Consider the following 281,550-nt stretch of genomic DNA (forward strand, 5'->3'; position numbering starts at 1 on the left):
GTTGATAAAAATGCGCAGATGGGGTGGGCGCCTGGCTGGCTCGGTCAGTGGAGCATGCGACTCTTGATCTCACGGTTGTGAGTTCGAGCCCCACGCGGGGTGTAGAGATTACTTAAAAATAAAACCGTAAAAAAAAAAAAAAAAAGGGAATAAGAATGTGCAGACATGCCCTTTACTGAGCCCAAGCCCCGACACCGTGTCACCAACCCTGTGTATCTCTGTCCCCACAACAGCCCTGGGGTCCAGTGCAGGTGCCCTGGCTGTGCCATCCACAGGTGGGGAGAAATCCGGGAGGTGAAGGTTTGCTCAGGCACAGGGCTCCTTGGAGGCAGCGCTGAGCAGGAACCCAGGACCGGGCGCCCCCAGAACGCTTGCATTGTGCCATCTCACGCTGCGGGGGGACGCCCGCCAAGAAGGCGGAGGAGTGGCTGCGTGTCACGAGGTGGACAGCCTGAACTCTGGCCCTTCTGGGTCCAGTCTCTCACCTGTGGACGGGGCCGGGGGTAACTCCCACCTCACCAGGTTGCCCCGTGGATTCGAGGACAACGTGAGGCGCCTGTCTCCTGCCATGGGCACTCAATAAGGTGCCCAGGTTCCACCGTTCTTTCCCTCAGTAGCAAGGCCAAGTGTCCCCGCTCTCAGACAAAATATTTACATTTTAATAGAAGTGCCTGTCTCAACAAGGGGCACGAGCGTTGGAGGAATCCGGGCAGCGTGGCTGGCCAGGAAAAGCCCTTCACGCTCCCCCAATCACAAGCACGGCAGCCCCGGAGTGGCGTGCCAGGGTCCCGCGCCCTCCTCCCCCATCAAGGGTGGCGATCGTCATCTCTAAAGCACCACTTCCCCCGCATCGCCCAAATTCTCCCGGGCTGAGCTCACTTCATAATCTTGAGCTAATGGAGAAGGATTTCCCCTCGCTCAGACCTTCAGGAATTGTGGTTCTCAGAGCCGGCCTTAAAGGGAAACAGGCACTCAGGGGCTCCATCACCACTCTATTCGCCTTAAGTCAGACACACACACATCATTAAGATGATAAAAGCCAGCACTAGCGCGTCTGGAGGAAACAGCACACCCCGAAGCCTCTCCTCCTTGGATCTTCTTTGCCAACTCTGCCGCCTGGAGAACTGGGGAGCCCCTTTTCGGGCTCAGCCCCGCTTCTCCCCTACAGGGAAGCCTTCCCAGCCCCCCCTTCCCTCCCCCTCCCCGCCGTCAGAATCACTGCTGCCTCCTGGAGCTTCCTATAGGACATTGGTCTTGCTCAGGGCTCAGGGCTCCTCTCTCTGTTTCCTCCTCCACTCGCGGCCACTCCCAGCTATTCATTCAGCCCGTGAACACCCAGCTTGTGTGCTCAGCACTTCACACCTGCGGTCTGTGGTCTTTACCACAACGCTTGATGTGGTGAGGATCCTCCTTTGACAAATGGGGAAACTGAGGCTCAGAGAGTTTCCGCCAGTGGCCCGAGCCTGGCTGGTCCCAAGCCCGGGCTCCTTTAAGAGCACAGGGCTGTCTCTGCAGGGGCCCCACCCCAGCTGGACTCTGGAGATCCTGGGATCTCAGGGCGCAGGGAGGGGCTGGGGGCCAGAACAACACAGCAGCACCATGATCGGAGGAGCGGGGGGCCCGTGGGAGCCTGGCAGGTTCTGGGGGGACACGGAGAAGAAGTTTGCAAACCTTTGTCTTGGTGTGGGAGTCGGCCAGGTGAGGAGGACGACAGGATGTCCGGGACAAGGCAGACTCTGTGGGCGGAGGCATGGAGGTGTGATAGATAAGAGTGTGTCTGGGGAACAGGAAAATGTGGGCCCGAGAGCGGGGCACTTAGGAGGGGGTCACAGCTCCCTGGACGGAGCAACCAGAGGCGATACTTGGCTGCTGTTGTTTTTAAAGGATGTTCTTTTTTTAGATTCTTCTTCTTCTTCTTTTTTTCATGTTTATTCGTTTTGGCGAGAGACAGTGCAAGCAGGGCAGGGGCAGAGAGAGACGGGGACAGAGGATCCGAAGCGGGTTCTGTGCTGACGGCAGAGAGCCTGAAGTCGGGCTCTTGAACCATGAGATCATGACCTGAGTGAAGTTGGATGCTTAACCGACTCACTGCGCCACCCAGGCGCCCCAGGAGATGATACTTTGTGAATCAGTGCAACCGGAAGTAAGAGCCTCTAAGGGTGGGCCACGGGTCTCCGCCTTCGGCCCTGCACGTTTCAATCAAGCATCTAGATGGGGCCCTGGGAGGCTTGCTTAGCGCATGTGCCGATGGCGACACTTCATGGAAACATGGCCTTTCCAGGAACGTCAGCGGACGGAACAGGGGACTGAAACTGACAGAACGCAGTTGACTAGGGTAAGCCAGAATGTCCTGCCTTTGGGTGCAAAAGGTCAATTGCACGGACTGACAAGTTACCGGCAAGGCTTCTTTTTATCCCTAGTTATCTCTAAAAAGTGCATCTCTGGAGGCTGAGATGCTTCCTGGCCCTGTGCACAGAAGGTCCTCCATAAACATTCTGTGGGCAGGGGCACCTGGGGGATGCTCTGCACCATTGGCGTCCTGGCCTCGGGAGTGTCCTTCAGAGGAGGGGGCCAGTGCCCACCCCAGCAATGCCCGTGAGGCTCCCCTGCTACTCGAAACAGCTGGGGTTGGCCTAGGCCACCTGAAAACCCCCAGTCCCATCCAGCAAGTCCTTCTAGCTGTGCTGAGACCAGACAGGGCCACGGCCAGGTGAACAGCAGCTTTGGGGTGGGGCAGCGGGGATAATTCCCATCCTGCGGGAGGGGACAGAAGGCAGCCACCTCTGCCTATAATTAACTATGAACAATGGCTGGGCAGACTGGTCAAGGAGGGACTCAGGAAGCAAGGAGGCCTGGCACACAGCAGGCGCACAATAAATAGTTGATGATTCATGGAGAGTCAGCTATCTTTAGATCTCCAGGCCTTTTTAGCCCCTGTGCCTCAGTTTGCTAAGCTGTAAAGTGGGCATAAGTATTGGTCAGATGGGGGCATAGGGTGTGCACCAGCCCACAGAACCCTCTGCCCTGCCAGCAAGCACCCCCTCTGTACCTCTGAGACATGTCCATGCTGCCTTCGCTGTTTTAGCGCCAGGAGCAGGGAACTCACCACCTTGAGTCTGAAACACAGCAGACACTGGTCCTGCCTTCAAAGAATTCACAATCTTGTGGGGGAAGCCCACAGGTCCCAGGCTCTGTGGGACCTCCGGACACCAAGAGGCTGACTCCCCTGCTCTTGCTAGAGGATGCTCCCGGCAGAAGGGCCAGTGTTCCACAGATAGGCCCTGGAGGAGCGGCCCCCACCTCAGCCTCTGTCCGGAGGCCTGGCTCACTGGTCTTCTGCGGGGACGAGCGACCCCCTGTGCTCAGGCTACTGCCCAGAGCTAGCAAATGCCGGGAGCCAGAGGCCAGGGCCCCCAGTGGTGACCACCTAAAGATGTGTTTCAGGGACAGCCGTCAGGGGCTGACTCCTGCCCTCCCCCGGACTGGCGGGGGGGGGGGGGGGGCGGAGCCTGGGCACCCTGCTCCCAAAGAGAGGCTGTGCTAACCTGGAAGGGGAAGTGGTAGGAGGGCAGGCGACAGGCCAGACTGGCCAGAGGCCCCAGTCAGTGCAGGGGCTTCCTTAACCCTCAGCCCTGGGGAGGGGGAGCCTCCTCCTCTGGGAACAGCTAGCCATTCCTGTCAGGCAGGTCAGAGGGGCCAGGGGCCAGAAGCCCACCTCTGGAGGTTTCCAGGCCTCCTCTCTGGCCTTTCCCAAAGCTGCTGACAGACTTGCTTCCCCCCCTGGAGCTCACTCGCTCGGAGGAATCCTTTCCTGCTTCCTGTGACCTCTACGGGGAAAATCCACCACCGGATGGTCGAGCAGCCTGGGCGGACCCCAGAAAGATGGCCTTGAGTCACCTGGGCCCTCATTGCTCTGACAGGCGTGAATGCGCGTAGCGGTGATTGGCTCTTACAGGAAAGGGTCGGATCTGTCATTTTCCTCTACAAGTGCCAGGTGGGACTCTCGCTGACCGCCTCTCCTGGAAGCCAGAGAAAGGCCGGATCCTAATCCCGGGGCCAGACTAGGTTAGGTTTGCGGATTAGGAACGGGAAAACGGCCATGCATCCACTCAAGAATCCCACTTCTGGGAACTTATCCCAAGGAAACAATCCAACAGGAAAACCAAGCTGTGCACGAACATGTCCTACACAGGAGTTATTTATAATGGTACAACCCCGGAAATAACCCTTGTGTCCAGCAGGGGGGAGCGGCCAAGCACCCCAGCTGCTTAAATATCACTCGGTTATGAAATAGGGCGAATGGGGCTGGGGGGCTTGGACGTCCTGGATTCCTGAAGCCCCCTCCCCGCCCCCCCACGGCCCTCCTTAAACAGACCTATGCCGGGATTCACCCACAGGCGGTGGGTCAGAATCTCCAGAAAAGGAATCTAGCTGACAAACGTCCCGTCCCATATGATTCTTATCACCAGGCAGGTGCTCATGCCAGGCAGGTGCTCATGGGTAAAGTTGCAACTTCAGCGATGCCTTTGTTTAAAACTTGTTAAGTCCTGGTTCTTGCATGCATGAAGGGAGCTCAGCTCCAGGGTCTGCCCCTGGGGTGGTGACAGAGTTAGTGAGATCACGATGGCCCTGGCCCTGAGTGGGGCTGGGATCCCTGAGCAGCTGTCACCACTTACACAGCCTGTGTCTCCCTCTCCCCCTCCCCCTCCTCCTTGCCTCTCCTGGGGCCATGGCTCCCTTTCTCCCTGTCCTGTGACTGCCAAGGAATTTAAATCTGAGCACTCCACCCAGGGCCGCACAGGCTGGTTTGAGGACATGTAATGCCCCAGAGCTGTGGCAATGTTTCTGCAGGTGTCTCCACCGCCCTCCCCCTGGACCAGGAGGGGTGACTCCCGGTTCTGAAATTCCCATGTGCCGCCCCTCCCCAGCTCTCAGGCAAGGTCTCCACCTGCCTTCCTAGGAGGGTGCACCTGCCACGGGAGGGACGCACTACGGACCCCCCTAAATACACACTTGAACCTCAGCTTCTGTTGGTTGAAGGGGCATGAGGATTCCTGCCTGCCTAGTAGGCTTGCTGGGAGGGCAGGAGGAGAAAACCACCCAGACAGGGCTTTGTGAACTGGACAGACTGGGAACGTGGGGGCGGGGCAGGGCCTCCAGCAGGAGAGGTGGGTGAGGCCCAGAGGAGGAGGGTGAGGTGGGGAGTTTCCATCAGGGAGCACTCCTGCCGCTCCCCACCTCCCAGTGTGTTTCACGCGCCACTGCCCAGAGGTAGGTATACATATATTGTAAACAAAACAATGCATGCACTTAGGTAAAAAAAATAAATCATATAACATTAAAACGTTCAGAAGGAACGGCACTCAGGTGGCTCAGTCGGTTAAGCGTCCAACATTTTGTTATGGCTCAGGTCACGATCTCGTGGTTCGTGAGTTCCAGCCCCGAGTCCCTCTCTGCGCTGAGAGCTCAGAGCCTGTCTGGGATTCTGTCTCTCTCTGCCCCTCCCCCGCTCACTCTCTCTGTTTCTCTCTCAAAAGTAAATAAATAGGGGCGCCTGGGTGACTCAGTCGGTTAAGTGTCCAACTTCAGATCAGGTCATGATCTCACGGGTGGTGGGTTCAAGCCCCACAACAGGCTCTGTGCTGACAGCTCGGAGCCTGGAGCCTGCTTCAGATTCTGTGTCTCCCTTTCTCTCTCTGCCCCTCCCCAGCTCGTGCTGTGTCTCTCAAAAATAAATAAATGTTAAAAAAATTAAAAAAAAGAGTAAATAAATAAACTTTTAAAAATTCAAACGTTCAGAAGGAAATGAAACAGCTCCCTAGCCCTTCCTCTCCTTTCTTTCTCCCCGGAACAACCAGTTTTTACGTGTACTTGTTCCTTCTGGGTTTGGCCTCCGTGTTTCTCAGTAAGATGCTTCTGTGGCTGCCTCTCAATTTTTCAATTCTAGACATTTCTGTTGCCTTCCGGTCAGGACAAATGAGGCATAGCTCTCTACAGCGATCCCACGCCCCCTCCCCTCCCTTGCATCCCGGGGAGGGCTCTATCCACCTCTTCCTTAACCGTTGCCCGGCAAGGGTTTTATTAGGATTGTGCAAATGTTAGTCCGTGAAAGTCACCAAGTGGTCAGTGAGAGCCCCTTTTCTTACAGTTTTGTTTGTGCCCTGGAATTAGTGTATTAAAAGAAAGAAAGAAAAGGAAGGAAGGAAGGAAGGAAGGAAGGAAGGAAGGAAGGAAGGAAGAAAAAAGAAACTTGCAAGGTAGTTAAATGTATCTTCTTAATTTTTCCAGCTGCTTCACTCTGTTCCTAGAGACCCTGGAGGCAAATGCTCGTGGATGTCTTATCTAGTCTTTGCCCCCAGCTCTTCCAGGGGGAGCACTCCTTTCTCTGCTCTGGGGCCTCTGATAGCTGGGGGCTGGAGCCCAGCCAGCCTTGGGAAGGACCCTCCCTCCTGGGGTAGCTGTCCTGTCCCAGGGTCTGTTCTCAGGCATGTGCTCCAAAAACTTCCTGGAAGGTGCACAGCAGCTTTTTTTTTTTTTTTTTTGCAACCTTGCATTTCTGAAAAAGTTTATATTCCAGTCTCATACTTGGCTGATTCTCTCTGTGGGCATTGAATCCAGGCAGGAAATCCTTTTCCCTCGGAGTTTTAAGGCAACTGATTTCTCCATGGCCTTCTAGCTTTCAGCATTTCCAATGAGAAATCCAATGCCAGGCTTTTAAAATATATTATTACTTTAAGAACACATGCCCAGAGTTTCAAAAATCAAGTAAAATTATAAGGTTCTAAAGAAAAAAAACAAAAAACAAAATAACCTAGTCCCCTGCCTGGTGTCTCCACTCCTGATTTGTGCTTTCCAGATGCAACTAGATTCTTCTGTGACTCATCTCCAAATTTGCAAACACCACACACCGCTCTTCAGTGGCTCTCCAGGATCAGTGTTATTGCTGCCTTCCTTTTAGGGACCAGGAGGGTTGAGCCCACATATGCAGTTGACATTCCCTCCCCTGTCCTTCTAGTATGGCTATATCACAGGTTTCGGTTAATCAATATTGCTTATGTAGTTTACTACGTACATAAACGTTATGGCCAATGGAGCCACCTATGTCCTATGACTGCGTTTCCTTCCTTGTAGGACTTCTGGGTTTTCCTAGGGATTAATAATTGCCTCCTTGTTCAACTTGCTTGGTTTTCTTTGTGCTTATCACTAATACACCACCAAACTCTGACAAGAGCTCTAATACTCCTTGTAAGACGGCCAAGCCCCCGGGGAATCTGTGAGCTGGGTCCCCTTGCTTGGCCAGCTCCTGCTGGGGTCCTCAATCTCTGTTCCAATCTGCACTGACTGCTCCTGGCTCCCAAGCCCCCACCTCTTCCCCCGCACCATCACTTTGGGATTCCCGTTCCCTAATTTCATGTCTATGTGTCTTTTTACTTCTTGGTTTCATCCCTAGTTTTAGAGAAAGGTTGTCTGGGAAGCTTTTCTTTCTTTCTTTCTTTCTTTCTTTCTTTCTTTCTTTCTTTCTTTCTTTCTTTCTTTCTTTCTTTCTTTCCTCATCTTTTTTTTTAATCTGAAAATGTCATACCCTACCCTCACACTTGATGGTTTAGGTACTGAAGTATTTTCCTTCGGAACATTGAAGCTTTGCTCTGTGGTCTTCTAGCTTCTGGAGTTGCCTTGAGAATGTCAATGCTATTATGATTCCTGATCTTTTGTACGTGGCCTCCTCTGTCTGTCTCTTTCTGGATGCTTTTAGGATCTCCTCAATCTTGGTGTCCTGAAACTTTACAATCATGTGCCCAGTACGGTCTTTTTTTTTTTTTTCTTTTTTTTTTTTTAATTCTATGCTGGCCTTTTGTGTCCAGCAGTCCCACATAATTGTTTGGTATTATGTCTCTAATGCTTTCCTTCCCTCCATTCTATCCCATTAGCTATGGGGCACAAAGTATGGATGTGAAGTGAGCACGACAAAGACTTCAGAATCTCTAGCCCCCTTCCCTGTTGGAGACGGCACATTTGAGGGTTATGTGGGGGAATTTGGATAATCTCAGAGAAATATCTCTAGATTCAGACACTTGGTGGAGGGGCGTGCCCCCCGGAAACGGGGGGGTATCTCCATCTGGCACGGCCTAACGGCAACGAGCAAGACCTTGATCTAACCCAGAGCTCCACAGCCCTGCCTGTTAGGTTCCCCGTATTCCGATCCAGTTGGTGGGAGGTGGGGTCTGAGCACCTGCATTTTGCCAGCTTCTAAGTGATTTAACAAGTGCCCAGGACTGAGAACCACTGGGCTACCCACTGGTCTTGTTTTATAGAGGCTGACCAGCTGTCTCATTAGGACTCTGACTTCTTGCAGGGGCTCTGAAATCTCAGGATTTTGCGACGATGATTCTTCGTGGTAAAGACGTGTCCTGGTGTTGGGTCTTAGCCAGGCTGAGCCTCTCCTTCTTGTTTTTTAAACATGTTTTATTTATTGAAAGAGAGAGAGAGGGAACAGCAGCGGAGGAGAGGGGCAGAGAGAGAGGGAGAAAGAGAGAATCCCAAGGAGGCTCTGTGCTGTCAGAGCAGAGCCCAACGTGGGGCTCGATCTCACGAACTGTGAGATCATGACCTGAGCTGAAACCAAGAGTCGGACGCTTAACTGGCTGAGCCCCCCAGACGCCCCCAGGCTGAGCCTTTTCTGGAGAGAGAGGGCATCGCTTCCGCTAGCTTTTCAGAGTCTCAAGATGCCCTTCCCGTCTGGACTCTGGGGTATTCCCAGACCTTTCCGCTCTTTCCCCAGCAAAGCAGCATCCCGCCTACCTCACTGGGGGCTTAGGGTTCTTAGCCAAACTTGTCTTGTGCATTTGAAAGGATTCCATCCCCAGGTGAGATCCAGAGACTCAGAGAGGGCTGTGACTTGCTCAGAGCTATCTGCTCTGAGATACAGACTCTAAGTCTGGGCTTTCCTACTTAACCCAACTTTCTCCATCATCATCCATTCATTCAATAAACACTTACTGAGCTCCTAGGCTCTAGGCCAAGAGGGCCCTGAGAATATCCGTGATCAAAATGGTGGACCCGATGGTACGGTTGTTAGACTTACTCACGTCACGTCTTCTTGACAGTGGGCTCAACTGGGGGTGGGGGCGGGGGGAGTTACTGTTATTGCTGGTATTGTATCAGACAGGAAAGGCACGCTGGAGGGGGCTGGGAGGTCCAACCTGCAGCAGCAGAAGCCACATTAACAATTAAGGTCCTGACTTTTATTCCACATTCAGCACATGAAATCTTCAGGCACCAAGGAGATTGATCCCTGATCTCTACAGTGAGGAGCATTGCTGTTTGTAGACCCTGGGCAAGGGCAGCACCCAAGACCTGGCCTGCGGGCACTGGGGGGTTGTGGGGGCTGGGCAGGTGTACCCAGAGGTCTCTGACACGGATGGGTCAGCTGCAGACACCCAAAGAACACCATGCCCTGAGGGTCCCAGAGAAGAAAGAGGTTTGTTCTCAACGCGTGTCCACTTGAGGGAAGCAGACAGAAACGATCCATCACAGGTGGGGCCACCAGCCTTCCCAGAGAACAGGGCTGATGGTCACAGGGATACACAGCCGGCCTCAACGACCAAGCGTCTGGGGCCTGAAACGTATCACCTGCAGTAAACCCTGTAATTATCCTACAATGTTGCATTGTACCTGTGCACGTGTGTGAAAGCATCAGTTTGATAAACAGAAACATTTCAAATAAGTCACCAGCGTGTCAACCTGCTATACTGTTTCCTCTTCTATTTTTTTTCTCCTAATATACTGGGCACCTAGAGTATGAAATTTGGCCTGGGTTTCTCTTGGGCTCCGAGAACCCAAGAAGGTAGGTGTGGAAAGTGCACGAAGTTTCACCCACCAGAGTGATAACATTCTATATACGCTGCTGGCTGGGTTGTGAGTTAGCACCACCTCTTTGCATTTTTTTTAACTTTTTTTTTTTTTTTTTTTTTTTTTGAGAGACGGAGACAGAACATGAGCAGGGGAGGGGCAGAGAGAGAGGGAGACACAGAATCCAAAGCAGGCTCCAGGCTCCGAGCGGTCCGCACAAAGCCCGATGCGGGGCTTTAACCCACAAACCGTGAGATTGTGACCTGAGCCGAAGTCGGACGGTCAACCGACTGAGCCACCCAGGTGCCCCTAGCACCATTTCTTTGGAAAGCAGTGTGGTATCACCTAGCCAAGCCGAAGCTGGGTATGCCGTATGACCCAGCCATGCAGGGTCTTGGTATAGACCCAAATGGAGTTCATGTTCACATGCATCGGGACACATGTGCAAGAATGTCTATGGCAGCATTGTGGGTTCTAGCAGAAAACTAGAAGCAAATGTCCTTCAAGAGAAAAGTAAAAGTGATATATACACTCATGCACTGAATATTGGACGGAAGAGACTCTCAGCTCGGGGTGATTTTGCCCCCAGGAGCCATTTGGCAACGTCTGGGGGTACTTTGGGCTTTCACAGCTAGGGCTGGGGGTGCAATGGGTAGAGACCAGGGAAGCTGGTAAAGGTCCTACGATGTACAAGACAGCCCTTCTCTGCCCCCACAACAAAGACATCCAGTCCAAGGAGTCACCTCCGCTGTGGCTGAGAAAGCCTGCTCCACGGCCATGCGAGTGAGTGAGCGAGGGCCACACGGGTCAAGGAAACCATGAGGGAGAAGCACACGCTGCTAGAAAACCCACGAAGTGCAACACGGTTTCGATAAGGTCCACACGCATGAAAATCAGGCAGGCTATTGTAAGGGGGAGGCATAGCGCGCTGAAGGCACAGGAATAATCAATGCGACATTCAGAATTGTGGGCTCAGGCAGGCAGCAGCCTGTGACCAAGAGGGGCCCTGGGGGGCCTTCAAAAGTGGCCGGGGGCGGGGGGAGGTGGCGCCGGGGTGGCTCTGTCGGTGAAGCGTCCGACTCTCGGTTTTGGCTCAGGTCATGATCTCACGGTTCGTGAGTTTGAGTCCCGTGTCAGGTTCTGCACTGACAGCAAGGAGCCTACTTGGGATTCTCTCTCTCCTTCTCTCTCTGCCCCTCCCCCCCCCACATAAATAAATATTTAAAAATTGGCAGTAACTTCCAAAGCTGGGCAGTGGGCTGCCAGGTGTCTTCTGTGTCCCTGTTGTAATATAAAATAGTTCCCTTTTTTGTAACCTTTTAAAAAAAGACTTTGTTAAATTTGTTCTCAATGTTTATTTATTTATTTTTATTTTTTTTTAACGTTTATTTATTTTTGAGACAGAGAGAGACAGAGCATGAACAGGGGAGGGTCAGAGAGAGAGGGAGACACAGAATCTGAAACAGGCTCCAGGCTCTGAGCGGTCAGCACAGAGCCCGACGCGGGGCTCGAACTCACGGACTGCGAGATTGTGACCTGAGCTGAAGTCGGCCGCTTAACCGACTGCGCCACCCAGGCGCCCCAATGTTTATTTATTTTTGAGAAAGAGAGAGAGAGAGACAGAGCATGAGCAGGGGAGGGGCAGAGAGAGAGAGGGAGACACAGGATCCGAAACAGGCTCCAGGCTCTGAGCTGTCAGCACAGAGCCCGACATGGGGTTCGAACTCATGAACCGTGAAAGTCAGATGCTTAACCGACTGAGCCACCCAGGCGCCCCAAGAATAATATTTTTAAGCGTGTTGAGGTGAGAGGTAGTCCAGCTCCCCTGACTCAGTTTCCCTGATGGCTGAGCCTCCCTTCCTGCATCACTCCTCAGGTCACTGGTGTGAGGGGATGCCAGGTGCTGGGGGTGGGGAGGGAATTTCAGTGGCTCTGGCTGGGAAGGGAGGGGTGCGGATGCAGACACCTCCCAATTGGTCTCTAAAGGGACCTTCACCCTGGGGACCAATGGGGATCCATCTGCCCCGGTCTCTGGCTGGCCTGGTTTTGCAGCTTCCCAGCGTCCGCTGACCGTCTCTGATCCATGCCTCCCTCGACGCCTTCTGTCACGGGCTCTCTATCAAACAAAAGTCTGGCCGTGTCTCTCCTCTGTTCCACGCCTTCTGGGCCTCCCACGGCCCTCAGGTTAACCTTGAGGCTTCTGGACATGAGGCCCCCTGGGCTTCAGCTCCACCCGTCCCACGGAGACATCAGAGGTTCTAGGCAGCTGTCCCTGAACCGCTGGCTTCCTGCTCCGGAGGAAGGTGCGCGTGAATGAGGCCATGTTCCCCTCACCCAGACCTCCCATGGCCGCCCTCCAGAGGCCAGTATCCAAGCACTCTGACTGGTGGTCCCAGCTTCTGTGCCTTTGCCTCACCTGTAAATGTGGGAGTTGAGACACTGCATCACTAAACTCTCATGTTCCTGAGGTTCCGCATTTTCTGTGCGGCTCCCATCCTCAAAGGAAGCTGGTGGCCACCCAGGGCCACACCCGGCATCCTTTGTGACCCAGTTTGCCAGGGGCAAGCGCTAGGTTCCTGGACAGCCCTTGTTTTATTGTACCTCAGTGTTGGCTTCTGAAAAATGGGTGCAAATGTCCTTATCAGAAGACTGCGCTCGTCCAGAGGATGGGAAGAACGTACAGGGAGAGGAGGCATAGCTCACCTTTCCAGAGCTTTTGCAAGAGTTCTGCTAAGTGCCTGACACTCATCCTGTGGGGAAGGGCCTGGGGGAGAAAACTGTGGCTCAAAGAAGGTAAAAGAGTGGCCTGAGGTCACCCAGCAAGTCAGCAACGGAGGCGCTGGGATGTGGAGCTAACAATCTGCAGTGACCTGTCGGCAGGAACAGCTGGACGGCTCTGACCCTGGCTGCCGTCCAGAGGCTTGGGGAGTCTCTGTGACTTGTGGAAGGCCTGCAGCGGGAGGAAGCGCCATGGTGGACGTGGTCCTGGCACAGGGCAGGCCCTCCGCATGCTAGGACCAGCGCCACAGTGAAAAGGATGCCCGAAGCATCTGGTCTGGTCTGCTCTCCTCTCCGAGAAGGGGCAACTGAGGGCAGTAGTCTGCTGGATACGGGGCCCTCTTGGACTCAGATGGTCTTGGGTTCAAATCCCAGCTCATTTGCTTGCCAGCTGTGTGACCTGGGACAAGTGACTTCACCTACACGAGCCTCAGTTTCCCCTCTTGTAAAATGGGGATGCGGGCTCCCACATAACAGGGCTGCAGTTAGGACTACAATCCACGTACAGCCCTAGCAGTGCTGGTACATGGAAAGTGCTCACTAGGGGCGCCCGGGTGGCTCAGTCGGTTAAGTGTCTGACTCCAGCTCAGGTCATGATCTCACAGTCCATGAGTTCGAGTCCCGCGTTGAGCTTTGTGCTGACAGCTCAGAGCCTGGAGTCTGCTTTGGATTCTGTGTCTCCCCCTCTCTCTGCCCCTCCCCTGCTCATGCTCTCTCTCTCTCTCTCGAAAATAAATAAAACATTAAAAAAAAAGTGCTCACTTTATTAATAATTACGGTCATTTTTCCATGGGCCCTGATTTCTTAGGCATGGTGGCCTTTCAGCCCTACGTGGTGCCTTCCCCTGTTTTGGGGCCCCCCAGGGTGGGCAGAGAAGAAACCCCAGAGTCCGGCCCCAGACCCATCAGCCACCATCACTTGTGCTGGCCTGCAGAAACACTCAGCTGCCACACAACCTTCCCCTGGCTGTCCCAGAGTCCTTGGGTGTCTACACGCCCCTGTACTCCGCCCATGAATTCACACGGGGATCCGAGCTTCGTGGAGACAAGCAAGCCGACAGGAACTGACATTAAATCCTCGAAGAGCTAATGACCCCCTCTTATAGAGTGGTTATGATCATCACAGGAGGGCTGGCCTAGAGTCCTGGCTCATACTGAGTACAGGGTAAGTGGCCAGTGGTGGTGAGTATTATTCCTGTTGTTGCCGTTGCTAACTACCAGCCCCAGGGAGAGGCCACACACGCTTCTCCCCGCAGCTCACAGAGCCCTCCGAACCCTGGCTCCTAGCCTCACCTCCCTCTGACACCCCCCCTTTTGCAGCTCACCGTCACCTACTTCTGGGGTCCTGACTTATGTTGTTCCCTCCCCTGGGACTATCCCAACCCCTCTCCTCCCTCCTCCAAAATCTGGCAAACTCCTACTCACTCTTCAAGATTTGACTCAGGGGGCCTGGTTGGCTCATTCCGTAGAGCCTAACCCAGGGTTGTGTAGATGATTGCATATACACATGCTTTTGTGTATAAATTCTTACCTAATTATTCTATGTGTGTTCAGTGAATCAATGAACAAAAAGTGGCCTTGGGGAAGTCATTTCCCTTCTGGGGCTCAGTTTCTTTATCTTCAAAATGAGGGGCTCAGATTCAATTGGTCATGTGCTGACGGGTCGTGCATTCACTCAGCAAAAGCATAGCTCAAAGCTATGCTCCTTGGAGTCATCCTCTCCCCACCATTCCCTCCTGAATATCTACCTGGAGAGAGGGGTGGATAAAGGGGGAATAAAGGACTGAATCTGGACCTCTCCAAGCACCTCCCCCCTTCCCTTCTCCACATATGGGCTAGAGTGAGCCTCTTAAAAGGTAAATCAGGTCATGTTGCCTGGTGCTAACCCCCCACTGCTTTCCCAGCTGCCCTAGAATCATGCATGATCTGGCCTCTCTGACCTCATCCCTCACCCCTTCCCTGGCCCATTCCCAGGCCCACTGGCCTTGCTTGGACAGGCCAGTAACAGGCCAACCCTAGGGCCTCTGCATTACTACTCCCTCTGCCTGGAGTGCCCTTCCCCCTTATCTTTGTCCTTTCTGCTCAGGTCCTGGCTTAGATGCACCTCCGGAGAGGTCCTCCTTGACCACGGGATCTAAAGTAACTGATTACCACTTTCTGTGACAGCAGCTGGTCCTAATCCCTACACAGCGCTTATTACAATCTCATGGTTATCTAGTGTTTATTATCTTCTCTCTAGTCCTCCCCACAGAGTGCAACATCCCCCCAGAGGGCAGTGACCTCTGCTGTCGTGCCCCGAAGAACCACCTCCCCGCGCCGGGGGGGGGGGGGGGTGGGGGCGGGCAGGGAGGGCGTCTGAAACAGGACTGGTGTAGAGAAGGTGCTGGGTGCGCAGTTGTCCAACGAAGGGTTGAGCAACTGGAAATGGGGACATCAGCTGCTGCGCGGGCGCGCGCCGCAGGCCTTGGCGGCTCACGGTCGAGTGCGCGGGTTTTATCTCGTCGCGGGTCCCGGGGGAGGGACGCCCCCCTCCGACCAGCTAGCAGCAGGCGCGCCGTAAACACACTACGGGGACGCGAGGATAAAGAGACAGACTCACGGGCTGGCGGAACACCCGGGTGTCGGGCGAGGCTACCGGTGGGGAGGGGGTTCTGTGGCAGGCTCGGCGACCCCCCCGCCCTGGCGTTAAGGCCCCATTGGGAGATCTTCCTCTATCCTCTCACTGGTCTCCACCTCGGGAATTACGGACTCTGCCCTGAAGCCCGGGGTCTAGCGATCGGGTGGGCGGGGGAGTGGTGCTCTGAGCGCGTCTCCGGGCGGGGGGCAAGTTCCCGGTGCCCTCGCCCCCTCGGGGGAGCGAAGGGGGTACAGACCGTGCTCCGAGGCACGGCCGGCGAGGCCCCGGCCCTCTTGGGTCTCAGACGCAGGAGCCACAGCCCTGGGCTGGAGTGGAAACGCAGCCTCTGCAGGCTCCAGCAGGGGACAGGGGTGGAGATGGGGGCGGAGGAGTCGGGGGCTCGGAAGGGGACAAAGAGCCGCCCGGCCTCGGGGGAGAGCGACCTCCGAGTCAGAGTCCCATTGTTCGTCGTGTCTCCGACTACGCTGGACTCTGGTGCCCCCGGGAGGGAGAAGCGGAGCTGCCCTCCGCCTCTCGGGCATTTGTTTATTTGGGGCGGGGGAGGCCGGGCGGAGGACGCGGGCTTGGGAGGGGGCTCGGCGTCCATTTCCGCGCGTCTCCTTTAAGGAAAGCCCTGCCCTACCTTTCCCACCGTTCCCCTCCCCGCAGCCGTACCTGCATTTTAAAAGCGCCCTGTAGCCCGGGGATTGGCCGAGGCCGCGTCCTCCGGGCGCAGAAACTTGAACCTCCGGGAGGGGAGGGGGGGGTGGAAGCCGGGTGGCTGGACTGTACCATCTCCTCGGCGTCCCCCGCGTGCGCCCCGCCCCTCCCACACACCCCCGGGGAGGCCCAATCGGATGGGCGGGAGGGCGGGACCGCGGCTCGAACGCGCCTCTGGCAGGGCGCCGGGCGGGCGGGCGCACGGCGCGGGGGGACGTCGGGGGCCGGGCGCGCCTCGGCCCGCCCCCTCGCTCCCCGCGGAGGCGGGGCCGGCAGGGGGCCCCGCCCCCTCCCCGCCCGGAGTGGGCGGGGCGGCCGGGGCTCCGGGAGCTGGGCCGGGGGCGGGCCTCCGCCTGCTTCGCCCGAACCCGGAGAGCGCCCGGCACGGCGGCCGCCGACGCAGCAGCGGTCCCAGCTCGCCGAGCCCCGAGCCCCCGCGGTTCACGGGCGGCCCGGGCGGACGCTGCGTGAGGGCGCGCGAGGTGGCGCGGGGCGGCCCGCACGCGCCCCCGGCCGCCCCCTGCCCGTGAGCGGACCGGCCCAGCGCAGCCCCGGCGCGGGGAGCGCCGGCCGGGCGAGGGCGCGGGCGATGCCGCGGTGACGGCTCCGCCATGGCGAAGCCCCCGGCGGCGGCGGCGGCGGCGGCGGCGGCGTCGGAGGAGCTGAGCCAGGTGCCGGACGAGGAGCTGCTGCGCTGGAGCAAGGAGGAGCTGGCGCGGCGGCTGCGGCGCGCGGAGGGCGAGAAGGTGGGCCTCATGCTGGAGCACGGCGGCCTGATGCGCGACGTGAACCGGCGGCTGCAGCAGCACCTGCTGGAGATCCGCGGCCTCAAGGACGTGAACCAGCGGCTGCAGGACGACAACCAGGAGCTCCGCGAGCTCTGCTGTTTCCTCGACGACGACCGGCAGAAGGGGCGCAAGCTGGCGCGCGAGTGGCAGCGCTTCGGGCGCCACGCGGCCGGCGCCGTGTGGCACGAGGTGGCCCGCTCGCAGCAGAAACTGCGCGAGCTCGAGGCGCGCCAGGAGGCCCTGCTGCGTGAGAACCTGGAGCTCAAGGAGCTGGTGCTGATGCTGGACGAGGAGCGCGCGGCGCTGGCGGGGGGTGCGGGCGGCGCGGGCGGCGGCGGCGGCGGCGGCGGCGGCGCGGGCTCCCGAAGCTCCATCGACAGCCAGGCCAGCCTGAGCGGGCCGCTGGCGGGCGGCGCGGCGGGCGCGGGGGCCCGCGACGTGGGCGACGGCAGCAGCACGTCCAGCGCGGGCAGCGGAGGCAGCCCGGACCACCACCACCACGTCCCGCCCCCGCTGCTGCCCCCCGGGCCGCACAAGGCTCCCGACTGCAAGGCAGTAGCCACGCGCAGGTCCCTGGACGACCTGTCCGCGCCACCGCACCACCGAAGCATCCCCAACGGCCTGCACGGTAAGGACCGCGCGGGTCCGGTAGCGCGGGTCTCAGGCCCACGGCCCCTACCCCCAGGGTGGGTCGCCACTTCAGACTCCTCCTCCGGCTGGTATCCATACTCTGGGCTGGGGGGATGCCGCACCCACGCGCAGTGGGGCTTTGGGTGGTGTTTTTCTGGACACGGGATGGAGGCGTGGCCCTGCCCAGCTTCCGAATGCGGGGCCGGGCCGGGCCGGGGTCCCAGCGGACCCCAGAAAAGTTTCCCTTCTGTGGAACTGTCAGTGTTGGTGCATGGCGCCGCAAGGCTGGCTAGGGACGCCTCATCCCAGCCTGGAAATCCTTGTCCAGGAGCGGGAAGTTTAGGGGGGGCGGGGAGAAAGAAAAAGCCTCTTCCAGTACAGCTGAATTTCCCGTCTTATTTGGGGCAGCAGGCAACCCCAGACCTGGGCAGCGTCCACGTGCGTGCCCACCGGAATTGCAGCTGGGCTCCTCTCGCTGCCTTGGTGGCTGGGAAAGAGCCGGGCAGTGCGATGCGACTCCCAGGCAGCTGGGCCAGGGGCCCCCGCGGCTGAGAGCCTTTCTGGTGTGCCATCAGTCCTGGACTCAAGGGGGAGGGACCTTTCTGAACCGAGACTCTAAGGCTTTCCAGAGGGATATGTGCTTGGAATGGATCCTGGCTTTTCTCCTCTGCCTACCTCTGTGCCTTTATCTGTGGAATGGAGTTTTCCTCCCTCTTGTGGATCTGTGGTGGAGATAAAGCTCCCCCAAGGGATTTGTAAACTGTGGGTCGCCGTGCAGGAAGTGTAGTAGTGGTAGGTGGCCCGGGTGTGGGTGGAGGACCTTTGGCCTCAGGAAAGCTCAGCTACTGTCTTCCACGGTGGCCCGGTGGCTGCTGGGCCCCCAGCTTGAGCAGCGGCTTCTGTTCCCAGCGCTCTGATCCGTGGCTCTCCCTGTCTCCTCGTTCTTCCACATTTTTGGTGGCTTGGCTCCCAGTTGTGGTGGCATTGTGCTGCCTGAACTATTTGCCTGAAGGTGGAGATTAAACAGCCCTTTCTGGTTTTCTTTGAAGGCTTTCCTAGTTCAGAGAAAATGTGTCTGGGCTTTAAATGACTGTCCTTCCCCAGAGTAACGCCTGAGCGGAGGAGGGACGCTCCCTCTCTGGTTTGATGGGGGCCAAGTGGCCTCTGTGGGGTGTTGGGGTGGGCACTGGCCACATGGAGGTGGGGAGAGCTAGCACAGCACAGTTTTTCCTTTATTTACCTTCGGAGCCTGCCAGTTCAGAGCAGGACTGGGTTGAGAGGGATATTTTGTTACTGATTAGCAACTCAGGTTTCCCTTTGTAACTCTGTACCCACCCCCATTTCCCACCCCAGCCTGCTGCTTAAGGCCAGTGGGTGGTTTAATTTGTCGCGCTTTCTTGGGTCTAGGGACTCAGGAGTCCCAGCCTCTCTGGCCTTGCCGCCTTGGGCGCCTTGGGAGGGGCAGATTTCTGGGCCTCAGTTTCCCCCAAGTGCAGGGAGGGATCGCTGCAGCCGTGTGGCTGGGAAATGAAACGTTTCTGGTTTTCAGCTGCGTCATCAATGACACTTGGGAGAGAGTGGCCCTGAGCACACTGCACCGAAGTGCTGGGTGCTGCTGTGTGCTCGCAGGGAAGTTCTGTCCTGCTTTGGACACAGAGACGCGGCCCCTGCCTGGCTCAGTGTTCAACCATAGCGGTGGATGATGCCCGAGCCGGGGACCAGGGGGTGCGTGGGAGCTGAGGTGTAGAGTTTCCTGCAGAGTCCCCCCCCCAGCCCCCAAGTCCCAAGCTCTCTGGGAACAGGCGAGCCACAGACCTTGTGGCAGAGCTCTGTGTTGGGTGAAACACAAATTCAGCAATACTTTCACTGACTTCAGTTGCAGACAGGTTGGTGTTTACTTTTGTCTCTTGAAGTTCTGCGTGGCCTTGAGATAAATTCTCCCAACAATGTGAATAGGATGCCTGGAAACAAGGGAAGTCCCTTCTCTTAAAAACTACTTTTCTGGGGGCGCCTGGGTGGCTCAGGTCATGATCTCAGCATTGTGAGATTGAGCCCGTGTCAGGCTCTTTGCTGGCAGAGTGGAGCCTGCTTGGGATTCTCTTTCTCTCTCTCTCTCTCTCTCTCTCTGCTCCTCCCCTGCTTGCTCTCTATCTCTCTCTAAAAATAAATAAAGATAAACTGCCTTTCTGTGCTCGGATCTGTAGTTTTACGTGGGGGGGGGTGCTGGAGGAGATGGGAAAGATAAAAAGCCTCAGTCTGGGTGGTGGAGACAGTGCGGTGGAGACTGGGCTTCTGCCTTACGTACTTGGCCTCTGTTCATCCTCACGAGAACCCTGGGAAGCAGTATTAGCCCCATTTTCAGACGAGCAAGTGGAGGCTGAGAGAGGTTCTGAGCATTGTCTGGGAAAGCAGTGGAGATTGGAAGTGTCTTAGCACCAGTTACCTGGTGGGGGGAAGCTGCAGGGGGAGGTGTGGGTTGCCGGGCGGGGGTCGTCCGGGGGCCGCTGGGGCTCGTCCATGGCTCAGGCCGAGTGAGGGCCGTCCTGCCAGGACTCTTAACAGACATTGTTGACTCGCGACCCTGGTTTGCTCTCGTTTGACATTCTGGGAAGTGTCACTTCCTTATCGGTGACCACAGAGCAGATGGTTGATAACCCTATTACCCGGAGGGGTCAGACTGTCTTCATTCGAATCTGCCTCCTCCTGGTCTCTGGGACAAGTTACTTAACTTCTCTGAGCCTCTCTCTGCTTTTCTGCAAAGCGGGGCAAAACCCAGAGCATCCCCTTTATCCACCGAGGTCGAGGGAGGTCAGGATCTGCACACAGTGAGTCTCTGCAGTTGTCCGAATCCTTGTGCTGCGTATTTCTTCCCAGGCTCCTCATGAAAAAACAAAAGGGACCCCTTTGCAAAGGGGCCTGCCAGGCAGACTTTGGTGTTCTCTTCAAAACTCTGCTGTTTAGACAGCTCGCCTGGACCTTTGAGACCATAGCACCTGCTCAGATGGGGACTGTGGCCCTGTAGTTACCTTGGAAGTAGCCGGGTGCCTGCAGCCGGGGTCGGGGGAGGGGGTGTCGGGGGGGGGGGGGATGCCCAGGAAGGCTGCTGTGGCCCATCTGATTCCCGGCTGCCCTTGGCTGGGTGGGGCCTGGCAGCCCAGAATGCATATGCAAACAGGCCTTTTTCCCAGGTTGTTTTTGACCAAGGTCTGGGCTGTGCTGATTGAAGTCCGGACTGGAATGCTCTTTGCTGTACTCATGTGGGACAAATGAGGCAGGAGAATCCCAAACTCAAGAAAGTCACATTTGCCCCCTTGAACTGATAACTTTCAAGCAAAAGCATTTTCTTTTTTCTTTAAAAGAATTTTTTTAATGTTTATTTTTGAGAGGGAGACAGAGAGAGAGACAGAGAGTGAGTGGGGGGAGGGGCAGAGAGACAGAATCTGAAACAGGCTCCAGGCTCTGAGCTGTCGGCACAGAGCCCCATGAGGGGCTTGAACTCCGGAACAGCTAGATCATGACCTAGGCTGAAGTCAGACTGAGCCACCCAGGCGCCCTCAGACAAAAGCATTTTCAACAGTTTCCCTCCCACCCCTCCCCCACCCTTGCTTCCCCCCCTCCCCCCCAAGTCCCTGTATCCACATCCTGCCCTCCCCAGGCACACCCTTGCCCATTCCCCTTTAACTAACCTAGGGAAGTCAGGACCTCCGGCAGCCTTTGTATGGGCCCTGTTTACTTTTAAAAGTTTGGGTGAAAAATTTCAGCTTCTCAAAATAAGATGGATTTCTTCTCCTGCTTGTGTTTTTTGTTGATTTCGAGGGAGGATGGAGTGAGGGTGGTCTGGACCTTGAAAAAAGGCCCGGAATAGGTCTTTTATTAGGGGCCTCCCAGCTCAGTACCTCCTGGGCAGGATCACTAAGAAGACGGCTTTTCCTCAACCCAGCTAGGTCTGGAAGCCAAGGTCAGCGAAGACAATGGGGTGGGTTAGATTAGCCTTTCCCCCTCCCTCCCCAACCTGACCCTGACCTTCCATCCGGGGCCTTGGGGTGTCGGGCCCCCAGGGCCAGGCACAAAAGGAAGGCTGACCCCAAGAGGCTTATTGGGAGGTGACCCTGGGGAAGGCCAGGGCGTCCCCAGCACTTTACAGTTTACCAGAAAGACCTTCCCAGCCCTGACTCCATTATGCTCAGAGCCCCCAAATGGTCCCATATTGTAGATGGGGAAACTGAGGCTTGGAGAGGAGCGGTGACTTGCTCCAGGTCCCACGCGACCGCTTGGGGGACCTAGGGTCCATGTTGGGTCTCCTGTGTCAGAGTCTGGGCCTGCCACTCTGTGTGTGCTGTCCCTTGGCCCGGGATGTTCTGTCTCTGTCGGGCTAGGAGAGACTCCCATGGGAGGCCCCACCAGCAATGGAAGGCCTCCAAGAGCTTGGTCCCTGGCAGATGGACGCAGGGCCGGGGGCAGCTCCAGAGCCTAGACCTGTGTAGCAAAGGTGTGGCACCTCTTCTGGGGAAGCCAGACCCGGTGCCTCATCCCTGCTCTCCTGTGTGCCTGTGTGAGCCAGCACGGCTCATGGAGATCCGTAAAACGGGGGGTGTGGGCACAGTGCAGGCTTCTCTTCGCGGGGAGTCCTTCCTCGCTTCTTGTGTTTTCATTCCCTCGCGTCTCTCCCAGGCTGGCTTCCCCTCTGCCGTGGTGGCCCCACCAGACCCCCTCACCGTGGCCCGGCCTCTGAGCCCCTGGCACACAACTTGGGTTATAATATTGTCCCCCGAGCAGCATGATTAGCGAGGAAATCCTCTGCTGCTCGTAATCTGCCTTTTCCACCCATGGGCATTTTCCACCCCATGCTTGTTGGTGTCATCAGCACAGAGAACTGGACGCCTGGGACCTTAGGCGAGTTCCGGAACCTTTGTGGGCCTCTGTTTTCTCATCTGCAAAGTAGGAGGCTGTTACCAGCCTTTGGGTTTATGGGAGCGGGGGGCACAGTGAGGCGTGTGAACTGTGTAACGTGACCGTCTTCCACCGGTTAGTTCTCCCCCGCCCCCGGCTGGAGCACCCAGTGCCGGGTGAAGCCTCGCCTTGCCACCTGCTCACTGAGCCCCTAAGCCTCAGTTTCCTCACCCGTCCTGAGGATGGTAACACCCTGGTCCCAGAGCTGGGCCTCCAAGGGTAGGTTCGGCGGCCTTCCACTGTCACCCGGACCCCTGCAGATTTGCCGCCTCGGGGTGGGGACGGGGGACCCCTGCCACGTGCTTGTGAGGACAGCCTCGTACCCGCCTCTTGTCAGAGCCAAGTGATCCCTTGCCTAGTTGGGCAGAAGGGAGACAGCATTTCAGCAGGAATACGGCAGCATGAGGTCCGCAGGTGGGTCTGACCACCGGTGCCGAGAGCCCGGGAGGAGCTGGGGTAGCCCTGGGCCTGGACGCCTCCTCCGGTGAACTGAAACGTGGAGCCCAGAGAAGAAAAGCCTTGGGGCCGGGTTGCTGCTGCTGTAAGGCAGGGAAGGCTGTCAGCCCAGGGGGTGCTGTGTCCAGCCTCTGGGGGAGGGAGCCCCACGGTTGCAGCCATCCAGCCTTTGGTGCCCACAGAGAAAAGGACCGAGAGGCCCAGGAGGACCCCGGTGGCTCTGGAGGTGGGCAGCTCCCCAGCGGGGGAGGTGTGCGGGCCACAGCCTGGAAACCGGGTAAAGGGCGTTTCTGACCCCACTGCAGCGGGATACCCCCGACAGCTCTGGGGATGCGGTTGTGTGAGTGGAGAACAGCGGGTAGAGAAGAGTGGAGAATATTTGGATGGCAGAAGGGCAGGGCCGGGTTGTTGACAGAGTTTGCCCTTCAAGCAGGAAGGACGACATGGGCACACGTTTATTGAGTGGTTACTCTGAGTTATGGGTGCCACGCACACGGTGATTCATGTGGGCTGGCTCGGGGCGTGGCGATTCCGTCGCATTCATCCGGTGGCTGTCATGGCCGGGCTGGGGACAGCAAGGGAGGAAGCCTGGAGCCTCCGAGGTGGCCGTGGTGATAGTGGCCACAGGAGAGAACCTTCCCTGCAGGTTCTCAGACCGGGCGGGTCTGCTCCAAAGCAAGGCTTTGGCCCAGCCCCTGTCTTCCTCCTTGTGACTTCTAGGGTCAGGCAGTCCTGAGCTGGTGGGGGCTTGCCCTCTCTTGGCTGTGGCCTTGTTCCGAATCCTCTCACGGAATAGGCACAGCCCACTGCCACTCTCTGCCCACGCCTACAACCTGGGTGCCCAGGAGCCGTGCAGGGATGATTCTGGCATTTCAGAGCTGGGAAGCAGGCAGTTCCGTTTTCCTGGAGCCGGGTGACCAGGGCGCCCAGGTGCCATCCCCAAAGGCTTGGTGACAGAACAAGCTTGTCTGCTAAAGGGATGGGATGCTCCTTTGATGGTGAAAAGTCAGGAATGGTCCCCCTCCTGGTAAGCGCCTAGAACTTGCTGCTGTCACACATTCCCCTGCTACTGTCCCGTGCCCGCGTGGGTTGGCAGGGGCGGGTGGGTGGAGGGCTCTGGGGCAGGTTTGGAGCTGGGTCACCCAGTAGTGATGGTTGCCTGCTCTTGAATGAGTCCCTGTAATGGTCCCCAGCTCTCCAGGGAGCAGGGCAGAAAGCTCAGGAGTTTTATTGATTTGCCTGTAAATGTTCTTGGGCTCACCCTGTGCGTGGTGTTTGAACAGGGGGTGTGGAGCACTGTGGATTCTCTATTTTTTATCTATTAAACTATTCAAAAATTTTTAAAAGTGTTTTTATTAAAAGCTTTTTTTTTTAATGTTTATTTTTGAGAGAGAGAGAGAGAGAGAGACAGAGTGTGAGCAGGGGAGGGGCAGAGAGAGAGGGAGACACAGAATCTGAAGCGGGCTCCAGGCTCCCAGTCGTCAGCACAGAGCCCGATGCAGGGCTCAAACCCATGAACCGTGAGATCATGACCTGAGCCGAAGTCGGACGCTTAACTGACTGAGCCACCCAGGTGCCCTCCCAATTTTTTTTTTAATGTTTACTTACTTTGGGGAGAGAGAGAGAGACTGAGAGTGGGGGAGGAGCAGAGAGGGAGACACAGATGCCCAAGCAGGCTCCAGGCTCCGAGCTGTCAGCACAGAGCCCCGCGTGGGGCTCGAACCCACCAACCGCGAGATCATGACCTGAGCTGAAGTCAGACGCTTAACCGACTGAGCCACCCAGGCGCCCCTGTGTATTCTTTAAGTGGGGAGCAGGAGAAAGGGAGGGAATGTTGCTGTGTAAAGGTTTGTTAGGTGGACCACTAACAGATAACTCTGGGTCCCCTAGGGAAAGCCCATCAGAAAAGGTCACAGCTGGAATTGCCTACAGCCTGAAGAAAAACCCAACCCAGGGACTTGGGGAGGGGACTGCAGGTGCAGTGGGAGGGGCTTCACAGATCCCACCTGCCCCAGCTTGTCCACTACCCAACCCCCAGCCCTGCCCTCCCCAGTCACCCTCCACCCCCCTGAACCAGATGTGCCTGGGCTCCAGGTGTTCCTTCTGCCAAGCCTAGACTCTTCCCTGGTCTCTTCTGCTTGTACTAACCTGCTGCACCTTTGGGGCTCAGCTTAGCTCCTGATCTTAGCCACCCCCTCTGCTGAGCTGCTAGCACCCCGAAGGGGTTGAAAGCCCAGGCGCTTCTGGGACTGAAAGGGGCATGATGAAGAACTCACATCAGGCAGAGAGGGCCCCCTGGGCACGTGTGGCCGGGCAGGTTCCAAGGCCTTGTGGACTGGAGCTCCTGCCCCCCCCCCCCAAAGGCCCACACCTGACCCCGTATGACTTGCCACACCCCCTCTGAGCCTTTTCCTCAGCAAAGCTGGGTTCCCAGTGGGGCCCAGCAGGCCTTCTCCTTGCTGTGGGAGCCGGGAGGCTCTTAGCACCATGCCAGGCGTGTTTAAGTTGCACTCAAAAGACAGTTTTGGAACCTGCCCCTCTGTGCCAAGGCTGTGAGTCAAGAGGACCAGGGTCCTGGCCACACAGGCTCTGAGATAGATGATGGACTGGGGGCCCCAGCTCTGTGTGGCCGAGCCCTGGGGCGGATCCCCTTTCCCTTCCAGCTCTCTGCCAGTGCCTTAGGACTCCCGGCAGTTTGTCGGAGGTTTCCGGCTTTCCCAGGCACGGCATTTCCTCCGCCCTGAGATACCATCAGTCGCAGATGCCCTGTGCACTTAACAACGGCTTTTGTAGGGAGGGGAAGACCCTACAATGAACGCACACATTCGTTCTAGGAAGCACCCCACATTGTAACAGAAACGGGAAGGTGCTCGTCTTTGAGTTCAGGAAACAGCAAATGGCAAAGGCCTCCGGCTGTTGGGGAAGCTGGAAGGAAAGGGCCACAGACCCCTGTCATCAGTGGCCCCGTCAGCTGACGCGCTCCCCACATCTGGGGATTTGGGGGCACAATGTGCCACCCAGCACCGTTCTGTGCCTCGGACCACACAGACACAATCAGCGGCTTCCGCCCACTTCTGACCCCACTGTGTGCAAGTGACAGCCTTCTCTCCAGGCCCTCATTTTCTCATTTGAAAGATGGGGGGCTTGGGTGGACTGTGCTCAGGGTCCCAGAGACCCTAGCCTTCTCCAGCCCCCTGACTCAGTTTCTACAATGGACAGAGGCACAAGGGAAGGGCCTCCTGCCTGTCTTCGGTCGTCTTGGTGGTTTTGTGCCAGGTCCAGTGGTTGGTGCTCAGCTTGGGGCAAGTCTCACAGTTGAGCACCTGGGGTGACAGAGGTGCCCTGTCCAGTGCTGGTTGAGGCCGAGACTCCTGCCCGGCCAGCCTGTTTTCGTGCAGGGCCGATGGGATTACCTCCCTTTGCCATCCGATCTCCTCTTCTGAGGCTAGGTAACGGGTTTGGCGCTGGGACCATGCTGGGTCCCAGTGCCCCGGTGTGGGGTTGGCTCGGGACAAGGTGAGGTTTCCTTGTGGGGCAGTCCTGTCTCTGCCTGGTCCACAGCCTCCTCCCCACACTGGCATGCCGTGGGTGCTCCGTGTACATCGGGAGAGGACTGGGGGTGGGGGGAGGCACCTCACGATGTGACCCTCTTGTTGCTTTAAATGTACTTTGGCCACCTGCCCCTCCCCCCAACCTCCCCATTTGCTCCATTTGGCACCAAATGGCCTTCAGTTACTTTAAAAAAAGAAAAAAAATCAACCCTCCCCCCTGAGGGGGGGGGCTCGCATACTCTCCCTTCCCTGTCTCCCTTAACAATTACCAAAAAATACACGCTTTTACCGGTGGTTCCTAACCGTGGCTGCGTATTAGGTATCGCTCGGGGAACTTTAAACAATGCCAGTGCCTGGACCTGCCCCCAGGGATGGGCCCAGTTGGTTCTGGAGGCTTCGGTGGTTGGGCAGGCTTCCCTGGGCATTCTGCTGGGCAGCCGGAGCCCTGTGGGAAGCTCAGGAGAAAAGCCACTGGGCCTGCTGGGGCCGCCCAAGCTTAAGATGGCCTGTCAGCAGGTGGGCTGGGGGCAGCCGCTGCCCCATGCTGGGGCGGCTGGGCGTCGCAGAGCCTGGCCGATTGGGGCGGGGAGGCTGGTGTCAGCTCCTGTTAGCAGGAAGGGAGAGAGAGGCCTGCTTGTGTCTCCCCTTGCTGACCTTTGCTGTGTGGATGCCCTGGGTGGCGGCGGGGGGTGGGGGGGGGAGCGGGAGCGGGAAACTGGGTTTGAAGCTGGATGTGCATTTCCAGCCCTGGATGCATTAGACTTGCTCCCCTCCTCCTGTATCGGGCTGCCAGGCGTGGCCTTCAGCACCCCCACTGTGGGGTGCTGGCCCACCCCCGATGGGCTTGGGGGCCTTTTTAGGCTGCATTCAAGGGGACAGATGCAGGCAAGGCCTTGTGGCACTGACACCACCTCTATGGAGAAGCGTCGACCCATTTCCAAAAATAGCCCATCCCCTGTCAGGGGAAGCGTCTCTTTGTCTCCCCAAATCAGTCTTTCCGTCTCCCGGGCTGTAAGGCAATAAGGAGGCACGCTCTTGTCTTGGAATCAGAGGCTCCCGGAGCACCCGCCCCCCGCCCCCCACAAGGGCCTGATTGTGTACGGGCCCTGAATGTGCCCGCCTGTCACCGAGCGAGCGCGGCACCGGCTCCTCTGCCTAATGAGCCCGCTCTGGGAGTGGCCCTTTGTGGTGGGTTCCGGCTGCCTGTGCCAGAGCTCTCAGAAGGCTCCATTTCCCGGCTGCCCAGCGTCCCTCGTAGCTGCGGGGACAATGGGACGCTCCCCGCCTGCCCTTTCTCCTTTTTTCTGTCTTTTCCGTATTTTCTGGAGTGTGCGCACCCCACTTTTATACCTGGACAGCAGATTGAACGGTGACTTTGTCCCTGTCTCAGCGCCGTCTGTCCTGGCTGGCCGGGACGCCCTCCTCTCTCCCTCCTTTCCCAGCCCCTCCTGTGGGACCTCCCTGCACCATTGTCTCCTTCCTCTTGTGCTCCTTCCCCTGCAAACAGGCTCATGTTTCCTAGTCCAAAGCAGTGAACAAAATCCTCTCCCTTCTGTCATCCTGCCTGCCCCCCCTCCACCCCAGCCCCAGGCCGGCCTGCCTCCTCCCCACCCCCCACTGGCTGCTTCTTGGTCCCCGGCAGGCCTGCCCTGGAAAGGTGACTCTGGCTTTGCCCAGTGGCCTCTTGTCCTGACGTGTGGGTGGTGTTTGATGCCCACTCTGGGCTTGTTTTCTAGAACAGGGTGGGCTGGTTACCTCCATCTTCTCTGATAGGAGCTTCTGGCTCTCCGACCCCACCTGTGCTGCGCTAAGCCCCCTAGTCTCTCTGTCACTCACCTCTTACTGCTGTCTTGAGCCTGGGCTTCCAGTGGCCTACCAGTCACCATCCCATCGACTCTGTCCTTTGGGTTTGGGTCCCTTCCTCCCTCACCTGTGTGCCCGTAGCCTCTGCCTCACCGGTGGCCACCCTGCTCCAAGGTTTCCTGGCTCGAGCCCCGAGCTGCACTGGCCACAAGTGACCGCTTCAGTTCCATTTAATTAAGATTAAGTACCATGGAAAGTTTCAGTTCCTGAGTCACATTAGCCCCCTTGCAAGTGCCTTGCACCTGTTGACAATGCAGAAAAGGAATCTTTCTGTCATTCTAGAGAGTTCTCTTGGGCGGTGCTGATTCAGACAGCTCCTCGCTGGGCCGTACGACTTTTCACTTGGCCCCAGAAGGAAGCGCTGATGCTTGAGCATGGTGTTGGGGCTCCCTCCTGTCCCCCCTCTGCATCCTTCAGGGATACAGTGGGCCCTCAGGGCTGCCGCTGGCAGGATCGCTCTTTCCTACCTCCTGTACCCGCCCAAATCCTGCCCTTCCTCAGGCTTGGGGCAGCCCCCGGAGGTGGCCAGTCATGGGACGTGTGACCAGCTGCTCTTGTCTACTTGGAATCCTTGAGCCAGGATCCTGGTGGTGGCCCTACGGCCCTGGAAGCCACTGCAGCTGGTGGCCTTATGCATGGGTTCACATGCGTGTGCAGGAAACCCAAGCTCCGAGAGGCCACACGGCTCCAGGAGGCTCTAGAGGTCTCCCTGCAGAGCCCAGCCACCAGCTTCTTATCCTCAAAATGAGGCCAAGAGGCCTGCAGGATCAGAAAACAAAGAAAATGGCTTTTAAAACAGTGGAGTGGGGCGGGGCCGGGCAGGGTGGCAGTGTGGAATGGACTTAGGCCAGCCGCTGTTCCCTCCTGTCCCCTCCCCTCCATCTAGGGAGCTTTCTGGAGAGGCTGCTCACCTGCCCGGGCTTGGTTAACCAAATCTGAGCCGTTGATTCCCACGGCTGTGGCCATGGCCGTGGCCGTGGCAGGTAGCAGGCCGCCTCATCACCTCAACTCTTGAGCTTAAATGAGCTGCCTGTGTCCAGCTGTGGGTCATTCCTGAGGCCAGTCCCTGGCAGGTGAGACCACGGGTGCCACACCTCGGGCTCTGGGGTTGGCCCCGTGGCTCGCTGTGCCTCCTCGTGCCCTTGCCACGCTTGTCCTGGTCCACACCCCCGCTGGTGTGTGTGTAAGTGTTGGTGGCGGTGGTCGGGGTGATACTGGTGCGATCACAGCCGGGTGGAGCTCTCTCTCTTGTCCCCTGCGAGGGCCTCACCCTGGAACGAGGGGCTGATGTTCTCCCTTCTCTGACCTTGGGGGCCGGGAGGCTCAGAGGAGAGCTCCTAGTAAGCCGTCCTACTCCGGTAATGCAGACAGTGTGGACGTGGGAGTTATGGCAGGTGGAGGATCCCTGACGTCAGTAACCTGGAGGTTCCCCTAAGACCTGCTGCTGCCTTCCCTACCCGCTGAGGGCATGTCCTGTGAGCCTGGGTCCTGCTGAGGGCAGAGGGTGGCTCCCGGAGAGTGATCAGGAGATGCCCTGGCGGTGCTCCCTGCCCTCCCCACCCTGAGGGTGGTCTGAGCCTGGCGCCTTTCATCTTGCCCTTCCCTCCACAGAGACCTTAATCCCTTTCTGCCGAGTTAAGACCTTGCTCCTGTGAGTGCCAGCCAGGTTGTGGACGGCGTGATCCGCTCCCCAGTGTGTGGTGCCGACGTGCTGTGGGAAACGCCGACGGAAAGACCCCTTGTTTCTGGTGCAACCCAAAGTCTGAGCATGAGGGAGGGCAGAGGGGGAGCAGCTGGCCCCCCTGGCTCTGCCGCCTTCTCCCCTGAAACTTTGGCCCAGGCAGGCACCCTGGAACCTCCTGGCCTGGGACTTTATTTTAGGAGGAAGATGTCTCTTCTGGCCCCTCAGCAGCCCCCGCTGCCTTCAGGATCAGCTTTGCCCTCTCCCCTGTGCTGACCCGTCCGCAGGTGCATTCACCAGGGTCCACGGCAGGGTTCAGGAACCCCCGGGGCCCCTGAAATGACTGTGTACTCGTGCATTTTTCCTGGGACGTGACCCATAGCTTTGAGAGTGGTCCACAGCCCCAGGAAAGACCAATAACCGCAGTAGGAGAGTTCGTGAAGTTCCTCCATGAAGCCTTCAACGATAACAACAACCACAAGGTGAACATAATGCTTGCTCATGATCAGGTAGCTGCACACAGGACACAGCAGTGTCGGGGGAGATGGAAAGGTCTTCCTCAGCTGACCGGGCGTCCCGCACACCCGACAGTCTCGGCTTGTGTCCGTCATCTGGCAGGTTTGGATGGCAAGCTCTGTGCCCGCCCCTGGCCGCCCTCCGTCTTTAGAGGTCACCACTTACACCTTCTTCCTGAAGCCGTTTGTGTTTATGTGTTAGGATCGTGCAGGTGTTTTCATGTAATCTTTTTGGCTTCCTGGACTTCTCCCTCCTCGTGGTTTCCTTTCTGCCTGAGCCTCAGTTTACCCACCTGTATGATGAGGCAGTTGGACCAGGTCTTCAGAGACTCAGAGATCCTGGAAGGACTTGATGAAGTTCTAGGTGCCTGGGTCCTCTCCGGGCGCAACCTGGCCCCTTCGCGTGCGGCCAAACCAGTGCCACTTGGTTGGTTTATTTGTTTGCCTGGTTTTTGCTGCTCTGGGGCCTTGAGGACCCATAGTGGCCCAGTTTCTAGCCTCTGGCCCTCACTGTGCGAGTGCTTGCCCAGGTGGGGGAATGATCTGACCCAGAATCAGGAGGCGGCAGCCAGGAGGGATCGTTTGCCACTCTCCCCCTATAGGGAGATCATTTGCCAGCCCGTCCCCCTATAGGTCTCACCTGCCGCGTCCCCGAGGCCTCCAGGCACAGCAGCCGTTGCCAGCAGGAGCAGAGTAAAAACAGGAAAGTCTTCTAATTTTCTTCTTTTCAGTTGCAACCTTGATCCCTCCTCCCTCCTCCTACAGACCAGGCCTCTGGTGACTTCTGAACAGGTCTGCAGGCTCCCTTTTTCCCTGGCTAAATATACTTGCATTGGTGTCTTACTTGCCTTGATGAACATGGCAGCTGGGAAGCATCCAGGGAGGCCCAGGAGTGAGGAGGGGGTGATTGCGGCACTGGACTGACCCAGCCAAGGACGTCTGACTTTGAAAGGTGTTCATTTACTCGCATGCTGGCTGGTGCTTTCCGCATCCTGGGTACCAGTGGTGTGGAGTGGCTTCGTGGGGAGGAAGGAGTCCCGTATCCATCTGAGACACCTGTCTCCCCTACATCATCCCTACCTGCCCCTCCCTGGTTTGCTGACTGTCAGCTGGAAGAAGCAGGAAGGAGGGTCCCCATGGCTGGACGCATCTGGGAAGCCTGGGAAGCCACCCCTCAGGGGAGGGGTGACCAGGTGGGCGGGGAGGCCCGAGGGGAGGTCGAAGGGGTACTGGGCTGGGCTCGCGGGGTTCTCCCTGCAGATGAGGAAGCTGAGGCTCGCCAGGAGCCACGAGTGTGACAGGGCTTTGCTTGTTTGTGTAGCAGACGTTTCTGAGGCAGCCCGTGGCCTGGGCCTCCTGGCAGGACTGACTGCCTGTTGCCGTGTCCTTCTGCACCTGGCAATGAGCCTTCAGGGAGGTGGGGTCGGCCCACTGCAACGGCAGGGAAAGGGGGGTGGCACCTCATAGGGTCGGAATAAGTCCGGGCACATCCATGCTGGTTTCCCATTTTTCCTTTCTAATAGATAAGGAAAGTAGCAAACACAGCCTCTGTCAGAGGCCTCGAATGGGACTTAGTTCTGACCGTTAACATCACACACTGCAGCTAGTTTTGGTCATGATTTATAGAGGATGGGGTGAAAGATGGGCTTGGAAGGGAGCGACTGGCCGCAGCAGGGGTGTCGGGGCTGACGGAGTCCCGAGACACAGGTCTGTCCCGAAGCTGGTGATTGTGTCCGATCACATGCCCCAGCGCCCTTTATTCCTGTCCGCAGGTTGTATCCTTTTTTTCCCTAAAGTTTATTTATTTATTTTGGGAGAGAGAGAGAGAAAGACAAAGAGAGAGGGAAAGAGAGAGAATCCCAAGCAAGCTCCGCACCATCAGCGCAGAGCCTGATGTGGGGCTCGAACCCACGAACCGTGAGACCATGACCTGAACCGAAATCACGAGTCGGACGCTTAACCGACCGATTCATCCGGGCGCCCCCTGATTGTATCCTTCTGATGCCGCGGGTGATATGAGGCCTCCAGCAAGCCTGAGCTGTGTTCGGCAAAGGCTGATTCGCCAGCGCGTCCCTCACCCAGGTGAGGTGGTGGTTCAGTTACCTGGCCCCTGAGGGTCTGTGCCACCTGAGAGGGTCCCGAGGAACGGTCCTCACGCCCGAGCTCTGGCCGTGGGTCCACCTCTGTGATCCTAGACGAGTTGAGCAAACCCCGATGCCTCAGCTCTCGGCCTCTGCTAGACAGGGTGACCCGTCTGTTCCATCCACGGGCCGTTGGGGACGGCACACTGGTGCGCGTGCGTGGTGGCTGCAGCCGCTCACCCGGAACCCCGTGCCTTCTGCACATTCACTCCCATGATTCCCGAGAAGCCAGGGCACTTCGTTCCTCCATTTGACCAGAAGAGGAAACCGAGGCACAGCAGGTATAAGTAGCCTGAGGTCCAGTGTAGAAAGGGGCCAGGCTGGGATTGGACTCACAGCCCTCAGGCTCTGGGGCTGCGTTCCCAACCACGACCCCGTCAATAACTTTCCCCCATTTGCTATAGAGAACTTAGAAGAATGGTCCCCTTGGGCCCCAGCACCCAGGCGGCCTCTGGGAACCCCGGGGATGTGGCCAGTGGGGATGTTATCAGTAATTGGCGTGTTTCGTCACCTCCCATGGGAGAACCGGCTGGTTCAATGGGCTTGTTAAGGAGACAGTCGGGACATTCTAGTCTCTGGTGTGGTTTTTCCCCTCTCCGTGGGCACTGGGGCAGTTGTGTGCCCTTGAAGGTGGAGTACTGGCTCCAGAGCCACGCGGGATTTACTTTTCCCACGTTACAGATTTCTCCTGGTGCGTCAGGCGCCCCAGATGTCGTCTCTGCCTTCGGTTTGCCCTGAGATGCACAGCCTCCTAGTTTATCCTGGGATCCCCTGACGGGGAGGCCGGGATGTCTGCTGATGTGTGAGCCCCACCGGGGCTGGGAGGGAGTGTGTGCAGGCAGGGGGGACCAGGATGCTCGCGTGCTCCAGGCGTCTCTCCCGCCTTCCCCGACAAACCTCTGCAGCTGCGGGCTCACCTGGTCCTTCCAGGCTGCGGGCTCCCACGGGCTCCCACCCTCCCGCCCTCCCCCCGATTTATCACTGGTGGAGATAAGGAGCATCATTCTCCCCTGAATAATCCATAGCTCACTGTGGAAAGCTTGGAAGACACCAGGAATCTCAAAATTGAAATTTAAAAATCATCTATAATCCTGTCCTCTGGAGAGAACTGACATTAGCATTTTGCTCTGTTTCCTAGATCAGGAAACGCTGGGTGTAAGGAGAGCTCCGTATACCTCTTTCTTTAGCTTTGTATTTTGAAATGGTTACAGCCTCACAAGAAGTTGCCAAAGCGGTAGAGAGGGCTCCCCTCTCCCCTTCCCCGCGCCCCCCCCCCCCAGCTTCCCCCGGTGGTGACATTTTAGTACAGTATGCTATCGAAGCAAGATCGTGACCTCGGCACAACGTGGTGGCGAGACACAGATCTTGACTCAGATGGCACCTGTTTTTACCTGCACTCCTTTTTCTCTGCGTGTGTAGAGTTTTGTGAGATTTTATCACATGTGTAGAGTTGTCATGCTCTTTTAAAAATACACTTTGGGGGCGCCTGGGTGGCGCAGTCGGTTAAGCGTCCGACTTCAACCAGGTCACGATCTCGCGGTCCGTGAGTTCGAGTCCTGCGTCAGGCTCTGGGCTGATGGCTCAGAGCCTGGAGCCTGTTTCCGATTCTGTGTCTCCCTCTCTCTCTGCCCCTCGCCCGTTCATGCTCTGTCTCTCTCTGTCCCAAAAATAAATAAAAAAAACGTTAAAAATACACTTTGCTATGTGGAACCATTTTTAGTTTTTCAGAATCATCGAGGAGACAGATGAAGTTCCGTGACCTGTGTGTGTGTGTGACCAGTTTCCCCTCCCTTGTGAGCTTCCCGCAGTACTGTTGCCCCTTTGTTGCAAGCAACGAATCGATACTGATCCATTAGTATTAACTAGGTTTCCTGAGCTTTTATGTCACGTCCTTCTTCTATGCAGGATCCTTATCCAAGACATAATTTTTAAAAAACAATTTGCCGCAGAGGCACCTGGGTGGCTCGGTCGGTTGGGCGTCCGACTTCGGCTCAGGTCGCGAGCTCGCCGTCTGTGAGTTCGAGCCCCGCCGTCGGGCTCTGTGCTGACGGCTCGGAGCCTGGAGCCTGCTTGGGATTCTGTGTCTCCCCCTCTCTCCGCCCCTCCCCCGCTCACGCTCTGTCTCTCTTGGTCTCTCAAAAGTGAATAAACGTTAAAAAAAATTTACAAAAAACACAATTTGCCACGTAATGTCCCTGCAGTTGGGAATCTCACCTTTTTCTGCAGGAGATGTTGATTCTGTCTTATTGCATCATGGACTGTTCTTTGAACATGTCTTTGCTTGCTCCTTCTGTTACATGGACGAACCCCCCCCCCCCAACTCCTGCCTGCCCGGGGCGGGGAACGTCGGAAGGGATGCTGTGGTCTATCATGGCTTTTTTGGGCACGTCCGTCTGTCCTGACAGGGTGGTCCTAGGGCCCGGCCTGGCACAGTCCTCCGTGTGAGGAGGGGACAGCTTTGGCAGAGGCATACAAGCCTCTCCCAGCGGCCCTGCAGCTGGTCCTGTGCTTGCCTCCTGGGACGGATCACCTGGGACAGCTGAACCTTCGTGAACACGAGGGCGTGTGTCTGTGACAGACCGGACGAGGTCACACGGGGGGCAGAGTGTGGCAGTGGGGTGGGATAGGGCAGAGGAAGAAGTTATAGCACACAGCTCTGGGCACTGGGGAGGCCGGGGGAGGCACGGGGGAGGCCCCGTGATCTTGGCTGAGTCCCACCACCTCTGTGAGCCTCAGTTTCCCCTGGGGAAACCGGGTACACTCAGATGTCCATCACGGCCTGGCGAGAGAAGCAAATGAGTGAGGGTTTGTTTGCAAAGTGCAGTGACGTGTCCGGTGCGGCCAGAGTAAGTGCGTTCCTCTTCACTACTGGTGACCAGTAATGGTTGAGAACACAGATTTGATTTGATTTTTTATTATTTTTTAAGTGTTTATTTATCTTTGAGAGAGAGAGAGAGAGCGCGCGTGAGTGAGGTGGGGCGGAGAAAGGGAGAGAGAGAATCCCAAGCAGGCTCTGCACTGTCAGCTTGAACCCACGAACCGTGAGAGCATGACCTGAGCCAAGATCAAAGGTCGGATGCTCAACCGACAGGAGCCGCTCAGGTGCCCTGAGACCACAGATTTTAGATTTCGAGACTAAACAGCCTTTTCTCTGACCTGCTCCTGTGACCCACCATACAGCCCACACATTGCTTGGTTAAGAATAACTCAAATCTGGGGCCATTTCCGAGGGGTCGTTGATCCCGCCCCTCGGTGGCCTTTCAGGGCCAGGCCGCCAACAGCAGGTCCTGCCGACAGGACGTTTCTCTGCAAGCCCATTGAGAAATCCCTCTGGAAATCCTCCTTTGGCTCTGGGGCAGGGAGGCGAGAGAATTGAAGACAATGGGGACCACAAAACAAAAGGCACGATTGTTGGGGCCGTCTGGGCAGGGTCACTGGATGCCCTGGGCCAGGGCGGGCAGACCACTGGGCAGGTCATTGATTTGCTGCCCACCCACTGGGCGGCCACAAACAGGTAACTTCTGGTGCAGCCTGCCCATGGGGCTCTGTCCACCCACCTTGCCCCGGTCTTCACTCCGCAGAGCTCGGTGGTTGGGGGGTGAGCCTGTGCCCGTGTGTCTCTCAGTACTGCGCTTAGTACTGGCTCCACTCTGTCTGTCCGTCTCGGGGCCAGACTTTCGCCCTCCCACGCCCACCCTCTGCTCCACTTCCTGGAGCCAGCCTCCCAGCTGGCCTCCCCACCTCCAGGATTGTCCCCTCCACCGCTCACTCTGCCCTTCTGGAATATTCTTGAAACATAGCCTCTGCCCTGCCCCCACCCCTGCAGGGACCCTTGCCTCAGCGTGGAGTTCGGGCTCCTGAGGAACTAAGTTGGAGGTGCTCTGGGCTCCGACCTGGACTCCTTTACCACACCCTCTCCCATCTCTTCCGGAAGCTTCTGTGACCCCAGGCCAGTAGCAGTCCCTGAATACCGTCCAGGCAGTTCCACACCCTGTGCTTGGATGTGGTTGTCTTCTTCCTGACCTCCAGTTCCCTTCCCCTTCCTTGCGCTCTCCTCGCCTGAAAAACTCCTGCTTGTTTTCAAGCTCCGGCTGAAATGCCACCCCCTCTTCACACTTCCCCTCCCCCAGAGTCCAAACAGTCCCTCTTGCCTTCGCCCTCCGTGCTGAGTATGGATCTGAGATGTATTTCGTTCTGTCCAGGCTGGGACTGTTTCAACACCAGCCTCTGCTGCGCATTCCAGGGTCGGTGCTGTTCCCTCGCTGTCGAGGGTCAGGCACTCGGTGGCTGTTTGCCCAAGGGCCACACCCGAGCTGCCTGCGCCTCCTTCCTCTGGGACCCAGGGGGCCCAGCCTGTTGCTTCCCCACCCCGTGGCTCTGGCCACCTGGATGGCTGAGTTCCTGGAAGTGTGACCCTTTGGTGGAGGCCCCGGACCGTGAGGCCAGGATGAGAGGCAGGCCCACCCCAGGGACTCGCTCTGAGTGCATGTGGTTTTTACCCAGGGGGTGCTGCTGGGGTCACACCCCAAGCCCCACTCCGCCTCATACCCCTGGCCCCAGGCTGAGATCCCCCAGGCTGTGGGACCAAGCTGGATGGGGATGCCTGGGGGGGGCGGGGGGGGGGGCGGGTGTCTGGCCTCAGGCCATTTCGAGGCAGACAGTCTGAAACCCTCTGTGCCTTAGTGTCCTCATTAGGAGCATAAAGATGGTGAGGTCAGGGGAGGTGACAGCAGGTGCAGGCTGGTGTGTGAGCCCCTCCTTAGCCGCCCCGTGCTCACGGGCCCTCCGTGGGGTGGGGCGTGGGCAAGGCCCGAGAGTCGCCAGGCAGTGAGTGACCCTCCGTCCACCCTGGCCTGCCTTCAGCGATCCCAAACAGGCACCCTTGCCCTTCGGGCCGGCACTGGCCTGTGTTTCTTGCCTGGGCTGTTTGGGGCTGGGTTCCGGGAAGATTCAGAGGATGAAGGGGATGTCGCTGCCCCTGGACCTCTGGAGCACCCTGGGCTCTTTGTGGGTGACCCTGTGGGTCCTGGGGGGTGAGTCGGCAGGAGCCTGGGGTGGGGGGGGCTCTCCTGCCTGCCCCAAGCCCCAGTTCTCAACCGTGGAGCCGGCCACCAGCTTCTCAGATGAACCGAGCTGCCGACGTGATACGGGAGGCTGAGGCGAGAGGTGCGTGGCCTTTGACCAGGCTCCCCGAGAACAGGGCCCCAGGCGCTCTCCGGCCTGCCCTGTGCCCAGTGCCCGGAGTGGGGCAGGAGTGAGGAACGTGTGTGTGTGTGTGTGTGAGAGAGAGAGAGACACACACACACACACAGACTATATGAGTTTGCGTGAGAGTGGGTGTACGTGTCTGTGTGTGTGTGCATGAGCGTCTGCGAGAGTATGTGTGTGTGTGTGCGTGTGCGTGTGTGTCTGTCTTCACAGCCTGCACAGCCTGTACCCGCTCCCTTTGGCCACGTTCGATGGCTTAGAAGCCTCCCTCCCCATGGCTTCTATTTTTGTTTTTCCCTTCAGTGGAACAGTCACAACCGCGGGGCCTCTGGAGTGACGTGGCGTTTAGCACGTGTAATTGGGAGAGGGGACACTTTTCGTTTCTTTTAATATCCACGCTCCTTCCCTCAGCTCCTCCTGAGAGCAGAGCCAGCTTCCCTAAGCTCTTTCCCAGGGTATTTAACACTCTGCTGGGCGGTTTGACTGTACCCGTGGAAGGTTCTAGGTGACATGTGCTCAAGGCACCCTCTGTCCCGTCCATCAGTCCCCACTGAGTGTGTGGAGGGTGACCCCCCCCCCCCCAGTGCCCGGGCAGGTGTTGGGAGCGGCTCCCAGAGCACACAGCCCCTCCCTCTCTAGTGCTTATGAAGCCCTCATTGTAGGTGAGGAAACTGAGGCCCGGAGCATGGAGGGAGCTGTCCAGGTCGTGCCCGGGGAGCCCTGAGCCCCGAGGTGTCCCTGGGTTCCAGTGTGTGTGTTTCCCCCCTGGGATGGTGTCCGGGGGACGCTGGACCAACGAGATGGAGGCCCGGGGGGTGTGGGCGCCCACCGTGGTGGCCAGCGTCCCCGCCATGGCTTCCCTGGGGCACGAGCCTGGACCCGCTTGGCCGGTGGAGGAGGAGGCGCCCTGGGGGCGTGGAGGGGAGGCCAGGGTGACCTCCGGTCCTGCCACCCGCGGTCTGGGTGGATTGTCTCAGCTGCTGGCCTCAGTCTGCTCCGCTCTCAGGTGGGCTCAGGGACACTCAGGTGGTGCCGTGCGCCGGGGATGCACCACCCACGCGCAGCCGGTTCTCAGACGGTGGCGATGCTGTTCATTCATCAGTGTTTATTAAGTGCCCTGCGCGGGAGTGATGAGCAAGACGCAGACTCGGAACCACAGAGGAGACAGGCCAGGGGTGTTGTCTCTGGGGAGGTGGGACCCAGCCCAGCTGGTGCAGGTGCAACCACTCCCCCCGCTGAGGTCTTCCTCTGACACTGAGGCCTCCGGCTGCAGAGCTGATGGGGGAGCAGAGTCCCTGGGGTGTATGGTCATTGGTGCTCCCCTTTGTACCCGGGCAGCCTGGGTGGGTGGGGGGGGCTCACCCGTGGGTGCGGGTAGGTGCTCTGATGGAGGCATCTGGGGTGGTGGGGTGGGGAGGGTGGCATGGAAAGAGTTGCTGCCTTGCTGTGTTACCTCGGGTGTGTGTCCTACCCTCTCTGAGCCCTGATTCCCTGCAGAGTGACTGACAGGATCCCACCCCTGGGTCCCCAAGGTGTTGTGGGGTGAGAAGATTGTAAACCTGGCAGAGGCCATGCAAATGTTTGGCGCCTTCCGGGCAGCCCACGTCGGGAGCTCTGCTCTCATCAGGTTGGGTGGGAGTGGGTGGGGGGGTGACTGTGACTGCAGGCAGCTGCACGCAAGCCCTGTGACCATTGCACCTCACATGCCCCGGCATCCCCAGGTCGACGTGGGCTTGGCTTCCTTTGATATATTTTGTACGATTATGTTTTACGGTTTATTTATCTATTTTGAGAGAGTAAGAGCATACTGTGGGGGAGGGGCGGAGAGAGAGAGAGAGGGAGAGAGAATCCCAAGCAGGCTCCATGACCCTGGGATGGTGACCCGAGCCGAACTCAAGAGTCGGACTCTTCACCGACTGAGCCACCCAGGCGCCCGTTGGCTTCCTTTTAATACTCCCGGATCTCGCAGATTCTTGGAGGTGAGGCTGTCGGGCCAGAGAGGCAGGTCCCACCGGGGAGGTTTGTGGCTCCATCCTGTCCCAGGGCCAGCGCGTTACCAGGCAGAGGTGGGGGGTGAACCTCCTGGGGGCTCCTTCTCCTGGGCCACCTTGGTCCTGTTCCGAGCAGGAAGGGCTGCTGTGTGCCCTCTGGCTGTGTTTGCCGTCTCTGGGCTGCTGGTCCCGGGTTTTAAGATGTGTTCAGCGGGGAAGACTTAGTAGCCACGCTCTGGTTTGTACCGAGGCAGCTAGGAATCCCCACCGAATGTCGCAGTGTCACTTTGTGATCCTTCAGCCCCTTCGACGTGCCCTCGGCCCCCTTTGTGGGGTTGTGGTTTCTGTCGGGGGATGGAGGGAGACGTGGCCGTCAGTCTAGCCGTCCCCGTGAGGGGCGCACGGACAGGGGAGGCTTGTGCGGTGAGTGGTAGATGGAGCTGGTTTTCTGTTGCTGCTTCGCTTCTGGACGGGAATGGGGGGGATCATCTCCGCTCACAGGTATCTGACGGGGCCCAGAGGGTGGGCTCACGTTCCTGATGTCCACCCCGGGCCCCCGGCCAGCAGCCACGAAACACAGACTGTGAGGGTCAGCCTGTGTGCTAACATGCCGGCCATCGGTCCGGGGTGTCCCAGGGTGGGCTCTTTGTTCCAGAAGCTGCCTTCCCATCGGTTCTGCTTCCTCTCTGAAAGTCTGCGAATGTCCCGGCCACCCGAGGCAGGGCCAGGGGAAGCCTGGAGTGGGGCAGAGTCTTCGGCACGTCCCTGGCAGCCTGCTGCAGGGCCTGTAGCAGGGGTGTTTGCGTGGGGCATGGCTCAGAGGGCCTGAAGCAGGTGCAGCATGCGTTTCTGCCGCTTTGTTGTCCGTGTAAGGGGAAGAAGGCTTGCTGGACAAGCGTTTGTGGATGGTTTCCTCTCATGTTGCCAGCAGGCATTTTTGTGGTGCTGTGAGCGCTGCTGAGTGATTTCTAGGTGCCGGTGCCTGCTGAGCCCTGCAGGCGTGGTGACCAGAAAGGGGTGGCTGGGGCCCTGCGTGGTCAGCGGCGCACCAGTGGGCCCCTGATGGCAGAGAGGGGCCCAGGATCCGTGCTCCTGAGTCACGAGGCCTCTCCGCGTCTCCCGAGGTCTTTGCCACTCCCCTCGCACAGCCGACTAATGCCTGCTGACTGCTGAGCACCCTAATCCCCGGTGCTGGCCCAGTGCTGGGTCAGGAAGCAGGCCCCACCCCACAGCTCCTGAGTCAGGGAACTGGGGCAGAACAGGCCGGATCCTGGGGTGGTGCCAGTTAAACAGGAAGGAGGAGGCACCGACCGTCCCTGCAGAGGCTGGGACCTGGCCCCATTCCGGGTGAGATCCAAAGAGCCACTCTCTGGCTCCAGTCCCCTCCCTCCAGGAAGCTTTCCTCCCTGTTGCTAGTCGAAGCCATTTGCTAAATGACCTTGGCAGGCACCCGCTTCTCGGGGGAGGGTGGTGGGTGGTGGGATGGAAGGGGATCTGTGTGTAAAAATGGGATGAGCCACGGGATGGCCAGTGCCCACTGAGCAGCTTGCACGGCCCTTCCCTGGGGGAGCACCTGACCCGTGATCCCCTTAACCTCCAGATTCCCCTGCGGCAGGCCCTCTGTGGGTCCTGCTTTGCAGAAGTAGAAGTGGAAACAGGTTTCAGAACATGCCCGGGTCACCGAGCTGTGAGTGGTGGGGCCAGCGGGCCGACCGACCCCCAGCCTGTCAGCGGGGGCAGGTGTGAGGACCAAGCAAATCACTTCAAGCAGACAAGGTCCCCACCCTGTGCTTGGTACCCAGCCTGGCACACCGGATGATGCCTCCTTTCCCAAATTCCTGCCCGCCTCCCTCACGCTCCCTGTACCTGCCAGGTGAGCTCCCCCCCCCCCTCGCCCCGGGTCTCCTTCGTCTTTTTCCCCCCACTGCCTGCGTCTGGATTGAACTTTGCACTGTTCTCTGGGCTCAGCCCTGGAGGGGCGGGGACAGTGTGCCCGGCGCATGTCAGAGCCAGCACCTCTGCCTGCACGGCTGAGCACCCAGAGAAATTCCCAGAGCAATTTCACTTCATTGAGCCGCCCTGGGGGGCAGGGTTCCCCTCGTCCTCTGCCGTGGCTGCCAGGTGGTGGGGGGTCAGAGAGCACAGTCAGGCCAAGGAAGAGTGAGCACTAGTTAGCTTAGAACTTGCCTGAGAATTGGACTCCTGCACAAAGCTGGCAGCCGAGCGTGTCCTCTCTCAGGGAGGGCGTCCGGTCAAGATCTGGGGTTCCAGTGACGGCGCCTAAATGTGGCGATCCCCATCTGTCCTTCCTAAACCAGGGTGAGGAGCGGAGCCCCAGCAAGACAGGATCTGGGACAGCCCCTCATTTGCGTGTCAGCTCTACAGAACTTGTGGCGGCCGAGGATGCTCTGCAGGTCGGCAGGCGTGAGCATTTCCAAAACTCTGAGGCTCAGAGACACAGAGAGCCCTGTTCAGTCACCCTGCAGGTGCAGTGGGCCCCGTCCAGGCTCGCCTGCGTCCACCCTCCACCTTTCCTTCCATGGAGGGGGCGCAGAGGGTCTTGGGTGGGGGTTGTGGCGAGGGGTGCTTTAGGGGACAGCGGCGGTAAAAACCAAGTTCCCTGGAAGGCCGCCCACCCCTCCCCAGCCGCAGCAGTGCACCTGTCAGGCCGTCGTGGAGGGCAGAGAGTAGAAGTAACAGGGTAGTAGGAGCACGGTGTCCCCAAGTCTGTTCAGGACAGCGAGGTTGGCATCGCCAGGAGGCAGATGCTGCCGTGCCCCATCCTTGGAACCAGAGCAGCCAGGCCACGGGGTCTCGTCACCGGCCACCTGCTGCCAGCAGGGCCCTGTTCAGCCCACTCCTCCGTGGGGAAATGGGCCCAGACCTGGGGAGGGGCGACTGACCTTGAGGCTGTGGCCTCAGCTGCTGCTGGCACGTTGGTGACAGCTGACACTCCCTGGTGGTCCGGTGGTTAGGATTCGGGGCTGTCATCCCTGACAGCTGAGGGTCCCGGGCTGCTTTGTGTGAGACCGAATGCCCTGCAGCGGGGCTCAAAGCAAACCTCCTTGAGGTGGGGCCTTGGAGGCAGCACCCCCTCCTTAGTCCGTTCGGGCCGCTGTGATGGAACGGCACAGACTGGTGGGCTTATAAGGAATGGAAATGTTTTCTTTTTTTTAACATTTATTTATTTTTGGGAGATGGAGAGATATAGAGCACAAGCAGGGGAGGAGCAGAGAGAGAGGGAGACACGGAATCCCAAGCAGGCTCCAGGCTCTGAGCTGCCAGCACAGAGCCCGACGCGGGGCTCGAACCCACGAACCGCGAGATCGTGACCTGAGCTGAAGTCGGCCGCTCAACCGACTGAGCCACCCGGGCGCCCCGCGAGGATCGGAAATTTATAGATCACAGTTCCGTAGGCTGGAAGTCCAAGATCAAGGCGCCAGCATGGTTGACTTCTAGTGAGGTCGCGCTTCCTGGCTCATGGCCGGTGCCTTCTCGCTGGGTCCACACGGTGGGAGGGGCCGGAGAGCTCTCCGGAGCCTCTGTTGTAAGAGCACTGGTGCCACTCACGGGTTCCACCCTCACAGCTTGAGCACCCCCATCTCCTGCTCCCGTCACCTCAACGGGCGTTTCAACATATGGATTTTGTGGGAACACAGACATTCAGACCAGAGCAACCCCAAACCCACAAACCAGCTCCCGGGGGCTCCCTCTCTTTATGGAGTCTTGGCCTCCTTACCCAGAAGGGAGCCCCCAGGGTGTCCCATCATCTGCCCTGGTCTCTGCACCTCTGGTGTTTGCTCTGGGTGACGGACTCAGCCGGGGGCATGCCAGATGGTGGCAGTAGCAGGGCCGAGATGAGGACACTGGGGGCTCCTGGACACCTTAGGTGGTGTGTGGGCAGCGGCCATCTCTGCCCTGTCTCTGGGCGCCCCCAGAAACGGTGGCGGCTTTACTTGTCCCCTTCGGCACCAGGCTCCGCCCTTGGCCTTTACGTGTCCTGTCTCCCGTGGTTGCCATGACACCCTAGCTCTGAGGTCACCATCATAGCATCTTGTACAGTGGGGGCTCAGAGGTCCTGTAGCCTGGTCAGGGTGGTCCCAATACCACGAGAGAAAAGGGATTGAACCCCCGGCCTCCTGGGCCTCACTCTGCACGGTTTTGGGGGTGTGCACTCTTTGCCGTTTATCGAGCACGTGTCTCACGTTGGGCGCATTTCCGTGCTCCGGGGACACTGCCAGGAGCAAGACGGACAGGGGTCTTGTTGGGGAGACAGATGAACTGTCCAGGTCAGTGGAGGGACGGCGTCATATACTGGTGAGCACTGACATGCACCCCTGGAGGTGTCTGGTGGGGGAGGAGGGATAAGGACAGGGGGATGGGGGCCATTGTGGCTGGAGTCTGGTGACCGAGAGGACAGAGTGGGCGGGGCTGTGGGGGTTGGATCCCTTTCTGAGCCGGGCAAGGTGACACCGCCCTGTTCGCCCTTCTCGGGGCTCTCTGGTTTCCCAGTGGAGCATGGCCCTGGGGTGGGGTGGGGTGGGGTGGGGTGTGCAGTGCCTGATTGGAGGCCCCGTGGCATCCCGGTGACAAAGGCGCGGCACTCAGCCCCTCTGTGACAATCTGCGAGGAGGAGACGTCCATTTGTCCCCTGGGAATGGACGAATCCCCAGGGAGGGCCGCAGCGTGGCCATTCACAGATGTGGCTGGGGCCCCTCCAGGCACGGCGCGTGGAAGCCCACCCTGCAGTTCCTGCGTGGCCCCCAGCCCTGTGAATGTGAGCCAGCGGGCTTAGCAGGGGATGTGGGGGATCTGACCCATGCTGCCGACTTCCGGACACTTCCAGGGGCTGGGTGAGGGTTAGGGTTAGCTGTAGGACGCTGTGGGGGGTGGCTCTGGACCTCTCGCCTCTGGAGACGCCCTTCTGAGGGTAAGATGCCCCTGCCCAGCAGTTTCCGGCCCCTCTTCCCTGCAGCCCCTCTTCCCTGCAGCCCCTCTTCCCTGCAGCCCCTCTTCCCTGCAGCCCCTCTCCAAGTGACTCCGGGCCAAGATAAAGGAGGAGGCAGCTGGGCAGGTGTGACGCTGCTATTCACCTGTGTGTCTAAAGGCAGGACAGGACGGGGGGCGGGATTTGTCGTTCTCATCAGCCTGGTGGAGCCGGGCTCACGAAAACAGTTGCAGGGGCTTGGAATGTGGCCCCTGCCAGCCCGAAATATTTACATTTGTCAGGCCCCGGACAGGCCACAAATTACCCTGTGCTGTGATTCGATTTCCCGTTCACCTTTCTCTCCCAGGAGTTCCTGGCATCGTAAATCCCGCTGCAAGTGCTGGGGAAGGAAAGAATCCAGGGGCTGGAGAGCATTCCAGCACCCACGACCGGGTCGGATCCTCCCGGAAGGTGGAGGCCGCAGCCCCCTCCCCTCCACGCTTCTCTGCCCAGGGACGCCCTGTTACCACTGCCTCACTGCCTCCGTCGCCCCTCCTCTGAGCTGCTGCTGATCAGATGGGCTGAGGGTGCAGCTCTGTTGTGCAAATTTGGCACCGCGTGTGTGCAAAAGGCACTCGCTCATCGCAGCAGTTGGAGCTGGGGTGTTTTTGTTCTAAATTCGTGGCCATGATTGTTATCGGGTGGTGTTGTCACCACTGTGACCGGTTGCCATAGTAGCCCCTGGCCACAGTAGGATGTCCCGGGGCAGGGAGAGGTTGGGCGTTCGGGCATAGAAAGGCTGGTCGACCAGACCAGACCAGACCAGACCAGAATCTGGTCCGATTTGACCAGACAGGCTGGTCTTTGATTCCCCCAGCCTCCTCCCTGTGTCCACACCTCTGGTGGCCTCTGTGGCTGGGCTTCCTCTGTCCTCGTTCCTACCTTCCTGTGCCGTTGGGGTCTCGGCGGGGTGCTTTGCTGGAGGGGGCATGCCCCTGGCAGGTGGGGCTGCCTGGGCACAGGTTGGGGCACCAGGGCTGGGTGGACAGTGGGCGGGGTGCTGGTGGGAACCTTCCAGTCTGGCGTTGCTCATTGGAGTCTGGGAGGCGGGAGGGGAGGAGACCCCCGTGTGTTCTCTTGAACCACATGCCTACCCAGCTGGGCCTCTGTGCCCAGCCCTTAACTAACCCTTTTTGCTTCTGCTCTCCGTTTGTATTCGGGGCTGGGTCTTTCTACTTCTCCAAAGCTGCCAATGGCCATAAGGTCTGTGTTTCCTGTGGTCCGTGCCTGGGAAGATTAACATCTAGATAAGGCGCATCTGGGTCTGGGAGGACTCTTCATTCCCAGGGGCCTCATTCCCCGGGGAGGGTGGCCCTGCAGGCTGTATCTTGAGGCCCTGGAATGCGTTTTGTTTTTCCTGACCGGCTTGGTGGGTTATAGCCCAGTGCACTCCTCTGACTTCCCCTCCTGGCCTGTCATCACCTTCGAAGCCTCAGTCTGGTATGACCATTCCCAACCCCCAATCCCTGCCAAAAAAGGGAACATAAAGAACCCAGGCCCCCTCCCCTGCCGCCCTGGCCTCTGCCTGGGCCACTCTGGTCCCTTTTCCGGTTCCTCATCTGTAAAGTGGGGTTGCTAAGAGCACAGCATCCCAGGGTCTGTGTATGGTAAGGGGCCAGGGACGCAGAAGCCCCCACTTTTCTGCCCATCCCGAGCCTGGTGGGAGGAAGCTCAGTCCAGGGGCCCAGCCTAGGTCCTCAGCAGGCTCCACTGTTGGTTGCTGTGTGGCCTTGGGCTTGCTGGTTGACCTCTCTGGGCCTCTTTCCTCAGGGGTCAAGTAGGGGAACGCTAGAAGCTTCCTGACTGCAGGGTTGTGTTCAGGCTGGATGGGATGAAGTGTGTAAGGAGCGAGGCCGTGACAGTTGTACGTGGATGTCGCTCTTCAGGGATGACTGGGTCTCCGGAAGGCACATTTCCAGCCCCACATCAAAAATTCCCTCTTTGGAGCGGGCCCCACCTCCTGTGCACCTGTGAGCCTCCAGGTTAAGGCCAGCCATTAGCTCAGGATTGCTCTAACGGGCTGCAGTGTTAGCAGAAGTCTAAATGAGTCTGCTTATGGGTTTGGAGCCCTGGCCTGGGACGGTAACCTTAATGGTGACTGTTGTCACCTCTTCTGTGTGCAGGTGACTGTTGTCACCTCTTCTGTGTGCAGATGCCGGGCTCGGCACTCTCCGTGTGACACCTCGGATATGTGGAGAGCTGATGGATTGTCTCAGGCTGTAACGAGGCTGCCTGGGGTGGTGCGGGATCCCGATTTGAGGCCGGATGTGCCCGAATTCAGGTGTTGGCTCTGGAGTGTCCTGGCTTTCTGGACTTGGACAGCTGGGTCACTGTCCCTCGTTTTGGGGGAACTCCTCTAGCTAGGCAGCTTCCGTCTCCATGGCTGCAGGTTGGCCCCGGCACCAGGGGCCGGCCTGCAATTGCTTACAGGCACCGGGCAGTAGAGGTATGCTGTCCCCATGCGCCATTTCGGAAGCTCTCCTGGGATAGCTCAGCAAACACCCCACTGGCCAAGCAGCCTGTGTGCTCGAGGACAGGAACACTTCAGAATCCCCTGTGTCGTGGGATTCCCAGGTTCCTGGTTTTAGCCTCCTTGCAGTAAGGCCATCCCTGGGAGTTAGAATTGGATCTTCCTTCATGGATGGGCACGAATAGGTCTTTGTTAAAGATGGACGTTTTGTGGTTGGATTTGGGGGCAGGGGCTGGACGGTCACGCCAAGCGTTGGGATCCGACTTTCCGTGTGTGTGCCCCCGGCCTCCCAGTACCAGCCCCCCTGCAGCCGCCCCCTCCTGGAATCCCTGGGACGCTCAGTCTCCTCGGTCAGCCCGCCCCTGTTTCTGAGGCCCGTGTTTCTGCTTCTACGCCAGGCACCTGCCTTTGCAGAGACAGGAGCCTGTGTGCCTTCCAGGACCGTGTTTGGGGTGGAATGGGGTAGGAGCCCTGAAGAAGCCCCACGGGAGCCCTCCCCACCCCCATGTGGTTTCCAGTTCTGTCGACGACGGGGTAATCCTCCCTTTGTTGACAGCCTGACTGAAGTCATGTTTTATCTGTCCTTTCCTCGGAGCCTGTGTTTGGCTTTTGGCCAAACCACTAATAACGCACCTCACGGTAATCCTTCCATTTGTGGGATGTGTGGCCTGGCCGGCCCTGTCTCCGGCCCCAGGAAGACCTGGTTTCATCCTCCCCGAGGGCCCCGCCCTGCGCCCTGGTCAGTTGCTCTGTGTCCCCTCGGTGTTGGGACAGGGTCCAGAGGCCACTTCTCTCCTGAGCAGTGTCCTCATGTCCTTGACTGGCGCACCTGCCAGCCCATCGGCAGGGTGCCGCCTTCTGAGCGTTTGCAGGTGACCAGGGGTTCATGGAGCGCGCCCCTGCGGCTTGCCCCCCGCCGCACCGGGAAGCTGGGGAGGCGGGATGTGCCTTGAGATGCCTCCGGTGGAGGTTCTAGTGTGAGGAGGGGCAGAGGAGGTTGGAGAAGCTCCGAGGAGGTGCAGGAGGCCGGGGCCCAGCCCCTTGGCCATGCACACACCTGGCCGGAGACCCAGATCACTGCGTGTGCTGTGTCACAGCGACCAAGCCGCAGGCCTTTCCTGCAGCCACTCAGTTGATTAGCCGGGGACATTCCCAGATACAGAAGACAGAAAATGGCTAACGGCACCCAAGTGCAGAAGCAGGACCAGGTGATGGGACTTTGGCTCCCTGGTCCCCAGCCGGCCCTCCTCAGGCAGAGGCAGGAGGGGACCGAGGCAGCTCGGTGCCCTGATTTGGGCAAATCTGGTCCGGTGGCCCTGCGCAGGCTTCGTCCCAGGCTTGTGGGCAGCAGAGAAAGGTCACAGACACAAGCCCTTGAGGCTGCCCGCCCCTGTCCTAAATAAGCTTGTACCTTCGTGATCCCAGCCAGGGGTCCCTTCCACTGTAGAAAGGAGGGTCCTCACGGAGCTCCCCTGGAAAGCCCAGGTGCCTTCCAGGGCCTTAGCGCAGGGGGGTTCTCTCCTGGTCGCCAGCCCCTCCTTCTCCGCCTGGAGACCTTTTGTTGTTGCTGGGACTCCCCAGGATGAACTGATGTCCCCTTAGCCACGTTCCCCCATGCGGGACCCTTAGCGGTCTCTGCACCGTGCTCTGGTGCGCCCAGAGTGGCCCCTGGCAGGACTGTGGGTGTGTGGGGAGCAGGTGTACTTTCCCTAATACCCCCCTGCCGCTCCCATCATTTCCTCCTTATGTCAGCCTGGACCAGGCACTGGGGCACAGCTCCCATCCCCATTTCTCAGAGGACGGGGCTAAGTAGAGGCCCAGAGATTTGCCCAAATCTGGGCACTGAGCTGCCTCGGTCCCCTCCTGCCTCTGCCTGAGGAGGGACCAGGGAGCCAAAGTCCCAGGGGCCAAGCTAGACAGGTAGCCAGACGTGGACAGCTGTCAGTGTGGCCTCCCCCTGCCTTGTAGCCTTCTGGCTGTCGCACGGTCCAGCAACACCCTGACCTTGGGAGGCTGAGGGCGTGGTGGATGGAGTGGGAGCTTGTCTTCTGCCTCTGCTGCCTCGGGGACTGGGGCCATCTGGGCCCTTCCCTTCAGTGGTGAAGTGACCAAGGCCTTGGCCCCCAAGAGCCCACTGCCACCTGCGGGAGGCAGGCACCTCACTGGAAGGGACTCGTGTCCAGGGGCCAAGGGAGCCCTTGGGCGTGGGGCAGCGTTTGCTCCGAGGCCTTTTCGGGCAGTGGACGCGTGGCTGGAGGCGGGCCCCTGCCTGGACGCCGATCCCTTGCGGCTCCCCTGCTGTAAATGGGTACGGAGTTCCTTGGGCCAGGCAGGGGAAAGGGCGTTTGTGTCTTGGGGAGCTGAGGGACCTTGGCACCTTGCTCCCTCTTCAGAAGAGTGTAAGCAGGAGGTGCCACCGCCCTGGACTGGCGGAGAGAGAGGTGAGGCAGGAGGCGTGGGTCTGTGCTCGGGAGCCTGGCTCTGAGTGGGTCAGTCCTAGATTTGGAATCTTAGCTCTACCGGCTACCGTGCCGGGCGGTGTGGGCAGAGCCTCCATTCCCGCATCCGTACCACGGAGCACCGCCAGTGCGCGCCTCGGGGGCCTGAGATGGTTGGCAGAGTGCCTGGCACCTGGCGGTGTCGAGGGGACCTTGGCAGTGGTGGTGACGGGTGCGAGCAAGCTTGGTGCTCAGGAAAGACCAGCTTCCTTTTAAGGCAGCACTCCGCTCGGACGCACAGCCAGGGGAGTGAGGAGTCCCTTGCGCTTTCTGTCTCGCTCTCTTGGGACCCTCTCCAAAGCTGCCTGTCTGCTGTCGCACTATTGTCTCCTGGGGTCTTCCTCGGCCAAGTGCAGCTGCCTTTCCTTGTCCTGGGGCGGACTGCCCCGCGTGCCCCTCGTGTATCATTTGCCTTGACTTTGGGGGCCGCCCTGCCCTGCCCCGTCCTGGCGGATGCCTGCTTATGTTTGTGGCCGTCCTGGTGTCTTTTTCTATTTGAGCTGGGATACCCAGAGTAGACTCCTGTGTTAACGGAAGAGCCAGACAATGGGTCATTAAGCAGCAGGGGCTGGTGGGCGGGTGCTGGCGTCCCACTGGGCTCCCACGTCCACCCCATGGTTGGAGGAGGAGGTGGAGGAGGAGGGAAGAGGAGAAGGGGGAGGAGGAGGAGGAGAAGGAGGAGGCAGCTTTCTCCAGCTGCCCGGTACAGTCTGGCCAGCTCCCAGCCGGGGCCTGCGCACGCACAGCCCGGTCCTGCGGCCGCATGAGTCACGGGACGCACAGTGCCCCTGGGTCAGTGAGCACGGACTGTGCTCAGCAGTCTGAGCTTGAGGCTTCGGTTTTGCTAGAACTTGTATTTGTCCCGGGTTGGTATTACTCAGGTTTTGGATCGTCCCTTGTGGAGGGTCCTAGGTTGTCCGACTTCTGTGGAGGGATTGAAGTCCCTTCTCTGCGTTCCCCCGTCTCAGCACGGTGTGGGACACTGTATGTCCGGGAGGTGCCAGGCACAGTGCCCCCTGCTCCCCCAGGGGTCGGGGATTCCCAGCCCGAGAGTGCTGCTCCATGACCTGGGAGATCATCTTAGAGCCTGTGTCCCGGGCTGCGGTGGCCGTGGAGGAGAGGCAGCACGAGGAAGGGGACAGCGCCTCAAAGCACACGACCGGGCGGAGGGGCCGGAGTGCTGGCTGGCTGGCGTGGGGACTGATTGTTGTTACGCTTCTTCCCGAGGCCCCTGAGGCCCCTGGTGCCTGGTGCGGCCCTTCTTGGCTGATACTTCAAAACGATCGGTGCCCACTCACCAGAAGGTCTGGGAATACAGAGGGAGCCCCGGCTCCGCCCTACGGCAGGACTCAGCTGCCTTTTCTCCCTCAATTTCCTCCTGCCCGCTGGGCTGTTCTGTCCCCGTGTGCCAGGGACGCTGGCCTCGTAGCCGGCCTCGGGGCTGGGGTTTTCTTGGGACCACCCCTGTTGTTTGACTCCAGGGCCATGCCCTGCCACGCCGTGTGGGCTCGACGTGTTCGTGTGGCCCCTGCCCCCTGTTTTACAGTGCTGTCTGCCCCAGGTGGCAAGCGGGTGTCTGTATGGGGCGGTGTAATGCTCTCGATGGAGGCGTGGAGCTCATTTGGGCCACCTTCGTGCAGTGTGGTCCCGAGGGGCTAGGCGGGCAGCTTCTCAGCCTGAGTGACCCCAGGGCTGTGGCCGGCTGGGCTGGAGGCGGGGGGGGGGGGGGGCAGGGCAGCGGTAGTTAACGTAGCGCACGGGGACCAGGGACCTGGGAATAGGGTCCCTCGAGTGGCTGTGCTTTAGCGTGAGCTGGAGCTGGCTGTCGTTGGCAAAGCCAGCCAGCTGGGGGGGACAGTGTGATCAGTGGCCTGTGACTAAGCCCAAGTGCAGCCGCTTGGCTGCGTGCTCAGAGGCCGGAGGCCACCGGGGAGGGTCTGGTTCCCCTTTGGAAAGGGACTGGTTGGCCCCGGTGGTCACCGCTGTTGCCCAGGTTCCTGGCAGTTCCAGAGCCTTCGTGGACGAGCACACGTTCCCGCCTGTTTTCTCCTGCATCTGCTCCCCTCCCCCACTCCGCACCGGCTCCCCTCCCCCCACCCCGAGCCAGCCCAGTGTGTCCAGAAGGTCTCGGGCTGGCTGGGTGCCCATCTTTCTGTAAGGATGATTTAATTTGGACGGTCACCGAGGGGACTTAACAGACTGGACATTGTTCCTGGTGTCGTGAGATGGGCCTGGATGAACCAGCAACCAGCCCCCGCTTCGGCTCCCTAACGGTCTCAAGCAGACACTTCCCGCCGTCAGGACCCATGCCACGCACCGAGCCAGACCCAGGGAATGCCCACACCCATGAGAAGAGTCCCTGCTCCCAGGGAGCTCACGGTCAGCTGGAGGAGGCTGACTAGGGAAAAAGGTTACAGGAAGAGACGAGAATCCGAGAAAAAAAAAAAAAAAAAAAAAAGCTTAGGGCACTGCAGAGGGCAGGTAGGCAGAGAGGCACACAGCCCCTTGGGGCAATCCTGGAAGGCTCCGTGGAGGAGGGGTCTCAGAGGAACACTAGTAACTCTGTCCTGCTGAGCCTGACGCACCTGCCCAGCCACAGGTGGGTATGTCCTGGGGTCAGCTGAGTCCTGCTCCCCCTGTCCTGCCCCACTCCGGCCATACTGTGGGTGGTGGGGGACAAGGGACAGAGGAGGTACTTCCTGGGTAAGAGGACCAGACAGCATTGAGAGGCAACCTGCAGAGCTAAAAGACCTCCGACTGGCTGACTCCTCCTCCGCAAAGAAGAAGGAACAAAACGGGAAACTTTTCTCATTACGTGCTAATGGGAGCCGGATGCGGTCTTGAGCGCTAGCGGGAGCGTGAATTTGGTAATTTCTGGAAAAGCGCAAAGGCTTGTCCCCTTTGGCCCAGCCATCCCGCTGCTGGGGATTTCTCCTCCAGGTGAACTGGCACATGTGTGAATGGCAAGCCGGGGGGCCACTCACCGCAGCGAGTCTGGGGCCGGCCGAGGGGTCCCTGTCCAGACCCAGTGCCCGCCACCCGCCATCCACTCTGGGGGCCAGCCTCAAAGGGAAGGCGGGACTCTGCCGGCCCGGTCTGGCTCACGCCCAGGAGCAGTGCCGCCCACCTGCACCCTCGTGTAAGCACCCCTTACCCACAGGGAAGTTCGAGGGGGATGCTGGCACCCGGAGGCTGGGCGGCCCTTGGCAGGGGGTGATTTACATCTGCCGCTGCCATTACAGGGGGAGAATGGCGGCTGGCACGGCCCCGCCTGCCCTCGTGCCCTCCTCGTTTCACCCCGGTTGTCTCGCAGCTGCAGAGCGACCCCCGGATCGCCTCGCGCTTCCGCCTGCTCCCCTCACCCGAGGTGCCCCCGACGGCCCAGCTGTGCCCGAAGCCAGCGACGCCTGCGGGCCGGGGACCGGGAGGCACGGCAGGGTGAGTGGGGTGTGGGATGCGGCTTGGGCCGGTGCCCGGGTGTCCTGCCCACAGCCCCGCCAGGTCCCGACAGGATGAGCGATCGGCTTGAAGAGGCCGCTCGCCACGCCGCGCCGCGCCATCTGGCGGGGCTATTGTGGACCACACAAAGGACAGAGCGCGCACCGGGGCAGGGGCCGGACGGGAGTGGACGGGACGCGGGGGAGGGGGATGCCAGCCTCCCGGCACCCACCGGCTGCAGGGGCCGGCCCCGTTGGCAGCCACCGCTTCAGAGCAGGGATCTGGTTTATCGCTTCCTGGGGGGGGGGGGTGACGAATGACGCCGCACCCCCCCTGCGTCTTCAGCAAGAATGCTTTAAGCAACTCTGGTTCTGAGCTGATTTATTGCCCTGCTAAGATGCAAAGGCGGTTTTATGTACTAGGTAATTAAGTGGCATTATAGACGGCTCGAGAGTAAGTGGCTGCTGTTTTAATAATTAAAATAAATGACCCCTTGGCTGCTCCCGGCTCGATAGTGTTTTCCCTCAGTGTCGAGACCCCAGAGAGAGACAGGGCAGGAACGTGTGGGCGTGCGTGTACCTGGGTCTGCGCGCACACGTGGGTGTGAGTGCAGTTGTGCGTACCTGTGTGTGCGTGCCTGTAAGGTTGTGCACGCCTGTGTGTGCATAAGTGCGATGTGCATACGTAGGTGTGCAGGAGTGTCGCGCGTGGCCGTGCGCATGCACACGTGAGTATATATGCGTGTGTGTGTGTATGTGTGTGTGCGTGCATACATGTGTGTGCGCGGGTGTGAATGAATGTGTGTGTGCGCATGTGTGCATGCACGAGTGTGAGGTGTGCAGGGGGTTCGGGGAAGTGGCTCCTTTATGCTCTGTGGGTCCCAGGACAGCTCTCGTGGCACACACATAACCCGGGGCGGGCAGTGGCCTGTCCTGAATAAGCCTTCCGTCCGCCCGCAAGGCAGGCTGACCCTGGCTGGGTTTTGGATGCGGTCTCCTATGGACGGGGCGGCCCTGATTCAACCCAGTTGTGGTGCCATGTGGCTGTGGCCGTGGCCGTGGCTGTGGCCAGGCTGCCCCCCCTGCCCCCATGGAGGCTCAGTCTCGGATTGAGAGGTGTGGAGCTCCGATTCTGTGCGGGCCCGGGGTGACAGCTCACGGAGGCAGAGGGATGATCCGGGCCCCCACTGCCCTTGAGGCCCGAGTGACTGGTAGGGATGCCATGAGCGGGACAAAGTTGTGAGCGGCAGAGACACGTATTGTTGGGGCTCAGGCACCGTACTAGGCTTTTCAAATTTAATTTAATCTCACCAGTGCCGCAGAGGCCCACAGCTGAGAAAGCAGCAATTTAGGGACCTTCGGGTGCCAAGGTCACGAGGCGAGGCTGGGTGTCAATCTCTCTCTCTTTTGCCCTCTGTTCTCGACACCCCCACCCCCACCCCCTGCCCCCTGGCCTTGCACCCTCCGTCCTCCCCACCCCTGTTCCTGTGGGTGCATCAGCCCGGCCCCACCCCTTTGCTGCTGTGAGCTCCTGGGGCAGACCCTTGTCCTCGGGGTGTGTGACCCCAGGGCCCAGCACGGAGGAGGCGCCCTTGAGCGTCTGGGTCTGGGTCTGCCTGTCCGTGAGACAGCTGTGGGTCCCCCCACCCCCACCCCCCGACCTCGCCTCCTCCTGGCCCTGCCTCTCTAGGAGCCCTTGGCTGGCCCCCAGTGCATTTTCCCCCAGCGAGTGTCTTTTCAGGCTGGGTAAATGGAGGAATGCCAGTGTGGGTCCGTTGCCAGAGTAACGTGTCCAAGCTCATGCTGTCCCAGTGCACGTATCCAGACATGTAGGGGCTTAATTTTGCCTATCACATCAGTGGCAGCCGTGAGAAAGTTACCCTCGGGTGCTCTGGTTTACTGAAGGACCCTGGGGCTCCGGGGAACAGTTACTCTGGACAGGCGCAGCCTTCCAATGCTGCCTGGTGAGCCCCCCTCCCCACAGACTTGCAGGCTTGGGTCCTGCCTCCTGTGGGAGGAAGGGAGACACCTGCAGGTCCAGGAGGGAGGTTGGGGTGTAGGGCTGGCTTGGTCAGGCCCTCTTTCCACGGTGGCTCCCTGTGGACTTGCTGCTGCCTGGCCCCCTCTCCCCAGTCTGTGTGATCTCCGAATTTTAGAGGCTGGACGTAGAAGTGGGCGGTGGGGGGCTGGGCCCCAGTGCATTATCCTGAGGATCTAGGAAGACGGCCAGTGCCAGGAGGTGTAAAATAAGCCTTCTCTTCTCTTCCCTCTGAGCCCCGGAGAAAGGCTGGTGCTGCCTGATCTCTCCTGTGGTTGGGTGGGCTCAGGCCCAGGCAGGGTTTGGGGTGAGCTGTTGGCTGGGGGCGGGCCCCCAGAAGCCCCTAGTGTGGTGACAGACAGCAGGGCAGAGGCTAGGACACTCTCAGGGCTGTTGGTCTGTGACCTTGGGGGATCCCGCTTCGAGCCAGCCTCTCCCTGGCTTCCTCAGCTCCAGAGTGTAGGACTTGTGCTTCTGGTTCCCGGAGAGGGGACCCCAGGAGCCAAACACATCCCAACACGGGGTCCGCTGGCTTCCATACAGAGCGGGATATGGGCTACGTCTTAAAGCGACCGATTAAGGACACCATAGTGTGGCTGCCCCTGGGGCCCCTGACCCTGAGGTGGGGGAGGGGGGTGCTGAGAGCAGAGGTCCCCTCACACCCGGTTGACTGGGGTAGCTGTGACACGGCTCTGGGGGCCGTTTCCTCGTGTATGACCCGACGACTTTAGGATCTACCTGCTCGTAGGGAAGGCGCATTGAGTAGCAGCCGAGGTGCCCCAACTTCCGTGTCCAGGGTGAGCATCGAAGCTTAGTGATGCCCTGATTCTCCAGTGGGAGGAGCCCGGCGGCCCTGTGAGTGTCCCCTGGAGCCAGGTGCCCTGCCACCAGGGAGGCCCCCGGCCACCCGCTGAGCCACACCCGGGCCACCGCTTGTCTCCGGGAGGGATGAGATCCCTGCCGGTCCCCCCAAGGCCTGTAGGTCAGGAACACGGGTCTCCCGCCTCAGCTTCGGGTCTGGGGTGGGGTCTTTTCACATCTGCCCATTTAGAGGCTCTTCTGGCCTTGGGTCCCAGGAGACCAGAGTGGTCGGCCTGTGGGGAGGTGACTGCCCATTTCTGGCCTCCTCCTCAGTGCCTTGGTCGAGGTCAACCTCGTCATTTGTTGCCTGGAGCAGGACCTCAGCACCAAGAGGGACGCTTGGGCTCCATTGAAAAGAGAGGCAGAGCCCCCCCCCAACCCCCACCCCAAAGGCAGCGTGCCCTTGGGGAAACAGGTAAGAAGGGCCGGGGACTCTGTCCTGGTCCCCAGCCCAGGTGTGGGCTGCCCTACCTGGGCCAGGCTGTGTTTGGGCCTTGTGGGAGGAGGACCTGGCCGGGAGTGGGGAACTCTACAGAGGTCGCCTGGCCCAGCCCTCTGGACAGGCTGGGGCCATATGATGTGGCGTGCCAGCCCAGCTCTCAGCCCGGCGTAGCATGAGAGGCCAAGGATGTTCCAACATGGCGGTGTCCAGGGGCGGTGCCACGTCTGATGGTTCATGCTGGTGAGTGAGATGTCCTAGCTGGACAGAGGGCTGTCCTGTGGCTGCGGCAGGATGTGGCCCTGGCTGAGCCGGGGGTAGTAGCTCTGTCAGAGCATGGCTGTCTCCCTGATCAGCTCTTTGGCCCCTGGGCTCTGGGGGAGCTGTTTGAACCGCTCAGTGCAGCTAGAATCCCTCTGGGGCCGCAGTGAACGCAGGCAGGCCCTGGGCTGGGTGGGGGCTTGATTTCTCCTCCTGGCTCTGTGACTCCCAGGGAGGCTCAGCCCCTCTCCGGACCTTGGTTTCTTTCTGTAGAAGGCATTTCTGAGGTTCCCATGGGCTCCAGTGTTGGGACAGAGCTGGGCTGTGGCTGTTGATTAACCAGACTGCGCCCTTGTGGGGTGTGTGACCGGCATGGCCCTTTCTCCGGGCTGCGGGGCCGGGTGGCAGGGTGGAGGCATGCTTTGAATCGAGGAGCCTCCCTCCAGGGCCTTCTAAGACGCTTCTTCTTTGCACCCTCCTCTGATGGGCTCAAATGTCCATGTGGAAGGAGTGGGCTGGACCCACTGGATGTCCTTGAGAGTCAGAATTAGGAGTGGTGCGGGCCTGTCTGGCAGCTGGTTGATGGAAGGCTCTGGAATTGTTATGCGTGGCATTTACCGTTCCCCTTCCTGTCCTGTGGTTTTATGCAGGGTGGTTTTGCGGGCCTTCGTTCCTTACAGTAATCCTGTGTGTGTGTGTGTGTGTGTGTGTGTGTGTGTGTGTGCGCGCGCGCACGTACACACACATATGCACGCATGCGATCATCACTATTTCACAGATGGGAAAGCGGAGACTCAGGGGGTTCGTGAGCCATCCCGGGGTCTCCCAGCACAGCCCCCTCACACCTGCCCGTTCTCCACGGAGGCCTGACCCTGGCTGCACGTCTGAGCTAAGATACCCCCACACTGCACGCGTGGGCAGGTGCGAGGGCCGCGTCACATCCACGGAGAGGCAGCGCTTTGCCGAGAGCTCCTGGGGCCCCATCCCCGGTACCCAGCACACATCCGCCCAAGGAGGCAGCTGGCTTGAGCAGCTCCTGCAAGAGGAAGCAATCCCTGCTGTGTGCAGTGGAGGGGGGGAGGCACTTACTTACTTCAAAGAGCGGTATGCATTTGTCAGGGACTGGGTAGGGGGTGGATTTGGACAAGTAGAAAGAAACCCAAAGCACCCATTTAGCCCAGTCCCCCAGACCCTGCTCTGAAGATTTCTCCTCTCTGGTCGAACTGTTTATTTTCTCCTCCGCGCACGACTGTTTTGGCTGCTGATTATCTTGCCACGTGTTTAATGTGGAATCTGGCTTTTTTCACTCAACGTTGCATCAGATGCTTTTCCCTCTCCATCTTCGTAAACCTTGTCAGTGTCTGCAAAACATCCCTTCGGGGGGGGGGTTAACCAGAATTTATGTAACCCTTGCCTGTTGTTGGACAAACGTAGATGGTTTCCTGCTGGACTGGGGCAGCCCCTTTAATGCACAGCAGTGGATGGGTCGCCCCTGGCCGGTCGCCCCTGGCCGGGTGCAGGTGCGGCTGGCGTTCGGCCGTGGCGGGGGCTCCGCGCGACCCCCGTGGAAGCCACTCTGGGGAATGCGGCTAAACGGCGCTCAGGATGGCAGTGTCGGAGGTTGACGCAGTGTGACTGGCATTGGCTCAGCATTTTCCCGTTTTTAAAACATCTACAAGCAGAGGAGATGTTTATCATTCTTGCTGTCCGTTTCTGCCTTGTTTCTGTGGTTTTGGCCGAACCAAATACTTGGGCTCAGTCGCGTCGCCCCCGCACGGGGGTCAGCGTGAGGAAGCTGGCCGTGATGCCCTGTGGCGGGTGTCTGCTGATCGGGCTCCGGTCCGGGCCACGCGCCGCACAGTCTTTAGCGTCCCTGCCTACGCAGCCGTCCTGTGACGGTCCATCGGAGTTTTCGCGGAGTGGGGACCCGCCACGTGTTTGGCTCAGTCTCACGTTGCCTCGTGATTCGAGTCGGAGGGTCTTGGGTGGGAACCGCCGTCGGCGATATGCTGAGTGCTCGCCCATCCTGTCGGGAGGCACCCAGAGTGTGTCATCTTGGGTCCCAGCAACCTTGGATCCATTGGTCTCTGAGGTTTCTCGAAGTTTTCCTCGCTGTGGGGCGAGCGAAGTGATCTTTGTCATTGATAGATCTCCCGTGGGGCCGCTTTGAGACCGTGCTGTCCCGATCCTCACCGGACCCTCACCTGCCAGGTTGGCATCCATGGGTCGTCACTCTGGCCCGTGGATGGTGACTTCTGGCTCCCTCATTCCGTCTACTCTCCGTGGTTGGCCTTCTGCCGGGAGGGCCTTCCCCTTCTCCCGCAGCGGCCTGTGTGTGCACGTGGTTTTTATCAGTGTGGACACAGGATTCTTATTTTATCCAACGTGATTGTAGTCCCCAGCTGTCATTGTGATTGTCATGGTCACCTTGCCTGGGACAAACAGCTGGCTGTGGGCCAGAGAGGAGAAGGGAGGTGGAATTTGACGTGTCCTTACAGGGTCACCGTGGAGCCTGGGGGCCCGGGGGCCCGCTCTCGCCCCGGCCCTGCCACTGACGGCCTGTGACCTCAGACAAGTTGGCGAACACCTTGGGGTCCCTGGTTCGCCCTGATGTTAGAAGGAGAGGTTGGGACCGGCTGCCCTTAAAGGCCCCTTTGTCCTGACCCCGAGCTCCCCTCGGGGTCCCCTGCCACGCCTTGTGTGGTGGTTCTGCGGAGAGCTGGGGTTGGCTGTGGGGCAGTTCCTGGCGCCCAGCTGTCACCTGTCACCTGTGGGAGCAGTGACACACTCCTTTGTGCCCCACCCGCTCCCTCCCTCCCTTCCTCTTGGCACTTGGCCAGCTGGGGGGTGGGGGAGGGGGTGGAGCTTCCTCTGAAGGACTGAGGCCTGTTTATTCTAGGTAGTAACCAAACATTGACCTCATCCTAGCGCCGGCTGTCTGCAGCTTCGCGTCTGTTCTCCTTCATATCTTCCTTGAAGAAACAGCTGCGTGGGCAGGTGGCGTGCCGGTCTACCTGTGCCGGAAGGGCCCTTAGAGGCTTTCCACTTCCGCGTTGTACAGAGGAGCGTTCTGGGGTCCCAGAGAGGGCAGCAGCCTGCCCAGGGTCACACAGCACGCGGTGGCACGGCCAGAACTTGAGCTCAGGCCCCTGGTGCACACAGTGCTGCCCTCACTGCAGGTGCCCGGGTGCCCGTGTGCACTGTTTATGGTGACGAGCTTCTCTGGTCATGTCTCAGCCCCGGGTGGGGGTTTGAGCCTGTGGAGAAGGCTCCTGGTTCCCGCTCGGTCCCAGGGCAGGGCTTCGAGGATTGAGAGCAAGGTGCAAGGGCGTGAGGGGTGCTAACCTTCTCCAGGCGCCAGGCTTGGTGTGTGATGCCATTCCGCTGGAACCGCAGAGGGGTGTGCGTGGTCCCGTGGGGAAGGACTCAGGCCTGGGCCCTGCACACTCGGGGGGCGCCTGGCCTACTGATGCTGGCAGGGGCTGGGGGGCGTCTTCCCAGTAGTGTAGGCTCTGCCAGAGGCGCTGTGGAAGAACTTGGGCGGGGGGGGGCAACCACAGCTCCTTCGGAGGGGTGGGGAGCATCCCTGGGGGGGAGCACCCCTGGGGAGCATCTATGGGGAGGAACGGCACTGGGGGGAGCACCCATGCGGGGAGCATCGATGGAGAGGAGCACCCTAGGGAGGAACGGCACTGGGGAGAGCACCCCTGGGAACAGCAGTGGGGGGAGCAGCTGTGTATGGGGGGGCACCCGTGGGGGAGGAGCATCTGTGGGGGGAGTACTAGTGGGGATGAGCACCCCAGGGAGGAGCAGCACTGGGGGGAGCACCCGAGTATGGGGGAGCACCTGTGTGGGGGGAGCATCCCTGGGGAGTTTAAGCAGCAAAGCAGTGGGCAGAGCTTCATGGAATTACTGGAACAACACCGCTCCCGTGGCCGCAGGTGGCGGGGAGGCGGGGTCGGCACAGAGTCACCAGGTGCCGGCCTGGGTGAGGCGCCCAACGTGGGCTTCCTCCAGAAGATAGCTCTGAGAAGGAGGCCTCTGTCTCAGATGGCAACGCCTAGACCTCAGGAGGAGTCCTTTGCTCAAGTGCCATGAGGGGATTCGAACTCCAGGCTTGTGCTTGTAAAGGCCGCGGGAGGACCAGTGAGAAGATTGTTCGCTACCCACCCCCCCCTCCCCAAATTCCTGAGCCTGGGTATTCCAGAATCCTCCTGGCAGCCCTGTGAGGGGGCATCACTCCTTCCTTTACAGATGAGGATGCAGAGGCTCAGAGACGTTGATTCACTAGTGCAAGGTCACACAGCTGTGATTACAGAGGCCTAGCTGACCCTCCACCTCTCTCCTGACCTTTTTTTTTTTTTTTTTTAATTTTTTTTTTCAACGTTTATTTATTTTTGGGACAGAGAGAGACAGAGCATGAACGGGGGAGGGGCAGAGAGAGAGGGAGACACAGAATCGGAAACAGGCTCCAGGCTCTGAGCCATCAGCCCAGAGCCCGACGCGGGGCTCGAACTCCCGGACCGCGAGATCGTGACCTGGCTGAAGTCGGACGCTTAACCGACTGCGCCACCCAGGCGCCCCTCTCTCCTGACCTTTGATTCTGGCTCTGTCAGGGGAGGTCACTCTCTCATTGAGGATCACGGCCCCTGGCCCGTCCTCAGCAGCCTGGGGTAACAGGTGCCTGGCCAGCAGGACAGTGGGCTCCTGGCCTGTCAGTCCTATTTTGGGTTACCCGATGTCATGGTGGGAAGTGGAAGGTTTTCCAAGTCCTGTGCAGGGTGAGCAGGTGACCTTTGAACCCCAGAAGCTTATGCACCCCCTCCCATGTGGGGAGAAATATGGGTTCAAAGGGAAATTTCAGCTGAGTTTCCTGGGTGAGAGGTACCCTGGGCCTGAGGGTCATTGGGAGATCCAGGCCCACAGGTGATGGTGGGAGAAGAATGCAGACGGGTGACAGCTGGAGTGGGGGGTCCCCTGCACCGCAGACACCCTGGGCCCAGCATCGGCACCAACACCAGCAGTACCAGCCCTTTCCTTCCGGAGGCTCCGGGTGCCCGATGTCCCTCCGCTGTACCAAGGGGACGTTGAGGCTCGGGGATGGACGCTCTTGCCTAGCACACAGCCGGCCCGCACCTGCTGACTCCACGCCCAGGCATGCCTCACAGGGTGGTAGGGATACCTCCTCCTGGAACTGTAGTGAGGGCCCAGCCCGGGCCGGGGCAGTCCAGGCCTTCTGGAGCCAGCCTGGCCCCCACACTGACCTCGGGCAGGCACACAGGGGTATTAGCTTCCCGAGTGGTTGGGTCATGTGGCAGGATCGCAGCAGCCCGGGCCCTGCCCATCTACCCTGTGTCCCAGGAGAGCGGCCCTGTCTGCTCCCTGGCTCGGCCGGGGCAGCCTGGGTGGGGTGGGGGTGGGGGTCTCGGGCTCATGGTGCAGGGGGCTGGGGGCCTGGCCTGGAAGAGCCTTATCCTTCTTCCCTGAGCCTCACACCGGGACTCCCCCAGCCTGGCGACAGTCAGATGAGACCTCCGGGTGATCTGTGACCACAGGCATCCTCCCTGGCCTCCCCCTCAGCCCAGGGTTCCCCTCTGTGGGCCTGGGGCTGGGGTTAGTGATGGCTTGGCTCATTCCTCCTCTTGCCACGTTCCTCTCTTCTTTGCTGGGCTCACTCTTCTGCCTGGATTTGCCTGGGGCCATCTCTTGGGCCTTGTTCCCTGGGGGCTTTGAACTGGGAGCGCAGTTTGCGGGGAGACTGAGCTTGGACTTGGCGGGGGCTCTGGTCTCAGCCTGTAGTCACCTGCTCGCTCGCCTGCCCCTCCCAGCCTCCCCATAGGCCCCTGCTCTGTGTCTGTGTTGGTTGGCTGTTGGTCACTGGGGTCTGTCTAGCCCCTGAGCTGATGGTTGGGAGGGCTCCTCTGAGAAGAAGCGCGTGGAACCAGCTCGTCCCCACGTCACCACCACTTAGCGGCCCCTAGACTCCACATCCTGCAAAAATCTCAACTTGAGATCGAGGAGGTGTTTACTTTACAACCAAAGGGGATTCGTGGTTGCTTCAAACAACCTGCAAGCATCACGTGGCTAAACGGGATTCATAACTCCGCTTTTTAAAGTCGGTGGTGATGCACCGGCCTGTGCTGGAGAGTGAAAAGAAGGCAGGTGCTGGGGGCCCGGGTGAGCCAGTGGAGGTGAGTGTGGCCTGACATCACAGGCCCGGCGTGCGCCGCTGTCTCCTCGGGCTCAGCGCAGACGTGGGCGTGCCCTTGGCGGGCCATTCCTTCCCATCAAGGTCATGCCATTAGACGGTGGGCAGTGGGGGGGATGGGGTGGCTTTACTGAGTGTCTACTAAGTGCCTGGGGCTTTCAGAGCTGCTGCCTTTCTTAGACCTCACGGCAGCTTTTTTTTTTTTTTTTTAATGTTTATATTTTTGAGAGACAGGGAGAGAGAGAGAGTGCACACAAGCATGCTGGGGAGGGTTAGACGGAGAGAGACAGAGAGAGAGAATCCCGAGCAGGCTCCACACTCTCAGCGCAGAACCCCACATGGGGCTTGAACCCACAAACCACGAGATCATGACCTGAAACCAAGAGTCAGGGGCTTAACCGATTGGGCCACCCAGGCGCCCCCAGGCTCTCCGATGTTAAACACTGGACTGGCGAGATCAGGTTGGGCCCACCTGGACGGTCCGAGCTGACCCCCTTCTTGTGTTCCTCCTTCGTCCCTGCAGCCGTGTGAGATCGTGTGTTCGCAGGCTCTGGGGGTTAAGGTGTGGGCACCTTTGTGGGGCCGGTAGTCTGCTGAGTGCATTGCACTAGCCGAGGCTGAGATCCTCATCCAGAACAAGTCGCTTGTGACGCCATGTGGGGAAACTGAGGCTTCTGGTTACATGGACCGTGCTGCCGGGGCCCTTGACAACGCTCCTTCTCTACCCCACACTGCCCCTTCCCGCAGGAACCTCGACGGCTGCCATGCGCTGGTGGCTTCTGTTGTTGGCATTGCCACCGCCAGGTCTGTCCTCTGGCCTGGAGATCCCTGGGCGGGGAAGGGGCTGGGCCCTCCTGTGGCCGGAGGAGTGCGCCCTCCCCAGGACTTTTGGGGGGCGGTGGCGCCTTTAAGCAGGCCTTGGGCCTTGTGGGTGATCCTTTGGCCCGTAGTCACTATGCTGTGGGTTTTACGTGAAACAGGAAGTTTACTTTGCTGTCCCCACACCAAGTCTGTCATTTCTAACTGGGCGGGTCCTCACTGCCCCACCTAATTGCAGGGACGCTATCTTGCTGGGGTTCCAGCGTCCCTGTCCTGCCCTCAGAGCTGTCTGGGTCATTTGGGACTCCCACCCCCACTTCTCTGTTCCCCAAGGAAGGGGCTTGTCCAAGGTCACAGAGCAGGTGGGGCAGGAAGGGGCTTGCTCTTGTCCCCTAGCTGTTGGCAGGAAGGTGACCTTGCCTCTGGCAGCCTCTCCATCCTGTGGACCCCTCCTCTCCTCGGGGGGCTCTTGGCCCGCCGCGGTTGGACTGCACCCGTCGGGAGAGGGTGGCCCCAAGGAGTCCACTGCCCATTGTACGTCTGCCACGGGCAGCCTGGTACCCGGGGGCCAGGGAGGGGGCCTTCTGCCATCAGGAGTCTCCAGTGTCTCTTCTGGAGGGTGCGTTGTGCTGTTCTTCTTTTCCTTTTACGTAAAAAGCATTATTTTTTTGTTAGGAATTCTATAAAAAGCAACAAGCTTGGACAGTAAGGAAACAACTATTTATTCCGCTGCCTACTCTCATCAGATCGTCAACGATAACGCACGTTAGGCTCTGAGCCTTTCCTCTTACGTAACAAAGTGTTACAGGTAGAGATGGGGTGCGCCGTGTCTCCACCCAACCCCCCCCCCCCCGACCCCCACTGCTAGAGACCTTCAGCCTGGAACTCGGCGCTCATCATTCTCCTGCGTAGCGTTTTGCTTCTCTGGTAGGTCGTATATCCGGAAGCGACGTGTGACGATGCCCCTTTGTCTGCACGACGTTGTATCTGTGTGTGTCCACCAGCTACCTGCGCCCGCTGTGTTTTTGAGACCTGTCCCCAGTCATCTGAGGACGTTTAGTTATCTCTTTTCATTTCTACCTCTCCTATTTCGTTGTCTGGTCAGAACTACAGACTGTCCTGTCTTCCAAGGGGATGTTGTGGTGGTGTCCTATTTTTCGCTGCCGTGGCCAGTGCTGCGGACGCGTTCTTGTACGTGTCTCCTCGCACAGCTGTGCCTGGGCTCCTTGGGGGCGTGCGCACCTTCTATAGGGCAGGAAGCTGTGCCAGGTGCCCCAGTGGGCACCCCGCGCTCCCCGGTGCTTACGCACTTGCCATCACACCAACTTACCCCTTCACACTTTCTGCCAGTCCGGTAACTGAAATGGCATCTCATTGTCTTAATTTGCATTTCCCTGATTACGCACGCAGCGGGCGTCTTCTTGCCCATTTCCGTCTGTGACTCACCTCCCATGGAGCCTGTGCCCGTACTCACGTATTTCCTTATTGATTTATAGGAGTCCTGTGTGTATTCCGTGTGACCCTCTGTGCATTCCGGGGCGGGACTTGAACACGGCGCTTCCCCGACCACAGCCGGTCTTCTAACTGTGCCCACAGATCTGTTGTTTGCTGTTGGGCAAGGTTGTAATGTTCACACAACGGGGTTTGACAGGCTTTCCCTTTATGGTTTGTTCTTTTTTCTTTCTTTTCTTTAAAAAAAATTTTTTTTTAGTGTTTATTTATTTATTTTATTATTTAAAAAAAAATTTTTTTTAAACGTTTATTTATTTTTGAGACAGAGAGAGACAGAGCATGAACGGGGGAGGGTCAGAGAGAGAGGGAGACACAGAATCTGAAACAGGCTCCAGGCTCTGAGCCATCAGCCCAGAGCCTGACGTGGGGCTTGAACTCACGAACCGTGAGATCGTGACCTCAGCTGAAGTCGGACGCTTAACCGACTGAGCCACCCAGGCGCCCCATTGTGTTTATTTATTTTTGAGGGAGAGAGAGAGAGAGCGAGCGAGAGCATGAGCAGGGGAAGGGCAGAGAAAGGGACACACAGAATCCGAAGCAGGCTCCAGGCTCCCAGCTGTCAGCACAGAGCCCGACGCGGGGCTCGAACTCACAAGCTGTGAGATCATGGCCTGAGCCGAAGTCGGACGCTTAATCGACTGAGTCACCCGGGCGCGCCTCTTTTTGTTTCTTGAGTGAGAAAGCCTTTGTACCTGAAAGCTGAGGCGGTTCATCTTTGTAACTGCTGCATTGAGACAAAATTCTCATGGTTTATATGTAAATCGGTGTAGTGTGTTTTTGAGTATATTCACAGAGTTGCACAACTATGAAAATGGATTCCAGAGCCTTTTCATCACCCTGGAAAGAGCCCGTGCCCATGAGTTGTCACTCCCCAATCTTTCTTCCCCTTGGCCCCTGGCAATCGCTGATCTACTTTCCGTCTCTATAAATTTGCCTGTTCTGGGTGTTTCATACAAACGCGAGCCTACAGTATGTGGTCTTTTGTGAAGGCTTCTCTCCCGTGGCATGAAGTTGTAAGGGTCATTCATGTTGTAGCACGTCTCAGAAGAGCCTCGATTTCAAGTTTGCCTTTTCACGTAGAACGCTCTGTCCCCGTTGGAACTGCTTTCTGTGTGCGGTGTGAGGTTGGGATCAAATTTTGTTCCAGACGATGGCCAGTCAGCTGCTGCAACTCTGTTCACAGAATACTCCGTCTCTGCCCCACAGGCACAGGATGCCACGTGGGCCACGTGCCAGGTGTGCAAGCTTCTCTGGGTCCCAGTCTGCCCCCTCCACGTGCTTTGGCATCTTTCCGTGGAGTCCGTTCCACACGGAGCTCTCGTCTCTGGGCTCTCACCACCCCAGCAATCCCACCACCTGGTTCGTGATAATTTATTCTTGTTTTCACTGAGTCAGTAAAGCCTGTGCAGACGTGATGCTGCTTCCCGAGCCTTTGAGCCCCACCACCGCTTCTCATGTGTAGGGTGAAGTGCTTGCGGAGACGTCAGACCTCTTTGCCTCACCTCCGGCTCCCGTGTGTCTGGGAACAGGGATCCCCTGGGTCTGATGGCCCCACCACACCTAGGTTTTCCCACTTTCCTGAGCCTGCTTCTTTGGCCACACGTTCCCAGCTCTGCACATGGCTGGAGTCTCCTGGTGTCCTGCCCCCGCCAATGCCTCCCCGCTGTTCCTGCGTCTTCTGAAGGACGGTTGGTTCCATCACGCAGGGCCTGGCGCTCAATAGAGACCTGACTGACATCTAATGAAAAAAACAACCCCCCTCCTTTCTCCCGAAAGTAGTCTACGTCCCCCCTTTTTGCTACCAAGGGGGCTTGCCACGTATGTTTCGGGGCTCAGTAAATGTTATCTTTCCCCACCCCAACCCCATTTCAGACCTAAGTCCTGCATGCCTCAGCCTCAGCAAAATCCCCGCACTTCGGCTGGATGGGCGAGGGGCTTCTCACAGGTGGAGCTGGAGAGGCGGATGGTTGGAACAGTCACTGCTCGGCATAGATCAGGGGTTCCCAGCCTCGCCTATGTGTTAAAATCACCTGGAGGACATCTAAAATGCATGTGGACGTCCAGGGACCTGCCCTAGAGTTCAATGCAGTTGATCTCACGGAGGAAGACAGCAGATATTAAAGAGTCCCTGGGGAGTGTCCATGCAGCCATGCTGAGAGCCACTGGCCCCGATGTGGCTAGGTGTCCTTGCCAGGCAGCCGGGTAGACCTTGGTTCTTGGCCTTTATGGATAATTTCCAATCATTCACAGTGAAGTCAGGGTTGGTGGGGCGAGAGACTTGGACAGTGCCCTCACCCACACCTGCACATACAGGTTAATTTCTGGGCGTGAAATTAACAGGAGGGGAATTCTCTTTTTCCTCTTCCCCTCTGGCTGGAAACAATGACACCGTTTCAAATGGACTTGCCAGGCTTCCTAAGTAGTAGATGGAGAAACGAGTCTGAGTGTTCGGTTTGAGAATACCAGAGGCGACCAGGCGGATCCAAGCCGGGCACGTTCTGAATCAGCCAACTTGGACACAGCTTCCTGTTTGGCTGGTCCCTCGAGATTGCAGTCCGGGTCTGGGAGCCATGTGGCTTTTCTGGAATTAAACGCCAGGCACCCTTGAGGCCCTGGGTAGACAGGGTGCTGATCCACAGGGGTCCCCAGAGCTGTGCAAGAGCACGCAGAGGGGCAGACAGCGAGCAACAGGGCAGCCATGTGTCTTGGGAGAGGCTGAATGGCCAGCAGGGACAGGTCCCAGTTTTCATTAACGCAATTATTTGTTTTTCTCAGCGCCAGTTAATTTTCTTTCCTCTGTGGGCTCAGGATGGAGAGGGTGGGGCTCCGATTGTGGCCATTCCGTTTCATCTCTTGAGTTAAGGTTTCCGTGATCCTGCCTGTCTTGGCATGGAGGTGGAGTGGGAGGGGCTGGGTGCCAGCCTGTTGGCACAGAGGCTGTGGAGCAGTGTTCTCACTGTGTGACTTTGGACTTGATACTTAACCTCTCTGAGGCTCAGGCTCCTCTCCACTAAACAGGGCTAGTAATGACAGGACCCGTCTCATCAGCTTGGCATGAGGATCACATGGGGTGGCGCTGGGGGTTTTGCTCGGCTCCTGCCCTAACCTAGTAGAAGTTCAGTGTGTGAATGGGAAGCAGGTGCCGTTCTCAATGCCCTGCGTGGATGTGAGAACCCTGTCCCACCCCTGGGGCTCTGGGAGTCACTGCTGAGCTTGTGGCTAGTGGCTTTGGCCCGGGCCCCCCTGCACACCTGCCCGGCAGCTCAGGTGGGCAACCAGGCAGAGGAGGGAGCGGCAGGGGCCAAGGTGCCCAGCCTGGCTCAGTGCCGCCACGGCTCAGAGGCGTCCTCACGGGAACCCGATGTTCCCCCCGATATGCCTCCCTCAGTCCTCTCGCCTTCATCCATAAGTAATACCTGTCTCACATTCAGCCCGCGCCTCTCCGGGCTGCGGTGTGTGCCAGGAAGCAGATACTGATGGCCTTCGAGCAGCTCAGGTGCTCCCCAACCTGCCTGCCATGGTCTCGCTTCTGTGCCTTTGCTCACGCTGTGCCCTGCTCAGACTTGCCTTCCATCCCCACTCCACTTGCCTGCCTATCAGCTCTGCTTGCTTTCATCTCAGTCCAGGGCTCAGCTCAGGTGCCGCCTCCTTCAGGAAGGAGCCCCTGATTTCTCCCTGCCCTCAACCCCCCAGGCTGTATATACCTGTTCAGTCTTTGCCCCCTTCGTTAGGCTGGGGGACCCTCTGAGAAGGGGACCATGCCCTTGGACGAGCATGCGTGGCTCGTTGGTCCTGCTGGTGCCTGGCTTTGTGAGCTTGGGCAGACCCGGTCACTCTGTGAGCATCCTTCTTCTCCTCTACAGGACAGGCTTTCTGCTGCCCTCCTGGCAGGGTCCCTGGGAGGGTTTGGGTGGGCGCACTGCACTGAGGTCAGGAAACAGCTTCTCGTGTCTCCTCACCTACGTCGGGAGCCTTCAACATTCCAGAGGCTTCTGTCCAGCAGAGGCCCAGCGTTCAGGAAGTAGGTGAGCCTGGGGTTAGAACATCCCCCGGGTCCCTTAAGAAGATGGACCATTTCCAGGTGCTGCTGGAGGGGACCGGGAGTGCGATGTGTCAGACGTGAGGGCGGCAGGGCCGTGCAGCTCCAAGACCTGCTGATCTGGCCTGTGGGCGGGACAGGGTGGGGCAGAGGCCCCTCGGGGACTGAGCACTGGCCAGCGGGGGCCGGGCGCTGCAGGTAGGGTGGCCTCTGCTTCCGTCTAGAGCCCGGGGCTGCACTGAACCGGAGGAGGCCGCTCCGCCCGTGCGTGGTCTACGAATCTCGCTTCACCTCCCTGAGCCTCAGTTACCTCATCTGCACGTTGGGGGCATCTCCCAGGCCTGGCCCCCCTGGTTTTGATTTCCAAGCCCCGACCTACAGGTAGTGGTAGGCACTTGCTGTCCCTTGGGGCGGAGTCCTGGCTGGGGAGAAGGGAGAGAAGCCGAGAAGCCAAGTCCACGGGAGAGCAGATGTGCTCTCGGGAGCCGGGTCCACCCTCTGGGACAGAGGGCCGGACGCCCGGAACGACGATGTGCTGGCGTTTGATGAGGCCCTTCTGCCCCGATGGAGCCACGGGCCCCGGTGCCGGCCCATCTTAATGAAGTGGAAGGAGAAGGGAATGTCATCAACTGAGCGGCGGTGTGGAAATGTCAGCCACCCCCACGGAGGAGGCCCAAGGCGGGTGCGGCCCGGTCTCCTGCGAACGAATGGCCTGCCACCAAGCCTGCCTGTCCCCGAGACCTCGTGGGGACCCCGCTCCGCGGGAGGCGGCTGGGAGGGGGGCAGGGTTGGGAAGGGAAGCAGCTGGAGAGTCAGGCCCCATGTGTCACTGTGTGTCATTGTACACCCCCCCCGCCCCCACTCCTTCCTATGCAGAGGGGGAAGATCGTACTTTCTCCTGAGCTGTGACAGACACTGTTGGATTCTGCCCAGATCCCCGTGGCACTTACTGCTTCCGTGTCCACCGCCCACTTCACCTGCTGGTGCCTGTAGCTCTCCGGGTGGGCAACGCTGGGGCGTTAGCACCTGTCCCCCGCGAGCTGCCCCCAGCAGCGAGCCCTGGGGCAGGGGGTAACTCTGAGACCCTCCCGCGCAGATTGACACCAGCTTCATCGGCTCCTTCTGTTCCCCGCCTCACCTCCCGACTCCCGTACCTGGGCTCCCTGGGATCACCTCCCACACACCCCGCGTGTACTTGAACCCCCGCCGCACCCACACTCAGACGTAAGCTCGCGGTGTGGCTGGCCGTTGCTGTTGGATGAGATTCGGAGGGACACCTGCTCTTAGCACCTTGGATGCTCTGCTTCTGGGTCTTTCTGGGGTGTCCTGTGTGGGGTGGGGGTGCTGTGTCACACATGGTCTCAGGCTGAGTGCTTTTCATTGGAGCTCCTGCCACTGGGACCTTGTAGGGTGGAGAACTGACCACCTGGCAGGTGTTTAGACTTTTCCCGAGGGCCTGCTATGTGCCTAGGGCTGAGTTGGTGACGAGGGTTTACAGGGATGATTGGATGTGGCCTCTGGCTCCCAAATTCTTCTTCTTTTTTTTTTTTTTTAATTTTTTTTAATGTTTATTTATTTTGCGAGACCGAGTGTGAGCAGGGGAGGGGCAGAGAGAGAGGGAGAGAGAGAATCTGAAGCAGGCTGTAGGCTCCGAGCTCTCAGCACAGAGCCCGAGGCGGGGCTCGAACCCACGAACCGTGAGATCATGACCTGAGCCAAAGTGGGATGCTCAACCGACTGAGCCACCCCGGTACCCCTCAGAGTTTTACCATTCGGACTAGAGGTGAGGCTGGGGAGGGTACCTGGCCGGGAGGGGGGGATGTGATGTGTTGCCAGACCCACCCTGTGAGAAGGCAGGGGTGGACTCGTGGTCTGTACCCGTGAGGGGATCTTGCAGACCCTGTGGGCTCCATGAGACCCTCCCGTCCGTGGGCTGCATGGCCCTCCATGTTCTCCCGGGAACACAGGATCTGCAAGGAGGCCGGGGCGAGGGCCAACGCTCTAGCTCTCAGAAGCAAGAATATCGCAGGCCCCTCTCCCTTGCCGCCACCCCCCCCGGCCCCCAGATAGAAGCTGCATTGTGAATCCTCCAGAATTGGTCCGGTGAGGCCTGGGAGCAACCTGCGGAGGGTCTGAGGGGACACACCGGCCAGCCCAGCCCCAGGGGTCCCTTCAGTAGTCACCTCTCATTTTCCCCACAAACAGCCGAGCCGGGAAATGACGCATCCCTCCCTTGGGGCTCTGTTTCTCACCACTGCAAACCCTGGGATTAATTTAATTACACACTCATCTCCGAGAGGCTGGGGCTCAGAGGCGCCCAGCGGGATCACGAGTTGCCCGAGGCTGCTGGGAAGGATCATCCTCCCCTGTTCCAGAAGGTCCACCTTGCTGCCACTCTTCCTGCTGCAGGACACCTGCTCTGACCCATGGGCAACCAGATGTCTGGTTCCTGGGCCCCTGGCAGGGAGCAGAGCCTGGTCTGGGGAGCTGAGTGTGGGGATGGGCTTGAATGTGGCCGAGGCAGCCTCGAATCCTCTTAAACTCCGGGGGGGGGGGGGGGGGAAGGGGCAGACTCAGGCCTCAGGAACGGCCCCCAGACCAGAGCTGGGAACGGTGGGCAGAGGGGGCACTGATTGGCCATCCTCCTGGCCACCCTGCTGCTTCTGTGATGTCCGTGGGCGGCTCGGCAAGATGCTGGTGTGAGAATTGAATCCTTTCTCTCTCTCTCTTTTTTAATAAAAGAAAGATTTCTCCCTCTTCTGGAAGTAGATTATTTGAAAATTAACAACGAGTGGTGCGGATAGTCACTTGTCCCCGTATGTGAGCACCACCGTCGATGTCCCCACGTACCTCCCTCCTGAATTTGTTTCCTTGCATCGATATTGTTACGCACAAGACCAACTGTGTGCACCTTTTTACGTCCAGTTCTTTCCACGGGGTGGGGGGGGTGGTGGTGAAGGGTTTTCCATACTGTCGAGGAGGGACATCCTTCTTCAGCGTCGTTTGAATGACAGGGCGTGGCTCTCTGCGGTCATCGGACAAATGGTTGTTTCCATTTCTGGCCACTGTCACACACGGTCTGCATTCCTCATAATGAGAACGACCTCTTGAGGATAGATTCCATTGGACGCACCAGATGATTTAAAATGTTTTGAGACCTCCCCTGTTGTGCTCTGGGAATGAGAAAGAAAAGCCCAGCAGACCCTGGTGGTCTGAAAGATACTGTGTTCTCTGCAGCTGCGTGGGGTTTGGGGCAAACCGTAACGGTGGGTTGAGTGGGGGCAGCGCCGGGTCTGTGCCCCCGTGTGGCCTGTGTGCTGTGGCCCGTGGGCCCTGAGGTCTGCTCCTGGCAGCAGCGGGTGGGGGGGCTGGGGCGTTGTTGGGTCATTTGTGGCCTCGCCTGTGTCCCTTCTCCTGGTGCCGGCTCTGTCCCCGCTCTCTTTTCCTCGCTGCCATCCTGGGAGGCGCGGGCTGGACCCGGCCGTGGCCGAGGGATTGGCTTGCTCGGGCAGGAACAGTGGTGTGTGTCCGGCCCGCCCGCAGTCCAGAGAGGGCGCTGAGGCTCGGTCGGCACATCTGCTGACTCCTTCCCAGTCCGTGACTCCGGCTGTGGTCTGACCAAGAGGGGCAGTGCTAGGGGCACCTGGGTGGCTCCGTCGTTCACGCCGGATTCTTGCTTTCGATCTCAGGGTTCGTGAGTTCGAGCCCCGCATCGGGCTGTGCGCTGACAGCGTGGAGCCTGCTTGGGATTCTCTCCCTCTCTGTCCCGCCCCCGCTCGCTCTCGCATGTTCTCTCTCTCAAAAAAGATGAATAAACTTAAAAAAAAAAAAAAAAAAGGAAATGCTAGGAGCTCCTGGTGGACCCCTAGAAATTGGCAGAGGGAGACAGAACCACCCCCATACCAGGAAACCGGGGCGGAAATGTGCCCACTTCCCGATGGCTCGTGGAGGGCAGGGCAGGCCCCCTGGCAGGCTCCTGAGTTCAGGGCTGTGCCTGGCAGTGCTGCCCCCGGTGGGGGCCGCGGTGAGCAGGGGGGGCCGGCTCGCCGCCGTGCCCGAGAATCAGGCGGTCGCGGAGGGTCCAGGAGAGAGGCTTGACCAAGAATCACGTCTTCTTTCTGGGACGCGTGCCAGCTCCTCCTCACGGTGCTGTGCTCTCAGCTCACAGCAGCCAGACGCTTGGGGTCGTGGGCCCCGGGCGGCGGGGAGAGGGTCTGGCAGCCTGGGCCCGGGGCTCCCCTGCTCACCCGCCCGCAGCGGGGGACGCCGCTCCTCTCGGCCTCCGGATCTGCAAAGTGGGGAGGATGCCTGTTGGACCCTCGCCAGATGCTGGGGCTGCCGGGTGGCACCCCCGGGGTGGGTCTTCCCTCCCCCACCGACCCCACCCAGAGGGAGGCCACACAGGGCTCGGCTAGTTATGTGGGCCTCCTTGTCTTAAAGGGCGAGACGAGAGAGCTGGGAGATCTCTGCAGCGTGTGTCCACTGATTCCCCGGCTGGTGTCCCAGGGAACCCTCTGCCTCCCTATGCCCAGAGGGGCCCGGCACACCCTGAGGCCTTTCCCGTCAGGCCTGTTTGCGTGGGTGTGATGTGGGAAGTGTCTGTCCGTCCTGGCTGACTGAGAATAAACTGAGGCTGGGGGACGGGCACAGGGCATGCACACGGGGTCCTAACGAGGAGGCCCTTGGGGTCACCCTCCGCCCCGGGCTCCCGTCCCACCTCCGCTGCTGCCCTGAGTTGTGCCGTGAACAAACCACTTCAACTCAGAGCCTTGATTTCCTGGCCGTCAAGGAGCTCTGCAGGGCTGGGGGGTGGTGAGGTGGTGTGGGGGGCAGCCCCCCACATGGGGGCTCCCCAGTGCCATCCCTGAGGGTGAGGGCGGCAGGCCTGTGGGGGAGCAGCCCTCCTCCCTCTCCAGCAGGCCCCGCATTCCTGGGAGCTGAGTGGTGCTGACTCGGGGCGGGAGGAGCCTGTTGTGTCATTTCTCAGGGGTTAGTGGGTGGGCCCGGCCGTCCCCCCCATTCCTGCTCCCGGGCTGGGCTGATGCTCCTGGGCCCAGGCCAGGGCTGGGTGGGCGGAGCTCCCGAAGGCCCTGCCCATAGTGCCCCCCAGCAGGCAGGTCACTGGGCAGAGGGGGCACCTCTGTGTACAGACTGCCTCCCGTAGCTGGGGGTAGCCTCAGAGTGTGGCCTTGGTGGCCTTGCTGATGGATGGGCTGGAGCTCTTGAGGCCTGGGCCGAGCCCCAGCCCCAGCGGAGGGAGGTTCTGGCCTTCTGGGGAGGGGACCGCCAGCTGAGCATGAGTGGGGGGGGCGGGCATGATATCCATATCACCCAGGGGCTCATCGGGTAGCGCCGGCTGTGTGCGGGGGGCAGATGCCTCATTTTCCCTAGGTGGCCCAATGGTCCAGCTTGTCCCACAGCACAGGTGTGTTATGAGTCCCGCAGGGTCCGCCTCCCAAGGCAGTGCTATAGAGAGGTGGCTTTGGCCGAGGGTCTGGTGGCTTCTCTGGTGGCTTTTATTTATTTATCTATTTTTTATTCTTTAAGTCTTTATTATTTATTTTTGAGAGAGAGAGAGAGAGAGAGAATGAGCAGGGGAGGGGCAGAGAGTAGAGGGAGACACAGAATCTGAAGCAGGATCCAGGCTCTGAGCTGTCATCACAGAGCCCGACTCGGGGCTCGAACCCACGAACTATGAGATCACGACCTGAGCTGAAGTCGGATGCTTAACCGACTGAGCCACCCAGGCGCCCCATGGTGACTTCTGAGATAAAGGGCTGGGGAGCCCGGGTGTCCTGTTGAGGGCAGGAGGAGCAGTGAGTGACTGGCCCGGTGGACGGGGTGTAGGCTGGTGTCCGGGCCGCGTGAACCCCGGTGCGGTGCTCATGTGGACAGGAAGCACGGAGCCTGTCCCTTACCGGGTGACCTGTCTTTCCACCTGCACAGCCACACCTGCCGTGATGGTGGCGTCCCCTTGCCTGCCCTGCCCTGCCCCTCCCTGCCGTGGGTCCCGCAGTCCCCTCCTGGCCCCTGTGCTCTGGGTTGCCCTTGGCTTCCTCCTCGGCAGGCTCCCTCACCCCAGCCTGGCCCGGGGTGACTCGGTTAGCGCTTCTGTCCTCTGCTGGTGGGGCTGATTTCTAGCCTGATGGGGAGGCAGGACCAGGGCTCTGGGAGGCAGGACTGGGCAATTTATCTGCCTTTCTGATGTGATTGCAAAACATGTGAGGGTGGTGAGGGAGGGTGGCTTTCCCCCCCTGCCGCTTTCGGAAACTGGGGGTGCACGGTTGGGGAGCGTGTCCCTGACTTGGCCCAGGGCGCGGCCGCTGACTGCTCTCGTCGGCAGAGTCCTCCAGGAAAGCTGGTGGCTCGCCCACAGTACGTGTGCCTCCCGAAGTTCCTGTGTGCCAGGGAGGGTGGAGCGGAGGAGTCCTGGACGCCTCCGGGGCCTCAGTTTCCCCACCGTGCCGGGGACGGGGCTCCCTGGACCCCATACCCCGCTGTGTGCTGCCCCTTGGCTGTGAGGGTCCCATCAAGGCCTCCGATCGGGGGTGTGACTCTCACTGGAGACCGAGTCTGATGACTAAGATGCTCCCTACTTGTGTCGTTACAGATCCCTCGTCCACCTACATCAGGCAGCTGGAGACCAAGGCCCTCGCACAGGTAAGCTGACTGGGGGTGGTAGACAGCGGGGGGGCACTGCACTCGAGGGGCCGGTGCGAGCCCCCACCCCCACCCCCCACCCCACTGCTCCAGTGCCCACCCATGTCCCAGCCTACCTGGGGCTTATAGCCACCCACCTGCCCCCACTGCCGTCCGGAGTCACCCCCTGGAAATTGGGGGTCACGGACCTAACCCTTGCGCCACGGCCTTTGGGGTGTCTCCCATCACAGCCTCTCCCTGCTGTCCCCAGGAGTCTGTGAGCTCCTCGGGTCAGCCCTAGGCCTGTCCCAGAGATGGTGTGCACTGTGCAATTGCTGAAGAAGGGGCCGCTTTGCCCCTCGGATGGGCCGGAGAGGGGGCAGGCACATCCCCGCTCTCTCCCGCATGGAAACCTCCCTGCTCCTGCCGCCCTTATTCCTTTCCCGGCCGGGGTCCGCCCTCCGCCCACAGGCAGATGAGGAGGCTGTCTTATCACCGGCTCGTTCCCGGCACAGGGAGGGCAGGTTAGAGGCTGGAGGATGAGGACAACACAGCGGGGAGGCCGGGCAGGGTGACAGCCGGTGCAGGGGTGCACACGGCTCTGCTCCTGCTGAGGACGGCTGGAGCGGAGCAGGGTGGTGACTGCCAGGACGGGGGCCTTCTCTGCCGTGGGCGGGGACAGGGACGGGAGGCTGTGGTCAGCCCCGTGTGGGGTCCTGGGGGCCACCTGGCTTGGGCAGCCGCTCCAGCCTCTCTCTCCCTTGTCCCCTTCCTTGGCTTACTCTCCCCTCCCCCTCCCCTGCCATGCCCCCAGCCCGTAAGTGTTGGCCAGAATGCCCAGAGCGTTTCTCTGGGAACCAATCCCGGGGAGGGCTCAGCTGCCCGGCCCCGTTGCTAGGCGACCAGCAGGCTTGGTGCCACTGTCCCGCTCGGGAAGCCCGAGGCCCCCTCTCTGCCCGTTGGGTGGCTGCTGGGAGGCTCACGGCCCCGGCACGCAGGACAGCTCCCACCACGGCCATGCCACGCCTCACCCCCACGTGGGCCGGGTGGGCAGTCCCACAGCCTAGCAGGACTCACTTGTCCACACCGCCAGGGCCACCGCACCCATGCTGTGGTATGTCACCAGGCACTGAATTGCAGGGCTGGTTTGGTAACTCTTATATGGTTCAGGTGCTGTGTGGCAGAAGGGCTTGGCCACAAGACCTGTTGGCTTCTTTGCCTCCTCGGGTGGGGCGGGGCTCGGGTCTCACCTGGCCCGGGGGGCGGGGGGGGGGGGGTTGCTGGGGCACCTTGCATTCTGAGTGGGCCTGATGTGGGGGTTGATAAGGAGGGTATGTGGCCTGGGCTGCAGGAATTGTAGGCAGAAGTGATGCTGGGAGAATTGGGGGTTGGGGAGGGGCAGATTTAAGGCTCGGGGACCTTTGCCGTGGGCAGGTGCCCACTGGGCGGCAGAATGAAGGCCGGGACCACGATCTGGACCCGAAGCTTCGGGTCAGTGGCCTCGTGAGTCTGTCCCAGCCTGACTGTCCTTTGTTTCATTGTTCCCTTGGAGGAACACGTTGAGAGCCCAGGCCCCGAATTCGGGATGCTGTTTGCCTTGTGGTTCTGTGGTCCAACCGGGCATAGCTTGTGGTCCCTTTCCCACAAACACAGGAGTGTCCCCGACCCCGGGCCACATTGTCCCACTGGGAGAGTATACCCCGATTCCCAGTGGTGGGTCTGGCTGTGGACTTGGGGGAGATGTGCACACACTCAGGACCTGAAGTAGGGGTCCCTTCTAGTCCTTCCTCCCTGGGGGCGCCCCTGCTGTCACAAGGGAGGCCCCGGATGGCTGTGCGCACTGGCCCCGTGCCCACATGTGCAGAGTTGGAGGTTGTCAGGGGCCCCGTGTCTGGGCAGCAGGGGGACAGCAGACGCCTGAGCAGTGGTTGGCTCTGCCCGCCCCCCACTCTCCCACCCCCAAGCCTGCTCGGACCTGCTCCCAGGGGTCATACCTGGGGCCTTGGTCTGGAGGCAGCAGCAGTAGGGCTCTGTCCGTCCTCCACTGGTGCCCACGCCTGGGCCAGGCAGAGATACCCAAAGATGGGGGCTTGCAGACCCTCACTGGGATCCAGGCTCGCTGGCTGCAGGCGGTTAGACTGAGATTTAGGGACAAGAATGAGCTTTGCCTGGCTTACTGCTAGTAGAGGGACAGTTCCGGGGACTCAGCATCCAGCGTCCCAAGCATCCAGCGTCAGCCACGTGGTGCTGGGGCCTCGGCCCTCCTCCGCCAGCGCGCTGTGCGTCCTTGACCCCTTATTGTAGCAAAACGGCTGGGCCTCAACCTACGGTCAGCAACGACACCCAGGAGCCACTGGCAGAATGTCCCCAGGGTCATGGCCGGGGCTCCTGCTGCCCTCCCACCTGCTGTCACCAGAGCTTGGCCCCGAGGGTGGGTTGGTCATCTGACTGCAGAGGAGGGCACTGCTGTTCTGAGCCTTTCGGGAGAGATGGGAGACAGAGACAGTGAGACAGCCGCCCCCCCCCACCCCCCCGGCCTGCTGTCAGCTTCCTAGTGACAACTCACACCTCACTTGCTTTTGGATTCCTGGGGCAGCTCAGATGGCACCATTCGGTTTGCTCACCTGTCAAATGGGCTTCGTGTATAGTTCGTGTATAGTTGGTGACCTGCTGGGCATGGCCCTAGGGGTTCGGGGGTGACGAGGCACGGGCCTGACCACCTCCTTGTTCAGCTAGCAGGACTCATGTGCATGAGGAGGCTGCCGGAGGACGGCAGAGGCGGGGAGAGCCCCCCAGGTGGGACAAGGCCCACGATGGGAGTACTGGCCTCGTTCTAAGAGAGTCCAGGGAAGAAGGGGTTCAGGCACGGCCCCCTCCCGACAGCCTCCCTCCCCAACCACCCCCAGGGGGCTCGGTCCTTAGTCTGAGCTCTCAGCCCTGTGAGCCGCCCTCCCTTGCTGCTAGGCTGTTGCGATCCTCCCTTGGGGAGCCTGCCCCCCACCCCTGCCGGGCTGTCGGCGACTCAGGGACTGGCTGCTGGGTCCGACCGGTCACATCTGCATCTCCGGGACCTAGCTCAGCTAGACTAGGTGGATACATCTCGGGGAGCCCCTGGCCACCCACCCACCCAGAGTCCTGGGGCAAGAGGGGAGGCTGAGGCTGGCTCTTGCCGAACCAAGGACCAGCTGCTTCATGAGGTGTAGTGAGCTGGTCGTCTTTGGAGGCAGTCACGTGATGGATGCCCACACTTGGGAATCTTGGGGAGAGAGATTCCTTCCTGCCACGGGTGGGCTTCTGGCCTGGGTCTTGTGAGCTCGGGCTTGTCAGATTTTATGATTCTGGCACTTAAGCCTTGTCGTTGAGATCAAACCGCACGGGAACCGCAGGAAAGTCCGGCACCTGCCGTTTCGGCGAAAAGCAGGAGAAAGTGCTGTTCCTCTTTGAACCGTCTTAAGGGGACGTGGCTCCGGGGTCTGGGCCTCTGCGGCCTCCGCTTCCCACTGCCCCCGCCTCTCCCCTCCCCTCCCCTCATGGCCTCTATTTAACTCCAAAATAGCTTTAATTAAAAATGTGCCAGAGTGTTCACAGACTAAATTACCGTATTGCAGTTCGTATTTTCTTTCTCGTGTCGGCTTGAAAATTCCGTCAACAGAGCTGCCTCCTCTGCGATGATTCATCTCGAGCCCCCGTACACATGATTCCTTTTCCTGTGGATTCTGTGCCCGGCCGGGCTGGGGTGGGGGCGGCTGTCATCGACGCCGGGGCCTCGGCTCTTGGTTCCCTCGCTTAATCCCCCTGCTGGGCTGATAAATGTAAGGCTCCGTGTTCGCCCAGAAGCCAGCTTTACAAAAGAGCCAGTGACGTTCGGGCTGATGTCACACGGGGCGAGTGGGCAGCCATCCTGGGGATGGAGGCCGCGGTCCAGGCCCGCCTCCCTCCTCCGCACCCCTGTGCCTGCCCTTTCTCTATCCTGCCACGCCACGCAGGGTCGCCTGAACCACTCAGGTTAGAAGTGACCCCAGGATTTACACCAAGCGCAGATGGGGAAGCTGAGGCCTGGGCAGAGGAGGGCGTCCGGGCCTGAGTGACTGTATCAGTGTCCTGGGGCCGCTGTAACAAAGAGGCATAGACCCGGTAGCTTCAGCAACAGAAGTGTGCTGTCTCATGGTTCTAGGGGTCACGGGGTCAACGTATGAACCTGGGGGGACACAATCTAGCCTGCAGCAACGGCGTCATTGGCCTGATGGTATGAAGAAGTGGGTTTGGGCTCTAGAGGAATTGGAGTTCAAATGATGCCCCAGCACTCACCTGCTGTGTGGCTTTAGGCATGATGCGTTATGTCCTGATGCTTCGGGTTCCTTACCTGTGAGGCAGGGATGACGGTGATGCCCGCTGCCTGCCGGGCACTGCCTGCCCTTCTCTCTTTTTCCTGCTCTCAGGGACCTGGGATGTTCGAGGTCTGTGGTAGACTTGTGCCCACCTGGCTGGGCCTGGCCCGTCCCTGTATGAACTGCTCCTTTCTGGCCTTTGTCTGAGTTTTGAACCATACGGGCCGGGGGACAGCGGAATAGTCTGCCACCCTCTAAGCCTGTGCTGAGGCCTCAGTGCTGTGTTCTGAGTCCCCGGGGAAGACCTGTCGTCCTGAGTGGCCCGTTCCCTTGCCCAAGCTGTCCAGAGACGCTGGCCTCCAGTCTTTCTTTGGTGGTGCCTTCTGGGACAGGTCGCTGCTGGTTGACGGGCCCTGGGCTGTCCCTGCTTGAGGCATGGTGGTCACGTCCTGCTCCCTCCCTTGTGAATGGTGTGCCTTCTGGATCTCTGGAGGGCTTTAGCTACGTCTTTAGCAGAACCTCAGAACCGGTCCTTGAACCTCTCCTTCAACCAGGGAGGAAACCTTTCTAGCATCTGAGCAGATGGTCTGTCTAGCAATATGGGCAGAAGGAGGCTAGGAATACCACCTCTATGCCTGAGGCTTAATCGCTGTCCACTGTGAGCCACATGCTGGGTGACCGTCAAGGCCAAGCCCAGGACTCTAGGGCTAGAGGGCCTGGTTCAAGTCGCCAAAGTGCCGCTTACCAGCTGGGGGGCGTTGGGCCAGGGGCTTAACCTCTCTGTGCCTCAGTTTTCTCGTCTGTAAAATGGGGACACTGATGGTGGCCGCCCCAGGATTAAAGGGCGAATCCCGCAAAGCACTGAGGACTAGGGCTGGCCAGTGGAAAGAGTCGTGGGCCAGCCAGCAGCCGAGTGCCCTTCGTGACCCCGATTTACCTGCAAGCAGCAGAGACCTGGAACACTGATGGGCTGCTCAGACTCACCCAGCCGCGGTGGGATTTGGATTTTGCAAATCTCTTCCCCTCCCCAAAGCCCCCCACCCCTTCCTGGGGAGATCCCGAGGCCTGTCCCTGCCTCTCACTCACCTTATTGCCGAGGGGACCTGTAAGGGGCCGATGGTCACTGTGGCGGATGAGACCGTCTGGGTGTTCTGCCATCAGCCACACGCTCGAGTTTGAAACCTGGGATTTGGGGTCTGACATTGCATGGGGAGTAGGGACGCGGTGCCAGCAGTGGGTGAGTAATAGTAACCGTACATTCGCCACGCGTGGGGCCTCCGATGCCTGATCTGAGCACCAGTTAGGAAGAACCGTCTGGGCCCCCAGCCACGGAGCCGCCGCTCTCTTCTTAACGGCCTGCAAATGAGTTCTCTTGAAATTAAAGGGGAAACCGAGAAGACAAGTGTGGCCGGACGGTTGTACCAGCATGCCCGTGTGAGGGGCCCCGCCGGTCACCCCCCCCACCCCTCCCCTCCCAGCCGGCGGGCTGGCATCTCGGGGCGCCTCTAGGCCAGTGCAGGGGCCTGGTGTGAGCCCCGAGAGGGCTGGGAGCGGGCCGGGCACTTGGGCAGCCCTGGTAAACATGGGGCTTTCTAAAAACGTGGGGGCTCCGAGGTGCCCACCCCGGCCCAGCCGAGGCCCCGGCACCTTTGGGCTACCGAGGGACCAGGGGAGGGGGGGCCGAGGGGGGCCGTGGCTGGCATTTCCTGGGTGACACCGCTCCTCTTCCCTTGCAGCCGCCCCGCCCCTGCGGCCGCCCGAGAAGCTGGTTTCAGGTAGAACCGCCTGGCGGGACGTGTTTGCAGTGGTGTCTGTGGTGGGGGCTGTTTTGAGTGCTGTGTGCTGTCCTGTCTCCTCCGGGTCTCCCCCGGCCCTGGCACCCTCCTGGCACTTCCTGGGAGCTCAGCACCCCCAGGTGCCCCGCTTCTGCCTCTAGATTCTTCCTGGGGTCTGCCCTTCCCGAGCCGGCATTGGAGTCCAGCTTTGCCGAACGGCAGCAGAGAGCCACGGGGCAGCGGCCTCCGCGGTGCCCCACGCAGGCCGTGCTCACTGAGCTGCCACCGCATCCACCCAGCTGGCCTTTGTAGTCCGAGTGCTCTCCGGACGCCCCTTTGTCGGCGTTCACCCTTGGGGCCCCACCTCCCGGTCCTGGCTTCGCACGGTAGACGCTGCGTCCCTGCCGGGTGCACGCAGTAGGTGCTGCAGCAGACGGTCCCTCGGGGACCGGAGTCCTTTGGGAGCAGGTGGGAGGGGTGACAGCTGCTCTGAGCGAGCCCATCCACAGCTGCTGCCCAGGGAGGGGCACGTGGGCGGGGTCCTCCCTTTGCTTCCTGCTGTGGCCCTTTTCTGCTCCAGGAGGAGCCCTCTGACGGTGCTCCCCGGAGCCCCCCGGCGGGCAATGGCTGGGGAGCTCGCTGCATGCCCGCGGGGGCCCAGAGGGGCTGGGGCAGCCCGAGTTCACGCCAGCTCCGAGCCAGGCAGCGACGCAGGGACTGAGGCCCGTGTCCTTAACAGCGGACTCGGCAGGGGGGGTGGAGGGAGGGAGGGGGGCAGGGGCGTGGCCTCCCGGGTGTCCCCCGTGGCTGGAAGGGGCAAACCTGTTTGCGCTCCATGTGTCCTTTAAGGATGTGGGAGCCCCGCCCACTCTGTGTGGCAGATCCTTTCTCCCTGGGTCCTGAGGGACCTTCGTTTGGGATCCTATCCCATAGGAGGGCAGGCATCCTGTCCCCGCTTCCTGAACCACCCTGAGCAGGCCCAGCCAACCCACAAGGCCATTTCAGCTCCGCATCCCCTCGGCGATGAAAACCTAAGGATTTCATTCTTGGGCACCAACAGGCACATCCCAGGATTTTTCATTTGGATTGAAGTGCCGTTATGGTCCCTCATTTTGATGTGTCATTAGTCCCGTTGCCCCTAACGAGAGATCGTGTGTCTTTCCCCCGCCAGCTTGGTGGGTCGCTAATAAAGTTCTGTGGATGCACAAATATTTATAGATGATCACTGAAGGCAGGGGTGGGGATTGCATGTGCTAATTAAAAACACTGCCTCCCACCCCCTTGTACATACATGTCCTCCCGAGGAAATGATCCGGGGGGAGGGAGGGGGCTCCATAAACCAGTGTTCTCAGTACCAACACGGGAGTTCCTTCTGAACCCATTTGGTCTAGCACCAGAGGAGGTGTGGACGAGGGGGAGACGAGGCCCGGATGAGGTTCTAGACGGTCCTTTGGGGAAGGACAGGCAGCGTCCAGCCGTCCTGGTCCCAGGGACTGCTGGGAGAGAGCGGTGGCTCACATCGCTGGCCGTGTGGCCAAATAAATGTCAGTGTGTGAGCTGCGCTGAGTCTTACACCTGGGCTCTTTCAGCAGCCTGGCCAGGCGGGCGGGGCGTGCTCCTGCAGAATGGTGGCAGGGGGCCTGGTGAGAGCCTGGTGGCACTGGGTGTGGTGTTCGGCGTGACTGGGGTTAGAACGTACTGTCCATTGGAGACGAGTTGGTAACTGTCACCTGGCCAGGAAAATAATTGGTTGGGAGTTTTGCCTTTGAGTGAAGGTGGACCCCCCTGCCCAGGGTGGGAGAGCCCGAGAGGCGCAGGTGCCCTGATGAGGGGGGGGGTCCCCCTGCTGGGGGGGCGAGGGGGTGCTGGGCAAAGGGGCAGGGTCTTTGTCATTTTGGTGTCAGGTGGCAGAGGGGACCCCTCGCTGGGCCACCCACCTCTGGTTCAGCCCAGGGTTGGCCATAATCAGGGGACGTGGCAGTCACATTTTAAGGGTTCTGGTGACACCCTGCTACACTTCAGGGGCCACCATGGGAGGGTGGGCCGCCACTTCTCTCCCCTCTGTGCCTCTTGGTAACCTTTGTTTACACTGAGGTCTTCCTGGAGGCCATGGGAATAGTTGTCTCTGGTCCTGGCCAAGGTGCCCGGGGTGGGTGATGGTAATCTGGTGGGTGACTGCTCAGATCTGCTTTCTGATGTTTGCTCTGGCGGCCTCCGCGGGGCATCTGCCTTAATTGGGTTTTTATTCTAGTCCCACAGACGCTTACAGGGCACTGCTGTGTGCCCCTGAGCTGGCCCCCTGAGACCTGGGGGGTCTGACCTGGGGGACCTGATGGGGATGGGAGGGCGGAGCGTGGAGCTGGTGAGGCTGGAGACCCATGAGAATTGCGGTCTGTGTCCAGCAACTGGCAGGAGGGAAGCAGGCTGCATGTGGGTCCCTCCCGAACCAGCAGAGGGGGGCTGGTGAGCAGGAGGAGGGACCCCCAGATGTGGTTGCTATGCCATCTGGCTCACCTGCCCCTGCTCTGGCCTCCTCCCCTCCAGGATCTGTTTGGGTAACTCGGCACCCTGTTGATTTACGGGACATTCTCTGTTTTATCTGCCCAACAGCGTGCCCTCAGTTCCTTTGAAGTAGAAACAGGTGTCTGGGCCAGAAACGCCAGCCCAGGCTCTTAGTGATGGAGGGGCTTGTGCTCAGCTGGACCAGAGGGCCTGTGTTGGATTGAGCGGGACCCCCGGATCCCCTCCCTCTGCGGATCACAGCCCCCAGCCTCTGGGGGGCATTTGCTTGGCCTTGAGGAAAATCACCTAAGGCCAAATATGTGTTCATTCACTCACTCACTCACTCACTCCTCCACCTCTCCCTCCCTCCTTCCTGAGCATGCACCGATTCCTGTGGATACAGAGGGGTGAGACGCAGGAACTACATTTGGGAGCTCCTGTCCTATAGCAGAGGCTGAGGGCGAGCACTGAGCGGAGCAGAGTGACGGGCTCACGTGTGGGAGGTGGGAGGGCCTTCCGGTGGATGCGGGCCCCAGGGGTCGGAGACAGTGTTCCCCAGGCTGGGCTGGACAAGTGCAGGAGGCTGGAGCAGAGGAAGGAGGGCCGGGGGTGGGGGTGCCACGCACTCATTTCCTCATTTATTCTGTTCAAGCCGCATTGATACAGCATGACCTGGGGAGCGACATGGAGCCCCCTGCCTCGTGGCCCCAACACGTGAGCAGGGAGGCGGGTGACAAGGGCTCCCGCTGATGGCAGTGAGGCAGGGAGAGGGGAGGGAGGGTGCAGACCACTGTGTGGGGGCGGGAGGGCCAAGTCTTCACGGGGCACAGTCCTTGGGCCCCTCTAACCTGTCCCCCTCCCCCCCCGCAGCAGGCAGGCTCTGGAGAGTTCCGGACTCTGCGGAAGGGCTTCTCCCCATACCACTCGGAATCCCAGCTGGCGAGCCTGCCGCCTTCCTACCAGGACTCCCTGCAGAACGTAAGTGCCCCTTCCCTGGAGTCGCACTTTTCACGTGTGGACCCGGTGCCTCCAGAATCCACGTTCCAGTGCAGGGGTGAGGCTCTGCCTGTCTGCCGACCTGCCCGGGCCGGCGGACGGTCCGTGACCACACCTGGGACCGGGACCCTCGTCTCCGGCCTGAGCAGCATTCAGGTCAGGCGAGGGCGATGGGTCGGAGCTGGGGCTCTGCCTGAGTGGCCCTCCATCCCCTTCCTTCCCCCCGCCCTCTGCCAGCCGGGGATCTGGGCTCGTGGCCCTCGGAGGCTTGTGCGGGCCCCGCGAGGCGGTTAGAGATGGCGGCCAAGCCCGAGCAATGTTGGGGCAGCGAGGGGCCGCGTCTGGAGGCCCCGCGAGCGGCTGCCCAGGCCCCGGGTGCAGGGCACCTGTCACTTCTCGGCTCCGGCGGGTGGGGAAGGGTGCCTGGCCGGGGCTTGGGCCGGGGCGGCAGTGCATGCGATGCGTACTCGCTACCCGGGCTTTGTGACCGAGCGTCGGGGAGGAGCTCCGGTTTGTGCCGGGCACTAGTTCACCCTGGGTCCTCCGGGGCGGTCCTGGGCTCTGGGCTGCCCCGAGCGCGTGAGGGGGGCGCGGCGTGGGGCCAGCTCTCTGGGACGCGGATGGCTAGTCGGGACCGCTCCCTGTGGGCCAACGTGTCCGCCATCCCTGTGCGACGTGTCCAGAGTGCACGGTCTGGGGAGGCAGAGCTCACTGGTTGGCCAGGGCTGGGAAGAGGGCCATGGGGATTGCTGACGAGTATGGGGTTTCTTTTCGGGGTGAGGAAGTGTTCTATTGGGATGATTGCGTAAATCTGTGAACATGCCCAAAAACGCTGCCCGCGGACCCCTTGCCGCACGAGCTGGGCGGGTGACCGTGACTGGAGCGGCTTCAGTGCTCTGTGCAGCCGGGCGGGGACCCTGGCCATCCGCAGGGAACGGGCGAGGAGCCCGGCTGGCCTGAGGTCACTCTGCCAGGTGGCCGCTGCTCTCTCCCCATGACCCCGGCCAGCAAGGGTGACCCCGGGGTGCCCCTGCCAGGCCTCGCTGGGCCTCGGTGCTGGCAGAAGCAGGCTGGGGCCGCCGCTGGCTGCCGGCCAGGTGCTGTGTTTTCTTTTGAGGCCCTCACACCTCCAGGAATGTAGCTGCTGAGGCCGACCAGGCAGATAATCCAAATGTTCATCCAGGAGCCTGTGGCCGGGTTGGGCTCCCAAGTGCTCTGTGCAGAAGGGCGCTGAGAAGCCCAGGGTGCCCCAGTGGGGACTGGCCCCTTGCTCCTTCACTCCGTCGCCCCCCGGCCCCCTCCAGCGCCCCACCTGTGTTCGTCCCGTGGCTGTGGAGCGCTATGTGCTGGAGCCGCGGCGATCTGGGGACCGGGAAGGGCGATGCATCCTGCGTGCTGGCACCGAGCCCACGTGGGCCTAGAGGCCAGGGCCAGTGTGAACCTCCTTCAAGGCCGGGGGCAGGTCTCCGAGGTGCACAGAGAAGGTAGGGTGTTTTAGGGGAGGCTCAGCCACAAAGGCTGCGGAGGCAGCAGTGGATGGCCTGTGTCTGGCACGTGGGTCCACGGGGCGAGTGAGGGCTTGTATGGGGTGGACCCTCTGTGCCCGATGACGCTGGGGACACAGGCTCTGCCACAGCTGGCCCGTCTTCTGTAAGGTGCCAGTAGGTCCAGGGACGGGGGGGGGGCGGCGAGGGAAGGTCGCCCACATGCCAGAGGGCCCCGAGGTGAAACAGGTGACCCTGTAGGGTGGGGACACCCTTTCCTTGCCAGGCTGGCTGTCCCCCCCCCCCCCCGCCCCACCTCTGTCCCTCCATATTCCCCTCTCCCTGTCCACGTGAGTCAGAGGCTGCAGGTCTGTGCAGGGCTCTCCAGCTGCTCCCCACGAGGGTCACTGGCCCAGGTGGCCATGGGGCAGGGTGCCCAGGAGCCCAGCCACACCTGGGACTCAGGGCCCCATGGAAGGAGCTGGCAGTGGCTTTCTGGCATTCTCCAGCCGAGAGCAGGATCAAGTCTTTTGACAGGTCCCTGGGGGAGACTGGTCCCCTTGCCTTTTTTTTTTTTTGGTCGACTTTATTTTTGAGCATGCAGTTTCCCTGTTTTGTTTTGTTTTGTTTTGTGCATATTTGCAGATTTGTGTAATCATCACCCCATCTCATTACCCCGCGAGGAAACTCTGTGCCCTGTAGCAACCTTCCCCACTCTCCCCTGCCTCAGCCCCTGGAGACCACGGATGTGCTTGTGTCTCCGTAGATTTCCCTATTCTGGACATTTCCTCGCAACGGAAACTTGTAGCGTGCGATCCTCTGTGACTGGCTGCTTCCGCGTAGTGCCTCGCGATGGAGGCTTTGTCGCAGCCTGTCAGCACCTTGCTCCTTTTCACTGTCGAGTGAGACTCCGGGGCGTGGATGTGTCACGTTTTGCTGATGCGACCATCAGCTGCTGGGCATTTGGGGCTGTTCCCGTGCTTTGCCTGCTGTGAATAGTGCTGCCCTGAACATTCCAGACAAGTGTGTGTGTGGACGTGTGGCTTCAGTTCTCCCGGGTACACACTGGCCTCCCCGTCTCCGGCGCCAGCTCTGGAGCTACAGACCCAGTTCCAGCCCCACTGGGGCTGGCTGTTTGGTCTTGGCCTTCTCTCAGACCCACTCTCCCCATCTGTAAAATGGGGATGTAGAAAGATAACATCTGAGGGTTGCAAGCACTCGGTGCGCTGGGCGGCTCAGGTGGGTGCTGGCCCTCCCACCGCTGGGAGAGCTGTGTGTGGGGAGAGCCCCGGGAGTACCAGTCCTGGTGGCATTTACTCCTTAACACGTGCTACACGTCCAGCTCAGCTTCCTTCTCAGGACCCGCAGTGGCACGCTCATTGGCAGCCTGGTGAGGTCGGTCAGGGAAAGGCTGCATTGCACGGCCTGCCCTGGCCACTCCTGGCTCCCTTCCTGCCTTTGCTCCAGGAAGCAGCCCCCTGGAGCAGCGATCGTCCCCTGCCCTGCCTATAGAGTCGGCTGTTCAGGGAGCCCCAGGTACAGATAGGACTGGAGGCCAGAGGTCCCTGTGCCTCTTAAGGGCTGAACGTGTGTGGCTACCGCCCCCTGCTGGCCGATGCGGGGAGCGCAGCCTGCCGGGCACATGCTTGTGTTCTGCCTTCCACCTGCCTCCCCAGAGCCCTTGGATCCGTTTTTGATCTCTCCACACAACAGATCTGGCCTGGGCCCCAGAGACCAGGCAGCCTGGGCCACTAGATGGCATCCCAGGGCTCTGCACACACTCTGGGACACAGGGACCCTTCCATTGTCCAGATTAGGAAACCGAGGCACAGAGTGGGTTGGGCCCTGCCTCAGGTCACAGCCAGGAGAGCTTTGCCCAAGTCTGCTTTTCCGGCCCCAAGGTTATGGGACCCGGCCTCTGGGTGGAGCCAGGAGAAGGTCCAGGTGGGGTGGGCAGATGGGGAGAGTGCAGAGGGGCTGGCCCACAGCAGAAAGTTCTGGGCCCCGAGAGTCTCTGCACAGCGTTGCCTCGCTGGGCAGGATCCCAGGGTGATGGCCCCACGAGCCTGCTCACCAAGCCTGCCTGGTCACTGGGGTCGGTGACTGGGAAAGAAACCAGGACCCAGAGAAGGGACAGCTGTGCCGGGAACCCCAGCTCCCTGGCCTCCCTGCCTGGGACCCTTGGCGTTTTCAATCTGGCTGTTGGTGTTTGCTGAGCCCGTTAGGCTCACTCCCAGTGTCTTCTGGTGTCTCTTGGCCTGGAGAGCTCCATCCTGAGTCCTCCTTGTCTGGGGGCCCTCCTCCTGTGGGGCCTCCCTGCAGGCCGGGCCCTGCACCCTGCCCATACCAGTAATCCCTGTGGAGAAGAAACTGGGGATGCCGGGCGCACCTGCAGCCTCTGACATCGGTGGGCCCGACATCTGGGGGCTGGACCCCCCTCCTCGCCCGGCCTCGGCCCCCGCACCCCAGGCTGTGCCGAGTTGGGCACCTGGTTGCCGTTTCAGGTGTTGGCCGACTGCGGTGGCATGCAGTGGCCGGGCAGGGCTGGAAGAGTGTCCCTGGGGGTGGGGGATGGGGTGAAGCCTGGTTTAGCCCACTCACCTGGTGTCGGCGGGGAGGGTGGCAGCTTTGGAGGCAGCCCCCCGCGGTTTGCTCCTTGCCAGTCCCTGCCATCTCTGAGCTGGACTCACTTCCTCCGGGAAACAGCAGGCCTTCCCCACGGGCTGTGAGGAGGAGCCCGCGGGACGGGGTGGGGGCCAGGTGCTGCCCCTCTGTCCTCCCTGCCTCCTCTCCCTCATCAGCCGGGGCCCCATTTCCTCCTGCCTGGGCCCTGGCCCCACAGAAGCAGGGACTTCTGTCTGCTGCCGGCCGCACTCGTGGCCACCAGCTGGGAGCCCTTCTGGGCAAGCTGCGACAGCGTGATTCCCTCCCACAGGGCCCAGCCTGCCCGGTCCCCGAGCTGTCCTCGCCCCCCTCCGCCGGCTACAGCTCCGCGGGACAGAAGCCAGAGGCTGTCGTGCACGCGATGAAGGTGAGGGCCAGGCCCTGCCCCCCCTCACCCAGTTCCTGCCCCCTCAGGAGCCCCCAGATCCCTGGTGCAGCACAGGACCTGGGACCTTGGACGTCACATTTGCTCTGAGCCCACATGGGCATCTGAGCAGCAGGGTGGGGGCTTTCGTCCTTGTGCAGGGGTTGGGGGGGTCGGGGTGACCACGAACACCTTGGAAATGGAGGTGTCAGTTGGCCGGAGCAAGCGTGTCACCTGTCTGCCATCCCTGCAGCTGGGGAAACTGAGGCCCGGGTGCGGTAGGGGAAGAGCCGGCGCTCCCCCAAAGCCTGAGAGTCGGGGGCAGGGCTGCGGTAGCACTAAAGCCCCAGCACCCCAAGGCCCAGCCTCGCCTCCAGGCACACCTGCCTCTCTGCTCAGGTGTAGGTCCCGCTGAGGCTCTCACTGCTCCTGGGGGAGCTCGCTTACCCGGACCTCACATCCCACCTGTGCGCGCACCCGTGGACGCCCCACGCCTGCACGGACACAGGCGCGCCGTCCCCCGGGTTTGGGGGCCAGTCTGCGTCTGCGCGGATACAGCGCACGCAGCAGTGACTGGACACGCCCACTCACCCCGTGTGTGAGCAGGTGCTGCCCTTGTCCCTCTAATCACGAGCTGGGGGCCCTGGCCTAGCACGAGGCCACCTGCCCGAGGGTAGTCCCGCCCAGCCTGTCCTCCCTGCTTCCAGGCGAGGCGTCCCCAGCTTGCCCCGCCTCTCTTGATGTGGGGGTGTGGCTTCCCTCCTGCAGAGCCACTAGGGGGAGGGAAGAGGACCAAAAAGTGAGGATGAGGACCCGCCCCTCCGGTCTCTTCGTGCCCCAACCTCGGGACCCTGGCCTCACCTCCGGCCCCGGGGCCTGTTCCCGCAGGTCCTGGAAGTGCACGAGAACCTGGACCGGCGGCTCCAGGACGGCTGTGAGGAAGGCCTGAGCGAGAAGGAGAAGGCCATCGTCCGCGAGATGTGCAACGTGAGGCGCTTCCCCGGGGCCGCGGCCTGGGCGTGGGAGCAGGGAGGGCCCCAGCCGTCCCCTGGTGGGAGGGGCCGGTGACCTGGAGGGGGAGGCACCCGGAGAGCCCGGGGCCTGTCCTCACCCCGCTGCCTAACCCACTTCTCCCCGAGAATGGGGTCCCTGACCTCTGGGGTCTGTCCATCCCCAGAGCACCCCCCAACCTCCCGGGACGGGTCGTGTTCACCCCACGTCCCATCCCTTGGGCCCCGGCCCCAGACCGCAGGTGTCTGGTGCCCCTGGTGGCTGCCGGTGGTGTTCAGACTGGACGTGTGGGTGGGGCCCTCCGTGACTAGGGCTGCGTTGGTTTCTGGAAGCTGGGCCGTTTCTCTGGTTGTCCAGGAGGTGGAACCTCACCCGTGACCCCACTGGCCAGTGTGTCATCCCTGGATACTTACAGGACCCGGCAGGGGCTGGCCCGGGCCTCACGGGGCGGGGGGGGGGGGGGGGCGGGTGTTCTGACCCCCACCCCTCCCATGCTGCCTCCTGTACCTCTGGGTCCCACTGGACAGCCGCGAGGCCACGCCTGCGCCCCGGCAGTGACGTGCTCAGGATGGCAGGCGTGGCCGTGAGGGGGGGGGACGTGCAAAGATCTGGTCTGAGTGTCTCTGGGCCTCACACAGCCTCACTTTCCCCTCCTGGCCCCGTGGCTCTGGGGACGTGGGTGGTTTGGAGGGGCAGTGAGGCGGTCTGTGCATACAGGCCAGGGGGTGGGCTCCGGGTGGGCTTTCCGCTCACAGCTCGCCCCCGTCCGCAGGTGGTCTGGAGAAAACTGGGGGATGCGGCCAGCTCCAAGCCCTCCATCCGGCAACACCTGTCTGGGAACCAGTTCAAGGGACCCTTGTAGGGCTGCTCCCCCGTGGATGTGGACTGGCCCTGCGGGGTGTCCTGGGGAGCCGCAGGCCCCCGTCTTCTTTTTCTGTGGCGAATTGTACATAGGACGCTGCCCGCCGTGACCCGGCTGCCGTGGGTCCAGCACACGGACGGCCGGGCCCCCACCTCCCTCCTCACACACCAGCAAACCGGGAAGACGCGAGGCTGCCGGCCGTTCTGTGCAGCAGGGCGGCCTGGACAGCCTCGTCCCTGCCCCGGGGCCCCATTGGTGAGGGGCCGAAGGCCGGCCTCGGCGGAGGGGCGCCTCGTCAAGCCTTCCACCCGCACCAGACAGAGGCCCCCGGTGGCTGGACCTAACGCGGGGGGCCCCACTCCTCACCCATCTGCTGTGGCCTGAACGCCAGCCCGCTGAGCACTGGGTCCCGAGTCCCCGACCAGGAAGCTCCGTGTCTGTGGCTGGAGGCTCCGAGGCCCTTCCTCTGGCACCCCCCTCATGCGCAGCTCCCCGCTGCACGCTGCTGCTCGGTTTCAGGGTTCAGGCCCCCAGCCCCCCCCCCCCCCCACACACACACAGTCCCCCAACCCCGCGCCGGGTCGTGCCCTCTCTGGGTCCCTCCTGCCTGGTGCCTGAGGCATCTGCACTCCTGTGCTTCACATGATGGGCCAGGGAGGTGGGAGGCCACGTGGAGAGTCTCTGGTTGAGCCCCCCGCCCCGCTCTGTCCAGATGGGTGGCGCTGGGCCGGGCTGGGCCTCTGGTATCCCCCAGAGCCTGGCCCCCAGCCAGAGTCACTGTCGACGGAGCTGCGTGGGCGGCCGAGGGGACAGTTCTGCCCTCTGTAGAAGGAAGGAGCCTGACCTGGCTCTGGCTTTAATTTGCTGCGTGACCTTCAGCAAGTCAATCAGCTTCTCTGGGCCCCCGGTGGGAAAACGAGGTCTCAGGTTCTTTCGGCCCTGCTCACCACCCAAGGCCACCAGCTTTATTCAGCCGGTGCCCTCAGTCGCGGCCTGCGAGCCCACGGGGCCCGCCTGCCGCAGAGGCCGCTGCTGGCTGGGCTGGGCTGGGCTGGGCTGGTCGGAGCCGGGGACCGAGCTGAGTTCTGCCTTGCTGCCTGCTCACAGGTGCTGTCCCCTCCCCTCTCTGAGCCTCAGTGTCCTCTGCCGGAGAAGGGACAGCATCGGGCCCTCCACGCAGGGCTCGACATCAAACAGAGCTTCAGTGTGAATGACCCCATGCCGGCCGTAGAGCGCGATACAGAAACGTGGAGGTTGGTGAGGAAAGCGAGGCCCAGAGGGTGAGCGAGCTGTGGCACGTTCCAGACGAGACCCCAGATGCTGGGAGGTGGGACAGGCCGCCGCGAATGCTGTCGGCACGGGCCCTGGTGTCCACTGGGCACCTGGCCGCCCACCCCTCACGTCGCCTTCACTCGGCGGCGGTGCTCAGCAGGGCGCCCGCCGGCACTTGAGCCCGGGAGGCCGTCTCTGCAGTAGGTGGGCCTCGTCCAGGCCCCCGTGAGGCGCGGGGACAGGGCCAGTGGATGGGGAGGCCGCCCTGTTCCTGTCCCCAGCGGGGACTCTGCGTTGGCCTGTTGGTCATTGTGCCCTTGGGTCGTACGCTCTCAGGGGAAAGGCTCGCGGCCCTCGTTGTGCCCAGGGAGTGCTAAGTGGGTGCTGGTGACAGCCACAGGCATTTTCCTCTTGCCCTGGGGGGTTACAGGGAGCTCTGGGCTCCTCCTGGAGGGATCTTGCCTGTCACCAGGGGTTAGGTGTTTGGAGCTGGGGGGGATACCCTTGGTCATGGTACCGGGCAATCCCTGCCCTTGTGGGCAGTGAGCTGGGGGGCAGAGGCCCCTTCTGGATCTTGGGAGTCCAAAGAACCGCAGAGCAGCCCGGGGGGAGGGGGGAGGGGTCCATTTTGGGTGGAAGCCACAGCTGGGAGCCCATTTTTCATGTTTGGATCAGGTTGGCTCGGCCACCACTGAAAATAAGCAATAAGTAAGGGCTCCCGGTAGCTGCACGTCTGCAGACCGACCCAGGGAAGAACCGCCTCGGAGGGGCCTCCCCCCCCCCCACCCCGGGTGCTGCCGTGGCATCCAGGGGTCAGGCGGAGCGGAGCGTTTCTGCCCGAGCCCTCCTGTGTGCCACGGAGGCTGTGGAAGCCAGGTGCGGGCATCTCCTTCCCACCGCTGCTCGCGGTCCTGAGCCAACAGTGCACGGGGATGGCTTTCAAGGACAGAACCGTGTCTGTGACAGTCACCTAATGTGATAAGCTGTTTAAAAGCCAGCAGCACCTCCGTCTGAGCCCACACCCTAGGTGGTGGGCAGGTTCAGTGGGAGCCCACAGGCTGGGGAGGGTCAGAGGAGCCTCAGCCCTGCCACCAACCCGGGGTGTGTCGGGTGACGTGGGGGGCCCCCTCCTCCCCTCCGGAGCCTTCGCCGTAGCAGCTCATGGTGGGGGTAGGGGTGTTGCTGAGCTCGGGTGGCCTTTCATAAAGGTCCCTTTACGTTTCACTCTGAGTCTACATCATGAAGCCCAGTGTGACATCTGTCCTGTGGCTTCAGTTCCCACTGTGATGGAGGTCACCCTTCCAGCCTCACCCCAGGTGGCCTCGCCCATCCTGGGAGCAGAATCTGCTGAGCACATTTTTTAGGGTGGCACATTTTTATCCAAAAGTTATTAGCTACACATCAGTGTTTGAAGAGAAAAAAGTGACCTTTCATTTTCTTTTTCTTGAAAACTTGAGAGGAAACAAAATACATACTACTGATTTTTTTTTTTTTTTTTTAAAGAAACAAGCTGAGCGCATGACTGCAGAGCGGTAGAGGTGTATATTTTTCATACCGTGGGGGGAAGTATTTGTGCTGCTTTCTGGAATCGGGCTGGAACGTCTGGTTCCTGTCCCTGGGCCGTCAGCCATGCTCTATTTTCTGTAGTATGTGACCGCCGTGAGAAACCGGGCCAGCCCTTGGCCTGGCTCCAGGCGGAGCTGGGAGCTGGAGACCCCTGTGCCCGTTTCTACCTTCCACTGAACCACTTTGATTTGGAGAGAAAAAAGAAATAGAACTTTTGATAGTGTGGTAAAAACATTGATTTGAACTATTTTAGTAAAAGGAGTAACAGAAGATTGTGATAGTGTCTACTTTGCGCTAGATAAATAAAGGCTCTTTGCAAGCCTCCACGGTTGGTGCGCAGTGTTTGTTTCGGGTGGGGGCGGGGGTCGCCGCTGGAGGGCCATGGCCCCCGGGAGCACCTCAGGTGCTGGACGGCACCGACAGCCACTCGGATGGCCTCTGTCTAGTTTCAGGCCCGGGTGGGAGGAATCTCAGCCCCAAGCCCTGGTGTGACCTAGGAACCAGAGCTCTGAGCAGGTGCACCCGACGGTCCTGAGCTGGTTCGGAACTCACCGGGGTCCTCCTACCAAAGCCAATGTGGGCACGGGGTGTGGGGGGCTGGCCCGCGAGGACAGACCCACAGCGGCGCTGCCCTGCGAGACGGCAGGGCCAGGTCCGGGGGCTGCGAGACCAGCCAGCGCCAGGCCTCTCTCGGCCAACGCTCCTCCACTGCCTGCCCCTTGGCCCCCGGGGGCAGAAGAAGGGCTGCCTCTAGACTTCCCAGTCTGGGGCTGCGCAAGGCCTGGAGGCCCCACCTTCTGTGCATGAGAAACAAAAGGATAGTTTCAGAACGGTTTTATTTGGATAACTGAAGGAGTCATGTCTGTAACCAAGATGGAATTCACAGTATGTTGTTACATTCACACTTAAAAAATATATCTCTATGTACAGGAATTTGCAAATTGATGTAAACATACATTACTTTCCAAGTACAATTCTCCCCTTCTCTCTGGAGGAAAAAGAAAAACGCCATCCATCAAGGCAACCCCTTCAAAATAAGTTTAATACAAAGGATGTAAATCTCTCTAAATCAAAACAGTGGTTCATCTGACCTACTGGGTGCTGGGAGAGAACATCACGGAACAAAAGCGATGACGACAGCTTGACTTCAGATGGAACTGGACTATTTAAAATTGAGTTTCCAGGAAAAATAGGCACTGATTTCTAGAAGGAACTTCACTCCTTACTGAAGCTATTTACTGAGCCAATATGGCCGGTTAACGTTTCACTAGTACCCGTGACCCGGTGCAGGATGCTCACACGACACCAGCCGACCACCCAGCGCAGTCAGATGGAGGCTGGCGCTGCCCAGGCTACTCTCAAACTGCTGTCCCCGTTCTCCACATGTGAGGACCACCCCAACTGTATCTCATGGGCCCCGTCCGTTTCTTCCCATGCTGCAACTGTCTAGCATTATGTAAGGTACCCTGCTGCTTACCCACTTAAACTACTCTTCAAGTTGATTAGAAAAACTTTTCTTAACAAAGGGGGGAAGAAAAGGCATCGCGTTATCTCATCCAGGTGGCCCGCCCCAGTCCCCCCACGGGAGGCATGCCGGGTGGGGGGATGGGCGGGGGCACGGGTGGCTGTCCTCCAGGGGGAACAGCCGGAGGCGGGTAGCTAGCCGGTGGCAAGCCCAGGCCTGGAGGAGGGTGAGGGGGGACGGCGTGGGTGGGGGGCAGGCGTGGGGGTGGGGGTGGGAAATTGGGGTTGTAGGTGGGGGGAGGAGGAGGGTAGCCGGGAGTGGGGGGAGGAATGGCAGGTGGGGGGAAGGAGGCCGGGGGAGGGGGCACAGGCGGAGGGGGCGGGTTGGGGGGGTAGACGTGCGGGTGGTAGGGCAGGTGGGCTGGTGGGCCGTAGGCGGGGGGCAGGGCACCGTAGGAGGGGCCCTCGGTCTTCATCATGGACTGCAGGCTCTGGTAGCCCTCTCCGGACATGTAGGAGCTGGTGGTCGACATCCCGGTCATGTAGCTGGAGGGCGGTGGCGGCGGTGGCCGGTGTGGCAGCGGTGGCGGCTGGTGCACAGGGGCCGGGTGGGCCGGAGGAGGAATCTGCACTTTGGGGAGGTCACCGGCATCCACAGGGCCTGGAGGCTCAGCCTCGCCTAAGGGAGCCGAGATGGGAGGCTTCCGGTCTGCAGGGGAGAGACAAGTTACCGCCCGGCCCCGGGCTCCCAGGGCGGCCCGTGCAGGGACGCATCCGGGGACCCCCTCAGGGTGGGGAAGGCCTGAGCCAGGGTCTCCCACGGCAGTTCCCACGGCCACCCTAACCACCCCGATTTCTGGCCTCCAGTACAGCCCTGGCGGGGCTGCTGCCCTGTCCCCAGGGCCATCTTCAGAGGAACAGGGAGCAGCCGTCACTGTGGCAGCCGGCGCCCGACGCTGTCCGCTTGTGCCATATCTGTCGCAGAGGTCCCCGCCCCGGCACGGCTGGGTCTCCCTCCCTCGGTCCTCGGCACACCGGCCAAGGAGGTGCCTGCAGTGCACGAAGCCCCGTCTGCCTCCGGCTGCGTGCCCGTCCTGCCAGCACAGCCCCGAGTGGGGCCCCCTTCATCCTGCCTGTCTCTGCCTCCAGAGACTGCGAGGCCAGGGCCACGTCACCTCACTGTCCGCAGCACGGGCGTCGAGCACAAAGCCCGAGAGGTGGTCAAGTGAACGAGGCAATGTTTAAAAAAATAACAAGCGTCTGATATTCCCCATGCAGCCACCAAAGTAGCAATTCTGCTTCTAGCTGACAGAAGAAAACCGAGATGGGACCCCACCGCGTCCTCTCAGAAAGCACCCTGCCGTGGTGCCTCCCGGCCATGGCCCTCCACTCCCTTCACCCACGGTCTTGTCTCACCCGTTTTCACCTGCCACCCCCCAACCCCCGCATTCCCGGTCACACACCTGGAAGAGAGCACCGGACACCCCACCAGGGGAGGCCCATCACTGACAAGTGGGTCTCTTCCTAAGGCCACCCAGAGTCCAGGGCCAATCACAGGAGCCGAGATCTCTGGGTCCAGAGAACACAAAAAAGCGAAGGCCGCGAAGGGGGCCTCCAGTCGCCTGGCACCCTGCCCCGCGTGCTCCCTGGAGCTCCCGCCAGTCCTGACTGCGGACACGGACGTGCCAAGTGCCCAGGGGGGCGCCGGCGGCTGCGGTTCCCTCACTGCTTTCTCCAAGTGAACGAGAGCACAATCTCGGCTCGGCCAGGACATCCTCAGCAAGAGCCACGTCCCCGGGGCTGGGCCTGAGCTAAGCGGCGTGCCCGCCCAAATCCGAAGCCAGACGTGCCTGCAGAGAAATCTGCTTGCGCTCCAGGGTGGGGCCGGGGCCCCGCTGGTGCCAGAAGCTGACCGGAAGATGCAGAGCACGAACCTGAGGCCTGTGGACCCAAGTGCCGGCCGCCTCGGATCGCCCCGTACGCCGGCCACGGCCGCCTGGGCCCACGAACGTGCTCTCCCATCCCCGAGACCTCGCTTCCTGTGACCCACAGCTCTGCCGCCCCCCCCACGTCCCCAGCGCATCCGCCTGTCCTCTGTGACCGCACCCGGAACACGCGGTCTCTCCAGGCACCTGCGCTACTCTTCTTCCCTGCCGACACCCACCACCACCAGCTGCCCTCTGAGACACCTGGTGACCTAGGTGGCTCGCCACGTCCCGCGCCTCACGGCAACTGTGGTTCTAGTTGCTCTCTTCCCCCCCTGAACCGGACTCCCGCTCCTCCTCCGAGCCTTCCGCCTACCTGCCTCCCATCTGCCACAGGCCCCTACGAAGTGGGGACGGGACCCTGCCGGAGTGAGCTCCTGCAGCCCGGCCCACCCTTCCCTCCCGGCTGCAGAGTCAGTTCCCACCACCCGCCACCCCTGCCCTCACCCTCCCTGCCCGCGGCCCACCGTGGGAGCTCCTCCGCAGAGTGCGGCTCTCTCCCTGCCCTGGGCAAACCCGGGACACCAACCCTGTCCTCAGCTGCACCCCCGGGCACAGGAAGGGAGGCCCTTCGCTGGCGGAGAGACGTAACATGAACACTGAATGACCCATGGCAGGTATTTTTCAGCAAGCTTCATACTGAACCAGGGACTGAGAGATTTGTCCCACAGCAGAAAATGGTGCCCCGGTTTCCCCAAAGCTCGTAAAGTGCTGGGACTGGCCACGCGTAGAAAGAAATGCCATCGGCAGCACCCCTACCACAGACACGCGGGCGCGAGGGGCCCAAGGGCACCGCAGGCACTGGCAAGCGGAGAGTGCGGCCCAGTGAGAGCGCAGACCCCGCCGCGGAGCACCCAGCCCCCCTTGACTCACACACACAACTGGTGCCCTCCCTCATTTCCTGCTTTGTCTTCCGGACCGCTGCCCCAGGGAGATAATGCTAAGGAATGATGCCCCAAGGAATAATGCTATATTCCTTACAACACTTCTCCAGTTTTAAGTGGTGCCAAGGAAGCTTCCCAGTTCACCGTGTGCCTGTCGAAAACGTGCCAGGCTTTAATTTATTCTCTGCTGGGCTCTGAGGTACTGCTTATCTTCAAAATGTACGGAGAGGCTACCCTGCCACCAGGAGGCAGGCATGTGAGGGACAGGGGGCTCAGATCTACGGCAATCCCGCTGGGTCAATGTTCGTACATCAGCAGGCTTTGCTTTCCTAAAACTGATCCTACGTTATTTAGCCTGCGGAGTCCGGCAGCTCTGCATGGGGGAGGTCAGAGAATATCCAGATATACTTAAAATTTACGACTTCCTCAAAATGTCTGCTTTGTGAAAAACATAATTTTTGAAAGATCCTTGGGCATCACCTTCTTTTTAAATTTTGGCTAGCAAGTTTCCCCTCCACAAACTCGTCCCCAGGCCTTCCCAAGTGTGCCCTTCAAGAAAGCCAAGCGAAAAGCTGGCACTCGCAAGCTGCTTTCAGCGGACACTTACCTGGAGGTGGGTGGGCCGGAGGCAATGGAGGGTGAGTGGTCTCGATTTTGGGGATTTTAGGTGGCGGTGGTTCTAAAAAGGAAAAGTAGATTGAAAAGCGACTCAGACCTCTCCCTGCGAATCAAGAGATCATGGAAGGAAAAGAGAGGTGGAGGAAAATGTGCTGTTCAGGAACGTCTTTGGAGAAAAAGAACGGATATGAGAAAAGCTTCAGGAACCTGAGGGAGCCTCAACTAAACCAGGTGCTAGTCCTTTTGCAAGAACCGAACAGGTCACACACCTCCCCGTACCCCCAAATAACACAGCCCGCTGGCCCTTTACAGCCCTTTCCACATCCACCCAGCTTCCTTGCCGACCGTCCCAGACAAGCCTTCCAAAGACACGGGGGCAGCAGGGTATGGGTGCCCCCGCTCGTCCACAGAATGTTCGGACACCCAGCCCCGAGGGCTCACAGGAGAAACTGTCACCTTTGTATTCTTAGGCACATTTTAAATTTATTTTCTCCCTTATGAATATTTACTCCCTCTGGCAGCGCATCGGCAACAGGACATGAACTGACTTCAGGAGAAATCAAGGGGCTGACAAGCCAGGAGCAAACTGAATAGGACACTTGGGGCGGGGCACACAGCCTGCCCCTCAGGGTCTGGCGGCTGTGGGTAACCAGCATCCACCTTGACAGTGCTAAGTAGCCACGACAGGCTACAGCAAGCCCAGTGTCTTGTGTTTTACGAGAGCAGGGAGGGTGCACATATGATCGGAAAAGAACCCCCGTCTCTGTGGTTGCTTGCGTGGCTTGACTCCTCCTTCCAGAAACTCACTTGATTCTGGCTTATACTCAGCTCTGATTTAATCCTACTTTAGTGTTGCTGAACTTTTCCTGGCTTCCTGTCCCAAACAGGCCGAATTCACGGTCCAGGGATGGGTCTGTCTGTATTCTCTTCCTGGAAGACCAAGTCCCCTCTTTCTAGGTGGATGAACTGTCCACATGTGCCTCCAGCCGCTCTCTCCCCACTAAAGCCCTGGACCTGACTTTCAAGCTCCCTTCCCAGACCCAGCAGCCGCAGCTCACGTGACTCCTTCCCGGCCTGTGACCGCTGTCACACTCTCACCTCGGACACCCACCTACGGCCCACCCCACTGCCCAGATGAAGCCGGTCTAGGTCAGTGCTGCCCACAGACAGAAGAGCTATATGTATGATTTTAACTTTTCTGGTAGTCACCTTCAAAAGAGATGAACTCAATGTGATACATAAAAAGTTTGACCATTTCAACGTGTAATCAACATAAAAATTTATCAATGAGATTTTTTACATTCTTTTCTCTTAGTAATGCTTGGAAATCTGGTATGTATTCTGCACTGAGGACACATGACGATTTGGGTTGGCTGCACTTTCCGTGAGTGCTCGAAAGCCCCCTGTAGCTAGTGGCGCTTAGCACACAGCCAGGTCAAGGTCCCACCTGCAGGCTGTCTGCACCCTCCCTCTCTGGGCCTGAGGCCACCACTCCCCTTCACTGCCTCTCACCCTGATGCTTGTAAGCTCCTCCCCGTTCGCAACCCTCTGTGTCCCATTACTGCTGCCAGGGCACTTCTAAAATGAACTCAGACTCTACCATTCTCCTGCTCACAGATCTTCAGTGGCTCCCACTGCCTATGCAAACACCCACATTCCGGCAGGTCGACTCTATCTGGTTCCAACCACACGTTTGGTCCCAGCAGAAGCTTCTTTTTCACCGCTTCACAGCTAGTAGTCCAGTAAGAGCCCTCTCCGCCTGCCCCCAGCTCCTCTGCCCCCTTCCACCTACAGGCCGAAACCCTGGGTGGGGCTCCGGGCGCTCAGACTCAAGTCCTCCTCCAAGGTCGCCACTGGCTCGTTTCTGCCGTGTACGGATGTAAGAGGCCTAGCACACCAGCTCAGCTCAACTGTGTACCCACAGGGTGAGAGGCACAGCCCCACACTTAGGTCTCACACTTACTTTCTGCTGCCCAGTTGGAGCAGGAAAAAAAATATTCACCTGTACTGAACCCATCATTTCCCCCAAAGACCCTAAGAAAATGCAGCTTTGTTGCAACTGGAAGGTCTCACAATCGTTCAATAAATCATTCACTGAGTTCCTACCCTGGAACTTAGCCACAGAGAAACAGAAATGAGTAAACATGGTTTTATCTTCAAAGAGTTCAGTACATCGAAGCCCACAACACAGGGACAAAATGCTTCTAAGTTTCTGTTCTGTGATCTTCCAGATTTTTAATTTAATTTTAGAGAGAAAGAACAAGAGCAGGAGAGGAAGAGGGAGGGAGGGGGGAGAGGGAGGGGGAAGGGAGAGGGAGGGGGAAGGGAGAAGGTGGGAGAGGGAGAAGAGAGAGGGTGGGAGAGGGAGAAGAGGGGAGAGGGAGGGGGAGGGAGAGGGAGGGAGAGAGAGAGAAAATCTCAAACAGGCTCCACGTGGGGCTTCATCCCATGACCCTGAGATCATGACCTGAGCCGAAATCAAGAGTCAGACGCTTAACTGAGTCACCTAGGCCCCCCCAGTCTCTCAGATTTTATTCACACTTTACATTTGTTTCCAATAAAGAAACAAATTAACCAACTTTGGGCTCTACAAAAAAAAAACCCAAACAAAACCCAAACAGTGTTTGGAGGAGTCCAGCCCACATCAGCGAGAGGGGTCAGGATATATCGTGGTTCTCTGGACAACAGCACTGCCCATCACTGCCACCCTGTCTGCCCACCACCCTCTGCTACTTGGGGTTGAGGGTGGGAATTCTCCCCACAGTCTACTGTGGTGGGCTTAACTAAACCTCTAGAAAGGAACATTGCCGTAACCCTTGTCCTATGTTCGTGATCACATTTGTGTATGTGTTAGTGAGTACACTTTCACCGCCGCTAATGTTTTTTGGTAACCGTTGTCAGAATATGATCTAAAAATACACACTCAGGGCACTCTTTCTGGCAGGCAGGGTCAAGTTTTTGGCGGGATATAAGGTTAAATTCTAAGACCAAGCTAGATCTTGTGGAAACAGTGTTGACCAAGAATTTAAAGTTTTGATACAAAGTTAAAAAAAAAAAAAAACCCTTAGAACAGGAACTTACCTGCGGCTTTGTTCTCTTCTTTGGGAGAAACAACCTGTTACAAAAGAAAATACGTAATCGTTAACCGAGACCCCGGGTGTAGTGAGAAAAACGGATTATCCAGGAACTAACGAGTCCGGGCGACAAGACACAGCTCCTAGCTCAGGGCATACTGGGAACCTAACAGACCATCTCTGCCCCCTCCTCTTTCCCTCTCCCAGGTCAGACATGAGGACCACTGTGGATTTTCAATAGTGGGTCCTTGATGACACTAAGGTTCAGGCCCTCTGACACGGTGGCCTGCATTCAATGAGCGGTGTTGGCCAACACGCGTTTATCCCACATGGGTTTCCTCCACCGGCCAGCTTGCTGCCGTGGGGAGAAACTCACAAACACCCCGCGTCACTCAAAGCACCAAACACAAAAAAGCCAGAGAGTCCGGAGACTTGGGCAGCGGCGGCTGGAGGAGGAGGACGGAGCCCTCCCAGCTCTCGGGGCCCCCCTCCTGTGACCACGGTAGTTCTGAGGCTCTCCGCGGACGCTTGTCCCACGGCGAGGCCAGGTGTCCCCCTGCTCGGCACCCCGTGTGAGTCCTCAGACGAGGGACTGTGCCTCCCCCCCCCACCCCCCCCCCCCCCCCCGCCAGAGGCGGCCCACTCACCACAGCCCGCTTCGCTGGGCGGGGAGGACTAGGTTGTGGGGACGGCTTCTTGGGCTGCGGGGCCGGCTGCGGCGGGGGCTGCGGCGCTGGCGGCTGCGAGTCCTTCTGCTGCGGCTGGGGCGGGTCGGAGCCTTGAGACGGCTGGGGTGGTGGCACCTGTGGCACTTGTGGTGTGGACTGGAGAGATGGGGGCTGCTGCAGCTGGTGGGGCGTGTGATGAGGCATCTGTTGTTTTCCTTGTGAGTAAAGATCCAGGATCTGGTGGCAGATGTCTGAACGACAGGCAACAATTACATTTATCACAAATTGATACTTTAAGTAAAACGTGCCTAGGAAAAGACCAGCCCCGCTCCCTTCCAGCTATGATTCCCCTACAGGGACCCGTGAACAGGGATCGTACGTGCAATTTACCCAAACTCTGTTGCGCACGGCTTGCTCAGAGCGGACACTATTAGAGAGCTGGATTAAAGATGCTTCTGAAGAATGGTTTACGTTTATGCGTGCGGGAAAGTCCATTCTCGGGACTCCAGGTTTACAGGGAAGAGTGACCTGAACTTGGAACACTCTTGGGAAAGCCCAGCATGCCAGCAGTACCTTCCAGAACGTCCACAGGGACATCCTGCACAAACTGCTCCCACCATCGCCTGTACATGGGTTTGGAGGTCCATTCCTGTATTTCAAATTTGCACAAACGTCCTGCGAGATACATCACTGCCACTGCTATGATCTCTGGTTCCCACTGCAGTGACAAGGTCGTGCAGAGACTAGTTCAACGAGAAAAAGGGGTGACGTGACTTGGAGCAAAGCTATGTTACCCAGTGCATGGAGATCAGATGCCACATCTAAATGTCAGTTTGCTTAACATTCCCTAAATGACCAGATAAGGAATTAGAAATAAAAGAAGCAAGTTTTAAGTCTGCCAAAGGCACCAAAGTAAGTTTACTTTAACCACAGTTACTAATCTGTTCCTTGGTTTAGAATCAGAACGACAGCACATTCAAAAATTAGTTATGTCATGAGATACAAATGAACGTAGCTCATGTTCTTCAAACTGCTGTAATTCGAGCCACTGTACTGTGTTTTCAAGTGACAGCAGCTCCACACACAGGCCTTCTGTCCCCACGCTGCACGTCATTAGGTCCCGGGTTCTAAGTACAGCAAGGCTCTAGGACCATTATAAGGAAGTATGTTCGTGCAGAACCAAATGGGTTCTAAGCATTTAGCTGTCAAAATTGTCCAGCGTATTGTTTTGGACTATGTTTCAAACTGGAGATGCCCTTTAACTTCTTACACTGAGACACGGCCAGGCATCCCTCTGCCGGGAAGCAGACTTCCTGGACGTCAGCCCCATCTCTGCCATTAGCTGGCTCTCGAGCTGGGTGAGTCAGAGACCGAGATACAAAATACGGAGTCTGGATTCAATGACCCATTAAGTCCCCGCCTATTTTTAAAACTACAATCAGATCAACATTTGAACACACGCACCTGTCATTTACAAACGTCCAGGCCATTTGAACCAACTTTTGAATTTTATTTTTATCACCTAGAAATGGGAAGAAAAAAGCCAATTAGAAGTGACAATAATAATAAAAGGGTGCAGAAAAATCACTTATTTCAAGCCCACGCTGTGTGCTCTGCACCATCCCGACACACGCGAAGAGCCACCGCCTGGGAACCGAGGGCAAACGGGTGGGTCTGGGTCCCACCTGTGTTCTCTTCCCACAAGACCTGTGCTCAACCACCGTCCATGGGAAGCCTGCTCCAAGGCGGATTCTACCAGGCTGTTAAAAAATGCTGACTCAGGGTGCCTGGGTGGCTCAGTCATTCAAGGATCTGACTCTGATTTTGGCTCAGGTCATGATTTTGGGGTCACGGGATCGAGCCCCACGATGGGCTCCACACTGAGCATGGAACCTCTCTCCCTCTACCTCCTCTCCCTAGCTCACGCGTGTGTGTTCTCTCTCGCTCTCAAAAAGAAAAAAGAAAAGAAAAGAAAAATCTGACTCATTTTCCTGCCTCCTATCACTTGCCGACTTGGTGGCAGAATCTGTCTAAACCTGACGGGAAGTGGTAGTCACAGCTGCAATACTGGACCATCTGGGCACGTTATGCGCTGGGCACGCTCACATGCTGAACCCTTTCTTCTGTTCTCCTCTTTTGAGAAGCGTAATCCGAAGGCCATCAAATCATTACAAAGACTTGCTCTCCAACGAAAAGTCCTGTAAAAAAAACCTTGCCTCCTTACCTTTGAGTTGCTTTGCATACTTGAGGAGGAACTGGTACGGATGTTCTACCTGTAAATCGAACTTTATGGTCTGGAGCAGGATTCTCTCCAGAACCATCACTTCTTCCTAAAAATAAAATAACGAACGTCAGAAAATGATCTCCACCACAGGTCTGAAGCCCCGTTAGATAGTGGGCTTTCCCATTTACTCTCTTCAAGCTCTCTTCCTCCTCTCCTCTGCCCCCCCTAGGCTTTCACTTTGTTCAGAGACGAGGAGGAGCTCTGAAAAGAACTAAAAGGGGGGGAGATGAACCAATCCGATTGCGTTTTTAGAAACAGTGGAAACAAAATACACATTCTTAGAAACGTAAGTAGGCTCCACACCCGGTGTGGGGGCTCGAACTTACAACCCCGAGATCAAGAGTTGCAGGCTCCCCTGAGCCGGCCCGGCACCCCAGATACGTCATTTCTCTCGATACATAAGCCACCCCTTTACAAAACGGACCTTTGCTTTATGGATAATTTATCTAACTGTAGCTTCTTTCCAGACCTTCATCAACAAAGCCACAATCCTTCGGGAATTTCCACTGAAAACGTCAAGCAAATAAGCGAGGACAACGATGGCCGATTCAAACTCTGTACCTGCTCGACAGGCATATCCATATAAAGCACGTGTGTGAATCTATCATCTGCCTGAAGCAAGCTGTCCCACCGTCATCTACAGCATAAACCCTCATTTCCTGTCACTAAACCACATTCTGACCTATCCACACACACCAGCGTTCCCGTTCACTGATCTGATTGTCTATTTCTGTCCCAGGATCCAAGGGACGAACAGCTGGGAGAGTAGTTCAATCACGAGTCCTCTTGTTCTTGTTTTTGTACGTCTCGTTTTTAAGTATAATTTCCATTTTACTTTGTTTCCACGGGACACTTTTTCTTCAGTCTCAAGGACTCTGCTCCTTACGTGGGCTTTTCGTGGAGCCTGAGGGGCAGCACCTGCAGGTCGACGTGGGGCGCTGGCCCTTGAGGACATGGTCCTTCCAGGCTCCACACGAACGGAGCCTGCCTGCCTGGCCTTGACCGGCACAACTCAAGTAGGAAAGTAGCGTCACACACAGCACGGGAAGCACACGAGCATCGAAATCACTCGCTGTGGAAATGTCCCTGATGGTGGCGCCTCTGCTGTGCTTCCGGTCGTGAACTTCTTGATGGCCTTGTCCTCGGGCACGCGACAGGTGCAGCTGGCATAGCGAGGAAGCTGCCCATGGTCATGGCGCTTTCTGGCACATTGTTCCTTCTGCTGCCGCTCATTTTGGAAGCGATGTCCCGTGGGAGACCCCCATGCCTCATTTTAGTACCCTTTTTCTTAGCACCAGTCCAGAAGAAAAGGAAGCTACTGATGTTCTGACTGGGGACTCACAGTCAGAGGACAATTTAAGGAAAATGGGGATTTCTTCACTACACCGACTTTTCCTATCAAACGTGTATTTATTCACTGAAATCTTCTCATTCCCTTCACAGCAGTTTTCAATTCCTTCCCCAACCTGCCATGGTTTCCACAGTTTTTTTTTTACCAGGCCTAATCCTGGACATTTTATTTTACTGCTGCTGTTGCACACGGACTCTCCCCTCTCACTGTGCTCTCAAACCAGTCAACGTCCATAGACAGGCAATTTTTTAAAAAGTTTTTTTTTTTTTTAATGTTTACTATCGAGAGAGAGAGAGAGAGAGAGAGAGAGAGAGAGAATGAGCAGGAAGAGGCAGAGAGAAGGGGACAGCAAATCCCAAGCAGGCTCTGCACTGACAGCCCGATGCGGGGCTCGAACTCACCAAGCGTGAGATCGTGACCTGAGCCCAAGTCGGACACTGAACCACGGAGACACCCAGGCGCCCCCACAGACAGGCGCTTCTGCACAGCCTGGCTGCACAGCACTTTCAGACAGCGTGCACCGCGGCCAGGGCGGTCTGTGCCGGCAGAGGGGCAGAGGGTCACTCGTTCGCACAGGGAGGGCTTGCCACGGGGCTCAGATCCCACCAACAGGCGCACGAGCCCATCAACCCCAGAAAGAGCAGACGGGGGGGGGGGGGGCTGGCTTTTGCGCTGAGGTATGGCCTCCCCTCAGACAACGCAGACCATTCTCTCACGGTTAGTAATTCCAAACGGCGTGGCAGGACTAAGGTTCGTCTACCCTAGCGCCGCAAGCATTCTCTGAGGAAAGCTTTCTACAAACTCCGAAACTTTCCCACAATTGGAGACATCCTGCTGATGCTGGTGTTTTTGCCTGGTTTTGTTACCACCTGCTTCCCAGAAATTTCCTCGTGTCTTCTGAATTTAGCAACAGCCTTTCACCAAGTGCACCTACAGGTTTTGAGGCCGTGGCCCATTTGGTATTACAGGATAGCCTGCGGCCTGGCCTCCTTTTGCGTTTCAAACATTCAAGTAATGGGGTAATTACAGGTCTGTGTGGAAACATCGTTCCTCAGGGAACCTTCCTTCAGCCCCGTAACACTTGTCTGGGGGACTTGTCCAGGTTCCCAGGTTGAACGCCCTCATCTCGACTTTAAGTGACTTTTTTATAGTATTCGTCACAGCTCATAATCAGCTGGTCATAGGATTATTTGATTAAAATCTATCCCAACTCAATATAAAATCCACGAGAATAGAAAAGGCCACGTCTACTTTGCCACCTGTTTTGGGTCTAGTGCCTAACACGGTGGCTGGAACAAATATTTGTTGAACACGTGAGAAATTAATACAATGGGGGAAACCAGACGGTTGAAGCCAAGCTAATTAAGGTAGAAAAGTCCCACGTGATTCGTGACCTTCTTTTTCCTGCTTATGATGCCTCCCTCCCACGAACGGCCCTGCTCTCCTCTCTGGAGAGGGGGTCGTGTCTACAATGTCTTCACTACTCCCAGAGGCGGGGTGCTTTCCTCTGGCTCCTGCACCCCCAGATCATCTCTGGGAAGACCGCACATGATAGAAAGGAGAGGCGGGTGGAGGTCAAAGCCCCTTCTCCTCCTCACGGGGGCGGGTTTCAAAGCCCCTTCGCTTCCTATGGATAGCGTGACCATTTCCCTCTTCCTCTCTTCTGGGGCAATGGAGCTGCAGAACTCCTACCTCACCGTGCCTGATCAAGTCTCGTTTCCTGATCTGAAGGTAGAGCGGGTAGAAGCTGGAGGTAAAAGGGCACTTCCCCAAAGGCACCCTAGGGTAACACACGCCAAGGTGCTGCCACATGCCCACAACGTGTTCCTACAACTGTCTCCTACTCTGTAAGAATCCGATACCCACAGGTAATGTAGTAATGTAACTACATTACTTCTATTAAATTCCCTTTTTAAAAAAAAATTTTTTTTAACGTTTTATTTATTTTTGAGACAGGGAGAGACAGAGCATGAACAGGGGAGGGTCAGAGAGAGGGAGACCCAGAATCTGAAACAGGCTCCAGGCTCCGAGCTGTCAGCACAGAGCCCGACACGGGGCTCGAACTCACGGACCGTGAGATCATGACCTGAGCCGAAGTCGGCCGCTCAACCGACTGAGCCACCCAGGCACCCCTTAAATTCCCTTTTGATCGTTGTTAGTAAGAATTCCTAATAGATGCACATTCTTATAAACAGGTGAACAGGTTTATAAATCATTTCAAGGGACAGTTACCCATGTTGACAGTACTTACAAACTATTAGTATTAATCACAACTACAATATATGCAAAAGCATTCTGGGCCTGTTAACTCCTCAAAGCAGGAAGGAAAATGAACACATTTTACAAACACCAACATAAATACTCATTGGTAGACAGAGGGTAACTGTGTGGCGGGTGACAGCAGCTAGTGAGGAAAAGTAAGACTGAATGGTGCCCAGTTCCTCATCCTGGTGAGCCTGGCTTTACCTGTGCTCTGGAGCTTGTCATTTCTCTGACAGGTATCTACTGGGTGCCTATTCTGTCCAGCCACTGTACCAGGCACCTGGCACAACAGATGACATGGTCTCTGCTGTCAGAGATCTTACAGCGGAGGAGAGTTCTTCTGTGCGATTATCTGATTAAAATCCAACCACCTTTGGGCGCCTGGGTGGCTCAGCTGGTTAGATGTCCAACTCGACTTCAGCGCAGGTCACGAATCACGGTTCATTTCGTTGAGCCCCGTGTCGGACTCCGTGCTGACAGAGCAGAGGCTTCTCAGAGTTCTCTCTCTCCCTCCCTCTCTCTCTCGAAACAAATAGATTAAAAAAAAATCCAATCGGCAGTTGCACTAAGTGTTGTGAAGCACAGCGAACAGGTGCCATCAGGGTTACAACGGGGTGGGGGGAGCCTGACAGGAGTCAGGGGTGGAGGAAAGCCACTACGGGGCTCCGAGAGTGGTCTTTTTCGAACATAATAAACACATTAAAAGCAGCTCTACAACTGTTCCAATACCGTCTCCTGACAGAGGCAGGGATTGTGGGGAAGGGCCAGAACGGACGGCGGGTCCAACAGCAACCTCTGGGTGTCCAAAAATAGCTGCCCATGTTAATACTTCCCAACATTCTCGGGAAGCGGAAAGACACACAGCGTAAGCAGACACGGGCACACGTCCGTCTATCGCCTGTGCTTTCCGCCTATTCGGGAGCTGGCTGGAGACGCGGCCCTCCCGTCACGGCCGGGCCGACGAGGCTGAGCTGCGTCCGGGTCCGGGAGCGCTAACAGGAGCAAGCGGGTTTCTGCTCACGTCCCGTGTGCCGCTGCCTCCAGGTCCTCAGGGTGAGGCGTGCGCGCCAGCAGGTGCTCCCTACGCGCAGGCCGTTTCATCTTCCCTCCTCTCTGAGAGGCGAGAAGGAGGACCTTCTGCACAAAGGCCTCTCAGGTCTCGGGGGCGGGGAGGAGGGACTGGCAGCTACGGGGGCCACACGAGGAACCTTACCACAACACTACCACGAGGAACCAAGATCTGAAGGCAGGAAGTTAAGATTCTTACCTTTGGGTCGTCTCCAAACTGGCCAAATTGTACATCGTTTAATAAACTACGAGCCGTTTTGATGATATCCTTACATTTTTTGGGCGTTTCTTCTACTTTCCCAGCCAGAAAGAGACAACAAGCTCCTGTCACCTGCAAGGGAGGTAAGAGCTCTTGAGATACTGTTAACAAAGCTCACAGGAGAAAGCAGCAAGGAGTTCTGGCCTTCGCAATAACCCGGTCCCCTTATTCTCCTATCTTCCTCTCTTCCTTTTACTCGTTCACAAATACTCTGACGCTCAAAGAGCTTGAAGGAAATTTCGTATACGTACACACACCCACTCGCAATTTGGCTTCGTCAGTTATTTCAAATTGAATTTTCCAAAGAAAATGGCATGTAAACAAAATAGATGCCAGAAAGGAAAAGAATCATAGGAACAAACTTTCTTTTTACATTGCAGTCTTAAAGATAATGGCTCCCGGAACAGTGAGCTTTGCTGCAGAAAAAGAGCACAATTAAACACATTTCCCGTGGAATCCATCCATATACCACCGCCCACGCTCTCTCCCTGCCCAGCCGCCTGGATCCACATGCAGTCCCTACCCCACTGCAGCGCTCTCACAGCTTGGCCTCCGGCTATTCTCTGCCTGCGCCAGCCCCCACCTCCCACGCCCCCCCCCCGTGCCCCTCCTCCACGGGACCCCGAGCACGGCAGGTGTCAGATGCTGTGCCAGGCACAAAGCTGACTCTGCCACAGGCTCCTTCCTCTAGAGCTTTACAGACTAGTGAGGAAGACATGTGTACAAAACTGGGGAAAACCTGAGCAAGAGGAAGGATCCCCAACACGTTAATTTCCTAGTAAATCTTTTGTCATCTTCCTCATAAAAACCCTTCCACAACTTCAGTCTGCCTCCTAAAGTCAGATTTCCCTGGGCCGAAGCCCAAGGCTCACTATGGTCCGATACAGCTTACCTTTCCACCCTGGGCCCCGCCATTCCCTTCCTGCCACACGGACCTCCCTGGCCGGGCTACACAGAATAGTACGCTGCCCGGTGTCTCTATTCGTGCCGGTTCCTGTTGGACCAACTGCTCCGTCCCATCTCAGCACCTCTAAGCCCTACTTCCAGTCAAGGCTTGACTAACTGCTGGCAACTCCTCCCTGGCATCTTCCCTGAGCCCTCTAGGATGTAATTAACCACTCCTTCGGATGCTCCAGCCCTCCTTCCTCACCTCTCCTACGGCTTTACTATGGTCCATGTGTTTTGTACATGTCATACCACCTATCCCGGCTACTCACGGCAGGTTTCCTGTCGGACTCTGCATGTTTAAGGAGTAGCTAAAGAGTGAGTGATATGGCATAAAGAACTTCTCTTCCATCTTGCCCTTTTTTGGGGTCTTCCTTAGAAGCCCAAATTCATCTTGTGAAATGTGAGAAGGAAGTAAAGTCCACACAAAGTGCAATACGATCGTGGTCCACCCTGACTTAAATAAGATTTAAATATAGTTAGTTGGAAACAATAAAAGTTCAAACTTGATTATTTATGGACACCACGTACTACACGGAAATAAATACTTTCTGGAAAACAGAATAAAAAGAGACTATAAACAGTCCACTAAACTGTGTGAAAAGAGTAACGTGTGTGTTAGCGAATTATAATAAAATTCAAACACTTACATATCTTGGGAATTGCTTGAAGGAATGAAACATATAGAAGCGATGAAAATAAATTATTCCAGTTGCCAGGGTATCATAGTGTCTGTTGATCTGGTTAAGGACTTGACCAAGAATTTTTGGAAGTTATGCTCTTAGTTAAATGTGGAAACATAAAGGCAAACAATAACAGCAAAATCAGCGTTAAACACTCTGGTGGCAAAGCATGGGGATCTCAGGGTTTCAGGACTCTGACAAGTTGACGTCAGCAAGTTGAAGTTCCTACTTCTAACAAGGCAGGGCTTCCCCAACCTCTAGGTACACCTCAACGGTGACCACCGGGCATGCCTCCTGGTGGCCACTCACCCAATGGCTGAGTCTACACGTTTAAAGGATAAACAGGAAACAGAAAACCCCTGAGGAGCCAAGTTAGTCAGAAAAAATTTAAATAGAAATACTTAAGAGCCATTTCAGTACGGACACAGTGCTACCTATTTTGTTTTTAGTATCCAGGTGGGGAGCCTATCTATAACAGATTCCAAGGAGACTTAGGATACAGTCCCAAACGTGTGCCCACATCAAAGATGAACCGAGCCCCCTCTCGGCGGTACCGGGCTTCAGTGGCTGGATCGAGTCCTTCGAGCTGCGAGGGTGTATGAGCCAAGTCTTTCTTATCCCAGTACCAACATGGTTTTGTGTGGTCCAGGTTTGCTGAGGTTACTGAAGGGCTTGAGTTTTCTTTATTCTCCTTCATTTATTGAAGTAGACTTGTTCTTTCCAAAAGATTTTCTGAAAATGTTAGAATCCTAAGAGAAAGAGAAGGAGCAGCGAAGTTGGAAAGGAATACTCCACATCAAACAATCCGGATCATCAAAGACAGTGTGCAATCACTGATTATATTTGATTTTGGATCAAAATTTCCCAGAGGGGCACCTGGGTGGCTCAGTCAGTTAAGCGTCTGACTCTTGATTTCAGTTCAGGTCACGGTATCACGGTTTGTGAGATCGAGCCCCATGTCAGGCTCCATGTTTACAGTGCTCGGAGTCTGCTTGGGCTTCTCTCTCCCTCTCTCTCTGCCCCTCCCCTCTCAAAGTAAATAAATAAACAAACTTTAAAAAAATTTCCCAGAGAAGCAACACTACTGATTGACCATTACAAGCTCAGACTCAGCCCCAAAGCCAATTTAACACATAAGTGACCCACGGTATAATAAATCCCAAATTTCATAGCAGCTGAAAAGGAAGGGCATTTCCGTCTCACTTTCCTTGATGCCTTTCTTCAGTAGACTCAATCCCTTCATGCTGGTCTAGATTCCGTTCTTTAGTAAAATCCAGGCCGGTCTTAACCCCCTAAAAAGATTTATGCTCCAAAATTATCCATCTCTTCCACTCAGCACCCAATCAGAATTTCCCTTTTTCAGTTTACTTCATTTCACTTAGAAGAGCCACCAGATTGGCTGAATTCAAATCTGCACAAGTCACTGAACTGAGCAATAAAAATCAGATGTCTGGGTGCAGTGATTCTGGGGCTGTGGGTAGAAGGAGGTGGTCCACAAGGGAAGAAAGAAGTTCCTTTAAGATGTTCAAGGGGCGCCTGGCTGGCTCCATCGGTTAAGCTTCCGACTTCAGCTCAGGTCATGATCTCACGGCTCGTGAGTTCGAGCCCTGTGTCGGGCTCTGTGCTGACAGCTTGGAGCCTGGAGCCTGCTTTGGATTGCGTGTCTCCTTGTGTCTCTGCTCCTCCCCCACTCACTGTTTCTCTCTCAAAAATAAATGAACATTAAAAACAAATCTTTCTCATCCTCTTCTTTTCCTTTTTTTAAATTTTTTTTTAGTGTTTAATTTTTTATTTCTGAGAAAGAGAGAGACAGAGGGCGAGCAGGGGAGGGGCAGAGAGAGGAGACACAGAATCTGAAGCAGGACCGTGAGATCATGACCTGAGCCGAAGTCGGATGCTTAACCAACTGAGCCACCCAGGCACCCCATCATCCTCTTCTTTTTTCATTCAGAATAAAGAGGTTTTCTAAAAGCATCATGTTGAGCAAAGAAAACAGAAAACAAGGACTCTCATCTGGAGGCCACTGGAATATGTAAACCGTCTGTAAACTCATCAGAGAAGAGCAATTCTCAAATAGGTCGCAGAAGTATTTTAAAGAGGCAGCTAGAAGCAGGTGGGTCTTGTCGGCAAGGAAAGAGCGGTTCACTAGCTCAGTTCCGGGCCAGAGGCATCAGTGAATCTGGAAGCCTAACCTTTTCTGTGTGCTGCCTCATTTCTAGTGGGAAAGGGGATTTGGCAGGGCTGAATGCACCCCTCCTCCTCCTCGCACCTGGAAGCCCTACAAATGGATCTTTCCTCCACCAGGAAGAAATTAAGTACCAGGAAAAAAGTAATCTTCTTCAACTGATTTGTAATTGTGTGTGTGACAGAACTGGGCGATGGCTGGAGGTTGGGGAGGTCAGTTACCTAAAGCCTAAGTAAACATGGAAAGTGCACAATCAGATGCTCAGTAAATATGAAGAGTTCAGAGTTGGATGTCATACTGGGATACATTTCTCAACTCTCGGCTGGCAGAAACTCTAAAAGTGTGACTATATCCTCTGTTGGCAAGGCCAGGGAGAAGCAGGCGATCTCATATAGTGCTGGTGGGAATACAAAATGGAACAACTCTCACAGAGGGGAATTTGGCAATATCTAACAAAATTACATATGCATTTGCTGTTTTACTTAGTAATCCCACTTCAGAGAAACTACTCTGAAAATACCATTACAAGTATGAAACAGCGTATCCACAAGATTATTCATGAAAATGTCACTTATAATAGCAAAAACTGTGAACAACCCAAATGTCCCTCAATGGGGCACTGGCTGAAGAAAATATGGCTAACATGAACACTAATGGTTTACCATGATGGTATTAAAAAAAAAGACTAAAAAAACCCTTTAAGTCCTGGTAAGGAGACAGTTCCAGGATCAGTTGGATGCAGGATAGTGTACGTGGTACGTTAGTATCTGTGTAAGAGGAGAAATAATAGACATCTGAATTTGTTTTTTAAACTAATAATAATAATAATAATAATAATAATAAAAAGGTTACCAATAGGGAACAGGGAAGAAGAGAATGGAAGGGACAGGAATGGGAGCAATACTTTGGGGATCTCTTTTTACACAGCTTCGACTTTTTTTTAAATGTGTTTTTATTTTGAGAGAGAAAGAGGAAGAGAGAACGTGAGCAGGGGAGAGGCAGAGAGACAAAGAGAGGGAGAGAGAGAATCCCAAGTAGATCTCAAGAACCATGAGATCATAGCCTGAGCCAAAATCAAGAGTCAATGCTCAATTAACTGAGCCACCCAATCACCCCCACAGCTTTGACTTAAGAAGCCTTTTATTTGAAAATAATTGCAGATTTACAGAAGAGTTGTAAAGGCAGGAGGGAATTCTCATATACCCTTCACTCTGCTTCCGCCAATGTTAACGTCTTATACAACCGTGGTATGTTTACGAAAATGAAGACATTAATTTTGGTACAACTGAACTACAGCCTTGACTCAAATTTTGAGTTTCTCCAAAAATCCCTTTTCTGTTCTGGATCTAATCCAGGATGCGACACTGCATTTAGGGGCCTTATTTCCTTAGTATCTTCTAGTAACAGTTTCTCAGCGTTTCCTGGTTTTTTCATGAGCTTGCCAGTTTTAAAGAGTACCAGGCAGAATGAAATGTCTCTGATTTAGGTTTGTCTAATGTTTCCCCAAGAACAGACTGGAGTTTTGGGGAAGAATGCCACAGAGGTGAAATGCCCTTCTCATCTCATCTCACCACATCAGGTATCAGAACCTACTGTCCATATTAACCATGACCACTTGGTTAAGATGGGGTCTTGCCAGGTTTCTCACTGTAAGTTACTATTTTTTCCTTTCCATTTTCTATTCCTTAGAAATGAATCACAAGGCCTAGCCTACCCTCAAGGGCAGGGAATTAAGCTACATCTCCTGGAAGGAGAAGTATCAATGAATGTGAGGACAGATGTTCTAACTACCACAGTAATTAGTGAGCATTTTGGGGAAAATATTTTGCAATGCAAAATACTAAGCAAATTATCCCCTTTTCTCCTTCAAGTTTCGCCCATTAATTTTAGCATTCATCTGAGGATCTTGCCTGTAACAATTCTTGTGGTGTTCTTTATTGTAAAAAAAAATTTTTTTCAATGTTTATTTATTTTTGAGAGAGAGAGAGAGAGACAGAACACGAGAGGGGGAGGGCAGAGAGAGAAGGAGACACAGAATGGGAAGGAGGCTTCAGGCGCTGAGCTGTCAGCACAGAGCCCAGCGCGGGGCTCGTGAGTTCGTGAGTTCGTGAGATCATGACCTGAGCCGAAGTCAGATTCTCAACTGACTGAGCCACCCAGGCGACCCGATTACTGTGGTGTTCTAATGGTGACTTTCTATTTCCTTCCTTCCTTTCCTCAACATTAGTTGTTCTTTTGTAAGAAAGATCTGTTTCTTCACCCTCATTCATGTATTTATTCAATCACTTACTTATATTAGTATGGACTCATCGGTATTTGTTTCATTCTTTGAATCATAAGCCAATAGTACCGTCATTTACTTCGTTGCCCAAACTATTCCAGATATAGCCATTGGAAGTGGCTCTTTTGGGTTGGCTCGCGAGTCCTTCTGCAACTCTGACTTCTGAATCATGTAAATATTTAACACTAAAAAGAAAAAAGCAAACCCTAAAACTCAGAATAAACCCAGTGTATACCAAACATGAAACACGGAAAACTATTACAAGTAATTCCCGATCTCGTTCCATCCTGAGTGAAATATATTCTAAGCACAAAAGAACTGCAAGGAAATCTTAAACTTCTTCAGTAATACTTCGTTGGTACTGGCATTACTATTGTTCACTGTCAACCCATTTGTGTATGTGTACCGTAGGATAAAGCAAAGAGATATAAATGTTGATGTCGTTAGGAATCAAGATTTTCAGTTCAAAGTAAACATATGCATAAGATCAAAGGTTAAGGAAAACCTGTAATGTTAAATTTTAATGGAAAATACAAAAATCATGGTTAAAATATGTATACACATACATCCCAGCTCTGTCCACCGCAAGTATCTAGGAGCAACGACATTCCTATAGTCAGGAACACATCAGTGTCCAAATCTTAGTTACCCTCTACAAAAAAAAAAAAAAAAAAACAGGTCTCCTTTCTCCTTTCCAGTCTGGGATAGGGGTCTGCCTGAGATGTGCTAAGAGTAATGGAAGCTTCTAAAAAGACACAGGAGCCAGTGTGGACTCTCACTGGACAAATTCAGGGAATCTGAATATTAAAAAGAAAAATAACAATGACTGTAAAGGAGTGAATGAACAATCCATGAGTCCATAATTTATGTATATATATAGCAAAGTCTACTTTGCTAGCACTGGTATTAATTAATGTGGAAGAAAAGTACCTTTACCTTAACAAAAGCAATCAATCCTGGCATCACTAATAGGGTGAAACCCTGCTATTATGTGGCCTCCTGATATGATGCAATACAAAGAAGTATCAACCACCTATGTAGTATTCTTCCCTCTAAAAAGCTAAATTCAACCGAGACTTTAAACCTCACTTCCACTTTACAGTAAATACTGGGAGTAGAAGAACAAGTCAAATGGCACAAGGAAACTTTTAGTCACATCCAGAAATGTGACCCTCCACCAGACAACTGACCTGATCTCTTCAAGGAAGTCCATGTCATGAAAAATACAGAAGATGGGAGGAACTGTCCCAGATTTCAAAAGACTACAGAGGCATAATGCTCAAACTAATGTATGAATCTTGACTGGATCCTCATAAAACAAAAACAAAAACAAAAAAAATATAGAAGAAATTTCGAACAATTAGAGAAATTTTAATATGGCCTCTATACTAGAGGCTATTAGGGCCTATTAATTTTCTTAGGGATAACAGTGATGATACTGTGATTATATACACTATTCTCTGGCTGAATGAAGTACTTCCGGGTAAAGTATCATGTCTGCAACTTTTTTCAAATGGCTTATCTAAAACATAGGTTCACATAGTAAAGTGGTAAAATGTTAACATGTGTCCAGTCTAGGCCACAGATAAACAAGTAGTCCTTGTACTCTTCTTTCACTTTATAAAATGTGGGGGAAACTCAAGTAAGACCACTTATTTGACCAGGTCTCCCTTATTCCCTCTGGGTCAGTCTCTCTCAGCAGCCAAAGAATGCTTGCTTATGTATGAGTAGTGATTTTATAAATTAACACGATGTGTAAGTGCATTACAGCACACAAAAAGGAAAGCACGCTAACTTTAACTGCATGGTTTACTAATTTTCACAAAGTGAACATGCTTTTGTGACACCATCCAGCTGTGAAACAGAATTCTACAGGCATCCCGGACTCTCTCTTTCCTCTTATAACCACGATTCCCCCAGAGGTAACTGCTATCTTGACCTCTAGTCCCAGCAACGAGTCTCGCAGGGTTCTGAAGGACCCTGGAATGGTAGAATATCACTCTTTCACAATGGCTTTCTTCTGCTCCACATTATGTCTGTGGGGTTCATCCTTGCTGCACAGAGCAGTACCCGTTCATTCTCATTACCGTATAGCACTGGTTTTCAACCAGGGGCGAATTTGTCCCTCAGGAACACTTTGCAATGTCTACAGACATTTTGGGCTATCATAACTAGGGAGCTGCTGCTGGGCATCTAGTGGGTAGAGGCCAGGAATGTTGCCGAACATCTACAAGGTGCAGAACGACTCTCCACAAGGAAGTAACTGTTCCAAAATGTTGACGGTGTTGAAGTTGAGAAACTCTGTTGTACAGTGCTCTATGAATAAAACATAATTTACTTATCCACTCTACTGTGAACGGACATTTGAGATATTTCCAGTTTTTCATTATTAATAATAGTAACAAACATCCATGCACATTCTTGTGGAGCAGAAAGCAACTGGCCAAATGGTTGAGGGAATCATCATCTCAAAATCTCTGTAATGTATTCACAGCACACTAGCTGGGAACATCTACTTTAAGATATATCGACCCAACAGTTCTGCATGTAGTTACTCATTCAAATATTTGCTGAGTATTTACTATGAGCCAGGCCTCAATGACACAGCAGGAACGGAGATGCAAGGTCTTTGCCCTACCTGAAACTTACGTTCTAGGAAGCTCATGTCCTAGTGGCAGAGACAAAGAGAAACAAATATGTTATTATTTATCAGGGAGTGGCAAGTGCCATGAAAAACAAGAAGGCATGGTAAGGGGGCAGAGAATGAGGCAGGGCTGTTTGGAGATGACCAAGTTAGGAGACTAAAGTAGCTGTTCAAGTACCGCCTGATGAGGGCTTGTCTCCCTCCCTCAAGATGATGCTGAGACAAGAAGCAAGAACCACACTGGGCTGTGATGCAAATAAATAAATAAAGGCAAGAGATGATTTCAAGCTTGTTTGCCTGACAGAGAGGGTAACACTAAAAAGAAAAATGGGGAAGGAGGTAGTTTTGATGGTGGGGCCTGGGGCAGGGAGAATTTGGGTTCCAAAAATATTAGGTTTGAAGAACCCACAAAACATCTGTATGGAAATACCTATCAGACCTAGAAACAGGACTGAAGTCTGGAAGAACATATCTATCTGGGATTCCTCCAAATAGAACGGACAACTAAAGTCATGGTGGCAGGCGGAGGGATGGAAAGTGAAAAAAGAGGTCTGGAGACTGAACTTGAGAAAGCAGAAAAATCTCCAAAGGAAAGAAAGGGAAGGGATGGTCCAAGAGGTGGGAAACTTGTAACTTCAACTGCAAGAGAAACCAAAGGACACGGGCTGTGAGACAGATGTGGCAGTTAACAGTGACAAACACTGAAGAAAATTTAAAGAACAAAGAATTAAGGAAAGGTTACTTTGGTGGGGAGTTCTTAGAGTCACTGAAAGTTGACTATAGGAATGTTTGCACAACTCCGTACTGAAGACTGCTGGCTTGTACGCTATTTTAAATGGGTGATTTGTGTGGTATGTGAACTGTCTCCGTAAAGCAGAAACACACGTACGTAAATAGCAGAACCTTTGCACAAGTGCGGTGGGGCAGAAGGCAGACTGTGAAAGGAATGAACAGGCTATGAAACAGGGTTCTTGTTTACTCAGCGGAGAGGAGAGTGAAAGATGTCTGAGGCAAGAAGGGAAGGAGCCACTAGAGGAGGCTGAACAAGCCACTAGGGGTTAAATGGCCAAGGGATAATACAACGCATAGTAAAAAAGTTAACCTCAGGGAGGAAGCTCTTTCTCTGAAACAGGAGGGAAGGAAAAGTTTGAGGAAGATAATGAAAAAAAAGTCACTTAAGGGGGAGGAAATAAATGCTACCCCATCCCCATAGAGTATGAAGGCCTGTGCTGAGAGGAAAGGGGAGGAGTGAGGAAAAGGGACGGGACCCAGTGGGGGGGACACAGGAGTGGAAAACAAGCTCCCTACATGGTTTTATTAAACCACAGATATACTCTGCCTGCTTTACCTTGCTGCCAGGGGCCAAACCCCATGCTAATAATCCAGCATAGTGCCTTTAGATTATTATTTTTCATGTTTTTTTTTTTTTTTTTTTTTGAGACAGAGAGAGAGAGAGAGACAGAGAGAAAGAGAGACAGTATCTGAAGCAGGCTCCAGGCTCTGAGCTGTCAGCACAGAGCCTGACACAGGGCTTGAACTCATGGACCATGAGATCATGACCTGAGCTGAAGTTGGACGCTCAACCAACCCAGGCACCCCCCCTTTTTATTTTTTAATTTTTGTAAAATGTTTATTTATTTTTGACAGAGAGAGAGAGAGAGAGAGAGAGAGAGAGAGAGCGAGCGCCTTTAGACTCCGGGGCCAAATAAACAATACACGAAAGTGAAAATAAATGTACATAAATAGAATCAAAACAGTCCTCACTCCCCTGAAAAAGTCCATACCTCAGTTCTACACCCCTGTTCCTATTACCCTTTATTGATTTTTTCACAAGACCCTAAAGTTACAGGTTTTCTCATTAGCAGCTCATGATTACTGTGAAAATGGCTCAGGGTTACGAGCACCACAAGTAAAAATCTCTCAATAAACAAGTGGCATGTCAAAGCTTTTCAGCAACATCTTCCAGGAATGTGCTTTAGATATAGCATTTTAAATGATGAAAGAAGAAATGCATTTTCAAGTTTAGAATTTGGACACCTACATGTTGGAAGCAATAGTGAAGGTCATTACTCAATTTTCTCACCTAGTACAGAAATTCCCTCTAAATAAATAATACTTAGTCACTCACTAACCTTCATTTGGCCACTTTCATTAATGAACATTAATAGTTTACAAATTAGTATTACAAAACATTAATAGTTTACCTATGGCATTGCTGGGTATCACTAACTGGTGTTCACCTTTATTTTTGTATTAGTCATCACTAACTGGTGTTCACCTTTATTTTTGTATTAGTCTTAACGTTGACTTTTCCGCCTTTCAACAACTCTCTGAATCCTTACCTTTCCCTTATCTACTGATTGCCTCTCAAATGTGAAGACAATTTTCCCATTCCCTTCTCTTCTCCAGGGTAAACAAACATCTCTATTTTCTCAACATGGTTTTTAGTGTTTCAAGATAACCCCTAAACATTAGCAACCAAAATGGAAAACACTGTTTACACGATCTTCATAGCAAGTGGGGGAAGGGAGATTACCAATACTCAGCAACATGTCCATTGTGTGTCCATTGAGACACAGCATGCCTGCAAGCTATATTTTCTTATTCTCACAATTTATTGTGGAGACACCAGAACCAAAGAGACATGAAACAGCTTGCCTAATTCACAAAGGTCGTAAATGGCAGAGCCACAATTTGTCGTTAGATGAAAATATCGCTTTCCCTCAATCTGGGGAAGATTCTACACTTTGCTTCCACAAATGGAACATTACATCCTACAATCCACCCCCCCACCTTTTTTCCCCCCAAATCTGGTCTTCCTCGTCTCAAATATGCATAATGAGCTTTTGTAGATTTGACCTGGCAAATTTACATCTTGTTAATTTTGACCTATCGTTTCAACCTTTAAGAATTCTTTATAGCTACAGGTTTTGAGTACATTTATTAATGTGAGGAGTATGCCTCATGTATTTAAAGTTGGCAATAAAAAAAAAAAAAAAAAAAAGGTGCTAACCAGAGTAGGGGCAAGACCAGAGCCCTATAGCTCATCTCTAAACACCTGTCTTCGGGCTGACATCAACCCATTAATCATTTGGGGTTTGGTAATTTCAACGGACATAAATCCACCCAAGCAGACCTTAGCCAGTGTACATGTGTCTCTTGTGTCTACTAGGACAGGAAGGGAGATACATTCAGTGTCCTCAGGAAACCTAAATGGACCCATGCCTAGCAATCCCTCATTCACCACCAAGGTAGCAAACTTCGAGGGACAAGTAATTAGACGTATGCCATCGGGCTGGCTTTTTTTTAGTTGAAACTCTGCAAGTTTGAGGGAATGAGCTCTCCTTTCCCAAGTACTCACAAACTCTTTCTGCTCTCCCAACAAGGCTCTAGAACACAGGGCACCAGAGTGGCTCAGCTGGTTAAGTGTCCGACTTCAGCTCAGATCATGATCTTGTGGTTTGTGGGTTCGAGCCCCGCGTCAGGCTCTGTGCTGACAGCTCAGAGTCTGGAGCTGCTTCGGATTCTGTGTCTCCCTCTCTCTCTGCCCCTCCCCTGTTTGCACTCTGTATCTGTCTCTCAAAAATGAATAAAAACATTTAAAAATTAAAAACAAAAAACAAAACCAAGGCTTTAAAATAGAGTAACAAGTTCTAGCATCCAAGAGCCATCAACCTAACTGCTCTCTGCAAAATCTGAGATATTTACCAGATTCCAGTCTTACACCATTAACTGTTGTTTTCAGATTCCTCAAAAGCTATGAACAGTGGTTTTACAATTTTACCTGCAAGTATGCCAGTATATCATTTATCTGACCCTAAAGATATGAAATGAATTTAATCCAATTTGAAGTTCTTTATGATCTCCTCCATTACCTTGAACTTCCTTTTCATTTTGTTGGTCCTCACCCAATTCTTAGAGACAGCAAACAAACCATTTTTCTTCTTCAGCGAACTCACTGCTTTCAAACATTATCTCCCTAGGTAAAGTAGGCTAAAACCATTTTTTCTTTACGACATTCAATTTCAGAAGTGGCATTGAAAATGTAAGGACCTCCTTAGTAATTAGAATGTTTCCTTATTGCTTGTTGGTGCAAACTACATTTTCAAAACGAAACACCCATTATGTTTTATGCAAGAATCAACAAATAAGGTTGAATGATGCATTGCAATACAATGAGACAAAAGGAAAAAAAAAACCCTGAAAATTAGACACTAAGAGTGGTTACTGTGAATAAAATAAAATAATCCTGGATAACTCTTACATTTACCGTCAAGATTATTTAACAAGCAAGCAATCTAAAGCCGCTAACGATCTTAACCAAAATGTCTACCAATACCACCATTACTACCATCATCCATCCATTCTTCATTCAACAATCTAGAAAGCTTACAATACGTCACCCAGTGTTCTAGGTGCTGAGGATACAAAGCCCCTCATGGAGTTTTCATTCTAGCAACATCATTCAAACAAACCCTTAATGAGCGCCTACAAATGAAAGGCACCATACTAGATACATCTAAAGAGCGATTTAGAACGAGATACATAATCACTATCAAGTTTACTTTAAAACCACAAGAGATCACCCTCAAGTAACTGCTCTCAGAAGTCGCGCCTAACGTCAGATGATTTCGCGAAAGCTCGGTTTAACTGGCAGTCCAAGTTTAGGGAGCGTTACCAACCGTGCTCGGTGCTGGTAACAGTCCAAGTACTTTCAGACAACCTCAGACTTACGCCTCAATTTTCTTAAGAACTGCTTTAATAACAAACCAAACAGTCCAGAAGAGGATCGGTAAAGACGACGTCTCGGCAAGAACGAACCTAATCGCGGAAGTTCCTTTTCCTTATTTCTAGTCCCACCCTGTTACGTGGTTCTTCAGGCTCCAAAGTCGGAGTACCTCAGACGTAGAGTAAGTCTCAGGCCTAACCTCGACAGGGACCAGAACACTGCGAAATATACTGGGAAGATATAGGTACACTGCGATTGTGCGGCTCAGAGGCTGCGCGCGCGTTTAAGAGCACGCGCCCCCCCCCCGCCCCTTCTCCCCATCTGCTAGAAAGTCCCCGAATCCTAGCCGCCCCTCACTTCGAGGGCTGCTGTCTGTTTTAGGGTCCGCGTCGGCCTCCCTGCCCCGCTCCTGTGTCTCATACACTCTCTCGAAGCCCAACCCGCAGCCCCGCCGTCGCCCGCTAACTTCGATTTGCACCAGGGATAGCGGAGCGAGGCGGAATCCCGAAAAAGAGACTCCGCCAATGGCCGGAGATAAATGGCCATACCCTACTCCGACCTCCAGGGAAGTGGAGGTGAGCGGCGGTCCGTCGGTCACTCACCTCTCGCCTCAGGCAAGCCCCTTAGCGACGTCTCTCCTCGCCAACCGCGGCCATCTTGGACGTGGAATGTCGGGGAAGCGACGTCATCTCGCTGCGTCCGCGACGAAAAACCAGCGACCGGGCGCGGCCCCGCCCAGCCACCCCTAACCGTACTGCACGGCCTCCTCTCCAGCCATTGGGCCTGCGGGCCAGAACGGCCTCGGCCCCGCCAGCTTCGGCGCCACAATTGGCTGGGCTGCGCCCACGCCAGGCGCTGATTGGAGAACGGGCGCCTCGGGCCCCGCCTCCCGCGTCCAAGTTCCGTTAGCACGTTCGGTTGCTCCCGAATTCCCTCTCGCCCCGGGGGGGGCGGGACTGCCGAAATAGAACGCCCCCGGGCTGGCTCCTCCTCCTGCCCGCAGCGACGGCTGACCCGTGGGGAGGGGCCGGGAAGAGACTGGCGACACTTTCGTCTTGGGAGAGCTCTACTTTCTTCTGATTGGCTGACGGGCGCCCCCCGTGCGTCGGAGCCGCGGGCCAATGGGCGGCGGTGGCGGCGGCCCGGGGGCGGGGCCCGGGGGCGGGCGGAGCCGGGTTGGGCCGCGGCGGCGGGGCCGTCTCAGGCCGCCGTCCCGCCCCTCCCGTCCGGCCGCCGCCGCCGCCGCCGCCGCCTGGGGCTTGGTTGAGGCGGACGGTGGGTCCGGGCCCGAGTGTGGCGCCGCCGCCGCTGCGCGAAGGGGCAAGCGGGCAGGTGAGTGCGGGCGGCGGTCCCCCGGCGCGCGCGGCTCGCGGGCAGACTCTCGCCGCCGCCCCCGAGCGCGGTGAGGACGTCCCCCGCCCCGGCCGGCGCCCCTCGGCCCAGGTTCTGCGCGCGCCCCGCCGGTCGGCCGGCGCCCGAGGTGCGGGCGGCGGTGTGCGCCCCTAGGGCCAGGCGGGAAGGCCGGATGCGGGGCCCCGGCGGGTCGGGGGTGGGGGCGCCGTTCGGCCTCTGTCCCCCCTCCCCGGCCCGCAGCCCCTCGGGGGCGTCCGGCCGGCCCGGAGGCGGCGGCAGGTGCAGGGAGCGCCGGTCGCTGGGCGCCCGCCGGGTGGGGCCCGGGCGGCTCCGGCTCGCGCTGGGCGGCTGGGCTGTGCGTGCGGCCGGCCCGCGCTCCCTTCCTTCCTTCCTTCCTTCCCTCCCCGCCGCCGCCCGGGTGAAGGCTGTGTGGCTTCTGTGTTCCGCTCCCCAAACGTCAGGTGCGCCCGGGGACCAGCCCCTGCTTCTCTCTCTCACTTTCCAGCTATAAAAACAGGCGTTGAAAATAGGTCATCTGTCTTCCCACGCGCCCTGGCCGTGGTCCACACGCTCGGCGCCCTACTAGGGAGAAGAATTCGATGCTTTGGAGTTTGTCATTCCGGCCCTTAAACTCTTCCTCCTCTCGGCTCCGGCCGGGCGCCGCGACTCCGCCTTCGCCCCGCTTGTCGTCGGGGCACGGGAGCCGCCGGGTAGCGGGCGCCACTCGCCGCGCGGCCTCGCCCCCGCCGCGTAGCCGCACGTGTAGGATCGCTTGCAGGGTGTTGCTTGGCGATTCCAGATGAGGGACGTGTCATTTCAAAAGCGAAAGTACTTTTAAAGTCTGTTGACAGGTGACTTTTGCTTCCAAGACCTTCCGAGTTCACTGTTTAGCGATGAACCTGCTCCTAGCGTGATTGTGGGTGTTGGTTCCACAGCTATATGCGTTTGTCCCAACTCGTAGAACCGGCCACTGAAAAGTGAATTTTATCACGTATAAACGATACCTCTCCCTTCCCTGTGTTTCTTCTCAGTTGACCCCGCTGGTATTTCAAAATGGAAATAGCCAGTAATAATCTTAGAGAGGTTTTTCTTACCATCTTAAGTGAATGCATTTAACTCAAGAATATAGCAAAATAAAAGCAGCTTTCCACTGTTAAAGTTTGGCAAGACTGGCTTGAACCATGATAAATTGTGCCTATGCAGGCTACTGTGTGTGCAATCCCGCCTTTTACCAAATTAGTCCCAGGGGCTGCTGTGATTGATATTCTGGTCAGGTTCCAACAATTTAAGGAGGAGTGTTTTTCTCTGGCCCCAGAAAGGAGTTTGCAAAGCCAAGTTCTCAAATACAGAACAACCTCTTTATTGGAATTCCAAACCTCAGTTTTTAGCCTTCTGCTGCCCCTTCCTGCCTGCCCTCCTTTCAGCCTATTCAAAATTGTAAGCTAACGTCTGAAATGCTACTCCATCCTGAGAGGGTAAAATGGTTGCTGCTTTCCTTCTCTTCCTCAGTTTGCTGACCTCTCTTGGTGCTTTTGTTCCTGGCAGTGGCATTGATGTTGGACTTGAAGATTGAAACATTTTCCGCGGTGGAAATGAAAGTTTCTGTTCAGTTCTGTCAGTAAGAGTGCAGTAAGATTGTCAGTAAGAAAGTAACACTTCACTGATCTTCTCTTCCCTATGGCAAGCATTTAGGCCACATTTTAAATGGTTAAATCTTTGCTTGAAGAGCCGCTGGAAAATGAGGAAAATGTAAAGGTTGTGCTGAAACATTTTTCCCTTCTTAAGTTCAACCACCGGAAAACTGTTTTGTTAGGAGCGCTCACAACAGCCTCCTTAAAACTTGATGCTTTCGCGTCTAGAAGAGCCTGACGGGTGACAGCTGGAGGAAAGTGCCAACCTGAGTACAACCAAGGCCTGCTGGTAGTGGAAGGATTTAGTAGGCAGTTACAGAATTCAGTAAAACCAGGTACACAGTTTGTGGCCTGTGGAATGTGAGCAGGCCTGGGAGCAGAAATCTTACCTGCTAGCTGAGACTTACTCTGGATTCTTTCTTTTTTTTTTTTTTTTACTGGCTGTCGGTTCACTTTGAGGCTTTCCAGTTCCTTAAATGTTTGAATTACATAGTCTCCTTTTTTTTCTTATCTCAAGTCTGAAGTAACTTTTAGAAACACAGCTAATAACAGTAGATCTTTTTTGTGTGTGTAGTTTGAGGACTATCTTTCACTGGCAGGTTTTTTTTTTTTTTGTTTTTTGTTTTTTCCCATAGAGACTGATTTGCTGGCTAGTTCATGGTGCTTCTGTCGGGGGTGGGGAGGAAGAGCTTCCAGTGCGTCTCCGCTCTTTGTACCTAAGTCCTGGGAATGGAGCCATGATCTTGTTCCCCCATTAGAGGAACCGGAGTCACTTACTATTGTGGCACTCAACATTTTTTAACAGAGCAGTGAATATGTCTTTATTCTTAGGTCGCTTTGCAAGTCGCCTGTGGCCAGTTGTTTTCTCAAATTGCTCACGTTATATTTGGGCCCATCTTATCGTTGACGAACATTTTGATTTGCTGTGCATCCTTTTTCTCTCGCTGCGGTCGTAGACATGTTTATCTTGGATATCAGTTCGTTCCGAGTCCTATTTAACATAATGATAGTATTATGTAAAGAAAGCTTAGTTAGCGGAATTGGCCAGATTAGAAGTCCTACTTTTGTCGTTAAATTCATCCAATAACTCAAGCCAGAGATTAGCTGTGTAGACTCTTATTTCCTCTAGGTTTTAGAAAGGAACAGGTGTAAATCAAGAGGTACGAGCCCAAGTATTGACAGTTTGCAACTGAAATAAATTTAAGTGGAAGAAAAATGATTCTAAATGATTATGAAAGTCAAATACCAAAGTTAAGACTTTGAAGTTCTTTCTTATTCTAGTACTTTCTAAGCAGAAGTTAATTAGTAATCAAGACAAGCCCAAACACTTTTGGCTGACCGTGGAAGACGAGCCCGACCCTGAAGTTAAGATTTTGAGAAGAATCTGAGTGATGCTGATTACCAAGCCGAGTGAGATCATAACCTGCTACGTGCGTGAGCTTCAGTGGTGGGGATGTGTGGAGGGCGGGCAGGGGAAAAGAGAACAGGAGGAAATGCTTTCACTCTTCTCTAGAAGGACTAAAGCATTGTCCAGAGAATGTAATCAGGGTGTCTACATAGAACTCTTTTTTTAAATTTTTTTTTTTCAACGTTTATTTATTTTTGGGACAGAGAGAGACAGAGCACGAATGGGGGAGGGGCAGAGAGAGAGGGAGACACAGAACCGGAAACAGGCTCCAGGCTCTGAGCTGTCAGCCCAGAGCCCGACGCGGGGCTCGAACTCACGGACCGCGAGATCGTGACCTGGCTGAAGTCGGACGCTTAACCGACTGCGCCACCCAGGCACCCCTACATAGAACTCTTAATAAATGTGCTGTGTTTTAAGCTCATCACCTATCTACGATCCTGAGTTTCACTCTTCACATTTTTAGGACACAATTCGTTAGGATTTAGCAAGGTGCAAACAGTCACATGACTGAGTGATTTAAAGCTTTCAGTCTCAGTAAACAGGCCTGACTCTTCACTATCAATAATTTTCCAGCGAGCACAGTTAAAAGAAAGGAAGGGTTCGGGTTGAAAAATACTCATTAAAGTTGCTTTTGCCATATTGGCTAATGATTAACGAAGTTTTCCGTGTGTTGATTGTAATGGCTTAGCACTGCTACATGTTTCTAAGTGGTTTCTGCAGTTTCTCGACATGAGTGTGGCATTGCAGAGATCAATGTGGGATACGCGGGACTGGGCAGAGGCTTATTTGGAAGTTTCTCATTGAAGCTGAGGCAACTCCCATTTGTTTGGACAAGGCTAGCAAAACGGCTCTCTACCTGAAAAAGGCCGAAGAGGTAAAGCCTTTACGTGGTACGTTTTGCTACTGTAAGGGAATACTGTTATTTTGAACTTTAGAGGTGATGACCAGCCTTCCAAGCCTTCGCAAGTGGGTTGGTTTTGAGCTGAATCCGTGAAACACTATTGAGTGTCAGTAAAGTTTGCCACCAGGGTGTGCTGGTGAGGCTGTGCTACCAACTGAGTCTTCATCTTGTGTGGAGTTTCTTAACCTCTCTCAATTTCAACTTTCTCATCTGTAAAGTGGGTATGATTCTCTTTCTATTGTGTGAAATGCCTCCCTCAGTTTCTGATAAAGTAAGTGCCCAAATGATGCAGTCATGATGAAGACCGTCACGTTGGGGACCTGCCGTAGGACATTGTGTGTGGTAGGGGTGATGGTGACAGTGGCCTGGAAACAAACAATGACAGCATGAAAATTGCATTTCGGTTCAGACACTCACTTGATACAGTACGTCTTGTCTTGCTGAAAATCCGTTTGTGTAACAAAGGTTTCAGTTGATTGTCATTTTGTCCTCAAGGCTGTGGGACTGTGTGTCACTCATCTGTGCCTTTCAGATTAGATACTCGAGAAATGTGCACTGAACAAATGAATGCACTCCTTTGTTTACTTGACTCGTAGAAAAGCCCGGGCAGTCTCAGGCGTAATCCTAAGATCCCCTTGATTCGAGTTCCAGGAAGACAATCCCCACTGAACTGTGCCCCTCTCAGAGCTCATCAGAAGGGTTTTGTTGCCTGGAGAAAAAACTTCATTGAACATACCTAAGTGAGTTTTGTCCACTTTTGAGAAGGAGTATGTTAAACCGGGAGAAGAGAAGGCTTTGTGGGGGAACAGAGTGCTGTCTTCAAAAATTTGAAGGGTAGTCGTTTCTCTTTGAAAGGCAGAAGTGGGGGACAGGTCAGAGGAGATGATGACCTTTCCAACAACGTAGTGCTGGAGTGGCTCACAACCTGGAAATGCACACGCGGCAGCGGGCAGTTAGCAGCTCCAGCCCCGGGAAGCACAGGAGTGCCCGCAGAACCTCCGCTCTGTCCCTCGCTCTGTCCCTGCCCTTAGCAGCAGCAAGCCTCAAGTAGTGCGTTTCTTAGTCACAACACCCTCCACCCTGCCTCTCCAGCGTTTTCAGACCTGAATTCATGGCGGTGGATAGCAGCGCACTTTGACGGCTATCATTGCTTCATGACCCTGGGTGGGGTTCTTTTAAACATGTGCGGGGTTGAGCATTAACACAGATAACCCCAAAAGTCTCTTCCGAGCCCCATATTCCACAGTTCTAGAATCTCAAATCTTAGGGGAGGAATGTGGGTGGTTCGAAGGTAATTTCTTGACGGATTACAGCTGTTTCTTCACTTAACGTTTTTCTTTTTTCTTTTAGAAAGACATAAAAGAAATGATTATTCATGATACCAAATGATTCTTTGCTTTCTGAGAGGTTTTTTTTTTCAGCTTCCTTTAAATAGGAGCCTCATTTTAAGTGTATTTACAGTTTAATTCAACAGCAGTTTAAAACTGAAACTATTATATATTGAAAAGTCAATGAGAAATGGTTTAAGCATTTCTAAAATTACTGTGTAAATTAGTGGGAAATTCGCAAAAAACACTGTAGAAAGCAAGAAACATCTGTATTTTGTTAAATCTCAAATGTGTGTGTATCTACCTGCCCCTGTCTACTTATAGATTGTAAATGGTTCTGTACAGAGATTGAAATTTTACGTACATGCAATTTACAGGGCTGCGTTCATCCTGCTACTTAAGTAGCTACTGGCTTGAAACTTGGCTTGAAGGAGGCTTCCCCTTCTTGCCTGCCTGCTTGCCTTGACCTCTTGGTACTTCGGAGTTGTGGCACATCGGTACCTCCTTCGATAGGGACTGGAATGATGGGTGCCAGGTATCTCCTTAAACCGGTAGGGTTCGTGTGGCTTGAACCTGCTGATAGGCCCTGCCACTGTAGGGAGAGAGCACATGTTTCCCATACGTGTTAGTTTCAGTTAACCCGGTAGCATGTGGTGCAGGGACTGCGTGTTCATTATCAGTTTCTGGAGGAGAGAAAACATTGCACAGTTCAATACTTTCCAATTTGAGAGTGCTTTCATTTTCCTAAGTCATCATCCTATAATTTGTGTGTTTAATTCAGAATGTAGTAATCTGATCCTAATGGCCTACCAGATCTTTTCGTGAGCTTCTTTTCTTCCTGCACAGAGATCAGACAGGCTCTCTCACTCCCTTCCAAGTGCATTTACAGCTGGGTGCCTGAGGTAGGAGGAAGCCTTGGACAATTCTCTGCTGCAGTCAGTCCAGCTGTAAAGTTGGGTAGGTTCAGGAGATGCTGGGTTAGAGCTCAAACTTTCTGGATAGATTGCCAAAAAATGTAATCAGAAATGTTTATTCTATTTGTATTTACCTGAAAGCAACTCAGGAAAGATACACATTTATCTATACTTCCCACTTAGAATTAGGAAAAAAAAAACCCTCAAAAACCACCCAGCTGAATCCTGTCTCTGTTCCGTGTACTCAAGCTAGACTTTGTAATAGTGGGTATAAAGTGCCTAGCACCCTTCCTCACTGCCCCCCTCCTATCAGCCAAGTTGTCTAAATGTGCTTTGTCTAATTTCTCCTGACTATTTTTTAAAATATTTTTTGAGAGAGAAAGAGACAGAGTGAGCAGGGGAGGGACACACACACACACACACACACACACACACACAGAGAGAGAGAGAGAGAGGAGACACAGAATCTGAAGCAGGCTCCAGGCTCCAAGCTGTCAGCACAGAGCCCGACGTGGGGCTCGAACCCACGGGTTCTGAGATCATGACCGGAGCTGAAGTCGGATGCTCAACTGACCGAGCCACCCAGGTGCCCCAACCTGACTTTTTATTCCACCGCACAGATTATATATAGAAAAATCGCTTGCTTGGTCAGGAGCGGTTGTTGAGTACAGATACCAGACGTGTATTAGTTAGCAATTAAAATAATTGAATATACCATTTATTTTATACTTTACTAAGGTCAGTTTTATCTACTAAGTGGAGAGGTTGTTGGTGGTTTTACTAAATAGTTTATGGCATCTTAAAGAGCCGCGTTTTGAGGATTCTATAGATGGTTAAAATATCTCCATGGTGAAGAAGCATAGATAGGAGTGAAACTCCTGGCTTGCCGTTGTTCCTTCTTACAGATGCCCCTTCCTTTGAACGACTGTATGTATAATTGTTTGTAGAATGGCTTTGTCTATCAATCCTGTATTGCTTTCCCACTTAGTTTCTTTTGTCTTAAGTATTGTTTGAATTCTTTTTGGACTGTTTACTTTGGTTTGTCTCCAGGTAATTCCATAAGAATTTATAAATGATACCAGTTTTCAGTCTAAACTTTGGGGGAAAAAAAACCCTTTCAATTGGTGTTGTACCTTCAGGGTAATAATTGGAATTTGTCTTGAATATCTGTATGTGTGTAAATGTGTGTACACATACTTAATTTAGACCTCTTTATATCTTTCTAATATAAATTTTTGAAATAAATATTGGAGATAAATATTTGGTCTCCGTAGGAACTTGCTGAATTTCTGGTAGGTGGTTTTTATCCGCTAGGGGCACAAAGGATGTTCAGGCTACCTATTTGTTCATTTGTTGAAACTTGGACTCTAGCCCCAGATCAGCTGAACCACAATGAAAATTACTCATTGTGTGTAACACATTCTTGAATCATAAATGGAAAAGGTAAGTACTTATTTCCAATCCCTGAGGTGGAGGAAATCAACATTGTTAGCTAAAAAAGGCAGAAGGGGTTGAATTTAGGAAACCACTCAGACTGGATTCTAGCATCTTCTCAAATTGCATCTTGAAGCGTAGTCCTCCTTTAATTGTACTTCGCTCCTTGGCCCTCTCTAGCTCCTTCTCCTAGGTCTTTGAGGACTTGTGCATGCTGGGTCTTGTTTCTGCACCGCATCGTCCTTGAGGCCCGCACGTCTGGCCTGCCTTCATTTTGTGTTCCCCCGCAGCTGGCGTAGTCCTGGGCACGCAGACGCAGGACAGGTGGTTCATTGGCTACATCTATGTCCAGAGCCTGCCTCAGTGTTGGGAGTAATACACATTTCGGGTTGGAAGCTGTGGGTCCACGGTTTGATGGCTGTGCGCTCTTGGCCAAGTCACAGCCGTGTTTAAGCTCCCTGACATGGCATGGCTGTCGTCAGCGCGCTCTCTGCCGGCTGTGGCAGGGATGTGTCTGACCAGGGCAGAGCCCCATGCGGACACTTGGGCCCTGGTCACAATAGCTCACAGAGCTTCAAGCTGTGCTTGGGCCATAATCCCCCCTTTTTTATTCTTTTTCTTTTTCTTTTTCTATTGGAAGTGGACTCGTCGCTGCTTTGTTGCTTTCTGAGAGACCAAAAACATTTAAAAACTTTTGCATTTGTGTTTATCCGGGAGTTTCTGTTGTGAAAAATACACTAGAGCTTTTCTAATGATAAACCATGGACTCCTGAAAGAAACTTTTAACTTCAAGTGTGAATTCCATATATTTTATGCATATATAAAAATTTATATATTTACTTTTAAGAGTCTTCTTAGTTCTTTTTCTTTTTTTTTTTTTTCAGTTATTTGTTTTGAAAGGGGAGAGTGCGTGCGTGCATGCGCGCCATGTGCACCCAAGCAGGGGAGGGGCAGAGAGAGAAGGAGAGACAGAATCCCAAGCAGGCTTCACGCCCGATGCTGGACTTGAACTCATGAACCATGAGATCGTGACCTGAGCTGAGATCAAGAGTTGGACGCCCAACCGACTGAGCCACCCGGGCGCCCCTCTTCTTAGTTCTTTAGTAGCAGTAGATAAATATTTAGTCAATGTTGCATTTTGGCTGATGTTTTATTCACTGGTGGGGGAGTATATGGAAATGGTGCTTTGACACAAAATCGTACTGCTGTGATGGGAAGTAAATCTTACCCACGGGCGGGGCGCCTGGGTGGCGCAGTCGGTTGAGCGTCCGACTTCAGCCAGGTCACGATCTCGCGGTCCATGAGTTCGAGCCCCGCGTCAGGCTCGGGGCCTGGAGCCTGTTCCGATTCTGTGTCTCCCTCTCTCTCTGCCCCTCCCCCGTTCATGCTCTGTCTCTCTCTGTCCCAAAAATAAATAAAAATGTTGAAAAAAAAATATTAAAAAAAAAAAATCTTACCCACGGGCAATACTAACACATCCAAAATGATATCCAAAGATTTTCTTTCATTGAACAGATACTTGACCCTCATCTGTGTCCATGACACGATACTACACCTACAGGTAATTTAGAGACGGAAGGTTTGTTGTATTTCTGCCACGAGACGGTGCATAAAACGGGTGCGAAGGTAACGTAGGCTGCGGTGGGTGAGGCCACGGAGGCTCCAGAGCTGGGCCCTGGCAGTGCAGGGAGGGCGACCACAGGCAAGGTGGGGTCTTAGCCAAGACTCAGACACACGGCCACCATGGGGGAAAGGCCCGTAGGCCTCGGTGATGGAGGACAGAGTGTGGATCAGGGAACGACCGCCAGGCCAGGGGCTGAGGGAGGGCAGTGTGCAGGGAGCTGGCAAACGGGGAGAGAGCCTGATGGTCTTTGGGGTGAAAAGAAGTAAATGTGGGACTTGTGCTGTCCAGGTATACTGTGAGTTGGGGCTTCCTACAGAGATTAGAACTGGCGCTAAGCCGTATCTGACCTAGAAGTAAACAAATGTCACAGACACCGATGGCCGTACGAGTTCAGACGATTGGCTGCTGGGCCGTAGAACCGGGTGCCGAGAACCCCACCCTTCACAGTCTTGAGTTCCTGGGACGCTTGGGTGGTTCTGTCCGTTAAGCCTCTGACTTGAATTCGACTCTTGATTTTCACTCTTGGTCTCATGGTTCACAAGTTTGAGCCCTGCATTGGGCTTCACGCTGACAACGCGGAGCCTGCTTGGGATTCTGTCTGTCTCCTCCGCTCTCTCTGCCTCTCTCCTCCATCCTCCCTCCCCCCACCCCCAATAAATAAATAAACTTAAAAAAAAAAAAAGAATCTTGAGCTCCTCACGCAAACTGCAGGCTCGGCAACTAAGGCCATAACCACCTCTGATTAAGGGCACAGGGGCCCCAGAGCAGTGGGGGCTCCCAGGCAGAGCAAGTCCAGGTCAGCCGGGGAGCTTTCCAAGAGGGGGTCGGTGCAAACCTATTTTCCAGGAGGACAGATTAAACCCTGGCCTGGATCTATGACCCTGTGCCCTAAGTAGGTATGGTCCCTGGAGACAAGGACAGACAACCCTCCCACCTTAATTAAGATGAAGTGAGTGGATGCCTGTATGTAAGATTCTTACTGCCTCTCCTGAGTGAGCAGCTTTCTCTCCAATAGGGTCTCTATCTCTGTGGGAGGGAAACACTCCAAAAAGAGTCACAAAAGACTGAATCTCAAGGTAATCCAGGACTTTAGCATCTGTTCATCACCTTGAACTTGACTCATTGTCGCTAACATTCATGGCTTCAAGTCTATGAAATTAATGGAGGAGCCTAGACTTTCCTCAAGGACCTTGAGGGTATTTGGGCTGAGTCTTGAAGTTTGTGAAACATTTTGCCAGGAGGTGAGAAAAGGGTAGTGGAGGATAGCTTCTTTCTAGAAAACCGGGAGAATGAGCATATCCCTGGAGTGTGCCGTGTGAAGAGGTGAGGGGTAGAGTGAAGGCAGCCGGATGAGATGAGATGAGGTGTGATGGACCTTGAGGGCTGTGCTGGGGAGGTGGGACCACCCTGTGAGCTGTGTAAAGACCTAGTGTCGAGCAAAAGAAGTCTACGTATTTGTTATGGGAAGTTCGGGAACAGACAAAACAAGGTGTGATACTAGAGTCGAAATGCTGGTCCCTTGCTGGGGACAGCTAGGACTGGGAACGCATGAGGGAGGCTCCGTGAGTGCTGGCTGTGTCGATACCTCCCGGCAGTGGCCGAGCACTTATCAGGCACTTGATGCCTCCATCTGTAAAGGCTAGCTGTCCACGTGTGCTGGAGAAGGAGATTGGAGGCAGGGAGATGAAGCCGTAAGGAGGGGAGCAACTGGAGGTGAAGGTCTTAAGTGGTTTGGGCTTCAGTGACTGTTTCTATAAACGTAGCTCCGCCCCCCACCCTGGCCTCTGCAGAGTATGTTCCAGGTACCTGTTCTCCTTGGTGCTAATTGACCGATGTGTTTGGAAATTTGACCTGCGTTGTATCCCTACACCTATGACTCATTTCTAAAAGCCGGCAGTTTTTTGGCGTAAGGGAAAGAAATCATGAGGACAATTGAGTTTTAAGTATTCCACCGTAGAGTATTATTGCCAAAGGAATCTATTGTGTTTTCAAATCACTGTGACCAGATATTTAGTGGTCTCTCACCTGCAGGAGAAATTAGACGTCATCTTAACGTTCTGAGGAGACAGAAACTTGGGTGGGAGCTTCAGCAATACTGATTTTGACCTAAGAACTGCCCAAGGAGAGAATTCTTTTTCCTGGGAGCTCATGAGCACCGTATGCAGACAGCCTGCTCTGGGCTGGGTTCTGGGCTGGGTGTCTGGGACACAAATGGAAATAGGACATGGTGCCTCAAGGAGCCCGTTGTCCAGGAGGAAAGCTGGCGTGTGAGCAAGACTTCCAGTGCAGTGAGAGCCAGTAGTGGGAGAAGTGGTACAGAGGAGGGGCTGTTGCAGCTCAGAGGATCACGAAGGCTTTAAAGGTGATGCCTGGGCAGGGCTTTTAGAGGAAGTGAGTTACTGCACAGGCGACTCAAGTATTGGCGGCAAGGGGTGAGGTGGGCGAGATAGTGGGACAGGGCATAGAGGTGTGCGATGACACCCACACGAGGGCTGGGTGTCCTTGTCGTTGCTGGAGCCTGAGGTGCTGCGGCAGGGATGGCAGCACGGGGCGGATTTGCGTGTTAGGGATGGCCTTGGGCCCAGACATGTAAAAGGCTAGTGTCAAAATGTAAGCGAGAGGTGAATTCAGAAGGTGGGCGGGAGCAGGTGGCAGTAGGCCACATCCAGGGGTGTGGGCGCTTGGCAGGGTGTTGTTGGGCATCGGGTCTGGAAAGACCTTTTAGCCCTCCTGCCCCCTGCAGTGCCCTGTGCTTTTGCTCTGCGTTTCAACAGCTGCAGGGCAGTGGCCCAGCTCGGGAGCCAGGCAGATCTGAGTTCTACTCCGGCTGCACGTCTTACCCGATGTGTGACCTTGGACAAAGCTGAAGGACTTCACCTTTCTGAGAATGTCATCTAAACGATGCGGATGAGGGGTGCTGGGTGGCTCAGTTGGTAAAGCGTCCGACTTCGGCTCAGGTCATGATCTCACGGTTTGTGGGTTCGAGCCCCGCTTCGGGCTCTGTGCTGACAGCTCGGAGCCTGGAGCCTGCTTCGGATTCTGTGGGTCCTCTCTGTTCCTCCCATGCTCACGCCATCTTTCTGTCTCTCTCTCTCTCTCTCTCTCTCTCTCTCTCTCTCAAAAATGAATAAACATTAAAAAAATGTTTTTAAAGATGAGGATGATAGAGGGGTCTAGGGAGATCAAATGAGGAGTTCTGTCTTAGCCCAGCACCTGCAGAGTGTAAGTACTGCACGTAAGGGTCAGTGCTGCTCTTTTAATTAATGATCAGCGTATCAGACAGGTATCTCCATGCTGGGAGTGATGGCAGTTGGGGGGTCCCTGCAGGAGGATCTGCGGGAGGTAAGGGGCTGCGGGCAGAATGAAGAGGCCTGCTTGGTGGTGGGTCCGCACACGGTGAGGGCCGGTGCATGAGAGCATGGCTGTCTCCAGCTCATGTTCCCCAGGTCTGCTAGGAGAAGGGGAGGGCCTGGGGCGCCTCATCAAAGTGATGTTCTTTTTTTTTTTTTAATTTTTTTTTATGTTTATTTGTTTTTGAGAGAGAGAGAGAGAAAACGAACGAGCAGGGGAGGGGTAGAGAGAGAGGGGGACAGAGGACCTGGAGCAGGCTCTGCGTTGACTGCAGAGAGCCTGATGCAGGGCTCGAACTCACGATCTGTGAGACCATGACCTGAGCAGAACTCAGATGCTTAACTGACTGAGCCACCCTGGCACCCCCAAAGTGATGTTCTTAAGCTGTTTGGAGCCTGATACACGAGAGTCTTGCCAGCAGGACTGAAGGGAGAGGCCGAACAAGCCCACCACTCACGGGGGTTGGTTCCTATGGCTCTTCCCACGGAGCTGTATTTAGAAGTGTGGTTAAAGTCCTTTGGGGGCAGGGGGATGGGTAAAATAGAGGAAGGGGATTAAAAGGGACAGACTTCTGGTTATAGAACAAGTAAGTTACAGAGATGTAACTACAGCACCGGGAATAGAGTTGTTAATACCGTAACAACTTTGCGCCGTGGCAGGTGGCAGCTAGAATTAGGGCGATCACTTTGCCATGTATTCGAATGTTGAATCGCTCAATTGCACACCTGAAATTAATATAATATTGTATGTCAGCTGCACTTCAATTTAAAAAAAAAAAAAAGGAAGAAAAGAATACAAAAAATCACCACCCTAAAAGAAATCTTTCTAGACTCCTGGGTAGTTTTAGTTATTTGTGGTCAGGTTCAGTGGTTCCTGCCAGACATGCTCTCAGTGGACAGAGAGCCCGAGATGCAGAGAAGAATGGGAGGTGCTCCAATCAGGCTGTGCCTTCGGCTTGGCCGTGAGCAAGTGACATGTGCACGTGGGGAGCGTCTCTCTCCTTTCAGAAGCTAGTCCTTAAGTTCAGGAAAAGGGGCTTAAGCTCTTCCTGCTTCCGTCCTCCCCCCCCCCCCCAGGTTTTTGTTTGTTTTGTTTTGTTTTTCTGCTTTTGATCTCAAAGCAACTAATTCCTTGCTGCAAAAGTTTTAGGTATTTTTACCTGTTCCTTCTGATTCCGGGATGGCATACACTGTGTAGGGCACACTGTTTGAGAAGACTTATTAGATACATAAAGTTACACATTATACCCACGTGTTAGATACATATCCTAGTCAGGGTGTGCGATTTTCTATTATTTCAGCACATGGGCCATATTTGCCTGGCTTCCGTTCAGATGAGGTCAGGGATCATCTCTGCGGTGGGAGAGTGTGACGTTGCAACCTTTTATCCCATCCCTCATCTCCACACTACAAGAGTCCTTTCCTTTTGTAAAAATAAATGGGGCAGAGCATGCCTTCTGGTTCCCCTTTGGGTTAAATGTAACTCGGGAGGGCTCCGTGGAGCAGCGTTGCAGTGTCGGTCATTGATCAGTGCTTGGATGGCTGCAGTAGCTTCTTGGCTGAGCACTCTCCATCTTGCTGGGCTGTTGTCCTGAAGTGCTGCTCTCTGGAGGAGGAACGCCTGGGCCAGACTCCTCAGGGCGCTTGTAGCTTCCTTCAGGTGGCCGACTCACGGTGGGGGCAGGGGGCGGGTGCTAAGATCACAGGGGGCCACCTCTCCAGCCAGGCATGTTCTCCCCCCGGGGCCCCCTCGTACTTCCCTCATTCCTGCCCTTGCCTGGGATTGCCCCACCCATCCCAATCCCTTACTTTCTTCAAGGCACATCTTGAGGCTCCTTGTTATAAAGCGTTTTCAGGGTCGCCTGGGTGGCTTAGTCAGTTAAGCGTCCGACTTCATGATCTCACAGCTTGTGGGTTCGAGCCCCACACCGGGCTCTGTGCTGACAGCTCAGAGCCTAGAGCCTGCTTCAGATTCTGTGTCTCCCTCTCTCTCTGCTCCTCCCCCACTCATGCTCTGTCTCTCTCTCTCTCAAAAATACACATTAAAAAAAAATTTAAAGCGTTTTCAGACGAGCATCCTCTCCCAGTCTGTGCCCAGCATGCTGTTAGTGCTTTTGTGTCCCACTGTGTCACCTGCTGTGGACTGTTGTCACGTCTCCTACCTGTGAGAGGCTACCAGGCTCGTGGGGGGAGGCGCGGGGAGACCTTGTTCCAGCGGGGGACTGCCGTCGCTTTCCTGGGATGAAACCCCGGGCTTGACTTCTCCAGCGAGACAGAATGGCAGCGTTAGAGTACCTCTCCGAAGCGTCTTTGAGCTCTCAAATGTCTTCAGCATTTGTCCGTAATCTACTGCTCATGATACAGTTGCTGCCAATGGGCGATGATTCTTCTAAAGCAAAGTGGGAGAGAATATAGGTTTTTGCGCCCGTATGGTGGTTCGTGTTACACGTGTGGATACAAAATCTTTCTCTGTGTAGTGTCGGGGGGTAAGCATTGGAGCGTGCACGGTAAAATCTGTGTCACTTGAAAAAGTTCCGGAGTAACATTTGCTTCTACTATGGTTTTTGTAGGTGAAAAGGAAGGAACTCTTCTTCCAGAAAGTAAAGCGATTTTTTCGTTTGTTTGTTTGTTTGGGAGCCTCCAAATACTAATACTTGTCACACATCTCTTTTTCTGGAAGGAAACTTGAGGATATGACGCACATGAAGTAAAATGTTAGCATCTCGAGGCTAAGCCGCTGCTGTGCCGTGTTTCGTTATTTGATTTGATTCTTTGGAAACGTAATGCATTTTGCCTTTTCTCTCTCTTCTCTGTAGTCAGAAAATGGGGAAGAAGAGTCGAGTGAAAACGCAGAAATCGGGCACTGGTGCCACAGCAAGTGTGTCGCCGAAGGAAACCTTGAACCTGACCAGTGAGCTGTTACAGAGTAAGTTCCCCCCAGGCCTCCCCGCCCTCACGCGGGGCTGCGAGGCTTCTCCGCTCTGCATGCTCAGGCCACACGGGTCAGTCTCTGGCCTGGCGAGGCGGGAAGTGGGACAGGCTGGGGTTCAAATCCTGGCTTATTAGCCACGTGAGCTGGGCAACTTTTGGAACTGCTCTGACCCCCACTCTCCCCTACTGTAATAAACCTGGGATATTGACAGCGGGTAGGGAGGAATGAGGCCCTGGTGAAACCGTGTACCTGAAGCTTCTCTAGCGCAGCCGCCCACAACAGGGGCTCCCCTGGGTCCCGGTGGGCAGGGACCAGCTCGACCACCGTGGACAGGCCGCGTAAGCCCTGTGAGCCTCGGGGTCCACAGCAGTGCGAGGCGAGTGCAGCGGGCCTCCCGGAGAGCAAACCATTGGAACTCTGCTCCCTCGTCAGAATGGCTCCCCTTTAGTTTTAGGGATTTGGTCATAGTTTTCCGATTTCTTGGTTCAAGGACATTAAGTATCTGTTAAGTGCCTGTACTTGCTTCAGTAAGTTAGTATAAATTGGTAAATTCCTTTTTTCACTGTGAATTTAAATCGGTGCTATGTAGGTTTCCAACTTGGCTGGGGTCCCTGTATTAACTACCTACGTTTGCCTCCTCTTCCTTATACGCTCAGATTATGTGACAGGCCAAACCCCAAACGCACGCTTAACTGTCTCTCCGTTGCCAGCAGCAGGTAGCAAGCGAGTCGGGTCAGGTCCCACCCTGGGTGCTCCTGTGGACAGCGTGGGCCCCCGCAGAGCCCTGACGTGCTGACCCGTTGCCTCCTCTGTCCCCCACCGGACGGCGGGCAGCTTGTGGACAGGCCCTGTCTTGTATTCCGGGGCCTCCGTCGGGGTTTGCCGATGGAAGAGTGACTGGTTAGCCGTAAGAGTTAGGAGTCCACGTGGTTAGGGCTGGGTGGTGTTATTTACCACAGACACTCTTTCCTCAGAAGACGAGGGTGGCCGTGGGAAGAGTGCGCTCCTTTAAACTCCTACAGTTGTTTGAAGAGGAAAGAGCTCGCTGACAGGCCGGGTGCCCAGAGCACAGCCTCCAGAAACGCCCGGCACCGGTCTGAGTGCTGCCTTTCGCTTCTGGCCCCTCCCGCAGAGTCTCAGCTTCCTGGTCAGCAGTGACTGTGCTGTCTCTTTTGTGACTCCTCCAGAGCGTGCTTAATATAGAGCCTTACACACGGGTGTGAAATGTTTGTTGAGTAATTGTCCTTATGTCCGATTTAACTGGTTCCTTCAGACAGCCACTGTTCTAGGGCTTAACTAGAAAGAAACGTTGACTTTTAAGGTTGCCTTTTTTTTTTTTTTTTTTTTAATCCCCTAGAAGAGTTTTTAGGGAAAGGGAAATGCTTTGCATCATAGCCTAGCTTTTTAGATTTCCCCACGTACAGGTGTATTCTGAGGACCACCCGTCAGTGCAAGTTCAGTGCTCACACTTAGGTTCGGGGCCCCAGGTTAATAAGCATGTGGATGGTTTCAGAGGGTTTATATGCTTTGAAAAGTACGTCTGATTTATACCTGCCACGTTTATCATCGTGGCTGTGGTACCTTTGTCCTTTAAAAGTGAACCAGCAGGGGGGGTGCCTGACTGGCTCAGTTGGGGGGAGTGTGCGACTCTTGACCTCGAGGACGTGAGTTCGAGCCCCACGGTGGGCATGACGCCTACTTTAAAAAAATGGTAGGGACACGTGGGTGTCAGTTAAGTGTTCAGCTCTTGGTTTCGGCTCAGGTCACGATCTCACAGTTAATGGGTTTGAGCCCCACGTTGGGTTCTGCACTGGCAGCATGGAGCCTGCTTGGGATTCTCTCTCTCCCTCCCCCCACTCTGCCCCTCCCCTGCTCTCCCTCTCTGCCTCTCTCTCAGTTGTCTCTCAAAATAAATGAATAAACTTAAAAAAAACAATTAAAAGTAAAGCAGCAGTGGCAGCAAAACCCAAATCCTCTTTGTGCTGAAGCCTGACCGGTAAGTTGAAAGCAAACAGTGTTTGAGTGCCGTGACGTTTGTGTTCCAGGGTGCAGTAGCCCCGCACCCGGCCCGGGGAAGGAATGGGAGGAGTACGTGCAGATCCGGTCTCTCGTCGAGAAAATACGGAAAAAACAAAAAGGTATATTTTCTAGAACGGTAATCGTATTTGAATAAAATCACGGAGGGACTTGGCACAGGTCAGAAAGCTCATGAGGGCAGTGAAGGACCCGGCGTCATTCCTGCCTGCGGAAGGTCACTGCGAAGGGGCCCGGAGTTAGGGAGAGATGCGCTGGGCAGCTGTCCCAGGACCTTTCCCATTTCTGAGGTGTGGCTGCTGGCTTTGGAAGGAGTGAGAATGTTCGGCTGTAGGGGAAAAGTGTTCATATGCAGGGGCTAAGATGACACGACTTTTGTTTGTATTTTATGAAATCTCTGTTGAGAGCCGTTTGTTTTTCTATAGTGTGTTTCCTTTAGGGTTTGAGGTCGGTACACAATGCCATGAGTGATCAACACACAAATACGCACTAATCGAAGTCAAACAATGAACTCAAACAGATCTTGGTTAAATAAGAGGCGAAGTTATATATCCAAAGCAGTGTTTTTACAGGGTGTGTTCAGCAGGTGTCTTAATGATTCTCAGCCAGGCCGGCGACAGGGCCAAGTGTCAGTTTGAAAAAGCCTATTCAATATGTCTATTGTCTTAGTTCTATAAAGCACAAAAAATAAAAGATTGGTATGCAGGGCCACATGGGAGGTAGCAGGGAAAAACACACGGAGCCTGCATTTTAAAGGGTGAGAAGAACCTTCTTAGACCCCGTTTTTGTACACTGCCCTGAAAGTGAATCACAAGAGGGTTTGTTTTTTTATTTGCTCTCCGTAGTGGTAGTTTTATTGCTGTCCTGTGTAATTCTGCGAACCTCCGAGCTTTAGGTTAGATGGTCTCGGGCCCCAGATGGTGACAGGTTCCTTTATAATGTGTTTATTTGCACCAAGTGGTAGACCGTGCTGATCCCGGTTCACCCAGTGGATAGCTGAACAAGTTTTGTACGTCCTGAGTGTCTGTCGTCAGCAGAATCTGCTAACTACGACTGACACGAAGGTGAGAGCATTCTGAGTTCTCAGCGAAGAGGGACTTCTGTCTAAGAACGTCCGTACACAGTCGAGTCTCCTGCGTGTCCACTGTGGTGCAGCATGGCCCCCGGCTGTCCTGCTTCACAGGCCCAGGGGACCATTGACCGTGTCCCTGTGACGTGACTCCAGGCACCTGGGCTGGACTCCACGCCTTGCTCCTGACGTTTTCGAAGCTCCCGTTCTTCTCCCTTTATTCATCAAATAGTGGTTCTTCCCGGCTTTGGAAAAAAGCATGGCTCTTCAGGTCTTTGAATATTTCAAACATGCTGAAGAGGACAAAAAATAACACAACAACGCCAAAGAATCTCCCACCCAGACTGGATCAGTCCCCCAAGCCGGGTTCCCCCTCCTTCCCACCTGCTGGTCTGACCCTGTCCCTCCCTCCATCCTGTGTTTTGTTTTCATTGTTTTTGAGAAATACACGCTGCAGTCAGAGCTGAAGCCCCATGCTTCTGTCGCCTTCCCTTCTTGCCCTCTGGAGTTGGTCTTTGCTGAGAATATTTTTCCACTTCACGCATAACCCCATAAAAATACATGGTCGTAAGTGGTATCTTCAAAATTTGCATAAATGGTATCAGGCCACTTGAATTTTTAGAAACACGGTGTTACATTTGTTTTATTTGCGGTGATACGTACGGTCCACCTCATGCAGATCATTGGACAGAATTGTGCACGACCGTCTGGTCCTGCGTTCTGAGGACCAGGCCTGTAGCGCCCAGCCCTACACGCGCCTCCTGTGCCCGTGCCAGCTGCCGATTTCTGTCTCCCTGGGGATTTTGCTAAAGCAAAGCTGCGGATGAGACCTGGCACGCTGCACTCGGGGTGGGGGGGCTGCTCTTATGACCGAGGTGGTGAAGCCCCCGCGCCCCCTGCCAGTGCCTCGCCTCCTGCAGCTCCTCAGTCAGCAGTCCTGTGACAGCAAGCGCATCCCTGTAACCGCCAGGGGTCTAGGGGCGTAACGCGCCTCTTTGTCACTGGTTAGGTTATGTACTGGGACTGTTCGGTGATTAGGTTTGTTCTGTTTTTCTTCCCTTGCGATTTCTCCTTTTGCCCGTGTGTTATTTAGAAGTGTCCCATTTAACTTCCAACTATTTGGGGATTTTCGAGATCTTTTCCTTTTGTTGATTTCCAATTTGATTGTGCTGTAATCAGAGAACATTGTATGAATTCTGCCTTTTCCAATTTACTGTACTTAAAAAAATTTAAGCCAATTTGTCTATTTTGTAAGCTTTTTAAAGTTTTTCACTAAAGCATAACTGACGTGATATTGTATTAGTGTCAGGCGTATGACATAGGGATTGGATATTCCATACATTACAAAATGGTCACCTCTATAGGTGTGGTGACCACCTGTCTCTGGTGATGAGTTTTGATTTCAAGATTGGAGCGTTATCACTATTTCCAGTGTGTGTTTTTTTAGTTTCCGAGAGCAGAAGGAATAACCATAGATCCTAAACGTAGCTCTTGTTTTCTAACACATGGAATTGATACAGGTCTGTCTGTTACTTTTGATGGAAAAAGAGAAGATTACTTTCCTGACCTAATGAAGTGGGCCTCTGAAAATGGAGCCTCTGTCGAGGGTTTTGAAATGGTCAACTTCAAAGAAGAGGGCTTTGGCTTGAGAGCAACAAGAGACATCAAGGTGAGTTTTGATCCCTTCGTCCGGGGGGCCCTCCGTGTGCTTGGATTGTGCTGCCGTGCGGGGACGGGATGTGCAGTCAGGTGTCTGGGCTTGCCCTGACCTCTTAGGCGAACAGGCAGCCTGCAGCCAGCACTCCGTGACCTGCTGCGGGGTCTCTAGGCTGACCGGGGGCCTGGAAGAGCCTTGCCCGTGTTCGAGGCAGCCCCTTCCTGTCCGTCCTCCCTGGGAGCCGTGCTGCTAACCAGTGACCTGGGGCAAGTCAGCTCATGTTTCAGAGCCTCTGTTAGGAGGTCACAGAACAAGCCTCAAAGGATTCGAGACTTGAACGGAAGGATGTGGGCTCAGGTTGGTTAGGAGGGGGAGCCCACAGGGCCTGCGATAGAGTGGCTGTGGGGCGGAGGGCGGGCAGTGTCGGGTGCTTACTGGTTTTCTGGCGAAGGTGACTGAGTGCTTGGTGGTGCCACCTGCTGAAGCCTCACGGCCAGAGCTGAACGGGAAGGAGGAAGGGCAGTACAATCTGCTCAAAGGGACAAATGCTTTTCCTCTGCTCTGGGTCATTCTTTCCAGATGAAGGCGGCAGCTGCACCCCGACATTCCCAGCCTCTCTCTGCCCCTCACTCGCCTCTCTCAGGAGGCATAGCTTAATCTGATGACTTGGGGCGAAGGAGCTGGCCGTGGCCTCTTTCTTGGTGGGAGCTGCTTGCCCACGTGCATCCCTTCCGCTGTGCTCTCTCCACTCTGTAAGCTTTACAGGGGCAGGCGGCACGTGGGGAGGCCCGTGGGGCTCCAGTTCTGCCTGGAACTAGGTGGGGGAGTCTGTCTAATTCTGGGATTCAGTAGGTGATATTTTGGGTGACCATCTGTTGTAGTCTTGTGTCTCTCTCAGTGGGTTCAGAACGTGCATGGAGGAAGTGACTGTTACTTATTCGGGCCCCTCAAACCTCAGGCAACATTTTTGGTCAAGTTGTAGTTAGCCTTTCATTGATACAGTGATACAACATAGACTGGTTTATTTGACACTATTAAATGTGTAGTATGTGAATCCTCCCTTGCTCGTTATCATACCAGCCTTCCAAAGGAAAAAAAAAAATCCCAAGGTCTCTTCCTTCATGATGCTTATAATCTATAGTAAGGAAGGAGACACACGGAAACATAGTTAAATGGTTGACATTGGGAGGAGGCCCCTAGTAACCAGGGTGTCACACGGTCTTCTCTTGCATCAGAGGAGAAGCATCATTTGTATAGATGCCACCCCGAGTATCTCAGCTGTGGTCTGTTTTCACTGTGTGCATCTTTTTAAGTTTTATTGAGGTCTAATTGATTAAAAAAACTGCACGTATCTAATGCTTACATTTTGATGGGTTGGGCATAAGCATACACCCATGTCATTACCACAGTCAGGGCACTGCTATGTGCACGTTTTAAGCAACATAGATACGTATGCAGAACGTACCAAAAAGAGACCTCACGTGTTGGCAAAGGATGAGGTAACACTTTGGAGAAGAAATTCAGTAAACCAAAACATGTCTTAGGGACTTGTGTGTTTGCTGGTTATCATTGTGCTTTATTTTTATTATTATTATCATTATTATTTTTTTAACATTTATTCATTTTTGAGAGAGAGAGAGATGGAGCGTGAGCAGGGTAGGGGCAGAGAAAGAGGGAGACACAGAATCTGAAGCAGGCTCCAGACTCTGAGCTGTCAGCACAGAGCCCGACGCAGGGCTTGACCCAACGAACTGTGAGATCATGACCTGAACTGAAGTCAGATGCTACATTGACTGAGCCACCCAGGCACCCCTCATTGTGCTTCTTAAAGACAAGCATGCAGAGAAAGGAATGTTACTCTGGCCTCAGAAATTCAATGGCAAGAACAATTCATATTGACAGTCAAGTTTTTGTTGGAGAGAGAAATTTTGTTTGTTTTGTTTTTAGAACTTAAAAGTACAGCAAAGAATTAAGAGTTTTGTGCGCCACCCCAAATCGCTATGTTTGCTGTAAAGTTGAAAGTCCCATTTTTTATTTGTTTTCTCAGTATGTACAGTCAGTGTTTCTGTTGGAAGTAGGATTTTAAACCCTGCTTCTGTTTGTTTGCACCATAAATGCTTACATTTAAAAATATATTTGATGATTAAAAGATGAAGTGCTAATATGCAGCCTTCCATAGTATTTCCTGTGTAATTGGGTTTCTGACCATAGATGAAGTTTGGGCTGACGATTGTTACATGTTTTGATGATTCTATGATTTTCTTATTTTTTTTTCCTCCTAGGCAGAAGAATTATTTTTGTGGGTTCCACGAAAATTACTAATGACCGTTGAATCTGCTAAAAATTCAGTGTTGGGTGAGAATAATTTCTGACTCGTTCAAGGCAAAGTACAAACGATAAAAATACGAGATTTTATTTTGTAGTTCTAAGCACCGTATTTGGATGTTTTCTCAAACTAGCGAAATAGTCCACCAAATTCATACTGTTTTCCATGCTTTTAATCTTCGGAAGAAAGGTGCATGTTAACTTAAATATTACAAGGCTTTTCGGTTATTTCTGTACCTTGAATATATATTTTGAATGAATACCTTTTAAGGCACTTTGTGGAACTTAACGCTGTTAACGTCTGGGTTAATTCAGGGCCCTTATATTCTCAAGACCGGATTCTTCAAGCTATGGGAAATATCACACTGGCCTTTCATCTGCTGTGTGAACGAGCCGACCCTAACTCTTTCTGGCAGCCCTACATTCAGACCCTCCCCAGTGAATATGACACTCCTCTCTACTTTGAAGAGGATGAAGTTCGGGACCTTCAGTCCACACAAGCCATCCATGATGTCTTCAGCCAGTATAAGAACACAGCCCGGCAGTACGCCTACTTCTATAAGGTCATCCAGGTGAGTGGCTGGTTACCGCTTAAATGTACGTTGAAGAGTGAGAAGGAAAGGGAAATCGATAGCGGAAGTGTTTATTTCACATTTTATTACGGATGCTTAAACATTGCGCGTTTTAAGTTAAAAGGCGTTGCGATTCTAGTCCACTGTCTCTCTTTGTTCAGAATATCACTGAAGTATGGTTTGAGTGGATCTGACTTCATCAGTGGCCAGTGTGGATATAAGCAGTGCTTGTTCCTGAATCAGGAAAGTCACCAAACTTTTCTGAAAAGGAAAGGTTACAGTGGAACTTTAGAAGCTTTAAAATGTATCTAATACGAAAAGCTGCTCCGTGTGTCAATTTTCCAAGAAAAGGAAAGGCTCTTTGTGGGTTCTCCATGTATATGTTCACATGTATTTTACTAAGTCATAGTGGCAGTTAATTTACTAATTCATAAAGCTGAGTTTTTGGTGTCTTTCAAAGTGTGCCATATGTTATATTAATTTTAATTAGTTCTAAGTGAAAGCGTTCTATAAAAAGGTGTGTAAGGTTGTGAACATTTGAATTACACCTGGTTACTCCTTTCTTAGTTTTGGCATTTTGGCTGGCGTTATCTTTCGTTTCCCGTCGAACGGCCGTCCGACAGGTCACAGTCGGTGTCGTGGTTCCCTCTGGAGCTGAGACGAGGGAGTGACTCTGGCCCCAAGTTTCCCCTTTGTCTGTAGCTTAAGAATTAGCCCCTGGGCCGCAGTACCTGATACGTGGCCAGTGGGGATGCCGCTCAACTTCCTATGTTGTACGAGGGCAGCCCCCAAACAAGGACTTTTCCAACCCCAAATGTCAGTAGTGCTACGGTCGAGAAATCTTGCTTTGTGTTTATATATAGAACAAAGCATCTCAAGTACCTACATGATACCAGAGTTCACCATCATTCCTGACTAATGACTGGATGCCTGGGGCCTGCCTGAACAGAAACAACTCCAGCTTTTTAGTGAGATGAACTTGAGCTGAAACCCAGATTCCATATCTCACTTGCTATTTAAATATACTTTGGACATACAGCGAGCCTTTGAACAGCACAGTTTGAACGGCGTGGGTCCACTCATACACAGTTCTTTTTGATAAATACAGGACGGTGTTGTGTCTGTATTTTCTCTCAGGATTCTGTTCATAACATTTCCTTTGCTCCAGCTTTATTGTGACAACGCTGTGTGTGTGTGTGCGTATGTATGTGTGTATACATACACGTATATTTATATATGTACAAATAATGTGTAACCTGCAAAATATATGTTAATCACCTGTTCTTATCAGTGGGACTTCCTGTCAACCGTAGGCTGTTAGCGGTTCAGTTTCGGGGGGAGTCAAAAGTTCTGTGTCGATTTTCGCCTGGGTGAGGGCCAGCACCCCACCGCCTGCATCATTTGGGGGTCAGCCATAGGTGCTTTGCCCCTCTTTGTTTCTGCATCTGTAGGATAGAAGCATGAGCCCCGTTTCTCAGGGTAACTGGTGTCAGCCAGCCGAGGTCGGGCTTCTGCCAGAGCACGCGTGCGGCGCTGGGCCTCGGTGCCTGTGGCCTTAGGAGCACAGTCTTGTCTGGGGGGAGCACCAAGGACATCTCGGTTGAAGCCCCCGCATCCGGTGCAGCGTGCTAATCGGGGAGGTGCGCTCCGGGGCGGTGCTCTTTGGGGCGTGTGTCTGTGCTCCTGTTTCCTCATCTGTAAAACGGGATAGTGCCGTGCCCGACTGCAGGGTTGCGGAACCAACCACACGCGCTGATCTGTGTGTGGCCCTTGACCCAGCAGCGTTGGCTGCAGAAATTCTCCCTCCATTTGTGTCTATTTTGCATCTCGTTCCTTCAGGCCGCGTCGCTCAGTTGTTTCCGTTTTTTATTGTTCTAAATTGCTTCTCCCCCACACCTGCCTTCCGTTCCTTCTGTTAGTTCTTCTTAACCTTCTGTCCGAAGCAGCCCTAGCGGCCACGGATATGAGTATTCCCTCAAGACCAGGGACTGCACTCACAGTGACCCATTGCAAGCTCAAAATTGAGCTTCGGAGTCTCATGCTTTTGTCGTCATTGTTGATGACTGTGCTTTCTCGTTGTGAAACACTAACAGTTGACCCAGACGTCTGTGTGTTGCCTCCAGTTTAAAACCCGTGTTAAGTGACGTACCGTCGAGTCAGGCTGGCGCCACAGGAAAACGGCCCAGTTTGTCCTGGGACCCTCCGGGCTGCCGCATGTGCCTGTTCCAGCGGGAGGAGGACGGCTTCGCGTGTGGCGAACACCGTCCTCCCGACCCCGCGGTCAGTCGCGGGACACTCACTTCACGTTAGTAAACCAGACAGTAGAAGGGAGTCACCACAAAGTGGAACTGCATCCCGATGCGATTTGGTGGGACAGTTCCCAGCGAGTGGTTTTCCTTCAGTGCTGGTTGGAATAGCACAGGCGGCGTGAAAGGGGGGCGAGCCGCCGCGACAGCCGGGAGGGTCCAGCTGCGGGGCGGAGGGTGTTTGCGTAGCTGTCTTTTAAAAAGTGACGCCGCGAGTCTAGCCGCTTTTCTGGCTGTAGAAGGTTCTCGCTGCTCACGGCAGTCTTCGCGATCCACAGGAAACACACACGCTCGTGTCGGACTGCCGTGATTTTGTTAGGTCGGGTTTTCTCACCCCAGCGGCAAACCGTGTGTCTTCCTCCTGCTGTTCCAGGGTCAGGTGTGGGGCTTTTGCTCCGTTTTAGGAGATCACTTCATCAGTGCGTTGGCACTCGGGGAGAGGGAGCGAGGAGTGTGTTACATCAGTTCATTGTTAACATTTTTTTTTTTTAATGTTTATTTTTGAGAAGAGACACAGCATGAGCAGGGGAGGGGCAGAGAGAGGAGGAGACACAGAATCCGAAACAGGCCCCCAGGCTCTGTGCTGTCAGCACACAGCCCGACGTGGGGCTCAAACTCACAGACCTCGAGATCATGACCTGAGCCCGAAGTCGGTCGCTTAACCGACTGAGCCACCCAGGCGCCCCACCGTTGTTAACATTTTCGTTACAGTGACGTGTCCTTGGTTTTGTTTTGTTGGGCACTGTGGCTCTTAACCTTTTCTGGGTCATGGGAGAACCCTCTTCCCAGAGAAACGTATGTTTCTATATGTTCTATAGAACATATAGATACAGAATATACATGTTTCGATATGTTCTATATCACAAACGCTCGTGTACTGATTGAGGGTGTCCAGATTTTCCAGAACCTGATTTGCAGGTTTTAGTTATGGCTTCCCATTTAAAGTTATTTTCCTGCGGCTGGGCATTGACACTGAAACTCGTTATTTTTCTTCTGAGCTGACTGCTGGCTTGAAGGTCTGCAGGCCACAGTTCTTGGCCGCTGTCTCCGGGTGCACCAGCAGCGTGAGTGCAGGCATGACATGGTCCTGTGTGTCTCTGCTGATGACCCCCAGTCCCTGGGGGGAAGGGCCCAGAAAAGTGTTGACAGTCGCTTCAGTAGCATGTCTTGCTTCAGGCTCTAGGATGTTAATTCTGAAAGAAAAGCAGCACTGGTACTAACTTCTGGTAATTATAAATTCTTTTAGGTAGATTTCTCTGTATTGCAATTTTTATTTTAATGTTTGTCTCTCTGTCTCCTTGGTTGTTGTTGACTAAAAGTCAGAAAAATAACTTCCCATGCTCTTTTCTCGCAGCGTATTTTCTTGGTCAAGGGTTTTTCACAGCGACCAGTTGTTCAGATTACTTTCTGTCTTTAACTTGCTTTAACAGGGTTTGTTCAGAAGTCTTTCTGAGCCTCTGGTGGTTCTCCTCTGCAGAGTCGGGGTTTGGGTTTTCTAGGTTTTTTTACATTATACTTACATCGTATTCTTGAGATGAGATGTTCAGCACACAGGGTTTTCTTTAGGTGTTCAGCAGGTGGTAGTGTGTAACCAGAAGCCTCAGACTCCAGGAGTTGTGAGAGCAGACCTTGTGTGAAGGTGGGAGGCCTGCTGGTGAGGCCTTAACACTGCAGCTCGGTGGTTGAGAAATGTCTACCCAGCCTCAGGAAGCTAAGGTGGGACCCGTGGCTCAGCCCGACACCGGAAGGGGCTTGTGTGGATTGACACCCCTGAGCACTGGTGAAATTTCTGTCAGTTTGTGAAACGGGGACCAGTGAAGAAGAGAAGATTAGTGGTAGAAGGCAGAACTTGGGATTTTAAGCCATTGCAGGGTTTTTATTTATTTTCAAACTTATTTTTATGATTTTTTTTTTTATTTTAAAGCTTATTTATCTTGAGAGAGAGAGAGAGAGAGCATGTGCACAAGTTGGGAAGGGGCAGAGAGAGAGGGAGAGAGAGAATCCCAAGCGGGCCCCGCACTGTCAGTGCCCAGCCACAAAATCGCGAGATGGTGACCTGAGCCCAAGTCAGACACTTACCCGAGTGAGCCACCCAGGCGCCCCAAAACTGTTGCAGAGGTTTTAAACCTATAAGAATACACCCAGCAGACCGGGGCTTTCCAGAGTTCGGCTCCAAGTTGAGATTTCTGCATGGAAATATGGGACCGGTTTTGTGATAGAAATCACTGGAAAGGGAGGGTTTGGCTTACAACCAGCTCTGATGCAGTGTAATCGTGTGAAGGTGAAGAGAGCCTGTCCGATCTGCCGGACTTAACACAGATGAACAATAGTCCACGTGTGTTGCTGACCCATGCCAGTGAAGAAGAACTGAACAGATGCTCTGAATGAAGAGTTGGTTTAATTGGCGATCCCATCCAACGGACCCGGCACCGCAGTGCGGGGTGCCAGCTTCTCCTAAGGTTGCTGTCTCGGGACCCGCACGTTTTCCTGTGTTGCCGAGCTCAGATACGGTGTTCGTTCAAGGAGATGCAACTGTGGAGGGTTTAATAGAATAGAGGTTTTATCTATAAAATGACTGGTTTCCATCGATCCCCTAACCTGTGCGATTTGTCCCACCTCACCTGGGTCTTGTCTTTTGTGTAGACCAGTTTGAGCGGCTCAGGGGCAGGGATGGAGATGGAGAGACTCCCGTGTGTGCTAACTGCCGCGAACCGTACTTCGGTGCAGCAAGCTTCCCCTGTGTCGGCCTTAAGGCCTTGGGACGGAGTCAGTCTTAAGTTGGCTCTCTCCCTTGAATAGCCCGCTTCCCCTACCTCACCGGGGCCGCAGTGGCAGAAGATTCTAGCAGTCCTCCTCACGACGTGGCAGGAAACAGAGCCCACCAAGCGGCAGAGGAAGACGTCCCATTCGGTTCTTGGCCTCCCGTGGCTCTTGCGGCTAAAACACACACAGTTGCTTCTCCCGTTGCTCACGGTTCTACCTTGTCTCTGACGGAGGCACACGAGAATTGCACGAGGTGTGAGTTGCCAGACAGACGTAGCCCGTGTTCTCCTAAAGCTCTCCTCTACGCTTGGAAGCGGATCCCACACGGGGCCCTCAGGGAGGAGCGTCCGAGTGGAGTGAGCAGTAGTTTACTCTGAGGACCCCGATGTCCAGAGACGCTCGGGTGACATCTGTCAGCGCACAGAGCTGCTTGCAGACCTCGGTGTGGATGCGTGTGCTTGAGCAGCGCGGTGAGGGAGCACACGCACGTGGGTTCCTGGAAGTGTGTCCTCTGGAGGCCGAGGCTGTGAGCTGGCGCCTCCCGGGTCGTGCACAGCTTGTGGCTCGCAGGCGATGCGGGGCTCTGCGTGGTCCGCTTCCCCTGCCGTCGGTCCTGCCCCTCCGCCTGGAAACCTGTGTACGAGCCTTCCTTCACGGGCCCGTCCGCCGCCTCCTGACCTTGGAGTCGCTGCCCCGGCTTTTGTTTTGAACCCGCGTGTCCTCTCGATTGTTCCATTTTTCAGCTAATGAACGTGTCTCTCCGGTGTGGGAGCTGGCGCACCGGATGGGGACTGGGCTCCCTGGGGATTTAAACGACTTTTCTTTCTAAATGTTTTGTGTTCTAATGTTGTCAAAATGAATGAACTTTCACGCTTACAGAAAAGTTGCATGCAAAGCGCAAAGTTGAAAGTGTGGCCGCGGATGGACGGACGGACGCTGCTTCCTGGATACCGTCCTCCTGACCTCGTTCCCACGTACGTGATTTTCCTCGGAGGCTAACGTGTGCCAGATGGGACGTTTTTGTCCTTAGCCGCCTTCATGGTGAAGCCACCCGCGTGGATAGCTGCAGAAGTGAAGAGGGAAGGAAGCGAGTCAGAGGTGATGGTGGGAACAGAGGAGGCCGTTTGACAGTTTTGGAGGTGTCAGAGGTGGGAGCAGCGAGTCCATATTTATTCCTTGGCTGCCGTGGTAACAGACTGGGTAGAGGCCATGGGACACGGAGGGAGAGGATGATTTCCATTCGCAGGGTGCTCATGTGAGTTGGCTGGGTCCTTTTCCCTTCAGGTAGGTGGTTTCTGTGCCGTGTGCCTTGTGGGACTGGTCTGGGGAGGCAGGACAGGGGTGGGGCCGGGCTGAGTGGCTCCTGAACACATGGCAGGAAACCCCGAGCCCAGCTGGTCTCACCTGCTTTCCCCTCCGGGGCTGTTGTCCTTCCAGTTACCTGGGAGGGGGCTGGTCACTCTCCCTTTGCAGGTGTAGAATCCAGATGTGGGGCAGCTGGCCGGATGCTGAGGGCCCTACACCCTGGGCTGGGGTCGGAGCAGATCTGCTAGCCCCACGCCCATGTCCTTGGATCTCTGAAGTTTCTGGTCTTAATTTTGGGACAAAGAAGCAGTTGTTTATTTTTTTGTGTGAATTTAATTTTGAGGAGGCGGGGGCAGAGAGTAGGGGAGGCAGGATCTGAAGCAGGGTTTGCAGTCTGTGCAGAGCCCGACGTGGGGCTTGAATTTGCAAACCGCGAGATCATGACCTGAGCTGAAGTTGGATGGTTAACTGAGCCACCCAGGTGCCCTAGAAGTGGTCTGTTTTCAAGGGCAGAGCAGTCTTGTTTAAAATCTCCCTTGGGCTATTTTACAGAAAGCTGAGTAAGGCCTGCTGATTTCGAGGCCCCTGCTGGTCAGGCCCATGTGGGGCCTACACAGGGCTCACCTGCTGGCAGTTTTTTCCAGCTGTGGAAAGAAATGCCCCTCCTGCCCCGCCCGCCTCATGCTGTACAGAGAGGTGGGAGATGCTCACTCTCAGAGGAACCGACACCTCTGCCCACGGCTTTCCCTGCAAGCTGTGAGGAAGCTGGCGGTCCTTGCTTTATTGTTGTCTTGACCGATTCAGTGTTTGTGTAATTTATTTATTCATAATGTTTATTTATTTTTGAGAGAGAGAAAGAGAGCATGAGCAGGGGAGGAGCACAGAGAGAGGGGAACAGAGCCCAACGTGGGGCTCGAACTCATGAACCATAAGATCATGACCTGAGCTGAAGTCGGACGCTCAACCAACAGAGCAACCCAGATGCCCCTTTACGAATTCGTTTTTTAAAGATATTAAAAAATGTGAAAACACTGGAGCTTAGGAAATCCGTCCAGGTTTGCATCATCTCTGGAGACTTTCCAGTGCCGTTATAGTCTTTCTTAGAGCCTCTAGCTGTCTTGCTGAAACGTCCTGACCTGTATCCTTGCTGGTTCCCAGTAGCTGACCTTGGCTGACCTTGACCACGAATAATTTGTGTCACGTGTGCAAGAGTGTTGTCCTTATTGCGTTCCTCATGTAAGGTTTCTGTTTTGTAAATTATCCGTATTAAACATTTTCATCATTTTCATAAATAGAGGCTGCAAATCTAAATCATTTAAAAATCCAATTTGTTTTTACCTGCATTCACTTGTTTTGCATACCGTTAGAGCAGTGCAGGTAGACGTGGACCGCACCTTCCAGAATCCAGTGGTCCTTGTTTCCTGTTTTTTCCAGCTTGAGTTTCAGCAGCCTTTGGAGTACTTGAGAAATGCAGTGCTTTTCTCTCTGCTCATGGTTCTAATTGGGGAGGGCGTTCCTGTCTTGTCGCTGGGAGCATTTCATGCTGTGTCTGTTCAGGAGGAGGCGTGGCAGCCCCAGGCCCCGCATCCTCCTGTAGAAGTTCTCGGGTACAAATTTGGCATCCACCATCTGCCCTGTGTGCTAGTGTCATCCTGTCCTGCCCTTGCCTGTCCCCGCTGACACTTCTCACTGGCAGCCCTCCTCTGGAACCACAGCCTCCCTCCCCTTTCTCATCTGCTTACCTGACTCTGGGCCCCTTCGGAGATCTTTCACAGTTGCTAATCAGTTAGGAACAGGCGTCCAACAAAGGAGGCACGTGGATTGTCCCTGTCTCCTACTTGACACGTCACCCAGGCATCAGCATGTTCATAGAGGCACCTGCACGGGTAAGGCAGACAGAGCCACAGGCAGGACCTTACATACCCATCCCTGGTGGACTCTGGAAGGAAGGAGAATCAGCATTTGTGTGGCGTTGCCTGCTGTGTGTCAAGCACCGGAAAGAGAACTTTTCTCTCCTGTTATTCTCATGGTGATGAGTCAGGAGCTACCGTCTTCCCATAAGAACCTGAGACAGAATTAACCAGGCTAGGTTTAGGACACACTCCCCCATGCCAGGCCCAGGTCACTGTGGTTAAATTCGTGTCTGGAGAGGTTAAAGCCTGAGAGGTTAGAGACAGGGCCTCGCTCTTAAAGTGGTGTTCATTGAGCCCACACTGCTGTGTGCCAGTGGTGGGCCACGGGGCTTGGCGAGGCTCCCCCAGTCCTCATTGTTACCCCATAGCTGGGCATCGTGCCATTTTCCAGGGGAGGAGGCAGGCTGGGAGTGAGAAAGCTGGCCGGACCTGCTGATGGCGAACCCGGATTGAGGCCTCAGTGCACCCCACCCTAGGGGCTGTCCTACTTCCCTCTGTCACTGCAGCCCTGTCCTTCATCCGGTCCCTTCCCTCACCAGCCCGCTTTACCAGCCCTGGCTCTTCCCACTAGTTGGATCAGTAGAACTTCGTGAAATCCGCCCAAGTTTAAAAACAAGCCTCAAAAAAAAAAAAAAAAATCTTTCTTGAAAGCTGCTTTTTCTCCCCAGGCCCCCAAGGTCTATATTTGTAAATTCCCTAACCTCTGGGACAGGATTTTGGGGCTTTCTCTTCTGCCTGCTGGAAGATGGGACTTGCTCGTGTTTCTGACCTGGGATAAGTGCCCAGGGAGTGAACACGTTGTGACCACGCTTGTGGCTTGACGTTACCCTCCCAGGCTCCATTCCTGCCCTGCAGGACGGTGCTGTGTGTGACTTCCTGACGGTCGGAATGGTTTGGGACGCAGCCGCCGCATGGCCGCTGTTGGTATCCGTCATCTACTCTCCAGGAAGACAACAGAACCAGTAGAGTGTGCACGTGTGTAGAGGAAGAGATTTATTTTAAGGAACTGGCTCGTGTAGTTATGGAGGCTGGCAACTCCAGAATTGACAGGAGGGACCAGCAGGGGGAGACTCTGCAAGGAGCCGATGCCGCAGCTCAAGTCCAAAGGCTGTGGGATTCCCTCTTGCTTGGGGAAGGTCGGTCAACCTGTGTTCTGTTCCGGCCGTCAGCTGATTGGATGAGGCCCACCCGTGTTAGGAAGGGCACTCTGCTGTTTTTACTCATAGTCCGCCGATTTGCATGTTAGTCTCATCCAGAAACAGCCTTACGGAAGCATCCGGCATAACCAAATACCTGGGCACCGTGGCCCAGCCAAGTTGTCACATGAAATGAGCCACCGCGGTGAGCATGCTGTTGGTCTCTGTCACGGCACTTGTCCCCGTCTGCGCTTGCTCTCGTATTTGCGTCTTCCTCTGGAGCACGAGCTTCACGGGGAGGGACCTCTGTCTCCCGGGCGCCGCGTGGCACTGCTGTCAGCACCGTGCCCGCCACAGAGGCGTCTCGGGCAGGGCTCGCTGGGCAGGGGAGCCGCTTGCCTGCCTTGGCGGGTCTCCACGTGTCAGGCGCATGTGGCCAGGGCCCCCGGGGGGCGCCAATACCTCAGCCTGTCTTCTCTCCCCGAGCCGTGTGCCTGTGGAGCCGCATCGTCCTCGCAGCGGCAGCCTTTTCTAGTTTGCCCAGAGGTCCCTGGCAGGCACTCTGGTCCCTACCGGGCCAAGTGCCGATCCCGAGTACAACCCCACATTCCTCACGCTGCTTGAGGCACGTTCTGGCCGTGGGTGTCCTCCTAGCCTTTCTTTCTCTGGCTTCCAAGAGGTGAAGTTTGCAGTGAAGGAAGGGCTTATTAGATCCTCCGCGTTTAGCAGATTGAGTCTAGCAGCTCTCCAGATAACTGGTTTATATTCTTTTGGGTGGTTGTATTTTTCTCTGTTAAGGAAAAAAAAAAAAGGACTTTGTCTTCCCTGGAAGATTGGGCAGTGTGAAGTAAGTACACCCCCCAACACCGTCAGCTTCTGTTTTCGTATCGTCCTCACCCGACGCTCGCCTCCTGGCCACTAGGCTCAGGTTCTCTGCTGGTAGACACTGGGCCCCTTTTCTTCTCCTTCTTACTGGATCTTTGCTTATGTAGCCCCCCCACCGCCGTGTTCCCTGGTGAGTCTCTCCAGCCAGGGCCTCCGGGCCGCGCCGAGCCTCACATTTGCTGTCTGTGTTACTCCAGTGAATTCCTCCCCCTCCGGTGCACTCGTTAGCGTGGAGACAGCTGAGACCAGTGTGTTCTTCCCGACGCTCTTGCTGAGGGTTTTCCCCCCGGAAGTTACCGGGTGTCCCCCCCGCCCCCGACTCACATATGACTATAGCAGGGTGCCCGGTGATGATCAGCCACATTAGGTCTGAGTTACACCTTTGGAGAGCTGGTTACGTTAGGCCCCCCGCCGGGTTCTTTTGTTGTCATGCTCGGTCACACATTTTGATTTGGGTAGTTTTCCCTTCTACAAGTCAACTTTATGCTTTTCAGCTTAAAAGAAAACATTCTAAATGTTAGTCGTCGAAAACAGCACAGATACCGTGTTTATGTTGACTCTTGTCAGGAAAAAAATAGTTGAGTATTTTTTAAGTAAGCCAAATACCTATTTGAAATACTTGTTGATCGTAACGGAGTTTTACTGAATGCCTGGGTCTCAAGTTCAGTGGTAGGTGCTGTAAGGAGATAGAAAAGTAATATGAGGTCCTTGCCCTTTCAAAGTTTATGGTAGAGATAGGAGGGACACAACTGGCGGGAAACATTGAAGAACCAAAACAGTAAACTGAGGCAGTGACTGCTGTCTGAGCTCCAGGGTGCCTGGGGGCAGTCAGGTGGCTGTGGCTCAAAAGGCAGAATTGTCTGGTTGAGGGAAATAGTGTCAGAGAAGGTCTGGGCTTGTGGGGGAGCAGGGCATATGCAGAGGGGCCCAAGAAGACAGCCCGAGCCTGCAGAGGCCACAGCCCTGGAATGGTGGGAAGTCACTGTGCATTTGTGGGGACCAGCTCCCAGAAATCTGACACATGAATCTCCCCGAGGTCTGTAGCTCCTGTGGCTCAGGCCAATGTGAGACGAGATGGCTGTGGCTTTAGCAAGTTCGTTTATGTCACACCTGCTCAAGTCAGTCCAACTCCCCGAGCCTCAGTTTCCACAGTGATGGCCTAGCCTGTCTCACAGATTTGTAGGTGTGGCTGAGGTATCGGCAGCCATAAGTGGGTTTTTAAAATGCAAGCCTTGCTATTGGTGTCATTAGGCAGGAGCTGGGCTTGAGCGCCCTTCAGGGATGTTGTGAAGGAAATTTCCTGCACTAGGTGTAACAGGCAAGAAGATGAAATAGAAAGGCCTGTTCACAGGAGCTGGGGTGGAAGGCACAGCAGAGAGGCGTAGGGAGAGACAGAAGGAGGTAGAGCACGAGGCCAGAGATGTGGCAGGAGCCAGGCTTGAGGGCCGTCGGCAGGCCTTGGGGTTTGTGTCCTCACCTGCTGGGGGGCCACCGCCGCCGTGCCTGGGTTTGCTCGCTTGCTGAAAGAGAACTTGAGAAGCGGGGAGGCCTGAGGGGCGCGAGAAGTATTTAGAGGTAAGAATTGATGGCATCTGGTGACACGCTGGGTGTGGGGAGTGGGGAGACAGGTCGTTACGGACGATCACGGAATACCCTGGTTCTAGATGTCCCTTCTCCCCCTCGCCCCTAGACCGACTCTGCCCCTCCCTCTCTCTATTTCTAACTTCTGTGCGTACGAAAGACATGTTTGATCCTACATTTCTAGCTTCTTTTAACTCGTTTGAGCCGAAGACACACCAGAAGTGACCTTGTATCCGAGTTTTCCGTCCAGACGGGTTTATTTTGTCCTTTGGAATGTGTATTTCAAGCAGAAATCTTTTGTATGCAGAAGTCAAGCCTGGAGCAAATTTTTATTGTGCAATTATAAGCCGTGAAAGTGAAGGTTTTAATGGAACTGCTCACCCAACCTTAACCATGGGGGCCCACACGCAGCAGCATATCCGAAGGGAAAGCTGTCAGAACAGCAGCTTTCAATTTAAATGTATCAGGGATTTCAAGACCGATTCTAATGAGTTTTAAAATCTTTGTGTCAGCCTCGTGTTTTTTCTTTAAATGCTGTGAAGTCATTTACAATTAATAAGCCGGTTTTTATTTGGCAGCGTTTACATCAGAAACGCTACCATCGGCTCTGAAGTCGCTGCTCTTCTGTGGTCTCGTCATTCATCTAAAGGGAATCGGTAGCCGTGGTTTCTCGAACCGGTAGGACATCAGCTTCCTGTTCGTGGGCGAGTAGACTTACCTGACGGACCACGTAGAGCTAGCTGCTGGGTCTGAATACTGACACCGTCACCTGACCGTGGGCAAAGTGGTGACAGACGAAGTTTCCAGTAAATGTGGCCGTGGAGCGGGCACTCGCGGACAGCGCTCCACAGCCGAGGAAGATCTGTCGGGAAGTCGGTCTCCTCGCACGGGCACCACCTCTCCCCCCACGAGAGGTCTCTCCGGATCTGGGCCTTCTCTTTCCGGCAGTTGTCACATGTTACCAGGTGCCACCGAGACGCAGGAGCACCTGTTAGTGCTGCTGGGCCATACGGAGCTCACGGTGCAGTTTCTGCTTTCAAGGAGCTTCTGGCCTGGTGGAAAACCCGGTCAGGACACTGATGAATAGTAGTTGGGGGGCGGGGGCGGCCCAGAGGCAAGGGAAACAGCAGGAGAAGGCGGGGAGGGGTCAGGAGAGGCTTCACAGAGGTGGGGTGGCACCTGACCCTGAAGACAGGCCAGGAGTTTGCCAGGTTGAAGGCCAAGGGCACAGCCTAGCCACTGGGCGCGCTGGAGCGTGAGGTGCTGGGGGAAGGGAAGAGAAGGTGGAGGGACAGGCTGGAAGCGGGGGGGGGGGGGGGGGGGACCAGCCCTCGGCATCTGCATGACGCACAGCTCCAGGCGGCCCGCACAACAGCCCTGCTGGGTCTGCTTGCTTCTGTTCCCATTTGCCAGGGGAGGAAGTCAAGGCCGATTTCCTGGTGGGTCTGTCCTCGGTCTTCAGTTCATACATGATTACGAGTTTAATCATTCTGGCACGCCAGAACTGAGGTTCAGGTCCGACTCGAAGTATCTCCTCTACTCTTCGTGCTGGCTGCACCTTATAACCACGGGAAACGGTCATTTGTCCCAAACTCTTCCTGAGTACCAGCTGCTCGGTGAATCTGACCCGTATTTCAGCAGGAGCTGTCGAAGTGTTTTAAGCAGCAGTTGGTGTTCTCAGGAGCCCCGCTAAAATGGAAGCGCCACAGAGGCGGGGTTTGGCCTTTGTTGTTCAAGTAATCAGACCAGTGAGTGGGGTCACACGGGAAGAATTCCGTCATCAGCTGCTGGACGGGATGTCCGGTCCTGTGTGGCGCCAAGAGGAGGCAGTGCCTGAGTTTGCAGGATCAGCACTTTCTTTTTTTAAATTTTTTTTTTTCAACGTTTATTTATTTTTGGGACAGAGAGAGACAGAGCATGAACGGGGGAGGGGCAGAGAGAGAGGGAGACACAGAATCGGAAACAGGCTCCAGGCTCCGAGCCATCAGCCCAGAGCCCGACGCGGGGCTCGAACTCACGGACCGCGAGATCGTGACCTGGCTGAAGTCGGACGCTTAACCGACTGCGCCACCCAGGCGCCCCAGGATCAGCACTTTCGACACAATTCTGGGTTTTCTCTCCAGTGTGTGGGTAGGCACTGCGTTCTCGGAGAGGTTGCTCTAGGTTTTAAAGCATCATAAGACAGGACAATGGACCACATCGGATCTGCATCAAGAAAAAGGCATTCCAAGCCAAGCTTACTGACTTTTTAATTTAAAGGGGTACTCTGGGTGGCTCAGTTAGCTAAGATCTGATGTTAATCTAAGACTGAGCCACTCGGGCACCCCACAGATTGGTATTTCTTAAAAAGAAGCTCCCCTGTCACTGCCCTTTGGGTCCCGAGGTGTGTCTCAGGTGAGGTACAGAACGTGCTGCTGGCCTGTGGTGGTTCTTCCAGTGCAGTGAACCCCCAGGTGACTGTCCCTTCGAGGCACCTGCGGGCACAGAAGGCACACACTCAGCTCTGTTCTCTCCTCAGTCCCTAGTTCACAAGCTAGTGGGGGAAATAAGACAGGGAAAGCTAAATGACAATACAACATTAGAGCGACAGTTGATGGCAGTAGAAGGATTTTGCTAGTTGGTATAGGCTCCGTTACCTAAATTCTAGGGGAAAGTTGCTAAGAGAACTTCAGAGGCAGGGAAGATTCTTGTGATTGAAGAGTTGACCACATCAAAAATATGACCACACATTAAAGGCAGTAAAAGTCAATAATAGCTCCACACGTTGAACATTATAAACTTTTTAAAATAAGATTTATGTATGGTCTTCTCAGACATCGTACGTGGCAAGTAATAGAAGAAGGTAAAGGTTAACCTGTATCTGAATTGCTGAATTATTGTAATCGTGAGTAGGCGTTTGACTATCGGTTATTCTCGTAAATGGCTGACATTAATTACAGAATAAATATATCAGAATAGGAAACACAGAATAGAAAAAAAGGATGGGGACATTTGTAGTAAAGACAAGTAGTTTGGGTAATTTTCTGTTGATTCTAGATTTAATTGAGATTCAACTTACACATGCAAGGTGCACGTGTATCAAATATCCGTTAGGCTTTGTCCTAAGTGACCACACCTGAGACTGCGCTGTGGCAGGTGTCTGGCTTGCAGGAAAGCCCCCTGGTGTCCTTTCCCAGGTGGCACCCACTCCCGCCCTCTTCCAGAGGCAACGCTGGTCCGACTCTGTCCCCACAGCTGAGTTGGTGTGTCTGTTAAACCTCCACAGGTCGCGTCGAGCGGCACTTTTGCTTAGCGTAATGTCTGGGAGACTCCTCACAGTGCTTAGCTGCAGTCCCTTTCCTTTTTTTTTTTTTAATTAAAAAAAATTTTTTTAATGTTGGTTTACTTTTTAAGACAGAGAGAGGTAGGGAGGGAGGGAGGCCGTGAGTGCGGGAGGGGCAGAGAGAGCAGGTTCCAGGCTCCGAGCCGTCAGCACAGAGCCCTGTGTGGGGCTCGAACTCACGGACCGCGAGATCGTGACCTGAGCCGAAGTCGGACGCCCAACTGATTGAGCCACCCAGGCATTTCCCCCCCACCCCACCCCCAGTGCCTTTCTTAAAAGCCTTTGATGATCAGAGTTATTAACTGTAACCAAGTCAAGTGTATCAGTTTTTCAAATACGCTTTTTTTGCGTCCCTTTAATGAACTCTTTGCCTAGCCCAGGGGTTCCCTGCCCTCAGGGGACAGAGACAGTTTGGCTGTCACCGCTGGGCCAGGGTTGCTGCTCTCTGCACAACGCCCAGGACAGCCCACAGCCAGGAATGATGTGGCGTGAGAGGTCACTGCTGCTTTCAGGTGGGCACCTTGGCTAGCACGGCACCATGAAGATGCTCCTGTACGTGTGCTTCCAGAAGCTTTCTGGCGTCACCTGTCACATGTAGCCCAGGGCCCACCTCTCCTTAGCCCTTGTGTATGTGACGAGAAGAATTTGAGAGGAATCTAGATTCTTCCACATCCGTGTCCCTAGCCTTTGATTTAGAACAAAACTCAGTACGTTATCAGGAGCTTTATACAGACATATGAACATATGGAACCAAAGTTTTGGTACTTGGTGGCCCAAAAGCAGTACTGGGGGCATGAATGTAATGGCCTGGCATCTGCAGAAAATGGAAAAATTTTCCCCTTCTGATCTGATTAGTGAGAACTTGATTCGAGCTTTGTCGTTGTTGTTACTTTTTAACTGTCCGGTTACAGCTGTAATGAAAACTCCACACAAAAGGTGCCATTCAGAAAATAATTTGACTTGAAAGTGTGCTGTTTATATCCGACCCATACCTGGTTCTTTGCATGTAAGTGTCGTGGTCAACTAGACATTTGCCAGACACAAGGGGATTTGTTACTTGTTCCCACTGTGCTTCCATTGTATGTCCCCTCATCACATCTTCCATAAGCTGAGCACATAGGTTCACAGACGTTTTAGGATGGTCGGGAGACAAAGTACTTTCTGAAATGGTGTGCACAGCTCTTCTTGAACAGGATGGCAGAGACGGAAGGGTGGCTGGAGAACCCTGCCCGTGTTTAATGGTCCTGCCGGCTACGTTCATCGCATTCTGACACTAAAATGTAATGTTTAGGCACAATGGCTGTGGCGTGGTCAGATGGGGGACAGATCCCCTTGTCCAGAATGTGTTGTGGGATGGTAACCGCTCGGTGGTTGAAACGGGCTCTGGCAAGGGGTCGGTTGATCTAGGGTTAGAGCCTCAGATCTTACTTCAAAATCCTTAAAAATAGGGGTTCCTGGGTGGCTTAGTCGGTTGAGCATCCAACTCTTGATCGTGGCTCAGGGCATGATCCCAGAGTCACGAGACCGAGCCCCGTGTTGGGCCGCTTGCTGGGGACGCAGCCTGCTTCAGATTCTGTCTTTCTCCCTTGCCCCTTGCCCCTGCTTGTGCTCTCTTGGCCTAAAATAAAGTAAAGCAATCATTAAAAACACACGTTGCTGTTTGGAGACACCGCTCGTTCCCCTTTTACTACACTTGTGTGTGCTGTGCGCTAGAAAGCGCGAGGTTTAGAATCCGCCCTTGGGTCTGAGTCACAGCTCCGCCTCTGAGTAACCCAAGAGTTGACAGTCACTCAGCCTCAGTTTCCTCTATCTGGTTCTGGTGGCACCAGTCGCTGCCTTATGTTGGGACTGGGCAGAGTAAAGGCGCAGCGGAGGAACGCTTCATGAGGTAGAAATCTTCATGTAACGGAAGGTACCCGTGGGCCACTTTCTAAGAAATTTCTCACTAAGGTTATGTATTGTGTCTGTATAGAGACAGCACTTGGGGTGGTCAGGTGAATGGATCGAGAGGCTCCTCCTCTTCCTAGGTGGGGGCCTGGGCCATAGTTCATCTGTAAAATCCGACAGTACCTATCTTACAGGGTTACTGCGGTGCTGAGAGGTTCTAGCTGTAAAACGTCGAGGCCATCTGATGTGCCTGGCACACACTAGGTGCTCAATAAACATTAGTTATTATTGTTACTGTGACTGTTAGAGTTGATTTGGGTAAGCGTGTCCTGCCTCAGTAGCACTTTTCCGCGTATACTGACCAGTCTGCTGCAGGCTGGCGATTAGCTCTCGAGATGCAAAGTTTTGGTCATCGGCACTGTGAAGGTGAGTGGAGGTCACGGGTCATGGACGTGTGAGCCAGACACACAGCCTGTCCTGCCTCCTCACTGGGGAGCCCATTCAGGGATGGGACTGTCCATCGATGTCACCTGCTCAGTCTTACCAGTCGCCTTAACAGGGCCATTCAGAGCCCCTGGAGGGCTGAGAACACCTTCGGTTTTGTCTCCCCAGCTCCTAGCCTGATGTTTGGCTTCTAGTAAATGTCTGTTGAATAAATTTTCATTATTTGCAGGTCAGGTCCAAAACTATACTCGAGATCCTGAGGAGAAAGCAGTGTGGCGAGAGTCTTTGGCCATGGTGTCAGAGACCTTTTTGACTTTTTTTTTAAGTGAAATTGTTTTTAAAATTGTGAACCATACATAGGTATAAGAGAAAACATTAGCTTCACAGCTTAAGGAGGAAGATTAAAGCTTTATTGTGGTTGGTGGGGTTTCAGTGACCCAGAAGCCTCAAGCGGGCAGATCCGGACGAAGTTGGGGCCAGAAAGCCTAGTGGGAAATGCAGCTTCTCCCAGACTGGGTTTTGCCGTCATTCACATGCACATGCACACGCAGAGCAGGGAGAGGTTTAATCAGAGAGCGGAGATCTTTCCTGCTGTCTCCCTCGGTGGCAGCAGCAGTAAACCTGGGTCCTGGAGTCCGCTCGAGCATGAGTCACCTGGCGGGGCTCGTCACAGACCGTGCTTCCTGGCCTCCACGCTGGCCCCTAGGTGTCGACTGAGGGCCCGGATGCAGCACATGGGAACACAGTGTCCTGGGCTGCGGGACCTCCCGGAAGCGCCTTCCGGAAGCCGGGCGCTTACTGTTGGAGCCTGTCTGGAGCATCTCACAACTTCTTTATGCTCCGCAACTTTCATCTGCTTCAGAGGAAGAAGCAGGCGTATGGGACTAGAGAGACTAAAATAAATTCATGGGCTTAGAAGGCAGGCCTTATGGAGGCCTTCAGATTGGCTGGTTTTCATAAGCACTTTGGAAATTGAAGAGACTCAGAGGGTTTGTCTGTGGATTTGGTGCCGCCGAAGCCTATCGGTGTAGAAGCAACTGTCTGTCACGTTTTAGCTGCTCATGTCTTTATTCAGAACAGCCAGCCTGCGATTCGGAGAACGTGGATATCTCCAAAAGCTATGCGTTTGGGACTGAAATAGAGTATTAGTTCTCAGGTGACGGAGTGGACGCTGAGCATAGGCGGGGACAACAACGGGGATGAGAGATTCTATCACAGCGTTAACGATGATCGTGAAACGGACCAAATGCCCCTCATCGTGAGCAAAGTCTCCTGCCTCTGAACTGAAGAGAACGGACATGTGTCCTTCCTGGAGTTTCCTCGGCTTCTATCTGCCCTTCTCAAAATTTCCCCTTACATGCGCTTACCCTGTCTGTCCTTACTTTTCTCTCCTTGTCCAGACCACCCCTTTCACGCGTGCCCACACGAGTGTCATGCCCTGTGTGTCTTTGTTCCATTGCTTACTCCCCCCACCTTGTGCTGCTGCTTCTGTTTTCCCTGCAAACGTGTTCATTTCTCTTTACCTAAAAGGTCACTAACATTTGCCGAGTGCCTGGGTCCCGGAGTGAAGATGCCATGGACCCGAGGCACAGCCAAACCACGGTGGACATACGGCGAGCAAGAATAAAACTTGGTTGTTCTAACCCACTGAGATTTCAAAGACATTTGCTACTACAGGGAATCCCAGCCTGTCCTGACTGATACAGTGTGTATATGCTTGTGTGAATTTTTTGCAGAAGTCAGGCCTGGCCCACATTTGTTTGTTTGTTTGAGGCTTCAAACAGCACACATTCCTTATCTCAGTTCCTGTGGGCAGGAATCCAGGTGTGGCCTCGCTGGGCCCTCTGTTTCAGAGTCTCTCCCAGGCTGGGTCTCATCCGAAGGCTCATCTCCAAAAGATCTGCTTCCAAGCTCACCACGTGACTGGTGGTGGCCAGTTTCTGTTTCGGGGCCTCGGTTCCTTGCTGGCAGTTGGTCGGGGGCTGCTTTCGGTCTTTGCCGTACGTATGAGACCCATGGTTTTTATCAGATTCTCGAACTTCACCAGCCCCCTCCCCCCATTCTCTACTTCCTCTGCTACCCGCCAGTTTAGAGACCTAACTCACGTGCCTCTCCTCCACGAGTCATTGCCAGATCTCTCTCTTTCCAGCAACGTCTGCAGCCTCTTCTCTGTCAGTCCAACATGTCGATTATTCTGGTGTGGCACATCGTCTTTTACCCATCTGGACTGTCTGCAGTGACACTGTTAGCTTCTTGTGCGTATTGTTCCCCCCACACGATGCCTTACATTTAGCGGACAGCAGTGTTCGATGCGTCGATAGACAAAGGTTTGCCAGACTGCGTCAAAGGTGCAGAAGAAATACGCTTTAGCATGTCTGGGATGAAAGTGTATGGCTTTTATGACTTTACTCCTTTATTATTATTTTATATGAAATAATAGCTACTTCGGTAACTTCTCAGATCAATCAAAGCCTTTTTTTCTTTTAAGTTTCTTAACACTGCCCCCCTTCCTACGTTTCTGCAGATACATTTTATCCTGTAGGACACAGAGCATCACGGTCAATACTACATCTATCGTATTATGTCCTGTTTTTATTTGTTTTTTAATTTTTTTAAATGTTTTTATTTATTTTTGAGGCCGAGACAGAGCAGAGCAGGGGAGGGGCAGAGAGAGAGGGAGACACAGAATCCAAAACAGCTCCAGGCTCCGAGCTGTCGGCACAAAGCCCGATGTGGGGCTCGAACTCACGAACTGCGAGATCATGACCTGAGCCGAAGTCGGACGCTCAACTGACTGAACCACCCAGGTGCCCCTGTCCTATTTTTATTTTTATGGACATAAATTTTAAGCATAGTGAGGAAGCTAAAAGATGTGATTAATTAGGCTATACTTATAATTGGTGCCTTATTTCTACTAAAAGTCAGCGGGCATTTTCAAATCAAATGAGGAAGTTGTTGTCTTTCTCTCCAAAGGTATGTTTTCCTTGTCAGCATCCTGTGCCCATTTAGGTTACTGGGAGTAATTTGAAGTATTTAGCTTTATTTTTCAAAGTGAAAGCTTAATCTGCAAAATGATCACACTTGGAGACGTTAGCATAGCAGCAGCAGCAGCAGCAATAATACTAATGAGAAGTAACATGGTCTTAGTAGCAGTAACAGTAATAACGACTACTACTCCAGGAGGGAGGCTGGGAAGGGGCCCAGGACACTCCCATCTGCCCACCAGGCTCCTGAGATTGACCCCGTTTCAGAACCAGGCGCTCCAAACCGGTGTGTCCCCACCTCGCACTGACCGTCCCTGCCTGCCGCGCCGGGAGACCCAAGCCACGTACCGGAGCGTGTTGTGTGGGAGGCGGCAAGATGGGGCACATCCAGATGAAAACCGTGGCCTCTGCCAGTGGGCACGAGGCGGCTGGCCTGACCCCAAGATCGCTGCCTTCCTTAATCTCACAGAACTGCTCCTGTACCGAGTCACATGTGCTTCCGCTTGGAGATGCCCCCTCCACCCCCTTTTTATAAAAAGAAAGAGCTAATTTAAAAAGAAATCTCTGCCTTGGTCAGTAGTCACTATAAGATGAGCGGTCTCTCCCTTTTCCTCCAAACTAAGTTTATGACTTACAGGGAAAACATGAAGCAGGAACAGTGACCCTGGACTCAGTCTGGATTTATCTGCGCCTTGGGTTTGACAGGTTCAGTGGGAGAGCCCAGGGCTCCCCCTGCTGGGCCCCACGGGGCAGGAAGCCACGTGGGGACCGAAACCAGGGCTGTCCGGCTCACGGTTTTCCGTGTCCTGGCACACATCTCACTTAGGAGTGGGCACCCCATAAATGTTTGCTGAGCGAGCAAAAGAATGAACGAGTGCCTCAAGCAGCGCATGGGCCACGCGATAGGTCAGTGTGGTACGGAATCAAGCGCTGGGCGACATTTTGCAGACTGCGTGTGCTGGAAATCCAGAGGTCAGGAGAGCACGTGGATGTTTGAAGGAGGACAGACCTTAAGCTGTATTGGGATTGGTGAATCAGCAGAAGGGGGTAAATTATCCTAATTGGGAAAGCAGTATCAGATATTAGTTGTGAAAACACAGGTGACCCTTGAAGAGCACATTTGAGCCACGTGGGTCCGCTTCTGTGTGGACTTTTGTCGGTAAATACAGCCCATTGCTGTAAACGTGTTCTCTCTCCCTCGGGGTTTTGTCAGTGACCTGCTCTTTCCTCTAGCTTGCTCGATGGTGGGAATACAGCACACGATACATGCAGCACACAAAATATGAGCTAATTGGCCGTGTCATCAGTAAGGCTTCCGGTCACCAGCGGGCTACTAAGTAGTGAAGTTACATCTAAATGTCTTCGACTGTGCGTGGGCATTGGTGCCCTAACCCCGTGTCGTTCAAGGGGCAACTTTTATTTTCCACGTCAGGTTTTACCGAAGATAAATAAGCTTACTTCCAGATTTGGCACCTTTTTTTTTTTTTTTAGAAATTAAAGGATGAATTAAAAAAAAACAGTGGTCATTTTGCCAAGCATGGAGTCGTAACTGACAAAGCTAATGATCTAGAAAAACCTATGCTGGAAAATGTCACTTTATTATATGTGTCTGGAAGTGCAGATGGGAAAACAGATTTTTTTCCTTTTGCAGTAGATTCATTAAGTGTTCGGGAAGAGGTTCTCTTCCACACCTTCCCCGGCCTGCGGAGTTTGACACTAAGTCTGAGCTCCACTTGCTGCCCCTCAGGGGAGGAGGGGGCTGTTGCTCTTTACGGACCCAGGCCTGTCTGCAGGCCTGGGGCTGGGCGTCCACCAGCAACCCCCCCCCCCAACCCTGGGGGTCCAGGAGCCCCCCACAACCGGCAAGGGTGGAGGGTACGTGGGGGGATGAAAAAACCTTAACTGTGGACACTCGGCGAGTGCACGGAAGCCACGGACACCTGCCCCGGGCCGTCCATGCACAGCGCTGGCCGTGGGGCCCGGGGCTGAACTGTGCGCGCCCACCACTCACCTTGGAAAGGCAGTCCGCGCCCGACTTGTCACCAGACCCGGAGGAGCGTCACTTCGTGTGCTGATGCAGCAGTTAACTGTCCACATGGAGGTCCCGGCCGGTCGTGTTTCCTCTTGGCTGGTGCCGTCTGATCTCAAGACGGGGAGCGGATTGAGAGGAGACCTGGCCTTGCAGCAAACGTGTGGTCCGTCCCACCTCCCTGGGGGTGACTTACTCCCGGGCTCCACGCCGGGCACCCCAAAGCACTCCCTGGTGTCTCCCATCCTGATTTCACTGCATTTCCGACCGTCCTTACCATCCACTCTCTTAGCTCCTGCCAACTTGTGTCTCATTCCCCTGGGAATTGTTACAGACTCTGCAGGCTGCCCTTGTCCCTGCTTCTCTGAGAAAACAGACCACGGCCAGGAACTAGTCCTTCTTCCTCTTGTCTCCATGTTGGAGCTGTGTCTTCACCTCCTTGCGTCCCTCTGAGAAAGGATACCCCCTCTCCTCCCCAGATGCCAAGGCGAGCCTGTGGCCCGTGCCAGGAGCTCTCTGACGCTGCTTGTCTAGCTTTGTTCCCTTGGTTTACAGAACATCCCTGTCGTTTGACATAATGTCCTATCCATCTTCTGTCTTTAATGACTTTCATCAAAAATATTCCACACTCAAGAGTTCTTCAAGCCCCTGTAGCCTTGGTCGTCTCCACTGCACTGCTGTGACATGCCCTCTGGTGCGTCTTGGGACCGCCAGTCACTGGTTCCCATATCTGTCCTCGCTACCCAGTCTCCTTGTGTTCTCCAGGTTGCAGGATTCTGGGTTGGGAGTCAGATCTATATAGTCTTTGACTATAATCAAAAACCATCTTGTAATCAAAAGATGACTTAAGTCAGTGTATTGGATTTCTTGCTCTCTGTTCCAAGTAAACAATTTAATATCTGTCTTAAGGGTAGTAGTTAGGTATTAGGCAATGATTAAACTATTCCACTTAGGGGCGCCTGGGTGGCTCAGTCGGTAGAGCATCCGACTGGCTCAAGTCATGATCTCATGGTTCGTGAGTTCAAGCTCCACGTCAGTCTCTGTGCTGACAGCTCGGAGCCTGGAGCCTGCTTCGGATTCTGTGTCTCCCTCTCTCTCTGCTCCCTACTCACACGCTGTCTCTCTCTCAAAAGTAAATAAAGATTAAAAAAAATTTTTACAAATAAACAAGGTGGGGTGCCTGGGTGGCTCAGTCGGTTAAGCGTCTGGCTTCAGCTCAGGTCATGATCTCGTGGTTCTTGAATTTGGGCCCCGCATGGGGCTCTGTGCTGACAGCTCAGAGCCTGGAGCTGCTTCGGATTGTGTGTCTTCCTCTCTCTCTGCCCCTCCCCCACTTGGACTCTCTCTCTCTCTCTCTCTCTCTCTCTCTCTCTCTTTCTCTCTCTCTCTCTCAAAAATAAACACACACACAAAAAAAAAAAAAACTAAAAAAAACCCAAAAAACTATCCCATTGAAAATGTTTCCAGAAACTGCTCCACCAAAATAGTATTATTCTTGGAACATGAGATTGGATTTCCTCTGAAAAAAAAAAGATTGAAATCCATTACATAACTGTTGATTAGTAAAACATTTAATTAAGAAAATATAAGGCAAGCCGTGATCTTTATGGACAAGGGGGGCAGTCAGATAGGCATCTTCAGCCTCGTACTGCTTGACTCCCTGGGCTCTCGCTGGGCTTGTCCTCCAGAGACAGGAGCCGGGTGAGGCTCGGGGCGGCCCCTGGGCCAGCCTGGCCCCGGCCCTCCTCCTCTTTGCCGTGTCACGCCCTGTGCAGTTTCGAGGTAGATCTAACTCTCATATCACTTTACAGAAGAATTTTTCTTTATGACTTCTTCCTCTTCGTTTTTCTCCCCCCTAAGAAATGTTAATACGGATGGAGAAGTAGCCAGTAAGTACTGATGACATCCTGGTACCTGATCTTGGCTTTGGTGCAGCACTGCTTGACTGGTGCCTATTTGGGACTCTGAATGAAAGGAGGGAAATTGCTTTTATCAACTAAAGGGGAATATAAAATCACTTTGCTTCTCGTCTACTCTATCCAAAGTGATGGACACTTGAAATTACATTTGGTTAGTCGGGTCAGTGTCTTGACTTCACGTGACAACGTTCTATTTTGATTCAAATAAATGTAACTTTATAATTCAGTCCGTTGCAGTCTTAATAGGAATATTTTTACCAGTAAGGTTAAAATATTTGTTGTATTTATCAAATCTCAGGGTAACACTTTTACAAAGTCCTCTTTTCAGGAGATACAGAAGTTACTAAGACTTTTCAAAGCTATAGCTTTTTATCAGTGACTCTACGTTACAACAGGCCTCTCTACACCTCTCTTTCCTTGGTTGGGAATCATTTTTTTTTATTTTTGAAAAAATATTTTTATTTATTTTTGAGAGAGACAGAGCACGAGCAAGGGAGACGCAGAGAGAAAGGGAGACAGAATCCGGAGCAGGCTCCAGGCTCTGAGCTGTCAGCACAGAGCCTCACGCAGGGCTCAAACCCACGAACCGTGAGATCATGACCTGAGCCTAAGTCGGTCGCTTAACCAACTGAACCACCCAGGTGCCCCCCTTGGTTGGAACTTTTGTAATTTGCTGTACTGCCAGTGACCCAGAGAAGTAGAATTGGGACAGCTCATTCACAACTGACCTGTCCACAGATTCTCTGTGGATAGAAGTGACTGCAGGGGCCGTGGGGACGTGTACTTCACCTTGGAGCTGGGCTCTCAGCCCAGCTGAGGTGCAGCAGGGCCCTTTGCCCTAGATTCGGGATTTGGTTGCATTGGGATTGACCAAAGTAAACTCATGGCAGCTGGTGACAAAGCATATGATGTGTGGACCCCTGTGGCGTGCCTGAGAATGTGGATGTTTCACCAACCCCCTGGATTGTGGGGATCCTCTTACATCATTAGGATCGATTGATTCCGAATTCGCCCCGTCTTTATCAGAACCCCAGGTCTGATACATACGGGTTCAACGTTTCCATGGTATTATTAACTATATTCCCTAAACCGTATGTTGCGTCCACACGTCTTATTTATTTTATAACTGGAAGTTTATACCTTTTAATCTTGCTCCCCATTTGACCCATCCCCACCCCTCTCACCTCTGGTAACCACCAGAGTGTTCTCTGTATTTGAGTCTGTTTCTGTTTTGTTTCATTTTTTAGATTCCACATGTAAGTGAAATCGTATGGTATTCGTCTTTCTCTCTCTGGCTCATTTCACTTAATACCCTCTTCGTCCATCCATGTTGTTGCAAATGGCAAGATTTCATTCTTTTTCTATGGCTGCATAATGTTCCATCGTGTATATTTTTTATGTACGTATAATTAAAATATTATGTCACAGTAAGTTATGACATAATATATAATTATATCGTAATATGTTATAATATATATCGTACACACACACACCACATCTTTATCCACTTATCTATTGGTGGACACTTAGGTTGCTTCCACGTCTTGGCTATTGTCAATAATGCTGCAGTGAACATAGGAGTACATGTGTTTTTTCAAATTATCGTTTTCATTTTCTTCAGTTAAATACCAAGAAATGGAAGTATTACGTCCTACGGTAGTTCTGCTTTTAATTTCTTGAGGAACCTCCATACCGTCGTCCGAGTGGCTGCACCAGTTTGCACTCCCACCGGCAGGGCAGGAGGGTTCCCATTTCTCCACATCCCCACCGACACCTGGTGTTTCCTGTGTGCTTGATCTTACCCATTCTGGCAGGTGTGAGGTGACATCTGCTTGTAGTTTTGATTTGTAGTTTCCCCGATGTTGAGTGATGTTGAGCGACTTTTCATGTGGCTGTTGGCCATCTGTGTGTCTCCGGAAAGTACGTATTCAGGTCCTCTGCCCGTTTTTTAATTGGATTGTTTGGCTTTTTTTTTTTTTTTTTAACTTTTTAATGTTTGTTTATTTTTGAGAGAGAGAGAGAGAGAGAGAGAGCGCGTGTGCATGAGTGGGGGAGGGGCAGAGAGAGAGGGAGACACAGAATCCAAAGCAGGCTCCAAGCTCCAAGCTGTCAGCACAGTGCCCGACGCGGGGCTCGAACCCACGAGCTGTGAGATCATGGCCTGAGCTGAAGTCGGACGCCCAACCGACTGAGCCACCCAGGTGCCCCTTGTTTGGCTTTTTTTTTTTTTTTTGATACTGAGTTGTATGAGTTCTTTTACATATTTTATATATTAACTCCTTATTGGTTATATCATTTGCAAATATCTTCTCCCATTCAGTAAATTGCCTTTTAGTTTGTTGATGGTTTCCTTCACTGTACAAAAGTTTTTTAGTTTGATACAGTCCCATTTTATTTTTGCTTTTATTGCCCTTGTTTGAGGAGACAGATCCAGAAAAATATTGCTCAGACTAGTGTCCAAGAGCTTGCTGCCTTTGTTTTTTCCTAGCAGTTTTATGGTTTCCGCTCTCACATTGAAGCCTTTAATCCATTTGAGTTTTTTTGTATGTGATGTCAGAAACTGGTCCAGTTTTCCCAGCACCGTTAATTGAAGAGGCTGTCTTTTCCCCCTATTGTGTATTCTCGCCTCCTTTGTCAGAATTTGGCCGTGGAAGTGTGGATTTATTTCTGGACTCTGTGTTCTGTTCTGTTGGTCTTTCTGCCAGTGCCATACTGTTTGATCACTACAGCTTTGTAGCCTAGTTTGAAACCTGGGCGGTGATGCCTCCAGCTTTGTTCTTGTTTCTCGGGATTGCTTTGGCTATTCGGGGTCTTTCGTGGTTCCACACAAACCTCAACGACTATTTGTTCTAGTTCTGTGAGAAAAAGCTCTTTGTACTCGGTAGGGATCGCATCAAATCTGTAAATTGCTTGGGGTAGTGTAGACATTTTAACAATTACTTGTTCCTCCATGAACACAGTGTATCTTTCCATTCATTTGTGTCATCTTGAATTTTTTTCATCAGTGTTTTAGTTTTCAGAGGACAGGTCTTTCACCTCCTTAGTGAAATTTCTTCCTAGGGACTTTATTCTTTTCGATGAACTTGTAAATGGGATTTTTAAAAATATTTATTTTTGAGAGAGAAACAGAGACAGCGTGAGTGGGGGAGGGGCAGAGAGAGAGGGAGACACAGACTCTGAAGCAGGCTCCAGGCTCTGAGCCGTTGGCACAGAGCCTGACGTGGGGCTCGACTCCCGAACTGCGAGATCATGACCTGAGCCAAAATCGGACGCTTAACCAACTGAGCCACCCAGGTGCCCCGGGATTATTTTCTTAATTTCTCTTTCTGATGGTTTATTATTAGAGTATGGAAATGCAACAGGTTTGTGGGTAATCAATTTATGTGTATTATTTGTATCTCACGACTGTACTGAATTCATTTATTAGTACCAACAGGGTTTTTTGATGGACTTTCATGTTTTGACATCATATTTTTGCACATCTTACGGTTTTGTGTATCCTTGGATGAATTATTGTAGGTCTAGATGATTTTACTACTTTGTTTTTTAGTCTTTGTACTAACTGTGTACTATATGTTAACCAGTGAAGTTTTTCTTGCGTATTTTTTTAATCTCTGGTTATGGACTTTTCTGTTTAAAGAAGTCCACCTAACATTTCCTGTAAAGCCGGTTTGGTGGTGGTGCTCTGCTTTAGCTTTTGCTTGTCTGGGAAACTCCTGATCTCTCTCTCTCAATTCTGAGTGGTAGCCTTGCTGGGTTGGGTAGAATACTCTCGGTTCTAAGTTTTGGCCTTCAGGACCATGAACATATTGTGCTACTCCCTTCTGGCCTGTGGTTTCTTTCTTTTTCTTTTTTTTCTCCCCTCCCCTCCCCTCCCCTCCCCTCCCCTCCCCTCCCCTCCCCTCCCCTCCCCTCCCCTCTCCTCTCCTTTCCCTTTTCATTTCTTTTCTTTTCTTTCTTTCTTTCTTTCTTTCTTTCTGGCCTGTAGTTTCTTTCTTTTTCTTTTTTTCTTTCCTTTCTTTTTTCTCTTTTTTCTTTCTTCCTTCCTTTTTTCCTTTTCTTTCTTCTGAGAGGCAACACGAATGGGAGAGGGGGTGGTGAGAATCTTAAGCAGAGGCTCCACGCTTAACACAGAGCCCAGCATGGGGCTCAGTCCACGAGCCTGGGATCATGACTTGAGCCAAAATCAAGAGTCTGCTGCTCAACCAACTGAGGCACCCAGGAGCCCCTGGCCTGTGAAGTTTCTACTGAAAAATCATCTCCTAGTGTTAGGTGGGGGCTCCCTTGTACAGAACTAGTCGTTTATCTCCTGCTGCTTTTACGATTCTCTCTTTATCTTTAACTGTTGAAACGGTAATTAGACTGTGTCTTGCTGTGGGTCTCTTGGGGTTCATCTTATTTGGAACTCTCTGTGCTTCCCTGATTTGGCGCGTGTTTCTTCACCAGGTGAGAGAGATGTTCAGCCACTGTTTCTTCAGGTAGGTTTTCTGTCCCTTTCTCTCTTTCTTCTCCCTCTGGGAGCCTGTGAATGTTAGTGCACTTGGTGTTGTTCCAGAGGCCCCTTAACTGCCTCATTTTTTAAATTCTTTTTTCAGGGAGGGTCCTGGGTGGCTCCGTCGGTTGAGCGTCCAACTCTTGATTTCGGCTCAGGTCATGATCCCAGAGTTGTGGGATCAAGCCCCACATCGGACTCCACACTAAGTGTGAAGGCTGCCTGGGATTCTCTCTCTCCCCCTGCCCCTCTCCCCTGCTAGTGTGCAAGCTCTGTCTCTCAAAAATAAAAATAAATAAAAATAAGGTTCTTTTTTGGGAGTGCCTGGGTGGCTCAGTCAGTTAAGCGTCTGACTCTTGATTTTGGCTCAGGTTAGACTGAGCCCCGCATTGGGCTCCACGCTGGGTGTAGAACCTGCTTAAGATATTCCTCCCTGTCACCCTCCCTCTCCCTCTCTATCTCTCTCCCTCTCTCTATCTCTCTCCCTCTCCCCTTCTCGCCCCCCTCCTCCCCCCTCCCCCTTCCTATCTCTCTCTCCCTCCCTCCCTCTCCCTCTGCCCCTCCCCTGCTCACACTCTCAAAAAAAAAGAAAAAGAAAAAAAAATCTTTTTTCTTCTTGCTGTTTTAGCTGGGTGATTTCCACTACCCTGTCTTCCAGCTTGCTATTCCATTTTGCATCTTCCGATCTCCTGTTGATTCCCTGTAGTGTATTTTATATTTTAGTTATTGTATTCTTCAGCTCAGATTCTTTTTTATATTTTTATCTCTTTGTTGAAGCTCTCACTGTGTTTGTCCCTTCTTCTCCTGAGTTCGGCGAGCATCTTCCTGGTCACTACTCTGAACGCTATCTGGTAGATGGTTCAACTCTGTTTTATTTAGTTCTTTTTCTAAGATTTTGTCCTATTTTATTAGGAGCATATTCCTCTCTCCCCTCAACTTGCCCGACTCTCTGTAAATCAGTTACGTCTCCTGGTCTTGAAGGAGTTGCTTCATGCAGAAGGTGTCCTCTGGGGCCGGGTAGTGCGAACTGCCCTGGTCACCCACGCCACCTGCCCCGGGGGGGTCCCCTGGGTGGGCTGTGGGCACCCTTCTGTGGTGGCTGGGTTGTGGTCGGTGCACGCACACTGCCACCGGCCGGGCTGTGGCCGCGAGGCCCTGGCTGCTGTTGCAGGACCTGCAGCGTGTGGAGCTGGGTCCCTAGCGCAAGGGGTGCTCAGGGGGGCCCGGGTGCCGGCTTGCCAGGTGTGGCGGTGCATTTATGCGGAACTTGAAGTTTGTTTATTAATTTATTCAAGAAATCTCTACACTCAGCGTAGGGCTCGAACTCACAACCCCGAGATCTAGAGTCCCATGCTCTTCTGACTGAGCTGGCCAGATGCCCCAATATGCTGCATTTTACATGAGAGCAGTATCTGCCAGGTACTTTTCTAGAATTTCATTAAGAAAAAATTGTATTTACCACATCAGTACTTAGGCTTTATTTATAAAATTAGAACAACTGATTGTCTTTTGCCTTAAAGTAATCTCGGGGCGCCTGAGTGGCTCAGTCAGTTAAGTGTCTGACTTCGGCTCAGGTCATGATCTCACCGTTCGTGGGTTCGAGCCCCACGTGGGGCTCTGTGCTGACAGCTCGGAGCCTGGAGCTGCTTGGGATTCCGTGTCTCCCTCTCTCTCTGCCCCTCCCCCACTCTCACTTTGTCTCACTCTGTCTCCCAAAAATAAATAAATGTAAAAAAATATTTTTTTAGGGGCGCCTGGGTGGCTTGGTCGGTTAAGCGTCCGACTTCGGCTCAGGTCATGATCTCACGGTCCGTGAGTTCGAGCCCCGCGTCGGGCTCTGTGCTGACAGCTCAGAGCCTGGAGCCTGTTTCAGATTCTGTGTCTCCCTCTCTCTCTGCCCCTCCCCTGTTCATGCTCTGTCTCTCTCTGTCTCAAAAATAAATAAATGTTAAAAAAAAAAATTAAAAAAAAAATTTTTTTTAAATAAAGTAATCTCTAAAAAACAGTGGCCTAAGTCATTTTCCCAGCCCCACCATTTATAAACAGGGTAACTTTGGACATACTGGTAATTCCTTTGTCCATCAGTTAGAGCATCAGTAAGAGAGGGCTAAAAATAGTGCCGATTTCATTGGCTTCATGATAATTAAATTATAGTTGATCCTCGGGCAATGCAGGGGTTGGGGGACTGACCCCCACCATCCCCTGTGCAGTTGAAAATCTGCTTGTAACTTTTGACTCCCCCACAACTAAACTGCCAGTAGCCTACTGTTGACCAGAAGCCTTACGGATAATATACGCCATTGATTAACACGTATTTTGTGTATGTGTTATGTACTGCATTCTTACGATAAAGTAAGGTAGAGGAAAGAAAACGTTACTGAGAAAATCCTAAGAAGAGAAGGTACTTTCGCGCCACTGAACCGTAGCAAACCCGTACGTAAGTGGGCCTGCGTGGTTCAGACTGCATTATTCAAGGGTCAGCTATATACAAATACGTGTAAAGTTCTCAACAGAGTTCCTTGCACGGCGTGCTTAGCAAATGGCCGTTGTCGATACCAGCCTCCCTCCCTCCCCCTCTGTGTCTCCCTTTGTCTCTCTTTCTTCTCTTTCATGCAGAGAGCTCTCCCAGGTACCAAGCATGGTACTTCCTTTTCTAGGACAAGAGTTTTATATGCATTCTCTGAATGTCAGTCACCTTATCAAGGAAATTGGTTTCACATTGGTGGTCATAATGCTCTCCTCCTACAAATGACTGGTGGCTCTCATCATGCTGGATTGATTCATCTAACCAGAGTCCAAAGTCTTTATCCTGAATCACTGAAATCTGAAACAGCTGAAACGAAAAGGACGGAGGGATGAAGCCATGACAAGTAATCCTAGCCTGCTTCTTTGAAGCCAGGCTGTCCTTCTAAGACAATGACTGCTGTCACCACTCTGTGCGTTTCCACTTTGCTTACTGATAAGGGTGAGGAGCTGCAGGTGTAAGTACCTTATCAATAAGCACTGACTATGCGGCGAAATGGTCTTCGTGCAGACCAGAGAAGCATGATTCTGGGTCAGAGTCATTAGGTCAGTTAGCAGATTGAGATGCTTAGGTGGGGGGTGTCACAAGGCAAAGAAACAAAGGATTTTCGAACTTTAAAAGAAGCTGGAAGTTACTTGTCCGACCCCCGTTTCAGGTGGAGAAATGGAGGCAGGGAGCCCCGGTCACATGGGAGGTGACAGGCTCAGCTTGTCCAAGGTGCACGCTGCTGGGTGAGGCGGAGCGCGGTGGAGGGCAGTTTGGTGACCGTGCGGTACCGAGGGCTGCTGTGCTTGGTCCAGCTTGCTCCCTCTTGGATTATTACGGTAGAGTAGAGCTTTCTCAAATAAATTTGCTTAAGGATAGATTTGGAAAAAGAGACTATTTTCTGGCCCCTAGATGGTGGGAGAATATCCTCATCATAAGAGATGGAAGGCAGAAGAAAAGGAGAGGGAGAGAAGCCTGTGGAAACGCCTCTCGGAAAAGGAGCGTGGGGTCCGCATTTCCCTGGTCGTAGCTGCACTGCAGCCACGTTACCTAGTCCTCTGGCTCTGCCTCTTACCACTCGTGGGGTCATGGTGGTTTGGGAAGTTGTCCCCTTCTGTTTTCTTGCCTCTTGTTCAGGCCATTATGGAGCGGTAGAGAGGAAATCTCATTCCACAAGGGCAGCGCTCTCCTCTGCCGCCCAGCAAAGGGCAGTGTTTCCTTTGCACTTGGAGGAAGAAGAGGCCCTTGAATGAAGCACCATGCAACCCACTGGGGATTCTCTGGTGGTCAAAATAGGCGTGGTGCCTGCCTCACTGAGGTTCCCTACTGTGGGAGAGAAACATGCCTCAAGTGAGTGTGCTGGGGGGAGGCCTGGGAAATAAACGAATGGGGCCAGGAGGAGGCAGGGTAGGGAACCCAGGGTGATTGGCAAAGTGGCCCTGGAGAAGGGTCCGAGCTGTTACCTCTCCCATCGTGTTTTAAGTGACTCGTCTGACTGCAGCTAGGCAGACCCCCCTACCCCCCGCCCCGAGGGTGTTACCATGTCTTTTTGTCCACCTGTCACACGGCACCTGCCAGAGTGCCTTCCGCTTCAGATAGTAAAGAAGGCATTTGTTGAGTGAACGAATTTCTAGTCCTAACCTGTTTTCAGCTTTTTTTCCGAGTCAATAAATATTTGGTGAGTGCATAAATGGTTGACAGTCAAAAAATGGTGAGTATGATTATATTTGGTTCATGGTTGACTGTCTTCAGGGTTTATAATTGGTAACTAGTAAAGTTTTTAAAGAGGCATATCTTTCGCACTGTTTGAACAAATCTCAATTTTAACTGGGTGTAGGTTTCCCAGTGAAAAACCCAATTCTTCCATCTTAAAGTAAATTTATAAGTTTACTGAACAATGTGGGTGCTTCTCCACTAATCACATTTTCTTTATTTAAAAATTTTTGTTATGAAGTAATATACATTTTTATAGAGAAATTAAATATGCATATATAAGTGGAAAGCAAATAACTTAAATTTAATGTGTATTGATGTAGTTATTTGATCATATTGAGTGAATTCAAAGAACTTTACGATGCAGTATTCCCTGAAGAGTTGGATGTAATCTGTGTTTAAAAATAAAAGTCTTAAAAATTGATCTTTTTCTCTCAAGAGTCAGCTACACGAACCATGCTTCGATTCTGATTTATGGTCATCAAAACGAAATTTTAGATTCAGTAGATGTTTTGCAGTTTGTCATTCCGTTAAGCTGTGTTATGTGCACTTAGCACAGGGTGGGTTGGCGCTCCGGAAGCCTGCGCAGCCTTCCTCGGAGAGATGCTTCAGTGTTTCGAGCAAATCTTCCTCCTGCTCCCCCCTCCCCACCCCGTTCCTGGTGCTCCCCCGTTTCTCTCCTGCTGTCCTCTGCCATCCTGACCGTATCCCACTCTCCTTCTTTTTATTTCCCTTCTGCCCTGTCTCCTTCATTCAGCTTCCTGCAGGGGAAATCCTTCTTTCCTTCCGACCCCCCTGTGACCCCCTTCCCCCTGTGACTTTGGGGGGGGGCGGCGGATGAAGCTGCCTTTTGCCTCTGTCTTTTCTCCTCACCTTGCACCGAACCTAACATTTGCGGAGACCCCGATCCACACTGGGCTTAGGGAAGATGCCGGGGGGCTGTTTTGTGGAGGAATCTCTCAGGGGCATTGAAAACACCGAGGGGCTCTTGCTTACGTGAGCAGGGGCCCCAGTTCCCAAACGTGTAATTGCATGCACCCACATAGTTCAAATCTGAGGTTCTGTGGCTGACTTTATCCTTGTAGAAATAAGAGAAACGGAGCCATCGCTGGAGTTAGGTGCAAGGACCCACAGCTAGTTAACCCTGCTGTCCCTTTTAGTTATTTTTTTAAAAGTTAGTTTATTTACTTTGAGAGAGAGAGAGAAAGCACGGGCCGGGGAGAGACAGGGAGAGAGGGGGGATCCCAAGGGGGTTCCGTGCTGTCAGCACAGAGCCCGACACGGGGCTTGAACTCACCAACCGTGAGGTCATGACCTGAGCTGAAACCGAGAGTTGGACGCTTAACCGACTGAGCCACCCAGGCACCCCAGTCCCTTTTAATATACACTTAAGAAGTAAAGCCAAATACAGTCTTAGCCATATTTTAGTTGGAAAATTGTAATTGCATGCTATTATGTTTTTTGATCAGAATAAATGAGATCCAACTTCTAAATTACATATTTTGCCATTCCTGATACTATAGAGCCATTAATAAGTCACTGAACTACCATATATATTATTGAAACTAACAATTATATATTGTAACAGGCTATAAATACTTCAAGATATAGTATTTAGGAGTCATTTTTATGAACTGAGCCACTGTCCTTTTAGTATATTTAAATGCCTCTTTGAAGAGGATTATTAAATGTATTCAACTTGATTTCCCCATAAAAGTCGGTCTAGGTGGAAGTGAGTGCTCTTCAGAAAAGTAACGATCTGATTTTGAGAAGTGTTTGCTGTTTGTGTCTTTGAGGCCGTTTGCGTGTCCTAATCCTTTATTTCCCCGTAGAGGGGTTTGAATCTTTCCTCAGGTTGAATATGTTCCCTCTGAGAATTATTTTCAGAGATGCCTGTCTCTCTGTAGGTGGGAGCATTTATCCCCGGTTTAAGTGAAAAATGCTTTCTGTTAGATGTTAAAAAGAAAACAAACTTTAAGTCAAATGCGTTTTGTTCCAGGCCGAGCTGTTCCAAAGCTGTTTCGCATACTAGATGTTTCTGAATTAGGAGTTCACATAATAACGAAATCTGCTTATTTGGGTTCTCCACAAAGGTTTGTTGTGTGAGCTTAAAATAAGACTGCAGCTCACCCGAGGCACACGTATTAACTGTTTGTTTAGTGGAAGCACATGCCGGGAGCTCTCATTTCTGATCAGCCCGGACCATGCGTGTGCCATGCCTCAGCCATCTTCTTTTGTGCTTTATTAAATCTCTGTCAATTATAAATATCAAGGTTTTACATTAATGTCAAGATAGTGCATCAAAAATTCATGGAATATGTGACTTTTTCCAAGGGTATTTAATACTTAATGCATTCGTGTCATTTTTCTTCCCAGAGATATTGACAGGTTTTATTAAGTGTTTGTTAGGGAGATTTCATTTTTATCAAGGGACTATAAAGAGAAGCTGCATGCTAAATCAATTTTTTAAAGCCAGAATATTGTTCATTTTTTCATCTTCAAACTCTTGTAATCCATAGGTTTTATTTAAATTTCTTCTTGGTTTATTTTTGTTTTATGTGAGTGATCGTTCAAGACAGAACTTTAATAAGGATCAAATCTGCTGACGGTGGTGGTTTTTAATTTCCTTAAGCATAGCTACCAGACCCAGGCAATATGGTAAATTCTTCAAAATGTCATACTTACATATTTAGCAATATTACTTCTTTTTATTGAAGCCAAACAAACGATTTTAGATATTAATCTTTCCCAAACACAGTGATTATTTTGTACTAGATACAATATTACTGAGTCTCATCTAGAATACCTCCTTTTGGCAGAAAAGGGAACGGAAGAACACCTCACCGGGTTGCCTGTTGGCCACAAAGAAACAAGAATCCTCTTTGAAAAGTAAGCTCTTGAGGGCCTCCAGTCTGATCATGAGCTACAGCAACTCAAATATTTAGAGTGCTCGAGAAGGTGAAAATACCAATCATTAAAAAAATCTGCAGGAAATCTGCGGCTGGTTTCTGACTCTGACTTTTTGGGGGCTGGGGGTGGGCAGGCAGTCGGCGCTTTGGCAGGACCCCCGGCTTGCCTCTGTTGGGCCCCTGTGCCCGGGAGACCCTGGGGAGACCCTGTCAGGGTCGCTTTCTGACCCCGCCCGACAACCCTCCCCACCCATCCCGGGCGTATCTACCCAGGTTTGCCTCGGGAGCGAGTTACAGCTAAAACCGGCCACCAGGAGTAAGCTTTCTGTTTTACTCTTTTATTTTTATAGTACAAGTTAGGAATGTCTTCTCTTGCAGCAGATACATCACGATAAACCAAACCGTTCTCCGATTTTGCTTTCTTTATAAGGTGAGGAGTGTTCAGTTGTCTATCCTTCCTTTAAAGTACGACCTTAAAGGCTTTTCATCTAAAAACGTTTTAGGAACTTCGAAATAAATAATGTCAGGTTAACACTGTAATTTTTGAAGATGTATTCTTAGGCCCCAACTTGGTCTCCAACAGGAAGAAAGACTTGGTGTTTACAGAAAGAAAAAAGAATTCTGTCTAGAGCTTCAGGAGTGTTTGGAATAGTTTCTTTTTCTTACTCTTGTTCATTTTTTTCAGGGTATGTGAAAATACTTCTTTTCAAACTTAAATGTTTTTCATGTGCAAATCATTTTCGATATTTGAATGTTTCAGGATCCTTGTAAAAATATTATACAGTACTTAAGAAGTAGACTAGGATTTTTTAGAAACCAGGTTTTGCTGGAGTCAGGCTGACACAGTAGCTCTTCTAGATAAGCCCAGTGTGGATTTAGGGTAAGTTGCTGTGAAGGCCTTGCTTACCCAGGCAAAGAATCCAAGAACCTGGCGGCCCCAACCTGTTCTACCATAAGGCCAGTAGGTGGCGATAGTGTCACAGTGGTGAGAGCCCTGTTGAAATGGAAGTTATTTTGCCTTTCTCCATAGTGTCAAATTAAATTTTGCTTCAGTATAACTGTTAAGTGCATGTGTTCTGTGGCAGAATAGCTTTTTATACCAGAAGTACGTACGGTCGGCACGCCCTAATTTTTAAGAATATAAGAACGATTATTTCTAACAGATTTCAACAAATGTTATGTAACCCTACAGCCAAAATAATCATCAAAATTAATCTGAAGAAAGCATTGTGTGTTGTGTGTGTGTGTGTGCGTGTGTGTGTGTGTGTTTTCCTGAGTTGTCTTTACGACTTCATCAGGACTATGAGCACGAACTTCTGTTTTCGGGAAGAAAGGTATGTAAATAGGAGGAAGGGAGACATTCTGGAGAGTTAATTTTCCGTCGGTCTGGTCCTTGTGGAGGATGTCTTGTTTGACTAAGGGTGCAGAATAGAAAGCCATTTCAGGGTCTCGGAGTGTTGGAAGGTTTTTGCTTCGAGTCGTTTTGACATTGAGCATTCCGTGTTTGAAAATTGTCATCTTTTCTCTCATTCAGTAAGTCAGACTTTCTTGGGAGGGCGGACCAAATTCTTAATACCTATGGGATTTAGTGTTGGAATTTACCAGCTTTCTAAATACCATCCTGCATTCCACAGTTTAAATGAATTAAAATATTTTAAAATAACAAAAACAACGGTGCTTGCCACCTGGTTAGAGTTTGGAAAGCACTGGCTTGGGCACCATCCTGCGCCCTTGGAGTAGATCCCTCCTGAGGTTTCCTTGTGTAAGTGAACGGGAATCTCAGCCACGGAGTCCTCCCCGCTGGGGTGCTTCTTACGCGGACACTGGCTTGGGTTTTGTGGAGGGACAGTTCTCTGCTCAGTTTGTCCTTTTATAAGGAGAAACCTGAGCGGTGTCGGTGTCGTAGTTAAGTTTCATCGTTGTAAATGGAAAGCATCTTCAGGACTCTTACAACGTAGCCTTGCACTCCATTCATTACAAAGGAGAGGGAGGAAGAAGCTTCCTTCCCTGGGATTCACGTATCTTTCTTCACTGGAGTTGACCGCGGCCTTGCCTCGGGGGTTTTTTGTTTTTTGTTTTTTGTTTTTTGTTTTAACAGAGATAGGAAATCCCGATCTGCCTCCAGCAGCTAGAAGATTCCTCTGGGCAACGTGTGCTCTTATACACTGACTTAAAATTCGTCATCTTTAATTTCACTTTTGTTACTGCAACACTTCAAGATGACACGAGTGTAATTTCCTATTTTGACTTTTCTTCCAAAGGGTTAACCGCGGGCTAAGAACGCGAGGGGAAGGCAGGCACCTGGGAGCTAACGCCCAGTTGGCAGCCTTTTGTAATATATAATTTGCCTAAAATTGCGCACGGAGCACAAGCTTTTGTTTTCTAATTGATTTACGGTTCGAGCCACTTCTGCCTCATCCCCTACTGTCCTGCGCGCGGTGCCAGCGAGTACATTACAGTGAGCGATGATAAATGGCCGTGCACTCGCCATGCTAATGCGTCGAGAGTAAAAACCGCATGCCGCACGGAGCTCCGCGCATTAACAGTGCTGCAGAGACCCGCCAGCAGCGCCTCCCTGCTCCCCGACCGGAGATCGCCGCGCGCTCCCTCGGTCACTGAACTGCAGGCCGCCTCTCGGGCTGTTACTGAAACCGGAGATTAAAATGATCCCGTCGCAGCTTTTCATTTGTTAATGGAGACAAAGTTGCTGAGCCCTCTCGGGGTCCAAGACGGGGTCGTTGGGATGAGGAATCAGGAGACGCATAAAACGTCCTCCTGAGCCTCAAGTGGTGGATGTTTTCACCAAATGTTCATCTGACCAGGAAAAAAAAAAAAGAGTCAGATTTCAGTAGGCCAGCCTCTCTTTTATCTTTGTCTTGTTTGTAAAATTTAGAACCGCACAAAACTACCTTTCTTGATTTTTTCTGCACTTGAGCCGCACTTACCACGTATATGATTCATTTGCACATAAGTTGATTTCCATCCAAATGATTTAAGTCGGAGACAAATGAAAGAACCGTCCATTTATTAGAGTGCCTTTAATTGTTCTTTTTCCCCACATAAGAAGAGATTTGCTGCACTCAGGGGTGTGCAGCGTGTCACGGGTAGAAGAAAACGAGGAAAGCCAGGACAGACGCCTAACTCTGGAGGCCCCCGGTGTCCCTTTGGATCAGACACTCCATGCGTGGGGGCGCCTACCTTCCTCTCTGTAAAGTCGGTCCACCTTCAGTTTTATTTTTGCATGGTGTCTGTGGGTTCTAGTATCGAAATATGAAGAAGCAGATTTATGGCGGCTGCTGGGCACAAGAAATTAAGTTGACAGTGATGTATGAGAGCATAATAGCATGATGATCCCTCAGTAGCGCGGCTGGACGCCTCCTGCTTCATTTGGCTCTTGTTAGGATCTGTTAGGCAGCTAAATAATGAAATTCTGCTGACTGATTTCTGTTTTCCCTTTTTCTCTTCTCACCTCTGCTTTCTGAAACTTCTAATTCCCAGACCCATCCTCATGCCAACAAACTGCCCTTGAAGGACGCTTTCACTTACGAGGACTACAGGTTGGTGGGGTGGGGTGTGTGCCTGTGTGTGTGTTTTGGGGTGTGGCGGGGGAATGGATGTGTGGGGGGGGGGACTGTGTGTACGCATCTTTGGTGTATGTTGCGTACTGTGTGTGTTGGGGGGTGGTTCCTAAGTGATCTGAGGATCTGGGAAGTGGGAAGTACTTAAGAAGTGACCTGCTGTGACCATGTCAGGCCCCCAGACAGGTCGTCCTGCAGAGGTTCTAATGGACAGCTGGGGTAAGGGTCAGCATTTTAATAACCACGCGGAAGTTGCCTTCACCCTGTGGTGGTCGGGGAGTAGCTGAGGTGGCCACGTGATACTGGAGATTAACGTGTAGTGTGGGGTGGTCGTGAGGGTCCCCCCCCACCCCGGTGTTAAATAGACTATTGTGGCGTAAAGTGGGGACTTTTTTGAAAAACGAAAAGATTTAATTGTGCCATGTGATAAGAAAATAGCATGCCACATTTTGTCGATCTCCTAGAGGATTTCTGGTCAGAAAGGAGTTACGTTTGCCACTCACTGAGGCTTAATACAGGTGCAGAGTCAGCGTTCGGGAAAAAGAGGGTGGCATGGGCCTGGGGGCAAGGGTCTCGGCCACTGCGAGGACCAGAGGCCTGGAGATCTCAGTTCTTGGCCCTCCTTCCAGACACTCTGTCTCCCGGGAACATTCCCCGCTTAGTCCTCACCCCTGAATTGTCTGTCTCTCTCTCTCTCTGTCTCTCTCTCTCTGTCTCTCTGTCTCTCTGTCTCTCTCTCTCTCTCTCTCTCCTTTTCCCTTCTAGGTCCCCCTTCCTCCCCTCAGCCTTAGATTTAATTTTAAACGATGATGAAGGCCAGCCATCACCTGCAGTAATACTCAGGAAAAAGTTTTGACGGTTGGCGAGAAGTCTGACAAACCATAGTTTCTGGTTGAGTTACGACGGCACCGGGCTCTGAGATGTCCCTGCTGTAACCCACCTCTTCCTGTTGTTACAGGTGGGCAGTCTCTTCTGTGATGACGCGACAAAACCAGATTCCCACGGAGGACGGTTCCCGGGTGACCCTGGCGCTGATTCCTTTGTGGGATATGTGCAATCACACCAACGGCCTGGTAAGGACCCCTCTGTGTTGTGTTTCGTGTGGGGTTGGGGGGGGGGGGGCTGTGGTGTGGACATTCCACCGACAAACCAGCCCAGCTTCCTGCCTCCCTCCAAAGGCAGCAAACAGAACCAGCCGGTCACCCCCCACCTACCCCCCCCCCCCCCCCCGCCCCCGACCTCCCGCCGAGAAAAGCTGCAGTTTTTCTCTCTCGGTGTTTGCTTAATCCTGAAAACCAGGGACAAGAATCTTACTCCGCTTTCAGAAACCACAGCGAACTGCATTGATTTGCGAAGCCATAATTCCAGCCTAAACACTCATGTTCTTATCTTATTAAACCACAGACCAAACCAAGGTTTCTCTTCCTTCCTCTCCTTAGAATGCCGATTTATTGAAGAAAAAAACCAAAACTTTCTTCTTTCTGGTTTTTCCTTTTACGGTCCTTGTTTTCCTTGCTGACTGTAGTCCCTGTCACGGGCCTTCTCTGATTCCCTCTCCCTTCACCTGACACGATGGCACATCCCTGGCCCACTTACTAACCGGCTTTGTCCGGGAGAAGGGCCTGGTTTCCCTGGCGCTGGGGCGTTGGGCCCTCGGCCTTGAGTGTGGGGTAGGCATCGCCAGGCGTGGGAAGCCCCAGGTAGGAGCCGTTAAGAAAACAGGGGAATTCTATGATGATTGTCAATGGCGACGCACAAAGGGAGGAAGCCCAGGAAGGCGGCTCCCCGTCCCTCCGCATTCTCTCGATCCCCAGCCACGGCGGAGGCCGACACACTCCCTGGGCTGAGGCGGTCGTCGAGGAACACTTCCTGGTATCGGGATATGGGAATATGATCAACTTGAGAATATTTTGAATTTTCCAGCACGGCCCTAGCATGCTGGCTTGGTTCTACTTTTTTGTCCGTCTTTCCTCAACGTCTGCTTTCCTTGTGATTCTTAGCAGGATTATAAATAGGCTTAAAATATGCTGTCAACGAGTATTGCACACCTAACTCCACAAAATGGCCAGAACACATGTAGCACGAGCCAAATCCTCGACGATGGAATACCCCGGTGCTAATTTGGGAAGGTCTAGCAGCAAGTAATACTCTTAAATTGTACAGAAAGAGTGGTTTCACTCCTATAATTACATTTCTGCCTTCATTTAGATATGCTTGATTTAATTAGCCATATTAAGGGACAGCATACTTTATTTATTTTCATTAATGAATAAAAGTTTTCATTCTTTTTCTGTCCCTCCCCCCCTTCAGAGCTATTTTAAACTGATGGTAAGATTGAAGTTTTCGAAGTTTTCAAAAACGCTTTTAATATTTGACTGTAGCGTTCTCCTTTTTGTTTCCCTGGGTTAGGTCATTCGTTCTCAGACTTGATTGACCATTAGAGGTTTCTCATTTCTAAAATTTGAAAAAGTACACACATTATCGTAAGCAAACAAAATCTGTTAACCAGTGAGATGCCTTTGCAGTCGTGAAATGTGGAGGTTCCCTGCCCCGCCAGCACCCAGAGCCCGGGCCCCGGGCCCGTCTGTGAGCGAATCTCTCCCTCCATCAGGTGCGCATTTGTGCCCCTTCACACACTCACGTGCACACTAGTTTTTGTGTTGCTTTCGTATAAGTGGTATTAAGCTATTCGCTTTTTTCCAAGAGTTTAAAAAAAAAAAAGTCCGTTTATCTCAAGATAAAAATAAGGAGTCAATGACAGCCACTAACACTGTTTTCTCCAGTGCAGTTCATAAGGTCCGTGTCCTATCACAGAGCTGGCGATACATGGCTAACCTCTAGAGGGTTCCGACAAGGTGGTGGTGCTTTTTCTTACGGTGGCCGTTTTCCTTGCATCCCGCACTCCACACCTTGGCTGAACTGCTTTCGATTGCAGTTACAAGACTTCAAGGGAAATTGTGTCTGGTAGAATGTGAGAATCTGTTTTAACACTGTGAAGTTGCAAGGGACCCGAAATTAAGGCTTTTGGCTTCGCAGACAGGTGATTGTCTTCTGTGTGTGTGTCTATCCTGACGGTCGTTGTCTGTCTGTTCTGACGCTCGCCGAGGGAGTAGGTAGACATCTGTAACCCAGCAACGCTCTGTGCTTCTGACAAAAGCCTGGTGGTGGGAGCTGAGATGGGAGAGCCAAGCCCGTGACGGCAATTCCAAAGCGGTAGCAGCAGGGAGACGGGGGAGAAAAGAGAAGGCCGGCTGGGTTCCCGGGCCTGAAGTGGTGGCAAGCGTGAGCTGATTGCCTAGCCACATGGAGACACGGGTTTAGATGAGTTCATGGGACACCATGTTAAACTGGAAGAAATGCTGTAGCTCTGAATTCTGGGCGACTGGTTCAGAACTCACGTAAGCAGCAATGTTCCTTTCTCGAGGTTATTCCGTTTGTGTGGAGAACACTAACAAGTGGTCTGTCCGTTCCAGTGGGTGAAGCATGTTGGAATAAGCAGCCCTTGTATTTGAGCGTGTACCTCTCCTGGTCAGGATGGAAGGGCCTTGGGAAATTCAAGCAGAAGCGAGAGAGGCTCTCTCTCAAGGTCTGTTTGAGTATTGAAACCTCTAAAACGCTCAGGTTTACACAAGGCTTTTTTTCCAGTCTCAAAATGAAAGCCTGGGTTTTTGTAAGTAGCAGACAAGGCTCCCCGCTCCACGCGTCCCCGTTGTACTCCCACCACACGCGGGTCTGGGCCCCTGTGCTTCCTCAAACACCGGCACACGCCCACCTCAGGGCCTTTGCACAGGCTCTTCCCGCCGCCTGAAATACATGTTCCTCAGATGTCTACAAAGACCACTCACAGACTTCCTCAAGGAAGGCTGCCCTGGGTCCCCTGTGTGGCATCGCCACGCTCCCCCTTCTGTGAGCCTCGCCTCCTGTCCCGTTATCTGTCTCCCGTATTTCTGCCTGTTTATTTTGGTTTTTCGCTGGCCCTTCCCCATCCCTCCTGCTTCCCTGACTTCCCTCCTGCTGTGTGATGCTCCTGCCAGGTCCCTGTGCAACCATACCATGGAGCCGCAGACTTTCACGGCTGGGGGTCTGTGGGCAGTTCCTACTCCATGCTTCTCAGAATCCCGTGTGAGGTCAGAAAAGTGATTTTGACTTTGGGCAGGAACCTCATAGAGCTGATCTTACCAAGTGTGGAACCTGTTCTGTGAGGGCAAATGTGCCAGATCCCTTGGCTGCATTCATTTCTTGTTGCTTTCGTGTTTCTCTTGGTCTTTGCGGAGTGGCAGTATGATGCGGTTCATAAACCGTGGGTTCTGGGGGTCCTGGGTTGAAAGACTGCCGTCACGTGGCCCTCCGTCCTAAAGATGTTATTCCCTAGACTCAGAAGTCAGTTTTTGCATCCACGCTGTTGATGCCTTTTTCAGTAAGTGGCACTTGCGGTGGTCTTGAACTTTGATTCTCTAGGACAAAATGAAGAGATCAAAGGAATTAATGATTACAGACCGTCTAAGAGATCGGGGGGCCGCTCTAAAGGACAGACTTCCGATAAGGAGCTTTTCGTGTAAATTGGGGGCCCTGTTCTTATCCCAGTGGCTCACGCATCAGTGAGTACTGTCAGAGACAGTGTCGGGGGACACGGTTGACACGGGAGCTTCCAGACTGCTCCTGGGGGTGGGTGTGGGGTGGGAGGGTGACAGTACAGGGACTCTGGGAGTACAGGAGGGTTGGGTAGGATGAGGGGCGCTGTCCCCAAAGAAGCCAGGGCTCAGGCAAAACGGGAGCAAAAGGTAGCTCCAGACATGAAGGAGATGGGAGAGTGGCTGGGCGTGGCAGGCGAGTAGCAGGTCAGGGGCCCCAGGGGGACGTGAGCCTCCCCGTAAACTGGCCTCGCTCAAGAATTTGGATTTCTGCCTGTAGGTAAGGTGGATGGCCACGAGAAGGTTTTTGTTTTTTTTTTTAATGTTTTTTAACGTTTGTTTATTTTTGAGGTATAGAGAGACAGAGCACAAGTCAGGGAAGAGCAGAGAGAGAGGGAGACCCAGATTTCAAAGCAGGCTCTAGGCTCCGAGCTGTCAGCACAGAGCCCAACGTGGGGCTCAAACCCACAAACCGCGAGTTCATGACCTGAGCCGAAGTCGGACGCTCAACCGACTGAGCCACCCGGGCACCCGCTACCAAAAGGTTTTAAACAGGAGACCGGCACTGTAGTGTCACTAGGGATGCGGGAGGGACAGTGCTGGAATCTGAAGCCAGCTACCGATGGTTAGGACCTCAGCCATGCCAGGGAGTGATGAGGAAGGCAAGGACCCGAAGGCTAATTTAGGAGTTCAAGTGCTGGCCTGTAGCGGCACCAGAACACCTCTGTGGCCTGTGTGTCAGGACGTGAAGTGGCCTGGCCCCCCAGGACGGGACAGACTTGGGGTGGGGGGAGATGTGGGTTTCTGGCCTGGGACCGGGTCTGGGGTACTTACTTGTAATGGCCTTAGAGATGCTTACATACAGCGCTCAGCAGAAAGATAGACCACAGCTGAGTTATTTGATTTTCCCTTTGCTTATCTGAAAGTTTCAATTTCTCTAATTTCAGAGTAAAATAAGTACATAGTTTAGAAACAGGCTTTCCTTGGGGCGCCTGGGTGGCGCAGTCGGTTAAGCGTCCGACTTCAGCCAGGTCACGATCTCGCGGTCCGTGAGTTTGAGCCCCGCGTCAGGCTCTGGGCTGATGGCTCGGAGCCTGGAGCCTGTTTCCGATTCTGTGTCTCCCTCTCTCTCTGCCCCTCCCCCGTTCATGCTCTGTCTCTCTCTGTCCCAAAAATAAATAAAAACGTTGAAAAAAAAACTTTAAAAAAAAAAAAAAAAAAAGAAACAGGCTTTCCTTTTTCCCCAGTTGTTTACCCGATGGAAGACACACGTTAGTTTCTTAGTGGCCAGAGGTGAGAGGAACGGTATTTGGAGTCAGCTCGTGCTCTCCAGGAGACCCTGCTTCCGTCCGTGGGGCTCGCTTTGGGACAAATGGTGACCGTGCTTGAGACCAACGAGGGCCACTCTGTCCACTGTATTTTCCAAAGAGTCAGGTCCTTCCTTCACTCCACGTGCGGAATCTTGTGTAAGAATTTCTGGTGTAAATAGAACTGATTCCAATAACCAAGAAGTTGTTTGCAGTTTTGTAGCGCATGCGGAAGGCGCCCTTTTAGGTACCTTCGGCTGCCTTCTGTCTTCTGACTGCCAAACCAGACCCTCGCGAGCGAGGGCACCGCTCCCCTCCGTGCTCACAGTTGTCCCCCTCCACCCCGCCTAGATCACCACCGGCTACAACCTGGAAGACGACCGATGCGAGTGTGTGGCCCTGCAGGACTTCCGGGCTGGAGAGCAGGTGGGCGGCGCTCACGCACCAGCTCGCGGACCGGGGGCCGGCCGGTGGGCACAGAGCTCGCGTTGTGTTGATAAGTTTAAAAAGGGATTTAGCTCGGGCACAAAATTAGGGATTTGGATTTAGGACCGTCTGGGGAGTACGTCTCGAGATCTGAAGCCGTAAGAAACGTACTGTGCTTTGGGTCCACGGAGAAAACAGATTTAAGTGCAATTATTTGCACAGTTGACCTCGTATTTGCAATTTATTTAAGTGGCAAAATCAAGGGACTCGGGCACCGTACGTCTTTCCACTTTAATCTGCAGATTTCATCTCATGATTTGGGTGGGGGCAGGGGTGAGCCTTTCGGTGAGTTTGAAAAGACGCATCCCTGAATGCCTGCTTTCCACCCCTCGGTCTCAGGACCGAGCAGTTACCCCCAGAAAGCAGAACTGACGTCGACCATTGACGCCCCAGCTGAGACAAAATGAGCAGTGCGAGTCTAACGAAGTGCCGGTCGGCCCTTCCCGCAGAAGAGTTAGAGACCCCCTGCGGGGTGCAGAGTTGCCACAGGAACTGGAAATGAGTTTCTGACGGACACGGCCTGAAACTCTTGTTCCAGAAGAGACCCTTGTAGTGGAAGGAGGCGGGGGGACTGTGACGAACTGCCACGTGCAGTCATAACGTGCCGGCCGGTCTCGCCGTCCCGGGGACGGAGAAGGGGCAGTGCGCGCCCCGGCCGGGGCTCCTCTGTGAACCAGGCAGGCCCTCGCGGTGGCGGGAGCGGACGCCCTTCCTGGCCCATCTCAACCGGTTTGGGGAAGGGGGAACTGCACGCCTTGCTGGGGCTGCAGGAGAGACACGTGATCACGCGAGGGCTGTTTTGTGTGTGGAGTGTGACGTCCAGTTGAACATGTGAGAACTGATCCTTTGCCCTGCTCTGTATTGAGAATGATGTTAAATTTCTTTTATATCCCTTTATTTTTTTCTTTACTGCATCTCAGATTTACATTTTTTATGGCACTCGGTCAAATGCAGAGTTTGTGATCCACAGTGGTTTTTTCTTTGACAATAATTCACACGACAGAGTGAAAATAAAGCTGGGAGTGAGTAAGAGTGACCGACTCTACGCCATGAAGGCCGAGGTCCTGGCCCGCGCCGGCATCCCCACGTACGTACAGAGACTCCCAGCTCTCCCCTGCGCGCCTAGAAGCATTTCCACTTGCACAGTGTTTCGTTGGTGTGTCAGTAGAACTTCTCTAGAGTGGTCTGTCCCCATGTCTGCATCCCTGCTGCACAGCAGATTTAGACCGGGACGCGTGGAGACTTACGGGCGTTTTCAGATAAACGCCAGCGTCGTTGAGGGCGCTCATGGTCCCTTCCAGGGGACACGGCCTGAACTCCTCATTAAGTTAAATAAATACTGTGGATCATTAGTGTCTTTCACCTTGAAAAGGTTAATGACCCGGATCAATTTGTTTCATTTAATTCTTTGCCACCATTAGTTTCTGTAATGAAGTCATGATCCCTAGTGATTTCAAGAATTTCTGGTTAAATTCTTGAAGATTTTCTCGCATTTGAGGTGCAAAATGATAAAGAAGCCAAGAATTATGATTTATTATTCTCCCGGGAATGGAGGAACCATTCTTAATGAAAATGGATTAACCAGGCCTTTTTTTATTGAACTTGTCAATATTTGATTAATGATTAAAATGTGAACTCAACATAAATTATTGTTAACATTTTTTAAGAACCGTGGGCACACTTAATTCTCTTAGTTGTCACACGCACCCTGAGATTAAGGCTTTTAGAAACTGCCGATGGGGCGGTGACGGCCATCCTCCGAGAGAGGCCCTACCTTCTGCACTTTGCAGGCACTGAAAGCAACATTTGCGCGGTTCGGGTGAGGGGTCGGGATGAGTCACGCGGGTCAGCGCCCCTCGAGGGTGGCCGCCCTCCCCGAGTGTGGAGTGAAGGGCTCTCAGTTGCTGAGAGCAGGTGCCCGGGCAGGGCGACTAATGCTTCTGCCTTTGTCAGTTCCAGTGTGTTTGCGCTGCATTTTACCGAGCCGCCCGTCTCTGCCCAGCTCCTGGCTTTTCTCCGCGTATTCTGCATGACTGAAGGTAAATCATTTCAGGAGGAAAAAAAAAAAAAGATGTTGACTTTTTAAAAAATGCATCAAGTGTAAAGCATAGTGATGCAGATTCAAGATAAAATTGTTTAAAACTAGAGCGCTTTCTCGGGGGAGGGGGAGGGCAACATTGGAGAAAGAAGTTGATCCGTTTTACCCTGGAAATGTTTTATTAAGTCCTTGATGTGTTGTCAATATTCATTTGTAATAAACAACTAATTCTCTACTGCATTGGAAGAAGAAACATCTGGGATCCTGTAACTGCATCAGAATTCTGTGTTTGTGGAGGGGAGTTTTTGATGTGCTCGTTCCACAGACAGCCGTATTCCCCGCACCGTGCACGGACCTGGGAGTCCCCCCCAAAGTCATGTGGTCAGCGTGGCATTCGTGGGCCACGGGACCTCCCTGGCTGGCCGACTCTGCTTTCGAGATGCGAAATTGCTGGCAGGCTTCCTAACGTCAGGCATCCTGTTAGGTTAACACTGAAGACGACCCTGTTTGCATCACAAAATGTTCTTGTCCGCAGCCTCTCCCTTCAGGCAGAGAAAGAGTTAAATGCACGTATTCAGCATCTACTGTTATGTTTGCTTAAGCTCAGACATTTGGCCTTTCTTATCCTGACCGATTGTGCTTGCGTTTTCGTGTTTGGTCTGAAAATGTCCCCCCACCCCCACCCCAGTAGGCCCAAGCCCATGGTCCTAAGGCTTCGCTTTTACTGTTTTTGTTTTGTTTTTAGTTTTTATTTAAATTCCAGTTAGTTAACCAGCGGTTTAATACTAGTTAAGGGTGTAGAATGCAGTGATTCATCATGTACATGCAACACGCAGTGCTCATCCCAACAAGTGCCTTCCTCAGCGCCCATCCCCCATTTAGCCCATCCCCCCCCACCTCCTCTCCAGCAACCCTGTTAGTTCTCTGTTGTTAAGAGTCTGTTTTCTGGTTCCTCCTGCACACACACCTTTTCCCCTTTGTTTTGTTGTTTAATTCCACATATGAGTGAGATCATAGGATATTTGCCTTTCTCTGACTGACTGACTTCACTTAGCATAATACATTCTAGTTCCATCCACATCATTGCAAATGCCAGGATTTCATTCTTTCTTGTGGCTGAGTAATATCCTGATATATATGTATATATATATATATATATATATATATATATATATATATATATACACATACACACACACATACACACACACACACACACACACACACACACCACATCTTTATCCATCGGTCGATGGGCTTTTGGGCTGTCTCCATAATTTGCCTGTTGTTGATAGTGCTGCTGTAAACCTCAGGGTGTATGTATCCCTTTGAAGTCATATTTTTAATTTCTTTTTAATGTTTGTTTATTTATTTTAGAGAGAGAGAGAGAGAGAGAGTGTGTGGGCATGAGCAAGAGAGAGAGAATCCCAGGCAGGCTCCATGCTCAGTGCAGAGCCCGACATGGGGCTTGAACTCATGACCGACTGTGAGATGATGACCTGAGCCAAAATCAAGAGTTGGACGCTCAGCTGACTGAGCCATCCAGGTGCCCCTGTATTTTTGTAGTCTTTGGATAGATACCTAGTAGTGCAATTGCTGGATCATAGAGTACGTCTATTTTTTGTTTCTTGAGGAACCTCTGTGCTGGCCTCCAGAGTGGCTGCGCCAATTTGCATTCCCACCAACAGTGCGTGAGAATTCCCCTTTCTCTGCAGCCTCACTGACACCTGTTATTTCCTGTGTCGTTGATTTTAGCCATTTCGACAGGCGCAAGGTGATCTCTCATTGTAGTTTTGATATTTATTTCTCTGATGATGAGCGATGCTGAGCAACTTTTTGTGTGTCTGTTGGCCACCTGGATGTCTTCTTTGGAGAAATGTCTGTTCACGTTCTCTACCCATTTCTTAATCGGATCGTTTGTTTTTTGGGTGTTGAGTTTTTTAAGTTCTTTATAGATTTTGGATACTGACCCTTATCAGATATATCATTTGCAAATATCTTCTCCCATTCCATAGGTTGCTTTTTAGCTTTGTTGATGGTTTCCTTTGCTGTGCAGAAGCTTTTTATTTTTATGAATTCTCAATAGTTTATTTTTGCTTTTATTTCCCTTGCCTCAGCAGACATATCTAGTAAGAAGTTGCCATGGCCAATGTCAAAGAGGCTACTGCTTGTGTTCTCTCAGATTTTGATGATTTCAGGTCTCCCAGTTAGGGCTTTCACCCGTTTTGAATTTATTTTTGTGTATGGTGTAAGAACATGGTCCAGGTTCATTCTTTGGCATGTTGCTGTCCGGTTTTCCCAGCACCGTTGGTTGAAGAGACTTGTTTTTTTCCCATGGATATCCTTTCCTGCTTTGTCAAAGACTAATTGACCATATAGTTGTGGATTCATTTCTGGGTTTTCTAGTCTATTCCATGGATCTATGTATCTATATTTGTGTGAGTACCATACTGTTTTGATCAATACAGCTTTGTAATATAACTTGAAGTCCAGAATTGTGATGCTTACAGCTTTGTTTTTTTTTTTTCCAGATTACTTTGGCTATTTGGGGTCTTTTATGGTTTCATACGAATTTTGGGATTGTTTGTTCTAGTTCTGTGAAAAATGCTGGTGGTATTTTGATAGGGATTGCATTAAATGTGTGGATTGCTTTGGGTAGTATGGAAATTTTAACGATATTTATTCTTCCGTGAGCACGGAATGTTTCTCCATTTCTTTGTGTCGTCTATCAGTTTCTTTCATCAGTGTTTTATAGTTTTCAGAGTACAGACCTTTCACCTCTTTGGTTAGGTTTATTCCTAAGCATCTTATTGTTTTTGGTGCAGTTGTGAATGGGATGAATTCCTCAATATCTCACCGTGCTGCTTCATTATTGGAGTATCAAAATCCATCTGATTTCTGCACGTTGATTTTGTATCCTGCAACTTAACTGAATTCGTGCATCAGTTCTAATAGTTTTTAGTGGAGTCTTTTGGGTTTTCTGTATATAGTATCCTGTCATCTGAAAATAGTGGAAGCTTTACTTCTTCTTTGCTGATTTGGATGCCTTTTATTTCTTTTTGTTGTCTGATTGCTGAGGCTAGCACTTCTAGTCTTCTGTGGAAGAGCAGTGGCGAGAGTGGACATCCATGTTGTCTTCCAGACTGCAGAGGAAAAGATCTCAGTTTTTCCCCATTAAGGATGATACTGGCTGTGGGGTTTTCATATATGGACTTTATTGGGTTCCTCTAACCTGCTTTGTTGAGGGTTTTTATCCTGAATGGCCATTGCACTTTGCCAGTGTTTTTCCTGCATCTGTTGAGAGGGTCATGTGGTTCTTCTCCTTTCTTCTAGTAATGCAGTGCATCACGTTATTGATTTGCAAATATGGAACTGCCCCTGCAACCCAGGAATAAATCCCACTTGATCGGGGTGAACTGTTGGATTCGGTTTGCTAGTATTTTATTAAGAATTTTTGCATCCAGCTCATCAGGGATATTGGCCTGTAGTTCTTTTTTTTGTGGTGCCTTTATCTGGTTTAGGTATCAGTAATGCCGGCCTCTGTAATTTGAAAGTTTTCCTTCCTATTGTATTTTTTGAATAGTTTGAGAAAAATGGGTATTAACTCATTACATGTTTGGTAGAATTCGCCTGGGAAGCCGTCTGGCCCTGGACTCTTGTTTGTTGGCAGATTTTTGATTACTGACCCAGTTTCTTTGCTGGTTATGAGTCTGTTCAAATTTTCTATTTCTTTCTGTTTTAGTTTCACTAATCTGTATGTTTCTAGGAATTTATCCGTTTCTTCCAAATTGCCCACTTTGTTGGCATATAGTTTTTCATGATACTCTCTTAAGACTGTATTTCTCTTAAGGTGTTGGTTTGTTGTTTCTTCTCTCTCTCATTTGTGGTTTCACTTACTTGGGCCCTTTCTTTTATTTTGGCTAAGTCTGGCTAGCGGTTTGCAATTTTATTTGTTTTTTCAAACAACCAGCTTCTGGTTTCATTGATCTGTTCTTTTTTCGCTTCTATATCATTTATTTTTGCTCTACTCTTTCTTATTTCCTTCCCTGAAGTTTCATTTGCAAGTGTGTGCGCGCGTGTGAGTGTGTGTGTATCTGCTGTTGTAAATGACCTCAAATCCTGTGCAAAACAGATTGGGTAGGAAGAAGTGAGTGAGAGAGTTAGCACCTAACTGAGCAAACAAACAAGCATTCTCTGAAGAAGGCTGTCCGGGCACTGGGGAGAGGGCAGTCTGGTCCGCAGAGGTGAACTGTGGCCCGCGGTGGTGGGGTCTGCTGGGCTCTGCTGTCCTTGGCCCCCTGTCTTCACGTCTGGATGCCCAGTCCAGGCTTTGACGTCAGGACAGACGTGGAAGAAACTTAGGCCCCAAACAGGTGATTTCGACACCCAACCACAGGACCCAAGGTGGGGGGGGGGGGTGGATGGAGCTTGTCCCTCAGAAGCGGCCACACTGTCGAAGGCCCAGCTTCCAGTGAGGTTTTCCTTTGGTGGTGGCTCATCAGTCAGTTTAGCGAACACCAGTGAAGGGTTTCCCATGGGCCTGTCCCGTGTACAGTAAAGAGGTATAAAGGTGAAGGTCACCATTCCGATCCCAAGGAGACTTATACCTGAGAAAAATGACAGCGATGCTGATCCCTGTAACGCGTGAGCACCTGCTGTATGCCAGGCGCCATGCTACGTTCTGTTAGTTGTCGTCAGGCTTGTGAGGTGTAGGGCTTCGCGCTTGACTGACGTGGAAGCTCCGGTTCCAAGAGACTGAGTGACGTAGCCCTGAGCTGGCAGACGGCGGCCCGAGTCAGGACCAGCTCTTCTCCCTGCAGGGCCTGCGCCCCGGGCATCCCACGTGACTCCCGCTGGCTTGCACAGAACACGATCCGTGGAAGAGACACTAGTTGTCCAGGGGTCTGGAGGAACCCGCGGTTGACATGGAGGCAGGCTGAGGAGTGAGGGCACCGGTCGCTGTCGGGGGTGACCTAACGTGACTCCCGTGGTGGCTGGGGGAAGGCACGGAGGCTCTGTCAGGGCTGCGTTCTTTGTTGGCTGCAGGGAAGCATAGGGAGGAACCTACTCTTGAAGCCTTTGGTCGCATGGTGACGCTGTTGTGTGTCCCCTCTTGGGGGTGTCCTGTCGCCAGCAGTCCCCAGTCTCTGCTCCTGCCCCTCACTCAGCTTGCCAGCTTGGAGGGCAGAACGTGCGTGCGCTTAGGAACAAATCAAAACTAGCAACCTGAGGACTGGGGGGAGCTTCCGAAAAGAAAAGTCTACCACCAAGGAAGCGTGTCTTAAACGGTCAGCGCTTTACCCAAAATATAAACTGGAGGATCCAAAATCTAAAAATCCTGAATTTTCTCATGCCCTTTTGTTAACAAATGCAACTTCATAAATTTCTTTTTGAACGTTCGATTAACTTCTATTTTCTTCAAAAAAACCAAAAAACCAAACTGCTTGAATCATTTTAGGTCCGATGATTCTCTGTAGTTTCTCTTTAGTCCTAGAAAGACAACTTGTCATGTCAAGACAATTGCTATATTATCCTTTGAATTCCTCTAACTAATACTAATAAAAGTTCAGTTTGCTGGCAGCAGAAGTTCTCCAATTTGAATTGTAAAGAGTGACAGCTGTGGGGCATTTTGCTCTGAAAGAGATACTGGCTCATAATTACATAAGAAGTACGGGGATATTTCTTGAGCGTGACTAGGACGGGCATATTTGGGTCTTTTGAAGATAATGTGCCAGGAGATGAAATGCTCAGAGCAGTTGCTGAATTCTTTCCTCCTCTTACATATATTTGAAGGTAATTGAGATGTTCACTTGTGTTTACTTGTAATTTCTATTTAATTCCTGACAAGGGAGGGATCTAGGCACATTTTTCATTAACTAAGGTTTTTATAGTCCATTTTCTTGCTTCTTTCAGCTCGGGGTTTGCGTGCTAGGAAGTAAACAGCTTTGTCAGGTCAGCCACTGGCATGAGCGCCGTTCTGACTGACACAGAGAAGGGTCACTGGATTGTTGTCCTATTTAACGGGTTTTTGCTATTTACATTGTCAACCTAAATGTCGTTTTGACCCCGTGGGTGTGACTGAGCTCACGGTTTGTGAGAAGGGTATCGTCAGCATGAGGGCCGTGTCCCTAGAGTTTGTCCTTAAAATGTATCTCGTGAAACTGTGTAAAAGCTCTCGGCGTCCCCCATAAAAACGAGCGACAGTGCTGCCCCAAGGCTTGGTCCGGACTCCAGATCAGGAGGACCCCCCCCCCCAAACACACACACACACACACACACACACACACACACACACACACCCCTCCCGAACCTAGCCCTGACTCACCCTGGAGAGCCTAGCACAGCACGGCCCGGCCCCGCCCCCCTCCATCAGGGAGAGCTTTCAGCCACAGGAGGACGATGTCATCGGGGAAGATATTTTCCAAGGTGGGTTGCTTGTTAAATGAGAAGCCGAGAAGCCGTGCTGTTTCTTCCCTAACAGATGGCTGTTTGTGTTTCTTGCAGAAGAATTGAAAGAACATTTGCTGGGAGATAATGCTATAGACAGAATCTTCACCTTGGGTAATTCCGAGTATCCCGTTAGCTGGGACAATGAGGTCAAACTTTGGACATTTCTTGAAGATCGAGCCTCGCTTCTTTTAAAAACCTACAAAACAACCATTGAGGTAATTAGATCGCGTAGATGAGGAGTTGAGCTGTGTCATGTTGTTAAGGGTTTCTGATGAGAGATTCCTTCCTAAATGTCAATTACTTTCTTTAGCAAGATCATTGGGCATCTGATCTTTGTCACTCAGCTTACTAAGGTTTCTCTACTCACCGTATGTATACCTACCAGAAGAATCGCATTGAGGCACTGTTGATAAGAAGACAGATTTGAAAAATTTTTTCACCACTCTTCTGTCATTCTGAGTTTTCATTTGTGCTTTTAAAGCTAACCTTCGCGTCCCTAATTTCACATTCACCCAACCAGGTGCCAAGCCCCCTGGGCCATCAGTGCACAGGACAGACAACACCTCCTAAAATCGGCCGAGCTCGCTGTCACATGTGGTGCAGCAGGCATGAGATTTAGGCTCACCGTTTTCATCTTAGGGTCATTTTACCGGGGTGGAATTTAAATACAATAAAATCGTGGCGCCTGGGTGGCTCAGTCGGTTGGGCGTCTGACTTCGGCTCAGGTCATGATCTTGCGGTTTGTGAGTTCGAGCCCCACGTCAGGCTCTGTGCTGACAGCTCAGAGCCTGGAGCCCGCCTCAGATTCTGTGTCTCCCTCTGTCTGTCCCTCTGCGGCTCATGCTCTGTCTGTCACATTGTCTCAAAGATAAATAAATGTTAAAAATAAATACATAAATACAATAAAATCCACACTTCTAACGTGGACGTTCTGCTAGAAGCCCACAAATCCTGCAGCCACCACCACAGTCAAGTTCCAGAACCTTCTGTCACCCCTAACACCTCCCTCGTGCCCCCATCCCTGGCAGCAACTGATCTGCCCTCTGTCGCCACGCTTTTGCCGATTTAGACCTCTCAGAATTAATCTCGCTCTTTTTCGTTGTCCAGGAAGACAAGGCCTTCTTGAAAAACCACAACCTTTCTGTGCGCGCAACAATGGCCATCAAGCTGCGCTTAGGAGAAAAGGAGATTTTGGAGAAAGCGGTGAAGAGCGCGGCCGCCAACCGGAAGTACTACCGCAAGCAGATGGAGGCGGGGGCCCCGCTGCCCCGGTGCGAGGAGAGCGGCGCGGGGGGCGCCAGGCTGCCCTTGGCCTTGAGGAGCCTGGAGGAGGAGGCCGGCGCCCACGAGGCCCTCACCCTGGCTGAGGCCGTGGGCGGGGCGAAGGCCGTGGAGAACGGGCTCGTGAACGGCGAGAACTCTATCCCCAACGGGACCGGGGCGGAGAAGGAAAATTTAAATCGGGAGGAAAGCCGAAGAGCGGCCGAGGGCACCAAAGAATCTTGTGCAGACGGCACGGAGGGCGCCAGGGAGCAGCAGCCCCGCGGAGGTGCCGTCCGCACCGAGCTGAGCTGAGCGGAAGTTCATGGACCGTCCAGTTGCATCGCCGTGCTCCCTTGTTCACGTTTTTTCTTTCCGCAGAGAGGAAAATATGTTTTTGCTGCTTTATATAAAAATGATTTTTTTTTAAGTTATTTAAAAAAAATCTAGCTTCCCTTTTTGATTAAGATAGCCATCTTGCTTCTGGGCAAAACAAACAGGTTGCCGGGCCTCGACGGCAGACCGGGCAAGGGGTGCTTTGGCAGCCCCTGCAGACGCACTGTGGGCACCCGTGTCTTCTTCCCGGGGACGCACGCGGGTCGGCCGTCAGCCGTGCTCTGGCGGGCCTGGCCCCCTGCCAGCCGCGGCGGCAGCCTCTCTGCCCCCTGTCAGCAGGACGGGGTGACGCGCTCCGGGTGCTCAGCGCAGGCCGGGCTCCAGGTTTGGTAGCTCGAGGTTCGGGGCGACATCTTTTTTTTTTTTCCCCTAAAATAACGCCCCGGTACTGAAAGAAAGGTTAAGGTGGCAACCTTATTTTTAATAGTTTTAAATGTTGGTGATAATCCTAATTATATGAATACACACACACACACACACACACACCACACACACAGCCCTAGTGATTTCTAAAGATTTGTTTACCTTTTGTGTTTGGTTTTACCGTATGAAGAACTTGCCCCCTCTCCTTGAATCACCGTAGGACATGCATCCTCCTCCTCATTTTAAATGTTGGCTCTGATTTTAACGTGGTGCGTTTGATTTCCCGCGTCGGTCACGGAGGGTCTGTGGCGGCGGCGGCGGGGCCTCAGCTCTCCGGGGCCGCATGCACAGCGAGGCGGCTCCCGGCTCTTCGGTTTTCACAAGCTAGAGATTTTCAAAGCTACACTTTTGAGTAAAAAGCCTTATTAAAAGGAAAACATGATTAATACTTTTGTCTCTTCCTTTCCTTGGAGTGGGACAGGCCCTTCGGACTGAGCTCCGATGCAAACCATCCTGCTTTATCCGCGGAGCTGTTGGGAAGCTGCCCGGTGCCCGATGTCCAGTGCTCTGCTTGTCCCGGGGACCCAGGGTCGCGCGGGAGGCCTGAGGTCAGCCCCTCTGCAGCCTGCGAGGGGCTGAGCCGGACACAGGCAAAGGAGTGCTTGAGGTTGTGGGGGAGGTGAAGGCTCAGGCTAGCGTCCCCTGAAGGCCACTGGCTCCCGGGTTACAGGTTGCCAGCCTTCCTCCACTACGGGTTTTCACGCTGTCTCCGGGGTCCTGACTATTAAGTTCTTTTGGAAAACGCTGTGTAAATAACCCAGCCGCTTCGGTAAACGCTGTTGTGCACAGGTAGTCTTAAAGACATTGTCTGTGTCTCTCCTTGGAGAAGACAGGGCTCTGCAGATAAATTGCTTAATTCCGCACCGAGGATCCGGAGTCTTACAGAGCTCAGGAGGTCGTTGAATGCGAGGGGCAGGTTTCGTCTTTACAGGTGCTTAGCAGCATTCATCAGCGCTGACGCCTAGAACTCTCCTGCGTTGTTGGTACGCACTCAACTCCAGCTTATTAATAAGCACACCTGTGGTGGCGAACTCCCCCATCAGCCTTGCATCTGAGACACTTTACCAAACGTATGAAGAGCCTATAAAACGTACATATTTCCCAAAGAAGCACCGTGGTATTCGAGGCATTTTCTACTCTGGATAGGGAAGTCCCAGAGATTAGAACTTTAATGACTAATTTGTAGATACATTTTCTCATTGGTTTAAAAGTGAAGTCTAGTATCCAATATCTCCTTGGAAAAATTACATACGGTTCAGATGTAAAGTAGTGTCGTGAGACAGGATAGTTGTCAGAATATTTCCTGGAAAAGATACGAGTCCAGATGGAGCTCACAGAGCCCTGGGTGGAAATCGGGCTTCAAGTTCTGGCCCTCACAGCACTGCTGGTGGGTGTCAGGCCCTTCTCTTCACTTACTTGGAAGGTAATTATCAGAAGTCCCTGCTCAAAGGGGTGCCTGGGGGGCTCAGTCTGTTAAGCGTCTGACTTCAGCCCAGGTCATGATCTCGTGGTTTGTGGGTTTGAGCCCCGTGTCAGGCTGTGAGCTGTCAGCTCAGGGCCTGGAGCCTACTTGGGTTTCTGTCTCTCTCTCTCTCTCTCTCTCTCTCTCTCAATCTCTCTCTGCCCCTCCCCTGCTCATGCTTTCTCCCTCTCTCTCTCTCTCTCTCTGTCTCTCAAATAAACATTAAAAAATTAAAAGTCCCTACTTGAAAATTTGGAGACTGTTCATTCTGTCAATTAAATCCCCATCAACAGGTGTATTTGTTAAGGTTATCAGACCAAAAAGTGATTATATAAATGAGGCCCCCAATCAAGGACAATCTTTGCCTTTGTGACATAAAAATGGGGCTGGTAAGAACAGAACTTTTCCACGTGGAAAGAAAGATTATCTGTTGAACAACATCGCTGCCCCAAGTTGGGTGGCCTTGCCCTAGAGTGGCCTGGAGACCACAGCACACATTAGTCTCCGTCCTGCCCCATTCCGGCTCAGCAGACACAGTGCTGGTCACAAACACTCAGAGCCACATCCTAAGCATTTGAAAATTGAGGAAAAGTGATTAAATTGGCATTGAAGAACCCTCATTGCCATCTGTCATGAAAATAGACCTTTCTCTCAAATCATTTTAAAGTTTACTTTCTTCTTCATGTTTTGGATCGGAGGCTGTTCAGGCTAGTCACTGGAAAAATGCCAGCCTTTGCTACTGTTTCTTAGCTTTGCGTGTTATTTGTGTAAACACTTAGCAATTAGATTTCACCAGCCTAGAAAAACTACCCAGTTTTTCCCACAAACTGGCAATTGATAGGTGACTTCCCCCAATAGTTTCTAGACTGGGCTCACTGAAAGATGTATTTTTTTTTTTTTTTTGATAGAGTAAGGCATTAAAAATATTCTCAGGTTAAAAAAAAATATTCTCAGGTTCTCCATACAGTACACTGGGTTATGCTAAATTAAGTCTTCCTTTAAAAACAGGGAATTAATTTTCTGCAAATCATTCCTTGTTGCATTTTTTGGTGGTTAATATGTATATGTCGGAGTGAGAGAATTAAAAACAAAGAAATAAAAACGAAGAAAGTACCTGTGACTTGAGCTTAGAACTAAAATCGGACTGTCCGTAAGGAAAATGAGGAGTCGGAGTGGTGGCTGATTGGGGGGTGAGTTTCAGAGAGCCCAGATCTTTAAGTGCTGTAACCATGGCTACGGGAAGAAGCTTTTTATGTGATATATTATGCCATGTTCGTATTATTGATCTGGCAAAATGAGCGTGTTCAATCGGGTCTAGCTGATGCCCTGAGCCAAGATTTGGGCTCACTCGAATTTGAATGTCAATTTCAGGCAGCTCATTAGGGGTCAGCCTCCTGTTTGAATCTGCAGCCCCTTACATAATGTATTCCTAAAATTCTCGGTGTAAATTGAATTTGAGTAACTGGAATTGTATTCAAATGCACTGGCAAATTTGTTATTTAAATGAAACTGCAGTGCTGGTCCAGGGTGGGAGCTTGGGCTGAGAGGGAGGAGGCCATAATGTCCACAAGGTCCGGGAGCATAGGAGGGGTGGGCCCAGTTATGTCTCCGCAGAGGCCCAGCCAGGCCAGCAGGTCGGGAGGCAGACGTCCCCCCAGTGAACCCCGAGCGAGGGAGCACTTTTTAAGCCAGCCGCAGTCTGCAAGGGAGGACTCACGAGCACTGCCCAGGACCTGCTCAGGCTGCCGGCCACCAGCAGGGTGACTGTTGTAGAGGGTATTCTAAATGTCCGGGGTGCTTTGATTTTATTAATCACTTTACAGAGCTGAGCGGGGAGGCCATCCACAGCGGCTAAGCGTTCGCGTTCCGAACACAGACCTGGGATCTCCTGGCCGCGGGATGGGGCCCGCTCCTTGGACGTTTCTGTGCCTTCCTGCAGGATATCTGTGCTTCCTACCTCTACAGGCTCCGGGTCTGCCGAATGAGATCATGCATTTCCAAGCTTCTGGCACCGTGTCTGTGCATGCTAAGCATTCAGGAAATGTTGGTTCTTACGATTCTCTAAGCCTCAGCCATTCTCAGGACGCAGAGAATGTTCCTGGGACCCGGGATAGCAAAAGGATCCCTGCTCCGCAGGCCGGCAGCTTGGAGTGCGCACTGAGTGAGCAACTGCGGACCTGGGCCAAGTGACAGCTGCGACCCTGGTGCAGTGCCAGGTTCCGTGGGTCGTTCTGGCTTCCTAAGAAACCCTCGCTGCCCTCGAGGTGACGAGGCGGCCACTTGAACCAATAATCCGGGCAGACCATGCCACGGGTCATTAGAGGGGTGGGACCCTGTGCTCTAGTACCGGAGGAAGGGAGGTGCGGGAGGATGGGCCTCTGGCGGGGCTTTCGGGGGGCCCAGGAGAGCCCCAAGTCCCTGCCTCCTGGAGAGGGGTCCTGCAGGAGACAGAGTCCTGGGCACCGTGCCCAGATCCCGCGAGGAGAACTCAGGGAGGGGAGGCCACCTGACTTGTACCGAGTAGCTTCTTTAGGCGGAAAAATGGAGCGGTCACCAGCTCCCTGGGACACAAATGCCACCGTCGGTGTTTCCCTTAGAAACAAGATAAAAAGGCAGAGAAGCCTGTGTTCGTGGACTCCTCAGCAGGACTTGTGGAGTTGGGAACGTTGGCGCCGGTTGTCACACGGATCAGCTCCGACTCCCACACGCCTGCGGGTGAGAGTGTGTGTCAGTACGTTTTATGTGTGTAAACGTGTGCACATACACGCGCGTATAGCACTCCGTCAAAGCTCGGACCTTCAGCTCCAGGCAACAGAGAGCCCCGGGGAACGGCCTCGCCGGCTGCCCCACTGAGGGGACGCCCCCTCCCTCCCGGAACCAGGCTGGCGTGAAATCTCACCCTTGTCCTCTTGCTGTCCTGCCTTGTTGTGCCCTGACCCCTGCAGCGTGTCCCAGGAGAAGAGGACCGCGTTGTGGCTTGCACCTCAAAGCATCCTTTCCCCTCCTAAAACACGGTTCTGGAGAAGCTACTTTTAGGATGAGTGGCTGCTCTCGGGCCCGCACACCCCGCGTGGGGTGGGGGTGGGGTGGGGCTCAGTGCCCTGTGCTCCCTTTCCACAGAGTGTGGGGCCTCCGCCCGACCCCCCCAGACTCACACACTCTCCACCCTTCACCCACGCCAAACCTGCACTCTTGAAAAGTACGCGATGGCCCAGTTCCCACTCAAGTGTAAATGTCTGGAGAGACTCCACCATTCTTCTGGAGTATTTGCATTTGGACCTACAACCAAGGTTTTAGCCCCAGAAGAAGTTGTCCAGAAAACAGGGTCCGGCTCCGATACCAGGCAGAGCTAAGGTGGATCCGATCACTCGGTTTCCTGCTGTGGTCTGGGCCCCATGGCGGGTTTCTTTTTTTTTTTTTTTTTTTAAATTTTTTTTTAACGTTTATTTATTTTTGAGACAGAGAGAGACAGAGCATGAACAGGGGAGGGGCAGAGAGAGAGGGAGACACAGAATCCGAAACAGGCTCCAGGCTCTGAGTGGTCAGCACAGAGCCCGACGCGGGGCTCGAACTCAAGGACCGCGAGATCGTGACCTGAGCCGAAGTCGGAGGCTTAACTGACTGAGCCACCCAGGCGCCCCTCCATGGCGGGTTTCTTGATGCTCAAGGCCTTGATTTTCTCTTCTTTTCCAAGTTTAAATTAAAACAAATTTTTCTAAGTGTTTCTTTATTTTTGAGAGGGGCAGGGAGGGGAAGGTGCAGAGAGAGAAGGAGACAAAGAATCCGAAGCAGGCTCCAGGCTCCGAGCTGTCAGCACAGAGCCCGACGCGGGGCTCGAACCCACAAACCTCGAGATCATGACCTGAGCCGAAGTCGTCGGTCGCTTGACCAACTGAGCCACCCGGGGGCCCCAAGGCCTCGAATCCCTTATCTGCAAAACGGAATAGCCACGTGAAGCTGTGGGGAGGAGGAGTTCTGACGTGGTTCTCAAGAAATAGCTCCTGGCCTTACTGAGAACCGTGGCAGGGAGCCCGCGTACTAAACCAGCGGCAGGACGCCAGGCTCTGAATCCGGAGGGAGCAGGTCCTGCGTGGATGAGAGGGCTGCCCGTCAGCCCTGCGGTCACAGGAGACGGACCTCGTTCTGTGGCCACCGTCGTGCAGGCCGGGTGCTCTCCCAACCTGGCAGGTGTCTCAGCCTCCTATAACGGGCACCTCTGAATGTCTTGGCGTGCAGTTTTCAAGTAAATCTCACAGGCCCCTCGAAACAGGTGCAGAGGACAAGAGAGGGGACAGTGAGCCATCGAGGTCCACCCGGGCAGACGTCAGCTGGTGCCAGATCCCAGATCTCGTTGTCAGGTGAGTCCCGACCTGCACCTGGGGAAACACTGCTCTTCCATGCAAGAATTGCAAGAAAAGTTTTATTTTGGTCACCGGCAGTCGTCAAAATCGCCAGCTTCGGGCTTCCGTTCTCTAAGGAGTTACGTGTCACGCTCTTAAGACTACGGTGTGATTAGAGTCCGGAAATCCAGTCCGAGCGCTCCTTGGATCTTGAAAGGAACCAGAATGGCTGTTTTGGCCAAGTAGTAGCAGAAAAGGGGGAAAGGGGATTCCGCCCCCCACCGGCTCCGCTCTCGGTGCTGACCCACGTGGCAGGGGCAGGTGCTTAAAGCCCGGTTTCACAGACGACAAAGGGTGGGTCCGGTCACCATGTTGAGCCGAGGGGAAAGTGAGATGCTGTTGCCCCAGGGTCCTGGGGCGACAGGGACTCACCGCCTTGTGATTTGGATCACTTGATGTCCGCTAAGCGCCGGCCGGACGCCATCACCAGGCTCCGGGTACACACAGCCCACGATCTGGGGCCTGCTGTTGGGCAGCTCGAGGACGACCCCGGCTCAGCCCGCGGCTGCACCTGCTTTCCCTTTTTCCCTTCTCACCAGAAACGAGGCCAGGGCTTTTCACTCCACAGTATACAGAATTATAGATTACCCGTATGCTCATCTCTGCCCACCTTTTACCCCCTTCCTCCCCCAACAGGTTCATTGTTGGTGTCAAACAACAGAGAATTTGATTCTGATTTCACACCTTCCTGGAAGTGCTTTGAAAACCCACTCTGGGAGCTGGGGTCATCTTCATGTTCCTAGATACTAATTTTCAGGTCTTCTCACATTCCCGGAGGTTCTGAATGGGTAGTGGGATTACAAAAGGGGACCCCAGCTTTCAAGGGACTCAGTAAGTGACCGTGAAATCCCTGTGTCCTTTGTGGCTGGCCTGGGAGAGCCTCAGCAGTGGGGATTCATCCCATTTGCTCAAACCGGTCGGTAGAGGCCCCGTCCCCAAATGAGGTCATTTAAGAAACCACCTGTCGGGGCGCCTGGCTGGCTCAGTCGGTTGAACTTCCGACTTCGGCTCAGGTCACGATCTCACGGTCCGTGAGTTCGAGCCCCGCGTCGGGCTCTTTGCTGACAGCTTGGAGCCTGCTTCGGATTCTGTGTCTTCCTCTCTCTCTGACCCTCCCCCGTTCATGCTCTGTCTCAAAAGTAAATAAACATTAAAAAAAATTTTTTTTTAAAGAAGAAAAAAAGAAACCACCTGTTAATCCCGTTTGGGGTTGACTTGATTGTTTACCAGTACAGGAAAAGTCACAGGGCCACACACACGTACAACACCCTATCCTAAATGGACAGCTAGCGAGGAAAGGAGGGGATCCAGGGTCAGTGATAGACTGAATCAGGCACGGAAGCTGGTCCTCAGTTTCCACTTCGCTCCTGGGGCTCCTGGTGTTTCCTGCCCAAGCCGCCTCTGGTCCAAGCGGGCAGGTGCTCTGCCCGTGGAAACTGCAGGGCAGCGAACGGTCCAAATATACCTCCCTGAAACAAATATTAAACGACTCCTGTAGGCATCAGATAATTCTGCAGGCTACCTCGAAGGAAGTCAGGATTTCCAGCAGCAATTAAATTGCATGATTGGACACAGGGAAAGTTTTATAATTGCTCCCAGGTAGCAATTTATTAGGATAGATGTTACTTATGACATGTGTCAAAAAGGTCAAAGTTTATACTTCCTTGGACATTAACCTAATCTTTGAAACTCCAAAACTTACACTTTTTGGTCATTAATTTTTTTTTTACAAGCAGAGATTTTGACAATTAACCCAGTTAATAAAGGTCAAATTTCAATTTTTTTTCCAATTTCTGGAGCACTTAACTTATTCTTTTTTGAAAATGGGAAGATAGGGGATGATAAATAGTTATTAAATGAACACAAGGATGTGGTTCCGCTGTCAGGGTGATGATTATAAAACAGCCGAAACTGGAAGAACAGGAGTGCTGTGTATCTGACGGAAAGTAGACTACAAGCCCAGGAAGTAGAAAAATTAAGCTCTCGTGCTGTGTGCAGTTAGTAGGGTGCTGTGAGTACATGCCCTTGTTAAATCATCTCCCGGTTCCAGTCATTCAGTTACGTGGACTTCAGGCTTCCGCCGTTGAATCTGCACATTTTAAAGGCAGTAATTTCGGCACACTTGCTCCAAGTACAATGTGAGTAAAGAACCAGTGTCACCTGCTAGACTGGATTCCTCAGATGAACCCGCAGATGGGCCAACAGCAACTGAGGCAGCCTCGTCACTGCGCCCAGAGGGTGGGCGGGGCCGGAGCCCCCAGGGCCCTTCCTTCACACCGCCACCGCGGACAGCGCCCCCAGAACGGGCAGCGCCCCCAGAACGGCAGCGCAGGTGTATGAGGGGGGAGGAGGGGAAATTCACCACCGGTTCATGGCCCGGCAAACAGCAGAGAGAGTCCACAGACCCCTCCTTTACCACCCAAACAAGACAGACCAAACTTCCCTTTCCGCTCTCATCAAAGCCTCCAGTTGGGGCAACTCCCCAGGAGGGCAAGCTTGCTGGGGGCTCCTACCTGGGCAATCCCCATTGCCCTGCTCCGACAGCGCCCCCTGGTGGCAGTGCCTCTTGGGACGAACCGCCCGCCAGGAGGCTGCCCAGGATAGAAAACGACTCACACACCCTTGGGAGCAGGTACCCTGCCCAGACCCAGCCTGGAGCCTGATTCTCCAAGGGGTGGGGTTTGCTGCTGCTGTTGTGTTGTAGAAACAAAGGCCCCTCACGAGATGTGCCCAGCGTTAAAGAACCTATATATCAAAACCATATTTACATGACATCTGTTTATCCAACAACGATGTGCAAGCAGCCGGCACCCTACATCTTCCGCCCCAGGCCGTCCTGCCCTGGACGTCGCCCCCACCTGCTTCTCCGTGCTTAAACTCTTGGGCCGAGGCCTGGCTTCCCCCGCACGGTGCAACTGCCCGCTGTATCCGGGGTCCTCCTAGCATCTCTGTCTGCCTGCTGTGCCTCGCACATAGTAGGTACCCAGAAAATGCCAAAGAAAAAGGAAGGCCAAGCCGTTTAGCTCAGCAAGGGGGCTTGAAACTGAATAACAACAAAAATAGTCTCTCCGAAAATACACCATTTGGGAAATTGTTGGGGGGGGTACGTTTGGGGGTGCCTGGGTGGCTCGGCAGGTTCACTGTCCGGATCTTGGTTTCGGCTCAGGTCATGATCTCATGGTTTGTGGGTCCAAGCCCCGTGTTGGGTTCCACCCTGCCGGTGCGGAGCCTGCTTGGGATTCTCTCTCTCTGCCCCTCACGCACTCGGTCTCTCCTCCTCTCTCAAAAATAAATAAAAAGGGGGCGCCTGGGTGGCGCAGTCGGTTAAGCGTCCGACTTCAGCCAGGTCACGATCTCGCGGTCCGTGGGTTCGAGCCCCGCGTCGGGCTCTGGCCTGATGGCTCAGAGCCTGGAGCCTGTTTCTGATTCTGTGTCTCCCTCTCTCTCTGCCCCTCCCCCGTTCATGCTCTGTCTCTCTCTGTCCCAAAAATAAATAAACGTTGAAAAAAAAAATTAAAAAAATAAATAAATAAAAAGAAGGGTGACTGACTTCGTGCCCTCTTCCCACCGATTCCACGGGTCTATGCCAAGCAGACAGTGTGCATGCGTAGACTTTTCCCAGAGATGTCGTCGGGAGACAAGAAGGTGACTCAGTTTACAAAACTCTGGTTGGCTGCAAGGCCTCAGGAACTGTTTTTCATGCCGTGAGGGCCACCTGCCCGGGATGCCAGGGGAAGGAAAAGCAGGGGAGAGGAGCTGCGTCTGCGGTTCCCAAAATATCCCCGCAGGCGGCAAACCTGGGTTAAATCTGAGCGCACCTGATGTCTGAGCCCTTTGTGGGGCTTGGTGCTAACAGAGGCTGTTGTGACCTAGCCAAGAAATCGGGGAAGACGACTGTGGCCTTCTGTTTTCCTTCCTTTCGACCTCCACCGCCCACGGGGGACCTGCCCCCTGCCCTCTCGCTGTCTTGCCTCCCTACCTCCTTGGCAACCTCTCACACGGTCCCCCCGCCGCCCTCCCTGACTCCCTCTTTGCCACCCCATCTCTGCTCCTGTTTCCACAGTCGATGGCCTCGCAGATTTTATTGGGATTTACAATGCTAGGGATTTACAGGGAGCCAGCCCCCCCCCCCCCACCACCATGGGCTCAGGGCTGGTCTGGGCACATCAGAGGGACAAGTGCTCATGTGGCGGGGGGTGGGGGGGGGCTGGTGGTGCAGAGGACACGGCAGGGCAGCCTGGCCCCAGTGGACAGGGAGATGGGTGCTGCCTGGCTCTCCTAGGGCCCCGGGGGCTGAGCCGGGGGCTGGGCCAAGTGGAGGGAGGGGCCTCCGAGGGGCCTGTCACACAGCTTTCCGCGCCAGGCAAAAGAAGCTTGGCTTTTCTCCAGGGAGGGGCGCTCTGAACTTCCGTGAGGCTCCTGTGGGGCCCCACCCGGCCCTGGGGGGACCAGACTAGTGTAGGGAGACGCCCAGGTCTCTGCAGCAGTGGAGGGAGGGGGAGGGAGGGGCTAGGGCAGAGAGTTGCCTCAGGCCCCCTCTTCCATCACTGTCTCTGATGGAGGCAGGCCTTTAACTGACTTGGACTTCTCCACCTGCAGGACGAGAGACCCAGGAACGCGGAAAAGCTTGAGCACCAACCTGAACGACCGGATGTATGTGCCGGAGGGACGTGGGACTCTTGGCGGTCGTATCTCAGCAGGAAACACAGCTACATCTTTGGGAAGCATGGGCCTTTCGCTCAATTTCGGCAAATCTACCCAAATCTAAAGTGCCTTCCTTTGCTGGGAAAGCCTGCACCTTCCCCTTGTTGGCTCTGCCCACCCCCCACACCCCCCCCACCCAGGTCCTCGGGGAAGGCCTGCAGGCACATGGAGGAGGCTGGCACTATCCCGCAAAGCCCAGGGCATTCAAGATGGATAGATGGGACTACATTCATTTCTCTTTAATTGCCTGGAAGACAATTCCACCGGGGCGCCTGGGGGGCTGGGTCGGTTAAGCGTCCGACTTCGACTCAGGTCATGATCTCACGGTTTGTGGGTTCGAGCCCCGCGTGGGGCTCTGTGCTGACAGCTCGGAGCCTGGAGCCTGCTTCGGATTCTGTGTCTCCCTCTCTGCCTCTCCCCTGCTCACACTCTGTCTCTGTCTCTCAAAAATGAATAAATGTTAAAAAATTAAAAAAAAATCATCGACTCATGATTTGGGCTCAGATCCTGATCTCACAGTTTGGGAATTCGAGCCCTGCATTGGGCTCTGCACTGACAGTGCGGAGCCTGCTTGAGATTCTCTCTCTCCCTCTCTCTCTGCCCCTCCCCCACTTGTGTATGTGTGCGTGTGTGTGTGTGTGTGTGTGTGTGCGTGTTCTCTCTCAAAATAAATAAACATTTCTTTTAAAAAAGAAAACTCCACCATAAACAAAGGCAAAAGACATTTCCTCCCCACAAACTGGGAGAAAGCATTTGCAACATTTACTGTGGACAGAGGACTAGTATCTCTATTACAGAAAGAACTAAAACTCGAGATACAAAGGACCAAACGCTTGAAAGAAAAATGGGGAAAAGATGAGAAGCCAATTCACATGCACGAAGTCATCAAACAGAGAAAGTGTCCCAACTCACGCACCACGAACACCCCCCCCCCCCCGCAGGAGGCTTGAGCAAAGACACAACATCACCTCCGTGGGGTTCTTGCCCAGAATGCACACCTTCGGGCCATTCCTGAGGAAACCTCAGACAAAGCCAAACTGAGGGACATCCTACAAAATGACCAACCACTCAGCCCTCTCCCACGGCGCCAGGGGTGTGAAAGACAAGAACGCTCCAGGAAGTGTTAGAGCCTGGAGCGGCCAAGGACTCCCAGCTAAAGCAGCGTGGGGTCCTGATGGGGTCCTGCGGCGGAAAAGGACGCAAGTGGAAAACCTGAGTTTGCTGACCAGAAACGTACAGTCTTCTGTAAGTCAGGAAGCAAAAATCTGGGCCCTGTGTTCTGGCTAAGACTGCCTGGTCTGGACCTGCCCTGCCACTTGGCTGCGCCTCAGGGTCCCAGTCCTGGCCGCGTGGACAGGGTCGAGGTGACAGGGCCTGCACACAGCTCTCAGGAAGGCGCCCGGGCCCCGGGGGGCCACCGGGAAGTCAGCTGCCAGGCTGCACAGAGAGACTACAAAATCAGTTTTCCGTTTCTCTTTGTACAAGTACGGAAAGAAGTAGACAAATCTGTAGCAGCACAGAAGGGTCCAAGTGGTGCTTTTTTGTTTTTCAGATGAAATGCTGGGAGGCCGGTCGACCACACAGTGAAGGCAATTGAAAAAACTCAGCCAAGGGGCGCCTGGGTGGCTCAGTCGGTTGAGTGTCCGCCTTCGGTTCAGGTCATGATCTCACGGTTCGCGGGTTCCAGCCCCGCGTCGGGCTCTGTGCTGATGCTCGGAGCCTGGAGCCTGCTTCGGACTCTGTGTCTCCCTCTCCCTCTGCCCCTCCCCCCTTGTGCTCTGCCTTTCTCTCACAGACAGATAAACGTTAAAGAAAATAAAAATAAAAAATAAAAAGCTCAGCCAATAGCAATGCTGCAGTTCATCTCCAGGGAAGGGGGAGTAACAGGCACTGAGCACTTACCTGTCTGGTGGGTTTCAGGGGCCCTAACAGGTTCCACTCTCCCCCCCACCCCCCTGCCTCCCCACCGGGCCAAGGAGGGTGGGTCATCGCAGCACCTCAAAGGTGGCTTCCTCCAATGCCTCGCCCTGCCTCCCCCTCTGGCTTGGAATGTCCTTCCTGCCACCATGTGCCTAACAAATCCGTCCTTTCTGACCCTGCAGACCTGCCACCCACCTGGTGACCCCCCCCCCCATATCCTCCCCCACCTGGTGGGCCCAAATCCCTCCCCCCGGGAGGCCGCACGCTCCCCCATGATCACCAGAACGTGGACATTTCATGGGAACTAGTTTTTGGTCTCCCTCTGAGTCCCCTGAGTCCCCTCTGTGAGTTGCAGGGACAGGAGGAAGAATGAATTCGATTCCCAAGTGCCAGCCTTTGTGTCGCCCGCCCCCCTCGGACATTCCAGTGTCTCGCTGGACAGCCGAGGGAGCTGAGGCCTGGTGACGTGAGTGCACGTGCGTGTGCAGGTACACGAGCGTGTGTATGTGTTTGTGCAAATGTGTTACACGTGTGGCCGTGTGACCGGGGCCTGGGGAGGCTGGCTGCAGCCCCTGTGTCCTCGCTGGACGAGGCAGCACGCACTGTGATCACCGGCTTTCTCCAGACGAGGAACTGGGCCCAGAGAGGCCTGCGTCCCCTCCCCAGGGGCCCAGTCAGGGAGGGCCAGGCCGGCTTCCCTCTAAGTGACCGGCCCCGGGTCCAAGCGGCCTCGGGTGGCTCAGGAGCAGCCCTTCCGGCCACACTGAAAGGACAGAGAAGCATCTTGCTATGACAATGGGTCCTGCAGGGTGTCGCTCAGATGGGCTTCCTCAAAATCAGTAGGCTCCCCCCCCCCGCCCCCCCCAGGCCTCCTCAGCGGGCCTTTCACATGTGCTCATGTCCGTCTCCACCATCAAGCTGTGAACCCCTCAAAGTCAGAGACACCTCACGTTCGGCTGTGATGCGGCCACATTTCTAAACTCTCAGTCCTGCACACCCAGTGCCCCGCCCTGAAGGATGTTCATTTCTCCACCCGGGAGGCTGAAGACGGAATGTGGCTCCTGAATCCTCACGACTCGGACCCTGTCGTCAGGCCTCCTTCGGATTGTAAGGATCCCTCCATCCACCCCCACGCCCTAGAAGGACGATGCAACATCTACGCCAAGAAGGAGGACGATTTTATCACCCCATTTCCTGGAGGTGGACAACTGAGGCCTTGGAGGTCAAACTCCTTTCCTCCCATTTGAGGGGAAGGTGCTGTGGTTCTCTGCTCCCGTTCTCTTCCCGGACGCGGTGGCCAGTGTCGGGAAGTCCTTCCAGCCCTGGGCGTCTGCCCTCCCGTGTCTGCCTCGGGAGCTCTACCACCAGGACGAAATTCTCACCTCTCTTTCTTCTTATTTAAAAACAAACCAAACTATTTCTCACCACCCACATCCAACTGTAGCTGCATCCGAGTATATTAAAATACCCCCTTCCTTGACTCTATTCTATTAAGTGCCATCACTTTCCGGTCAGCTATTTCTCTTGCAAAATGAAATCGTAGTCGTGAGAACACTTCCTCTCCATCGGAGAAAAGAGGTTCGGTGCCTGTTATCGGAGTGAGTCCGCAGGGCTGAAATCTGTGATGTGCCCAGACAGCTCGGGGACCAGGGAAGGGGCCTCACGCAGCAGGATGAAGGAATGCTTCTGGAAGTCCACAGTCCGAGGAGCACAGGTGGTTCACACCGAGCATTTCTCGGCTTTCGCGAACAGCTCCGCAGAGCGAGGCCAGGGCGAGGCTAGCTCACTGGGGAACCTCACGGCCGGGAGACTGGAAGTCCCATCTGACCCCAACGTGGGGCTGGGGGGGTGGGGGGAGGCTGCCCATTTTGTGGATGAGGACACAGGCTCAGAGAGGCGGGCTGGTTCTGGACTGCAGGACCAGGGCTCCTGCCGAGCCAGACTGGGCCTGTTCCTTTGTGACCTTGGGGAGCTCCTGGACCACGTGGTGCCTGCGCCAGGGAGAGTGGGGGGTTGCAGTCACCCCCAGGTGCTTGTGGGGCTCGTATCCTGGAGGGAGACTCCTACAACAGACCAGTAACAGGTAAGATGACTCCAGAGGATGACAAGTACTGGAAAGGAGAGGAGAGGAGAGGAGAGGAGAGAAGAGGAGAAGGGAGGGGAGAGGAGAAGGGAGGGGAGAGGAGGGGAGGGGAGGGGAGGAGAGGGGAGGGGAGGAGAAGGGAAGGGAGGGGAGGGGACTGGAGGAGAGGGGAGGGAAGGGAAGGGAAGAGAAGGGAAGGGGAAGGGAAGGGAAGGGAAGGGAGGGGGAAGGGAAGGGAGGGGAGGGGAGGAGAGGAGAAGGGAAGGGAGGGGAGGGGAGGGAAGGGAGGAGAGGGGAGGGGAGGGGAGGGGAGGGGAGGGGAGGGGGAGGGGAGGGGGAGGGGAGGGGAAGGGAGGGGAAGGGAGGGGGAGGAGAGGGGGAGGGGAGGGGAAGGGAGGGGGAAGGGAGGGGAAGGGAGGGGAGGGGAGGGGAGGGGAAAGGAAGGGAAGAGAAGGGAAGGATGTTGCTAGGTTGGTTGGTGGCTGGAGACAGAGGCCCCTCAGGGAGGCGACGCGCCAGCCACACTGTGACCCACAGAAGTGCCCTGGCGTGGGAAGGAACCTGGGAGGGGGGTGGGGAGGTGGCTCAAGGCACGGAAAGGCCACCGTGGCCTCATGGGGTGCGGGGTGAGTGGGGTGTGGCACCACGGTGACGAATCCTCTGTGAGGAAAAGCCGGGAGCTGGTTGCACCGGGTTTCAGCTGAGCGGCCGGGTGGGTGGCGTGGGATGGGGAGAATGCGGGGCGGGGAGGAGGGGGTCAGGAGTCCCATTTGGGCCAGATTGCATTCGAGATGCCTGCCGGGCAGCCCAGCTGAGTGGAGGCAGATGGGTGGGTGTGCGGGAGGGACGGGCACGTGTGGCACAGGCTCTAGACGCAGTGGCGTGGGGCCCTGAGCCGCCCGGGTGGCCGCCCTTGTCCCAGTCCTGGGGCCGGGCCGCACCGGCCTGGAGGGGCTGGAGTCTGGCTGTCCCGACCTTGCTCTGCTGTCCCATGCAGAGGGACAAGCGCGCGTGTCCGGAGAGGCGGGCCCCAGCAGGAGCCCCAGCTGGTCTGGGCGCCCGCATCCACAGGGTTCCAGCCTGGCTATGGGGGAGGGGGTCCTGGAGATTCCTGAAGTTCCACCGGGACCCTCACTCATTCAGAAAGTATCCTCTGGAACTTCGTGCCCAGCTGGGGGTAGAGAGTGTGGGCCCAGGTGGGGGAGGTGGGTGGATTTGGGGGACAAGGGTAGTGACAAATAAGGCAGGCTCCTCGTTTGGGGTTCGGGGAGCAGGGCGCCACGACGCCGGGGAGGTCGGTGTGCCCGGCGCATGGGTTTGAGGTGAAACCCGATAGAAGGAACCCGCGCTTCTCTGTGGCCGCCATCGGCTGCTCCTGCGCAGGCGTGAAGAATGCAATTTAATCCACTTGGCCAACCCCAGCTGCGGTTTGGGGTTTGGAGGAAAAGGGGAGCACTTGAGAGGTGGGGGGGGGGGGTGCTAGAGAGGCGGGGTGTTGGGCTGAGCCCCAGACTACAAGGGAGGGTGCTGGAGGGTGGGAGGGGCAAGCTGGAGCTGCTTTGGGGGGAGGTGATGAAGGTCAGGTGTGGCCGGGGCCGTGGGTCTCAGACCAGGTGGACAGCGAGTCCGTGGCCAGCATGAGGGCCCATGGCGGGGAAGCCCAGGTGCTCGGTGAGGACTTGTCCCCGAGGTGGCTACAGGGACCCCTGGGGACAGAGAACTGAATTCCAAGCCGACCCCGTTCCTTGGTTGGCCACGGACATCCTCAGTGGCTCGGGGGGGGGCTGCAGCCCACGGCCAAGGGTTCGCAGGCACGAGGCCCCTCCCCTTCCCAGGAGGCCTAACGCTGCAAAGGGAGCCGGTAACCCCAGCCTTCTTGACAATGCTCAGTAATTTCTGGAAAGACCAGCCAGAAACAAAGAGCAAGCTCTCCTGAAAGGTCACTTATCCAAGAAAAGAAAATTATTCCTTTGCCTGGAGTCTGTCAACTTTTGCCTTAATTAATATCAAACGTGCACATGCTCGGCAGTGACTTCAAATGTTCGAGTGGACTTCCTGTGACATTTTTCATAAAAAAATGTAAATCTTCCCGGACCGAGGCGTTCATCAGAGCCCCACCTCGGTTCTCAGGAGCTTCCGCGGCGGACGGGTGCTGGCCCGGGTGGCAGTGACACGTGTGAACACACAGGATCGCCTGTGGCCGCATCAGAGCTGCTGGGGCAGGTGAGTCTCCCTCTCTGAGCCTCACCTTTATCAGCACCGATTTCCCGAGGCTGCTTTATGGATTACCCGGGATGCATTACGTGGGCTGCTTAGCCCAGAGCTGGGAGCCCACCCACTGTGGCCAGAGCCGCAGTCACTTGGTATGTCCCAGCCTGTGCTGGGCCCCAGGGACGAGCTGGGTGGGCGGGCCCTGCTTCAGAGCCGAGTCTCAAGGTTCTGCTCTTCAGACCCCAGGCAACTGTTGGCCTCCCCTCCTCCTCCCTCGGGGGCCCCCAAGGCAGGTGCCCCGCCGTCTCGTGGTTGTTGATGCGTCTGCTGCCCCGACCAGCCTGAAGCTGGTCCATCGGTGTCCAGCTCACGGGCTGGTCTAGGCTGGCGCCTTGGGGCCTTTCCTGGGGGAAAGAGGAGTCAGCGTGGACTGGGTCTCTGTGGAGGGGGAAAGGGCCTCTGTCGTCCAGGGGTCCGGGTGGGGCCGGCTCCCGGACAGAGACCGGAACTTTCACTTCCCTCCATGTAGCGGCAAAGCACTGTCCCGTCCAATTCTGTTATCGCTGTTTCTATTTTTCCAACAAGAAAGCGGAAACCGAATTATAGGATTTTGCCCCAAATCATAAAGCTGACTTATTCCTCAAGAAATCAGGGGATGAACACCTGCTGGTTTGCCTAGACACTCCCTCAGCCCACCGGGATCTTGGATACCCCATGTTATGGGCCCTCAGTGAGGAAGATCTCACCCAGCTCGAGCCCATCTGGTCTCCCACGCCCATGCGGGGCTGCCCACTCCTTTCCTCCTTCGGCGTGGGGGGTGGCACCTTCCCTGCTCAGCCTTATCTAACGGCTTGTGGTCTGAATATGCAAGAAGAAAAGCCGGCAGGCGCACTGCATATTAAATTTGAGTAGCTGTTGGGGCGCCTGGGTGGCTCTGTCGGTTGGGCGTCCGACTTCGGCTCAGGTCATGATCTCACGGTCCGTGGGTTCGAGCCCCGTGTTAGGCTCTGTGCTGAGCGCTCAGAGCCTGGGCCTGTTTCAGATTCTGTGTCTCCCTCTCTCTGACCCTCCCCTGCTCAAGCTCTGTCTCTCTGTCTCAAAAGTAAACATTAAATAAAAAAAAAAAATTAAATTTGAGTAGCTGTTGCCAAAATCAGTTTCCAAAGTGACTTTACCCATTTGCAACCTCACCAGCAGTGGATGAGCGAACTATTTCCCTACATGCTCTCCAAAGCTTGATGTTGACACATTTACATTTTTGCCAATTGATGGGGGAAAAAATATGTCAAATTAATTTACATTTCCCTTTTTTTTTTACTAATAACTTGAGCATCTGTTAATATGCGTCTTAACCCTTTCTAATTTCTGTTCTGCAGCTTGTCTGTTCATATTCTTCTCTTATTAAAGGAATTCTGGTGCGTCCAGGTGGCGTAGTCAGTTAAGCGGCTGACTTCAGCTCAGATATGATCACAGGGCTCGTGAGTTCGAGCCAGGGTCAGGCTCTCTGCTGACAGCTCAGAGCCTGCTTTGGATTTTCTCACTCTTTCTCTCTCTCGCTCTCAAAAATAAATAAACATTTAAAAAATTTAAAGGAATTCTTCATATATATATATATATATATATATAAAGGAATTCTTTATATATTTTGGATACTAATCCTTGGTGCGTTACATATGGTGTAAATATTTTTGCCTTAACTGCTACTTCTCTTTTAACTGTACATTATCTTTCTTCATACAGACGTTTAAAATCAGCAGTGAAATTTAGGAACTTTGCTTTTCTTTAAATCTTCCTTAAGATTCCTCAAGGTCATAAATATAGTCCCCAGTGCTTTCTTCTATTACTCCTGTGTGGTTTTTAAACAAAGTTTATGTCTTTATTCCATTAATTTTTGTTAATGGCATGAAGAGGGAATTTAATTTAATTGTTCCCAGGTAGTAAAAGGTTCCCCTATTTATTGAACAATCTGCCTTTTCCTCAGTGATTTGAAATGCCACCTTTGTTCACATACTAGATTTCAGTGTATACATGGTCTATTTTTTTGATCCTCTGTTTTTGTTCCAAGGATCTATTTATCTATTCATGTGCTAATATCACATTATATTTATTAAAATTACTTTATAATATGCTTTGACATCTTGTCGGGCAAAATTCCCCTCTTTGTTTTTTCTTTTTTCAAGCTGTCTTGGCTATTCTTGAACATCTACTCTTCTATCTGAATATTAGAATCAGCTTGTCAAATCTTATTAAAATCTTGATTGGGTTTTGATTAGGATTGTGTTGGATTTATAGATTTATTGGGGGGATTAAAATGGAGAAAAAAATATTAATTCTTAGTATTATGATAGGGCCCAGAGAACGTGTGCAGTCAGGACCGGGCTTTTCCGTGGAAGGTGGGTCGCCTGTGCTAGCTGGGTCACTGAGCGTGGCTCTGGTCCTGGGGTCCAGGAACGAGCCTAGTGTGTGGTCTGAGTCATGCAGAGCCCCTGGGGCTTCCTCCTGTGGGGCCTCCTTGGGATATGAAATTCTGCCCCGGAATGGCCGATTCCCACGCCACTTACCCTCAACCAATGCTGAGGGCCTGCCAGCAGGTGTCCAGAGGTCCAGGTGCAGAGGTGACCCAGGCAGGGGGCAGATCACGCACTCTTGCCTGTGGAGCAGCGTGTGGGATCCCGAGGAAAGGACCAGTGGCTGCTTCTTGGAGGGGCCAGCCCAAAGGCGGGCTTTGCAGAATGGGTAGGTTTCCTGAGCAGCACTGGGAACGGGGCCATGCAGGGAGAGGACACTTCATGCACACCCGAGCTGCGTGGACGGGAAAGGAGAGGAGCGGGGGGTGGCCTGCGTCAGGGGAAGGGCAGCTGGAGAGGAGACCCCCTTCGGTTCATGTCAAGGTCCGTTCAGATGTCATGTGTGCCATGTAGGGGTGCCCAGGGACGCCAGGTAGAATGCCAGGGACTGGATACGGGAGGCCTGGGGTGTGTCCCTTCGGCTGGGGACAGAGAGGAGACCAGCAGGTCTGCTGGGGGTTGCTGGGTCTATGCGTTTCCAGGGCCAATGGAATTTATTTCCATGTAGACGTCAATGTTTATGAAAGGGTAAGCCGACCTGACACTTGCATGTATGCCATTAAAACCCACCAGTTACTACCACAATTGCTTAGGACTCAGACTAATGGAAGATTTTTTCCAGGGAGGGTTCTTTATCACCGACATTATACAGAATTGCAGGCACATGGTGCTACTAACCATTAGACTGCCTTTTAGTCTGTTTTCTTATGTTTTGAATTCTCTACCAGTGCACCTGGGTGGGCCCCTGCTACCGCTCCCGCCTGGGGTACGCGGCCACTCGGTCCCACGCGGCCCCCCAGCACCTGCCTGCTTTCCTACTCCCTTTCATGGCAAGCGCCTTTCCCCTCATAAACCACATCCTTTATAAAATGTCTGCCGAGCTAAATAGCGAGACCAACAAAAGAGTATTTGTGAAAATACATCAGGTCAAAAGAGGAACACTACAGGAATGCTTGTTACCCACCACCCGGCTTAAGAAACAGGACGATGCATCAGCTTTGAGGCCCTCTGTGGACCCTCCCCTTCCTATCGCTGCCCACCTTCCCTCACGGCGAGCAGACTCCTTGTTTTTTGTTCATGTGTCGTTCTCTCGGCGTTCTTTGCTGTTTCCCCACATGCACGTGGCCCTACACGTGACACGGTTTAGTTTCGTGTGTTTTTTGATCCTCATGTAATGGAGTAATTTTGCGTGGATCCTTCTGCCCTCTGCTTTTGTTGCTCTACACGATGCTCTCAAGATTATTCATGTTATGTAAACAGCAGTTCGTCCTTTTTCACCACTGCGTAGCATTCTGGATAGACCACAGTTTATGGATTCATTCTTCTTCCGACGGAATTTGGTAGTTTCCAGTTTTTTTCTATCCGATCAGGGCTGCTTGTACCAGCCCGGTCTTCTGGTGACCATGGGCCAGAGCCCTCTAAGGGACACAGCCTCGGGTAGAACTACTGTGTTGTGGCGTATTCATTCCCTCAACGTTATCACATAATGTGAAAAAACGCCTTTGGTAATTTAGACTCCTGCCAGTATGAGGTTCCCATTTTTTAGATCAAAAGGGCACACCAGGGGCGCCTGGGTGGCGCAGTCGGTTAAGCGTCCGACTTCAGCCAGGTCACGATCTCGCGGTCCGTGAGTTCGAGCCCCGCGTCGGGCTCTGGGCTGATGGCTCGGAGCCTGGAGCCTGTTTCCGATTCTGTGTCTCCCTCTCTCTCTGCCCCTCCCCCGTTCATGCTCTGTCTCTCTCTGTCCCAAAAATAAATAAATATAAAAAAAAAAAAAAAAGAAAAAAAAAAAAACAAAAGGGCACACCAGATTTAAGGTAGGATCAGCCTGGTGAAATTTCTAAACTCCGGGGAAAACTTTTTTAAAGCCTTCAAAATTCCAGGTAAAAGAAAAAAGTTAACTTACTCTGGGAATATAGACTGAAATCAGACTTCTCATTTGACACCCCACAAGTCATAAGAGAGTAGAATTATGCATTCATCATAACAACCCTGTCACATCAGTACTATTATCAGCCCTGCTTTACAGATAAGGAAACAGAGAGATTGGATAAGGTCACAAATCTAGCCACTCATGATTCAGACTTACGTTGTCTGACTCTAGAATGCGCATTTCTAACTACTATACTCTCCTAAGTAAAGTGGCTCTAAGAAAAGTACTCAGACATGTAAAGTCCTTTAACCCAAACTGAATAGTAAACATGAATTCTAAAGCCACTGCCATTCAAATTAAGACTAAGAGAAGGTGCTTGTTATCACACTGTTATTCAACTCTGTTCTAACTAAGGTAAGGGGAAAGGAGAATGAACAGAGACAATGTAAATATGAGAAAAGAAGTGATAGCATTGTCTTTATTTGCAGGTTATATAGTTATGTATCTTAAAAAATTCAAGCAATTCAACACTACCACCACCACCAACAACAACAACAAACTAAGGTGGCTGGTTGCTAGATAAATAAACAACAAAAAATAACTTTTCTTTATATTAGCAAAAGACAGAAATGGGAACAGAAAAACCACATTCACAATGGGAACAAAAATATTTTTCCAAAATATTTGCAAAAAATATCTGAACTCTTCCAGGTATGATAGCATCAAAAAGAATAAAATGCTTACGAATAAACTTTTCAAAAAGAAGCACACAGCTTATACTCTGAAAACCACAAAACGTTGTTGAAAAAATTAAAGATCTCAATAAATGGAAAAACATCCCATACTTGTAGACTGTAAGACTTAGTATTGTTTAAGATGACAATACTCCCCAAATTACCTATGGAATCAATGCAATCCCTATTAGAATCCCAGCTGACTTCTCTGTAGAAACTGTCAAGATGATTCTAATGTGCACATGGAATTTCAAGGGACACAGAATGGCTACAACAATCTTGAAAAAGAGAAACAAAGTTGGAGGACCCATACTGCTGCTTTCTAAACTTAATACAAAGCAACAATAATGAAGACTGGTATGGGCATAAAGACAGACATGTAGATATGTGGAATAGAATTAAGAGTGTAGAAATAAATCCATGTGTCTATGGCAAACTTCTTGGTTTTTTGTTTTTGTTTTTGTTTTTTACAAAGGAGCCAAGACCATTTAGTGGGGGGGATGAAAGGGTTCTGGGACAACCAAATAGTCACATGCAAAAGAGTGAAGTTGGACCCTTACCTCACACCATATACAAAAATTAATTCAAAATGGCTTAGTGATCCAAAGCAAACCAAAGCTGTAAAACTCGTAGAAGAAAACACAAGGATATACCTTCATGACCTCAGTTTTGGCAATGGATTCTTAGGTATGACATCAAAAGCGTAAGCGACAAAAGAAAGACTAAACCAATTGGTTCATCAAAATTAAAAATGGTTGTGCTTTAAAGAACATTATCAATCAAGTGAAAAGACAGCCCACTATAGAATGGGAGAAAATATTTGCAAATTATCTATCTGATAAAGGAGTAGTAGCTACAATATACAAAGAACTCATGAAACTCAATAATAAAAAGACAAATAATCCAGTTTAAAAACAGGCAAAGGGGTGGGGGAGTGCAGCTGGGTGGCTCAGTGGGTTAAGCGTCCGATTTCGGCTCAGGTCATGATCCTGTAGTTCGTGAGTTCGAGTCCTGTGTCATGCTCTGTGCTGACATCTCAGAGCCTGGAGCCTGCTTCAGATTATGTGTCTCCCTCTCTCTCTGCCCCTCCTCCACGCTCACTCTGTCTCTCTCTTTTTCTCTCTTTCAAAAATAAATAAACATTTAAAAAAAACAGGCAAAGGACTTGAATAGACATTTCTCTGAAGAAGATATACAAATGGCCAATAAGCAGCTGAAAAGAGGCTCAACATCATTAATTATTAGGGAAATGCAAATCAAAACCACGGTGAGATACCACTTCCCCTCACTAAAATGGCCAGATTAAAAAAGTCAGATAATAACAAGTGATGATGAGGATACAAAAAAACCAAGACCATGGTATATAGCTGTTGGGAATGTAAAATTTGTGCAGCCACCCTTAAAAATTTCATTCTGGGCACCTGGCTCACTCAGTCAGTAGAGCACGCAACCCTTGATCTTGGGGCTTAAGTCCAAGCCCCACAATGAGCGCAGAGATTGCTTAAAAATAAAATCTTAAAAAAACAGTCTGACAGTTCCTCAAATGATAAGGATAAAGTTACCATATGACCCAGCAATTCCACTCCTATGTACGTGCCAAGAGCAGTAAAAACATCTGTCTACGCAAAACCCTTTATATAGATGCTTTTTCACGTGGACTTTTATTGCATCATTATTTATAACAGCCAAAAGGTGGAAACAGCTCAAATGTCCACTAACTGATGAATGGATAAACCAAATGTGGTAAACGCATACAACGGAATGTTACTCCACCAGAAAAAGGAATAAAGACCTGACACGGGCTACCGCATGGATAAACCTTGAAAACATGATGCTAAGTGAAAGAAGCTAGCCACAAAAGACCACGCGGTGTAAGATTCCAGTTGTATGAAATACCCAGAGTGGGAAAATCTATAGAGACAAGACAATAGAGTAGTGGCTGGGGGGGGCTGGGGAGGATGGGAGGGTTAAGGGTAAATGGCAAGGGTAAGTGATGGGGCGCTTGGTGGCTCAGTGGGTTGAGCGTCTGACTCTTTGATTTCAGCTCAGGTAGTGATCCCAGGGTCATGGGATTGAGCCCCCACATTGGGCTCTGCACTAAGTGTAGAGCCTGCTTAAGATTCTCTCCCTCTCTCCCTCTCTCTCCCCCTCCCTCTACCCTTCTCCCCAGTTGCACACTCTCTCTCCAAAAAATAAAATAAAACTAAAATGAAATAAATGGATGGTGATGATGCTTGTACACATTTGCAAGTACACTAAAACCATTGAATTATATGCTTTAAATGGGTCAGTTGTATGGTATGTCAGTTATATCTCAATAAAGCTGTGTGTGTGTGTGTGTTTTATTTTGTTTTTGTTTTTGTTTTTTTTAAAGAATGGGTTGTGACGATTATACTGGCTTAGAGAGATTTTTAAGATAAATACTTTTTTTCAACGTTTATTTATTTTTGGGACAGAGAGAGACAGAGCATGAACGGGAGAGGGGCAGAGAGAGAGGGAGACACAGAATCGGAAACAGGCTCCAGGCTCTGAGCCATCAGCCCAGAGCCCGACGCGGGGCTCGAACTCACGGACCGCGAGATCGTGACCTGGCTGAAGTCGGACGCCCAACCGACTGCGCCACCCAGGCGCCCCAAGATAAATACTTAAGAAAGAAAGTTGCAAAGTGTTATGGGTTGGATTCTATCGTCCCCGCATTTATACATGTAAGTTTTAACCCCCAGCATCTCAGAATGAAGCTTTACTTGAAATAAGGTTGTTGCACATGCAATTAGTCAGGATGTCATGCTGGCGTAACGTGGGCCCCTAATCCAGTATGACTGGAGTCCTTATGAAAAGGGGGAGTGTGGACACAAACATGCACACGGGGGACACCGGGCAAGGGTCAGAGTTAGGCCGTCCTGAGCCGAGGAGTCACCCGGGATTGGGGAGGGACCTTCTCCACCCCTCAGAGAAAACATGGCCCCCCAGGCACCTTGTTAATCTCGAGACAGTACATTTCTGTTGAGCCCATTCAGTTTGTGGTACTTTGTACGGCAGGCCCAGCAGACCTATGGGGAGTAACCATGGAAATAGAAATTATATTTCATTTTAATTCACTTTGCTGACATTGGTTATCTTATGGGGTTGGACGGGGTGGGAGAGGATGTTAGGTTTTTAAATATGCTTTTACTCTTCGGATCATTGTAATGAGCATGCTCCCCTTTTTTTGCATTTATAAAACAGGATTTTTTTCAATTTGAATTTTAGGGGCGCCTGGGCGGCTCAGTGGGTTAAGCGTCCGACTTCAGCTCAGGTCATGATCTCTCGGCTCATGACTTCGAGCCCCGCGTCGGGCTCTGTGCTGACAGCTCGGAGCCTGGAGCCTGCTTCGGGTTCTGTGTCTCCCTCTCTCTCTGCCCCTTCCCCCCCGCGTGCTCTCTCTCTCAAAATAAATAAATGTAAGAAAATTAAAACAAAAAAGAGTCTCTTACGGTTTGTTTCCCTCTCTCTGTTCCCCTCTCCCTTTCCCATATGTTCATTTGTTTTGCTTCTGAAATTCCACATACGAGTGAAATCATATGATATTTGTCTTTCCGACTAATTTCGCTTAGCACGATACACTCTACCTCCATCCACGTTGCTGCAAATGGCGAGGTGCGTTCTTTGGATGGCTGAGTAACATTCCATTGTAAATACCAACACAACATCTTTATCCATTCGTCATTTGGGCTCTCCCCATAGCTTGGCTATCGTTGACAATGCTGCTATAAACACTGGGTGCATGTACCCCTTCAAATCGATAGTTTTGTGTCCTAAGAGTGAAGACCGACCCGGTGACGGTGAGGACGGTGAAGACATCGGTGGTGGCGATGGTGGAGGGGGGATCAACTCAGGCTGAAATTTCTGGCCGACACGCTCCTCTCTCCACGGAGCCTCACGCGGTGTTCCAAGGCGATCGCTTCCGGGTACAGATTTGGAAACTGAGGCTCCACAAGTTCAGGCGACTTATGTAGGGGCCGCCGTCAGTAAATCGGGGGGAGCTGGGATCAGAACCTGAATTGGCCTGCCTCCAACCCCCTTTCCCTTCCCACTCACAGCTGCTTCCCACACCGCGGAGGCTGGGGGTGGCTCGGCACCCCTCTGCCCGCTGCCCCCCGCCCTGCCCCACCCGTATCTGGCCTGGTCCCCAGTCCGGCGGGCACCTCCCCTGCTTCTAAATGGTCAGGGAAACAGACTGGGAGCCCACCAGCCTTCCTGTCTGCAGTTTCCCACCAGCCCCAGTTGGTTTGCTGGGATGCGGGAGGCCTGCATTATTCAAGCCCATGGAATATTCTGGCTGTTGGGTAGAGGAGCTGAGCCTATCAGGCCCCGGGGGCTGGGGAAGCTGCGGGGCTCTGGGACAGATCTGTCATCCGGGCCTGACCCAGGCAGGGGTGCAGGCTGCCTCCGCCACCTGACGGATGTCCCCATTTAGGGAGAATGCATTATTGAGCACAAGGGCTCTTTCCAACCAGACTCCTGGACCAAATAGCTCAGCTGCGTTCCCCTGGTAGGAGCCTCGAAGAATCCACTCCCAGGGGGAGCTGGGCCACTGTGCCAGGCCTGTGCAGACCACGGTGGCAGACCCTCTGCCCTCAGTCCCTGCAGGGAGTCGCCTCTAGCAAGAAGACCGGGAACTCAGGACACCCTGCTTTTAGCACTGGGCCAGCCATGCGGCTGCAGGCCAGCCGGAACTGTCAGCTTGAAAACCCTCGTTCTCTGCGATGGTTCAGCGCAGTGTGGACGGGGTCCCCGAGCAAGAGGTGGAACACTAAAGCCCGGGCTTCCAGAGTCACAGAATGTGTTGCTCCTGAGTCTTTGCCCTCTTGAACCCCTGGGTATGGCTCTAGAGAACCCAAATACCACGGCAGACAGTTCTGGGACTCCAGAGCCATTGGCTCTAGAATCCTGGTGGACGGTTCTGGAACCTCGGGGCGATTTCCTGAACCTCAGAGTTGGTGGCTCTAGAACCCTGGGGGGTGGTTTGGGATGCTGGTGCCGCTCAGTCTCGATATCCGAGCTCTCGGTCACATTGTGCAGAGCTCACCTGCTCCCTCCTGGGCCTTCTGGGGACAGAGTCCGTCTAAGGAAACCTGGTTTGTTTTGCACCTGGTAGGAGGCAAGGCCCGCGGTTGACCGTCAGAGGTACGATTAAAGCAGAAATGCCGGAAAGTTCTTCAACTGCGACACGGTTACTTGCGGTCAGTCAGGGCTGCCAGAGTTCCTGCCTTCCTGTGCGGGCTTATGTGAGCGGAGCCCCACCCTGGAGCACCACTGCTCACTCAGCAGCTCAAGGGAGCATACCTCCCCTGCGAGGCCTCCGTTGCTCCTGGCTCCCTCTTCCTCCCCCTGCCCTCTGGGCCGTGGCAGGGTTGGGGGCCTCCTTGGAAGGCTCCTACTTGGTGTGGGTCCACCCACGTTGCGATGCCCTCGTCCTCCTCCCTCTTTTCAGGTGGAAAATCTGAGGCTCTGAGCACCCCCTTGGCCTAGTCCGGGGTCTCTCAACCTCAGCGCTACGGACATCTCGGACCAGGTAATCCTTTCTTGTGGGGGGCTGCCTTGCGCGTTGTAGAGGGTTCAGCCGCAACCCTGGCCTCAGTCCATTACATGCCAGCGGCGTGTAACGTCTCCAGATGTGGCCGAATGTCCCTGGGGGGGGGGGCGGGGTAAACTCTCCTCCTGTTGGGAACCACTGGTCTACGGGATGGTTTCCCGAGCTCCACGTTGATTCATGGTTGCCATGCCAGCCGTGTCTGCTGCTCCCCTGGCCCCTGTGCCCAACTCGGAGACGCCCCAGGAGGGTCCCAGGAGAATAACCCCGTCATCCCCATTTTGCAGGCAAGGAAACGGAAGCACAGAGGGTTTAAGAGGAGATTTAAGTTGTGCAAGGTCCCACGGCCAGTCAGTGGTAGAATTTGGATTCAAATTCAGACCTGTCTCTCGCCAACTCGGCCACACCAACCCCTCATGTCTGCTGAGATCTGAGCTCACTTGGGCATTCAACAACCACGTACTGAGCACCCCTTGTGAGCCAAGCCCCATTCTAGATGCTGAGGCCACAGCAGCTAACCAGCCAGACAGGGACCCTTGCCCTCATACTGCTGCTATTCCCGTGGGAGCCGCTGGGATTAAAAACACCCAGGTTGGCATCAGGACTGAGGGCAAACGAGAGGACCCCATGACACGCCCCCTCTTCAGCTGGGCTGTGACTCAGAGCTATAAAAGCCACCCAATAATGTAACCCGCGGATCCCTTTTCCCCCTGCTGCGCCCAGAACCTGGGGCCCAGGGAGGCGTCAGCTCCGGGTTTCTCCTTCAGCCCCCGATGCTCAGCTTCCCAAGGAGCGGGGCTGAGGAGTCAGGTGAGAGCGGCAGCTCCCAGCAGGCCCCCCTCGGGGTGCTTTTCCAATTCTCCTACATCCGTTCAACTGTGAGCAAGCGGGCGCCCAGCCCGGCTGCGCAGACCCAGACCCCCATAAATTATGTACATCGCTCCCGTTTCTGGATGGAGAGCCGGAGAAATTATAACTCCCATTAAGGCACACGCACAGGCAGCCCAGCTGTTTCCCTCGCTCTGGCCCTTCCGGGCTGGAAGGACGGGCTTGGCTGTGGGAGGGCCGGAAACGCACGGCGACGCCGGGCCTTCATGCGCCCCTCTTGTGATCGTTGGCAGCGAGGAGCCTTCCACCCGCAGCATGTTTGGTGCTGGTGCCCTGCGAGCCGGTCCGATGCTTGAAAAGCCAGATGGGAGAGGCAGCGGGCACACAGAGGCCAAACAGCGTGTCCCAGGTGCTGCCCGTCCACCGTGTACGGAGGGGCTGGGGGCTTCAGGCCGCCTTCCAGGGGTCGCGTCCTCGAGCCCCCACGTGTGTGACGGCCAGCCTGACCTCTCCCCAGGGTGGCGGGGCCGGTAGGATCTGTCCGTCCGCTCGCCCCATGTTGCTGATGAGAGGAAGTGACTTGCCCAAGATCATCGGGGGGGTGAGGGGCGGTGGCACCTGAAGTGACTTCTCAGCCACTTGGCCTTGGAGTGGGCATCTCCTGCCCTCCTGAAGACAGGGCCCCACGATCACCTGCCTGCATACGGAGCAGGGCGTGGGGGCAGAGGACACGGAGCCAAAGACAGCCACAGGGGGGCGGTGGCGGGCACGGGCTCTGTCCCGTAGGAACGCCCGTCCTGGACGCGCTACAAAAGCTCAGGGAGGCCCTCACGAGCCGCCAGCACACCTCCTCCAGGACGGCCGCCGGGTGGGAATCCCCACCACGAGTGGGTGCCGTTCCCGATCTTCCCAGGCGCTCAGGCGCCCTGCGGGTGCCCTGGGACCGAGTTCCCAGATGGTGCCGATGCCCCCAGGTGAGAACTCGGGGCGTCCTTAGACCAGGCCTCTGGAGGTGATTAGAGACCCACAGCAGGGCCACCAGCCATGTACAGCTTCCCACGATGTCACTGCTAGTGGCTTCCAGCATCTGCAGACAGACCGGGGAAGTTATACACTGCAAGGGGCAATGATAGCGATCAACATCAATATTTATAAAAGAGACAGCTGTTTCCGTTTTGAGGGTGTCTGTCTGCTGGCCCTTAACGGTATTAACTCATGGGCCAGAGATGGCGGAGTTGAGACCCAGGAAAACCCAAACTCCCCACTTCACAGGCCGGAAAACGGCGTCTGGGCAGGCGCCGAGCCCAACCCCCACTCCCCCAGGCTTCTGCGCGCGGTTTTCTTTGCATCTGAGTGACCCCACGACCCCTCTCCTTTCCCCTGACCTGCGTTCAGTGGGTGGCCGTTATTAGCGCCAGCCGCCACCTGCTGAACGTGCACTGGCACGTTTACTGCCCGTGACACGTGATAGCAACTCTCCAAACACGTGAGGCCCTCGACGGCAAGCTTTCTCATCCTCTTTGTAAAGATGGGGAAACCGAGGCCCACAGAGATTAAGTAATTTACCCGAGACCTTACCTCCAGAAAATGACCGGGCTGGAACCCACAACCTGATTTCTGATTCCGAAGTCCTTCTCTCGTTGCCTTTCAGCCCTCAAGCTGGGTCTGGACAGGTCCAGCTGGAGAACATTGCTTCACTCACGTGTGCACCCATTCATTCGTCGGGCTGATCTCACGCTTCTCATAATGTCCTTCGGCTTCGGAATCTCTCTCTTGTTTACATACCTGCTTTCTTGGTTGTCTGTCTCCCCTGAGAATGTGAGGTCCACGACGCCCGCGTCTGCGTGTGTGTTTCTTTACGTGTTTATTTATTTATTTTGAGGGAGAGAGAGAGAGACAGTGGGGAGGGGAAGAGAGAGAGGGGGAGAGAGAGAGAATCCCGAGCAGGCTCCACACCGTCATCGCAGAGCCCGACGCAGGGGCTCGATCTCACAACCGTGAGAACGTGACTGCAGCCGAGGCCAGGAGTCAGACACTTAGCCGACTGAGCCGCCCAGGGGGCCCCAGGGTCTGTGTGTTTTGTTGATTCAGTGCCCAGCGCTGTGCTGGTCCTCAAGCGATGTTGGCTGAATGTTGAATGAATTACGGGAAACTGACAAGCCAAGATTGATTGGTTGTTGAATGAATGTGTAAGTGATCAAGGCTGGATGAACACACGGGCGAGTGAGTGAGCTGGGCACACACCCTGTCCCTGGGGCTGCCTTACCTGTGAGGTGTGGATAGCAGCATTAGTATAGACTGTCCCCCTGCCAGGGACACGGTTAGAGAACACGTGTGTGGAAGTCATGAGGGCCGGCCATGGGTTTTCTAGATCTTCCTTTGCGTTGATTAGGAATGTAGTTCCCTGCCCCCTTGAAGTTAGGTGTGGCCAAGTGAATTGCCTTGGCTAATAAAATGTGAGTGTAAGTGATAAGTGTCCTTTCCAGTGAAAACTGTTAGAAGAACCAGGGAGGGACTCCCTCCCCCCACCCCCAATGAGGACAACCACAGAGGCACGCAGGCGGGTGGACCCTCTGGCTACTCTCCGTCCCTGAGGACTGTGCTCACCTAGCTCCCTGGCAACCTGTGTCAGATAGTGAGTAAGTCCATTTGGCTGAGTTAAGCCACTGAGGGCTTGGGCTGTTCCCACATCATAACCCAGCCCGCCCTGACTTAATGGAGCATGTGCACACGGCCACGGGGCCGAGAGCAGAGCAGGTGTCCCACGAGAGGCCGCCACGGACTGTCCTGTTCATCATCACAGTTAGGCGAGCCTCCTCTCTCCTGGATGCCAGGGACCCCGTCTAAGGACAATGGAGACATTTTTCTCCGGCTCTTTCCCAGTTGGCTCTGCCGCGGGAAAGCAGAGAAACCCAGACATGAAGTCACCGCTTGTTTTCGGCGAGGGAGCAAGAGAAAAGCTGCCGCAGTATTGTGTTTGCCTTATTAAGGCTCATTTTCTCATTACGATTTTCCCTCCTAATTGCTAATTTTTCCAGCTCCTCCAAGAGCCTTTCTACTTCCGCCTTGTTCCTTCCCCCCACTCCACGAGCTGGTGCTTCGAGAAACCGCCGCAGATGGGCAAAGGAGAAACACACATGCTTGTTTTTAATTTACTTGAAATCGTCTTCTCTTGGTGCTACTGGGATGGGCGGCTGCCAGGCTCCTGGATGGCCACGCGGCTGGGGACTCAGCCCTGAGGACGGACCCTATGGACGGAGGGGCCTGGGCCGCGTCCCCAGCTCCGTGTCCTTCCCGAGGGCCCGGCTTTTTGGCGACCGGACGGCCCTCTCACCTGACCAGGACTTGCAGGCTTCCAGAACACCTGTGCTCCACGGGGAGGATCGGGGCTGTGAGTCCCTGGGCTGCAGCGCCCCGGAGCACCCACTGTGTACCCAGAGCAGAGCCTGGAGCCGTGTTCCTGTGCCAACAGCACATCCACTGTCCCCGTGGCGGGAGGGGGCCGTCTGTGGTCACCCCGTCTTCAGATGGGAGCCAGACGGAGAGCACCAAAGAGCCTTGGCTAAGTCTGCTTAGCTAGCGGCAGCCCGTCTAGGTCAGTCCGTCTGTCCATTCCTGGGGCTTCTTCCACACATCAGCAAGGAGCCCCTCACAGGCGGCAGAGACCTTTCTCGGATCTTCTCGGAGCTAGCTCTCAGGAAGATGTGCCACCACAGGCCGGGACCCAAGTCAGTTCCTTCCGTTCTCGAGGTCGTGGTCCCCACCTTTTAAGTGAGGGGACGGGATCACGTGATGCCTGTAGGCTTGATGTTTGAGACCCCAGACGTGATATGCTCCCGGGTCTCCCAACCCTGTGAGGCAGGGAGGGACACGGTGTTTCAGGTACTCAGACTGTGAGCCGTGCAGGAGAGGGGTCTGGGGTCGTCACACCAGCTCCGGCATCGGTGGGCTCTGTGAGTTCGGGCCATGCCACTTCCCTCTCCGAGCCTTGCCTGCATCATCCACAAAAGGAAGGTAATCATCCCGGGGCGCCTGGGTGGCTCAGTCGGTTAAGCGTCCGACTTGGGCTCAGGTTATGATCTCGCGGTTCGTGAGTTCGAGCCCCGCGTCAGGGTCTGTGCTGGCAGCTCGGAGCCTGGAGCCCGCTTCGGATTCTGCGTCTCCCTCTCTCTGCCCCTCCCTGCTCCTGTGTGCTCTCTCTCTCTCTTAAAAATAAAAAAAAAATTACAAAAAGTTAAAAGCAAAAAATGAAGGTAATAATCCCCACCTCACCGACGAGGGATTAACACGGATTGACACGTTAGCCCAGCGTCTCGCGACAAGGAAACATCCCTAAATCGGTAGCGGCTGCGGCTCTTCACCGTCACCACCATCATCGTTGTCATTATACGGACTTTTTTTTTTTTCAGAATTGGGGAAAGTCACAGCTGTCATACACCGCGAAGGTCACCTGGCCCAACCTCCATCGTTTTCAAATTGGGAAACCAAGTCGAGAGGGGGCAAAGCCGGTGCTCAACCTGGGATCCACAGAGAGTCGGCAGAACTTTGCTCCACCCTTCTGTCCTCTCCCTATCAATGGAAAAATAAAATCGCCTGCATTGGAAAGCAAGTGATCTGACCTGTCAGTTGCCCGAGGGAAGGGATCCATTTGGGGACGATTCCTGCCGCACGATGTGCTGTCATCAGAATCAGGAGAGCCCTGCGCTCCATCAGCAGAAACCTCAAGAGTTGGGTCCCAGCGGTCCACAGCTGGGAGCCCAGGGGCAGCGCTAATGTCATGGGGTGAGCAAAGGTGCCACCCAAGACGTCTATCTGTGGCCACCTGGGCAGCTCTTCGAGAAAGACAAACCCACATCCTTGCCACTGGCTGACCAGACTGTCCTTAGCGTCATCACAGCACGCACTGGGGTGACTGTACCTTCAGAGCCTGACTCCCACTGCGTGGCGAGCTCATGCCCTGCACCCCCCAGGGCTCCAGCCCAGTGCCTGGGGCTTCAGAGGGACTCGTGAGGATAAAAGCAATGAACCGAAGGTTGCTGAATGGAATCCTTTGTTTCTTCCCTGGTTCTTAGCTCATGAAGTCCCTTTGTATCCACACATCTCATTTCATCCCTCAAATCCCCCAGGAGGTGGGGACTCCTAGTCCCGTTTCACAGATTAGAAAACAGAGGCTCAGGGGGCACCTGGGTGGCCCAGTCGGTTGAGTGTCCAACATCAGTTCAGGTCATGATCTCACGGTTCGTGAGTTCAAGCCCCCGCATTGGGCTCTGAGCTGATAGCATGGAGCCTGCTTGGGATTCTCTCTCTCTCTCTCTCTCTCTCTCTCTCTCTCTCTCTGCCCCTCCGTCCCTCACTCATGCTCCCTCTCAAAATAAATAAAATTAAAAAAAAAAAGAAAACTGAGGCTCAGAATTTGAAGCTTGGTTGCCACTATGGTAGCCCCAAGCGGCTATTTCCATTAAAATTCCATAAAATTTAAAAAGTTCAGGTCCTCAGTTGTGTTAGCCACCTTGCCACTGTGTAACAGGCACCTGTGGCTAATGACTTCGCTCCTGGACAGCACAGTGTAGAATAAGTCGATACCGCAGAAAGTTCTATCGGACTGGCTGGTGAGAAGGAACTACCGTATTATGCGTCATCGCGGGGCCCAGGAACCCTGGTTTTTCTGGCTTTGAGTCCGGGGTTCTTTTGAGGGCGCCCTGAGAATGGACTTTGGGGTGTGGAGGGCGGTTCTCAGAAATTCTCTGGGCCTGTGGGTTCCCATCGGGCACTTGGGATCTGGAGGGCACCTTACCGGGGCAGGTGGGCAGGCGTGAGATTCAGGAACACTCTCTCACATTTCTCCGGCAAGAGCGATTTCTGTTTCCTGCTCTGCATAAAACTGGTAAGAAGCACTCCACAAATTCTCATGCGGTGTCATTTTCCAACGAAATGGCATACGCTGCCCCATCGACCGGATGTCTACAGGGTCCCCCCTGGACTCCGCTCCTCTCCCTGCAGAGCTGATCAAGCCCGGAGCGCAGGCATCCGGAAAGGGTGCCGGTTCGTTGTTGCTCCCACCCAGTTGGACAGGATGTGGCTCTGAGCACTGTGCTCCCTCCTGGGGTAGCCTGTGTCATGCTGTCCGTCCACTGGAGGATGGGGGTCTGTTGCTGCCCGAGGAGGAGGCCTGTGCCCCTTCCCCAGGCCACGCTTGGGCCACAGGATTGGGGACTCAGCGCTTTAATCCCACAGGTGGCCACAGTCCAGGGGACCCGTGATCCTTGGTGCTCCATCAGAATAGGGCTGGGCCATCCCCTACCCTTGGGACTCAGCAGTCCTCACTGATTTCTTTCTGTCCACCGTCGGGGACACAGCTCTGCCCTCAGGACAGGGAGCTACTGACAACCAAGGTGATTCGTTGTCACCTGTCACTAGAACAGAGATGGAGTGTGACATTTAGTGGGATCCCTTTCTATATACTTAAAGGGGGGGGTATGGAATTTGAGTAAAGGGCTGGTTAAAAAAAAGCAAACTTAGAGAAGTCACTGGTCTTGTTGATTTCCTCTGTTTTTCTGGACGGCGGTCGGAGGCCCAGGGAAGGGCAGGGTCTGGTCCAAAGCCTGCAGTGACTGACGAAAGGGTCGGCTCGTGTGCCCTGCCCGTGCCTTTGGATTCTCAGAAAGGTGTTTCCTGGGAGCAGGTGACCTCGCCTTCCTTGCCAACTTCAGGCCCTCCTGTGCTCATTTTCGTGTACTCTGTGGGCAGCCCTGGGGCCCTCCTGGAGGGGAGCTGAGAAGCCTGCCCAGGAAGTGCGGAGCTTGAGCCCTAGCTCCGGGGCGGGGGTGGGGAGGCAGCCCCAGGAGGGGTCAGAGGTTCACTGCAAAGCTGTGATCTGCCCAAGCCCAGTCCCGCCTCCAGGCCCCAGGCGTGAACTTGGACGCGCCCACAACTTCTTCCCTTCCTGTCCACCTGCGGCCGGGTCCTTGAGCGTCTGTCCTGCCTGCCTTCTCCTCCGTCTCTGTCACTGCACCCACGGTCGCTGTTCGTTGGTTTATTGCTATAGCCTGGTCTTCCAGTCTCTTCCCTGGCTTTCCCCCCATCCTCGCCCCAGCAGCCGGGGGTGCCCTGCTCACGTCCAGATAGGACCGTGTCGCTGCCCTGGGGGGCCTGGGCTGGGGGTGCACCATGCGGTAGCTTCCCCGTCGTGGGCAGCAGGGATGGCAAATGGATTTTTACCCCATTTGTACTTCTAGTCAGCCGGGAGCATTAATCCTTCGGAAGGGTTCTGAAGCTACCATGTCCCACCTTAGTGGGGAGGAAAAGTGGGGTCAGTTAGAAGTGCCTGCCAGGGGCTAGAGGGAAGAGCAGTGTGTGTGTGTGTGTGTGTGTGTGCACGCACATTCTTGCCATCCCTGATTATAGACAAATGTTTATCCTTTAGTGTGGCACTTAGGCCTTTTATGATCTGACCCTGCCCACCTCCCTAGCACTACTTCCCCTGTTCCTCTTTCTACCATGCACACGACACCATGCCTATCTTGCCCTCGACCCCCACCCTCCCCTCCCCCCCCCCCCGCCACTGTTGCTCACGGGCTCTTTCAGCATGGAAGTCCCTTCCCTGTCTGTGCATGTCCAAGGCCACTCTGGCTTGCCCGCCTCAGTTCTAGCACTGCCTCTGCCAGGAAGCTGTCATACTCCCTGTCATAATGGGTCTCTTCCGAGCATCTCAGCCCTTCGCTAGCCTTCAGGGCTCTGCCTTCTCTTCTCATCGACGATGCAGATCCTCTCGTCCACTGGTCAGGGCAAGATGAACGGGGCGTTTTGGTCCTAATGACAGCCACCCAGCTGCTCGGGCAGAAAAAGGCCACAGCCCGGTTGACCAGCTGCCTTGTGGGAAGGGTCAGGATATAGTAGAGAAGCGGGAAAGAATGGCCCAGGGTCTGAAAGGCCCCCCGGGATTGACTCCCCATCTCTCATCCTCTCTGTCTTCAGACTACCTTCGCCGAAGGTTCAAGGCTTAGCCAACACTACGATTCTCCCCACCTTCCCTCTTGTAGAAAAACCCCAGGGAAAGGCCTGCCCCAGGGATCGGTCTGCCTGGGCCAGACGCTCACCCCCGGACCAGTCAGCTGGGGCCCGGAGCAGGCTGTCCAAGAAGGAAGCCACGGGAAGGGGAAGGGAGACCCCAGAGCCTGGGATGGAGGGCCGTCTGCTCCAGACCCAGGCCAAGCCCCCCTACTTCTGTGCAGGCCCACGGCTGTGCCCGCACACCCAGAGCACAGGATGTGATGTGGGGAAGGGAGAGGGAGGGGTTGAGCTGGTGGGTTTCGAGCGCCAGCTGGAGACGGGTGGGGCTGGGGGTTTCTTTCCACGGACGGTGGCTTTTCTCTTCACAATACTCCTTCCACGAGGAAAGATTTTCTATTTACTCAAGGGTGTGCAACTAATAACACGCCAAGAACTGCTGAGGCCGTAGGTGCCTTCCTGGGAGGCATTGTCACTACCCCTCAGCTGGATGGGATTGGGAGAACGGGGGTGCGGAGAAGTTGAATGGCTTGCCCGAGGGCACAGGGATAGCAGGTGGCTAAATCTGGATTCAAACCCAGTCCTGTTTGACTCCCTGGCCTGTAGCTCTTAAGACAAAGGTGCCAAGACTTTTTTTTTTTTTTTTTAACCTTGCAGCTCCAGTGGGTTTTAAAGCTGTGAAGGGTGTGGGGCTGTGGGCAGGATAGAGGAGACCTTTCTCCAAATCTGGGGGTCACACTGGAGCGCTCTTCTTGTTTCTGCCGCCCTGGAGTTTTCTCTGCCTCTGCATGGTAAAAAGAAAGAAAACAATTTAACGACAACAACAGAAAAAAAAAAAAACTTAGATCATTTAAAAAAAAATACAAAAAAGTCTGACTTATGTGAAATTTAATTTAATTTATTTTTATACCAGCAGCTGTCAGTTCAAAGAACAACAACAAAGTAGCCATCTGTGCTTAATTTCATCAATCCACTGCCGATGGTCACGTGAGCGTGGCTTTTGGACTGAGGCAGAGCACGTGGCCAGATCGCAGCCCCCCCCCCAACCCCCCCCCCCCACCGCCCCAATGAGCCCTCTGTCCAGGCAGGGGTCTGGTGGCTCCACAGGTGTAGCAGGGTGGGGACCCAGGGCAGTTGGGCCAAACTTGTCACCGACGAGGAAAACCCAGCAGTCTCTTAACTGACTTTTGGTTTGCTGAGCCCTGCATTGTATCATCGACTCCTGCCCGTGGTGAATGGGTGGTTCGGCCTGGCTGAACAGATCGGGAAACTGAGTCTCGGAGGGCCGTCTCGCCCCAGGTCACGCAGCTGATAAACGGATCCACACCCTGGTTACACTCTGAACCCATGTTCTCAGTAGCCTCCCGAGCCGGAAGCTACTGCAGTTTGCTTGGGGCTCGGGGATCAGAGATGGGCCCAGCGCGGGAGGGGCTCTCCCGGTCACAGAGCCCAGTGGAAGAGTGTACAACAGGAAGAGTGTGACAATACCGGGCCACAGCTGGCCTCTCCTGGGCGCTTCCCTCCCCTGGGGCCCAGGCAGAGCTCCTCAGGGCTTTGTGAGGAAGGGGTGGGGGGGGGCGCTCTCTTCCCCGTTCACGACCCCAGCCGAAGGCCTGTCCACGCGTGGGGAACTGCTCAGGTCACATGAGGAGTGAGTGGCGGAGGCAGGATTTGCTCTGAAACATCGGAACATGGTGTCCCACAGCTAGAAAATCTATGCACGAGACCCCCGACTGCAGTCCCCAGTCTCAGGACCTCGCAGCAAGTGAGCTCAGGGATCCGCCCGGGGAAGGAGGGGGCTGTGCAGGGTCAGCGGAATAGCCAGCCTGGGACAGTGCAGCCTCCGGCTTCATTCACGCTGCAGGGCTGGCTTGTCACCGGCCACCGTGGCCTGTCCTCTTTGAAGTGGGCTGGGGTGGGAGAGGGCTTTCTCAGGCCCCGTTTCTTGGTGATTCAAAGAGCCACTGTGGGATTGAACTGGTCCCTCCCAGCGGCAGTCAGGAGGGGTCTAACCTGGCCAAACCCTCCTACCCCCTAAAAAAAAGCCCCAACCCCCCCTGAGCAGAATCAAAAGAAGCCCCAGTAGGGAGTCCTGGGCCAATCACAGCTTTATTCACCGCTGAATTAAGAGAAGCAAGAGCGAGCAAGTCAGAATCATTAAAATATAGATCGAGAAAGGCACATTTTTCGATTTGCCATATTAAAGAGAAGGGTGGGGGGAGCACGCCAATCGGTTTGTCATCTTCCCATTCAATAACAGATGGCGGCTGAGTCACCGCTCCCGGCAGTCAGGACGTCGCTGTCTGCTGGCTTCCTCGCTGGGACCCAGACACTCGGGACTCAGGAGGCCTGTGGGGGGCAGAGAAGGAGGAAGCCCCACTCCTTCCCCCTCTTCATCCAGCCGCACCCCAAGCCCCCATCCCCCTAACTTCCGGGAAAACCTATTCATTCCTCTCACAAATGGTACTGAACTGCCCCCACCCCCACCCCATGGGCCCACCCCTGTGCCCCTGCACCCATGGCGGCCCCAGCCTGGTGGGGGAGGCAGAAAACCAGCAGGAAAGTAGCACCTTGAGGTTGGGGTTGTGGGACAGGATGCCCAGGGGAGCCAGGAGAGCCACCTGGCTCAGCCTGAGGGAGTCAGACCAAGCCCCATGTCGAAACTGGGCAGGGGCTTTCCCACCCTAAGGGTCACAGAAGCAGCCACCCCCGGACCCTCCGATGCCAGAGATCTGGGTCCTCTTGCCTGGAATCTATCTGCTCTTCTCTACGAAACTCCTTGCCTCCCCACCCCGCCAATCCCCCCGCAAACCTTCCTCCACCCACTCCTTCCTCCTGCCCCCACCACATATGCTCGCTGGGCACCTGCCACCTGCCAGGCCCAGGAGCAGGCTCAGAGGAGGCTGCAGGGGACACAGTCCCTTCCCTGCAGGGGACATTCCAGCCCAAAGACAGTCATTCACGTGTCCCTCTCCCTGGCCTGCTCCCATCATTGTTGCTCTTGGGGACTCCACGGCTGTGGACATCTATCTCCCCGTGTGGGCAGTGTATTCTGGATGCTGTCCCCACAGTGCTCTCCGTGGGCCGAGCAGGGCAGTAGTCATGGCTGCAGGGTCATCTGGAGGGTGTCTGTGATGGGCCAGTAACTTTTCATGAGGTCTCTTCCGAGGAGAAATTTGGGGCATCTGGAATTTTTACGGGAATTGTATTGAGTCTATGGATGCCTTTGCCTGCTATGGACGTTTTAACAATATTAATTCTTCTGATCCATGAACATGGGCTATCTTCCCATTTGCGTCTTCTTCAATGTCTTTCATCAGTCATGTAGTTTTCATTGTATTGCAATGGAACAGAAAGGATCTTTCACTTCCTTGGTTACATTTATTCCAAAGTATTTTATTGTTCTGGTGTTGAATGGAATAGTTTTCTTTGCTTCTTTTTCAGATATCTTGTCATTTGTGTATAGAATCTCAACCAATTTCTGTACCTTGATTTTTATATCCTATAACTTTACTGAATTCTTTGGCTAGTTCCAACAGTTTTGTGGTGGTAACTTTAGGATTTTCTATATATAAGAGCATATCATCTCCTAATAAAGACGATTTTACTTCTTCCTTTCCGATTTAGATGCCTTTTATTTCTTTGTCCTGCCCGATTGCTCTGTCTAGGACTCCCAGTACCGTGTTGAATAGAAGTGACAAGAGTGGGCATCCTGCCTTTCCTGCTCTTAGAATAAATGCATCCGACCTTTTGCTGCTGGGTGTGAGGTCAGCTGTGAGCTTGTCATACATGGCTTTTATTATATCGAGGTACATCCTTTCCATACCCAGTTTGTTGAGGAGGGCTTTTATCATGAAAGGATGTTGTATTTTGTCAAATGCTGTTTCTGTGTCTATTGAGAGGATCATATGGTCTTTACCCTCCATTCTATTCATGTGACGTTGATTGATTATAGATGTTGACTCATCCTTTCTCCCTGGGGTGAAATCCCACTTGGTCATATGGTGTACGATCCTTTTAATGTGTTTTTGAGAGTTTGGGCCAGTGGAGATTTCCACTGCACTCCTTGGTCTCGTCATGTGGTCACAGACACAACTAGACTGGGCCCTGTGAGCAGAGAGGTCTTGATTTTACATTTGCCCTGATGGATGGTAGGCGTCGTGACTGTGGTTTCCATCATGTTCACAAGGAAATAACGGGCCATGCCATGTGTGGAAAACAGCCAGGTGCCTCTTACACACCATTGCTAGTACGTGGGAACCAGCCCACGTACTTAACAGAGCAAACTTGGGTCTGGGAGTCCCAACTGAGTTTTAATTGACCAGATATTTGTTCTGTGAGCACTTTAGAAATAATGACTCATGGGGGCGCCTGGGTGGCTCAGTCGGCTAAGCATCTGACTCTTGTTTCCGGCTCAGTCATGATCTCATGGTTCATGGGATCGAGCCTCGCATCAGGCTTTGAAGCGGGCAGCACAGAGCCTCCTTGGGATTCTCTCTCTCTGCCCCTTCCCGGCTCGCACTCTCTCTCTCAAAATAGATAAATAAACATTAAAAGTTTTCTTTTAAAGACATAATAACTCATTTCACCCCCTACTTCTAACTCCAAAGCATCTGCTGGGTCCCCGCAGTGAGGACTGGGCAAGTCCCTTCCTTCTCTGTCCCTTGGATTCCTCACGAGGCAAATGAAAGGAGCAGTCCAGGTGGCCTGGGTTGTGGGGGAGGACTCCACAGCATAGGATGGGCCTGGCCCCCAGGAGGAGGACCATAGCAACGCTGGGTTTTGGGTCACACGTGTACCACAGGGTGGGTACTCAGAATGGGTCTGGGTCATAGGGATCCCCCCAGGAGCCCAGCTTGGGACATTTGGACCCAGATGCCGCGGCTCTTCCTTGGCGACGTCTTTGCCCCTGATGCAGGGCGTCGCTGTAGGTATGTGTCTGACCCCACCTGCCGTCGGTTGGCAAGGGGCAGTCCCCTCCACCCCTCCACCCCTCCACCCCTCCACCCCTCCACCTCACCTGGGAGTCCTGTCTGACCTGTAACTCCGGGCTGCCTGCCCCGGGCCTTAACAGACTCTTCTTGTCTGTGGCATGAATTCTCAAATTCTTTGCGTTTTTGTGCAGCCACGTCTGGTCTCGTTGCCCCACGGCCCTTGACGAATGGGTGACAAAACCTCTTTCGTGTCTGCCCTTGCTGGCTCGTACCTTCCACCTGCTCGAAATCCACATTCTCTGGTGTAGCTTTTGACATCCTCCTCACCGTACCACGGTCCGGTCTCTCTCCAGACAGCTCCCCACTAGAGCGTTGGCTGGGAGGCACTCGCTGGCTGGCTCAGCCGGTGACGCGATTTCTGGGGTCTCAGCTGCCAGCCCGCCGGGCCCAGAAGCCTTTCCCGTCACCCGACGTCTCCAGATGCCGACAATTCAGCGAGTCCAAAACCTCATCCCCTCTCCCCAGATCTTCTCCTCCTGGCTTTCTGATGTCTGTGAAGGTCCCCGCCACCCCCCACCCCAGTCACCCAGCCAAGAAACCTGCGTGCCTACGACGTCACTGGCGAATTTTATGGCGTTACATCCTAAATGATGTAGACTCCTCCCTCTTATCTCCTGTTTATAAATACCGGTGAGTAACTCTGTGATTTCCCGGTCTCCAACCTTGTTCTTTTCCTGTATTATTTCATTGCTTGATCCAAATCACATCACTGTTTGATTCCTCTACCTGATTAAGCTCTAAAACTTGTGCCTAGTTCATCTCCGGAAAGCACTTAGCATGATGTATGTAGGTCAATAGACAACCATTCGGGTAGTGGACGGATAGTGCTTGGATGGCCATTATTGCCTCCTGCCGGCACACTACTGATGAGTAACCTAGTAAAAGTATACATTTCCTTCATTCTGAGACTTTACTACTCAGATACCGGAAAGGGCAGATGGGGCTGGGGTCCACAAGCCTCCCTCCAGGTGGGAAAAGGTAATACTAACCTTTCTCTTCTCTCACCTTCTCCCAGAATCCCCTGAGAAGCCTGGAGAATGTTTCATGCTCCTGGCCCGTCAGAGTCCTAACACCTGCATGTAGGGTATGCCGCCATGGGGGTTTAGAGGACAGTGGCGCCCAGGGGACCCGGGGGCGACCTGAAGAAGCGGCGGATGCCTTTTGGGATGTGCTGATGCCAGGCAGGTGGGCTCGAAGGTGGTGGGAGGGCTGGAGCCAGAGGAAAAAGATGGGCACACGACATGCCTGTCCCACAGCTACTGTTCTTGTGTACGAGCCTAGGTGAGACCCCTCCAGGGGCAGTCCCCCACATCCTTGAGCAGGTGTGTGTGTGCGTGCGTGCATGTATGTGTGTGTGTGTGCATGTGTGCGTGTAGTGGGGTGGCTGCACAGGGCCGTGGGCCCACATTAATCGGCAGGAGCAGAAAACAGTGAAATGTGGGCCCCACATTTGTTCATTAAACCAATATATCAGTGGAAGTCTTACCAGCCTTCGAGCACAGTCTGGAGCCGGGCAGGGTGGGGGTGGGGCTCCTGTTCGCCTGACCCCGGGGTTCAGTAGGGGTTGGACCATGGACAAAGGCCAGTGGTTCTCTTTTGGCTTCATTCACCCCTTGTTCCTCCACCGGTGTCCCATGTTTTGGAAGTAAAAGGTTACTGCACACACACAACTTTAATATTTGATTTGCTCTTGGGTTTTCAAAAAAAATTATTTTTCACGTTTATTTATTTTTTGAGAGAGACAGAGCACGAGTGGGGGAGGGGCAGAGAGCGAGGGAGACACAGAATCCAAAGCAGGCTCTGAGCTGTCAGCACAGAGCCCGACGCGGGGCTTGAACTCACAAGCCGTGAGATGGTGACCTGAGTCGAAGTCGGACGCTCAACTGACTGAGCCACCCAGGCGCCCCGGGTTTTTTTTTTTTTTTATTTTTATTTTTATTTTTATTTTTTTAAATTTTTTTTTCAACGTTTATTTATTTTTGGGACAGAGAGAGACAGAGCATGAACGGGGGAGGGGCAGAGAGAGAGGGAGACACAGAATCGGAAACAGGCTCCAGGCTCCGAGCCATCAGCCCAGAGCCCGACGCGGGGCTCGAACTCACGGACCGCGAGATCGTGACCTGGCTGAAGTCGGACGCTTAACCGACTGCGCCACCCGGGCGCCCCCTTTTTTTTTTTTTCAACAAAGATGTACAAAACCTCCAGTGGGTGCTGACGTGGCCAGATTAATGACTGTCCACCAAAAGCAAGGCCGTGTGCTATTTTAGTTTGCTCGAGAGGCTGGAACTTGGGTTAAAGTTGAATTTCCATCCAGCTCCTTGGTCCTGGTGGTGCCAGCCAGGCCGACACTCGAGGCCTCCGTGCACAGAGCCGAGCTCCTGGGGTGGGAGGAGTTGGAGGCGGGGAGGGACGGTCCATGAGTCATGGGGGTGGGGGTGCAGATGAAAGAAGAAGAATGAAGAACAGTATTAGGAAATTAATGTTTCCGAAACATTTTTTCCTTTTGTGTAGTTAACTATCCAGCTCCAAGTATGTTTTCTTCTTTTTTAACATTTTTTTTAGGTTTATTTGAGAGAGAGAGAGAGAGAGAGAAAGAGAGAGAAAGAGAGAGAGAGGAAGGGACAGAAAGAGAGAGAGAGAGAGAAAGAGAGAGAGAGGAAGGGACAGAAAGAGAGAGAGAGAGAGAGAGAAAGAGAGAGAGAGGAAGGGACAGAAAGAGAGAGAGAGAGAGAAAGAGAGAGAGAGGAAGGGACAGAAAGAGAGAGAGGGAGAGAGAATCCCAAGCAGGCTCTGCACTGTCAGCACAGAGCCCAACTCGGGGCCCGATCTCACAAACCCTGAGATCAGAACCTGAGCGGAGACCAAGAGTTGGATGTTTAACCGACTGAGCTACCCGGGAGCCCCTCCAAGTGCGTTTTCTAAATGTCACTTCCTATCATGGTGGCTGATCTCCTCTGGGGACTTCTGCCCAACTGTGTCCACCTAGAGTGGGGGGCCTGGTGCTCTGCCTCTGGCCTGGCCTGTCGGAGTCTCACAAAGGCAGCACCCCTTCTTTGGAAAGGCCTTCCCTCCTCACCGATCCTACTCGTAGACCCAGTCCTGCTCTTGGCACCCGGGCTCTTCCCTCAGGTAGCTGGCCTTGGCTTGACCGACCCCGGCCCCTAGGATCTCAAACTCTCTGCATCGACCACATCCCGAAATTGAGGCTTCTTGGTTTCCTACCCAGGTCCCATCCGAGACCAAGTGGCATCTCTCTCCTATCTTGTGAAGAGGTGGGAGGTCCCCCACCAGCCTTACCGGAGCTCCAGCAGGGTGGCTGGGACCCCCACGAATGTGACCCAGAACATTGCATAGCGCCCCATCAAATGCCATGTGACGATACCACACGTTGTGAAACCCCGGCAGAATGCCACAGAATGTTTTGCTCTATCCCTCTGGAGGGTGGCCCTCAGGGGTTTAAAAAATGGGGCTGATGGAGTCAGAATGGACAGATGGCACAGGACTCACTTCTTTCCATCTACCTAAAGTGGATTACAACTCGAGCGAGCCAAGATGGACACGTAAAGGAGCTCAGGCCAGGATAAGCAAGACAGATGCATCCTCTGGGAACATTTACTCATCAACGTGGCACTTAGGGTCAAATAAGACACAAATGTAATAACTAGCGGGCAATCCTAAACACCGCAACATCGGCAAACCCCCGCCTGCCTGCTCGACCGCCCCGCAGGGCCGACAGGGAGAGTGGGTGACATCACGCGTGCCCATGTTCAGTGCACGCTCTGGGATCCCGCACCGGGCGTACCCTCTGCCACCTGCTTCCTAGGACTTGGAGGCTCCGGTTCCAAGGCAGAACCCGGTTCACAGAAGAGGAGACATGAATGCCGGGAGCCTTGGGGCCTATCCCGCGGGCCAGCCTCCGGCCGGAGGAATGAGGATCGGAGGCCAGAGAGAAGGGCTCACCCAAGGTCACCAGACCGGAGCCTGCGTTTCTCCATTCTCCATCCGATTAACTAAAAATAAAGTTTTAGAAAGGCCCACCTGTGCCTGGTGCTTAGTGGCTGGCAGGAGGCGAAGCATTATGCTTCCATCCTGACAAAAATCCTGCGAGGGAGGGACTTTCATGTCATTCTGCTGATGAGGAAACAGGCACAGAGGGGGAGGAATGGCTACTTGGAGACTGAAATTTAGAGTCAAAGGCACAGATGTCCTGGATGCTTCCTCCTTCCCTCCCTTTTCTCTCCTCCCCGCGCCCTGCCCCCTCCTGGCTTCCCCCATTAGGGCTTATGCCGTCCAGCCGACCTCCGTGCAGAGAGCAGGACTCTCAGCTGTGACTGCACTTGGGGACCGTCGGTCCAGAGGCCTTGCATGGCGGACCAGGGCACAGAGCCTCGGGGACATTATGTGACCCGCCCAAGATTCCTCAGCACCCAGGGTCAGGACCTTGGGTGCTGGCGCAGCCTTCTTTCCACCGACCTGCGCGTCCTGCTCTTTGCCTGGTCCCTCAGGACAGACAGGGAGGAACCTGGCACATTCTCGGGACAGGCCAATGTGCCCGGTGGTCACACGTGGTCTCACTTCATCCTCCCTCTGCTTGGAAGCTGGTTGGCCACGTTTGCCTCCCTGCAGATTTCACCCGCTGAATTCCGAGCTGGGCCCCAGGGGTCGGGGCAAGCCCCACGGTGCGAGCGACCGTCATCAGGGAGGCCCTTGATGGGCCCCGCTCCCCTGGGGACTGGCTTATCTGTCTCCAGGAAGAATCGCCGGCCGCCCTCTTCCCGGTCAAACGGTGGCCGGAGCTCGTTTCCCCGCATTTGTGACTCTGAGGCACTCTCTGCCCCCTCCTCTCCTCCTGAGCGCGGATTCCAGCCTGTGCCACCTCGGCCAAGTCCTCCCCCGTCTGAGGAGGGCGGTGTGTCCGTGAGCGTGCGGGTTGCGTGCGTGTACGTGCACACGCGTGTGGCCCGCGAGTGCCCTCCTCAGCCCCAGGCTCCCCGGCACAAGCTCTGGGTGTGTCTGGGACAAAGTGTTACTGCTGATGGTGTGGCACGTGCCAGCCTGTCCCCGGCGGCCCCGTCACACCCTCCTGCCTTGATAGCCGAGGCCTCCCCACCCGAAGGAGCTCAGGTCCCGGGAACGTTCAGACCAGGCTCCGCATTTCCAACCGGAAACGATCGTGTATCTTTCAGCAGCCCGGGCCACGAAGATCAACACACGGCCGTGTCGTGTTTCAGGAATCACGTGAGTCCATCATCCCTGTGGTTCCAGGAGTGACGCGTGCGGCTTCTCTTCCTAAAGCCTCCTCTGGTCGCGGGAACGGCGGGCACGGATTCAGCACAGGCTTTGGTCCCCGAGTCACCCCTGGAATCTGACTCAGACACTCCCCCTTGAGGCCGGAGGTCGTCATCATGGCCACTGGAGAAGGATGGTCCCAGTAGGTTGGCCGCCCCCCCACCCCCCCGCCCCCCGTGGGCTTTTGACCTGTTCGCTTTGGGCCAGGGTGGCCGAACCAGACCACGAGCCGGCCGCAGCCCCTGCCCCTCTCAAGAAACTAAAGGTCGCCTTGCAAGATCTCTCGTTCCTCGCCATGCTTTCCTCTTCAGGACCTCCCGGAATTTTCTGCCAGCTGGCCTAAATAGGGCCATTTCAGCACCTTGATTTTCAGCCTGTATATTGCTACCTATCCAAAAGACTGCCTCCCAGTTCCCCTTGCAGCGAAGCGAATAACTGATGGCCAGCGAAGGGTAAGCATAAGCGTCCTGTGGGGCTGCCAGGAATTTAACTTAATAAGTTAGAAGCATGCCCTTGTTCGATCCTTTCTCTGTCCTGCTGTCTGGAACATAGAGGTGATGGTTGGCACTCTAGCAGCCATTTTAGATCACAAGGGTCACACCTTAGTGACGGTGATGCCATCAACACACAGGTTCTTGATGGCCTGTGTCCCTCATAGCAGTTCTGTACTTTCCACTTCTGGATCTCTTCCGGGTGGACGAGAAATAAACTTCTCTTTGCATTTGAGTCACTGTTATTTTGGGTGTTCAGTCCCGTGTGGCTGAACACCATCCTAACTGATACACCAAGCGAGCTTGGTTTCTAAACAAAGAGGAACTCTGAGGGTATTTGCAGACCTCACATGTTTGCTTCCCTGTGGCAGCTACAGCTCCTGTCTTCTCTGAGGGGACACGCAGATCCTTGTGTACCTTGCTTAAGAACAAGAGACAATAGTTACAATCTGTTAATCCCATCTGTTTTCCATAAGAGGGGAAAACGGTTACATGGTAATGTCTGAAATTCTCAGGCCGAGTTGGAGGGGTTTCTCCCTGAGTGTCCCATAGCAGGGACACTGGCGGTGGAGGGACACCAATCATAGAGCCAATCATAGGGGACTTTTTATCGGTACTCACGGAGTTGGTAATTTCAAAGCCCGATTTCATTCTTTATAAACACACTAACTCCTGCCCCTCCTTCTCCAGGCAAGTGCTCCCGGTGACAATATTATCCTCATTTTACAATGATAAACTTATGGCTGTAGGGGTGACGTGGCTTGCCTGGGTAGTAAGTGGTTAAGCAGGTCTGGCTGGTTCCATTTTGTCATACTTGCTCTTAGTGGAGGAAGAACAATCTGGAGACGACATATCCTAGACTTTCCAGAAACGCTTCAAGTCCGTTAAAGGTTGCGTTCTGCACACCCCTCCCCAAAGCATATTTGTCCTGGAAAAAGCACACACGCTGAGTTCGGGTTTGGCAAATGTACGGGTCATTGAGAAAACACCTTTTAAAACCATCCTCGAGACCAGCATGCATTTCTGAGAAAGAGAACGTGCTGAGGGGTCCAGAGGAAGTCAAAGAAGACTTCCTGGAGGAGGTGGGCCTCGAGCAAGGTATAGAAATCCTGCTGAAGTGGGACGGAGAGATGCTCTCTAGGGGTAACTGGGGCTCCGGAGAGGGGGTGATGACAAGGAGATGGTCATGGAAGGCAAGAACATTCTGGAAGAGGGAAAAGCACATGACATGCAAAGGCCCGGGGGCTCTGGTGGGGCATCAGAGATCTGTGAGGCATGCGACGTACCCAGAGTGAGCCGGAGGAGAGCAGAGCGGACGAGACCGGGTAGCGGTCCCAGGGGGAGATTGGGGTGGCACCAGCTAGAACGAGGCAGAAAGAGGACTGGCTGAAGAGGGCTCGAGGAGGTGGACAGGACAGGACAGGACAGGACTTCACCACTGAGCAGGCGTAGGCAGGCGCGAGGGAGCAGGACGTCAGAGGGCGGCCTTCTCGGGTTTCTGACTCCAGCCACAGGCAGATGCTGGCATCGCCACGCAAAACAGCAGATGCCTTTTTTTCTCAACAGCGAGGCATGCGGTCAGTACATACGAATTAGTAATTACTGTTGTTCCCCACCCCCATGCGTATTCCTTAAATATTTGTTCAAAATTAATTTTATGAGCTCAAGGGGCAAGTCGTTTTCTATTAATAAACACTGCATTCAGAAACAGATTCGCTTGCTAATTCTCTTCCAAATAGCTGGAAAAAGTTTAACCACACATTGCCTATACTTTTTTTGTTTGTTTGTTTGTGGTTCTCGTTCTCGGTTCGGCTTTGTATACGTGGTTGTGTCTTCCGCAGGAGAAAAAGATCAAAAAGGCTTATATCAAAGTGTTAACAATCTCATTATCCACGTTTGGTATGATTACAGGTGATCGGTTATTTTCCTTTGTGGTTTTCAAGTTTCCTTCACTGAGCGGAGAGGTATTTAAAAGCAGGTTACCTACAAAGGAAGACAACACGGGCTTGTTCCGGAGTTCACGTCTGAATCCTACTCCCAGCCTGAATATATGCTAGAAGGAAATACAGGCTGTTTTCAGAGCCTAGAGTGGAAAAGTTTGTGGGCCAGGAGACATGTACCAGCCAAGCGTCTTTCATGAATGAATGTTAGGGGGCATATCCTTAGGGAGGCAAAGACAGGGTAAGTATGGCTCTTGTTACCTTCCTGGAAAACAGTTACCCCAAGATGGACAGCCAAGGGAGAGGGAATCAAAATAAAGCCCGCGAGGGTGGACATCAGAGGTCTAAAGGGGCTGGCCAGAAGCGCGGAGGCCAACTAAACGTATGGGTTTAGATACAAATGCTGCTCTGAATAGAACAATACGGTGGAATGAAAAAGGCCACAACAATTTCCCGAAAAAAAGATTTATAAAATTAAAAACTACCTGAAGAAAAGGCTGGATCTGTTAACCCCAAATTGAAACAACCAAGACTTGGGGGCAGAGAGGGAAGGGGGCATGTGACAAATGACCAAAAGTATATAGCAGGCAGTCAGGTTTGTTATGTTGTTCTTGGTTTTGGCAAATGTAGAAACAGAAGCTTGGGTGTGCATTTGCTTGTCTTATTTTATTTTATTTTATTTGAGACAGAGAGAGAGAGTGAGCACAAGGAGGGGAGAAGGACAGAGCGAGAGTGAGAGAGAATCTCAAGTACATTCCACGCTCAGCACTGAGACTGACAAGGGGCTTGATCCCACAACCCTGGGATCATAACCTGGGATCATCACTATAGTAGATGAACCCATAACCCCCAAACATTCCTTCTGTAATCCCTCTCCTCCCCACCCCCAGAACAAACACAAGTGAGCAAAACATCTAATAAAAGGTAAAGACTCTCATAATAATAATAACAATAAAATGTCTCCTTTTGTGCACAGAAATAAAGAATTCACCTTATTTTTAAGCATGGCCAGATCCAAGGATATGTGAGGTCATAAAAATCCTATTGTGTCCCAAAAAAACATAAATCTCACAGATTCACGGTATTAAATGTGTTATTTATCAAAAAAGAAAGCCAAAACATGTGTGATTTAAGCATTCAATTCAATAATCCAGAAAAGGAGGAAAAGTAACCGCAATAAAATACAAAAATATAAAGCCAAACGTAATGCAGTAAAAAACACAGCTGACAGAGAAATGTGAGTTGATTTGGAAAAAAAAAAAAAAGCTTTAATAATCTGGTGACTCTAATTAAATAAAAAGACAAAAAATACATACAACATGGCCAGGAAGATATAATTGCAGGGAAGTGGTGTACTTTTTGTATAGAATGTATATAGAATATATATAATTACGTTGATGGTTGGGAAATCTCAATGAAAATAGGCAATTATCTGGAGCACCATAAGTTACCAAAAATCTGGTGAAAATATCAAAAACTTCAATGATTATAGAACACATTGAAATTTTAATAAAAATACTTTCAAAAGAAGGTGCAGTTCAGGTAGTTTTATGTATAAGTTATTTTGGATATTTAAGGAACGGATGTGTAATGCTTCCAAAGCATAGAATAGACCCAAAGCCCCCCAGACAATCTCGCAAGCCTAATGCAATCTCATCACCCAAATCTATCAAAGCTAACCTCAAAAACAATGGACCTGTCTCACTTGCGAACACAGGAAAATTCTTAAAACACCCCTAAGTCAAATTCAATGACATGCTAATTATCCATCAAAGTCCAGTAGACTTTGTCCCACGAACGTAAGAATGGCTCAATGTTGAGGAAAATCTATTAGTAGAAGAAATCGCATCAATAGATTATACGAGAGAGAGAGAGAGAGAGAAAAGCCATATATGATTATCTCGATTGATGCCTAAAAGGCATTTGGCCAAAATGAACATTTATTCCCACTCTTAAATAGTATCATCTAACACAAGAATAGTTTTCCCTATGTGCTGACCACCCCGGCTAAGTTCTAACAGGGTTCATGTTGTTAAACATCCACAGTGACCTTGAGATGGGTCCGTTCCACACCGGGCACATCGGGCCCTGCCTCCTTGTCTCAGGGACCTTATACAATCCGTGAACTACCCCTTTCCTCTACTTTGACCTGTTCTGTGCCCCACCCCCCACACCCCCCTGCCAATCTGACTCCTTCCCATCAATGTTTCAGAGATCTTTTACACAATTTTATCTCGACCCCGCGTGACTCTCCCCAGCGAAGACTTCCCGAAAGCTTTGTCTATGTTCATTCTCTATTTTCTGACGCTGCAAGCCCGGGCCCTCTCCAGGCTGGTTTCTGGCTCCCCTGAAGCGGTTTCCCAGATGACCCTGCGCTGCCCAGCCCCCGCGAGGCGCTGCCCTGCAAGGGTGACTAACAGCCCCGCACACGCGAGCTAGCGGAGATCTGCGCAAACAGGGGTGTCCCCCGATCCGGTGACGTCGTGAAGACAGGAGGGGGCCCCCCCCGCTTAGCTGCAGGGGGTCTCGTCTGCTGGGCGGCTCTGCTCCTCGTAGTGACTCAGGGATTCAGGTTCCTCCTTCGTCCTGTCACTGATGAAAACAATAATCCCTTATGTACAGATGGTGTTTTCCATCTTCGAAAGCACGGATGTTTCACAAAGCGCGGGACCCCCCTGAGCTATTGATCATTAGCCCAGTTTTGGACGGAACGAGATCGAAGCGTTGAGCCGTCGTCAGGCAGACAAACGCCCCCCAGCTCCAGAGGGGACCGGCCCTACGTCCCACTGCGACTGCCAGGGGTCGCCTTTCGCGGGCTTCGCGGGTTGACTGAGCCACGGTCAGGGGGAGCCTGCCAGCAGGTGCTTTCCTCAGACCGCAGGCTCAGAAAGTTCCCTTGGTTTCTGGAACTCTCTTCTCTCCCCCGCTGGAGTTTTTCCAGTGGGCCCGGCAGCCCCCTCCCATGTGTATTTGGGGTCCTGCCAAAGAGCTTTTCAAATGTTCCCCGAGAAAAGGCCAGACCTGTTCATCGGGCTCCGGGGCTGGCCAGACACCCACCCTCTGATTCGCCGCGTGGAAGGAAAACGCGGAAGAGACAAGCAGCTTGGACGAGTTGAAATGTCGGCACGACACCCTGAAATCTCCGGGCGTGTAACTCAGAGATGGGAAAGGTTGCCCAGAAAGCAAACTGTCGGCGAGGAACCAAGGGAAGTTCCTCCTCTGGGTGCTGGGAGCCAGCAGCCCAGAAGACACGCTTCGGGCGCCAGGAGCCCACCCTGACTCTCAGGCAAGCCGTGCCAGCAGCCTGCCCCGCCCACCCCGCGCTCTCGCCGCCGCCAGACCACTTGTAGCTTCGGAAAGCTTCCCCAGCCCCGTCCCGTCACCTCCCGCATCCCCTTCCTGAACGCCCCTCCCGCCTCTTCCCTGCTCTGCTCTGCCGGGCGGCCGCCTCCCCGCACACCTGTCCCCCCACCCAGACCCCCAAGGATCGCCTCTTTGATTCCCACACCCCGGGGCCCCGGCACGGAGGAGGGGTTCAGTCAGTATCTGTGTCCAGCGAGCACAGGACCCCTCCTGGAGCCCCAGCATTTGGAGCGGACTGGAGGCCGGGCCCTGGAGCCCTCCCCACCACCTGCTGGCACCCCACCACCGGGCCTCAGTTTCTTCAGACGCAGGAGGATGGGACACCGGCTGGGCGCCCAAAGGCAGAGAGCTCTCGGCGTGGTTAGGAGCTAGCCTCGCCGGGGCCCGGCTTTCCCAGCCGTGACTTCTGCGGCCCTCTCCCCCCGCCCCCCACCCCGGGCCCACCTGCCCTCTGCTCCTTCCGGGCCTTAAAGGGGTCCCGGAAGCTTGACCTCTGCACACTTCACAGCAAGTGCGCCGCGGAGCGGGTGCTTATGAGCGTGCATCTGCGTGCCGGCGTGTGCTTACGTGTGTGTGTGTGTGTGTGTGTGTGTGTGTATCTTAGCTAACCGAGAGGGTGTGTGGGTGTGTTTGCTTTGTGTCTTTGTAGACAGCTGTCCCCCTAGATTTGGTTAGAGGCAGATGAGACTCAGGAGAGGGAGCTCTGGGGGATGGACATAGGGTCAGGCTGGGCACTGCCGGGGAGAGCGGTGTGCCTGCTCGTGCCCGGGGGCCAGGCACACGCACGCACACACACACACACACACACACCCTGCCCCCGGGCACGAGCGTGCACACAGCACCCTGCCACGTGCCTGGCCACTGGGCGTGCCTGTGGGCGGCTGAGGTGCGTGCGTGCGTGCGTGTGTGGCTGTTTGTGGGTCTGGGGACGTTCGTGAGAGCCTGCGCATGTTTACACGTGCGTCTCCGCGAGTACGTTTGCACGCACGCTGGCGGTGCGCGCGTCTGCCCGTGTGTGTGCAGGTGCCCCTCGGAGCTGCTCAGAGGCAAAGCGGGGGGATGTTCTGGGAGGCAGGTGGAGGCTTCGGGAAGCAGACAGCCTGCTGGCACCACCACTCACCTTTCCGTTTTCATCCGATTTTGAGGATTGATTGTCACGTCTGAAAATGCCGGAGCGGCAGCCGCGGTTCTCTGAGCCAAAGTGCCGTGTGAACTGTGAAAATTGTCTACCCCGTGTGGGAGGCAGAGACAGCTTCCTATTTTAATCTTCTCTGAGACTCCAAAGGTTAGTGGTTTCTGCAGCTCAAACCTCAGGGTCACACATGCGAGCCCCTCACAGATGTTCCCGGTAGCTGCTGGTGGCCAGGGAGGCTCTGGTCCTGAGTGCGTGGTGGCCCCGTGAAGGGACTCGGGTGGCTCCCTCGGCATCGGAGGCATAGAAGTGTGAGGGACTTCAGAATCTCACGCCTTGAATCTTTGCCACTTGGAGCTGGGGACAGACATTCAGTGACATGTCCAAGGTTATGCAGAGCAGAAATTTAAACGCAGGTGCGTCCCGCCCCATAGGGGATGTAGAGCAAGCCCAAGCCGTGGGCGGGGGCGGTGGGGTGGCTGGTGGCAGCCCCAGGAAGGTGGCAGGCCAGGCGAGAACTTGAGCCTTTCTGGGAGCAGTGGGAGCCACGGACGGTTTGTGAGCAGGAGAGGCACACGCCCTTTGGCACATTTTAGGGAACTTTGCGTGACCTCTCCTTGGCGCCGAGTAGTTTTGAGGGTGGGGGACCCAAGCTGGGACGTCCCTTGGCGCTCTGGGGAGGCTTCGCAGAGGCCACACGTGGTGGTGGTGGTGGGGGAATGGAGGGAGAGCGGAGTTTCAGCAGGTAAAGAGGGGCAGGAGGGGTGTCCTGGGCAGAAGAAACGGCAGCTTCTACGGCAGTGAGGGGCAGGACCGTGTGTGTGTGTGTGGGGGAAGCCATGCGTTCTGCCGGGATCGGAGGGTCCCTGCAGCAGCAAAGCCACCAGGAGGACTTGAGCGCTGGGGGGGCACAAGCCTCCCTGATGAGGCTCCCCCCCCCCCGATCTGTATTAGCAATGGGGCAGAGGGTTACTGAGAGTACTGAGGGCAGGGAGAAGCTTAAGGCTGGGACAGCAGGTGCGAGGGGAGGCAGAGGCCCCCGCCACCCTCCACATCCCCCCTCTTCTCCCTCCCAAGCTGTCTTCGGACATGCCCGGGGGCCAGAGAGATGGCCACGGGGAGAGGGCCAGCTCCTCCTTGCCGGGTCCCGGGTGAAATGGGAGGGGGCGGGCATGGGCGCTTTCGTCCTCCACAGGGGTCCCGAGGCGGGGCAGGGGGTACCCGGCATGCTGAGGTCAGAGGACGCACGTCCAAGCACCGAATTCTCCCGAATGTGGCAAAGGACCAAGAGACCCTTTCCCACGAGCTTGCCAAGAGGTGCCCTGGAATCGAGAGCCAGGGCGTGGGCAGCAGGGTCTGGGCAAATAGCAGCCCCCCTGCCAGGTGTTCCCCCTGCAGGCGCTGCTCCCTGCCCGCCCCTCCCTGTCCACTGCCGCCCGCTGCGCCTCTCAGGTGGCCCTGAGCGCGCCCGCCTCCTCCGGGAACGATCACGATCGGCTCCCGTGCCCTATTCACTCCCCAAGGAAGCCCCTGCGCAGGCTGGGTCCCGGGCACCTGGGTCCTCCCCTCACCACCTCCCGAGGGAGGCAGCGGCGGCCCCCTTTCGCGGACGGCGAGCCCAAGACAGAGAGGTCGTCACTTGCTCAAATAGCACAGCCGCTAAGAGGCAGCGCGGGGACCCGCACGCCTGCCTCACCGGACGGTGGCCTCTGGATTGAGCTGCCTGCGTTCACATCCCGCCTCCTCCCCAGCCGGCCGGCCGCTGACCCGTTTTCTCACCCGTACGGGGAGGGCGAGTCGAGGGCCTGCCTCGCAGGGGCAGGTGAGGAAACACGGAAAGGGCTGAAGCGTGGCTTCTGCCCGGCAGCGCTCAACGGGTGACCATGCTCGCGTTGACGTCCAACTCCGGAGCCCGTCCTTCCTCCGAGGCAGGATGCGGGCAGGCACCTCACTGCCCTCTGCGCCGAATCCCACCAAACTCCCCCCCAGATCGGTACGCAGCCGCTAGGTCTGTTGTAGCAAAGAACCGCGCTCGAGGAGGCTCAAGCAACGGGAAGTTATATCCCCACGGCTCTGGGGGCTGGAAGTCCAAGATCAAGGTGTCTGCTGAGCTGGTTCCTTCCGAGGCGGGGAGGGAGACTCTGTTCCTGGCCTCTCCCCGAACTTCTGGCCGTCTTTGGTGCTCTTGGATTGCAGCCGCAGCAGGCTAATTTCGGCCTTGCCCCGGTGTGGGTGTCTGTGTCCAACTTTCCTCTTCGATAAGGACAAGGTCATGCTAGATTAGTGTCTACCCTCATGACCTCATCTTTACTTGACCCTATTCTGTGTTAGTCTCTGCCCGTGAACATCCTGGTCTGGTGGGGCAGTCGGACACATCAAAGGCCAGGTGTCAGATGGGGTGACGTGCGCCCCGAAAGAGAGGGCAGGCACAGTGTCCCGAGGCCAGGAGAGTTCTGGGGCCCCAGGGGCTGCCAGCCTGAGACACAGCAGGTGCTTCCCGCCTCTCTGGACGCATCCATCCCTATGCCCACAGAAGGGGGCATAAAGATGTCAAGTCCTAGAAGCTCCGAAGGCATTTAAAGAGGCAGGAGAGAATTTCTTGCTCCAGGCTTCAGCTCCTTAGGTGTTGAAAGATCAAATTCCTGGAATTCGTCTCCTCTGTCCGTTTGGGCCGTCCCTTTATCAGGCACAGAGACCCAGGGCTTGATGGAGGGGCTAGCTGGGTTCCACCTGCAGCCTGGGTCCCAGACACTGCCAAAGCCAGCTTGATGTGTGTGTGGTCTCAGCAGGGACTCTTTCCATCACCCAGCTCTCCCCATCTCAAAACTGGAGGGAGAGTCCCATTGAAATCGATGTCTTGTTTCCTAGAGCCATACTATTAATAATTCCTGGTGTAGCGACTCCTAAGAGTCCCCCGTGGCCCAAAGCAGGGCCGGTGAAAATGGCTTTGCCGGCCGTGGTGATGGAGTCATTGCTTTCTGCACCGTCCAAACTGGGCTCTTGGTGCTTTGGGGCGCAGGGGTCACGTGATGGGGCCAGGGAGTCCTTTAAAGATCTCTTTATTTCATCCAGTGACCGTAGCAGGCGGTCCTCTGTCAGCCACACCGCCCACCTGCACAATTCTGGTAGGGCGCTTTCCTTCCCCGAGCCTCAGTTTCCCCATCTGTACCCTATGGGCTAAGATACTGGGTGTCGGTGATTTGTTAGAATTCTCTCAGTTTGGGGGCACTTGGGTGGCCCATTCAGTTGAACATGGGACTCTGTGATAACCAGCATGTTATCACAGCTGGTGAGTCGGAGCCTCGCATCGGGCTCGGTGCTGCCGGTGCGGAGCCTGCTTGGGATTCTCTCCCTCTCCCTCTCTCTCTCTGCCCCTCCCATGCACGCTCTCTCTTTCTCTCTCTCTGTCTCAAAAGAAATAAATAAGCTTGAAAAATTTTTTTTAAAAAACAGCATTCTCTCAGTTTGAAGGTTAGTGGTTCTTGGGGGTTTGAATGGCTTTTATTACTGCGGTGGAGGGGCTGAAGACCTTGGAAGCTATTCTTACGGGGAGCTTGGTGATAATTTGGGGGCAAATGTGGCAGCACCAAGGTGGTGCTGGACTTCACAGCAGGTGGGGGAGTTGGTCAATGGCCCACTTGTTGCCCGGCAAGGATTCACTTCACGTCCTATGGGGTCCAGGCAGGAGGCAGAGGGTCAGTGGTTTCTATTCATCCCCCTCTCTCTCTGTGACCCTCTTTCTCTCTGCCATTGGTTTCTCTACCCACGACACAGATAAGACGGCAAAACGTGGGTCCATCCGCTGTCAAGATCCTTCGGCCATTTCTGGCAGTAGCCAGAGACGCTCGGCGGATCAATATCTCATCTCAGAAGACCCGACCACCTTTCCAGTATTTTCACCATGAAATTGGCATCCCTGAAAGTCAGCATTTGCGAGCATTGCGAGTGTGTGGGTGATTTTGTTCTAAGCACCATCAATGAGCAAACCTTTGCTATTTGTTGAACAAATGGATGCATGTTTATTCCGAGGCAGATTGGATATTGGTTGAGTCTCTCCATCCTGCTAATCTTGACCCCCGCCAGATTGTCTGCCTTCCCCGTATACAGAATCGCAGAATCGGGGAGTAAAGAACAAACTTTGGATTGATTGACAGGCGGGACTCTTGCCATCGCCGAGGAGGAGGAAAGGAGCTTAAGGGTGACGTAGGTTGCCCAAGGTCACGCCAGGACCTTCTGGGGAAGGAGGTTGGGCCGGGGGTGGGGGTGGGGGTGGGGCAGGCTCTGCCAGTTCTCGGTCCAGGATACTCACCTCTAAGGGCCGGTCAGACACTGGCCGGGCTGGTCTGCCTGACAGTTTGAGGTGTGTAGGTCCCCGACACAGAAGCCTCTCCCCTAACGGGTGATCAGGGTACTGACATTTCTGTCACAGACTCTTCATGTTCTGCACTCAGAGCATCTGGCCTGCAGGAGACACCCCAGGGGCACTCACCGGAGCTGTTTAGGCTGCTGGCCAGGGGACAGGAGCAATGAGCCTGTGCTCACCAACACGGTCTGATTCCGAGGGCTGAATGTCTAGGGAACGAAGCACCTAGGGCCGAGGCGAGAGAGGTCGATAGAGAGACAGAGACAGAGAGAATTCTGCCCGGGGAGGTGGGGGGCGGGGGGAAGGCTGACGTGGGAAACGAAACCGCACGGGGGCCCTGCCTACGCTGTGGGGCCGCCGTAAGGGTGATTCATGCAGAGTAGGGCAGGGTGGGGATCCCGGCCCCATTCCTGGTCTCTCTGTTCATCCCCGAAAGCTGAAGGAGAACGGGCATCAGAGTACAGGAAAAACAGCAGTGAAGTCAGGAGTGTAGCAAGTGGTATACACGTGAGCCTAGATAGTTGCTCGTCATCCACCTGAAATTTACCTTTACTGGTCAATTTGCTTGTAAGTGATTTTAGTTAATTTTAGCAATTTTAAGTACTTTTAAGTAAATGTACCGAAATTGACCTTTGCTGGTGTTTTTATTTGCCAAATGCGGCGACCTACTCCCAGAGGAGAGGGCATGATGGAGCCTTCGGCACCCTCAGTGCACCACCCAGGACCGTCACGGGGGCTTCCCGTACCGTCTTTGGTGTGGGCCGGGGACATAACGCCAAGTGCAGTCCTGCCAGGCCCAGGCTATGGGTCCAGGCAAGCAGGGCTCTGATGCTGAGCTCCCGAAGGGGCTCTTGGCAGCTGTGATGGTTAATTTGATATGTCAACTCGATAGGGTCGTGGGGTGCCCAGATGCTTGGTCAAACGTTATTCTGGGTATTCCTGTGAGGGTGTTTTTTTTTGGATGAGATTAACATTTAAGTCCGTAGACTGAGCAAAGCAGACCTTTCTCCCCAGTGTGGGTGGGCCAGATCCAGTCAGTTGAAGGCCTAACTGGAACAGACAGGCAGACCCTTCCCCGAGTGAGAGGGAATTCTTCCTCCTGACTGCCATTACGCTGGGGCGTTGGCTTCTTCCTGTCTTTGAACTCGAACTGAAACATAAGTTCTCCCTGAGCCTTGAGCCTACTGGACCACATGGGAACCCCCCAGTTGGCTCTCCTGGGTCCCAGGCCTCAGGTTTGGACTGGTATCAGAATATCAGCTCTCCTGAGGGTCCCGCTGGCTGACTGCAGAGCTTAGGACTTATCGGCCTCCGTAATCATTTCTTATAATAAAATAATACAATAAATAATCATTCCTTATAATAAATCCTTCAGCAACAGATACTGGCTCTGCCTGTCCGGGGGAAGCCTGACTAGTGCGGTGGCCACGGTGACGGGGAGTCCCAGCTCCTGTCCTCGTCGCCCCCCCGGAGCTGCAGCTGCTTCCTGTGGCTGGGGTCGCACGTGTCGGTGTGCTGAGGGCTCGCTGGGCACAAGTGGCCTTGCCGGGGACAACTGAGGCGCTGGGTGGGCCCGGCACGGACTGCTGCGGTAGACTCTTGTCTCCGGCCCGTGTGGGGACTGAGGGGCTCCGGAGCAAACGCGGATTCTTCAGCAGGGAGACGTGCTTCTTGTCTCTTCTAAAATTCACCAGGATGGCACAACTCTGCTTGGTAGAAGCAAGGAAATGTCATATTTTGCAGGAAGGAAGATGGGGGGAGGCATTCATCCAGTGCTGCCTGGGAGCCAGGCTCCCTACAGGCGGCATTTCGTTCTGTTTTAATTCTTGTGAGGACCTGGGGAACACAGGACCAGATAATTAGGGTCCTTGGTTTACGCCACCCACTCGCGACTGGCCCAGTGTGTTTACGTTTTATGCTTGTAAGTCACAAACCCCGGGGTCCACCGTCTAACGTGAGAACCAAAACATCGTCGATAACTTCCTTGTACCCCGTGAGCTCCTGGGGCAGGGCCACGGGGTCTAGCTTGCTCGACGCAGAATCACCGGGGTCTGGCATGTGCAGACTATGCAGTAAACATTTATTGAGCCAGCAAACATCATCCTTCCCTACAGGTCTATATGGGAAAAGGGGCATCGTAGCGGCCAGCCTCGGGAACACAGAGGGGTGGGAGGTGGTTGGATCGTCCTCATGGGAGCTCACACTGAATTTCCCAACTCACTCCCCCCCTTCCCCCAGTAAGGAAAAACAAAAATGTTTTCCATTCCACAAAATCAGGGGACACAGAGTTAGGATCCAGGAGCCGGGTGGTATTTCCATGGTTCTGCTATGCCTGCTGTAGCCGGAAGAAGACCCCCCCCTCCCAACTGAGGGCTTCTAGAGGATTCCAGGGGTCCTTGAGTGCCTGTCATTCTCCTCCTCTCCGGGTCTGGTTCCCCCGGGAGACCCTCAGACATTGCCTCCTGTGGCTGCCGGAGCCCGGGCTACCTACTCCACGTGGCCCCGGGCGTGGACTGTCGCCCCAATGTCCCCGACGTGTAGGCAAAGCTCTGGACCTCAAGGATGCAGCCATGTGGGAGCAGTGGGGGGACCCGGGCCCTGCGCTTCCGCTCACCTCTCCAGGGCTGAGCCCTGGGCCTCCTGCACCTGTTCCTCAAGATGGTTCCTCCCTGTGAGGCTTCTTCATCTTTCAGGCAAATGGAGTCTGGGGAGCCCAGCCCCCCAAACCTCCAGGCTGATAGCAATGACAACGGCAGCAATAGCAATAATGAGCGTTGACATCTAGTCTGCACGCCAGGCACCTTCGCTACATCATTTCATGTAATTTTCACGATCATCCCCACGTTACAGACAAGGACACTGAGGCTCAGAGGAGTCAGGTAATCCGCTGTGGGCCACACGACTAATACACGAGGACCTTGGACTCAAATGACAGTCGGGCCACGCCTGTGTTCTGTATTAGTCTTGGAGCGGGGACGGGGCACAGGGGGTGGACTAATGGGGCTCCCAGTCTTCCCCAGGCAGGGCCGCCGGGTTTCTGGGTCACTGGAAAACCTGCCTGTCCCCAGGGCTCCGTCTTGACACCTGGGGAGCCATTCTAGGCAACTCTGATAATGAGACGCTCGCTGGGCCCTTGAACCTGCCAGTTAAACTGATTGATGTCGAAGTTCCTGATGACTCAGACACCATCCGCACACACTCCTTTTCAAGCTCCTGTTTGCTTCTGCAAGTTTGGGTTCTTAAAAGCCAGCTAGGAATCTTGAAACGGTAGGACAAGGACAGGTTTTCAAAGTTGGCGGAAAACGCTGTCATGAAACTGCCAAATGTAGGGGAGAGCATAGGGGACGATGGTGTGTGTGTTCACACGTGATCTCCGGTGTCCACATGACTGCAAAACAACACGTGTGTCCTCAAGGACAGGCCTGGATATCCCCGTGCAAACATGGGTATGCGTGCACAGGGATATTCCTGTGTGCGTACCTGGGAGGAGGCCTGTGGGGACATCCCGAGCACCCAAGTGGTCAGCCCTTGCCCTCCCCGGGCTGAAATTCCAGGGGACAAGTGAGGTGCTGACTAAGGATGCTCTGGGGGACAGTTCTCTCTCGTGTTCCCTTCTGACTCTCCTGACAATGGGGCAGGCACCCTGGTGTCTGAGCTGGGCACAGAGTTTAGAGCCAGCGTGACTCTGCCACTGTCACCAGGCAGTATGGCCTGAATGTTTGTACCCCCCCAACTCTTGTTTTCAATTTTTTTTTTAATTTTTTTTAACGTTTATTTATTTTTGAGACAGAGAGAGACAGAGCATGAACGGGGGAGGGGCAGAGACAGAGGGAGACACAGAATCGGAAGCAGGCTCCAGGCTCCGAGCCATCAGCCCAGAGCCCGACGCGGGGCTCGAACTCACGGACTGTGAGATCGTGACCTGAGCTGAAGTCGGATGCTTAACCGACTGAGCCACCCAGGCGCCCCATGTGTTCTTCCCAAACTCTTACGTTGAAGCTCTAACGGCCCCATGTGGTCATATTTGGAGATGGGGCTTCTGGGGAGGTAATTAGGGTCACGTGAGGTCATGAGGGTGGGGCTCTGATCGGATAGGGTTAGTGTCCTCAAAAAGAGAGGCCTTGGAAAGCTCTCCCTCTGGCCACACGCACTGAAGACAGGCCACGCGGGCACGTGGCAAGACGGTACCTACGAGACGAGACGAGAGCCTCAGAAGAAACCAACTCTGTAGCCACCTTGAACTTGGACTCCAGCCTCCAGGCCACGGAAATGCGTGTGTGCTGGGTAAGACCCCGACTCGGTGGTGTTTTGCTGTGGCAGAGCCGGCAGGCAGAGACCCCAGGGCGGCCCCTTCTCTGTGCTACCAGGTACATCTTCCCACGCCTTCGTGTATTTGCGATGCGTCTTCCCCAGCGGTTGTGGCCCCCTAGCAGCAGAGGAAGAGTGGCCAGGCCTGTCCCCCACTTCCCTCCCCACGTGCCAGTCCCCTGGTTTCAGCCAGACGCCAAGGCAGACCCGGTGCGTATGCTCTGGTCTCCTCTGCGCGCGCCGCTGGGCTGAACCTGGCCAGCGGGGCTTTCTTGCTGCCCTGGACTTGGCCGTCTGGGCTCCTTCGTGAGCGCTGAGCGTCTGGATCAAACTTTAGACCCACAGGAGCCCATCTTGGGGCTGTGTCTGATGGTCCCCGGGGGTGGAGGGAGAGCTCAAGTTCACAAGAAGAGGGGACAGGCAGGTGGGCTGCTGGAGTTGTCTATCATAACAGACTGGCCTGGGACGGGGATTCAAGGGGGTGACCACCCGATGGCCTTTCTTTAAGGTGGAAGTGAGACAGGCCTGGGGGTTCGGGCTTTATTTTCTAAGTGCCAGGTGCCCGGTGCCGGGCTCAGCACCCTGGTGCCTTCCTCCCTGAGTCCTCCCTGCACTCTGGAAGCACCTTTTCTATACCCATTGTACAGGGGAGGAAACCGAAGCTGAGATTTGAGAGGTGGAGTGATTTGCAGCCCCAAGCGTGGGGTGGAATCAGGGCTCCTTGGACCCCCTGAGGCCTCAGACACCCTGAACAAACCCCCGTGGGCAGCACACATTGCTGGGCGTGGAGTGAAACTCCTCTCAGAGGCAATTTGGGGAAGCTTGGGGCTTGATGCTAAGTTGAGGGACTCAAGGGGAGGACCATCTCTGAGGCTGGACAACAGGAGGGCTTCCTGGAGAAGGAGACACCAGAAAGGGGAAAAAGGGGAGGGGGGCGTCCAGGCTGGGCCTGGCCAGCCTCAGGGTGCAGGGGTGGGCGGGGTGGAGGCTTGTGGGAGGAACAGAAGCAGCGTGGGAGGGATGGGAACAGGCACGCGAGCTCACCTGAATCTCTGGCTCGGGGCCACAGTCCGCATTCTGCATATGAGAACGCTGAGGCCCCTGTCTCACGGTGACATAACAGGCCAAGCTCAAACCTCAATGTCTCAGTTTGTGGCCTGCTCTCTTCCCTGAAACGGGGTGGTTTTTGAGGCCAGGGTCTGGGGTCAGAGCTGCAGCAGGTGAGAGCTTTGAGGGGGTACAGAGGCAGCATGAGCCTCAAGTGGCCGGGGGCCGGGGTCAGGCTCCAGTCCCAGGGAGGAGGAGGGCTGGGACACAGGGGACGAAGGCAGGGCAGGAGGCACCCTCGGATGGGGCCAGCCTCCCAGGGCAAGGCGGGCTGGGGGCTCCCGGCTCAGGCCAGATGGCTGCTTCCCAGACCTTGTTTCCAATACCCTGGAGAGTAGGAGGCAGGAAACGGGGGTGCCTGGGAGGGAAAACCACCTTGGGAAAGGGGAGCCCCCTTCACAGAGTCCCCGTGATCCAAACTTTGTTGGGCAGGAAGATGCTTCCTGGAGCCTTGGAAGGAACTGAGAAACACGGAGTCCTGGGGTCGCTGCCAAACCCAAAGTTCGCTCCTCAGGCAAACGCTGCGGGGAGTGGGGGCCGAGGGGAGGGGAGGAAGGAGGAGGGGAGAGAAACATATGGAAAAAGCCGTGTCTTCCACATTGCCGGGAGAGGCAGGCACCCCTCCACAGCCTGCTGTCCCGTTTCCTTTCTGTTCCCTCCAGTGCCTTCCAGGGACAATAACTAGGGTCTCTAGGGCCTGGCTTTGAGTGGCTTCTAACGGTGGGTGCCAGGGTCATACGAGCCCCTGCCTTCGGGGAGTCACAGTGCCTAAGGAGAGACAGACATAGGAACAGGAGGGGACAGGGGCAATGTGGCCGGAAGGCAAAGTCGCTGGCTGACCGGGGAGATCAAGGAGGGCTTCCCGGAGGAAGCAGCAGTTGAAGTCAGCTGGAATTAGGCTGGAGCGGAAGAGGTGCTGCAGGCGTGTTTCCACCTATGCAGGTACTTGAGATACAAAACAAACGCAAAGAAGTGGGGGCTCAGAAGTGGGAGGTGAGTTGGGTTCACACAGGAAGCAAAGGGTAGGTGAGGTCAGGATTTGAACCCAAGTGCCAGCCTGAAGCCAGGGTCTGTGTCTGGGTGCATGGAGCCCCTTCGATTCCTGAAGAGACTTCCCAGGAACCAGGTCAGGGCCCCAGGGAGGTGCTGGGGAAGAAGAGGGGCTTGCTCATACCGGGACCTGAACGGAGGGGTAGGTCTTGGGACAGAGAAGAGACATCCTGTGTCTCGGGGGCTGGGCCAGCGAGGTGGGAGGTGGGGGTGGGAGAAGGAGAGAGCTGGGGTTCCAGACACATTGTACAACATGGAAACCTGCAGCCTGTTTCTTCCTGAGGCTGTCGGTGTTCTGGGGTGTGTGTGTGTGCGTGCATTCCTGAGTGTAAGTGTGTGTGTGCAGGCCTGAGCGTGTGTGCATGCATGTGTGAGCCTGAGTGTGTGTGTGCATGCATGTGTGAGCGTGCGTGCGTGTCTGAGCGTGCACACGCATATCTGACTAGGTGAGTGCGTGCATGTGCACAGGAGTGCCCTCAATAAGCAGTGGTCAGTGCACGATGCACAAAAGGAAGGGTTTGGGTGGACCAGTCTCAGTGGCACACTCAGCGTGTCTGGGCACAGACCCCGAGTGCGTAGAGGCCCCCCAGGCACTTGGCCGTATGCCCGGGTCTTGGTGGTGGGCTTGCGCCCTGGAATCTGCTGACCGCCCGTGAGTGGGTGAGGACACCATGAGGGCAGCCAGTCACCTGGGATTTGGTGGCAGTGCCCTGTGACTGTAGCATCCGCCAGGGCTGAGGAGAGCCAGGTGCCCTCAGCCGGCTGACCCTCGGGTACTCTGGCCCGTCTCCCGAGAAGAGAGGCCTGCAGCCTCTACTCTCCGGCCACCTGAGGAGGTGGCCAGGGTCCCAGCATCACCCTGGCAGAGGGCCCGGGGCAGCAGAGAAGCCTCCTCGCTCTGGGCTGGCAGGGGGCCGCGTCCTGTCCTCGCAACGTGACCTCACGGTGAGCCCCGACAGACGGAACGGGGACAGTGTGCCTGGTCAGGGCCAGCATGTCCTTCCTCCTGGATGTCCTCCCGGGGCCTCCAGCAGAATGACCTGCCAGGGCCTCGCCGCCTGAGGACAGTCCAGGGAGGAAGTAGAAGCAGAGGCCACACGGGTGGGCGGAGGTGAGAACCCAGCTCAGCTCGGGGGTGTTTTCTCACCCCTCCACAAAGGCCCGGCCTGGCCGCCCATCTGTGTGGTCAGCCAGCCGGCCCAGGCTCTCACTCCGGAAGGTCACCCTCCTGTGGCCCCCCCCCCCATCCCCCAGCACTGGGGGAGGGGGTGCTCCTTTGCTGGGGCTCGTGTGACAGTTGTGCAGACCACACCTTGCAGCTGCCCTGGGCCTCTGCCCTGGGCCTCCCTTAGGGCCCCTGAGAAACCTCCTGACCTCAGCGGGCCTGACCATTTTCTGCTTGTCTGCCTCCCCACTCGGTCCAAACCAGCCCATGGAGGGGGTCCTCCGAGAGGAGGGCCTTCCACCCGCCTCAGTCCCCTTGCACCCCCACCTGCTCTCTGTCCGGGTCGCCAGTCCTTGGACCTCCCACCAGCAAGGGCAGCTGCGACCCGGTGCCGGGACAAGGGTTTGCCAGCTAGAGGGGTGCCCCCTTGTGGCAAGAGCAGGAACACATCTACCGCGACCTCTGCTGCCTCCGCCCTGAAATTCCCGGATTCCTTGAGCTTTTAAACGGGTGATGGCGGGACGGGAAGGCTACCTCAATTCCAGTCTTGTTCCTTCGCCCAGACTTCATTCACGCTGCCATGGGGTGAGGCCGCAGATCCTCGTATTTGGGTTTCCATAACATGCAAATCACCTGTACGCTGTGTTAGCCTCTTATTCGAAAAGCATAAGCCCCCCAAATCATTGATCAAAAAAGTAAAAGAAGCGTGTTCACGATCCCGGCAAATATTTCCCATGCTCCCCCCTCCCCCCCGCCCCACGTCGGGCTTTCTCCTCGGAGCTGGGGCACCAAAATGAAGAGGCCAGGTCTGTGCCACAGCCTGCGCACAGCCCATCAAGGGAGACGGCCATTCACTGACGCTCCATTTCCAAAGTGTTCTGGACACGGATCCCCCGAATGCTCCGTCTGAGACGAGGACACCTCAGTGCGGGGAGGCACCAGGTCACTTTGAGGGCTGAATGTGGTCGCGTGTGTGGAAGGGCTTGGAGGTGTCCGACATACGGTGGGTGTGCATTAGATGTGTCAGAATTGGAGACAGTGGCTCAGTCAGTTAAGCCTCTGACTTTTGATTTTGGCTCACGGTGCATGAATTTGAGCCCCGCATGGAGCTCTGTGCCAACGTAGGGGCGCTTGCTTGGGATCCTCCCTCTCCTTTCTCTGCCTCTCTCTCTCCCTCCCTCTCTCGCTCTCTCTTCCTCTCAAAATAAATAAATTAAGTTTAAAAAAAAAGAATCGGAGACAGGTACACAGCTACTTCATACCCCAAGTCTTCCGACATTCAGGTTCGAACCCTTCTCGTTCCTGCGTGGCGCCCTCCTTACCACGGGCTATGTCGCAGCAACGAGACCACGTGAATGTGTGTGGTCACCCACTGGCAGCACTGATAAGAAAGCATGTGGCTCTAATGTCGCTGCTTGGGCACAGGATGGTGATGCAACACTGTGTCCACAGGAGGGGACAGAACACAGAGGGGAAAGAGGCGCGGGGAGGCAGGTGGAGGCACCCCGGTCACTGTTCTATTCCCGCTTCGCCGGCCGGGATAATTTTGGCTTCGCGTTTTCAAACCTGAGGGACGTGGGACTTACGTGGATGTCCCAGATTTGCCGACCAGTCCCAACTGGGCGGGGCCCAAACGCAACATGGCTTGCCTTTTCCCGGCTCTCTGGCCCCATCTGGACCATGTCACCTCTCCCCTGCCCTCTTTTAACCCCTGACCCTTTGGTCCCCTGGGCGGCTGGCCCTGTCCAGACGCTGGCTCTCATGGGGGGGGGGGGGGCGCATGTGTGAGTGCGGGCGCTGCCCCACCGCAGGGTGGCTGGCAAGGCAGGGCCGGCTCTATTCAACCTTGTCCAGCCCGCGGCCAGGCTCCTATGGCCTCTGGCTGCCTGCAGGCACCCCCCCCCCCCCAAGGTGGCTGTCTCGGGTGAGTTCAGACCTCATCACCTTGCTCTGGGTCCTCTTGGTCTTAGGGAGACACGTGTGTGCTTTGTCACAGCAAACCGTACCCCTTCTGCTTCCCCCGCCCCAGAAACTGGCTGCCTCTTGTTCTCTCTTCCCCCCCCAGACAGGCTGGCTGGGTTGAAGCAGCAGCCAACACACAGCCTAAAAAGACGACTGACAAGGTCACCACCTGTTGCTGCCTGGGGTGATGGCCAAGGACAGCTGGGCGGCCACCAGCCTGTCAGCCTTCCTGAGGTTGGGCTTTGGTCCTCAGGCGGCCCAGGTCCTGCAGTAAAGCAGAATAGCACTCAGGAAGGGACAGTGGCACCGAGAGGGTCTGCGGAGGTGTGAGCCAGGTTAAAGGAACCAACGGGAACGTCGCTGCACCAGGCGCCAGCAGCAGCAGCGGGAGGCTGGGAGCCCCGGCTCAGGGGTGGGGGTGGGGTGGATGTCACCTGATAAAGCTGCAGTCGTGCGAAGACAAAGCTAAGAAAGCCAAGAATACGCCGGCCTCAACCACTACCCATCTCATCCCCAGCTGGGGCTTCCTACGAGCTGCACCCAACAGGAAGTCAGGCGGGCAGAGCCACCCAGGAAGTGCGGGCTGCCGGCCACCGGGCCTCAGAGCAGGACAGAGGAGGGCGGAGACTGACTTGTGGGGTGGGCAAGTGGTGGCACGTGGAGAACGGTCAGCAGGGTCAGTCACCTGATCTCTGCTGGCCAGGGCGTCACGAAAAGGCTCAGTCCACATCCATGACCTTCCACATATTTTAGAGAGATCAGAGAGAGAGAGACAAAGCCTCTGAGGTGGGTATGAGGACCCTGCATGCTCAGCCCTCAGCTGGGAGCCGTCAGTGGGAAGCCAGGCCTTGGCCTTGGTGCAAATGCTTGAGGATGCTTTCCAGAGCACCGCAGTGGGCGGGGGTGGGGTGGGGTGAGTAGGTCAAGGGAGCCCCCTGAGATTGGAGGCCTGCTCAGTGCATTTTCATGGGCTCCAGATGGTAAGGCACATCTCACAGGCCCGGAGCAAGGATTGCAATGAGTAAAAACAGTATTCATTTAGCGTGTGCCTGTGGTATGCTACAGGCTGTTTGGGATGCCGCTAAGTTATTTGCAAAAATGCCCAAAGCGCTGGCCACATAGCAGGCATCAGTTTCCCTTTCCAGCCCTTGCAGTCCAGCCCCGTTTTATGCTGCAAAGGGTGACCTCTGACAATCTGCACCATCCAAAGGGAGTGAGTTCAGGGAGTCTGGATGGCTCAGCGGGTTAAGCATCCGACTTCGGCTCAGGTCATGATCTCCCGGTTCGTGAGTTCCAGCCCCACGTCGGGCTCTGTGCTGACAGCTCAGAGCCTGGAGCCTGATTTGGATTCTGTGTCTCCCTCTCTCTCTGCCCTCCCCCTGATTGTGCTCTCTCTCTCTCTCTCTCTCTCTCAAAAACAAAATCAACATAAAAAAAACAGTATTCACCCCACTGTGACCACCCCGCACACAGGGGTGTCCCTGGCCTATGAGACACTACATTCCACTGGGAACATCCAGGTCCCCTTGCTGACCAGCCACAGGCTCTGAGGCCCCAGGAGGGAAGTGGAGTGGCCCAGGGCCTCCCAGCCTGTCAACAGAGCCTAGGAGAGCCCTTCCATCCTGGGCTTTCCTGTGTCCAGGAGCCTGGCACCCACAGTGTGGCCACCACCGCTGTGTTTCTGAGGCCAGTGGTGGACCCTGGACGATCGTTTACAGATCAGAGGGGGAGATACGGCTGTTGCCAATGCCTGTTTATGTGCCCTTTGAGGGTTATAAAGAGATGGCACCCCTGGGGGCCATGCTCCTGTGCCAGCGCCCCCCCCCCCCACTGTCTTTTTCTGCCTATCTTTTATTGCCCACTCCTATCTTTCTTCCTCCCCAAGCCCCACCCTGGTGCAGAGCCCAAGACCATAACCTTCCTCAAATTGCTGCTGGCTTTTCCTGACCTTCTGCCCCAGGCACAGAAGGTAACTTTATTAGCAGGGCTGGTGAGGGCTTGGCTGGGGCCCCAGCCCTGGATGGTGACAGGGGGGAGTTATGCCGGCACAGCAGAGACCTGGAGTTGCCCAGCTTTGACAAATAAAGGGGTTAAGGAATCAAGTCCAGGCTAATGATGTCCTGTCTATCTCTAGTGTATTTGCCCCCCACTCCATCATCAGCTTCTGCCCTTGGGGAGGGGACATGGGGTTAGATTCAGTCCAGTTCTACTTGTCTGTCCTTCTCCTGCACAGTGACAATGGCTCTGTTCAAAGAGTGAGGTGGCGGCCTGGGATAAGAACTCCATGTTACCAGGGCCCATCAGGGAGTCCTGGGTCTCCATCTTTGCACCTTAAAAAAGATTCAGACCCAGTTCTGTGTCTAAACCTTCTAGTGATGGTGACAGTAGTTGCTCTTTGATGTAGGCAGCCTCAGTTTGATAGGAAGAAAGAGGACATGGAATCAAATGACCCAGGATTCAACTGGAGCCCCTGTTCACTTGCACAGGAACTGAACTTCATGGCCCTCATCCTCCAAATGGACCCATGATCCCTACCTCACAGCCACCATGAGAGAGCTCAGTGCATGTTTACTGAGGGGGCTCGTCATGTGCAATGGGGTCGAAAGAAGGCAGCTTTGAGTCTCGGACTCTTGGGTTCAGCTCTCGGCATCGCCATTGGGCAAGTCCGCTCTCTACACTATGTTTTCCAATTTGCAAAATGGGGATAGTGAGGCCTACTTTTTGGGTGTTGTGAGAATTGAAGCAGTGTGTCCTTGGTGATAGTAACTGCTCAGCAATGGCAGCGGCCAGTGCTGAGGCTGAGAGGAGATGTTAATGTTCCCATTTGACAGGGAGGAAACTGAGGCTCCAGGAGGATGGTCAGATGAATGGTGGACCTGGGTCAGCTGGGCCTGTCTGATGTCCACCCTTCCCACTGCTCACCCAGCCCCTCTCCCCACCTTGACTGACCCCAGCAGAAGTGTTGCTCCTGGAGCAGGCCCAGCCAGCCTTGCATCTCGGCCACAGGCTAGGGGTGTGAGCATGGCTGGGTGGCATCTGCTTTCTTTCCCTGAACCTGCAGTGACAAGCGAATAGCCACTACTCAGGATCCTGCATTCCACCACCAGCAAGGGACACATGGTGATGGCATCCAGGACGTGGGCCTCAGTACTTGTTCCCCAGTATTCAGACCAGCTCTGTGGTATGGGGGTGTTGGGAGGGCATGGCCGGGGGTGGGGGGGGTGCACCATCTTCCTCCAGTTCTGATTCTCTTGAGTCATTCTACTCTGGTGCCCAACCCATGTTTGTTTTGTCTTTCTGGGTTTCAGCCCTTTGGCCAGTGGGAGGTTAAAGATTATTGAGGCAACTGACAATAAAAGTGCCCGGCATGCTGGCCTTTGACCATCCATTAGAAGGCAGTGGGATCACATTCTACACAACCGCCACAACGGTGAAAGTGGCAAGGGTGTGGGCCAGGGGCACACCCTCCTTGTATTAATATTAAGAGGACAGTCGCTGCTGCCTGGGCAATCAGGCCAAGTTTCTCTTTCATCTGAAGCCAGGGCCACAATGTGGCATTGTTCTCTGTCTCAGAAGCCACTGCGCGGCCCCTGAGTGGACCCAGATGGACTCCACCTGGCAGAGTAAACACTCATCTAGAGGTGGCCGGTGGCAATGAGAGGAGCTTTCTTTTTTTCTCCTGGAACAGAGATTTCCTTCCACGTGAGTCTGAAAATCAGAGACCTCGAGGTGTTGTTAACGCCCCTGTCTGGGCCTCAGTTTCCTCAATCTGGACCATGGTGGTCAGCTTACACTCCATACCCCAGGCAAGGTTCTTAAGCTTTTCTGTGCTGTGGAAGCCAAAGGATCCCTTCCTACAAACACGTTTTCTTAATGCATAAAATAAAACCGGAAGATTACAAAGGAAATTGATTAGGGGCGCCTGGTGGCCCAGGTGGTTAACTGTCCAACCATTGATTTCGGCTCAGGTCATGATCTCATGGTTCAAGCTCCACATCGGTCTCTGCACTGACAGTGCGGAAACTGCTTGGGATTCTGTCTCTCCCTCTCTGTCTTCTCCTCCCCCACTCTTACATGCTCTCTCTCTCTCTCTTTCAAAATAAATAAATAAACTTTAAAAAATGAAAAGAAATGGATTATATTGAAATACAATTATCGAGATATTTAAAATCAAGTTTGAGATATAGAAATGCACGTGCTTTGTTCTGAATGGATTAAATAATAAGATCTAACCAACCACTACATCTATCAACCACTGTCATTTCAAAGTAGGGATGAGTGAAAATTACATTGGATGGTATCTACAAAGGCAAAGTTGCAGGCAGTTTCCGTATTTTTTTTTTTTTTGCCTAGATTTCTTTGAAAAACAATTTTATTTTGAAATAAGTATAGACTCACAAGAAATTGCAAAAGTCATAGAGGGGTCCCACTGATCCATCACCCAGCTTGGTCCAATGGTGAAATCTGACATAATTATGTGCATTATCAAAACCAGGAAATTGGTGGGCACAATATGATGAACTAGACTAGAGAATTTAACTCAGATTTCACCAGCGTGTGAGTGCGCTGGTCTTTGGGGCATGTTTCTGGTATAGTCCTATGGCATTTTATCACACAGGTAGATTAGTAATGCCATTATCAGAGACAGAATTCTCCCTCAGGATAAAGGAGCCTCCTCGTGATACCCTTCATAGTTCCACACACCCCTCTGTTGTCACCGCTCCCTCCATCCTACTAATCTGTTCTTCATCGTGTATAAATAATAATAGCTAAACCTGTGCCAGGCACTGACCAAGCACTTTCTCATGCCCCAAAGATCATAGTTGAGCCTCAGAGAGGTTGGGTAATTGCCTGAGGTCAACTCGGCAGAATGGGTGCCCCCTGCATCCAGGCCTTCTGCCCTCAGCCTCTTCTATGAATCTCATAGTCTCCAGAAAAAATATCCTGGACACACACTGGGAAACCCACGCTCGGTTTCCAGCTCCACCTCCTGCTGGTGGAAGGATTTGGAGCACCTGAACCTCTCCGAGCCTCAGTGTTTTCAGCTGCAAGATGGCGGTCTCGGTGCCTGGGCAGTGAGAGAAGAAGGCGTGATAAGTTCACCTTGATGCGGAAGCATGCTAGATGCACCTGGAGAGGGCAGGCCTCTCACTTTGGTGGAGCTCCAGGCAACTCCTCTGGGTGAGCTGCCACCCCCTAGGTGGAGTGTGTGTGTGTGTGTGTGTGTGTGTGTGTGTGTGCATAGTGAGGGTGGCAGTGATGCTGATGGGACTGGTGTGCCTGTGTGTGTGGTGTTCAGAGCCAGAGTGGCCTTGGGAAAGTTCAGTGGCTACACACACACACACACACACACACACACACACACAATGCTTGGTGGTCAGAGCACCTGGCCTGAGGTCCTGGGTTACAGGCAGCTGAAAGAAAGTAGATGTGGTATCTGGAAAAATTCTGTGCTACTAGTTGCCAGAAGAAATTAATGAAAAGCTGTGCATTTTGACTGCGATTGATTGAATAAATAAACAAAGAAGTCCACAGATATTGTCAAAGTAACATAGCACTCGGTTTTCTGAATTCCTCGAAATCCTTTTGATTGTAAATGACATACTTCCAACTCAAATTTTCTTAAGGGGGAAAGAGTTAATGTGATCAAATGTCCTCCAGGGCCCAGGTACAGAATACTTAGAGATGGGAGGTAGGGGGCTTGGACAGCACTGCTCCCTCCTACCCTCCCCCCATCTTTTTCTCTCTCTCCATTTTATAATCTCAATTCCACTCTGCATGCTGCCTCCATGTGTGTGCAAAACAGATCTGGGAGAAGGTTATGACCCCAGGCAGTTCCAGAATCACACCCGTCCAGTTTAGTGACTCTAGAGGAAAGATGACCTTTCTCCATAAGCTCCATCCAGAAAACACGCTGGAGAAGGACCCAGCTAGCCATCTTTCATCCCACGGCCATGTTTGGACCAATTACAGAGGCCAATGGACTCAGCCTGGACTGTGAGCTCATCCCTGTGGCTAGGAGGTGAGACCTGTTTCCCAAACACCTAACTGGGGAGCTGTGCTAGGCTGAAAAGGCAGCAACAATGGGAGGAGTCAGAAAAGTGTCTGGATGTCCAGGGAATTGCCTGGGAATGTCTAGAGAAGCTCTTTGAGGACAACGAGGAATCTGGAACTGCCAGCGAGTAACCAATAACAGGATGGATCCCTCAGGGAGCCCCTGAATTCATGCTTAGAAATGTTTATTAAAATTATTATGTTATTAAATATATTATTAATGTATCATTAATATATCATTAAATATATTATTAAAATAATAATTTAAATTATTTAAAATTATTTAATGTCCCATGGGGCACCTGGGTGGCTCAGGTCGTGATCTCCTGGTTTGTGAGCTCAAGCCCTGCATTGGGCTCCATGCTGACAGTGCAGAGCCCGCTTTAGACCCTTTATCTCCCTCTCTCTTTCCCCCTCCCTGCTTGCACTCTCTCTCAAAAATAAATAAACATTAAAAAATTTATTTAAACTCCCATCCAAATATGTAGCTACAAACAAAGCCAAACTAAATTAGCAAAGATGCATTGTATGGCCTCAGTTTAAAGAGGTCAGGCCAGAGACTTCACCCATCCAGCCAGCCAGCCCGCCAGCCATTCATCAAATGTTTGTTGGGTATCTGCAAAGTGCTACGTGCTGGACATAAATTGATGAATGAAGCAGACATAGCTGCTGCCTCAGTTTGCTTGATGGTGACACTCTCCTGCTCACAAACCTGCCAGGGCTCTCTGGTGTCTAAGAGTGGGGAGGAAATTACTCAACCAGGAATCTGAGGCATCAACTATCCAGTGCCCCCCTTCCCTTCTAACCTCACCCTCACTCCCCTCATGGGATGACCCATGGTTCCCCACAATCACTCTGCCTCTGTGCTTTGGTCTGTGCTGTTCCTTCTGCTTGACATGCTCTCTCCCAGTCTCTTCCTAACCCTGTCTGAAGCCCCTTCAAAGCCTGTCTCTTAGGCCACCTTGTCTCTGAAGCCTGTGTTCCCACAGCTCTTTGCTTGTAGGGAACAGAGCGTTGTGGCATCAGATGCTGAGGTCAACCAAGCAATGCAAAGGGTCTTTGTGGCATGAAATGACGGACTTTTCTTGGGGTTGGATTCCCGTGAAGCCCTGGACACTGGGCCTTCCTGTGCATCCCCATTGCTTTCTGAGGTGTTCCATCCTGTTTTCTCACAGCAGGAACATTTGTTTACAGCTTAGTTACAAGACTGTTGGCCCATTTGGTCCTCCAACTAACCTGGAGAGCAGGGATAGTGGCCCATTTTGAAGACAGAAAAGCTGAGGCCCCAGAATTTCCATTTCCAGCAACACTGTGGGCCAAAAGGACAATTCTCTTACTGGAAGCAACTAAAAATCTTGGATTGAGAGAACCCTAAATGCATTTATGAGTTGGCAAGAAAATAAAGTATACTCAGCCAGGAAATAAGTGAAGACAGAGACTCAGGAAGGTGAGCAGAGGGTGAAGCCAGTTCGGACTTGAGGATGTTTGTTGAACCAGGTACAATTGCACATTGATTTCATATATTCTGAGATGAGGAAGTAAAAGTAAGAGTGAACTGGAAATCAATGTCCCCTCCTGAGACCACAAGGAGCATTGCCTGTCTTGGACCCAGGGCCGGGTGGAAGTGAAAAGGAAGCTTCTTCTGAGAATTTGTCACCAAGGACAGTTTGTAGGCTGAATTAACACAACCTGGGAACCCAAAGAACTTCAAGCCAAAACTTTAGCTTAAAGTGGCCCCATCCTGGTAGTGATCCCAGGCACCTGAGAGGTGAGAACACAAATCCTCTCAAAACGAAACCACGTCCATCCTAGGCTTTAAGCACTTTCTATAAAGCTCCATGAAAATGAGCAACTCTGATTTAAAAATCACTAGACAGTGGCGCCTGGGTGGCTTAGTCGGTTAAGCATCCAACTTGTGATTTCAGCTTAGGTCATGATCTCATAGTTCGTGAGATAGAGCCCTGTGTTGGGCTCTGTGCTGACAGTGGGGGAGCCTGGTTGGGATTCTCTCTCTCCCTCTCTGTGCCCCTCTCCTGCTCTCTCCTTCTCTCTTAAAATAAATAAACATTAAAAAAATATTTATAAAAAAGAATAAAAAAATAAAAATCACTAGACATACAAGGAAACGGGACACACACACACACACACAGAGAACATAGAATCAGACAACCAAACTGAAAAGCTTCAGATATTAGGATTATACAATGAATGAAAAAATTACATTTAATATATTTAAGAAATAAGAGGAGGCTAATTTTTTTAAGTTTATTAAGTTTATTTTGAGAAAGAGAGAAAGAGAGAGAGAGAGAAGAGGAGGGGTAGAGAGAGAGGAATAGAGAATCCCAAAGAGAGAGAATCCCAAGCAGGCTCCACACCGTGTGGAGCCTGACTTGGGACTCAAACCCACGAATCACGAGATCATGACCTGAGCCAAAACCAAGAGTTGGTGCTTAACTGATTGAGCCACCCAGGCATCCCAAGAAAATGCAGGAGGTTTAAAATGAGTAAGTAAAAAGTAGATTAGAAAATGAACTCCTAAAAATGAAACATATATATAATCATTGGAGTTACAAACTCAATGGACAGATTTAATATGAGTTTAGACAAAGGTTAAGAGAGA

General features: G+C 53.9%; 3 protein-coding genes across 5 annotated transcripts; 2 read left to right on the forward strand and 1 right to left on the reverse strand.

Annotated features, from left to right (window-relative positions):
• Window positions 1–16,574: 16,574 nt before the first annotated feature.
• CCDC85C (coiled-coil domain containing 85C) lies at window positions 16,575–92,106 on the forward strand. The gene is made up of 6 exons (XM_047079455.1): window positions 16,575–17,379; window positions 75,917–75,966; window positions 85,421–85,528; window positions 89,966–90,061; window positions 90,947–91,045; window positions 91,842–92,106. Exons 1-6 carry the CDS (start codon window positions 16,575–16,577, stop codon window positions 91,929–91,931), a joined length of 1,248 nt encoding a protein of 415 aa, XP_046935411.1. The 3' UTR covers window positions 91,932–92,106.
• Window positions 92,107–95,588: 3,482 nt separating this feature from the next.
• CCNK (cyclin K) lies at window positions 95,589–124,824 on the reverse strand. Of its 2 annotated transcripts, none has more exons than XM_047080123.1 (11): window positions 124,756–124,824; window positions 112,815–113,063; window positions 112,282–112,363; window positions 110,627–110,758; window positions 105,687–105,792; window positions 104,927–104,984; window positions 104,036–104,205; window positions 103,442–103,713; window positions 102,802–102,835; window positions 99,710–99,781; window positions 95,589–96,942 (listed from the first exon to the last, which is right to left on the reverse strand). In XM_047080123.1, the coding sequence occupies exons 2-11, from the start codon at window positions 113,009–113,011 to the stop codon at window positions 96,317–96,319; spliced, it is 1,749 nt and encodes a 582-aa protein (XP_046936079.1). In that variant the 5' UTR covers window positions 113,012–113,063; window positions 124,756–124,824; the 3' UTR covers window positions 95,589–96,316. The 2 variants fall into 2 exon arrangements, with proteins under 2 accessions (XP_046936079.1, XP_046936080.1); XM_047080124.1 differs by lacking the exon at window positions 124,756–124,824 and adding an exon at window positions 116,790–116,965.
• A 557-nt stretch (window positions 124,825–125,381) lies between these two features.
• SETD3 (SET domain containing 3, actin histidine methyltransferase) lies at window positions 125,382–205,737 on the forward strand. Of its 2 annotated transcripts, XM_047080125.1 has the most exons (13): window positions 125,382–125,485; window positions 140,913–141,022; window positions 143,074–143,166; window positions 145,652–145,800; window positions 148,071–148,143; window positions 148,429–148,685; window positions 188,281–188,339; window positions 189,319–189,433; window positions 194,650–194,724; window positions 195,705–195,871; window positions 196,738–196,823; window positions 203,327–203,487; window positions 204,380–205,737. In XM_047080125.1, exons 2-13 carry the CDS (start codon window positions 140,920–140,922, stop codon window positions 204,845–204,847), a joined length of 1,806 nt encoding a protein of 601 aa, XP_046936081.1. In that variant the 5' UTR covers window positions 125,382–125,485; window positions 140,913–140,919; the 3' UTR covers window positions 204,848–205,737. The 2 variants fall into 2 exon arrangements, 1 of the variants encoding a protein (XP_046936081.1); XR_006962142.1 differs by lacking the exons at window positions 203,327–203,487; window positions 204,380–205,737 and having other exon boundaries at window positions 195,788–195,871.
• The last annotated feature ends 75,813 nt before the right edge of the window (window positions 205,738–281,550 follow it).

The sequence above is a fragment of the Lynx rufus genome, unplaced genomic scaffold, assembly GCF_022079265.1.
Source record: "Lynx rufus isolate CCGP_SWC_20201006 ecotype Redwood Valley unplaced genomic scaffold, mLynRuf1.p SCAF_17, whole genome shotgun sequence".
NCBI classification, from domain to species: Eukaryota; Metazoa; Chordata; class Mammalia; order Carnivora; family Felidae; genus Lynx; species Lynx rufus.

Excerpts from the sequence above, each read along its gene's own strand:
- CCDC85C (XM_047079455.1), top strand. The coding sequence starts at position 16,575 with ATGGCGAAGCCCCCGGCGGCGGCGGCGGCGGCGGCGGCGGCGTCGGAG. Across the intron at positions 17,380-75,916 it reads CATCCCCAACGGCCTGCACG|ATCCCTCGTCCACCTACATC; the intron begins GTAAGGACCGCG and ends GTGTCGTTACAG. Across the intron at positions 75,967-85,420 it reads AGACCAAGGCCCTCGCACAG|CAGGCAGGCTCTGGAGAGTT; the intron begins GTAAGCTGACTG and ends CCCCCCCCGCAG.
- CCNK (XM_047080123.1), bottom strand. The coding sequence starts at position 113,011 with ATGAAGGAGAATAAAGAAAACTCAAGCCCTTCAGTAACCTCAGCAAAC. Across the intron at positions 103,714-104,035 it reads CCCTGTGGACGTTCTGGAAG|ACATCTGCCACCAGATCCTG; the intron begins GTACTGCTGGCA and ends CCTGTCGTTCAG. Across the intron at positions 99,782-102,801 it reads AGAAGAGAACAAAGCCGCAG|AACCACCGCCACCTAAAATC; the intron begins GTAAGTTCCTGT and ends TTTCCTTTTTAG.
- SETD3 (XM_047080125.1), top strand. The coding sequence starts at position 140,920 with ATGGGGAAGAAGAGTCGAGTGAAAACGCAGAAATCGGGCACTGGTGCC. Across the intron at positions 189,434-194,649 it reads GCAATCACACCAACGGCCTG|ATCACCACCGGCTACAACCT; the intron begins GTAAGGACCCCT and ends CACCCCGCCTAG. Across the intron at positions 194,725-195,704 it reads ACTTCCGGGCTGGAGAGCAG|ATTTACATTTTTTATGGCAC; the intron begins GTGGGCGGCGCT and ends ACTGCATCTCAG.